The following is a 210,408-nucleotide window of genomic DNA, read 5'->3' as shown; positions in this document are numbered from 1 at the left end:
AACCAGCTATTGGAATAGTCCCTGGTCCATGGTATCTCCCAAACTGCACCTGTAAACCAGAAGTGCAGACAGCACAGGCAGAGTTTATCACTAATAAAATATCCCTGTCATATGTAAGAATTGTGTTCCAGTAGCCAGCAACATTCCCTGACATGTTTAATTTCCTAGCATAGAGGCAGTCAAACAGCAGCACTGACTCCTACATTAAACAGCACATAGTATGGATTTCTTCAGTCTCTCTACTTCATGGCTTGCTGAAACTCATGGTGTTAGCAGACCTTTTATATATTTACAGTTGGTCTGAAGAAGCTGACTAATCTTTATGAAAAATATGTAAATACATACATGGAGAAAGCCAGATTTATTTTCCTGGACATGGAGTTCCAGAGTCTTCACCATGTCTGAGACTCGTTGCCCAGATCTGGTGTCACAGGTGAGCTGGCTCTTAACAGTGATTTCTGAGCATGCCCCAATGAGAACCAAAGAAAGCCAAGGCAATGCAAAGCCTGCTGCTCTGGCTGTGATGCCAGTTCTCCCAATCACAGCGAGGTCACACTCTACTGAGTGGGATGGAACCATCCCACCCAGCTGTGCCAGTCTTGCACTGGCATCTGCACTCCTTGGTTTGTAGCACAGCACAGCAAAAGACTGAAGCAAGGTCTGCTGAATCATGCCATGTGTGTGAAAACCTTTTATTGTTAAGCCCTGGTGATTTTTGTTATCATCTGTCCTGATTTAAAGGTAACTATGTTACCACTGTTTGTCATGTTGCCCTTGATTTACAAGCTGCCAAGCAACAAAGCGATTCAGCTTTGTAAGATCAGACAAGACAGGATGTACACAATGCAATTCTGCTAAAGGGTATGGTAAGGGGACTTAAGCCGGTACGATCTTGAAAAGGAGTTGTCTGCCAATACAAGCCAGCGAGGTAAAACTGTATTATTCTCAGACAGGGGTTCCTTTCTACTGTAGAAAGAAGAGGGGTGGGAATCTACCTAAACTACCAAGGCAGTTACTAGCACTGCAGTTTCACTATGGCACACTAAGATGCCAATCAACTTTCCATTTACCAACCCCCTACCCCCCCCAAAAAAAAAAAAAAAATCATCCAGAATCTCTACCAAACTGCTTCGAAGTTTCAAGCAAGTGAAGGATTAAGTGAGCTCAGAACTTGGGGTGGATGTCAACAAAAGCTGTCATTTACAAAGATACCAACATGCATGGGTGATAAAGCCTATTAATTTATAGTAAAATGAATGTTCCATTTTGATTAGGACTTACCCAATTTACATGCAAAATTAAATAAAAACACTGCAAATTTTAAATCAAGCTAGCCTGACAATCCTTGCTGGCTGTCCATAGCAATGAAATGTCTTCTGTTTAGGATAAGCAATCAATTTAGGCAAGCTCTTGACAAACACTGAAATGGAAAATGCAGGTGACTTGTCATTGGAGTGTTTATGTAGGTGACACTGTAGATGAAATGAAGCATGAAGTAGGTAGTACGCTGCTGGGTTTCTCATACCATTATATATGCTGCTTTTGTTTATATTGTATTCTGCACGTTCTCCTCTTCTTTGCTGTTTATATAAAAAGACTGCAAGGAGTGAGATGAAGCTGATGCAGCTGTCAGCTGGCTCCGGTTCTCCTCTTCCATCGACGCAGCACTCCTGGCTCCTGGGGCATGCAGTCGGTGAGCGTCCAGCATCTCCAGCAAGAGATCATAGAGTGGAACTACATTTTTACACTTCATATTATACAGATGCTCCATTCCTTTGTTGCTGTGGGTTGTAAAGAAACAACAGTTACTTTCCAAATATGCTAAGGGAAATAAAAGCTGTCAGCTAATATAAATTAAACTTTGTACAGAACAACTAATTTGACAGCGTAATTGCTGTACGCTCCTGCTACAGTTAGCAGAAGAAAGCACCTTCAAAGACATTTCAGACTGCCCACGAACAAGCTGCCTTCTAAAGGTGGCTCTTTTGCTCTCCTCTGCCTAAAAGGTAGCTTAGAGCACATGGGTTCCTAATTTAGGCACTGTGACTAAGTGGATGATGGGATGAATCTTTGTTTTCCCATAATAAAACCTAAAATACCAGATTTTTTTCCCAGAAAATAGCCGAATTTCTAGCAAATGCTCACTTGCAATAGTATCCATTCACAAAGCTATGGAAACAATAATTAACTTCACTCTGCATCTGGAACTTCCTTAATTGTACAAATTCTTGAGAAAAACAGAAATTATGATTAACAGGAAGACAAAGCAACCCCATAAAAAGACACAAGTAAAAAACCCACATACACGCAGCCCCTGACTTTTTCCTGAAGACCTGTATATCAGCCCAGCAGGTAAAAACTGCATGTTTCAGCTTTAGTAGCTGTGAGATGGTGCTTCCTCTAGTTTTAGTTTTATTAACTGAAACAACAAAAATTAAAATCTGTGTAACATGTCTTGTCCCTTCATAAAGATAAAATTTGTGCTGTGTCTTTGTATAGACTTGTCATGTTATTGACACTCCAGCCGCTGAACAGCTACCTTGAGAGGTAACTGTGTCTGGGAGAGTCAGTGTGCAACTACTCCCAGAGTGCCTCAGGCACCTCACCTCGAACTAGCAAAGGGCACGGCCCTCTGCACTGGCGTTCAATAGATCTGCATTTATCCTCACCCATAAAATTCACACAATTATCCTAATCTCTTCTCTAAAATTATTTGCAATCAAGCCACTTGTGAAAAGTGGCTACATAAAAGTGGTAGTTTTATTAAATCTCATCTTATAGGAGACTAAAGTTTGCAGAACCAGGCAACTGCTACATTAGTATTCTACATGGTACTTTTCAAAAAGAATACAAGATGCACATCACATTAAAAGTAGATTCTGACTACAGCACTGTCAAAATAAGAAGCAAAGGAAAACTAGAAGAAACAAATACAGAAAATGTTTACTCTCCTTTTACACCATAATTCAATGTACTGTTTTGCACACATTCCATACATCTTTATGGAACGTAGACTTTCTTTTATTTTAACAGCTCTACGCACAGTTCGCACTCCCACCTGTGAAAGAAAAGCATGTGTGTGCATTTGTGAAACCCCTTGCACAGGACCAGTGCAGGAGGGCTGATTGCGCGCTTGCTCTTACCTCATGTGTCTGATGTGAGAGAGGATGAGGAGGAGCTGAGCCAGTCGTCTGTGTTGCTGCTGCAGAGAAAGACCTGACTTAGCCATTAAGTGTATCAGAGTGTCTGTGATTTTGTCTAGAACACGGTGAATATAGTCTCTCTCTTCCAGAGATTTCAAGGTGCTGGAAAGAAAAGTGTATACACCTGGAGTAAGAAGGAGAAAGAAAACAAACAACAGACAAAAATTATTTTGATGGAGTCAGACTTGCCCAAGGTACTCCTCGTGGCTGGCCTCTTTGGCTGTGTTAAACCATGGGAGCTGACTGTGTGTGAACCCGCCTGCTTGCCAGCCAGGTCACTGGTCTGAATGACCCTGGAGCTTGGATTTGGTCGCTGTGGGCAAAGCAGGAGGAGGAAGACGATGCCTCTTCCCTACCTGGGTCCATGCAAGGTCTGGGCCAGGTGGCAGGCAACAACTACAGCCTGCAGCTAGACCTACCTGTAGGCTGCACTCTTCTCTCAGTCACTCAGCTCCAAAATCTTCAGGAGATGCTGTTGCCCTTTGAAAGCTCTGCAATACTTACTGACCAGCCCAGGCTGTCAGCAGTTTTTACAATTTTCGTTGCTGTTTAATATTTGATCTGGGGGGATTTGCTAGTCAATCTAGAACTGAATAATACGTTACCATAAAACATGTAAATAAAATCAGGGTTGTTTACACACACTTGCCTCAAGAAAACCCTCCCAACCAAGCAAGAGCCTTGAAAGCTGTGCTCCTTCACCTGCAAACCTGACTCCTTTAAAAAAAAAAACATGTCCAAAGGAACCTGTATAAATTTAGTCATCTTACATTGCTACTTACTGCTGAAAGTGAGTAGCCTGAAGATTTGGACCAGAAGGAAATTTTGCCAGAAATCAAAACACCTTCAAACTCCCTCTCCAACAGCCCATCTACATCTCCTATAAAGCACTCTAACCTAGGCGTAAGACCTTCTACCAATAGTAATTCTTGAGTCCATGAAGTATATCAGCTTTTTAAATGGGAAATTCTAAACTATTTTGCCTGTTTTATCTTTAATTTGGTCTGGACAACACCACACAGCCAATGTGAATCAGGTCATGACAGCACTGTCAAAATGCATGCCAAAATGCAGCTGGTGCATTCAGCACCAATTTTTTACTCTTCTGGATTGAGCCAATAATTCTAAACAGGTCATGTTACTATCATCCAGTCCTGAGGCAGCAAAAATTTAAGATGTATGTACAGCAATACAGTCAAACTGGCTTCATCATGGTGTGTTCATTGCCCTGTGCCTATACTGTATTTGGCAAAACCCGTGCTTTAGCCCTTCTGTGTCAGCTCACACAGCCAAGAAGACATTTGCATTTGGGAAAAAACTGGTTTCTGGAATTACATGTATTTTTGCTTTTTTTTAAAACAGTCATATACAGCACAATATGCAATGTAGTTTGTGATAGAAACAAAAAAAGACACACAAACACTAACATGCACACATACACAGACATACGTACTCTAGCTTGTTTGTATTGGTTGTAACCTGGGGGTTATGCCATTGGACTTGAAGATAAGATTATTTTGCCATGCATCTGAGCAGTCAGGGAAATTGAGATTTTTTTACCATCTTCCTGGCATACCTCACTTCCTCACATCATCTTGGTAGTTATAGATGTCATGTCCCTGAAGTACCAAGATGATGTGAGGAGGTGAGATATGCAAGTGGGTTTTATGACTTTGGGTGTTATGTACTAAAAAGAAATATAAATTTGTATTTTTGAATGGCAGTGTGAGTGTCTCAGAGTGAGACTGCTTTAAAAAAGCAAAAGGATAACTGAAACACAGCACAGCTGCTGAAAACCATCTGTCAAGGCTCTTAATTTTGGTAGTTAATATTGCTTCAAATTTGATAAATATAGATAGTACAGTGGCCTCTTTTCTCACAAAGCTTTTTATGATTATTATTGGTTTTCCTGAAGTGAATTCACCAGAGAGAAACAGCTCTTGGGGTTTCTCTCAGCCAAATGACTCTTAACCACCCTCACATATGCCTACTAACAATACCAGGCTTTATAGCTTAGCAGGTACCTGTAGGGGCAAGATTCTTAAATATTATTGACAAAACACAGTCCATTAGAAGGAAACATTAGTTTCATAAACCCACAGCGCTTCCAGAGCAGCTTACTTCAGCCAGAGGATGCTATTGTGCCCTTGTGGCAATACCCCTTAGTTTCATAACTTCGAAACCAGCAAAAGAAAAATATCTGTTAGGAGGAATTGTTTCTCACCTAGATCTAGTCCAGAAGCTATTAAAAAGTATAAATCAAAAAAAGCACTCTCCCTCAGAATGTAGAGACTTCAGGCAATTGCCAGTCAATAATTGCCAAGAAAAAACATTATTTGATTTTCCTTTCTTCCCCCCGTACCCGGTGATTGCTCCTGCCCCAGGCCAATGACCACAAATTTCCCCAAAAGAAATGCCAGCTATCCATCTCTCACACACACACAAACATGCACAGGCAGAGTTTTGGAACAAGAGTGAAGAAAATTGCCTTAGCAAATTGAAATTTAACAGTCTCAAAGGTCTTTCCAGGCTCTGAATCTGAAAGCAAGCCTTAGTTGAATAGCTACCAGGTTGTTTTCCAGCTCTTTCTGTAGGTCAGTATTATAAAACAATAGGAGGGAGAACAGAGAAAACACCACCCTACATACAAATAAAGCCTGTTGGTCTGTGCCCATAACACAAAGCTGCAAGCAAAGCAGTGTCCCTTGGGGACTGCAGTGCTACTGTGCCAGCTGTTGGCATATAGTGATGTATTTTTATATCTGTCAATATATATAGTGATATATTTTTGCATATTACCGTGGAAGTGAACGACCTCTGCATATTTTCTGTCACAATAAGCTCCAGTTTGAAATATCTTTACATTTAGAGTTCAGGCTCACAAAACAATACCCAGGACTCTTCTTCTTCCACCGTGCTCCATTGCTCTGGATGTGTAGCAAGCTAGGACAAGCTATGAGCAAATTCAGCTCTGTACCATGCATTTGTGCAATCATCCAGCACCCAAAATAAAGAAATAAATAAAAAGCACAATTTAACAGGAGCTAGAGAAATCAGGAGAAAAGAATAACAAACAGTCACGTGGAGTGATGTATCAGGAGGTCTACAGGATGCATAAAATCATCTAAATCTTTCCATCTCTCGGGAGTAACCAGCTAACAAATTGGGTAAATCAGCCGCAAAGACAGACATGACCTACATCCTTGTCTCCAAAATGAACGCCTGTTGCTTTGCCACATAGCACCACTGCTCTTTTCAGACCCTCTCAAAAGTAAAACCTCTGGCATCATGTTGCCCTTTCATGTTTCTAGTACATATTTTCCAGTGTTAAAAAATATCCCTTTATTATTGAGCTGACTTTTTTCAAAAATATAATTTTGATTTTTAGTCAAAAGATTTATTACAGCAGATTTAGAGGAGCACCTTTTAGTTTGTTATTTAGCTAGAGACAATGCTGTCCTTGTTGTTACAGACATGCTGTCGCCTTGATATCTCAGGAAAAAGTTGGGAGTAAACGTATATTGTGCTTTATAAATAAAACCTTCCATCTATTCCACACACTGTGAGTGGAATGAAAAAAATTCACTTGCATTTTGTCCAAGACCACATTGAAAAGGAGTTAAAGATATTAACAGCCTTGAAGGATGTTGCAAACAAAAAAGGGAAAATAAATGTCCAACAGAAACAACAAGCAGCACTACCTCATGTGAAGAGACTAACAGATGTCCAAGGATTTAATAAAGAAATGTTTGTGTACACTCAGTACATTAAGTCCACACAAAGCTTTAGAATGCAAATGCAAGCTGCTTTTAAATATGAAATGTAGCATAATGAGTCCAAATTGTTTAATTAGTCCACTTGTTTAAATCATTTTGAGATCAGCTGGTTTCATTGTATGCATAAATAATACAGATAGCGTAAGGGCCAAAAATTAATTGTGTGTTTATCTGCCATTTCTTTAGTAGAGCATTTGTGCATATTTACAATTTACATGTGCAATCATATTAAAAAAATCGGGTTAAGGGAGGCTTGCAGGTCGTCGAGTTCAACCTCCTGCTCAAATAACAGTAACTTCAGGGTTAGGTCAAGCTGCCCAGAGCTTTGCCCTGCTGAGTTTCTCCAAGGATGGAGATCCTACTATCTTTCTGGCCAACCTGTTCCAGTGCTTAACCTCTCACTGGGAAGACTGTTCTGTTCATCTGGTCAGGGTCTCCCTTGCTGTGGTTTGCTTCCATTGCAGCTTATCCTTTCCTTTTGCACCTCTAAGAAGAGTCCGGCCCTGGCTTCTCCCATAACCTGTTCATCAGCTATCTGAGGATTGTAGTTAGACCCTTCCCTTGTGCAGGATGAACAAACCCAGCTCTCTCAGCCTCTCCTCAAACACCACATATATTATGTGCTTCAGAGCACATATTTCATGTGTATTCAACACTTTACCTAAGGAGGCTGGCTATATTCTGTGAAGAACTCATCTCCAGAATACATTCTCAAGTATCTGTGCCAAACAACACTTACGCTTAAACTATTACACATGCTCCAAACCAAGCCACTTATCTCTGTAACGCAGCCTAGCCTCCTAATTTGGCATCTAAACTTGCATCCATATTCCCACTACTTAGTAGTTAACTCCTCCGACAGTAATAAAATTATTTGGTTATAAGAATGCAAAAAGTGAAATGTAAAATTATGTTTATGCATAAAGGCAGTTACAGGCAATACAGACATGCATTCTATGGCCATATATACATACACATTCAGTTTACAGGGTACTCAGACATACTACAAGTGCAGCATGCAAGCCAGAGCAGTATACCATGATCTGCATAAAAATGATATAAATTACTTTTGTCATGAACCTGTAACAGCTCAACTCAAACCACGCCCTCTGATGTATCACTGTCAAAGACTTCTGAGCAGCTATAAATTTTCATTTAATGTAAAAAAACCCCTACAACCAGATCACACCCAAAATCAGTTCAACTCTGACCTTCCACCACACAGAGCACCTCTGATATGATCCTTGAAGGAATGAGGATCTAATATCTCCTAGCCTCACTCACTGGTCTCACCTCTCTTATGTGCAGAAGGAGATTTGCCTGTGATTATCACTGAATTCACTTGGTATATTTTTTTGGACAATTTTTCCTAAGGGATATCTTGAAACAAAAAAAATCCCATTAACAAAGCGAGATGTGCTTATAGGATAGCTGGTAATGTCTAGCAGAGCTTTGTCTAACTAAAAAATTTAGGTTTCTGGATCAATATTAAACACAACAGTGGCACAAAAACTCTCAACAGCATGGCTTGAAGTCTGCACGTTCAAGATATGAACATCTAATGTGTTTTATTCAAACTTCTGACTCTATTCTTTTTTCTAATTCAATATTTCTATAAATCAATTACATAACCTAGATTAATTTAAAAGGATAATAACATTGAATAAATAGCATATATTAGCTAAAAATCTGCAGGCACATCACTTTTCAGGAAGAAAATTTGACTCTAGGAAATATTATGTTATAATTATCAGGGCAATATAAGGAGATTAAAATGTCAAACAGTAATTACAATTGTCACACCCTTGCATCCAAGATAAAAACAATAGGCCTTAATTCCTAATATGCCAGGTGCTTGCCTCAGATGTCATTTTTTGGTCATTAGATGACAATCACAACAAAACCTGAACCACATTAATACCTCCTAGATCATAAATAAAATCTTTACATCTGATTGCATAAATAATTTTGCTTGAACACTTTTTTTTTTTTTTAATGAGCAGACCAAGTCCAAGTTCCCGTAAGTGAAAAAGCACCTGATCAGTAAAGCAGTCTTCTGTGTTTAGTCTTTAGTGGGAATTACCTGAATTGTATTGCATACAACTTGGGCAACTGACCTCTTAGACCACCAGACAAAAAGAACATGCAGCCTTCCACATATGTTTTGTCTACAGGCTGATACCATCTACAAGTTCAAACCCAAGAGGAAAAGGGGAGAACAAGTGAGTAAATCATCAGGTCTGGGAAACTCTGGCATCTTTGGCCAACAGGTAACAACTTAGCAGAGAACTGACTCGAATTCTGACTTTGGTGCCTGTGTTATTATTTCAGACCTCTATCATTTCCACTAGAACACAATGGGCCTCATTTCTGCATTTAAAGATAAATTGTGTGGAGGTTATTTTCCATTTAAAACTGAAAAGGAACCTCTAGTATGCAACAAATTTTCAGTCACAAGCCACAACTTGAGTCTGCTTATTTCAGTCATCTCATGCATAATTCAAGTCAGCTAACCTTACGTATTATTTATATCTATACATACACTTGTTATCTAGTCACCTATTTTTGAAGCGTACTTCAGAATGAGTTTTACAGCCCCAAAATACTTATCAACTATAAAGGAAGTAGAAAGTGATGACACCAGTTTTAGATGCCTGTATTTTAATATAAACCAAACCATGATAAACTCAGCCACATTTTTGTCATTATTTCCCTTTATTTTGCCATCATCGAAAAAGGAAGGTGTAGATTTACGAGTAACCATTGCCTTTGGATGACCTAAATGTGGCTCCAGCTACCCCAGCGTCTTGTAACCAGAGCTTTAAGACCTCCAGCACCTAGCTCAAAACACTGCTCTGATTGCCCTTCACATCAGCTGCATGCAGTGGGTCAGCTACGTACTGCATTAATTTGCTGGGTCCCATCTACACCACTGAACAGGCTTGCCCTCTTCCACCCCTGCCTCGTGGTTCTGCCTGCATCTATGGTGACAGCCCGCTTTTGATTGCTGCTGTCTCAAAGTGAAAATGTCATCAGTGACAGCAAGCAGCATTCAAGCACATGCAAGGAGCAACCGCAATTATCCAAGGGACAGAAAAGCACACCACTTACCAGAATTCAGCAGGATGATGGACTTAAGGCACACAAATTCCTCCCCTTGAAGGTTCATCATGCGAAACCGGGCAGCAGTAGCCAGCAGCATGTCAAAGATTTCCACCATGCCCTCTACGCATTTCCCTTGATTCCTGCATGAAGGGAAATCAAGGAGGAAATATTCACAGCTGTAACCTGGTGGCAGCATGAGGTTTCTATCACCCTGGATCATTCCTCTCCCATTTGATTTCATTAGTTCACTAGCTAGCATGTGACTTCCCACTCCATGCTCACTTGGTGATTCTGTTTATCTTTGTGATTATATATATATATATATAAAAATACTGTGTATATATTATATTATTATGTATATATGTAACTATGTTTATTTCTGATAATTACATGTGTGATTTCTAAAGTATAGTTCTCAATATCCCACATAAAATGAATAGATAATTAAATACTACAGTCCCCCCAAAAAAGTTGATTTCATAAGCTCATCACCAAGACATTACTGTGGTGGAACATAAGAGCTTGGCTTAACCAAACATTTACATTGAGAAAAGACTTCTTTAAAAAATACATTTTGGGGAGGGGGGGTGGGTGTTTTGTGTGTGTTACTTTGCTTCCTCTTTCCTTTTCCTTTAACTGAAATAGTCCAAATTCTTTGCATTTCTCCCTCCCTAAAGTTTTGTACTTGTTTCTACCTTGCCTTGTAATCTGCAATGTTCCAACATGCTTCTCCCATGTTTCTTATATCAGCATAATGCCTCCTGAAAGAATAAGCTTATTGATGAGCTCAAGAAGGATTTATGAGGCAAAATTCTTGCCTGTATGACTGATTTAAACTATCCCTTCACCTCACAAATCAGGTAACTTTTTACATTACAGCATCAATCACAGCTAAAGTTTGGGAAATCTTAAAGTTTTAATTAGTAATGGCAGTTAACCACTTCCCTCTGCTCACAATTCTAGGTATTCTCTCTCACTAATTTATATCTTGCATATTCAAGCTCCAGTTCAATAATTAATGCAGATTGCTGTTATTTTTAATGAAAATTTGGTCTGTAGATTTTCTGGTCATAGGATTTTACATAATTTATATTGCTACCTTTTACTAAAAAATACCTAATTTTACTTCTATTAGAACTCCTTGAGTGAAACTTCAACCTGTAAGAAAAGTGATCAGATCTGCTGATTAAGAATATACTGTTTTTTAGATATGGCTTTGAAGATCATTGCTATAGGAAAATACAAAAGAAATTTCAAATAATCAGATGGCTATTCCACCATAATGTGTAGCGTAAACATAGATTAAGCATCTTCCTAATCTCATTGTGACAAAACCAACACTACTAGTCATGACACACCTGACTCGGACCTGATACAGTCATGCTGTTGAGACCCTGTAGCTAATGTCTAAACCCACGCCAGACCCTCAGACAAAGCAGTCATCTTTCTTTTTGACTACATCTTGAGAAAATTCTTGCACTTCTCAGTCATGTCTAAACCTAAAATTGAGTCAAAGGAGAGATGGTATCTGTGAGCACTTGTATACCGATCTCCTTTGAAGTTCAAATCCCTATTCTGCTTAATGTGGTGATTGTACATAGATCTACACCTCCCTTCTCCCAGAGCAATGCCTATGAACCAGTGATTATAGCACATGACAGAAGCTAGTTTCATCTGCTTTCAGAGATATTTAAACAAAGCAGGACAATATCAAGAAAACCAAATTAAATACTCCCTTAAACAGCGAGTAAATTTTTGGTTAAAATACAGTAATATTTGGAAATGTGGGAGCCCAAGCAAGTTTCCCAATCACTGTTACAACAGCTCATGTCCTCTGACTTTTCTGTGAGAAAGAGGTGATCTCCAGCCTTGGCAACGGAGCTAGTAGAAAAGTATGTTTAGTAAGGAGGATGGGTTGCTCCTTGTCACCTCTGGTCCCTATAGGCTACCAGGCAGGTGCATGCTGAGCACTCCTGAGAGTGCCTAGTTCTCCCCATGCATTTCACTAGCACTTAGCTCAGAACTTGATTTGGGTTTGACAATGCAATTCTATGGCCTTTCGTGGCTCTTAAAAATTTCACTGAAGAAATGGTGATTCAAACTATAGCAGCTTCTTGGATATGACCAGCAACACTGATAATTTCAATATCAGGTTCCTACAGACGATGATAAGCAGTGCAGTGTAGAAGGTCATGGACGAAAATCTGTTTTAAGATTAGCAGGCAGGCAGACTCCATGCTATGTTCCATGTAAGGTATGTGATGCCTTTTGCACCCTCATTTACAGTGCCCTGACCAATGAGCTGAACTAAAGGAGGGATCTCAGCCTGGTCTACCTGAACCTGGCTTTACTGAAATTCACAGTTCTGCCTCTTTTTCCTGAAGGCTGGATCTGGACTCAGATGGGGAGTTTTCAATGCTTTGATGACCAGTCAGTTACACTGTTCAGTGCTGAGTGTGGAGACCTCTTCAGCAGTGACCATCTTGCTGCCCTGATGAATCCTGCTTAGGCAGAATAAAGCTGAAAAACTGAACTGGTTGGATTTAAGTATATTCCTCCTCTGTTTGGACATCAGTAAAATAAACAAAGACAGAATCATATTTAATAGCACTACTGTCGAATAAATAAATAATAATATTAGAAACATAATAAATCAGGCACTCAAAGTATAAGAAGACAACCAGTTTCTACTACCTCAAAATCTGTTCTGTCTGCTAAAATTTAAGTCCTATGGAAGTAAAACAAATGTGAATTTTTACAATGGGACAAGTTCCACTGCTTCTGAACCACTATTTTTGCCTGTAACAACAGAAAGATTAACTTTGCATATATAGAGTTAAGCACAGTTTTGGAGGACTAAAAGCCTTTAATAGTTTTGCATTAACATAAATAATTCCCCAATAAAGGTCAGTTTAAGAATTTAGAATTTTGGGATTACACAGAAATGAAAAGTTTCAGTGGATCATATGGCAAATGACTCATATTAAAGAAACTCCACATCTCCACGGCTGGTGAAGACATTTACTTGCTTCCTAAAAACCATCAATCTACTGCCAACCAGTATTCAAAACAGTTCAAAATATTACAGTCTGAACAAGTCACAAAATCTGCATAGGCAAGACCACAACTGAAAAAAACCCTCTAAGTTATTTGTAAAACGAGACCTTTCAAAATGCCTTATGGCAACTCAAAACATGGAAGAGACATTTTGATAGCAAGCAAGAATTATTCCTAGGTGCTTTTTTACAAAAATAGTTCAATAGACTGTGGTTTACAACATCAATATTCCAACCAAGACCCTCTTGCTGACAAGTACAACCTCTGAACAAAAATGTCTAGTCCTACAACATATAGTCCATGTGCCTAAATCTCCACGTGTGTCTGTTTCCCACCAACTGAACTCATATGGTAGTTGATAATTAAAAATTCTGTACTTTTAGGAGATTCTAAATACTTCCTAACCTCATTTACTCTGTTATCTGCTGAGTGTGAAATACCAGGCTACTCCACAAGAAAAAGAAGAGTAATTCTTCAGGTAAAGTACTTTAGGTGAGGTTAGATGCTTAGCTTTATGTATTTATGTGTGCAAGCAACAATCTAGAATTTTCTGCTTTATTTTCAGAGTTAGGCAGCAGATCCAGCTCCACTGAAATCAGTGGGAACTGCAGGAGCTTAGTATCTTTGAAACACAGGCTTCTAATCAAATGTTTTTATTATCTACTTGCAACACTGATTTTCTTTGTTAACCAACAAAAGCTGTCTGAAATAGGAATCTCCAGTTCTCCTCAATTGCCTTCTAACGCAAGCTGATAGTATAATCACATCTTCACATATGTCCAGTTGATAGGAAGGCCTATCTAGGAAGGCCTAGATAACTTTCCTGAAGGACAAATTAGCAACAGATTTGAAAATTATTCTTATCCCACCATCATGCTGTTGTTTTTGTGTACTCTCAGCTTACTGAAAACAAAACAATAAAAGATTGTTTACTGCAGAGTGTCAGACTGTATTCTCAGAAGAATCCTTAACTCTTGGCTATTGGGAAATGTTTAGGAAAGTTAAAGCATGTGAATTAAAGATCTTAAGTTACTGCATAAAAGTACTATGTGCATTAACGTTAGTAAGTCTACAGACTCACAGCATCATACAGGCTGGAAAGCAACTCAGGATTTCTTCAATCCAACTTCCCACTAAAAACAGGATCAGCTCACTCAAGGCTTTATGCAAGTCTGGTCTTGAAAACCTCCAAGGATGGACACTGCACAACCTCCCTCAGCTTAATTATATCCATCATCATGGTTTTTTCTCCCCTATATCCAGTCAGAACCTCCTCAGCTTCAATTTATGACTCCTGTTTCTCAGGCTTTCACTGGGCATCTTAGCAAAAAGCCTTGTAGATTTTAGGTTAGGCATGCTCAAACCGTATCTCTTCTCCAAGCTGAACAAATCCACTTCTTTCAGCCACAAGGCATGTGCTCCCACCTTGGTGGCTCTCCACTAGGTTTATTGAAATTTATTAACGTCTTTCCTCTAATGAGGGGCACAAAGCTGGATGTGATATTCCAGTGATAGTCTAATGAGTGCCAAATAAAAGTGGATAATCACTTCCCTTGCTCTATTGCCTGCGCTACCACTGATACAGTCCTAGATACTGTTGGCCTTCACTGCTGCCATGTTGCCATACTGGCATACGTACACATTGCTGTTCCCCAGGCAGTTAGGCCCCAGCTTGAACAGTGGCAGTGGATTAAGTCCATCACAGGTGCAGGACTTCGCACTTCTGGCTGAATTTCATAGGGTTCCTGTCAGCCCATTCCTCCAGCCTGTCTCGATATGGCAGCTCTGCCCTCAAGCCTACCAACTGCACCCCCTACTTTGGCGTCACCTGCCAGTTTAAAGACTGTGCACTCCATCTCCTCCTCCAGGTCACTGACAAAGACATTTAACAGGACAAATCCTAAGATAGACCCCTGAGTAACTCCAGCTGTAACTAGTATTGAGGTAGAGTGTGAACAATTTTATCACACAAGGCAATCAGGTTGGTTGGGCTCAATATGCCCTACATCTATGCTAATTCACACTCACTATCTTCTCCTTCCTATTCACATAAAAAACTTCCAAGAGAACGTGCTGTATGATTTTCCTCATGATAGAAGTGATTCTGACTGTAGTTCCCAGACTGTCTGTCTGTCTTCTTTTGGAGACGGGCACAACGTATGCCTTTCTCCAGTAATTGAGGACCTCTCCTGGTCTCCACAGCCTTTCAAAGATGGTAAACAGCCTCGCAATGACATCATCCCACAATCTTGGATGCAGCCCATCCCATGGATTTGTATGTGACAAGACTTCTTAAGAGATTCATGAGTCACTCCTCTTTTACTAACTCATTCCTCTCCTCCTTGAACCCTGTATGTAGGAATGAGAACTTTTATTTTAAAGTCTTGGGAAAACCCTAGGTATCAGGAATGGCTTTTACAGAAACACAGGACAGACAAGTAAACATTAAGAAGGAAGGATGTTTTGGTGAGGTGAACAGGGACTTAGGGACAAATTTTCCATTCAAAGGGAAAAACCCAAGTAAGCACAGATGCACACATCAAACCAAAGCCTGACTGTGTATTTGTTTACCGTCTGGCTTCTTTGCTCATGGTTCTTCATTTGATGACAAGGGATTGCCAAGAACAGATGGGATCCACCAGACTAAGAGAGGGAAGGTCACCTTCACAAATGGACTTAGTAACTTGGTGAGGAAGCTGCTAAACGAGGCTTGTCACAGGGTGTGCTCCTCAGCCTAAAGGTGGGTTAGGAAACAGTGGAGGTATGATTGAGAAAAAGCTGCAGGGACAACATCCACATCCCCAGTTACAAAGAAGGGTATTCACAGACTTAACTCAAATGCCGGTGCTCTAACACAGAAGGGGAGTTGGAAGTTCGTACAGAGTCAGACAGCTGTGATGAGACTAGAAACACAGAGGCTTGGTGGGATAGTGCACAAATCCGATCAGATAGCACACATGATTGGAGAATGGTCATGGATAGGTACAACTTGGTTAGGAAGGACAAATATGGGAGAGGAAAAACTTGAGCTCTACATAAAGGGAGACCCCTGGCTGCAACAGACCAGAACCAGATATCAGTAAGGAACCAGAACCACAGATATCAGGAGACTCTGTGTATCCATCAGAGGAGAAATTAACACTGATGACTGGAGGGGAGGGATTGCTACAAACTGTCTGACCAAGAGTATAAAGTGGATAAGTTTTCCTATAAATAAGTCATAGAAGTGTCCCAGTCACTGGTCTACAGTCTTGTGGAGGATTTCTGCATGGATAGATTGCAATCATTGGCTGGAAGGTCAACATAGCGTTGTGCAAGTAATCCAGAAAGTTTCTGGACTGTGTTGATGATCACTTCCCAAATCAAACAGCACAGCAGCCAACCAAGGCCGATGCTCTATTGATCCACTCATCACAAACTATGAGAAATTGCTGGAGAATATGGCCACAGGTAGGAAATCTGGCTGCAGCAGCCATGAGGTGTGAGCAAGCTCAGGATCCAGAGGTAGGCTGGGAATGCAAACAACAGAACTATGACTCTGGGTTTCAGAAAAACAGATTGCAGTTTATTTAGGGAATTACTCAGCAGAATATTCTTGGAGACATGACGGGGAAAAGTGTCAAGGGAATTAGAAAATATTTTAAGTAAAATTTATTGAGACCTCAGGAACGAGCCCATCCCAGTATAAAGGAAGACCAGGTATTTCAACAGAAGGTCTACTTGGTTAAGCAAGGAACCCTTTAGCGAATTAAAAGGCAAAAGAACATACAAGAAATAGAAATAAAAGCAGGCAGCATAGAATTACCAAAGCACTGTTTGAGCATTTATGTCTAAAACCAGTGAGGGTCACAGAGGGTAACAAGAAGGGATTTTACAAGTATGGCAGCAACAAATGGAATTTCAGTGAGAGTGAAGACTTGATGAATGGGGGAGAAAACGTGATGAGTGACTACATGGAATAGACTGAAACACTCCACAGCTTTTCTTTCTTTGTGTGTCAGATTTCACTGGCGAAGCCAAGAGAAGCACATTGACTTCTCTTCAAAGGTTAGGGAATTACTTAGAGAATCTTTGAAGCCAAACGGGGTTCATTTCAGGGTGCTGAAATAGTTGGTCAATGTATTCATTAGGCTACTACCTATCACTTTAAAAAAAACATGGGGGTTGAAAGAGGTGCCTAACAAATAGTAGAAGGCTAACTCAGCTTTGACGAAATCAAGAAGGATCCAGGAAACCAGATTGTGCTTGACCAACCTGATTGACTCTATGACGAAACAATTAGTTAAACGATCAAAGGGAAGGTGGTGGGTGCAATACCATTCCACTGTAGCGAGGCTTCTGTTTTACAGCATTCTTATCTGTAAGCCAGGGAAGTACAGGCTGAGCAGACAGACAGACACATAAGCTGGATCACTAGACTCGAAGTGTATCAGTAATGGCTCCACACTTAGTTTGTGGTAGGTAATAAGTACTCCAGAGGTTAACTCTGGAGCCAATGCTGTTTAATATATTTATCAATAATCTGGATGGTGATAAAAAGTTCATCTTAAAGTCTGTGGATGATACTAAATTGGGGCTGTAGGGAGGTTCTACACTGTGTAGCGCAACCTTGGTGCTAGAGGGACTCTGGAGGAGTGAACCAACAGAAACCCCACAAAGTTCAACAAGGAGAAGTACAAAATTCTGCACCCAGGGCCAAATAAACCTGTGCATCAGCACAGGTTGGAAAAACACTGGGCTGACCAGGATCCCTCCTGCTGGAAAATGAAAACCAAATCAAATATAAGCCAACAGCATTCTGTCTTTGTGGATAAGGCGAACTGCATGGAAATTATGTTAGGAAGAATGTGGCCAGAACAAGAGAAATTGTTTCTCCCCCACCTCTATTTGGTCCTCCTGAGGCTGTGCCTGTGTTCGGTTTCAGGTGCTTTAGTTCAAGAAGGATGCTGGATGTCTTCTGCTGTTGTGGAGCTGATCAGAGGCATGCAGTGCATGGCCTACAAGGAGGGGTTGAGCGACTGTATCTGTTCAGTCTGGTGAGAAGGAAGCAAAGTATGTAGAGGAGGGGACAGACAGAACTGCAGTCTACAAGGGGCATTACAAACAGGGTATAACCAAACTTTCCTCAGGAGCAGTGAACGCTAAATCAAAAGGCAACTAACTGCTGTAAGCTACAGTGTGGAAAGTTCAGGCTGGATTGTAGGAGGGTGGTGCAACCCTGAAATTGGTACCCAGAGAGGTTGTGTGTTCTCCATCCCTAGAGACTTTAAAGAAAGCTAGACAAAGTCACAGCTGACCTAAACTGGTGATGGCAATAATCTTGCTTCAAGAAGTAGGTTGGACAAAATGATCTGCAACCAAAAGTTTTGTTCCTAAAGTAAATTGTTGGGGAAGTTCCTGAAAGACTTCAGTTTCAGATGGTAGCATTAGAAGCAAGGATTTATTATTGGTGTGGAGCTTTCTAACCAAGAATCCAAACATGCAGTCAGCACCAGCGTAAAGAATAAAAGCAATCCTTAAATCATTCAAATAGGGTTTGAAGTACTAATGCAGCAGTAAAAAATACCCATCACCATATTACATCCCTTCATCTTCAGTTTATGCATAAAACTGGCACAGAATATAAAACAGAGAAGAAAAAATAAAATTTAAAAGTTAATCCAACTTTCCCGTACTTCAAAATCTCTTCATGAGTTTAGGCTTGGATTGTATTTTCAAGAAAGTTTTGGAAGGAGAACAGTCCTTTCTATTCATTATAGCCTATTCATTCTCAGTGCATATCTTGGCATTCTATCCTCCTTACATCTCATACTCAAACTTTTATTATATTTGGTTATAATTTATTTCTAATTCATTAACTTATTCAGTCATGGCATAGGCAAGGAAGAATGTCTATCTGGCCAGAAGTAAGGACAGAAATTCAGAGGAGAAAACCTAAAGTGACAGCATGTACATTTTTCAGAAAGTTACCTTCAAGTAATAATTTTGCTTTCTTTTTTTTTTTTTTTCTTTTTTGTTGGGGACAGTTTGCTAAAATATTTTTCAGTTGATTTACAACACTGTTACAGTAATTATTTCTTGTTCTTAAAACAAATCCAATATTTTTGGCTACTTACTCAAAAATATGTGCCATTAGTGTCAACGAATGTCTGAGACTCACAGCTGGGCGACTGAAGTAGTACTGGACTGGAATTAGCATAATTCAACATGGGATCAAGTTCTTTTTCCTTCAAGAGTTTTTTGAAATGGACGTTTGCCAAATAAGAAATAAAAATGAAATATCAGTTCCAAACATAATTTTGAGGGAGGAAAAGAGGCAGGCTCTCTTTGCCTTCACTGAGCTGGGCTGTTAGGTTTATACCTTTTCACATAACCTGCCTTTTGAGTTACTTCTGTTGGCACCGTCACTTCCCCAAAATACGCTGAACAAATGTGGTTGCCCTTGCACCAGCAGTTTTCACCCAGCACACCTCTCTCTTTTCTATAGCAACAAAGCAACAATTAGGATTGGGTCTGAGGTTCAAATAGGCAATTCCTACCTCCTCCAGTACTGACACAATTATGAGCCCACCATCCTGCAAGGTCTGCTGATCTTTTCTAATGTCTCTTTTGGTTGCTCCTTGACCTAGCTCTGAACCAAAAGCAGTAGCTAATTCACACATCAAATGAGAGATGTTAAAATAAAGACAAATAAAAGAGCAAATCCAGGAAGATATGGAATATATAAGACAGAGCAGAATCATTACATCCTGTGTTATTTCTGAAGCACTAAAGAATTGTCAAAGCATTTTAATGTTTTTTTATGTTCTTTCCATTAGAATTTTATTACAGGCTTTATACATAGCTGGTGCCTGTCTTCAAGACAAGAGATGATTATTATATACATTAATGTGTTCTGTATGCACTAGTTCTTAGTAGACATTGATAAACACTTTCTACTCCTGTGTAATGTGGTGCACTAAAACAACTTAAGGAAGCAGGGTCTCAGGAAAGCTCCATCTCCAAGGCCTTAACATCCATCAGGATGCCTTAAATACTGCCAGATAGGCACTGGAGGGCTACTCAACTAACCGGAGGATTCTTCCTTTTCTACACTATTTTATCAATAACTAAAAGATGAGGACATTGTTATCAATCAGCAGTGAGATGTTACTTCAGACCATCCCACATTTAACCAGTAGCTCTGGAGATTGTGGAAAAGGTTAGGGAGAAAGTAAGCAGAAAAAATAAAATTAAAAAAAAATAGCCCTCAAAGCTCTAGAACAAAACAGCAAACTCCAAACAGCTGGCAAAGAGGAAAGCAGAGACTACCATGAGTAAACTAAACCACAATATCGAATGCAAGGCCTGATGATGAAGAGAAATACCTAGCTTATTTATTGTTGTGTGTCAGTACCCATGGGGTTAAATAGCATTTTGCTATAAAAAATGGCCATTTTGATCACAGTTAGGCTCAAAACAATATCTTGTTGGGTTTTCAGTATCTCCAAGGACTAAGACTCTACAACCTCTTGTCCTGTTCTTGTTCTGTCTTCTTTACTCCCCTCCACACCCCACACCCCCCAATCAGATAATTATACGCATTGATCAGATCCAAGCCTCAGCTTCTGCTTGCATGAAGGATGCTCCAGCCCAGTAATCATCATTATGGACCTTCACTGGACTCCGGTATGCACATGTTTATCTTGTATTGGGGCTCTCAGAACTGAATACAGAACTCCAGATTTGCCTCAGCATGGCTGAGCAGTGAGGAAGGATCACCTACCTCTAGCTGCTGGTAATGCTTTTCCTAATGCAGCCCAGGAGGCCATGGGTCATCTTTGCCATGAGGGAGCATTGCTGGCTCAGAGAACATCTACTTGTGCTAATTTCCCAAAAAAATGTATGGAGCTTTCTCCATCAGGCTGTCCTGTAGGCACGTCCATATTTATGTGCATATACATACTTAGGGGGCTCTCCTACTACTATGATATGTTGATTACAACATCTCTCCTGTCCACATCACCCTGAACCCTTTTCTTGCCAGCCCAGTCTACCACTTTCCTCACTTGATTGTGGGTCATCATCTCTCTCCCCTGTTGTTCCTTGTTTAAAGCTCTCTCACCAGGTTGGCCAGCTGGTGGAAATTATGCTTTTTGCCCCATTTGATGAGGTTGATCCCATCTCTTCCTAGATATCCTTGATCCTGGGAGCAGGTTTCTTGATCATAAGTTGAATCCCTGTTGTTGACACCAGCTATGCAACCAGTTGTTGACCCGCAGGATCTGTGTACTCTTCCTCAAGTCCTTTCTCCTCAGCTGCCCCAGTGGATTGACCGCCTGGGCTCCTACACCCTTGACCCTCACCCTCAGAGCCATGTAGTCATGACTAAGTGTCTTTCCTGACTAGATCAAGAGGAATCATTTATCTAGGCAGATAAAGTAAGACCACACTACACATTTCAACTGTGGTGAATTGGGTCTGAGACTACTAAGTACCCTTTTAATTAATTTTTTCTTGGTAAAATATGATGTGAAATGGATCCACAAATATGTCAGATAGGAAATATCTCTAAAATGCTGCTATAATAATTCTAAGAAAACAGATTATTTTTTTGTCACATGTGACATTTAGATTAGAAAATTATTATGAAGGCTCTCCATTTGGGAATAATAAGGTTACAATAACTGGCTGAAAAAATGTTATTCTTGTTGACAGAAAAGCCTTTTTCAGTTTAATTTACATTCAGACTTAATCACCTTAAAGCCAAAAATATTTCAAAATTCACTTCATGTCAGAAATGGAAAGAAAGGTTAATTTTGGAAAGATCATCATCAGAATTCAACATGACCTAGAACTGGGGCCTGAGCTTCCAAGGTCAGAGTGACTAGATGAACAAGCAATCTTAGAATTTGTGTAGGGGCTATCCTGAATCCAGAAATGATTTCATTCTTTATGAAAACCTTTGTTCTGTGCCTACAAACCCACCCAGGGAACCTCTTTCTGCAGCAGCTGAAAATTAGGAAGATCATAATGAGAGGGAGTAATTTTCTTCCTTTTCCTGTGCTTTTCTGAATTCACCACTTTGAGCATTACCCAACACCTCCCCAAACTCTGAAGGGGTCCTATTGATTTATGTTTAGGTTGTTTGAATTACAACATTGCGTAGGTTTTGAATTTTGCTCCAAGGCACAGTAAAGACTGATTTACGTTAAATAGAAATTATTCCTTTTGCATTGTTTAAGGTGTAGAATTCTATTGCTTGCAATATTTTTTTCATTCTATGTGTTCAACAATACAATAATACATCCCAAAATCCAAGAATGAAGTGAGGGGTGAAAGAGAAATCGAATTCTTTCAGGAGATTCCTTAACATTCTACAAGTGGATCCATTCAGCTCTATTAAGTAAGTAGCCTGCTGACAGGATTACTGTTTGAGTTGGGTTTCCATCAGAAAATCTATTGCTATTAAAATGGGATGAAAATGAAATGCACAATTGTTTTCCAGATTTATTTTGAAATGCAAGTTTGGATATACTTGTTGCCTAGGGGCGTTTTCCCTTTGAAATAAACAAAACCAGCAGGTCACTAATGAAGCATTCTGAATCAAGCATCTGTGACCACTTTGCTTCCATTTTTCTAATAAGTCAATGTTAATTAATGCATCCACGATTACACAATGCCAAAAGGTCTTCTACATTTACTCAAGTGACAGACAAGTGTGATGTCCTCAGACATCTGAAACATTTCACAAGGTGAGAGACTAGCAAAGCATACTTGGATTTCATTCTGATGCTCTTCTATTGTGTCTAATCTTCTGTCTATCAAAACATTGGAAAAACCTATTTGCACAGAAAACTTAAAAGATTATTTTCAGATGTGGTGAGAATTTTTCAGACCAAAGCCATGCAAACAGTAAATTATTCAGTTGTCCAGTCATACAGTGAATGCTGCAAGTCTTTATACAATTGATCCTAGCTGCAGTTTAAAGAGATCCATGGCCTCCTACCATCACTGAATGTGAAAGTCAGTAAAGGGAAAATTCTTCAATTTCTTCCAAAAGAATGAAAGAGCTCCATCAAGCACTGGAAGAGGAAGTGAACAAGAGTCTCAAGAAAAAAACCTGAAGAGCAGGCTAGATTTCTCCATATAAAGAAAGAAAACCTGGTAGGATTATGGACATACTGACTACATTTAACTGAAATTTTGTAGGTCCCTAGACTGATATTTTGCTGCTAGACTTTTTTTTTTTTTTTCCCCCTAATCATGATAAGAAAATAACATTAGAACATAACATTAGAGCAGCCATACTGGCTCATATCAAAGTTAGATTTCACCTTGGGCTAGGAGTATAGGCATTTTGATCTGATTTCAAGTGGTTACCTCTAGTGCTAGATTGGAAGAGATAATAACCTGTGGATTAACATACATTTTCTCAATGTGCTCATGTCTTTATGCAATTCCTATCATCTCTGGTTTGTTTCCCTTCTTCTAGTGAGCATCACAGGCAGAGAAGTAATTATACTTAGTTACTTTATGTACAAAGGCTCATCTCTCTCTTTGATTGCTTATGCAAACCCTCTGGCTACCTTTCCTGTTTCTTCAATAGTCCTGTTAAGATAAGGAAAATCAAAAAAGCACAGTTTCCCAAGCACAGATGCAGCACGGATTTAAACAGTGGAATAGCAATGTCCTGTTCTGTTTCTTTTTCCAGTTGCAATGGTTATTGAGGGGAAAGCTGCAGTCTATTTACTTTTCAATGGCTAGAGAGCCAGAAATGCTGGATCCATAGAACCGAATACTGTTAACAGTGAGATGGAAAAATCAACTCAGAATGCAGTTTATGAAGACTAAGATTATTCTTCTCCTATATGCATCAGTTTACATTTGTCTAAATAAAATCTGGATCTTGTTAACACTTTTTGGAAATCCAACAAGATCTCCATCATCCACTTGCTTGTTAATTTCTTCAAAGAACTCCAACTTATTCATGACGTATGACTTCCTCTTACAAAATGTATGCTCTTTACTGCTATGCCATGTTTATTCTCACCTCAGCCAATTCTTTTCTTTAGGTGATGTCCCATCAGTTTCCTTACAATTGTGCCCAGGCTTACTGGGCAGAAGTTCCACCCACCTTCTTAAAATGCAGCACAGTGTTTCCCATTTTGCTGATGCTGAGAAGGTTTCGGGTGAAAAGTCACCCACCTCAGTCAGCAATTCAGCTATTTCTATCATGAGTTTCTTTACAATTATGTTTCAAACCTTTGAGTAACCTCTGATCAGCATGAAATTTGAATGCAACAAATCCTTTAAAAATACAATAAAATATTATTTTCTTATTCCCGAAGAAACAATACATTTTCTTCAAAATTATAAACAGCTTATTGTCAGGCAGGCCTGACAAATTTCAGACCTGGTTTAATGACATTTTTAATGTCTGGTTTCTTGGGAACACTCCAGACAGGAAACATCTGGTTTGTCCCATTAGAAACTTAAGCCTTTGCTTCTAGATTAGCCTTATACAAGATATAATTTTCAGAAACTGAATATAGAAGATTTGCATTTATTCTGGGCTTTCTTTAATTGTATCAGGTACTGTACATTAATTGCAAGCACTGTGAGTGTGCCATTGTATTTCCCAATTGGGCTTATTTTTCTAATCTATAATTATTGTCATTTGAGCTTTTTAAATAGCATCAGTTGTACCCTGCAAAAATGTACCAGTTATATGTAATTGGCAGACTGCTAAAAGTCCTGATTTTGAACCAAGACTCAAGTGTGTAGGTAGTTTGTTAATAGGATAAGCAAGGGTGCCTTACCCCAGATATACCCTATCTAATTACAAGGCAGAGTAGGAATAGGAAGGAATAATGTAATGATATTCTTCCATACAGAAGGCAGTAGTCTACACATACTGGCAGCTTAGTTGGTGTGTAATTTTTTTTTATGGGTAAAGCAAAATTTTAAGAATTAACTTAAAATTAATAATAAAAGGGCTGCTTTACAGATATTTTCAAGGAGTCTTCCAAGTGTGAATAGTTACATAGGAAAGTTATAGAAGTATTTATTTGAAAATATTACAAGTAGACTGTCATGGAATGAGAAAAGACAGTCTCTAAAAGATCTCCAGAGACAAGACAAACTCATGTTTAATTTAATATGGGCCAAGTAGAAGGAGTGAGCTGGGAGAAGAAAAATCTTATTTGTTCAAATCTTTTATTGCATTTCAGACAGATATGAACAAGACAAAGCTCTATTTATCTAGCCAAAAGGTAAAAAAGTTGCATAATAGAACTTGATGTTGCCTTTATGTACAGATGTATACAAACAACTATCTGTCTCCAAGATTCTAGACAGAAAGATTCTGTTAGAAACAGGGGAAGCCTGAATGTAAAAAATAAAAGTGATGTGCATATCAGAGAGGATGTCTGCCACAGAATGATCAGAGAGAGCTAGAGGCATATGCAAAATGTGGTAAAGCTCTATATTAAGAATACTAAATTTGCACTAAGTCCAGAAAAACTCAACTTAGGGGCAGGTCTAGATTTTACCTTCTGAAGCTGGTGACTCTGGGTTATAGACAGTAGCTAAATTAATGTTTGCAAATGCTGTTAAGCCCATAGATGAGGTAACAAGGAAAGCATGATGGGAATTCAGGACAGAATGCTGTGGATGAAAACATTGAAAAGGAGTATCCTGTAAAGAATATGCTGATGGGTAAGGAGAAAAGAACAGATGCAAGGAAACTGTACTAGACCATCCATCTTTTCCATTATTTTAGCCATTCAATTAGACAATTTCATCATTTAGATGAACAACAATAATACATTTAAAAAAAAAACAGAAACTTTTTTGCACTCTTGTGGTATTTGCCCAAATACTTTCTGCAGTGGAAGGACTCCACTGAGTTAAGCAGGCACTGTCCTGCCCTCTCAAATCTGACAAATATAGGGCAAATATACTTTTGCCCTATCATGCTCTCAAAAGGCAACTTACCTGAGTCTAATTAGCACATCAAACTACTGTTAGCACTAATTAACTAGTAAATCAGCAAATGGTTAACTAATTAACATATCGGTGCTTCCCAGAGTCAATTAATTGGTTATTTTAGTTTCAGTAAATATCCTTACCAAGTAGAGTGAGGCAAGTGTACAATGCTTTAGAAACACATTTCTTATTTGAAAATGAGATGTAATAGAGCTATACTTCCAGAAACAGCCTTGTTTGAAAATCAGAAAACAACGAAAAAAGCCTGTTTTTATCATGAAGTTAACTCTTTTTTGATGCCTAAAGTAATATGTGGTTCTAGTCATTAAATTGCTTTCTTTAATCCAGCAGACTTGGCTTAAACTGTGAATCAACTGCTCAGAGTCCATTTTATTCAGTGCATAGAGGTGTTTAGTTGAGGAAGACCAAAGTTTCAAATGTTTCCTTAGCTGTATTTCTTAGTTAAGAGGAGGAAAAATGGTACTCTGGCTCTGCTCTTCAGTTTTCATTTTTTTCTCACAACTTGTATTCTGGAATGTGTAAAGGAAGTTTGTCTTATGCTATAATTACTTTCCTAAAGTAGTAAATTTTACTTCTTAGGTGCGCTAAGAAATTATTTTTAAACTGTTCTGTTTTCTTGAGAAGACTATACTTATATTTAGGCAGCAGGTATTTTCTGTATATGAAATGAAAATGTGTTTTATACATATCTAGTTCCAAAGCTCACAGGTCATGTGCTTACACAAGTGGAATAGGGTTTTTTCCTAAGGCAATAAATGTTTCGCTATTCCTGTGAAATATGTTTTATTATTTTATACTGTTAGGCATTAGCATCTGTATTTTACTAAAATATAAAAATTAAATCTTGTTTCTTTTGCAAATAGAGGGCAGAGGAACCAAAGGATTAACGCTGCACAAATGCAATCATAACTCAGTACCCTACTGTTGACAGAGCAAGGTGCTCCAAAGATGTTTCTGATAAGGAGAGTTTTGATTCATTCACCTAGCTAATGGTTGCAGTAGCTGAAGGCACTGCCCTTGACTTTGTATCGCCATCCCTCTGCTGCAGCTCACTGCCTCGGCAGCTACATGATACCAGAACCTGGCAACTTTTAGCTGCCTCACCACATACTCAGCTCACATCTCCTTAGCTCACCCTTTCCTCCACCTTCAATTCAATACCAAGATTTCAAATTCTGCACTGAAGTGACCAGCGTGCACACATAAGCTCTCTCTCTTGTGCCAGCTCTGCTGTGTGGGTGGTAGTCTTCAACTAAAGATTACCAATACCTAGGATGACTCTACCTTAACTTTTCCTAGATTAGCCACAGTCATTTACCAACCCCCCTGCTTGCTGCTTATATTCTTTCAACATTCTTTCCTAAGGCTGAAATTTTTCATGACTGGAAAAAAAAAAAGAACTTGAGTTTGCATTAAGATAGTTAGAATATATGCTAAAAATCTGTCAGTCTTCCTGCTTTCATTAATGATGGCTATCAGCTAGAATCCAGGATATTGTTGTATAGCAGAGATGCATATTTTTTCTCTCTCACTTAGAAATACCTATGGCATATTGGCAAGACTGACTAAAAAAGGGTTAGGGCAGCAAACAGGTATGTGTTTTACATACATGACTCCAGTTTTCATTCTAACCAAGAATAACTTAGAAGATTTCTGGTAAACAAAAATAATTATCTGAATTAAAATGAATAGGGTTTAGTATTTAATCCTAAATATAATTTAGTTTTGCAACAAACAGTACAGATTATAAGAGAATTTTTCTGCTGCCTTTGAAAGTACTTCCAGCAGCAGGTGAATTTCAGATGTGTTACTTGTCTAACAAATGACTAACATCACATTCCAGAGCATTTCTATGTTTTTTAGAGTTCCTTTTCCACTCTCACCTATTATAACCTTGTTTAACATAGGAAGTACCGTCAAATTGTAGTATCAGTGAGATGACTATCAGCTAAAAATGAATCTGATTGCAATAGAAATAAACGAACTTCAATAAATCACAGTAATGTGCAGACTGACCTGTCCAGTAATAGGTTAGGTGCAAATAAAAGCTTTCCTGGGTGTTCCATGGAGCGCCAGACTAAGCCAATCATCAGTATCTCTAACCAGGCACATTCCAGTAGATGGACCTGATCATGGAGTGTTAAATCCACAAATCCTGAAAGAGTAAATAGGAGACAGTAAAAAAACCCTCTAGTTTTGTAAGTAGAACAGCATTATTCAAGAGAATCAGGTTAAAAAGTGCATTGGAGCTGTATAACCAAAAAGAAGAAGCGATAAAACAGGCATTTGTTCTCTTCACATTCGAGCTAGTTTTGTCTATCGTTAGGTCCACTTTGGTTCCATCCTACAGAACAGTCAGCACTTTCCAGCCCCCTGGTTGTGTCCTGGCTGTACCCTGCCCCAAAAGCAGGGCAAGAGCCAGGTGAGCATCTCCATCCCCATACCTGTTGCTACTAGCCTGGGAAGAAAGGGGCAACTGTTTGCTCCAGTGCCACGCTGCCTGGGGCATGATGGAGGGAAAATGGAAAACAGAAAAATCCTCATAAAATGAAATGATAGCTGTAATCACCTAATCCTAGACCACTTTTCCTGGTGGAATGCTGGTTTACAGATTTGTGAACAATTCACCATACTGCAGGAGCTGTATCTGTGTGGAAGAGGGCCCAATACAGCATTTCAAACTAAGTAGGGAGCAGATGCTGATCACTGCACAATCACAATTCACTGATGAACTACTTGTTTATATTTCTATTGGGCTATAGCACCTGGAGGAATGAGGTGAACCTGTATTACTCTGTATTTAAACAATGCTAGCAACAATGAATGCAAAATGAAGAGATTGCTTCTAACAATACTAAAATATGAATATGAAAGAATAATGATGAAGGTAGATATAAAAGCATAATGACAGTGGTCATTCTTGTGTTCATTCTCTATTTGAGATTCTCACTTTTCATAAATGTTAATTTCAATCCAAAGATACAAGTGAAGGAGAGATTGCATAATACGGTTTATTAGATCCTAGCAGAACGTATTCTTTCAAATTAACATGAACTTCCTAAAACAAAATATGTAGAAGTTCCCTTAAAATACACTTTATCTTTTTATTCAGTGTTTCTTTTACTCAGTGTTATGAATGAACCACTTCATTGAACTTTGCCTTTTTTCTTTTTTTTTTTTCACAAGTGTAATTGATTCATATTAGTCTTCAGAATACCAGTGATAGGGTAAACTACCTTACCAGCCCAGTAAAGGGCAGTGATTTTGCTTCTGTGTTGTGTCCTCACTACAGACATATACCAAGTCAGTACTTAGAAAATGTTGTTATGTTCTACAAAACATTTGTTAATACAATTATTTTTAATTGAAACATCTGAGAGAGCTAATCTGTCTGTTCATAGAGAATCATTCAAAAACAAGGAAACAGCTTTGGCATGTCTGAAATAAAACTCATCTACCAATCATTAGGAGTGAATTTAGACAGTTTCAGTACCTGCTATTTTTATGAAAGTGGTAACTATTAGGAAAAAAATTGTCTTTTTCTGTATTTTTCCATATTACCAAATGCAAAAATTACTTTCAGACTTCACAGACTGATGGAATGGCATTTGCATGAGCCACCAAACAGCCTGAAACAATAGAGCTGAAACTTAAAAGAGCAACATTCTTAACTACAGTGTTGATTGCGGCACTCAAGAATGAAACTGGCAGAAAGAAACTGCTGTCTCTATATGGAGAACAAACAATAAACATAATGTTTTCTGTTAAGTATTCCCTTGGTACGTATGATACATAATAATATAGTGGTTTTATATATGCTTGAAGAGTACCGCAGCAATGCAGGGACACAAGTCCCCATGTGCTGTTTGAAGTTTGCAATCAGTGCAATACAAGTCAGTTACATTGCCATCATTCCGTGTGGCTGCACACTATTCTGTAGCAGATTGCTTTGATTGTTGCAGGAAAAAATGAGCTTATTACAACTGTGGTGATTCACTTTCCTGTAAAACTCTGCTCATTCTACAATATTCTGGATGTCAAAATGCTTTGCTTTGTTCTCCACAGTCTCGATCTTTATTTTTACTACACCTATTCCTAAAGCCCTTTTCATTCCCACCTTTTTGTTAGCTCTATTTGTCCACATCCCTGCACATGAAATTTCAGATTGCACTGAGGCTAAGTAATCTTTACAAAAACTAAACAGAGAAATTAAAAAAGAAAGCTAATAAAGTACCTCAGTTGTATTGCAAAGGAGGGCTATTTTGTTAGCCTGCTCTGAGAATAGAAATACACTGCTCAACAATGTTAACATCCTTTAAGTACCTGAACTTGAACACTTTGAATTAAAAAGTCCTACAAGGATTGGCCAAGAAAATTATTGCTGTCTGGAATATTAACTCTGATTTCAATGAGGCTAAGGAAGTTCCAAAAAACTAGGATTAAAGAGAAAACTGATTGTGACTCCATGGTTTAAAACATTGAATTATCTGTTAGCCTGATATCTACAAAACAGCTAACACAAACCTTGATTAATGCAGGTTTAAAAGTCTGTAATATAATAATACACATAAACAGTAATTCATAAAATATGTATCAAATAACCTTGGTTATTTGGTGGCTTTTTAGGTGACGTTGTAAGTTTAGTTGATAAAAATAGTTTTGATGAACCAGACTTCCACAAGACATTTGGTTTTGTATAAACATGCAACAAATTAACTGAATTAAAATATTTTAAATGACACATCTCAGCATGTAATGCTGCTCTATTTCTAAAGGAATGGCATACCATTTACTTCTTTACTTTAGACCAGCTGTTAATAATGATATGGAAAAAAAAGAAATCATGATTCAGATGTCATGATGGCATGTGGGAAATAATGCAAAAAGCAGGTTGAATATGTGAGCAATCTAAATCACTCACTAGCTTAATCATAAAAATACAGACAAATGTTTGAAACCAAGAACATTAAGCATATATACAAGGTGGAAACTATAGCAGCTATGAAGACAAGTTGGAAACAATGAAGAAGAATGAGTCCAGTTTGAACTTGCAGTGGGAAGCTACCTCTAATAAGGCTGAGAGAGTAAGAAAGTTAAATTACCTCTGCGTTACCTGAATCTGGTAACCAATCTTCAAGCAGGATGAGAAGTTGGACAGAATGGTAAAGAAACATCAAAATTAATACAGCATGGAAAAACATGCCTTCTAAAGAGGAAGAAGAGGACTTTAGTTACTCTTTGTGAGGCTAAATAGGTTAAAGGACTGCAATGAGTAAATATCTAAAGAAAAAGAGAATGGCATTACAGAAGGTAATGGCATAACATAAAGAAGCTCATGGTAGAAGCTAAACACGCTCCAAGTCAGACTACAAATGAGGGGTCATTGTTAACAAAAAAAAGTAGTTACCTAAATGACATACTAAGTTTCCATGAATTTGCTATCACTAGAAACATTAATCAACAACTAATTATTATTTTTAAGACTTACTCTCGTTCAAGCAAGCTAATTCTGAATAATGTTACAGAAAGTTAAACTAGATTATGAATAAATCATTAGTCACTTCATCAGAGCAAGCTGCACTAATGTTGCTAAAATTATGTGTAGATGTGCACTGCATTCTCAAATATCAGTGTTCTTTTAATGCTGGTGAGTTTTGAAAGAAAAAGTATTTTTGAATTCTAAATGTTTGGTTATTGTACTTTAAGGAAAAAGGAAGACCTTCACTGTTGATAAATGAATTAATTGCAGTTTACTGATAAAACCTACATCTGATTCCCCACACCAGACTGACCAATTGCTTGACTTTATGAAACATATCAAAATCCTTGCGTGCCCAAAGTATACAGGATCTAGACTGCCATTAAGCCATTCATACATCATATGCTTTGCAGGAGAAAGAACTTTCAGAATGAGAGCCATGGCTGGATCATCCCTTTTTCATATACAGATAAATTAACTATATTTGAGTGATTGCAACACAGAAGACAATAACTGTTCCACAAACTCTTGTATATATATGGCAATCTCAACTTCTGAAAAGCCAGAAAGGTCTTCTGAGCACTCAGCTAAGAGTAGGTAGAAAATAAATTTGTTATGTGTAGAACACAAAACAGTAATGTTCAAACTAAACTGGTTATCCTTTCTGATAGAAAGCAGCAGTATGTACTGTATCAGTAACAATGCAATACAAATCTCTCTCCTCCAGACAATAAGACACCGTGAAGCAGCAGTGGGTCCATGGAGAAAAAGCTATAAAAAGCCCTATTTTGGCAAACATGACTCTCTAGAGGTGACATTAGACTTGGGAATCCAAAATTGTATGACCCTACTCTCCTAAAAAAGGAAGGCAGCAACCATCTACAACAGGTATAAGCAAGTTTCTTTGTAAACTGGGAATTTGGGCAGTTGCCTAAAGGGAATGGTTGTCGTGAAAGAACACAAGGACTGCTAGAAGTAGTATTAGATAAAACATAGACCCTGACAACAACAGAGAAGTGGTTTATGTGCAAGATGGTCTGCTTATAGTAAGGAACAAAATAAAGCTTAGATGGTTTTCATCTTATTGCTACTGTAACATAGGTTGTGAACCCTGCAGTCCTCTGAAATAACTAACAACAACATATATGTCAAATTTTACCAATCATATATTTTTAAAGTAATACATTCATCATTTATCTTAGTGACTTTTGACCTAATAAGTAGATTTCTATTTTATCAGAAATTATTTCTCTAGCAATTAACTTTCCCTGAGACCAAATATCCAGTGTCATTGCAGATGCAATCCTAAAACAGGAAATCCTCCAGTGGGTACTTAATGTTATTTAAGGATCATTTAATTATCATCATTTTACAGCTTCTACTAATATTCTTAAGACACAGCTACAAGGTGTCCAGACTATTCCTCTTCTCAATACAAATGATAAAGCAGTCTTCTTTTTCATCTGATCCATATGTTCATACCATACGTCTTAATTACCACAGTGGGTACCTGAAATATAAATTTCAGCCAATATTTGCATGACAATAAACAGCATTATGCTACAGAGAATGACTCTGTCTCCAGGTGCTTTGAAGGAAAGTAAAGAAAAAGCAGTAAAAAGTTTTAAAAGCAATAGCAAAACTCCATCTAGCAAAATATCCCATTTACAACAGCAATTGATACCAGATGGTTATGGGAAAACATACAGCAGGACAAACATATGCTTTTACAGAAAGCGTTCTCAGGCTCCAGTGGTATGTGGCTCAGGGACTTTTAGAGCCAAAGATGGTCTTTTTGTGCTTAATGTCCCTTAATGTTTTTTGTCCCAAGTTTGTCCATATGCTTTTTGGACCTACTTAGTCATTTAATCCACTTCAGGTTTTTTATATACTCTGGAAATAGTACTCTCCAGTAAGAAGTTTCACACTCTGAGTTAATTCTAGAAAAACTACAATCTCCTGTTGTTCTGGAAAAAAATCTCTTATTTCCATTTGATGCACCTAATTATTGTATTGGAAGACACCATCATTTCCTATGTCATCATCTCACTCCTAATCTTCTCTTTTTCCAAATATTTTTAGCATATTCAATCATTCCTCACCTAAAAGTCATCCTGTTCACCTTTGAACTCACTTTGTCCTTCTTGGAGCATTTTCCAGTTCAACTATATCCTTTCAGACAGTAAGCTAGGACTGCATAGTTTCTCAGTTTCCCTTGTCTTCATTACCTTAGTCAACAATGTAATCCATATTTTTAATGACAGTTAGTCATGCCTTTTTTTTCAGCTAACTTATGAGTATGCTGAACAACATAGGCCTAACTATTGAACTGCAGAGGTTATTTCTTTCCTAAACACACTGCCTGCTTGTCTGGAATGTCTTTAACTTGACAGCAACAGAATATTTTATAATATCCCCTGTAGCAAAAAAATATCAGATGTTATACTACACAAAAATATTCTGGGAAATCAGAACATTCCTACATCGTATGTCTCAAATTTGCACAGATGAACCACTATTTTTTTCTGTCTTAATGCACTGTTTTGAAAAGTGGCAACAACCACAGCAAAAGGCTGTTATTTACAACTCAATACAGTATGTCAGCTATGCAATGGTCATGTAGGCCACATGCAGAAAAAACCATTAATTAGGTTGGTAAAGACAGCAGGGAAGCAGTGGTGAGTGCTACAACCTAATAGCTAGCAACCATTCAACAAAGCAACCAAATTAAAAGAGGTTTATATAGACAAAAATATCTAAGTAGATTGAATGGACAAACAGAAAAATAATTCCTACAGCAAGCTCTGTTCTCAAGAAACAGCCAGAAAGAGGAAAACCAGCATCTGTTTCTCTTAACCTAAAGCAAGTTGGAGGGCCAATAGCTCAGTCACCACTGTTTGATCAATGCACAAGATATCTGCTTGCTGTAGTGCTACAAGCTCGGTTCCCAGCCTCTTCACTTCAAGCAGAGAAGTGAGACAGCATCTACGCATTTATCTAGCACGTAAGATGACATTTTGGTCTCAACTTAAATGGATCACTCAGCCTCCTCAACTCTTAAGGCTAAGCCCTGAAAACTCTTAGCTAAAAGGTAGATGAAAGCTAAGAAGTGGCTAAAACTCGCACCTTGACTATAGCCTTGTCTGTACACAGCAACAGCAGGGCAAAACAGAGGTCAAGGACAAGTGAATCAGAGAATCACAAGCACTGTTTTTTCCATTAGTCTCAGTATTCACACAGATATTTCTATAATGCTACTTATTCCTACTTCTTTCCACAGGTTTTCATAAAATAATATAAGAAACTTTTATTAAGTTTTCTTCTGAGGGCACTTAAATTATTGGCTTAGTTGTTTACACAACTCCAGTGTTTTAAATCAAGACCTATTTTGAAGATCTAATGTTTGAATGTATAAAATACATTTTCAATCCAAACATTTTGCTAAAAAAAGGAGTCTCATACTTTCATTTTTTTATAAAGGGACATTACTTTTGTTTCTGTAAGTGGGATCGGAAAAAAATTAGCTGCGAATTCCTGAGTTTTAGGGAGGAAAATCTGAAAGGTAAACAGCGCAAGTGGCACACTTGTAAGAGCCTCTAAATACTCTGTCTGCTTTTTCAGAATTCTCTCTTTTTGCTGCCTGTGTAACTATAATATAACAGAATATCAATCCAAACTTATACACTGTCTCCTCTAAGTCTAAACAGTCTGTCAGAAACAAAATGAGATGAGATCAGAGAGAACAGCATCTGCTCTTAATTACTGTTAATTCCTTTTTTACTTCATATTTGCCGTTTTCAGCTCTAATGGTTCTAAACTTCTTTCTGAAAAATAACAATTACAATTTACAGGCATAAACGTAATGTGAATTAGGGATGTTTGGGGTTTGGGGAAAAAAACCCAAAAACTCAGAAGGACCATGAGGCCCCACTTTCACAGCCTGTGTTCATACTGAAGGTCAAGATCAAGCCAGCTTTTGCCCTTCTCCGCAGGAGGTTTCTGTCCTCCCTGAGCTCACCTTAGGAGACCTGCCTCATGGTTCAATAGGTGTACCACCCCTGCCAGACTCCCCACCTGAAGCTGTCCCCTGGAGTGGGATGCCGCAGGGGTGTCACATTCTTCACTTTTATTTCAGGTCCCATGTCTAGGACCTGGTCTGTTCTGCTTCTCCCTAAAAGCTGCAGTGTGATGATTCCAAAATGTGTTTCTCAGGTAAATGAGAACAATTTTGACTGTCTTCCAGGAATATAGAAAGTTAGCATGACTTCACTCAATGCTTTCCACTTGCACAAAAAGTGCATACTTTTTCAGACCTGTTCATTCTATATCTTTTCAGGATGAGGAGACAAAAACGATCCTGAGGCTATTCCTGGTCCAAATAACCAATGCCTTGTTCAGGACAGGAATCTCTCCTTCCCTCTTCAGGTACACACCAGCCTAAGCTACCACTGAATGTCTCTTGCATACATCAGATCTAATAAACACTGTCCTATTTCAAATTTCCTATACCAAAGCAGCTTGTAAGGAAGTTAGCCACGTGGAAGCAGATCTACTCAAAGTCAATATCTCACACCAACACAATCTGGATTTAGGGCTGTGGGAACGCTTCAGGGGTAGTGACAGGTAAGCACCACTGGTCAGACATACATTGTCTCCTCCTGACAAACCCTGGCCACATTTTTATGAAATGAAATACTGCTGGCTTGCCCAGGAGCGACATCAGTAGGCCACAGCAGGGCAGCAGCTTGGCCGGCACTGCTCCGGGGAGGGGGGGCCCGCGGCGTGCCCCGGCAGGGCAGGGGGACACCCAGCCTGGGAGCTGACCCCTAGCTCGGAGCTCTTGTGAGCGCTGGGGACAGTTGGGTTTCTCACTGAGCAGCAGCTCGAGCAAATCATTCTGCAGGATTTGATTGCTTGGGAAAATCTGTCCTACGGTGGTGGGTGGCCAGGCCATGTGCCCAAAACCCAAAGGAGGTTCCTTCCTCACCCGGCGCTCCCTGGCGGGGCGCAGCTTGGCGGGGTGGCCAGCTGTGCTGCGCTGTAGCTCCGGCCGCGGCTGTCACACAGCACAGGCAGACCCACGCCGAGTACTTTTGTGCCCTGCCTTTCCTTGCATGTGTAACTGCGTCTGCCTTGACTAAACCACAGGTTTTTATTTTGCAACTGTTTCACTTAGTTAACCAAAGATTATTCCAGAAAGTGCATTAGCAGTACCAGTTAACACAAATACATTGAGGCCTTCCATCAGGGAACATAATAAAAGTAATCAGCACTCACATAGCACTTTACATTTTCAAAGGGCAATAAAGCTATTAAGTATTATTAAATGTATTTTATAGATAGAACACAGAGAGGTTAAGTGCCTCATCCAGGAGGAGGCAGGATTAGAACGGAGGTGTGGCAGCTCTCAGCGCACTCGCTAGTCCTTTCAGCCACAAAAAGTCCTTGGGGTGGAGAAGCCTCCTTGAACTCAAGTGCAAGTTGTGTCTCTTGCAAATCAGTAAAAGGCAAAAAAGACCCTGAAGCAACTGAACTTTCCTCAAAGAGAAAAAGGAAAGAAAGCCTTACCCAGTTAGAGTTGGGGGGGCGGATTGTTTAGCGTGTGAGCAGAAAACCTGGATGCAGGGAAGTAAACAAGAATTAATTCTTAATTGGTTTTAAAACAGTCACTACTCTAGGCAAGGTAAAAAAATCCTAGGCCTAAGCTTTCTTCCCCTCTAAACAAGCACTTTTGGAAGTTATTAAGATAACAACAAATCTTACTGCTAATAATAATTATAACGATAACAACAACAGCAACTACTGTATAAGATTATTGATAGGGAAGGCTGACTGCCAGTTTGCTAGCGAAAGTTTATCATACTGTTTTCATAAAGCAAGAAGGGAGACATATACATATTTTCTGTACAAAAACCCAAGCACTTCAAATAATTAAAAAAAAAAAAAAGTTCATTATTACAGAACAAAACCCTTTAGCAGTTGTTTAAAGCATGTTAATTATCATTCATCTCTGGGCTGTAACGCAGAGGTCTGAGACTCAGGCTACACTTTGATAACAGTAAGATGCTACTTTTTGGTTCTTTTACCACTGAGAGCTGTGCTACTTCTAAGGGAGTTCAGGCTTGCAAATAAAATACACAGGACATCGCATTCTGAGAATGGGACGACAGCAGCAGCCATTCCCAGTGATCTTAAGTGTAGGAATGGACTGTCAGCTGCATGTGAAAGCCTTTCTTTTGAAGGGCATGCCCTGAATCTTTCCCTGCACAGGTGAAGAAGGATACTATGCAAAATGCATTAGTTGCTAACCAAAATACTGTCTCTGCAACAGTTAATTACATTACGCCAAATTTATGCCAGTATGCAGGCTGTTTGCAAGTAGGTTTGAGGTTTGTTTTTTTTTTTAATTTGTCATTTTTGTAAGAGGTCACCACTATGCAAAATGTTTCCCATCAAAAGCAGATCCAGCTAAAATCATTCATGGGGCTGGTTATGCATTCTTGCCTGACTTTTACAAACTCAGAAGACACTCTCATAAATACAAGCTGTCCTCCCTACCTCATTCTTTCCCCTCCTTCCCCTCCCCACCCCACCAGGGCTGCTATTCTCTTGGTCTGTTCTGTTGGTTTAAGTGTTCAGCCAACTGATGAAATAACCCGGCAGAAGGAGGAGCGTGAAAGCTGAGCAATGGGCAGCTAGGGAGCACCAGCCACCTCAGATGGTTTATGCTTTGTGTAAACCTGCCCCGGGACTTGAGGTCATGTGCAGCAAGACTTGGATTTTTTTGTATGTTCAGCTGCACCCAAGAGACCATGAGGTTTTCAGCATTTACTTGACCTCCTTACTAAAGTACCAGGCTATGCTCCAATCACAACCTAAATCAACCGTAAGCAAGGGATAGTTATGTGGCTCTTGAGAAAAATTGTTTGAGGCAATAGGTCTCTTTAGGTAATCACTTTTTAAGCAATCATAGATTTTAAGCAAATGTATAGTCATTGGAAGGGGGAAAAGGAAGCAGACAGAAGTAGACTCTCACATCCTTTCAAATGCCCTCAACATGCCCCTGAGAGGTTCACTTCAATAAATAGTTATCAGGGGAGAGGTTTAAAACCAAAAATCAATGTGTGAGTCTTTCCATTTGTTTTTCTCATTTACAGATTGCACCTATGTGCTTTTGCTACATCCTTTTACTAATTTCATAAGCATTTGCATTGGCAAAGGCACACTGTCTTGGGCAGCATCGCCCACCTGGCATTTGCTGCAGCCCTGGAAGACAGACATTGCTAGAGGAAGAGGACTCTGAAAAAACTCAGAGTAGGCAAAGGCAATGCAGATTTGTCACACAGTCTAATGGCCATAGGGGTGACAGTATAGGGGTGGCAAGTGAACAAATCTCAGTTAATGTGATCCTGGACACCTACTCTGCCACAGCCAGCTCACTTCTCTGCACTTCATTTTTTCCACAAATGTTAGGGTATAGAAATATTTCCATAGTTCTATTTTTTATTCTTTTTATTACATTAGTTATAAGAATTATATGAAAGACCTGAAGGTCGTCATAACACAAAGAAGATGATATTGGAAAAGAGATAAAATCTCCTTTGCAAGGTAACACAAGCAATGATCAGCTTCAGCCACACTTCTCAACTAACATTATCTATTTAAGGAATTAGAAGCTAAAATTAATGATTATTAACCCTATTATTTCTGACTGCCCTAAATTTCTGGGTTTATGCTTTTGATTATTTCAAATAATTTTGTTTAATGCTTTAAGCATTAAAGTTTCACCGTTTCAATTTGTAGCTCCACCCATGTCTGGAAGCTTGAGAAATATCACTTTTGAGTTTAACATCTTTTTTAACTACAACAACTTTCATGTGATGAAACTGGGAGGGCTACCCTCTCCCCTTCTTCATTCATAAAATCCAGTCAACAAAGCAATAAGCTTTCTGCTCCACAGTCTATTCCATCCCAGGATCTACTGTACCCACCACTGAACCAATTAACATTCATTGCAGCAGCATCTGGAACTAGCAGAAGAGAGGATTATTTTGCAACCAAGGAAAAGAGGGAAAAATACTGTCAAGTCTGTAGTGAACTTGAAGATCAAAACTGCTTCAAGACTACAAATAGAAATTGCTCAGAACATAACGTGCTGTACCCAATAAATGAAGCATAACCTCAGAGTTCACGGTCTGGTCACTCTTTATAGCCATTAGGACATAAAACTAGCTTGACTAAGGCACCTGCATCCATTTTATTTCTTCAGATTATTCACTTTTGGAGAAGTCTTATTTTTGTCTATTGCACTTGTATGCAAGCAACAGAAACTATGCATGTACATGTACAGTTTCGTGTTCATTACACCGGCTGGTACCTACACCAAAACAGAACCACAAGCATATATAAATGAGGCTCAAATGTTTATTTCCCCTCCTATTCTTTTCACCCCTACATGACTGGTTTGGAACAGAACACAATCTCTGAAAAATTATCCAAGAAATTGTAATGACACATCAAAGAGAAGAAAGACAGCAAAATTAATTGCAGCAATTTCCTTTAACCACTACAACAACAAGAGCATTTTAGCAGCTGCGTGGGAGTGTCATCATATGACAGAGCAATTACAGGGAAAGAAAGACACTGGAATGCAGCTGGCCATTTGTATTAATTTTCTTGTCCAGGGAAACATTGTAAGTTGGCAAGCAGCATGTTTCAAAAAACCACATCATTCACTTAGGCCCCTTTTCTTCCACACTCTTCTTCAATGGATAGCAAACCTGAAGTACACTTCAGCATCTGCAAAGCCTCAGGCAACCTCAGGATGGACCAGGCTCAGGTGTGCATACACAACACAGGTGTTGGCCTTGGAGAACCACCACCTTATACTCAAGCTCCTATACTGCCTGCTGAGACACATGCTGAAGCTCTAGCTGGTTGGAAGCACTCTAACAGGGCATTTTACTTTCAAAAGTGGCAGTTTTATGATTTTAAAACACTCTGGAGAACATGTCACATTTCACAAAATTAAAATTAAAAAAATAAAACCAGGCTGGTTTCTATCAGGGAACATAGACCATCCCTCTCAGCTACCTCACCTTAGTTTTCAGCACTCCACCAGGCACCTATTTCTACTCAATATTGTGAAAGGTACCTAAACTTCTAGAATAACTAGGACACATTTTTCCAGAATTGTCTCCTTTTCATTTTAAACAGGTGACTAAAATATTCAAAATCTTAATTAAATTTATTTTGTCATATTGGATAAAATGTTTCATTTCACCTGAAAAAATTACTACCTAGCCAAAAGGTCAAAAAAAATGACATTTTGTATTAAGGGAAAATGATTTTTTTTACTGTTTGGATCTGCCACAAAACAAAGAAATTAATTATTCACACAACTCTGATGGAGACATCTGGAAAAGCTTTGGAACAGTGTACAAACTCATCCAAAGTAACCGGACCTATAAACCCTATTTGTCATCCTTTGTCAGGATGGAAAGTTGCATGGACTTTCATTACATTAAAAAAAAAATCACAGTAAAACTTTTTAATAAGTACCATAGCAGCAATTATAGATCAAAAGAAAAATGTGTAACTTAAAATTCAGCAAGTTTGCCCTGGAATTATCATTTGATATTTTTTTGAAAGTGGTTACAAAAGTGGTAGTTTTCATCTTTCCCATTTACAGATAAAATTTGATTTATTTTGTTTCTCTTTTTTCTTTCACTTGCATACGGAATGTGAGTTTGACGGATTCCTCATGGATGAGAATAAAACTTTTAGCTTGAATCAGGAAATAGATCCAATCCACTTCACACAGTTCAGACATAGGCTAGGAGACTGTTTTATGAATAGCGTCACCACACTGACCCTCAAGGTGCAATTTGGTTCATACATAGAGGACTTTTTTCAGGCTGAAAGCTCCTGTCCTCAGAGGCAGAACTGTTTGATGTAGGAGCTCTGAGGCAGCAAATATTATATGACTTCACCCAAATGATGTTGTCCACATTCGATGATATCCAGAAGGTCCTTGGGTTCTTATTAAATACTTCTACAGCTCATGTGTGATTATAAACATCTAGAAACACACTTAAATATAGTCCTACCCCTATTAACATCAGGCATTCTCAGCCTGCTCAGAGACTCGGAATCCAGGAGACATAACGTCAGGCTGGCAGCTTGTTAAGAAGGTGAACACAGCGCATCAGCATTACACCAAACTATTTCCAACATCCCATTACTGATTTATTTCAGAGCAGTTTCTGACAAGCTGATACTTCTGTCTCCCACCTACTTGAAACCAGCACTTAAAAGTTACTCTGCAACATTACATGTAAATAAAATATCTCCTAGAAAATCTGGTAACAATTATTCACTGTCAGCTGAAGAGGAGCAGATCTGAATTCATCAGACTGCAGTGATGGATTTTTATCAAAATCCCTCAGAAGCCCTACTGCTGATAAGGAAGGTACAAAAAGCCTCATCTGGGGTTTAAAGAAAAGAGCAGGCTGACTGACCTGTCTGCTGAAATAAGACAGTAAGGGAAACGTGTTGATGCTGCCTGGCGGTATCTCATTCAAATGCCAGGATCTTTCTTGAACACTTAATTAGAAATTGCCTCTTCAAAAAATAACCAAAACCAAATGCATAGAGTGGAACAAAGGCATAAAAATAGAGAAAAAAAGAAAGAGAGCTGAGAAACGTGATTTCAAATAAATTATGCATTTTAATATACTGCACTATTTCAGACTTAGTTATAATTAATTTTTCCTTAGACATGCTTAGCTGTATCAAAGCTTGCTTCTCAGAACAGCTTTGTAGAACACCTAGATAAAGTAGCATGTAAAACTTCTGCAAGATATAAACCACATTTGTGAGAAGAAAGGCATACTGGCAAGGCATAAAACAAGAGCATAATGAGCATTACTAAAAAAATAGCAGATTTAATTCGTATTTATACCTGTATGCTAAGAGTCCTAAATCAGGCTTTTTTTTTTGTTTCATAGCAGGGCTAATTACTGTGCTTCACAGCTTTCCCATGCAGCAGATAAAGTTCTGAGATGGATGGGTACACTGTGACACATTGTAATAGAGTTATACAATCTAACAGATCAAGGCATTGGCACAGCCAGGAGCAAAATTGGTGTTTTCCCGTAGTAAAGCAACATTCTTCCCAAAAGGCCTGGTGTAAAAGAACATAACCTTACATGTGTACCTGGGGGGGGGGGGGGGGGGAAGTGCATTTGGTATTCATATCAGAGTCAGTGATTCTCCATAGCTGGGTTTAGATGAATACCAAGCAGAAAGAAAGTCTGCCGTATGATGCTTCTGTTACTTCAGGTCGCTATTTACTACCTGTACAGTACAAAATTGGCCCAAAGAACTTCCAGAAGAATTTACTGCCTTCCTGGAAGACAAAGACAGAAGAACAACTTTTGAAAAATATGCACTAGAATAGGCAACCAGTCACAAAGTAACTCAGCAAAAAGAGAGCCCCAGGGTTCCTCTGCCTTCCAAATAGCACACTTAAATAACAGCCAGTCTTTGCCTCCTGGGAAGTAAAGTCTCTTGCACCCCAGAGAAGGAAGCAAACTAAAGAGACTCCATGAACTAGGATTCATCTTGAGTGAAGGGGAAATTACCATGTTTTCTCTTCCCTTTAACTCTCCAGCCCCTCACAGCTCTGGCATAGCATGACAGAACATATTATAGATAGAGCAGAAATAAGTGAAGTAGAAGCCATACAACATCTACTTCAGCAGACAGGATAAAGGCTGTAAATGGTGTCAGTAACTGGAAGATTCTTGCCTTTTGTACAGGAGAGACTGGGAAAGACCTCTTTGTTGAAGTAGAAATAAAGAGAAACTAAAGTAGAAAAAGGCTTTAGAGCTCTATGTTACTATTGACACTACAAATACATGTGTTTTTTTCTAGCACACTCATATTAATACTTGCCTCTCCGTTCCCAGTATACCATCACCCTCACATTTCAACTGGCTCAACTATTTTGTGCTGAACTGAACTGGGGAAGTCATGCAAGTTATAGGCACACAAACACACAAAAAATGGTTTTGTTTTAATCCAGATCAATTCCTCTGCTTGCACAACCACCCCAACCCAGGGGGAAGCGGGGAAGCAGAAAGATAGGCACCACTCTAGCTGGCATTGCAGCTGGAATAATTACTTGTGAAACTACAATCCCACAAAGTATGTCCTACAAATGTATGTGAAACTCATGAGAAATACTACCTTTGTAGCAGTCAAACGAGATTTCTGAAATAGGTCAGATGTACTATATTCATTTATAGTAGTTATGGCAACATTATGATTTTAGCTTTATGCTCGTCAGTTGTTTATAATACAATGAGCATACCCAGTCAGAGACTGTTCAGTGTTTTAGTGAACACTTGAATCACTTGCCAGCAGCCTGTGTAGCCACTTCTCTATTTGCAACCATGTTTTCTGAGGGACAGCAGCTGTTGCAGAAGATCCTTCATTATTAAGCTATTGATAAGATTTAATATTCTCTAGGAAATTTACAATTAACCTAGTATGTCACATTCCTTATCTTTGTGAATCAAGTAAAATAAGATTTCTTGAATTTAAATTTTCTAATCACCTCAAACACTCCAGAATGTAATTTAACAGGAACACAATGTATTTTGCCGAGAGTCTAAATAAGATTTTGAACGGTACTGTTCCCTTTGTCTATATATTAACTTTGATTATGAGTCTCATGACTTCCTACTAGACTAGCTGAAAAAACTCCCAACCAAAATTCTCAAGCTGCAGAAACAAAAATCACTGAAATTCCTGCCAACGAGCATTTTCTTTTCCTGAGGTCAGCCTGCTCGTAAGGAATACCAGATACGCGGGAGAATCCCTTGGTACCCCCCAACATCCTGAGCAGTGCCCCTTTTGGATCAGAAAAGGGAGCAGGACACTAAGCCAACCTCAAGATCTTGATTCCTCCCTCCTGTTTCCAAGACTCCTCTGTTTAAGAGACCTAAGAAGCTTTAGGTCTAGACCTGAAGTCTATCTGCAGTGATAAATAATTCATCTCCTTCTCCCTGCTGAGGACTGTGGTGGACAGCTACATTTCTTAGAAGGAACTGAACTTCCCATAAGGAAGAGAGAAGGCAATATTTTCTTATGGCCACTCTTAGCTGAGAACAAACTCCTGGAGGAACAAGGCAATCACAGATTTCTCATTCCCCATTCCAATGTGGGATGGGATGTGCTTTAACTTGCTTTCATTACTTAAATTCACAGCAGTCCTTAACTAACACGCAGACAAAACAACATACTCTTTACACACGTAGTTCATTTCCTGGAGAGATAATCAAAGAAAATAAATGAGCAGCATAACAGATGTGTCATATAATGCACCGCTGCAGTGATACAGACAGGGTAAGAGCCTATCTAGAAAATAAATCTTTCCTAATTATTTCTATGTATCTTAAAAAACGTCTATGTATCTAATATGAGATTTTAGTGAATGAGTCACTTGAACAGAAAATTAATACAGCTGATATTAAAATAACCTCTAAACTGGAATTACAGCTGATTGTGCTCAGAGATGTAGTACTGGAGAGAAACTAAAAGAAGTAGGCTGAAGTTATTAAACATCAAGTAAAAAGGGCCAATTTATGTGAGTTATGTGAACAGCGAACAATGGATATGTGCGCATGCACATACATATCGCATCAGTGCTTTCCAACAATCGCATATTCTTTTTGTAAATTATTTTAAGAAATAAATTAATCAGGAGGGATCATTACTTACTGTTTACTTAGAGCAGAAATTAACGAGCGTTTCTTGGAAAGCTCCAGGGTTCAGCATAGCTGAAGACTCTAAGACAGACATGTTCATCCAAGAGTGTAAATTACTTATCAGCTAAAGAAAAATAGCAGGAAATGTTTTTATAAAGGGATCATTTATTTTAGAAAGAGAATATTACAGTTTAAGTATTTTATTTCCTTACATTTTGGCTAAAACTATAAAAATTATTACTGTGGCTGCTCATTTTTGCCTCTTTGTTTCCAAAGACCAATACAATTTCATCTTCAAACATTTATTATCAAATAAACTTGGATGTTATTGAATGCCCAATAAGCTCAAATATGTAAGTAGTTCTTGTTGGGTGTTATTACTCATCTGCCACTATATTACAAATAGGTAAAAAATATTACTTACACTAAGTCAAATTTTGTTAGTGAAGATGTTTGTTCTTTGACATACATGGTTGGGAAGCCCCAAAATTCAAAGTTTTGGGATTAAAATATTTCTATCTCTGGAAAGTTCTGAACAGAATAGGCCTTGTAATAGCACTTTGGGTCTTGATTTTAAAACCATTGTGTACATAAGGAACTTTACATATGTGGAGTAGTTCCATAATCTTAATAAATGTATTTAGACATGTGCATACTTCTAAAAACAGATATTTACAGGGTAAATTTGTCTTAGATATAAAATTAAATTTCAGCACATACTCTGTTCAGGGATATTTAGATGGAGAGATGTATTTGAGGTTCATCATTCTGAAGAAGGCTGGTTTTTGAAAACATCATGTGGAGTAGATTACTGTAATTACTGTGCTGATCTAATAAATGGATGCCTATTTGAATCATTTTTCAAACTGTTCATTTCCACAAACAAAGGGAAGTAAGACATCTCTGGGAAAACAAATACTATAGCATTTAAAAAGAAATACGGGGGTTTTCCAACAATTACTGATTCACTAAACAAATGTTATGAAGGATGTTGTTAGCTACATTCCTTTTAACCAAACCAAAACAAAAAATTCCCAGTATCTTCTTCCTCTGGACCTCTTCAATGTGCTTCTCTACTTTTTGTCCCAGTTGGAGCCTCCTTGATGCTGGTCAACTTGCTAACCCTAGAGTTCTGATGCATTTATCTCCCCTTCCATATCCCCAATTCTAGGAACAACCTAGAGTATGGAAACCATTGCATTAGGATACCTCTTAAATTTGCACTATCACAGTTGTTATTCAGATGTTGATCCTTTTTTCTCCTGCTGTAATGTTTTCCCTATCTTCAGCTAGTGAAAGCACTCTCTCTATTTTTGTTCCTATAGATACCTGCAGCCAAAGTTTATGTTCCTTTCTGAACACTTCCACTTCACTGTTCCTTCTTGGCTCTGGCTTTTCCTCGTCTGACACAAGCTTCCAGTGTATATAACCCTGTCCTTTAGAATCAGTGTCTTCCCCTCAGTCTCTCACTTTCAGACCATTAAGTCACATGGTCTCATTCTTTTCTTTCATTTAAATTCCTCTACAGGAGAAAATATACCTCACTGTGTTTCAAAAGCACTAAAAGACAATTCTATAGATTATAAAAATAAAAGCTACTTGCAAGAGTGGGTCTGTCTCATACAGCACCCAGAAGCTTGGGGAGGAGGATGGAAAGAAGGGGTTTGTTTGGTTTTACACAATATAGAGATGAAAGTCTAAAGATGTTTCCCAGACTAAGAAACCACAGGGATGGAAAGCTTTTATTTCAAATCAAATATTTTTAGCTTTGCTGACCTGCATAATCATGCAACTGCACGATACTTCTCAGTCTGATGTTCAAATTCAAACGGTGATTACCTTATTCCACTATAAGGACTTATCTCTTACGTGGTAATAAATTCAAAATTCACAGAAATTAAATTAACAAAAAGCAGCCATAAATTAAGATCCAGATGCTTGTTATCATTTCTCATTTGGTTACAGATCTTTTTGCTTTCCCTGTTTTTCCCCTACTAAGTCAAGGGAGAAGTTAGAGTATCGCTTCAACAGATTAAACTGATAAGTGGAAGGGTGGGGTTTTTTATAACATTTTACAAAAATCCACAGCAATCCCATTGGTCAAAGGAGAAGAGACTATAAAGCAGATATTTTGAAAGGTTTATCAAAAATTATTACAGGAATTGCAAACCATTCCATTTTTTTTAAGCCAAGTGTAAATTATTGCCAAAGGGATCACTACACTCAGAATCTCAGAAGCTCTGTAAACTGTTTGGCACCTAAAGGGTTAGTAACATGCACCACTCTTGTATAAGACTTCTTTCCTTCTCCTGCAAGCTGACTTTTTTTTTTTTTCCAAGGTTTAGAGTCTCTGAAGTGCAGTGTAAAATTGTGGCTATTGTTGGCGTCTTTACACACTGTTCCTAATTTAACAAACAGAGCAGTTTAGAAGGTCAAATAGGAAAACAATATCTTAAGAAAATAGCAACTTCTGTGGCTTTGAAATAAAAAAAATAACTGTGCCAAAATGTTTATCTCCTCGGTTCATGAAGCCATAAAATAAGCACAGCACCGTGAATCATCTCAAAACTTCAAAGCTTGTATGCCCAACGTACCATTTTAGGGCTATTAAGTTGTACAGCTACTGTACTTGTAGTAAATAGTTATACAAGATTGTAGCAGCAGTGCCAAAGATTTCACCCTTGCAACAGAATTTCCTTAAAGCTACACCCTTTACCATGAGCCTACTGTATAAGCTTGTAATGATTCTTACCATTTCAAGAGCTTCTTCACAAAAAAAAATATTGATAATTACATTGAAAATACCGCCTTCCTTTAGAGAATACAGTGCTCCAAATATAGATATTAAATGATATACACAGTACACAGATGCTGAAATACAGTAAGTTAATTCCTCTGACATATCTGCATTTCTTAGAAAAGCTAAGTAATGGTTTTGCTTATTGCATCATGAAAACCCTCTAAACTATAAAACTTCATCCTACGAGACTGAAGGTGGTACTATATCTGCAAGATGTTATGTAAACCAAGAAGAAAATGGAAAACTATCTTTCAGAAATATGTGATTCAGAAATGAGCAGAACATTTATTAATCTATGCTGATACCTTGCTTACATGTGATTTTTTTGTGATTTATCCCAACTAAATGGTAAAAGGCTCAATTTACATGTCTAGCCCATCACAATCTGTTAGCGCGCACCTTGTGCATCTGCTTGCTATTCCAGCTGGCTGGGGTGATCAGAAGGCACCACTGGTATTTCACAGAGGCCATCTGGGAGGACTTAAGCCAAAATCCCCGTTAGGTCATGTAAAGAACAATCCCTGTGGGGCATCCTGAATTATTTGTATATGTCATAAGACACTGTGCGAGATTTTTGTTCATGTAATCTGGCAAACCCACTTATGTCTGTGGCCAAGGTTTAAAGGAAAATTAAAACAAGCTTTTAGGCCCTTGGCATATTATGAATTGCATTGTCATGGGAGAAGTTTGTTATGACCTCAGTTAACAATCATGTCATACTTAAATATTGAAGATCATTTTATGAGGCTATGCACAGGAAGCTGCCACAATTTCTCTTTTCCCCAGCAATTTGTTACACCACCAAGATTGCAGAGTCAATTTAAGCAAGCTTGAACTAATGCTGAAAAAATTGCCTTAAACATTTAGACCAGTTGCCACCTTCCCAATCAGGACATGTCTGCAAAGATGCCTCATTTTGGACGTTGTCTTCAGTGTGTCTTTATAACAGATCTCTGCCTACATTATACTACACAGTCCATCATAAATTGTTTTCATTACTCCTTTTTGTAGAATAGATTCGCTTCTATCTAGTACATCTTTAATTAGCTGTTTCTTCTTCCATGCCCACTTATTTACATCATCAGAAAGACTGGCTGACCAAAACAGTATCTTTACTAGTTACTTTGACACACTCCCCCTTCTTTAAAGCTTGCACAGCAAAATAAAATCCAAACATGTCTCTGAAAGTCCTTACACTTATCTGTAAATTATATCTTCATTGCATTTCTGCTCTGTTAATACCAGGTTTTTTCCTTCCCCAACAAATATGCTTTCAACCTAGTCATTTTTATTGACTTTGCTTCTTGCTTTCCATCAGCTAAGTGCCTGCATTTAGCTAAAAGAACTTGTGTGATGCTTCCAAGGCTTGAGAGGTGTGCATAGGAGAGGCTGTTTCCTGCAACTGTTTTTTTTTCTACTGGTAAAAAGCACATTAGTTTTTTAGAAAAAGATGTTTTTACCCTTAATTTTGAAACTTGAAACCTTAGTAGATTAGCTGAGAAAATAACTCAGTGAAATCCCACAATTTTATTGTATAGAATACTTTACCTGACAGAAAAAAGGTTATTCAGTTATTCTGTTTATGTATAAAGTATATGAAAATCCTCTCTAATTAAGCAGTATTGCATAATTCCTAGTAACAATGGAGTATTCAAAGGCAACATACTGTGGAGGTGAAAATACGACTTATATTGCCAGATATATTTCTCTTAATGTACATTTATTGCCAGTACATTCCAGCAGCAGGAAACAGAAAAACAGTCCAAGCAAAGGCCGTATCTTTGAAAGGTGATCAGTACTTCTAAGATTTAATATCAGCAACTAAGAACACTCCACCTTTTCTAAGGACCAAATGAGAGATAAAAAAACCCAAAACAAAACCCAAACCACATTTAAGCACCTAGCTCCAAAATTCCTACTCTCAGAAGACCCAATTTTAGAAGCAGGTAAACAGTTGAGCCTGAATTCTTTTAAACCAACTTTCTAAATTAATTTCTACTTTTGATCATGCATACCATCCTCCAACCCACAGCACCAAGAACCAGCTAAGTATCCAGCACTTTCAGAATCCCCAGACTATTCATATTCTGTCTCTCCTGCTTCAGGACCTTCCTTTGGTATGATTATTTGCACAGTGCCTAGTAGATGAACTATAATTGGGAAGGAAGTTTGGGGAGGTTTTTTAACCAAAGTTCGCCAGTTTTATATCAAACATCGCGTGTTAGAGTACTTACTAATGTACATACATAGAGTCATTTGGTTTAGTTTCTCCTTAGGAGCTATTTTGACAATTAACAGGCACATTTATTAAATGTAAAATACATTGGATATACATAAATAGTTGATAACCTTATAAATTTGATTCTCCAATTTCAGAACCTTGCTTAGGAAATAAAAGACATATTTGGTAAACCAGGCAGTTTTTTGATCATCAGACGTAATCATCTTGTGACAAGCTGTTTTAGATAGATTTCTGAATAAAAAACATATTCAAGTTTCCCTAACAGTATTGTTTTGTGTTTAATAACATTTTCGTTAATTATGTTAACTATCAAAATCTAATGTCACAGAAGAAAAATTTTTTCCAGTTGGACAACATAATGAATTCAAAATGTGGTATATCCATGTTGAATGTAGATCAATGGATTTTAACAGATTTAGACTAATTGTATTTCTGAAACCAATAGAAAAGTCATTTGAATTTAGCTGTTTTGATAGTGAATAGCTTTAACACTATAAATAAATGCTCATCTTTCAAAAGCATTTTGTAAAAGCATGATCCAAAGCATACCTAAATTAACAGGAGAACCTGCCCTTGACTTGAACAGACTGTGGATCAGGCCTTAACCACTGTGACTTTGTCAAGAATAAAATTCTCAGGTGATTTCTTAGAAGATACGATGAGAAATGAAACACACAGAGGTTGTCATTGATCATAGCTGGAGCCCACAAAGTGGCATGTGAAAAGTGGTAAAAAGGGAACCCATGAGGACTGGGAAAGAGTCAGATTTTATGGGTTATTGATTTACCAGGAAGAGTCTTTCCAAGTTTAAATGGAGGAAAACAGAAAAATGGTATAACCTGAGTGTAACGTTGAGGTAATGTACTATGTGAGAGTTGCGGTGCTGTTCTCTAACATCCCTTCATAAAGCAGCTACATAATTTTAATTAAACAAAAGGCTACAATAGGAACTTAGACCTCAGAATCCCAGTGAATTATAAAGTACAAATTACCATGTATGCTGGTATTTTTACAAAGCTAAAAGTACAGCACGTGCAATAAATTTCTAATAAACATTAAAATTTTAACTTATGAAAAGTAGTCTTGTAGACTGAAATTTAAAAGAAGATGGACTTTAATTACAAAGCTACTATCTCATTTCATTTACATAAATTAATTAAACCACATCAATGAATGTGTAACATACTTTCAACCAAAAATGTTACATACTTCCCACAATTCTGTAATTCCCTTCTAGGAAAGATGAGTCATAGCTCACCAACCATTATGCACCAAAATGATGAATATAGAAACATCTAATTCCAGCAGGACAAAATTTTCATACAAAAATTGCTATTCTCTCTCTTCTTCAGACCCAGAATTCATGGAATATCTGTAATTCATGCTCAAAAAGATAAACTGCCAATCAAATAAATAATACTAATACTTAGGGATTTAGTAGTGATTCTGAATTTATGGCTTACTTTACAGACATGAGAGTAAACTTTTCTTTCAAGAGAGATCTAAATAAGTAACATAAATTTATTAGAACCAATTGGTCAGATTTGGCTTTTAGTAATCTGTTTTTACCTTTAAATTTGCTGGGTTTTATCTGAAAAAAAGGATTTGCAATCAGAAAACTGCCTAACATTCTATACTGTGGGGAAATATCTTCTCTTAAATAAATCTTTCTTCAAAAGTCACTTACATTGCATTATAGGGTTTTTATCAACTAATTTAGCATAAAATTTGTGATATTTTATGTATTTATACTTGAATAATTTGCATGAATCAGAACATGTAGTGTGAAAACTAGTGTCTCTTTTTTTTATTGGTTTGCCACATAAAGGTTTCTATAGTCCATTGGGTTTGGGTTTTTTTCCTTACCTGGAACTCTCTTTGCCCAGTTGATCATGTGCACTAATTCTCTGTCTGCAAGGTTTGTCAACAGGGTCATCATAGAGGCTTCATTGAATGGTCTATTTGGGTCATATTCAGAATAAACTATGGGTGGCTCAGCTTCCAGCAAGGCACTGACCATCTGTTCTGCTGTCAGGGAGAGGGCTGGGCTGCTCTTCTTATGTTTAACCACCAGTGGACTTGTCCAAAGGGTGGGAGCTCTCAGCTCCGTAGAAGAAGCTTCCCCGTTCCTGGAATCCTGCTCCTCTCTTTGACGTTTTTGTTTCATCACTCGCCCACCTCTGCGGTCTTTCCGGATTCCTAGAGACACACAAGAACATAATGAACTCTTTTCCTTGAACATATGTATCACATACATGTGGCTTCAGCCAATCAGCAGCTGTTATCGGTAGGCCCAGGTAGCATTAACTCTTGATTTATTTTCTGAAGACTTCCTATATATGGAATCTTACATCAGTAGCTGGAGAGAAAAAGAATTTTTAAAAGTATACTATCAGGAATACTGCACTCTTCCCTAAAATTCAGATCAGTTGGGCTTATACAGGACTCTAGTGACACTGTATAACTGCCTTAGCCCCACAAAGGGAAGTCAGTAATTGGGAGTAAGTATTCATTACAGCACAAACTTCAATGTCCCAACCTCTAGCAGACAACTATTCTAAAAATGATCAATGATAACTTAATGATCTAGGTGGGCCAGATGGATCACAGAAGTAGCTCTCAAAAACTATCCAAGAAAGTTTTGCTCAAGTTCACTAATTATCTTAATTAAACATCATCCTATTATTGAGCCTGTGATCTTCATAATTACATAAACACTATTAAAAAAATCCTATTTTAAGATAAGCTTGTACAGCAATAAAGAATGTCATATAAGTCAATAAACAGAAGTGACAAAACGAAAGATAATTGCAACCTCAGAATCTAATGTGGGAGACCCACTGTCAAAAGGCTGTAATAATGACAACAGAAACTGTCTTTGTTATTACCGCACGTTTCTGCAATGTGCTTAGCACCACATGACCCTGAACCTTGGGATATTATCAAGTCAGCCACATCAATTAGAACAACATAAGACCTTACAGTGGTACAAAATCTCTCTTTGTGGAAAGGTTACAAGAAAAATACAATGATAAAACCCACGTGGACTCCAACCATAAAGGGAAGATTAAGTCTGTGAAAGTGGAGGAGGCACAGGCATTTTAAGGCTGAGTTAAAAACTTAAATCAACCATCAAATGGGGGCAAGGGGCAAAGAGATAATAAGAAAAGCACACAAGGAGTTGATCTATGAGGAGAAGGCAGCTTGTGATGGGGCTTATTCTGAAATTCTCATGCAATATGGAAAAACATCACTAGTCCCAGCTTGAAAATCAAAAGAAGAATCTACAGAGAAGGAGGAGGCAAACTATTCAAAAAATGGAGAAGAGAAAATGATTTTTAAAAAGCAAAAAAACCCCCCAAAACTTAGTTTTAAGACCTGCCAGCACTTCCAAGTGATCAATACAGGGCTTTTTCATAGGTAGAGGAGTGAGAAACACCATCTTTTCTTCGCGTTTTTCACACCACAAAAATTTAAACATTTAGATTCCCAGTCTGTTAGCAACATCTTCATCTCATATCCAATATTCCTTCATATAATGTTGAATCATATCAACAGGTGTTCTTTCTCAATCTCAAAAGAGCGGAGAGGATCTTTATATCTGTTTGCCTCTTTCTTTGAATATAGTGATATTTTCACCGAATTAGTATTTGAAGATCAATCACTTTTCATCTAATTAATTCAAAATGTAGGCCTCCTGATTCCATACTATTAATCTTTCCAGATAAAGTGAATTCAACAGATCTTTCATCACTCCTACTGCTTAACCTCTTTATATTTTCCCATTTGTTAAACTAGTTGCAAACCAAAAGTCTCAAGTGCATTCCTGCTGCCATTTTTCATTCAGCAATACCAGTTTTTCCTACCACTAAGCTGTTTCTGTTTGGGAGAGGAGGGGGAGATTCCTGCTATTAAGAAAAAATGCAAGACTTATTTTGGAAAAACATTCACTGTAGGTTATTCTCATCACTAGCTTACTTTGTTGCAGTACTGAATATCGTGCATGCTATATCTGTAACAGATATTTTTGTTGTATGCTTTATATCAACGTAAAGTTTTTTAATTAAAATTGCCCTGTGAAAAATGCAAACACAATCACGTGAACCAAGCCACACATACACACTAAAGCATTGGTTAACTTTCTCACATCCCAAATTCTACAGCTGCTCATCCAGCAATTTCCTTTTGAAGAGAAATTTCTTTGGGGAAATTTGAAGAGAATTTCCTTGGGGCCTGTGCTGTTCAACATACTCATAAATAGATGGACTCAAAATTGGCATAATTCAGAAACAAGATCTTGGGGTTAGAATAATACTATAAAACCATCAGATAAGTTAGTTTAGAAAGTAAATAGAAGTCTAGGAGTTACTAGGAGAGGAAGGGAGGACAGAGCATCTTCATAAATCACAGATTTTATTAACTCATGAGACACACTACAATTAACAGTGTGTACAGTTCTGTTCTTTCCATTTTCAAAAGAGATATAAAAGAAATGAAAAAAGGGTAAGAGAAAAACAAGTAAGATGACCCAAAGTGTAAAACAAGTTTGGTGCAAGAAACAGCTAAATTGACTAGGTCTCTCGGCCTGCCATCCAAATGCAAGACTACAAAATCAGGAGTAACAAGATGATGAATAACAAGATAATATGAACACTGATGCTTTTCTTCTAATACAAAATTGTATCAAAAGAAACTATCCCATACAAGGTTCAGGACAGACAAGAAGAGGTTCTCTTTCACACCATGCAGAACCAAAGCTGAAAATGTGAAACAATTAGAAATTGGTATATATTAGAAAGTTGTAGGCCAAATTTGATAGAGAAAATAATTCATTAAGAGGTAATAAACACAGATAGGGTACCTTTGGCTTAAATCTCCATGGCATAGATTACTGGAAGATCAGAAAGATTTATTTTGGTTTTGCTTATTACCTATGGCAGGCCTGCCTTATTAAGTAAAACACAGAGGTGATGAGAATTTGACATAACAGAGGGAAGGTGGCAATGTAAGCATATTTAGCTGCTTACAAATCAACTAGATTCTAACTATGTTTTATTTTTAATTCACCTGCAAGCTTCCCACTGGCTTTTCTTCATCTTGAAAAAAGTGGTGCATAGAGCAAAGTTGAACATAACCAGTTTGGAGAAGATGCCCCCACAAATTTATTTTTACTTTTTTATTTCAGGCTTTTTAAAAAACTGCCAATGAAACATAGTAAGCCTACACTGGGTTTTGTAGCAACCAGATCTGAAAAAAAAAGTCAATAAGAGTATGCATTCCTTCTGCATCACATCAGCAGCTTTTAGGATAACAGACAAAAAGGTCTTTCAATTTGTATAAGCATCATACTCATCAGAGATTTCTATAAATTGCTACTAAATCTTCACCTAACCCCTAGATGGACAAGCGACATAGTGATTTTATTATTCATTTTCTTGGACCAAATAGGAATGAGTACCTCTCTGAAAAATGCAAGTACCTCCAAATCTCCTTCAGCTTAATCAAATTTTATCTCTGTTAAAAAGAGATAATAGACATGCACAGTCACTAATTCCAAAACCAGCAACTCCATCAAGCTACAGTTTCATTGCCAAAAGTGCAACGATCCTGTAAAGTTCTTTTAAATATACGAATGCATTAATTTTGATTCCACAGTTCAGCCAATAAAGGAACCTGAATTGTAAAATGTTATGAAAAACAATATTCTACCAAAAATGGAAGTACTATGTATGTTGCAAAAGCACTAAAACAATTTCCACTTGAGTTTTAAAACTACAAGAGCCAAGATTTTTAAAGATAGTTTTATAAAGCTTCATATAGAAATTCAGTCAGTCTTTTAGATACAGAGGCAAGTTTCAAAACTGCTGAGCGATTATACACTTCAACCAGCAGAACCTGATCAGCAATACAATTTCCTATGGACCATGGAGGCAATGTTAACCAAATGAAACACTTCACTAGTGTTTCCCCATACGTGATTAACTCCCCCCCCCAAAGAAAAAACACCAAAAAAAAAACCCAACCAAAGACCCACAAAACAACCCAAATCCAGATTATTTTTTAAAAATCCTAAATTAAGAATGCATTGTATGAATATTGAATCTCAACCATCCAACAATCAGCTTCTTCCTACCTATGCTAAGAACAACACTCCACCTTTACATACTCAGTATTATCTAAAATATTCAAGAATATTTGGAGGAAGAAGAGAACAAATAGAATAAAATTTGCTTTGCTCTATATGAACGATAGAATTATGCATTTTAAATTTAGAGATGTATGTGTAATCTCAAATTTTGTTCTATTTAAATATATGTCCTATTAATTGTTTTATATAATATTCTTCGATTTCTTTATTATTAGAAATTTTGTAGGAATATTTGTCAAGTAAAGAATGTTCATTGGTTGCAATAAATGGGAACAGATTCGATAAAACCCAATAAACTTTTCTTGGCACTAGGACTGAAAAAAACCTGGTTATTTGGTAAAACTGAAAGAGTTGAGATACTTTTATGTCCTTCCTATTGTTTACTATTCTGGAAATCCTAAACACAGCAGCTATTGCTTTTTGTCTTGTTTGCAGTACCCACTTGCTATCTGGAATACTTATTGTGCTATTTTCATCAACAGGATACAAAAAATGCAATACCTTCATCTTCTCTTTCCCCCATACACACAACATCCACTCTGCTTGTTCATGTGAGGGGTGGGTATCAGCACAGAAAGTGCATCTGCCTGTCATTGTAAAGCCTGCTCCTTTGCAGCCTGTTTACTAGCCCATCTATTCATGCTCCATTTCAGTTTTACTGGAGTTCCAAGCAGCTTTCCAATAGCTGCAAGCAAAACCTGCAGTAACACTATTTTCTACAGATAGTACCTTTCTTTGAAGGTTAAAGCTCTCAGGTGAATTGTGTATTTAACCTTATCTTGGTTTACCTGCAAATGCAGAAAAAACCCAAACCAACCACATTCCCCAGTATTTTTGGAATGAAACCTATCTCAATAGTCTACAGAGGCCTTAGTCCTCTAACCATGTTTTCATATACAGATTTTCAGCACGTCATTTTTTTATTATCTGTATCAGTGGCCATCAATCATTGAGAAGGCTTCAGGCATTTTACATGTAGAGCCCAGACTCATGAAAACAAACTCTCCTGGATATGCAATCTCCTGGATCACCTCAGAAAAGGTGAGGTGTCAGCCCTGAGCAATGCCTACAACCTAAAAAACTTTGGACTTTAAGTTTCTGTTTCAAATACATCTCTGTGCTTCACCTTGTAAACAATCTGCAGAATCAATTAGTAGTCTCACAATACATTTTTAACAGTGGCAAGAGGAACAAATCTGCAGTTTTGTGTAGGACAAAGGATACTAGTAGTATCATACTATAAGGTGGTTCAATATAGGTCACACCAATAATTTCTGTATTTTCTAACATGAGAATTTCACTTTGCAACTTTAAACAACCATTAATATAAATCATGACTATAAATATCATACACAGAAAATTATTTTCCATCAATTTAATTGTAGCTGTCATTGTGTAACACACATTAGTCACCTGACAACACTGTTCTAGTTTGGGAGAGGACATAACTATTGTATTTTATTGAAAAATGTAAGTAGGCGGAATGCAATTATGCAAATTTTTAATTTAGGCAGGAACAGTATCTCTTGTCTTCTATTAACTGATAAGGATGTTGTAACTATGGTATTTTTCTCAGAATATCCCATTCAGTAAAACTGGCTCAGTCCAATACTGTTTACCTTAGAAGAACCTTACAGCAACATGAGACTAAGATTACGTAAAATAACCACCTTCTTTCAAGAAATCTAGAAGTTCATTAGTATTGTGTAGCTGGACCATCAAAATATATTAACTTTTGATGCAATTTTCTGGTTTTTAACTCTGCCAATAAATGTGCAAAAGCACAGCAGTCTCTCCAAGATAGGTGCAGGAAGCACATGCTGCACAAGCAGAAGTGGTGGCACATTTGGCTTCAGAATTCCAGGTCCATACAGTGAAATGAGACAGTATTTTATCTTAGAAACTGCTATATAAGTTCTTTTGGAAACAGGTCTTATTTCACATTTTATTACATATGTTTTCTATATGTATAATTAAGATTCTTTGCCTCCTGAGAGAATCTTTAGGGAAAGAAAGATAAGCAATGAGAGCCCTCACTCAACCTCAGGAGATGATATTTGCAGGAGAATCACAGGAAAAGCAGAATAGATAGAAAGCAAAATTGAAACAGCTAGAAAGAGAAATGATGGAGATCTGAAAAGGGGAAGACAACTGATGTGGGAAATTGGATTAATTAATGTTTCTAAGATTTATTTAATAATCAGAACATAATTACTGGATTGGGAAGTAATTCTAATTGCTGCCTGCATAATTTTTCATCACTTTATACATTTGCAGAGGTGATGTACTCCATTCAGGCTAATTACTATTTTTTTTTTCCTGGTGTATCTTTCTTCTTTCAGAATGAAGACATGGTATTATTTTTGCTTTTTATGCAATGACTGGGACAAATAAGACTGTCTTTACAAAACCTTTGCTTTAAGATATAGCCAGTGTATTCATGTGTTTTTTCCCTACACAAAATTTAACTGCATCTTTTCCGTGCACTTGCTGAGTTTATACTGCACTACAGTATTTTAAAATACTAAAAGAACCTTTAACTCTAATCCTTACTTCTTTTCATGGGCAATGCCTTAACAGAAAGAACTAGTTAGTCACTTATCGCTCTTTATAGAAACACAGATTAGGGGTGTATTTTTTATTTGGGACTCCCGCCCCCATATGATCTGCAGTAAAATTGGTAACATTTTTCATTTTTCTACAGTAAAATTCTGCTTTTAGCAGTTTTCATAGTTGTCATAACATATATCATCCTAAACATCATATGAGTAGAAAAAAAATGTGATTCGTCATAGGTTGTATCCATGATAAAGCTATGAGATGTCAGGTGCTCTCTTGCTGGAACACATTTTAATCTCTTCCACCTGAAGATCTCAGGGCTCTTCAATACATAATGGTTTTAACTTTCCAACAACCCAAAACATTAAAATCAATGTACAAAGACTTAAAATCACACAGTAAGCAAGCAAGAAAATTAAAAGCAACACCTTAATCACCACTGGTAAACCTTACCCATCTCATGTTAGTATGCATGTGTGTATGACTTAACAAACATTTCAATCTTAAAACTCCAAGCACACAAATAGTTTTCTTTTTCTAGCATGTGCTAGCTCTGATGCATGCAAACAATCAGGTTATTCATATATATAGTCTTGGCTTCACATTGTGATTCAGTGACAATAGAAAGGCTCTTTAACAAAATAACAGAAGATGGTTTTAGTATTAGTGTTTACATATAGTCACAATTTGAGTAATGGCACAGTAGGGTTTTTTTTAACCCAGGGAAGAAGCTCCTACTTAAAAAAAAAATTGCTCAGAAATGCATTTTTAGTTTTGAAGATTTTCTTCCCTATTTGTGGCTTCCTGATAATGCAGACTTTTTCCTTTTACTGCTTCCCTTTCCATTTCAGCAACACAGCTGCTGCAACTCCTAGGAAGAGCAAGTTCAGAACAGAGATGGTGGAAACATTATGGGAAAGGACAACCTTACACACAGGAAAAGGGTGCTACACCTAGGTTAAACAGGGTTACAAAATTAAGGCATTTGGCTCATAAATAAATTGGAGGAACAAAGTCAGAATGGCAATAATGACTGAGGGTGGTGTGGGAACCATGCTGAAACTCACGGTAGCAATCAACAGTTTGTGGCCATACTCGGGGGCGGGGGGGGGGGGGGGGCACGGAGGGGGGTGTGGAAATCATGACAGAACAGAAAAGGAATTAATTCTGTCTTTTTTCCTAAGAGGACAAAAAAAAAGACAGATCTATGATTGGTTTTGGTAACAGCGATTGGTCAATGCTTTACCAGCTAACCACCGAGGCTGGACCAACCTTTGAACCCAAGGGTCTTTGTCCACAGTTCTGCTCCTCATCAGCAGACCCCAGGTGATAAGTGACATCTGACACATCTATACACACGCACAGCCTTGCAGCATTAACAACCTGTAATTTTGTCAGTTTGTTAAAGGGGTATTTCAAACTTGCTTGGAAATACCTTCCTTTCTAAACAATTTTGTTACTCTTCGAGACAGATCTACCTCATCAGAATTATGTTGAAAATTGCCAGAGAGAAGGAATATCTGGTGTTTTGTAAAACAAACCCTGCCTGAGAATAAAAGACTAAATGCATGTGGTAAGTAAAAGATGTTATAAATAAGAAGGCACTCTTCAGAAAGCCAGAGACCTTAGAGCCCAGTTGATGATCAGAGTATTAAAGGAGCATGCAAAGAACAGGCCGTGGCAGAAAAGCCACATAAATCCTTTACACCAATGCTCACAAAAGAAGAAACCAGGTTTTTCTATGCCAGAAATTCTTTATTTGGGGAGTAGGGGAACCTTTCTGAAACTGAAGTGAGAGCTGAAGAGGCCAGAAATCCAAAAGCCTCTCTCAAATGTCCTAATGCAGAAGGCGTTTAGTAAACTGCTAGAGAAGAGCTCTGGGACTCACTTCAGACTCACTTTGGTGTCATTGCTGCCATTGGCAAAAGTAAGTGACTGCAAAAGGAAAACGATGTGAACAAGTCAACAGTTCTCTTACGGGCACAAACCTGAGCATCTAAGCCAACTGGCTTTCAAGTTTAAAAGGTGGATGCCAGCAAAGTAGCTGTCTCCTAATGACCTCTTACAGTGATTTTGCTTTGTGGATAGACCTCATTAGGCATACCTCTGCTGAATTCAATAGTTTTTTAATGCTTCACTGGAAATAAAATCAAATCCTACAGCTGCCTCTAAAATGTAAGGTCAATGTAGCTTCTGTACATACATATAGGTCAGGAATATAATTACATTCTTGATAGATTTATAACAATTAGAGATAGCTGAAGCTATGACTGCAAAGTAGGTCCTAATGTTGTAATGTATCTCAACATGATGGTCCTCCCAAGGTCATTTTGAGAGTTTTTCTGTTTGGTTTTCTTTACATAAATACATTATTTGGTCACAGGAAAGTAACACCACTTTCCAAATCCAAAATTTATTGGTTTAATAAATTACTTCTTTTGAATATGATTGAGACAATCAGCCCCTTTATTTCATATCTATTTCTCTTTCAGAAAATCAAACAGAAATGTAAATTTTGCTGAAAGCCCAGGTGGGTTGGCAATTTAATGAGAAACACTGTCTGAAATCTTCTAAACAAATTAGTTGGAAGTTAATGTTTAATGTTGAACAGGCCTGCCTCAAGTGACAGTGCTTAATAGCCTTGTTTCTGACAAGAATATCTAGACAGTCGTATAAATAAATAACGGATTTGAGTTTGCTCTGTGCACCTGGATGTTGGAATTTTCCCTATTCCTTTGTGGTTGATGAAAGATGTATATCTGTTTATGTGGGTGGCTTGTTTTTTTTCAAAACCACTCTCTCATCCTTTCCCAAACTGCGGCCTTTTTATTCCTCTAGGACTATTAAAAAAGAGGGAAAGAGAAGCCACAGCAGGGGGATTTAGGGCTAAGGGCTTGCATTCAAATATTTTGGTTCGACTCCTGGCTCTGCCACCAGTTTGCTCAGTGATCAAGTCACATTACATATCACAGTGCCCCAGTATTCCTATCAGCTACAATGCAAATCATAAAACTGGTCTTCCATGTAAACTTTTTAAAGACCTGGTGGCAAAAATATGCTGTTAACAAGCAGGCAAATGTAATTTGGGGTGTCTAATGACTATTCATAATGCACAGTGGGAGAATCAATGATCTATTAATTACAGATGAAGGTGCAAGACATGATTTATCCTAATCTATATTTTGGCATTCAGACTTTGGCATTCATAGCAGGTGTTTTAAAGAGCATCAGAGGACATGTAGAAGAGAAGCAAGAAAAGTCAATTAATCCATCATTCAACTGAATCCCTTTCAGTGCTGACAATCCTGCACAAATCATACTAGGTTTTAGCAACAGTAAGTATGGCAACAGCCATATTTCTAGGCAATATTTACAGTGAAGCCACAGACATTTTAGGGGTCATAGTAAAGCCTTTACAAGAAACATACATCAACTGCGATTTGGAAAAAAACAAGCAATTTTAGGACTATAAGTTCATTAGTGTAATTCTCAAAGACAGTGAGAAATTGTAACTGTTACATTTTAGAAATTAGATAAATTAATTAGGGTATTGAAGCTATTTGTCCTGATGTATCAGGACTGATAGTGCTAGAATTGAACTGTAAATACCTAACCAAGTGAAGAACCAGAAGCTCTAACATTCTAGGAATTTCTTAAGCTCTGCAAGAAGACACCAACTGCTCTGACATGGATAGGCTTTCTCAAAACCAGTGAACGTACAGTGACACCCTGAGGTACCTGTAGTATGAACAAGTAGCAGAGAGCAGTGGAGACACAGCAAGGATTTCATTTAAAATTAATGAGCAACTTAAATGGGGACTGCCTTATTGCTGTATCTATTCCTAAGTAATATCACAACTAAATTAATTCCTAGTTAGGAATCTTTAAGTATGTAAAGGCCAAAACCCAAATGTAAACAAATACACAGATATAATTAGCTTTACAGTCTTGTGTTCAAGACTAAACCATCAAAAATTCTTCAGGATTAAAATGTTTTTCCATAACCAGCTCTAGAATATAAATAAGCATAACACAGGTTGTCCCATTTACACCTGACTGCAAAAAGTCTTAACCTTGTCTAAATTCAGTATTGAACCTGCTTTGAGCAGGTAGCCCAACAAGAGACCTCCTGGGGATCCTTCTAGCCCAGATCGTTCTGTGAAGTGGAACAGGAAGATAAAATATTCTTAGCAAAATGGTCACAACAATGGTGTCTTTTTCTTATTTTGGGGGCAGAACAGTGGAACATTATATCTTGGGACAATTCAATGGCAACAATCCACTTTGCACGTGTGCAAAGGGAAAAAGAAACATTTCACTAAAAAGTCTGGTTTCAATTCCATCTTCTTTTCCAGGAGGATGTTCTAAACTCACAAAACTTTGCTTCAAGTGCTGTTTGAGTACATGCTTTCAGCCCATCAATTACATCTTAAAAATGTACATTTCCTCATACATTTATCAGGCTCCACCTACACAATTATTTGGCTGAGTACAGAACAGTATGTCTGATAAATGTCCTCAGACAAACCGAAATAGCTTCACATTGTTAATCCATTTCCTTTCATTCACTAATTTCTATTTTTATTATAATATTTCATTAAAAGATAATTACGTGGAAAACTAGAAAGTCTGGAGCCCTTCCAATGGTTGCATCAGACATCAATTTACCTCTGCTTTTGAGAACAATTTCAATAACTCTCTAGCCTTTCAGCAGGAACAAATATAGAGTTCAGCAAGGGAGCATAGCTCTCTCCATTTAAAGACAAAAATCAGCAAGGTTCTTCTCTGTGAGGATGCCAAATGTGTTTTTTTTAATTTTCCCTGTAAAAATTTGTCTTAAATTTCAGCAACGTTGTCCCACTGAATCAGAGGGAATTGCCATGTTGGTACATGGGTAACTGTTTCCAGAGAATGTAAAAGAAAAAAATGAAAGCCTCCAGTCTCTAGGCTCCAATCTTTAGGAGTTTCTACAGGCACCTGACATGTGATTATAGCACATGGTTATGGCAAACACAGGCTTTTATTCCCTGGGTGGTACTGCAGTAATCTCTGAAGGGTTCTCAGATGCTTTGTGAAGCTAACAGGGAAGGATGTAGGCTTCAAATGCACTGTAATGCTGAATTTCATTTTCACAGAAAACAACACTCAGAGTCTTCTGTCTACAACATGAAATTTCAGGCTCGTCAAAGACAGTAAATACCCCTGGTTGTATACAGGATCACCGTCTGGACCTAGCACATGAGCATTCTTGAATGTCACATTTGATAGGACTTGAGGTTGGGAAGCCATCAGCATTTAACAGCTGACAGAATTATGTAGGTCTCAGGGTGGCTAAACATGGACTACCAGGCAAATAACTGTTTTTTCCATTAGTGATCTAGCATTTAACTAGTCATGGCAAATTTTTGCCATAGCCACTAATTTCACTAGCACGCTCTTGCTCTGATTCCACAGAGCAGTTGATGTTAAATCTGCCCCGTCACACATGAAAGGAGGGGAAGAATGTAACATGCTAATAACTAGAAAACTCCCATTTATTTACTAAATTATAAAAATACTTAATTCATAAATAAAAATAAAAATAAAGTGCTTTTGATTTCAGAGAATGAGGTCCTTTGGAGCCAAGTCATCAGAAAGCCATTAAAACAATGAAGAAACTGAAAACCAGATCTGTGTTGGAGCAGACATCACCTGGACCACACATATGGTTGGAGCTTCAAGGTTGCAACTGCTGTAAAAACTCCATTTGGAAACTGGGATCCACTATTGTGTGAAATAGTAAGTTGGAATATGCTTCTCCAAACTAGGACAGAAACAGTCTTCAAGAAAGCATCAGTGGATGATAAATGAAAAGAAGGCGTCTGTTCCCCGCTACCCAACCAGAAGAAAGAGGGACATGACAAGGAACTTACTCCATGTGACCGCTTTATACTCACATACAAACAGGGGTGCACAGACTAAATAATAACACATAATTTTAAGTTTTTTTCAGCTTATCCAGAAAGAGAGTGAAGCATATGGACAAAATATAACTGCTATAAATTCTGCCTCAGATGCTGACTACATCAGATTCTAGCAGTCTATCTCGAAACAGCAAAGTAACAGATATAGAAGGAAACACAAACATAAGAGGAGAGAAAGAAAACAACTCTTCAGTACTGAAAGAAGTTTGTAAAAGGTGAAAGAACAGTGGGACCAAAAAAACCCCATAAAACTTACCCAGAAACTCATAAATAAATGTTCCTACAGCTTAGCTCAAGCCACTTGAAGGCTGCATTTTTTCTGAATGAAGCCCCAAAAACGTATTTCAGTTGTGTTCACTTTATTAAAGATAATATATGTGAACTTTTTTATGCTGCATCAAGTGACCTCCTATGAGAAAAACCTAGCAACCATAGCTTATAAACTATGTTTAAAACTAACCAGACTTTTAATGAAAATTTTATCTAGCTTCCCCCATGTTTGCTGAAACTCAATAATTAGTATCAACTATTGTTAAGAAGTTAATTGACAGACAAGTCACAAGTTAGTTGCTTTGACAATTAAGAAACCTCAGCTAATTCAGTGTAGAAGGAAAACAGATTATATTTAGAGAAAAGTTACATCTGCTTTACACTATGAATAAAAGGTATATAATCATAAACAAATTGTGGAAATAGATATAGAAGTGAGATATGACACAACTAAGTATTTCTCAAATATATTATAGAATTAATGACTTTAAACAAGGCAAATCCTTCAATATGGAAAAAAGGAGATAATTTAAATTAAAAGATTCAATCAAGAGAACAATGAATTATTAGAGAAAACTGAGGACCTTGCATTAACCACAGCACAAATGACTCAAATATGTTGAAGTGTTATAAGAGATCTATTAAAATAGAAAAGCTTAAGAGATCTCCCCAGAGAAAAGGAAAAAATAACCAACAATATTTTAAAACATTTTAAAGTTAACACTTTAAAAGTTAACCAAATGGCATACCTAGAATATTCACTTAACCTTTATCTTCATTGAGAGAAATGTAAAAATTATCGAGTATTACTAAAGATAAGGTTTCTTTCTCCCACAGTTATGTGGACAATATGGGATTGGTAATGACTCCTGCAGAACCTTGAATGCTATATTTATCCTACATTAACTTCACCTTTCTTGAACACTTCATCTGCAGGCATCCCATATTTATAACCTGCAACTGAGGGATCTTGAGAAATTTTCCCCAGACTTCATAAAATAAATATTCTCAAACCCTTGCCTGTGAACCAGTGATGGACTTCAGTGTATTATGAGTGGTCTTATAGCAGCAGGCAGAATTTATGCACCTGATCTCCTTGTTTGTAAATGGTAACCTGAGTTAAAATAAAACAAAAAAAAAAAAACACCCCACAACACTATTTTTGAACTGCTGATTGTTGTAGTGACCGTAGAAATCTAAACAACATTGCAAAAGGAAAGGATGAAATCCACAGAACTTTCCTGAAGTGAGAACCACCATATGAAATAAAAATTCTAGAACATCTAGAAAGAAAATTTTTATAAAATTGCAGTCTTTTTTTGGATTTTTTTAGTCTACAGAATGCTAATTGAGAATACTGTGCAATATTTATGTCATTGAAACAATTATGTATGGGGCACAGTGAAAAACATAATGCAACATGTATCTTAGAGAATAGAAGTGAAAAACATCAAACTGGTACAGGGGATCATTAACTAAATACATATGAGCATAAATAGGTGGAAATATACCTAATGAAAGATGTAGTATCATCAACATAAAACATAATGATGCACCTTAGCTATGATTTGCCATATGTACAACGGTCAAAGCTAAATGTCCATGGCAAATTTTTGTATGGGATTTCCTGATTTTAGTTTGCTTTATCTGAAACTTTAACTTCTTTGGACCATAACTGTGATACTAATTATGATCATTTTACTTCAAAAATTTCTAGCCATATGCACCATGATGTTAAGACAGAAATAAAATAAAAAAACCCTGCATCCATAAACTAAATCTTATAAAAAAAAAACCAACTACTGCCTTTAAGTACTAGAACTAAAAAGTTTTGACACCTTCCTCCTGCTTGCATCCCAAAGCTGAGATTAACATCATTCTCAGCTCTTGTTTAATCCTTGAGTTAAGGAAAATGCAGATTCAACCTCAAAGAGCAGCAACAAATGGCTAGATTTCATTTACCCTTTTCCCTTTACTCTTTCTCCCAAGATTCCCAGACATAGCCTGCCTTGACCTTGACTGGACTTACAAACAATCCTTTGTTGTGGGAAGGATAAACATGATGAGCTACTTTCTTTTGCCCCAGATTTTTTGTGGAATAAGTAAACATTAGGTGTGCCAGAGAAAGGGACAACCAATCTCTAATTCAACAATTAGCTCCTTTCACACATAAGGTATGGGCTCTAATCTTTTCTCTTGTGAGCACTTAACCAGTTTGCTGAACTTTCCTATAGAAATAAGTTTCAATAGAGCTAGTGTTTACCCTTCATTAATAAAAGCAATATGATAATTTCAATACGCTACAACAAGGTATTCTTCTGCTTTAAAGAGAATGTGAAACTTTACGGTCTCTTGTTCATAAACATTCTTAATTCTGAGCAGCTGGGCTTTTTCAAAAGTGTTAATAATAGCTAACTTCTATCTGCTTTTGACAAACATAATGTACTGTAACATAAAGGAGAAAGCCAGGTATCAGGATTTATCCAAAGTATGTTACAAAAGAACTCTTCACCTAAGAACACATCGTAGCAATTGTTCAATATTGTCACATATTTCTATTTTTTCCTTCAAAAGCGTATATAAATAAAGTAATTTTGTGGTATTCTACTTCATCCTAAATATTCAGTGTCTGATTCTTCTTCTTTGGCATCATTATTACACATGTATGTTTCAAGAAAATGACATTTAGCTCAGTTTTTATAAAATGAGTGATCCTTTAGTATTTTTGAGTGAAATTAATTGACATATAAAATATGTGTACAGTACTGGAATAGAGGAATTGACTTCCAGAATTCACAGAACAAGTATTACATATTCAGAAATTTATTTGAATTAATATGGACTAATCTGAGGCTAACAGTGCTTTCTACACTGAACTGCAAAGTGTTACAAAATCTTGAGTTAAGTTTCATTCATCATGATCTGGTATCTACCACAAGACGCCAAAAAAATATTACCAGAAGAATCCTAATTTCATTGAAGTCAATGCTGCTATTAATTTTCATGAAAATTTGGGCAAGATTGATAAAATGGTATTTGGGAGAGTTTGGGGGTTTAGTTAATTACTCTTTGATTTAATACAGGGGTCCTCAAACTTTTTAAACAGGGGGCCGGCGCATGGATGAAGTGGCAGGAGGTCATCTGCGGCTGCTTGGTTTCCCCCCTTCAACCCCTGGGGGGGGGGGGGGGGGGGGGGGGGGGGGGGGCAGGGGAGCGGGGGGGTGTCTGTAAATACCGGGGGCTGGATTGATGACCCTGGGGGGCCATAGTTTGAGGCCCCCTGATTTAATACAATTCAGCTTAATAAAATTAGTTCTTTCTTCCTTTAGGAACCATATCAGTTCTCCAATGAAGTTAAAAACCAGGAAGGCAGACACCAGTGCTGAGGATTTGTTGAGCGCTCTGTACGTACCGCCTTTCATCATTCCCACTTCATAGCATTTTCTTAGTCGGCAAGCCTGGCAACTCTTTCTTCTGTTCTTGTCAATGGTGCACTGGTTAGTAGCAGGACACATGTAGTCATTGTGCCCTGTAAAACCAGAAGGAAAGTAAGGACACAGTTACACACAGACATAACAAAAGTCCTTATAATACTCTTGGTTTTCATTGAGTATCTAGTACAGCATCTAACATCTCAGGCAGAAGATAGGGTTACCATCACAATGTATCACAAAAATATTGATACAGACAGTGAAACTAACATCTATTCACAATACATTTAATCACATCTAATCATAATATATATGTTCACAAGTTCTTTAAAAGTACTATTGAAAACACAAATTGTAACTTCTGTAGAATAATTAAAATAATGAACAATTAAAGCAGTCACAAAAGAGAATAGATTGATTTGAACAAGTCCCTTGACTTCATTGATCTTAGCCTGAGAAATACAATGCCATCTGGTCCATGTGCTTGTGTTGATGTTTAACCAATAAGACCGCTCAAAATGGCTAGAGGTTTATAAAATTAAAAAGGCCTATGCATAGAACATTTTTTTTTAATATCTACCACTATCTGGGGCAATTATGAAACAAACAAAACCTACATGAAATAAAAGTAACAACCAATAATTAATTATGCCTCAGGGATAAATCAGTCTCTAATTCCAATTGCATATCTAATGATATATGCAAAAACATTTTGTAATGACAAATTCTTAAATTACCATATGCTGCAACCAAGTTTGGTACTTGTACCTTTGCTTTCAGAGGTCTACTTCCTTATTTATTACCCTGTACATCTCAATTGTCATTACAAACATTTTCAGCATACAAACGTATTATTTCAGCAATAAATGTATTAAATTTATTACTGCCAACAAGCCTCTATTCCAAATTTCTTTTAAAACATGTGTGCTTAAACCTGCTACAAAATTATTTCCCAACCATAAATGATGTTTAGCTAGGAAAAAAAAAACTATCCAAAACGATGTTATTGGTGCTCTGTATTCATCTAAAACCAACTAAGTACAGCACACAATGAAACAATTTTACTGCAGAACTGTTTGTTCTTTCTTTCAGGTCAAGGGATCAGCTTGAGGTAGAGTAAGGTGGAGGTTTGACAGAGGCCTTGGTCTTATCAAATCATCTATCCTTGACTAGAAATCAGAAAATAGAGTAAAAATTACTATCATGTTACACCAGGAACATCTGGTCTCTAATGCTACATAACTGGAATCCAATCAAAATAAGCAGCCAAACTGTAAACTTTTTAATATGGTGGCAGCTGACTACACATTGTCTCAAATGAACAGAATTATTACTTTTTTAGCTCTACTTGACAGAACAATATAGTACTGGAAAAATCTGAATCCACAGTTTGTTTCAGGACCAAGGTGAAAAGGTAGAACAGAAATACTACCTCAACCACAGCAAGAAAGAGCATTTTAATTTTCAGTTCCTTTGTTTGGATACATACTGTTCTATACCTGATTCAAAAGATTTCACATATAAGGAAAAAAATATCGTGTCAGAAAGAAAACAGCCTCAATCTCACAAAAATGCAATATCTACAGGGAAAAGGAGCAAAAAGGGAAAGCCATGTTTTTAAGAAACTGCACTTCTATTAGGTCACACTAAGCAGCAAAAGATTGTAGCACCTGACCTCAATCACCAGCCTGGTTTTATATGCCTGGCTCTGAAATAGGGTGAAAGCCAGACACAAAACTTTAATTATTCTTTTTCAAAACAAAGACTTGGACAGAGTATCTGATCTTCTTCATAATGAAAACAAAAGGTAAATTCACAAAAGGAGTGAGCACAAGCTCTGAATTCAGCAAATGATTCAGAACATCATTTAGCTGTCTGTAAAATAAGCAGATAAATATTCCCACTCAGGTCAAAGCTGAACATATGCTTACCACACTGGCTGATGCTCATAAGGTTCAGCTCTCAAAAAAAAAAAAAAAAAAAAAAAAAGGGGTGACTATGCAAAAATAAAAAAATAAGTGAAATCAATATCAGCAGGGCAACCATCCGTTTTCACAGTGCTTATGTGGGAAATAACCTTTTGTTCTGCTCTCAGCCTAGATTTCCTTATTCAAACTACAAGCATTAGGGAACAGGCATTTGGTTTGTATAACAGTACAGAAAATAGTCATATATGTGACAGAGCTACAGTTCCTACTGAAACTAACATGATTCATATTATCATATTTTTACATTGAAAAGTTTTATCTTAAGTATACACTTTAAAGGTTAGCATAATTAGTGTGTTTTCATGTGTGTGACCAGCACCTTAGATGATCCATTTTTCTTTCAAAGTGTTTGACAGACTTCACAGAATAAAACCTGTAAAGTTTAGAGTGCACAAAACAGAAGATCTGAATGTGAGTGGTGTACTTTTTCAGGTTATGAATGCCATAGCAATGTCATTGTTTAGACTTCATATTCGCTGTAAATCTAGGAAGAAGACAATGCATTTAATATTTCTCATATTTTTTTGTTTATTTTAACCAGCATGCCTTCAGGGGACTGGAAAAGATGTAATCAATCAGAAGAAAATATTTTATAATTAGACTATACAATAGAAATAATTAACAAATTAATTAGAGAAGAAGAAAGAAACAAAGTGAAGAAGAGTGGCAGGAACCTTTCCAGCTTCTCCACAATACCCTCTGATTTCAAGTATTCAATCACATGAAGTGAGGAAGGAAATTTCCTTGGCAAGGCACAGACACAGGCAAGGGCAGTCTGGCTTTGGGTGGCATGGAAGGGAAAAGGAAGAAGACCAGAGCTAAGGAATAGGTAACACGCAAAGACAAGTTTTATTTTAAAGTGAAATAGTGTAACTCAATAATTCTGCTGTAAAGTGAATTGTCTTTTAATTATTCTACCTTTTATTTTATCCTTAAAGCTCACCTCTTTACAAAGCTGATTCTGGACAATCTGAGTTATTAGAAGGGATTTCTCACTGGTAGGAATCGTCGGCATGAAAGTGGACACATCAGCAGGTGCCCAGCTGCCCTGCACTTTATTTTCATGGTGTTCAAACAGCAATAGATGCTACAAGAGAGGCTAATTAATCCATTTGGGTAGTTGGTATTACAGGAGTACCAAGAGGAAGAAAGGTCTTCAGTGATCACTGATACTCATAAAAGGAAGCATGTGCCACTTGGACTCTGTGGTCGTTGGGTTTTTTTAAATAAATTCTCAGATGACCTGTGCAAAATTAAAGGCAGTGAGTTTAATAGGGCAGACCCCTCGTTTTAATCCCCCACTATGTATGACTTGTACTGCCATGGACTACAAAGGAAGAGTTTAAAGGAGCTATTGAGGAGCTTGAGGAGGAGTGGCGTGTTTTTCTTACGATATCTCACACGCTGTAGATTTTAAAACAGTAAAAACAATGTCAAATATTTTTATAGCACTTTGTTATATGCTAATATCTTTCCAGAAAAGGGTGCAAAGATCTGGATCTTTTCTCAAAGCACTAATTTTAGATGTGGCAATCTGTATGACAATGACCAATGGTAGAGGGGGAAAGGAGAAGGAAGCAAAGTGTCAACAAGATGACAATGGCTGAAATCAGGATGATTTTCAGTTTATTCTAACGCAGCCTGCCATAATCAAAGCTTTCTCTTAATGCACATACAGTCTGACTTTCTTTTGTCACCATGAGTCATGTTCAGAGACTTATTGCTATCAGTCCAAGGGTTCTGAAGATAGCTATGAAGTATGCACATGCCTGAATCAGAGTGCACAGATGACTTATCTGTGAGGGCTTCAGCCAGCAAAAAAATCCATATTTCTTTGAAGTTAAGTTTAAGCAGAATGTTTAAGCATCTCGGTACTTCTATCAAGTAGTCCCAGCATAGTACATATGGTTAAAATTAGATGCACGCTTGAGTATTTCATGGAATTGCAGCTTTGAAGAACTCAGTTCATTTTGTCCTTGAGCAGCAAGGGTGAAAACTGGGGTCATATTAATATATGAAGGGCAGTTAACATAACACAGCAATATTTTTTTCTTAAATCTGTAAATAGTTGTGATATTATATTCCAATAACTATCAAGATTATCTTGCAGGAATGATTAGTATAAGCATTATAGAATTTGTACAAAATTCTTTACCTATCTGCATAAGGCATCTGCCATGTTAGCCATTACCTGTGGAAGCACCAGGACCTTCTATGATCTTATTCTGACAGTTAAATTAGCAGAATTTTGTACATGTAGGTGAAGGGAAGGCTAGAGTGTAGACTTTATCTACACCTTAAGGAGCCAAGCAAGCGACAAGTGGGAAGCCTGCAGACAAAAACCAAAATCTTGGAAAGAACAGCCTCAACAGCAAGTGGAAAGTTTTCATAAACAACAAAAAGAAAAGAAATAGCACCTGGACATTGCATATGCTAACCCAGTATGAACAAATGTTGAAATTAAAATAAAAAGTTATACCAACTTAATTTTAAGTTAAAGCGCCCCAATGAAACCACACTGATTGATTTTAAAATCTCACTGTTTCCTAACAGGTTTTGCAAAAGAGCAGAAGGTTAAGTTTAATTTCATTAAAAGAACAGGCACTCAAATTCATAGCTTGAGTACTCTCAGACAAGGTCTTTGCATTTGGAACTTCAGTTCTTACAGCAACTACCCAGCACTGCTGAAATCAATCATTTTCTGTGTTTAAATTAACAAGACATTGCTACATGTGACAGTAAAGAGAAGGGCCTACAAGATTGTAAATATACTTCCTTTTGCATCCAGTGAGGAAGTCCACCTTCTGTGCATAACACAGAAAGAAAGATCACAGAACCACTGAATAGTAAGAAAGGAGGAAAAGCTAAAATCTATATACTCTGTATTATGTCCTTCAGCTGTGTCAGGTAGCTCCCACATTGAGCGTTCACCTTCTCATGGAATCTTGCCATCATGTATAGCACTGTTCACATGAGAAGTTAATTCAAGCTAAATTATTATGATACCGACTTTTCCTTTAACCTTTCCATACACTATTTCAGCTAGCAGGAAAAATGAAGAATGAGAATGGGCATTACATGAGGATACTAAACATGATGTCATCTCACCAGTTTAATAATGCATGAACATATATGCTGAAAAAGTGATTGTAAAAAAAAATATGATTGTAAAAAGTGAAATATTTAACTTTATAAATATATAAATATAAAAAAATATTTTCTACTCCAGCAGTTGATTTCAAAGTTTTTATTATTGGCCTTAGTCCTAAAATTTCAATTGGTGTTTCATCTGCTATTTCAAGATTATGATATCATGTACAAAGTCTACTTCTACCCCAATTCCATTCCTGTCTTTTTAGACAAGGTAACAAAATAGGAAGTATATTTTCTCCTTATGAAAAATAAAAAAAGACACCAATCCAGATCCCAGACTCTACAAAATCTGGCAAGGAACAAGACATCTAGTTTCTGTTTCCCTGTCTGATAAATCATAATTGTTTTAAATCCTTGGCACATGATTAAACCAACAGCTGTGTTAAAGGGAAAACTCCCACAATGTATTACTCACAACCATCTCAATATGATCCCTCCAGAGACAAAAAGCATTTTCAGAGAGAGTCATAGGCAAGCCATGGCTGTCTTATTCCCATAGACTTTCAATGAAATCTCATATTTTTAGTTTATTTGAGCTAAAATGGGAAGGGGTGGAATTCTACTACAGAAAATTCCCACATATAATATAAAGAAGCCAAAAAGTTAAAATATTGCAAATTACTCTCGTGCACTTAAAATCCAATCTATTGTTAGCAACAACAAAATTAATATAACTCTATTTTTATTCCAGGTATAACATCAGATTTTGGATTGTGATGGAACCTATTGAATAAGTTTAGCTTGCTTATTTTATATTTGGATCTTTGGTACCCTTTTTGGTATCTTGGTTTCTAGTATCATAAAGTTTGCGATGAGCTGTAACATATTTATCCTCACAGCACCCCTATAAAGAAAGTTCTGGTATTACTATTTTTGGGGGGGCAGGGAGGGGGTAGCCTGGAGGAACACAACGGAACACAGGATTCTCACTGCTCAGATCATGCAGTGGACGTGGACATTTCTAAGCACAATGAGTTTTCTTCATTGAAGTCTGTGAAACTGAAACTGCAGTACAGTCAATTCCTAGTTTGTTAAATTATTATACTAAACTTTAACATCAGTGTTTTGACAAAAAGCCACTTTTCTGCCTATATACTACTTTCTCATGCCAAGCAAAACCTAGTTATCCTCTTCTTTAATTTACCAATACATTTTTGTGCTCCTTGGTTTGCTTTTTTATACTCTTAACATCATGTATGCTCTGTAGAAGGTTCATCCATTTTATAACCAGAAGGGTCAACAAAGATAATTCAGTCTATTGTCCTGCATATCTCTAACCACAGAGAGGAGAATAACTGTGTTACCCATAACAAATGAACTCCAACTATTTAAAAAATTTGTGACTAAATTAAATTAAATATTTGAGAGAACTACATACCCTTATTCAAAGAATTCTGAAAATGAGATATTTACTACATCAGTTACTAAATAATACCAGCAGTTAATTGCTATGCTAGCTTTTTTATAGTAACTCTGAAATAACATACATACTTCAATAAAGTGTGTATTAGTCTCCTTTTGGAAATAAATGATGTCAAAGATTACTTCATGCACTTCCAATACATTTGTCATTTTAGTCATCCTACACAGTTCTCTCTAGTTTGATTTCCACTTTTCAGAACTGACTGCAAAGGACAACTTAACCTACAGAAGTCTGAAACTTTGTGGGAGTGAAACTTATGGAGCCAGTTTAAATGAATAAACCACCTGAATAAAAAGAGGTTACTAAAATATCTTTCCCTTCACACTCTGTAAAACCAAGTGGAACAGTTAAGCACTTTCCCGCTGGACAAACAATGTTCTCTTGTAATTTGTAAAGGTAAAGCTCTTTTTTTTTTTTTTTTCCCCATGTGAATATTTTGAATATCTGACAGACTTAGCCCTGAGTTAGGAATAATGTGAGTTTCCAAATGAAATATTCACTAAATACTTGCAAGACAAAATACTGTTTAAGTTTTTTTGTTGCTTGATATAGCACAACAATCATATTGCAGATGAAGTAAAACACTGTTAGAGCTAATAATACAGGATAAATTAAGTATGATTTCTAAGGGCTAGAGTTTTTTCTAGGAGACAGAAAAAGCTTTGGAGTTGGCAGGGGAAGAACCAGTGGCCATTTATGAAATCAGGTAACAATCAGTGAGTGTTGCCTGCTTTCTGAAGTGTGCTACCCAACTTCAGTAAGTTTTTCAGCATTGCCTGGGGTGACATTTCATATGTCAGCTAGGAAAATATAGTTTAGATGATTTCAGAAAACCAGTCTCAGGGAAGAACTATCAGAGTTCAGTGTTCCAATGGAAGCTGATATTGAATAAGGCTCTGTAGTGTTTGTCCTGGATCCAGTTCTATATAGCATTTTCCTCACTAACAGGTAATGGACTGAAGTATTTATTTTATTAAATGTTATTCATTTGTAGATGACATTTATATGTGTTAGAAGACCAGACTACTCTGATAGTCAGACAGAAATAGATCTGAAATAAATGGCAGGAGTCTACAGGATAAGAATTCTAAATTATCTTGGCAAACTGGAGATAGCACATGGGAAAAAACAGCACAAAAGTGAGGACCAGAACAAACCACTACATTAAAATAGGAATAATCAGATGCACAAACCTAGATGGGAAAGAAGTGGTTTCTTCTCTAGAAAAGAATTTTTGAGTTAATTCTGTGTTACACACTGATTATGAGTGAACAGTGTCATGTTTTTGTAAATAAGGCAAGCATTACAGTGTGATGAATGTAGACAAATACACCGGCTGGGCTTGTAAGATAATCCTATTGCTCTGTTCAGTAGCTGTAAAACATCACATAAAAGGAAAATGTGCTTCAAGACAAAAAGAAAAACAGAACAAAGTGGAGAATCTCCAACACAGATCAACTAGAAGATTAGAAGTCTAGAAAAAATATAAGAAAAGCCTGAATAAACTGTTTTTCTTCAGGGTAAATAAAGCAGCATAATTTAATACTATTTTTTTTAAAGTGTGATAGCAATCTTCCATGCTTTAAAGGCTGTTGCAAATGGAAAGAGAATGGCATGATAGACAGGAAAATAAGCAATGAGTTTAACCTGCAGGAAGGAAGATTCAAATTTCACCATGGCCTTCAGAGACAGGGAAAATAAAATATTGGATCATGCTACAGGTTTTTAAGAGGCAGTTCAAACAACATATGTAAGGAATTGGCAACAATTGATCCTATCACAGGACAGAAAGACGGACTAGGGCTCTGGGTCTGCTGCAGCCCTATGATTTTCCTAGATCATGAAAAACAAGGAAGTATCTTGGATGTGAACATCTCAAGTCACCGCCACATCCATGCCGAATGCAGCACTTAAAACTTGCTGGAAAAGTACCACATTCAAAATTGGCTTACTAGGAAAAGAGATATATTGACTCTTGCCTTTCAGTAACACACGTTTCTGAAACAGGATCACCACCTATCAGACTGCTGATATTAAAAATGCACATTTGGGGACAACAATAAGAGTTATGCGCTTAACTCAAGGGACTCTACAGAAAAACTACTAAAAACCACCAAAATAAATCAAAAGAAGTTTCAGAAGAACCTGGCTGACCATGGGCTCTTAGAGCAGTCCCAGTGATGGCTAAACTCTGGAGAACTTTCCAAACACACGTTTTCTAGCCTTTGAACTTCCAACAGCCACCTACCTCTCAAACTGGAATAGTGTGCTTTCCACCCTGAGACTAGATACTGGTCTGCAGCCCCCTGTTCATTGGCTGGGATTACCTCTGCTAGTTTTACTTAGGTTAACATTTTGTAGTTTTGCTCTTTCTGCTGACAACTCATACAATCCCTGTATGAGCAGTCTTATTATAGGGAGTTTCTGTCCTCTTGGCTGCCGGATTTGTGCAGCATTTGTAGCTGTTATCAAACAGATTACAAAAATACCATGAAAACAGAAGACAATAATGGAAAGTTGAAGGGAAGATCTCAGAAACCTCCCAAATTGACAATATTGAAATTACTGCACTGCAACATTACCTAAACACCCAATTATTAGACATGTTTTACCAGTGAAATTCTCTCCAACTCAGATGAAAATACGTATATATTAACAACCCCTCCTAGCATTGTTTGAATTACATACTTTCAACAAAGTACAGCTCTATCACTGTGAAGTTAAAACAATTGATAACACGTAGAGTTGACTGCCAAAACTCTCCTACTTGATGGTCAGAAGGTATAACTGATAAATAAAATCCATATTCAAGCCACACATATAAAATACTTCCCAGCTTCAATAATTCCTGCACTTTGGAGATCACTATATCTCTGTGATCAGGACATTAATGGCAGGCCTCTGGAATCCCTCAACACAGCTATTAATCCATTCTCAGATGCCAACCTGTTCTTGCTGGACTGGTTCTGTCTCCCATCATGCAGTAATTCTTAAGTGAATATTTGTGAAATATCCCAGATTTTTGTCTGAGTATACAGCTGTGAGAAAAGGCAGAGAAGGTGCACCTGTAAAACATCAGAAGGGCATATGAGGGAGGCAGGGAAATAAAACTGGGGATTTCTAAAGTACTTCAGCAATTCTGAGATCAGGATACCCTCCAATGTAAGGAGCTGCCCTTCATTTGTTTTGAATGCCTTGTGCTTTCACTGAGGATTCTCAGCCCCACACATGTAGGCATTTGTTGGATGTCTGTCAGAGGTGGTATGATGGTACAAGTAAATCCTTCCTGTCCTGTACCCTTTGGTGGCTAGCCAAAAGCCAAGAGAATTAGAAGGAGGGGGAAAGGATTTGTGAGTCATAAGGGCATTTTTAATTTGTAAATGGTATTTGTAAAGCTGATGTTGAAATACTTCATCCAATTCTGGCATCCAAACTTTACAGATACTATTATGGGTGTGGGGGGATCATGAAAGGTGCAAAAACAAAGGACTCAGAAGACAGAAATATATACCGCAGAGGACTGAAACATTTTAGTTCATCTAAGATATCAAGAACTTCCCACAGGACAGAGATACTATATACTAACTCTGGTTCATGGATGTGATGTAAAACCCAAAGTAATATAAATAAGAAAGGTAATTTTTTAGCAGATTGGAGAACAAATCATTAAAATAAGCAGTCATTGTAAGAAAACTCTTGAGCTCACAGATCAAGGCTGGGCATCTTCTAAAAGGCTGACCTCCATCGTTACCAGGATTTGTACACAGAGAGCATATAAAGTTTATATTGATAAAAGACCAGACTTAATGATCTAATGGCCCTCCTTGGTCTTAAAATCCATAAATATTTCAGTAGAGAAGTACAGTGTACCGTGATGTGACTGCTTGTTATGCTTCTGGATTCAAGTCAGTTGAGCAAGTACACTCCTGAAGGCTACATATGCTGGCCAAAGAGTAAAGTACTCTTCTATCACCAAGCAACACAGTGTTCTTGGTGTCATATGATTTTTCTCTCACATGAAACATTATACATTAATATCAGTCTGCACAAAGTTTTCTCAAAACAAGGTCCCAAATCACTTTTGGGACATACACTAACAAAACAGATTGACATGGGCAGTTTCAGGAGGCAGCTGAGATTTTACACCAACCATCTGTTATTTAAACAAAATTGAGCAGTTGCACATATTGAGAGACAGTTACTAACTCAGGTTGCCTTTTAAGCTTTAACTGTTTGACAGCAAAGAAAAACAACTTAGCATTCAAAATTCACAAAATATTTCCAGCTCCCCTGGATAAAAATGAAGCTACCCATCTCTGCCTCAGGTAAGGTCCAACGCAGATGTGAGTTTTCACAAAATTTAAGTAGATACTTAGGCAAGCAAGCATAGATACCTCAGATATCACTGAGAACAGATACACAGGGAGGAAACAGATCACCCCATACAGCTTGTTCACGTCTGTACTCACTTTTTCTGGTGGTTCTATTAAAAATCATATAGAATGTTTGACTACATTCTATCAAAACCATCAAACTTCCTTACAGCAATTCTCCTATCAAGTCTCTGATGAGAAGCATAAAAGTGGCCTATCATCTCTGCATCTATATAGTTATTGGGAAATACAGGATAGCAAAGCACAAAAGTAGCATGGTTCTCTTGCATTTAAAGAAAGACACACTATAAACAGCAAAAAAGAAGTTTGTGCTGAAAGCATTCTGTGTTACTTTTGTTTATACAAACCAGTCCTGTGTACCTCAATACAGCTTAATCATCTGATTCCCAGGAAACTTTTGTTCCTTTTTTTAGGAATGCATATAATATATACAATGCAGATATAATAATATGTAGTCCACATATTCTTCTACACATACACCTACACATTAGTAGTATTCATTCCTAGATATCTAATCACAAGCTATTTAACATTATTATTATCTGCAAGGTAAATAGCAGGTTTTCTTATGTATTCTCAATCTAAACATCACTGTCATTTTCATAAATTGAACACGTGTTCAATAAGAACATATGATTACTAAGGTAGACATCTCTTCCAGATCCAGTAGAAAATTCAAAAAAATCCCTTAGTTCATCAGGACTGGGCACTATGATCTTAAAAGTTCTTTAGAGGACTTTTGATACCATCTGTGATCAAGTGATCACAATTCTCTCATGAGTACTGATATTCTTGAATACTTTCTTGATATTAGTGGATGTCATTTTCTATGGCAGATGTTAACCACAGAAGAGGTGGATCAACTGGAGAAAGTACAGAGGAGTTTAACAAATGGGATGAGAGAGCTAGAAAGCATGTTCTACTAGAAAGAAGTGGGTTTGTTTAGTCTAAAAAAGAGAAGACTGAGGAAAGATATGATAACAGTCTTCAACTATGTAAAAGGTTGTTGTAATAAGCCTTCTTCATGCCCACAAGGAGTAGGGCAAGAAGCAATGGGCTTAAATTAAAGCAAATACAATTTAGAGATCAAGAAAGGCATTTTATGGAACACTGGAAACTTAAGATTTAAATTTTTAAATACTACCTACTTAAAAATTATGTTAAGTATACAAATGTAGCAAGAACTAAATTTACTAATTGGTATGTACTGTATTACAAATAGATAACGGATGCATTGTGGAGGACCATAACATTTGTCCACATGGAGACTAGGGCAAAACCACCCAAGTGCTGACTGCAGAACCATGGAAGTCATCAAGACAGTAAGATTCATTTTTTCTTCCATAGTGGCCAAAGGCTGAAGATCTGTGCTATGCAATTACTGGATAACTAACTCTTACTGTTGCTTAAGAATATTTAATTTTCCACTTTCTTGTTGACTTAGTTCAGTTCACATACAAGAAGAGTATATCAAAATTCTAATTTTGGTCAGAGGAACTCAAAATGAAAAATAATGAAAAGCACGCGGTAAGGGAGCTGTTCTCCCTACATCACAAGTTTAAGTAAATTATTCTGATGTTAAAAGCATTTCACCCTTTCTCCCTCCAGTGTTGCTTATTATCAACATCTGGCCTTAACCACTTTCTTTTCTAAAAATCATTTTGATGAGTCTGGAAAAGCAGAAATACAAGTAACTATTAACTAAACACCAACATTCAAATCATTTCATCAATGTCTACCACGCAGCCAATATTTCATTTTTTCCTTTAAGGTGGGGAAAATTCTGAACTGAATGCTGGAAGTCTTATTTAACTCACCTCAGTGTTAGTCATCCAACAAAACAGGCAATAATCACACCTTATGATGAGGTAAGAACTGTTCCTCATAATGTTTACTTCAAAAAAGGAGTGACAGGAAATTTTGTGCCTATATATCACCTGGTGATTTGAAAGGCTGTAGAAATCTAACTAAAGCATAGTGCTTTATTAGTTTTCTGCTTGGAAAGGAATAAAACTCATTTTATTTTCTTCTCAAAAATAAGGCTTAGACACTGAACAGTACCTGTGTTTTCAGTACAATCATACTCACTTCTTACTCACTTTAGGAGATGTTGAACAAAGCAAAAAAATATCCATTCCACAGAGTGATGGCCATTTAAAGCAAGAATTGTTTCAGTCACAGGAATTTACGCTGTTTCTGTTAGATGCCCTTTACTCCACTGGACACCTCGCACAGTACATTTTTAGCCATGACAAGACTGCAAACTGAACTATTCTGTGTATAATTAAAAGCCCTGTTTTGCTGACAGATACATCTGATACTTCATCAAAGAAACATTCCTTTTCAATATTGGTTCTCAAAAGACATCTCACATCTTCAAAGAATTGAGATTTGGATTGAACCATCTTGCTAATGAAGCACTAAATTTAGTAAATCAGTTGACATAAATTCATCGTCATCTGACAGGGAATTCTCAAAAAAAACCCCAACTGTTTTGTATAAAAACTTAATCACAGAAAAGAAAGATACATTGCCTGAAAGAGGGGTCATCTTGATGCAATAGAGATTTTTAAGTTACATTTCTCACTGCCTCTGTGGTCAGACATACCTAAACCTAGGACGACATAGAGAAACTTTTCTTTCCCTTATTAATCTTCGACAATAAATTACACTGTATTTCATACCTGTTGGAAGCATTCATCAAATAGAGCTAAAAAAATACATGGCAAAGCACAGCAGCTGTTAATGAAAACCCAATAAATGTCATTGTCCTGGGCTCAGGCTACAATCCCAAGCAGCTTCACAGTTTCCTTAAGACTAAAGAGTACAGGGGTTTCACTTGAACACTTTATTACCTTGAATACTCCTTTTGAAAAAAGCTTTGCAGCCCTCACAAGACCAGACCCCATAATGGTAGCCTGAAGCGTAGTCGTTACAGACAGCACAGTACCGGGTCTCCTTGGTGGACTCCATGGACAGGGTCCCTTTCTCGTTGGTGCTGGACATCCTTTCCCGGATGCTGTGGCGCCTGGTATCAGAGCTTGGCCTGTTAATAGCAAAACAACAATCATTCTTTCAGCAAGGTTAAGGCTCATCCACTCATACAGATTGTGAGAAAGAAAAGCAGATATAGTTCTGAAATGACAGATGGACAGAAAAATAATCTTTTATCACCCTCTGTCTTCTTCTAGTTGGAAAGGTGTAGAACCAGCAAGATACAGGGGAATTTCTCACAAATCAATCTGGTGTTATTAGGTGTTGTATCTTGAAAAATTAAGAAGTTATTTGATAGTCATAATTTTTCCTCAAGACATTACAAAGGAATACAAAAAAAATCAGCATGCTTTTGTGTATCTGCTCCTGTACAAAGGGTTCAGCCTGACTGCAGTATCAGTAGGCAGTTTGAGAATCTGCAGCAAAAATCACTCAATGTTTGCATCTGAATTTGCAAGTTACTTAAATTATTAACCAGGTTATTTTCAAGCATTATTGCCCAATTAGAGATGCAAACTTTCCTTACATTGTCAAAGACATAGTAGTGCATAAAACAGTCTCTATTCGCATTAGAATACCACTTTAATAAAAAATAAGAAGTGGTTTTAACACAAGAAAAGTCAGAAGGTATTAAAAATTGTTGCTGAAGAATTTTCGGTCCAGTGACATACATGTTACTAGACATGCATGACTCATATGTGCAGTATACTACTGAATGAAAACTGAATAAATCTATAATCTAAGTGGCAATGAATTAACATCTAGTCAATCTAGTGAGAGGTTATTATGGGTAGCTGCTGCAGGTGTGGTAAACAATATTCAAATAGATGAAAGCACATGGAACTACCAAGGGAACCAGAAATTAATTCTGGGATTGCTCCTGGAAAGCAAACAGCTCTTGCAAAACATGCTTTCCAGTAAGAAACTGCACTACAAATTGTCCAGGAGACAAATACAATTGGGTGTGACAGCATCAGACAACCTAAGGCATGAAGAATCCTGCTGTTTACAGTAATTATCTACTTACCATGCATGTTTTAATTGCTGGTTAGTATAACAGGTGGCTCTTATCTCTCCAGAGTCCCAACATTTTCTCAAAGAAACATATCCTGGTTTTGAGTCTAGGAGACCAGGGCGCTGTCTTTCAGATTTCTTCCTACATACCCAATTTTGCCATACTCCCTTCTTCAGCACAGCAAAACTTCCTTTGTTTTGATGAACTGAGGCATCTGGCACCAACAGCACCATCCTGTGCCAAACCAATACTCCCCAGCAGCTTTCTGATTACTCTACATGTGCTCAACCATCTGCTTTCATCTAGCCAAAGTTCTCGGACATCCCCTGCTGCAGTTCATCCCAATGCCCAAAACCTTTTTACCAGCCAAAGCCACCTGGACACTCTCAAACATGCTGCCAGTCACCCCCTCAATACTTTTTATATATAATTTCCATTCCCAAATATGATATGTCTTCATTGAATGGTTTTGAATGGCTATCAGTTATTAGAGAAACATGAGGCTGTACCATGTTATATAGCAGAAACTGCTGCTGGCATCATTCAGGGAAACTGCATTTTTTTAAAACCAAAGTTCTTTACCAAGCCTTATATACCAGCTAATTTTGAGCACTTATTTAAATAATTTTTGTTTCCTTGGGACCTGCACAAGACAGAAAAACTGCAAAAGGCAAAGCATCGGCATGGCACAACTCTGGCTTTTTAGTGAAACAGGAAAACTGGAGAATGTCACAATTCTGACAACATGAGTTTAACAAACTAGGCAGGAAAAAAAAATCCTTGTATATTTTAGATGCTGCCACGTGAAAAGGTGAAAACAATATCATTGATAAATCATTATGGGCATAACATATTCTTAGTGTAATTACCCTTTCCAGCTCACCAAACCCAGGTAGCTCTTTTATTCTTCTCCAAGTCCTGAATCTGCCTTTGAATTTGCTTTATCCGAGTGCCTCATTTAATTGACTTCTTTTTTTCTACTGAACACTGATCAAAGCTGTCATTTCTTATCTTCTCCACCCTATTCTCCCCTGCCTGCAACTATCACCTAATCCATCCTCCCAGTATAACTTTTAACAAACCATGATGTGGCTTTTAAATAAACATATATTTTTAGGGGTATAGAACTACAAGAATGTTTAAAATATTTGAGTAAAATAGCAAGCAAGCAAATAACTGTCAATGTAATTTTAACAGCATTAGACTAGTCTGTTAGGTACACATAACCATCTAATAGATATTTAGAATTTTGGGGTTGTTTTTTCAAAACTGTTACAAATATACCTGTTATTGAAGGTAAGGTTCCCAAAATTATTTTCAGATCAATAGAACTAAAAATAAATTACAATTTTATAAAGCCTAACTTTCAAGTTATTTTTTTAAAAAACAGTAAAAGGAAAAAAAATCAGGTTCCAAAATGATTGCATATTTTTGCATGCTTGTCATAATTTTCCAACACCACACACACACACACTTACTAAAGCAATCCTAGTTTCCTAGTTGGATACAAAAGAAAACACTTCAACTAATAAGTAAAACTCAAACAGAGTAAAGAAATACCAAAAAGGATCAGTCATCACCCAGCCCAGAAAAATTAAATTTTAATCTTTTCAGAATATTTATCTTCACTCAGATCAAGACTAGGTTCACAAATATTTTTTTATTAAAATTTTATTTAAGAATAAGAAAAAATATTGAAAAATAGCCTGGAGGAGGGGGAAAAAAAAAACTTTTTCTATCTAGAATAGACAAGAACTCTCATAAAAAATGTACTCTCCAAAGAAAATAAGATGCATAGATACTAACAAGGAAGATGCAGTAAAGAGGGACATCTTTTGCCATGCTGCTTGTGGGAAAACTGAGTCCATCCTCAGTCACACAAAGCCACTTTTTCAGGGGGAGGCTGCAGGCAGCAGCAGTGAGACAGCATGCTCCCTCTAAGCACACGCAGGATCCACGGTGCAAGGGATCACAGAGAGACAGGGCAGCAATGCCACTGCTCACTCCTGCCCTTAATGCCCATGCATTTCATATTTGACTTAGACCACCGTTCCTTTCCTGCACACAAACTTGTTACATCGAAAGAGCACTATAAATCTGTTACAGAGACCTTCACAAAGCAAAATGAATCTAAAGATGGTCTTTGCTGGCTTCCCACCCCCAAAATCAGTGCCACTTGAGCGCCACTTGAGCAAGGTTTTGTGAACTGGCCTTGCAGAGTCATCACATTCAGGCTCTTGTGAACCACAGTGGGAAGCACACTAGAATAACCCTAGCCCCATCCTTCTCTGAAATAATACCTTGCCACCCCTTTTCATTTATACAATGAAAATGAAAGCAGGTAGTAAATAAACTCTAGTATGTATTAGAGGAGGTGAGGAGTAAATCTTTTTGAGAAAAGAATATCCCAATAACACAGAGCTTGCAAATCAAAATAACATCTAAATCAAAATAATGGAAATCAGCTGCTAGTTAGTGCACATCACAGACCACTAATGCTGTGTCCTGACAAAAAATAACAGTCTGTTCTTCACCCAGCTTTCAGTTAGGTTTCAAGGGTTAGCCTTCTGGAGAACATAATGCAATAACCTAACCCAACTTTAATAACTGTGGCAAGATCATCATTCCTAAAATACAATAGCAGAACCCTTTCAACAACTTTCTTTGTAATCTATGCTAATTATAACAACAACACCAAAAAAAAAAAAAAAAAAAGACCAAAAGTTCTGTCAACTAAGTTTATGAAAGAGAAACACAAATCAAAAGGAAAGAAAACCCCAGATAAAGCCCTCCCTCCAAGACCCACACCAAAACAGAACAAATTAGAAAGCAAAAAACCCTTAGAATTTACTGCTCATTTCCAAATGTAATAACATAGCAGACATAAAATGGAAAGTGTTTTGAAACCTACAGAGCAGAAGAAACTTGTCTTCCACACTCACTTTCATGTTTTTCCACCTATGTCGCACTGAGACTGCTCTTCAATAGATCTGTTAGCAAACAAGACACCTCTGCTTTAAACATTCACTCATCACCTGCAACTCTGAATCAGCATAGAGATCATTAACCCCATGTTGACTGTAAGGTGAAAAGAATGCTTACAGGAAGGAACTGTGGTTTTATAATATAAACTCAGGGTTTTATATCACCGTAATCTGACTGTCAGGCAGCATGAATTTAGGAAACCCACATTACAAATCCACCCAACAGCAATATAAGGCCCACTTTACAACAACCCCAGCTTTATCTGAAATAAAGAGATTTCATAGATAGTTCTTAAGGGAAAAGTCATTTAAGCAGTTAAAGCAGACACCTTGAAAAATTCTAGTTTTCTGATTTTACTTTCATACAAGAAACTTTAATTTGCAGCTGTTAAATCTTTCTTACCAGAATGGATGGAAGTTCACAGTGTAAAAAGCCTCAAAACTGATGGCCATTTCAAAAGCAGTCAACATCTAGCACAAATGCTTTTCCACACATCGGACTTATAACACCATTCTACTGTTCAATATGAAATTATTTAACTTGCTGTTAGTATGTGATTTACTACATGGGGCAAAATATTTATGAAAGATTATTTGGACAGAATTAGGTCCTTGAAAATACTTAAAAGACATCTCAAGGAGAAGTACTGCAACAAGAATGACAAAGTATAAAAATAAACAGAAAATTGCCCAGTACATTAAGCACCTCAAAACTGTACTCTCAGAAAGCTCCAATGAATCTGAACAACAAAAAAAAACCCATAAGCCATCCAAATTAAAATGTTGGCTTAAAACAAATATCCCAAAATGCCTAGGGTTGTAATTAAGCTAAATACAACTTGACGATGAAGAGACACAGTCTTACACAGAGCTGTATATCAGACAGAATCACAAGATATTTTAGGATAGATGGGACCTTGGGAGGTGGCCCCATGCCGAGGCAGCATTGGCACAAGACAGGCTACAGCAATGAGGGTGCATTCCAACACCGGGACCAGAAGCCTTGGCTGATCCTCCGCTGGTGATGAAGATCAGCTGGGGCTCACCCTGGGCCTGATTGTGAGTGATTTCCGATCTATGGCTCTGAGCACATTTCTCTCACTCTCTTCCTCCCCAAAACAGAATGGTTTTGTCTATGCTACCAAGGGAGAGGGACCCTTGCAGAGCTTCTGCTGGAACCATGCCCCAGGAGAGGATTAGTCAGACAAACCAAACTGTGCCTGAGAGCGTGAAGCTATTAAGCAGTGAGAGCCATCCTGCTGGTGTTTGCACCCATGCCCTGGCCTTATTTAGGTAACTAAAAATACATGCAGGCCTTTCTTGCCCCGCTATCCTTAGTTTACTCCCTGATCATCAGCAAGTTAATGTCTGGCTGCAGCATTAAAAATGATAGTAATAAGCATTTCCCTTACACAGCAATAATGCCCCTTGCATCTTAGTGCCTACCTCACTAAATGTGATACTTAAGTTCATCTACAATTTCTATATGGGATAAATACAGATGTAAAAGTTTGATACTCCTGGGTGAAAATAATCTGTAGGCTGAGAAGGAGCTGCCTGTAATTCAGATCTCTAAATGGCTTTCCACCAGGGTAAATACAGAGTGCAACCAGAAAGGCCACCAGAGCAGAACTGTACAGCACCTTCCTTCCCACCTGTGACAGCAATGCCGGAGGAGACCTTCATGCTAGAGAAATCTCCCCTGGTCACTTCATATTCCTTTCATGGGTTTGGCTCATATCTCCCCTTCTCCTTCAGGATGAGTGCAGGGACACCTAAACATAATTACCTATGTAGAAGACCCTAAGCTAGTGCAGTGAATGGACGAGGTGAAGAAATAATTGACATAAAGGAATGAGGAGAAGCAATGTAAAGGACTACTTTAAAAATAACAGAAGATACATGTGAAGGCCAACTAAGAAAAAAAATTTGCAAGGAAACCAACTGAAAGCAGGACAGGTTTTAGTGCAGCAAAAAGGAAAAAAGGATAACTGACATGAGAGAAATTTAAGAAAAATATTAAAAGAAATGAAGTCATATGAAAGTTGAATAATAAAATAATCCTAAAATATTGACAGTATTTTACAATGTCTCAGAAAATGTATTTTATAGTCAGAAGACTCTGGGATGTTTTCTTTAGAACTAGAATAAAATACAATTTTATGTGGTAACTAAAGTAAAATAACTTGGGAAAAATAACCCAGTATTGACCAAGAAATGGTAGTGTTGAGGACAGGCTCTGTCAACGTAAGAACAAAAGTTTATCTCCTTAGGTCACCAAAAGTTCTTATCCAACATGAAATTAAACATTTCTTTTGGCACTAGTTCTATCATCTTCCTCCATCCTTAACTCTGGTTAATTTTAAAATGGGTGATTTAAATAATACATTTAGATATGTCAAAATTAAACCATGCCATGTGTGAAGAAAAATCTCGGAATCTCAGAATCATCTAGGTTGGAAGAGATCTCTTGAGATCATCTAGTCCAACCCGCTGCTCAAGCAGGGTATTCTAGAGCAGGTTGCCTGGGCCCACATCCAGTACAGTTTTGCATTTCTCCAAGAATAGTACCTGAAAAAACCTGTGTCAGTGCTTGGTGCCACAGTAAAAGAATGTTTTCTTATGTTCAGGTGGAAATAGTTATATTTTAATTTGTGCCTTTGATACTATTTTTTTTTTTTCTGCAAGGGTACCTTGCTGGCTCATGTTCAGCTTGCTGGTCACCAGGAACCCAAGGTCCCTTTCTGCAAAGTTACTTGCCAGCTAATTGGGCCCTAGCATGTACTGGTTGGTGCCTGGGTTTATTCCCCTGAAGGTGCAGGAATTTGCATTTCCCCTTGTTGAACTTCATGAGGTTCCTGTCAGCCCATTTTTCCAACCTGTAGTGGTCCCTCTGGATGGCAGCACGACACTCTGGTCTGTTAGCCACTCCTCCCAGTTCTGTCTCATCAGCAGACTTGCTAAGGATGCCCTCTGTCCCATTGTAAGTCAATAATGAATACGTTGAACAGTACTGGCTCCAGTACTGAGTCCTGGGATACACCACTAGTTTGTTGCCTGGTTTCAAACACTAGTTTCAACAGGAATTAGTGGCACTGATTGTGGCCCTCTGGGTCTGGTTGTTCAGCCAGTTTTTAATCCCTTTCAGTGTCCACTTACCTAACCCATACTTTGTCAACTTGTCATAGAATCGTAGAATCATTTAAGTTGGAAAAGGCCTTTGAGATCGAGTCCAACTGCAAACCTAACGCTGCCAAGTCCACCACCAAACCATGCCCCTAAGTGACACATCTGCAGGTCTTTTAAATGCCTCCAGGGATAGTGACTCAACCACTTCCCTGGGCAGCCTGTTCCAATGCTTGACAGCTCTTCCACTGAAGGCATTTTCCTAATATCCAATCTAAACCTCCCCTGGTGCAACTTGAGGCCATTTCCTCTTGTCCCATCACTTGTTACTCAGGAGAAGAGACCAACACCCACCTCACTACAAACTCCTTCCAGGTAGCTGTAGAGACCAATACAGTCCCCCATGAGCGTCCTTTTCTCCAGGCTAAACATCCCCAGTTCCCTCAGCCACTCCCCATCAGACTTGTGCCCCAGCTCCGTTGCCCGTCTCTGGACACGCTCCAGCACCTCAGTGTCTGCCTTGCAGTGAGGGGTCCCCACCTGAACACAGGGTTCCAGGTGCGGCCTCACCGGTGCCGGGTACAGGGGGGCGGTCACTGCCCTCGTCCTGCTGGCCACACTGCTTCTGACACCAGCCAGGACGCTGTTGGCCCCCTTGGCCACCTGGGCACACTGCTGGCTCATGCTCATGGCTGTCAGCCAGCACCCCCAGGCCCTTTCCCGCCAGGCCCTTTCCAGCCGCTCTGCCCCAGCCTGTAGCGCTGTGTGGGGCTGGTGTGACCCAGGTGCAGGACCCGGCACTGAGCCCTGTTGAACCTCATGCAGTTGGCTGGGCCCATCCAGCCTGTCCAGGTCCCTCTGCAGAGCCCTCCTGCCCTCAAGCAGATCAACACTCCCACCCAACTTGGTGTCATCTCCGAGCTTACTGAGGGTGTGCTTGATTCCCTCATGCAGATCATGGATAAAGATATTAAAGAGATAAAAATATTAATCTCTTCTAAATCCATTTGCTAAAGTCAGTATAAATTTGCACATCTTTCAGCCCCTTAAAACTTATTTTTTGACAAATTTAATTTTTTTCTCAGATCTGTCGCTAATATTTGCAGACTGGATTAAAGTTTAGAGAGATGTTCTATACACAGTCACTGCACAGTCCATGGCATTTCCAGCCACATTTTCTGGAGGTTCTATTTACGGAAGGCAAAGAGCACCCAGGTTCCTTGTTCACATGCTTGATACATGAATATGGATGTTTTCATTATTTCCCTTTCCCATACTTCCACTCTCGGGGTCAGTTTTCCATAGTTTATAAATGTGAGCAGCTGACCCCCTTCACAACATAGAAGTTTGCTCAACATTCTGAAAAACATGGAAGCTTTCCTTGGGGATGGCAAGGGAGTTGCGGGGTGTGTTTAAAAGAGGAAAGAGATCAATCTATTTGTCAGTTCAATGGGTCTGAAATTTGAATTTATACAAATAAGTCTTCAGAATAAATACTGAGAAATTAGTACTGTTTCATTCTATTTATCAGTGCGGTTGGAATTTAAACTACAACTCACAGGGTCATTTTCGTTAGTCTTAAGTGGTGGTATAGCTGTACCTCACTGAGTAGAATAGAACTCAAACAATTCTGAAGCAATGGAAATTTTCTGGCTTTTTTCTTATGCACAGAAGGTTAGTAATTTCTTTCTGTACGTAAGGTGAATGCAGAAACACCCACACATGCTTTATATGAATATACATGAAAAGAAGATTAACATTTTAAATATAGCACACGGCTGAACTGCACCTTGCAAATACAACTGAAACTTTCATTTATCCCTGCTGCGCATATATATATTATCTTCATTTATATGACCATACTTTTTACAAGGCAACAGCTCATCAGTGCACAAAATAAAAAGAATTCTTTAAATGAGCAGCTATTCTGTCTGGTGTTTTTTTCCTGACAGTTCAGTGTCCGGTGCCTTACTATCAGCACACTATCCAAATTCAGCTATAACATCAGAATTAATTTCCTTCCAAGATTTCCATGCCACTATAGCATTTTAGCAGTTGACAGGTGCTAATGAATGTATTTTTCCAATCCTCTTGTGAGTTGAAAGGATAAAAAATGAGGCTGAGAGAGATTAAGGTCAAAAGTATATAGTGAGTTATGTGCAACCTAAGTTTGTTAAGTACCCACCATTAAATAACATCTTGCACGTTCAGAGTGCTACTTCCCTTGTCTGCAATTGCAAGGTTAAATGTTCAACACTTACATGAATCAGACCGTAGGACTTCCATTCAGCACAAAGAAAATTCCAAAACAACATGAGAATACCTGGGAGGAGTTTGATTTAAATGGTTTCTGAACTTCACAGAAGCATTTGTGTCAGGGTTAAACAGAGAATTTAGTTCCCCAGGCCAGCAATCAGCTGCCTTCACATAACACTTCTTGAAATTTTTGCCTTATTCCTTTTTTTATTTACCAGTCTTTGCAAAAAGTGAGTAGAGAATTTACAAAGAGTGACATATTTCACTATATGGGCATGACACATTCCAGAGTTGATCCTTTTCATTTATTGAAACAGCAGCCCACTTATGATTACCTTATAATTATGAAAATAAGTATTATAATAATAATCACAAAGGCACAATAAGACCAAATAAGATTTGCACAGGTCGTCTTAATTTGAGCTTATTAAAAATAAAAGTTTGCAAATGTTTTTTCTGTGTAGCTTCTCACGCTGAAGAGGACATCTAGAAAACCAAAAATGTTATCCTTCTGCCTCATATTTATAGTCACAATCAGCAGGGCTGGGACATGTTGGTGCACCTCTCGCTTGCCTTAACGCAGCAGGTGATGGCAGGAGATCACTGCCATTCCTGAGCAGCAGAGGAAGGTTATGAGTGATACCTGCTAACAGCTGTACATTTTGACACTACAAGTCCTTTATTCTACTCTTGTTTGTGAGAAATGAAAGCTAGTAAATACACAAAGGCTGCTGCCACTGCTGTCAGTGGAAGTGTCTGCTCTGTCCTTCCACAGCTCTTCCTTTTCAAATGCTCTTGCTTGATCCACCCAGTTCCTTTTGTCCTATTCTTACACTTAACTGTACCTTTGGGCTTTTCCTTCCAGACACAGTCTCCCTGTCCAGAAAGGACAAACTCATCTTCTTCTCCAGTGTGTGGCCTGACTCTCTGGCTACTTCCATGCCCAGACTCCCTGCAGGCACCTCACACAAAACTCTCCTTCTCCTTCTATCATTGCTTACTTTCCTTGTGTCCTGAGCAGAAAGGTTCTGCTCTTCTGCCTCACTCTGTACCCTTTTAACCTGTCTGCCAAGATTACTTAGCTTCTGTTAATCTTGATATACAATCCTACTTTCCTTTGACCTGCCCCACCAGTTCCACAAACACATACTAAGATTTGTAACTGAGGAAGGACTGAGGGACCCGAGAATTGCCATTTGTTGACCATGTATAACTCATTGATCATAAAAGGACAAAATTATACTTTTTACCAAGGCTGAACTTAAAATCTCTGAAATAATGAGCTGTTCACCACAATAAGTGCTATGAACTATCGACAAAAAAACCTATTATGTTTCAAGTCAGTCAAAACAGAATTTAAAAATATAAAGTAAAAAAACCAAACAAACAAACAAAAAAAACCAAAACCAAACCATCAACACAATTATTATTTTTTTTATGATAGCTTTAAAGCTATGAAATGTCATTTATGTAAAGGGTCTTGCCTTCTATGGTTTGTACTTCTGTCGTTTCTCCTCTGGGCTGGGACTGCACTTCTTGTAAGGCAAGCCTTCGTCACAGTAACCACCCTCATTGGAGCTCTGAGGTTCTGTGTGCCAGGACACTTTGCCCATGGGATAAAACAGGGGCCAGAAACACATCTTTGAAGAACTAATTGAGAGATGTCATGCAAGCCATAATATGTGATAAATCCCATAATATTTCTTGCCAGAATTTCACTTCTGAATTAAGAAAAAATATTACCCTCATTAATATTTTGGAGACTATTGAAATCAACACCGAAATCGAATTTCTGCAAAAAAAGGTTCGGACAACAAAATTCCTCTTTTTTTTTTTAATTTTCAAGCAAAAAACATTTTCTGTGGGATTTTCATTTTGCAGAAATCCAGTTTTAAAAAGTTTTTACAGAAAGATATTCAAACATCAAAACATTTATTTTCATGTAATACACAAAGAAATACAAATGTACATAATAAGCAAGAAGAATCCCAAGACACATGCATAGGTACAGTTCTGCAGGGTTAAGCAGGAGCAGAACTCAATGCTAACTACCAGTAGTCAAACTGTCCTACAGTCTCAAAGTGAAAGTGACATGAACAGACCTACAAAAATTACATACTCTTCAATCACTATACACTAACATTCAGTAAAGCAGGGACAGAGTATCGCTGAAAAGATTATATATCTAGACCTGCCCCACTGGAACTTGTTTTGACTCATCCTTACGTTATTTCCAATAATTCAGCCTCTCTCCGTGGACTGTTTGCTGCTTCACTACCAATCGTTCAGCCTAAGTCCTCTCTGCTGGAATCTAAGTTCATTTGTCCTCAGCTCTTTTTAGTTAGCCCAGAGAACAATTCGGCTGCTGCCCTCTCAGTACATATTCTACCTTTGTAAGGCTCCTGCTACACCAGCTCTCAGCCTTCAGCCTTCCTTCCAGAGTCTCCTTCAATTCCCCCATCTTGCTGCTCTCATAAGGACTTTGATTGCCCCTCAGTGGGCATAATTCTGAATGAGGCCTTGCCAGTCTCTCCTGAAACAACATATTGACCTGTTCATCTGTTCTTCTGTTCACAGAATAAAATTTTACTTTTCTGCAAAAGATTACTGTTGTCTTGTATTTAGCTCATTATCTTCTCTACCCCTTAGGCTATTATGTATTCTACAGTCCTTTTGCCTACTTAGTAATTCCCCAGTTGTACTTGTGCATTAGATTTCTCCATCCCAAAGACTGGGCACCACACTGACCTTTAGTGAATTTGAGAAATATTTAATGTTTCAGATTCTGTTCTGGCAACCAGCGCTAGGAAAACGTTCTCTTACATACTTACCTTTCAGGTGGCCCATTTACAGTTCTCTACTACTTTTAACAATTGGCAGATAACATTTGCCTATTTAAAATTAATGGTACTATTTTATCTTTGGAGTAAAATATCTGCAAATTATTGTTTTTACGTATCTTTTGAATCCCTGATTACTGGATGATCCTCCTTCTCTTTAAGGAACACAAGTGAAATAAATATTTTGAGCCAGTTCCCCAGGATCCAAAATAATGACCAGCCAACTTGCTCAGGGTTTCTCTGCCCGTGTGTACCTCCTGCCAGGCAGAGTTTTGCCTGGGCACTATCTGTCTCTGTCACAATCTCTCAGATCAGTTAGGCAATCCCACAGACTAGTGCATGAAGAGTCATCTAAGGAAAAACATTAACCCACTGTCTAAAAGCATGCCAAATTTGATGAAAAAGCTGCTGAAACAAAGTGCCTCTGGGAAACGCACAGATATGATTTTCTGGCAGCAATACTGAATTGGTGTGTGGCTCTGGGGACAGAAGCAACAGGGACCTGAGTGTGACAATCAGCTGTGCCCACAAGTGTGTCAGAGTGGAGCCAGCCCCCACCCTCACCAACACTCTGGAAACATGGACACTGGACATCTCACTTTAGTGTAAACAGTCAGAAGAATAAAATACGTTTGAAAAGCTGGAAGCATGAACAACATCAAAAGGCAGCTTCAGCTGACAATCTCCAGAAATCTCTACAGCTTTCATGCTTAGAAACATCTAGTCACCCTTGTCTCTACTAAAGCTACGCTAAGCCTCAAAGACCAAGCTGAAAAGTTGTACCGCTGTATATCTCACGTGTCTTACAAATTTTGTGAAGAAGCTGAAGTTCAGCCTTCCATATAAGAATATAACACATCCAGAAGAGGTCTTTTCTCGGGATTTCACTTTTCTTAGCAAACTTCCTTCAGAATTACTCAGTTACTTGGCTATTTTAGTTTTTCTTTTCTAACATTCAGATAAACTAGCACAATCCTACCATCTGAAAGGAAAAGGTTAAATGCACTCAATAGATTGGAAAAGGGTGTTTCAGGAAATGCTGTCAGATTCTTACACTTACCTCCAGACAATTTCAAAGGTAAATGCCAGCAAAAACACAGGAATCAGTCATAAATCTTCCTTCACCATGCCTTTATAGGGCTTTTATGGGCTTGTATGTTCCTTTTATTCCTGGACAAGCCCTCTTTCCAAATACTTCAGATGCACACATTAAGACTGCAGTTTAACCAGTTGCCCAAAGCTTCATTAAATTCCTAGGAAAATCTTTCAATGACCAACCTTAAACAAGACATTTTTAAAGAAAAATGCTTAAAAGATATAAATGTTCTCCTTTACATCAACCTCAAAAAATATGTTAAATATGAATGCAGACTGTGTAACACAACATTACAATGTAGATAACATTGTTTCAATCTAAACCAATCTATGATTTAAAATGGCTGTTTTTCTTTTAAATAACATTTTAAACTGAAAATATAACTGAGTACACTGCAATTTGAAAAGAAACTTTTGAAACAAAACACCGGCACAGCCACATATGATCCTAACAAAGAAATCAGAGGGCTCTGGGCCACAAGGAAATAAAAGACTACTTAAAGTAGTGCTTTTAAGTTCATCAAAGTGCATGCAGACCTCTTGAACCAACTGATACAAAGCACAGGGAAGAGACAAAAATCTTTTCCCAAAGAGTTTACAGCCCAGGCCAACAAGCCACTCTGGCAGCTGCTAGCAAGAATACAAAAAGACTAGGCAGAGGTGCCAAGCCCAAAGACACTATGTGGGCAGCAGGGAAGGAACTAGGCACTTAGGAAAATCTGACACTTGCACGTAGAAATGCTTGTGTACTTGCCTCAGAAGATGTGGTTTATCAGCAGCTTCTTGTTTGTGCCCCAAAACAGTAAACCCTAGGAACAGAGCCTCTGCAGTCCTTGAACTAAAATTGCACAGTCTAGGGCCCAGCGAAAGAAAAAAAAAAAGAGTTCCTAAACATACAGACCTGTTTGTGCTTAAGCCAGTTTCATCAAATCAAACTACTAATACATGGGACCTACACAATCCCCATAACACAAGCAGATTAATTTCCTTGCAATCCACGGCTAGCCTGCAGTATCAGCAGGAGATGAAATCCCATCCACAACTGGTACACTGTGTGTTGTGGTGCCACACTTGCTTGACAGTTGAAAAGACAGAGGCACCAGCCCTAGCTGATGCCCATGTACAAGGAATGTGCATCCTAGAAATTAAACTATGGCTTGGAAGTCACACGCTTGAAAGTATAACAAGTTTAACAGATGGGACAAAAGCACGTGGCTGAGTGTTAACAATCAAAGGACGGGTGACATAAGCATGACAGAAGGCAAACAAATAGCCCATCTGAAAACACATCATACTGACCAGTCATTGCATACAAGGGCTGCATTTCACCTGCAGCATTGGGCTACTAAACGCGTTCACAGCACTCTAGTACTGTCCGGCCAAAAGAATACCTGTGCTTTGTAGCTTGTTATATACTCTTCTTCTTCTTCTGTTAAGAAAAATTAATAACAAATCATGTCACGTTTCAGCCTTGAGAAGTCTGGACCCGAGTAGGGAAGATGCAAACCTCAAAGTAGCATGCTTTAGTTTGTCCTTTCAGTCAAAATGGAGGCAAGACGGATGCACACAGAAATATGATATCTCACAAAATCCGAGTAGTTTGTGGGGAAACATTGCTCCAGCTGAGGTACTTGATTCATACTTGTTCTCTGGAAAGTGATGAATTCCACTTTGCGTGCCAATTAATTCTTTGAATATTAATGAAGAGTAAACCACGTGATAGACATGTTGAAGTTTGAAACAGAGCAGTGAAGTCTAGCAATGCAAGGTAGCCTAGTCATTAGGTGTGTGCTATCTTTATAAGGCCAGGCCTCATTGACACAGTGAAATAAAATGTAACTTATCTATAATGTTTGTCATAGATGATCTCCAGAAACAGAAAATTACATATGCTAAAAATATAGTTGAAAGTGTAAGAAATAGAAAATAAAATTAATAAGAAAGAAAAGCTGAAGTGATTGTTATATAAAGCATACAATTTGAGACACCTCTGCCAAACTGATTTTCAAAATGATTTTAAAGTTTTTAGATCCTACAGTTCTCCTTCCCTTCAAGTAACCCCTAGACATCACTTCTGAAAATTTAGTGTTAAAGGTTACAACGGCTGTCATTTTTCCTTATGTCTAAGAAGTTAGAGCTGCAAACTGTTGCCACACTGGGCAGTCTTGCTCGCCCTTCATTTCTGGCCATAGACACTTAGGCCCAGAGTAGCAAATTAATGCTGTTCAACACACAGCCACAAAACCTGAGAAAAAGGAGACCAGAGAACACAGGGTGAAGAAAGAAGGATCCCAACTGTGTGGTCACATTGGTTTACTAATGCAGCCACAAGAATCATGACCAGAAATGTGACGGGAAAAACTTTCAGTGGGAACTTTCAGCTGATCAGACTAATGGTTACATTACAGCTGTATAACATATTAATATAGCGGATTGAAAAACTGGACTGTGTTCTTTTCCTTACTCCTCTGTATCTTCTATTTCCTGCTTGTAGACTGAAGATCTTTCTGTTGTTCTTCATGTGCGTCTCAATCATCAGTACTAACCAAATAGTAAACAATAAGTTTTACGTATCTACATTATCTAAATTATCCCAAAGTAGTTAAAATATTCATTCAGATAATGTCCACAGATAAATTTGCATATGCTGAACTATGCAATCAATAGTAAATAAAGAAAACCTGGTAGGAAATACATTCATATAGCTAACTGCACATAATATATGTTTGCAAAACTGCTTGTTGATGTATTTTGGAAGTAACACGCAGCAATGTGTGAGAAATCAGGTCTGTGAGAAATCGGTGCACTTGCCTTTTGTGTTGGTGATATTTTTGTTTCAAGACATTAAGAGGTTACATTTTGTTTTGGCAAATCCTTGTCATCTAATTGTGTTATTTCTTATTCCTCACTGCAACAGAGAATACGCTGAAGTGCTTCAGAGGTGCCACAATATAGCACCTCATTAATCTCACTTTTTATTGTTGGTAGGCAGTAATTGCTCCCTGCCCTAAAAATTACAAAGGAAGGAAAAAGTCTGTTAGATAGAGGTTTTTTTTCCATGCAGCATTAAATGTACAGTATTATGGACACAGTAGCCACACTTCTGTCATGACATTTATAAACATATTATTAACTATTCACATGTGACACACATAATACCAGTGTACTAGATGCAAGGAACCCCTGCTGAATCTTTTTTCTTTCTTTTCCAGATATGCACGCTTCTTGTAAATGCAAGAAAAAAGTGGAACCTGGGTGGGTGGTTTTTTTTTCTTGCATAATATTCTTTAATGGTTACCTATGGCAAAAAAATTATCTATTTACTCATTTCTAGCCAAAATATTCCCTGTTGCATACAGCTGAATGTTGGAAGTGGATGCTGTACTAAGCTTGGCATGGCAAATCTATCAACCCACCCTGGTCCAACCCAAGCCTCAGCAGGAAAGCAGCAGGTCAGTGGAGCTGAGGCTGGTGGCTGACTACAGCACATCCCTGCGCACCTCTGCTGGCAGCATCTGATCACAGCCACTCTGCCCCTCACAGCATTAGGACTGAGCAGGAGCCAGCAGCTATGACTCACCTTTCTTCAAAACAACCTAACAGATTTTGCATTTCCTCAGACCAAAATGGACCCAAAAGTTTCCAACACTCTATTTCAGATATTACTCTTCCAGAAAATTATTGGAATGAGCAGCAGCTTCAGACATAACACCAGGCTCTCATCTAGGCTTACTGTGGTATAAATATGAGCAAAAATAATGCTTGATTTTCAAACAGTCCATGTATTAAAAATATATATCAGAAGTATTCCATAAGACAAACAGGTTGATATTTGAATTATTGTCCAAAGGCCTCTGTTACTTGATTTACTTCTTTTTTTGGTTTTAATTTTGTTCCAACCTTAATAAAAATACTTAGAAGCATCAATAACAGTTCTAAAGTTCTACTGTCTTTCTTCATATGGCTCCACCTAACATCTCAGGTACTTGTTTTTAAATTGAAGCACATAGCATTAGATAGCCAAGCTTGAAACCATAGTCGCTTGATTTCACATACATATTTACATAGATTTAGAGATGATGAAACTAAATAATTCTAACCAATATCAGTCTGTTTCCAAATCCAGAATCCACAACCAGTTTCAATCAGGTTATCTTGGAAAGTATAATATGAAAAATGGAAAGATAAGCCAACAGCGCAGAGATTCTGACTGAAGATGTCTTAGTTGTGTCTTCATTCTCCAGCCTCAACACTGCTCCACAAATCCCTGTGGGAACTGCCACACCAGACATATTCCTGATTCCTCTTTTCACTTGCTGATAAAATGTGAACACTTCGCATTCATACCCAAGAGCTCAGCTCCTCGCTAGTTCTACACTCTGAAGTACACATCCCACAGGAATTGAACAATGGTACAAGTACACGCACAGCAGCAGGCTCTGAAAAGGTAACTACACGTAACTCTGCATCATGGTGCTTAAGAGAAGGGTTGCTGTTGCAGATGCTAGTGAGTCAGGAGATGAGAAAAAGACATAGGAAAGGAGACATAAAGAGCATCCCACCCCTGTTATGATGCAGCTCTGCAGACCCAGAAAAATCCACCGAACACAACAGACAACAACTCTTAGTTGACTTATAATGTATGTATATAGGTACCCGCAAGTAGGTTTTGGGTTAGATTTGATTCATATCCAAAGCACCTCCTGACAAAAGGTTTGGGTTCTTTTTTGTTTAAGGAGACAGGAGATATTTTTCAGACAGAATTCAGCTAAACCCCTTGGTATATATGTGCAGATGCAAAAAGCAATAGGCCATATTCTCAGACAAGAAATTGAACTGACTTGAGTTTCATCCTAAGATTTTAAGCAATTATTATTATTATTCTGGGAAAAAAAAAAAAAAAACCAACCACCAAAAAAAACCCAAACAAACTACTTCAAGTTTAGCAGCAATATTCCTCATGCAGTATTTTATTTCTCCTTTAAAATCCATCAGTTCTTCTCAAAAATACTCTGTGGTAACTACAAGGACGTAATAAGGTAGCCTTGCTGAATTAATGAATCACAATAGTTTAAATCTTTTGTCGTGGATGCAGTATGCTTGCATCATTACAAATTCATTAGCTCAGAAAATGCAGTTGAAATGGGCTCATAGATTGGATCTATGCAAAATCATATTTGATAGGAAATACTCTAGTGGGGTGTTAATTCAGTTCAGTATTAGAATTCAGTTAATATGCAGATTAATATTTGATCTGTGTATCTGAATCTGTACTGAACTTCAAACTTAACTCAGAACCTCTGATTGCAAGTATAAATTGTTTTTCTTACTGCATCATCTTGTACAAGACTTGTTTCTTCTACACAGCAGCTGTGCACATGTCTAATGGTAGAAACACAGCACCTCCTGTCCTCAGAACATCCAAGGATTAAACAGGCAAAGAAGATAGCTTGAGAGTGCTGATAGTATCAAAATGGAAATCTAAGGAATAAAAGTAGCTCTTGAAATAATTTTTCCCTGTAACAATTTTAGTCAATTTTTGTAGAGCTTAGCACAGACCAAAAAAAAATGGACAGCTACTGCATTCATTTCCCAGTTGCAGAAAGAGCTGTTCTAAACATTTCTGTAATGATTCATGCATGTAGTAAACAAAACCTCCATTCCTTGACTATGCTGACATGACTGAGGTGTACAGTAAAGCTAGTGAGCTCAAATTTATTAAGCACTGAACTATTTTACTTCTTTTCCATTAGATCTACATTTCTTTTTTCTATTTCTACTTGGCATATTTTAGTTGGGCTAACTTATGTCTAGCATTACACTTTTTAAGGAGTCTCAGTTCTCACAAAAACAGCCTTGAATATCTCCCACACCCAGAGAGATAAATTTGCGGTGAAAACTCTGATTTTTTTATCTGAGATTCAGAATTGGCCATAGGACACAGACCTTGTCCTTGTTTTTTAAAATTTGTTCCTTGATGTCATCAGAAAAGGACCAAGTAGTCAGCAGACAAACCTGAGGAATTTCTCTGGGACAAGGAGACTTTCCCCAAGTAATCTGGTATCAAGCCTACCCTACAAAGACCACCTCCAGACTCCGTTCATTTTAGGCTGCTATGTGACTCAAACATGGTGCTTGTCAGAAGCCATAAAGTGGAGATGTTGGAGACCTGTTATCATTTATTTCTTACCACATCTCCCTCATAATAAACAAGAAAACTCATTTTTCTCTGCTCTCTGGGTTTTAATTCTGGAAAAACCTGGAGGGACAATGCAGAAGTGGGGCCAGTCTCTTAGGCAATGCACCTTTCAGGTTGCTTGCCATTTCCAGATAGGTCCACATTTGTCAACAATAAAATGAAGTAGAGGGGAAACAAGGTATATATGAGTCAGAAAATGGGTCATACATGAAAACAACTTGAAGATATTAATACCTAAAGCTGATATTTAATAAATAATAAAGATGGTGCTAGCCATACAGTGATGTTTTTGATTTTCCTGAAAAGACAATCTTGCTCTTGCTAATTTTATTATATTGTTGGGGGGGGGGGGGGGGGGGGTAATAAAAAAAAGCACACACAGCGTTAATATTTGCTCATGTATTGATTTTTGTACTGAAATGCGTGTCTGAAATGAAATCAGCAAAATCCTTCATCCTAAGTAAGAAGGGTCATATCTCAGAGTTCATGTCAGAAGCAAATTAGAGAACATGAAAAACTAGTGCATTAACTGCTTGCTTCTATGCATTCATCCCTTATCTACCTATGAAATAAACAAATGCAAGGTAGCTGAACATGCAATTCCATATAAGGACTGAAGTGGAAATATGTTCATTTTTTCCGAGAAAAATGCTGGGTATGTGTGCTTAACAAGCCTGTAAACCATTTTTGTTCCATTTCAGATACTGTGTTTAGTTATACCATTGCTAGTTTCCAAAACCATTTCCACTGACTGAGCACAATATTTTGGGTTTTCACCCTGGTTCATATCTAGCATCATGTCTTCTTTCTTAATGAAGCCTGCTCTGAAAACAGTCTTGTCAATTTTCCACATGATTTTCAATAGCACTCTTAATTATAACAGTTGGGCACTTCACAGACACCAATTAATGTTTATCTGTATGGGTCCTGTGTGGTAAAGCAGTAGTATCTGCATTTCACATGTTAGAATATTAGGCAGAGAAGGAGAGATACATGCACACAAAATTAGTTCTAGCATGTTTCAGCTTTGAGAAAGCTGATGTTATGAACTTACTGGTGTAATGCCAATATATTTTCTCTATGCACATAAGAAATACAAAGGCTTTAAAGAAATTAAACAATCAGCACCCAAAACAGGATCTCACTGAGTCCTTCTGATGGCAGTTGGTGTTTCAGGAGTGATGGAAGCTCATACCTACAGCACTGACCTCTGCCACTTGGGCTATTGAACATACCAACAGCCAGGCTAATCCATTACCTTCTGGCTAAATCTGTAGTAGATGGAAATCAAACGCAACAGTTGCACATATCTGCTGGGAGAAAGATTGTTCTGCATGGGTCCAGCTCTGTCCTTGTTTCTCCCTCTCAGCCTTTTTATTTCCCCGTGCTCTGCAACATGCACTTGCTCTGTTTCAGTCCTCTTTACAGCCCCTGTCCCCAGTCTAAGTCTCAGTCACCAAGTACCTTTAAATTCCACTCTTTATTCTCCAACTCTGTCTTCTTCCGGAGTTTCTACTTCAGCTTTACTTTTCTGGTCCACCCCAAACTCTTCCAGGTCCTTATATCTACTTTCTCCTGCTGGACCACTCCCTCTTCATCCATGTTCTGCCAGCTCACAACAACATGCTACAGCACTTCACCAGAGAGTCAAGGTTACTACCTTTACCAGACCCACCGGATTTCTTCGCATGTCCCATTCTGTTCTTTAATGAGACCACCTTTATTTACTCCTCATCCCATCTTCCTATCCTGAAAACTTAAGTTTTTATTACATTTTTCTGGTGTGACTTCTGCCAAACTCTTTAGAACTATTACAGATGAAGCAAAAGGACGCTAAAAGCAGAAGAGAGACCATTTTTCTCACTCTCACTGTAGTGAGTAATGGCTGCAAAGACAAACTATAAGATGGGTGGAAAATGACTGGAATATTAGTCTCAACAGATTTTAATCAGCAGTTCAAATTTGGCCAGGTACTAGTAGCATTTCTGTGCAATCAATACTGAGGTGAATATTTCATTAACAGCAATGAAGGGAGAAATGTCACACCTCAAAAGTTAATGACTGAAATGAAACTGGAAGGAAGGGGCATGCAGACTGGTGGATATGCTGCAAAGCAAAGATGCCCATCAGGGGGACCTCAACAAACTGGAGAAATGGTCCCACTGGAATCTCACAAAGTTAACACCAGAAAATGCAAAGCCATGCACCTGGGATGGAATAACACCCTGCAGAAATACAGAAGGGGCTGGAAAGCAGCTCTGCAGAGAATGACCTGGAGGTGCTGGTGGACAAGTTGAACATGAGTCAGCAGCATGCCCTGGCAGCAAGGAAAGACAAGCACATCCTGGATTGTACTTGTATAAACACAGACAGGAGGCTGAGAGAAGAGTTCCCCTCTCCTTGGCACTTGCAAGACTGCTTCCAGTTTGGGGCTTCCAAGCTGAAAACAGTCTTTGAAAAACTGGAACAAGTCCAGTGGACAGCCACCAAGATGAGGAGGGGGCTGGAAAGAATTACGTATGAGGAGGTGCTGAGAGAGCTGAATTTAGTCTTCTGAGAAGAAGGCTAAGGCAGGATTTTATTGCTGTCTTCAACTATATGATGGGAGACTTTAAAGAAGACAGATCCAGACTCTTCTTGGAGGCACACAGTGAAAGGATGAGAGACATCTGACACAACTTTGAGCAAAGAATATTGTGACTATTCATTAGGAAAAAGTTTTTCACAGTTAGAGTGGTTCAGCACTGTAACAGATTGTCCTGTGAGGATGTGAGGTCTCCATTCCTGGCTATCTACAAAACTCAGCTGGATAAGGACCTGAGCAACCTGATACAACTTTGGAGTTAGCCCTGCTTTGAGCAGGATGTTGACCAGATAACCATCAGAGGCCCCTCCAGACTTACTTTGTGATTCTCATCTCTCAGTAACTTGCCTCAGCCCACAGTAATAATTGCAGAGAAACTCCTGTCCAAAATCCATGCAACTGTACAATAAAGCGACCTTACGCTTTGTCAGAGAGGGATACTTTTATAATCCAGTCAATATATAATCATTGAGAGAGGATGGAGCACGCATGACATGAAATTTCATATAATTTAGTTATCAAATGAAAAAAAAAAAATTCCCCACTGTAAACAGTGAGATGTTTCAAGTGTTTGTAGCTTTAAATTGAGTAAGCTTTCTGGGGAAAAATGAAAAAAAATAACCTTGATTTGACAGTATCCCCACATTACCAAATATCAAAGCTGTATCTGTAATACGAAGTGTCTAGGCTGTCCAATGAAAAAGTTGGGGGCTTTTTGCATGAGTATTGCAAAATTTTCTTTTCCCTTCATGATTATTAGAAAATCAAGCCCTTTTTTGTCAAAATGTTAAAAAAAAAAATTACCTGAGACAATCATCTAATACTGAAGATATGCGCCAAAGCTGGACAACGTAACCAAAAAAGAGAAGTACCTAGGCAGACTTAATAATAAGCAGTGTTACTAGAACCATCTGTAAAAGAAAGGTGAGTTTTGCTCCAGGGTGTTTAAGAATTTCTCTGCAGAATCAGATTTCCACTTTGTTTTGTTTTTTTATTACTTGGATCAAGAAGTAGTGGTAATAGTAACTTAACTCATTTGCGTGCAATCAGTTTTAGCAATGTTTGACTCCTTAAACTGGAATATGCCTGGCAGATATTCTTAATGCATGCCTCTTACAATTGTAATAATTTCAATATTGTTGCCACATAAAACTTCCACATATTTTATTTTATAGGGGTTTCTACCTCACCACCTTTTGCCATAAACCTAGTTAGAATGCTCTTAGATATTTAATATTTTGCTGATTCACCATTTCCAGGATTTGCATGGTTTACCTCTTATTGATACCCTTGTAGGTGAAAATTAGGATTATATTTCTCATAGCTGGCAAGACAAAACTATAAATACTTTTCAACCCACAAGTTCTAAATAATCCAAATAGGCAAAACTATTGCAGGGTAATACATGACCTACAGTGGCTCATGCGTTGGTAACATACACTTTATCCTTGCTTGTGTTTAACAATGTGGCCAAAAAGAGAGTATCATTTTAATGCAGAATGGAAGCAAACAGACAAAGCTGTTCTTTGACGTATTAGCTCCCCAAAGTTATCTAGATTTGGCACACACTCTCAGCCATAGTATTCTTTGCCACTGCTACAGTTTCCTGGATACAAGGATTCTGTGATAGGTAATTTGAAACAGGGATCTTACTGTCAAGTTCAAGTTGTAACTAATTGCCAAAGCAGGGAACACTTATTTGAATTAATTTTCTTTAGACACCAGCTGTCACAAGTTACTGAATAATAACTAGATATTGCTTGATCAAGATAGCTCAGCAAAAAAAAAAATAATATTTTAAGAATGTTTACTAGCTTTATAAACTAAAAACACAGATGACAAGGTATTATGTGACTTATTTTTGCCAAGTATCAGATTTTATAGTACTTGTCTTCAACATTAAAATTAAATGTCGATTTTTAGATTTAGCACCTTCCAAGTTTCCATCTGCTTACAGATAAATTTGAAGAAAAAAGTTTAAAAAAATGGAATATTTTTCATAGATTTATGAATTAATAGATTTTGTCTCACAAACCTGAACTACACTTAAAGTGAAAAAAAAATAAAAAGGTAAATAGAAAGAAAAAAGTAGGTATTATAGATTCCAATTTTAACAGGGCTATATGTAAAAACTGCAGTAGAGGTTATCTGGAAAGCATATTATGAGTTTCCCAGTCTTGGATTTAAGACTTGGGCCTAAATTTGATGCTACATCTTATTCTGCAGCTGCTGTTTTCTGCACAGCATTTTCCTAATTATTTTTATTTAACACGAGCTGAGATTTCTTCCGTGCTGCAGCAAATTTTCCTTCCCCTTTCTAGCTAGCTTTGACAGCCCCTTTGTGGCATCCTACAAAGTCTTCCATAGTCATACCTTAGCAACACAAATCAGTACTGAAGTAGCCTGCAGTGATCAAAGCAGTGTTTCAGCATGACAGTGAGTAATAAGAGGGAGGAAAGACTGGAAGTAGCAATCTGTACATTTGCACAACAGATTGATGAGACACTGAAAAAATCTTAAAAGGAAAAATACAGGTTTTCCCTGGAAAATCAGTTAAAAGCAGTTTCCTTATTTAGATATGATGATCAAGATGGAGAAATACACCACTTACATAGCTTATGAATGGGAAGTGAAATGCATGGGCATTAAATGCAGTCCAGTGCTGCCTAGATGCTCACTGCTGTATCACCCTCAAAGGGAGAGAAGGCTCTCTCCCGTAGCTTTCAACAGTTACTCTACAAAGATGATGATGCCTGGGTCCTGGGGAGGTAGGTTTTGACATTTGGCAGCATTGTGAGATAGCAGCACATGGAAACAGAGAAAAACATATTCCACCCATGTTGTCTGATTCTAAATGGGCTGCACTCTTGAACAGTCATTGTAGACTGAAATTCCACCCACGGGATGTGAAGTGGCTACATGCATGTTGACATGGTTAGTCACCAACTGCTTGTTTAAGAAGTCCTTTTAGTTACTTCTGACTTTCAACTTTTAGCGTTATTTTTTACTTTTACTAATAGTTCCCAGAGAGGAAAATGGAGGCATCTTTTCTTATTTATATAGATGCTGGCTGTTGTGTTACTAGTTAAGACTGTCACTGCGATGGCTGGAAGACCACTGCAATTGTTATGTACACCTATTAAATAGGGCTTAAGTTTAGAACAGTTATATATAAGCTCTGGGTTTTCCAAGGACCATATTTCCTTCTTCTAGTAAAAGGTTAAAATAAAATGCCCAGATCATTCCTGAACCCAATAGTGTTACCAATATATTGTCAGGGAAGATTATCCTGCAGATTTATGATCTTCTTGTTTCTAACAGGTATCACCTAAGTATGTGGTAGGTTAAATCTGGCAAGCAATATCTCACATGTTCATAGTCTTGCACCAGAAGAAGAAATAACTTGAGTCAGATGATGTAAGAACCCTCCCAGCAACTGGAATCTGAGCTTGGCAGAAAAGCAGAAATACCGTGCCTTGCCCAGCATCCCATTGATCAGGGTTCCTAGTAAGCTGTGGTAAATGACCTTTGCAGTTCACTGGAAAGGCCATCCAAATGCATAGGGCTAGTGTACAACCTCGAATGTGACTTCCCTCTGCACGGCAAATTTTACAAACAGCCCCTACAATTAATGCAATAAAAGCAGCACTTTAAATGAGAATGTTGAAGGACAGCATCTCTGCTCTATTCTCAGTTCTGATGCTTGAATAGATAACAGAAAACTCCCTGCAGACAGACCAGGGAGCTCATGATTAGTTTCAGCGTGTCGTTGATTTATTATATCAAATAAACAAAATAACCAAAATCTTTATTTGTTAGAAGAGGTGGATGCAGTTCAGTTGCAGGACTGTTCTCCTCTGTGTTTGTTTGGAGCTATGCCTTAGATCTGGTCAGCCTTTCTTGTTGGTTTAATAAAAAATGCTGGCATTCGATGTTCACTTTGCAATTGCTGGAGGAACTGGTGCCAGCAACTAATGCTTTCCCTATCAGAGTAGATATGGCCAGCAGTGTTTGTTGTTTCACTAGCCTCAGAGTAAGAATGATCAAGGCCAATGACACAGAGTCAATTCCCTGTCTTCCTCTCAAGGGACATACTGCAGTGTCTGTCTGAAGGGAGATTACAGATGTTGACCGTTTTGACTCTTTAGAAACAGGAGTTGTATGGGTGGGATTAATTTCATGTACTTTGGTCATCACTGGGCATCCATATTCACCCAGTAGATATCTGTACCAGAATCAGCCACCTTAGCCATATTTTACAGCACAGAAAGAGAACCTTGCTCCTTTAGAGCCTAATGCACCTGGTCTGTTTTAATCAGGTACCTTAGAAAGAGCCAACGTGTGTGTTCACAGTGCCTCTTTCTCTCTGTGTCTCCACAGACTAAGAGGTAGTCTGTGTGAAGGTCTGATGCTGTTGTCTATGCCACATGCCATTTGAGGTGTTCCAGGTGATGACCCTCACTGACACCCACCTCCTACTCCGAAAAGAATATATCTACACAATAAGTCCTGTGTCATATTTGCTAGCTAGACCCCTCTGACCTTATGGCCTCTCAAATGGCACCAGATGCCTAAGGAGTGGAAAACTGCATAAAGACCTAGGTGTCTACCTTTAAAACAGATGAACCCCATCCACATGGGCTTCCTGAACAACCTTATTTTTTAGCCACAAGTTTTAAATCCACATGGAAAGGACTAGGCATATGGAGCACTTCCTGGGTCTCTGGTTTATGCAAAAAATACATCTGCTAGAGAAGTTAAGACAGTTTTCTTCAATAAGAAGGAAACTTTGAAAAGGAAGCTCAGAGGGAGCAGGTGAGATCCATCTTTGTATTGGTAAAAGGAGGGTGATGAGGAAGCATAACAGCTCCTTTACGACTCTTCACCACTGCCCAGTCTTATTCAGGGACACAAGGAGGCAGACAACAAGTGTTTCTCTTCAACAATATGGGCTGGTGACTTTATGGTGCAAGCAAACTTGCAGCAGGATCCGCACCAGCACAGTGTCTAAGAGCTGCAGACACAGCAACACTGGTTTATACAAGTCCCTCATAATAGTAATGTATATCTCAGAACATTTAACGGGTTTATCTTTACAACATTTCCATGAGATAGGATAACTCCATGTTTTCCTGCCTTTCTAATTGTAGTCTTCTATTGCTGTAAAATTGTCAGAGATATCAGTACAAGCTTTGAAAACAGGAACACTCTAAGTGTTCAAGAAACTGCCTGAACACTCAAACTGTTCAAGAGGGGACTCAGAACAGATTGATGCTTTAGAGAAAAATATTTTTTTAAAAACAAAAAAAGCCAAAAAACCCAACCAAAACTCATAAGCAGGCAAAATACTACTTTACATAGTACTCCATGTTATGGAATACCTCACACTACAGAAGGAAAAAAAATTATCTTTGAATTTTGCATTCATTGTAACATTCTTTTAATCTGAAAACCTGGAAAAATCCTCCTTGTTTAGGAACAACTAGAAAGATTCATAATGAATCAGGCAATGTAAAAATATGTGTTAGTTTAAGTAACTTTTTTGGACTGATGGATTTATGAAACACAGCAGAAGAGGGATCAGTCTACACTGGTAATCTTTCTCAATTTTAGCAATCATTAAAAATTAAAGCTGTGACTATATTGATTGGAACAACAGGTTTAAATCACTCAGATTTAATTTCAGTATGATAATTGGGACTATAACTAAACAAATACTTTATTAATCTAAACCTAGATCTTAAGGTACTAGAAGATACTCACAAACTAACTACTAAAAGTGAGGGAGCAGTGAATAAGTTTTTCACCTGGTATTTCTGTTTGTACACTGATTTACCCTGCCTGTCACTCACTACAGACTGACAGCCAACCCTCATCAGGTAGCTGGTAGGTGCAGTCCATTTTTATGGGTTTTTTGGCCAGATTTGGAAGCAGCACTAAACACAATCTACAGAGAGCTGGAAGTACAGGCAGGATTTTACTTCAGATGTGAGGAAATGTAGACTCAGTGGGATGGCACAGGAACATCACACACTGGCAGAACAAAAAGGATTCATCTTTGCTATTGCTTGTAAGAATTTACCAAGGTAAATTAGCTACTGAAAGGCATCTTGGTTTTTCCCTGAATGAAAAAACATCTGCCGAAAAGGACAAGGAAATAACCAGAAATTACTAGAACTTGAATTTAATAGTTAAGGGCAAAGGCAATCTTTCAATTAATTTACTGTAATACCCATGAGCACAAGATTTCCTGTAACAATAATCAACAACTAGTCAGCATTTAATAAAAAAAATCCTATTATAAAAAATGATTGAGAAAATAAAATGTGAGATTTGAAGAGGCTTAAAAACATAACTAACACTATGTCTTCTCCCTTTTACTGGAAGATACAGGCATTTTAAGATAAGGGAAAGGCATTTTAGCTTGGCTCCCTATAAAAACAGCCACAAGGTCAGACATAAAAGGAGTCATGTTAAAGACAGCAGAATTTGAATTAATTAAGCCCCTTCTTTTTTTCTCAAATTCTGATGTCCGTGATTTAGAGACTCCAAGAAGGAAGAGATTGGTATATTTTTTGTGGTTTTTACAAAATCTTTTTTTTTCCCTTTATATATCATTATGTTCTTCAGCTAGATATAGAAACCTGTCATTATCTTGCAATAAGAGACAAAGCCTTTTGGAAAAGGAAACACTATTTGAAAGAAATAAAATCTAACTTCAGAGTTAATACACATGTAACTACACTTGTCGATAGTCAGAGTGATTTTGAATAATTATTAATAAAATCAAGTGACATTAAAAGTTTTCCTTATCACATACATTATGTTTTGAGTTTTGTGACTGAAGATTTTTAACATTTTATCCAAGTATTAACAGAATATAACTTCAGCTCCAGCCTGCAATGATAATTTATTGTCCTAGCCACTTTAATCACTGAATGCAGCATCTGCATCTCAAATCCAGAGTATAACAGGATGATGCAATGCAATTGTTTCTGTCCTACAAGCCAAAATCACAATTCTGTTACACAGAAAGGTAAATGAGAATTACAGAGGAGTCCTTCTGGGTCTGAGGTTACATTACTTATTACAGAAATAGGCAGCCATATCACAAACTGATCATGATCCATTTTAAATTTTGTTAGGGCTTTTGGTTTGAGAATTTTTGCCTTTACCACTCCTACTGGTAGGTCGTTCCAGAAACTCACCATTTTGGCAGTTAAACATCTTCCAATCTACAGCATCAATTTATTCATTGCCAGATTTCACTGCCCCATGCTGTCTTTTCTCCCCAAACCCAACTGAACCCAATGAGATTAGCCTAATGAGTAAAGCAAATTGGAAATTCATGCATTACTATATCTTAAAGAACTTGTTCTTAAGCCCCATGATTAGGTATTTAAATATTTCCCAGACACTGAACACATATACAAATTATTTTTAACAGACTATTGGTGATTGGACTTTTGCCAAAACACAAGAACAAAGACCTAATATTTAATGTTGTGAGGGTGATAAATTTGTAAATAAAATCTTGCAAAAATGAAAAGAAAAAAAAGCAAAGCTTTTATCAATTTAATTCCAACAGTACCATGCCTGTTAACAAAAGATAATCATAGCAAGCACTTTGATACACATTACTCATTACCACATAAGATAAGCTTTACAGAATTATTGTTGGAAGGGATCATTAAATCATTTGTATAACACTGTATGCAGATAAACCACCTGCATATCCAAGACCATAAATTCACCTAATTACTGCTGCATAAAGCCTCATGAATAGCATAAGGCTAAAATACATCTGCAAGGGAAACACCTTCATCAGATTTCTTCATTAAAAATGTCAGGAAATGGGGAATCCAGCACTGGCTTTACATGTTTGCTGCAGCATTTAAACTAAAAAAAGTATGTTAATTTCATTTAGAAGTGCCTCACCTCCATTCACAGTTTAAACATAAAAGGACATTATTTCCACAGTCCAACTTCTATTTCCAGGGGATTCTTGGTTCTGATTCCTTCAAGTAAAAGTACCCCAACAACAGTACATTTTCTGCCTCTGTATTTTAACTTCACAAACTCACTACTCCAATGTTTACATAGCTAAGGTCAGTTGCACACTTTTCACCATAGGTTTGCACTGGACAGTCACATAGAAAAGACCCTTTAATCTAGCATAAAATGCAGTTTTGCCGTCAAGTACTGGTAATCATTCAAGAGCTTTATGCTCTGACATGTACTCACTCTTCCTACAGGTATTGTATTTGGTTGCACTAAAATGCATTTTGTTTGAACCGACTCAGTTAACAGATCACCGTATTGAACAGCCTGACATAACCGTTATCTATCATTTCACCAGCCTTTACTCCACTTGCTCCCTAAAACTGATTAATCATTTACAAAAACTCCAATCAGCATCTGTTTTTTTGGGCCAGATTCTGCTACCAAATTCTTAGTCAAGGTGAGTTACACTGCTATTCACAGTAACTTATTATATTGTGCAAATAAAATTGGCAGAGTCCGGCCCTCAACGGGTAAAAAATAACTTGCTTTTATTTTTTCAGAGTTGTTCCATTTCTAGCAAACTCACTTGTATCTCTCAAATTAACAGATACAAACAGACTTTAGGAAAACAAAAAATGCATTTAATTGTTCACTTCGATTCATTGAAGCCCAGTATAATAAGCTGACGCAAAACTATGCTATTAACACTGTACAAGCATTAACAGTGCGGTTGTTGGTGTGTTTAGAAGCTGCAGTTCTATCAATTTCTACAACTTCAAAAATTAAGTAAATGTTTTCACAACTGACAATACACATTTAAACCAAGGAAAATCATTCCCCTCCCCCTTTAAAGATACTTTTATCTTTCTATTCCAGAAAAAAAAACCACCACCACCCTTCTATTGAGGGACAAACACATTAAAAAAATCAATAAATCTTATCTTTTGAAATGCAGCATGCCAGATTTATGCCTAATACATATGACTTTCCAACGAAGAATGCAGGTGAATATGTACACAGCTCTTAGGATAGCGCATGAAGGTGGTTACCGGCTGATATACTGTCACTGAGTGAACTCTAACAGTTTGATTAGGAAGGATATTGTGCTTCTGAACTACTTCTTACATAAGCCACTTCTCACACTGTAAAGGAAGGCAGAGGGAAAAAAATACCAGCTAAAAGCTGAACAACCAGCCACTTACACTCAGAAATGTGTGATGGTGGAAGTCTGTTTAGTGTACTTCAGACAGTAATTCTAATATATTGCAACAGGGAGGTTGTTTGCCATTCTTTAATCAATTATGATCTTATGCTTTCCCAAGAAATATTTATACTCATCCAATTTGTTTCTCATTTATGTAGTTTTCAAAATGTACCATTTACAGTCACAGTGAGCTGTGAATTAGTTTTGCTTTCTTCTACAGTATTTTTTATAGTCTAGGTATCATGGATAATTCAAGTTAATCACATGGTCCTTTAAGCAAAAAGAAAATATTAAGGCATAAAAATTCCCACATTCTAATTTTCTCGGTATATCTGCTTAAAGAAAGAAGAAAAATTATCTGTAGCATTTACCTGTAGAAGGCTGGAGGAGCAGTTTCCCTCATCCCAAAGCTCCCCTGTTCGTTTTCAAGGTAATAGGGTACCTGTTGGCTGTGATGATGGATGAAGGGTGAGAGCTGGGGCGCCGTTTGCAAGAACACCACTGGGTTTGGTGGGACATTGTTCAGCGAGTGAAATCCTGCCAGACTGCTGGACCCAAAAGATTCAGAAGTAGGGGCATAACTGAGAGTAGTAGAGCTGTACACGGGAGCCGTAGTACCAAAATCGTAAGTGGCTCCTTCTGGGTAGTTGAAAACTCCTGCCTTGCTGCTCTCCACAAACATGTCGCTGAGCGATCTTTCCAAGGGAATCTTCAGCTGAGGTCTGCTCAGTGTCTCCAGTTCAGTGCCTTGAATCTGGTGCAGCAGGGTAACTCCAGAGGTTTTGGTGTGAAGGGTCATGGTCAGTGCTAATGGCAGTGAGCAAGGAACATACCTGCTTTTACTGTCAACAGCGAGATCGGCAGCTGGCAGTCCACCTGAAAAAAAATATCAGAACCTATTCTGAGGCTCAGTAGAAATCATAATAAAGCAGCACTACACAGGTATTCCTCTAATCTCTGGGAGGAGGAGGATACAAACAAATGCAGAGTGAGCACTGAAAACGCATATTCTCTCCCTCCCCCTCCCTCCCTCTCTTTAACTTTTAGGAACTCCTCATCCGCACTAATATCCATTACAAGGTGCTGGCCATGAGCCAGGAGCTCTTGCCTTGTGCCGATGTTCGTTTAAACATCACTTCAGGAACAATTCGTTTTGGAGTTATACCAAATAATTGTCCCTCTAAACGTTGCTTCATTCTTACTAGTCATTTAATTTTTCACTTCAGAGTAGCCAGCACTCCGCAGCAACTAACGGGAAAGGACACTTAAATACAACCAGGAAGAGCAGTCCAGTGGTCAGGCAGATTACTGCCTTTTATTTCCTCGGCAGGCTCCCATCTATCAGAGCTTATCTCTCCTCCTGTTTGATTCATTTTCATGTTTGCTAGAAATATGTAACATGTACATCGTAATGACCCTGGGTAGGACTATGCTGTAACGGAGATAGGGCAAAGCAGAATGTGTGTGTGCAAGCACATGTGTCTGCTTGCGTGTGTGTATATAACAAGACTCAGTCAATAAAACTAATAAAATTAAAGTATATATTGTATCTATGTGGAAGAAAAGGTTTATAATACGCTTTCATCAGTAATAGCAACTTGAAGTTACTGGAGTGTAATAGTAACATTAAAAAGTGAGAAAAATCTTTAGATTAGCCTAGAAATGTGTCTGCTTCTTTTTAGACTGTAAAATGATTACACAAAGCATCAGTCAGTCTTTGCCACAGAAAGATCCTAAAAGTTAGGAAAAAATTATTTGATTGCATGACACATTAGTTGAATACAGGAAATTATTTTTCCTAGTCCTCTAAACAAAAGCTCAAACTTGAATTTTGAAATCAGAGTAGAAAATCAAACAACCTAAAATAATCAAATGGGATTGACTTAAAAAAACCCTGAAATACGTCTCAGAGTTATATTGGGGGGGGGGGGGGAGGAAGGAAGAGAGAGAACATAATGAAAAGGTGTGGCATGCATGCTTCATCTTGCAATCTCATTCCATATAATTTTAACTTTGCACAAACCAGTTCTCCTGAACCAGCTAAATGAAAACCTCCAGAAACTGTTTCAAGCTCTCCAGCTTTACTGCTGTGGTCTGTGGTTCAGTCATTAAAATAGGTTAAACCCAACTCTAAATGCACTAATATATGGGCTCCAGTTAGTGCTTTGAATACTAGCAATGTCTACGCTATACTTAAACAACACAGTTATTCAGCTCAACCTTCAAAAAAACCAAGAAACCAAAAAACTGATTATGCAGGTCACTGATAGGTGCAAGAAAAGTTTATTAAAAATTGTCTTCTTTCAGTAATAAGACCATGTTTTCAGAACTTCTACTAAAACAGCCAAAGTTATTTACATTTGCAAGATTATTCTGAACCAATATACATTTGTACCTCTCCACAGGCACACAGCTAAGACAGCAGCACACACATAAACATGTACTTGATAGATTTCCTCACCGACCCAGCCACCCTCCCTACCCTGTTCAAATTTCAGATTGTAGACTTTGATCAGAGATAAGCTCACTTAAATAACGCTGGACTAAACATGTTCCCAGTTAAAAAAATAATAATGAGACAATCATACCCAGTGGTTCAGAAAGTCTTCGAAGAGCTATTCTGAAAATATGCCAGACAGTATGAGAGAAAAAAAGAGTGTGTGCATGTTTGCATAGAGTGGGCGAATCTGCAGATGCAGAGACTCACAAAACAGCAAGCAAGCATAGCTCTCAGCAGCCAGTCTGCTGGGCTACACAGACTGAAGTGAGTGGCAGTTATGAGTTTAAGTCACTGTTCCCGAATTCATTTAGTGCTTTGGTAATACATAGGGAAAGGATTAATTTCTATTAAGATGCATAATCTAAGAATTAATGTAAATAATGTGAAGTGAGTAAAGAAGTACCCACTTCTATAAAGTGCTACAAAATGGACTTTACATTTTTATTTAAAGCACTATCCAACATGTATGCCATGTCAGAACTGTTATATTGACATGCAATAAAATGCTCCAGCATAATAGCTATGCAGAAGACTGAAGAGATAAGTGCGCACACAGAGAGTTGACTTTTGAGTACATCCTGTGCAACCTTTTTGGGGAGAGTTGTGTGTTTTCAGGGAGGCAAATATTTAGTTTCCACTATACGCAAACAGCATTAAAACACACTGTAGGGTTAAATAAAAGCACCATCACTTTGCTCTGTACCACTTAAACTAGGGATCCTGTGAGCAGCTTTCCACAGGCCAGTGTGGAAAGTTAGAGTCCTGCCCCCTGAAAGAGCTCAGCAATAGCTAGCTGCAGTGTCCCTGCAGCACACAGCCTGGTACACATCTCAGAAGAAAAAATCGGAATGCCACCAACAAGATCTTGGGGGCTGGCTGGGAATCCCTGTGATATAGCATCCTGTAATGTTTGGCTGGCTTCTTCTGTGGAAGAAGAGCAAGAAAGCAAGAAAGGGCAAGGGCGAGGTGGGGGAGTCAGTCAAGCCAAATCCCATGAAGAAGTTGAATTTTTTCATTTGTGTATACTGCAAAAAATCAATTTTTGATTCTGCATACTATATGTGGGAATTTTAGGTATAAAAAAAAGCTATGAAATGCAACAAATTATCAGGAGGTTTATTTTTCTTTCCTGCATGGTGATGACTATCCTGCTTGCTCCAAATTAATGCATGCTGTTAATTCATCCTGCTTTAGAGATGGCATTAGATGTGTCTGTGTGTGGGCTCACCCCCCAGAGAAATGAGACCTAAGTTTCTAAAACCTTATATTTGTGCTTAAAGGCCAGGAATTACTCCACCACCCAGTTTAATCACTCTAATCTATTAGATGCCAAGTTTTACATGTTATGAGCATAGTATGGAAGTGTGAATAGGATGTAGCAATAGTATTTGGTACTTTTTACCAATGGACACAAAGTCTATGCAAAAATTTGACTTTCCTAAACCCCATTTCATGTATGCCTTCAAAAATATGTAGATCTCATACAGAACTGCTTGCCTCATTCACTGTTCATTTTAAAAAACACACACAAAAAACACACATAGTAATGACAGAGTAAATAAAAACATGAATTGGCTGCAGAATCTTCATTTCCAGTGTTAAACAAAAAGTGTTCAAAAAATACTTAGTCAATGGGAAATTTACCTTTTCAGATTTGGTAATTTCTCCACTAATGTGTATTCAAGTGCAACCAAGCTGCCCTATGTATTTATCTCACCTTAATGAAGGCTTAATATTATTTTGGAATTACTGAGCACATACTACAGGAGAAAGTCATCTATCCTGATCTTCCTCAGACACCCGTAAAAAGTAGAGGGAAACAGGTTCTACAAAATCTGAAGATTAGCTAAATTTATATCAGGTATATATTGCTTTTTTGCTATATTTCTGAAGTTTGGGAATATACAAATAAAATTAATGCTAACTTTGATCCATCCAGATTTATGCATACATGGTTATGTATGCATATGTTAAAAAAGGGAAGAAACAGGAAGGAAAGAGAGAATAAAAATTAATGAATACTGAGGTAACAGGAGGAGACAGACCACCGAGACTGGGGAGCACTACAGACATTGGCAAGCAAGGTCAAAGCAGAAATTGCTTCTTCATGCACAATGATTTTTAGTGAGACTGAGATGAGAGAGGAGTTCCTGAAACAGCAAGGATTCAGACATTATATTACTCATGCAAATAAGAAATTAATGAATTAAATGAATGGAAGTGGCTGATTAAATCCTGTGGTCCCCTTTTTAAAATGGCAATCTTTCTATTTTCCTTTCCAAGATATGCCAGAGGTTCCAGTGCCTGACTCAGATTTTCCAGAGTGAGGAATTTACTCTAAATTACACTAATAAAATACCAAATGCAGTAACATTAAAACTAAATCATAGTTCTAGTTCTGTGGCTCTGTGGTTAAATTAGCCTCATCTACAGCAGAAGAATATTTAGATATGTTTCTAAATGCAAATTTTGCTCATTTCGTGTTGAACAGTTTGCTTCTACTTTTTATATTTCTGATTTGGTTATTTGTTTGGGTTTGTTTGTTTGTTGTTGGGTGTTTGGGGTTTTTTTTACAAACTAGAGTGATCAGATTAAGCTAGCAGAGTCATACATTGTGCAGTTTGGCTCAAGTAGACCATCAGTCCAACACCCTTACCAGCTACAAACAGGAGGGTACTGAAACAAGTTTAGGATTCTTATCATAGTGAAAATATGTTCATATTTTCTGCTTCAAAACTAGAAGATAGCTTAAGAAAAAAAAGAGAGAGAGAGAGAAGTAGCATCCTTCCACTGACTGCAGATAATGTGGCAGCAGCAAAACGGACTCAGAAACAGAAAAAGGAAAAGGATAGATAATGAAATTCAAAATAAAAAATACTCTAACTTAATGCAATAACCAAAAGAAGGTTTGAGGATTTCCAGTGCCATGAGCAACTTTCTGTTAACTAGAAGTTCTGAAAGCCAGTCAGGGAATGGTAATAAAATAAGTGCAGTTTATAGGGACTGGAGAAAGAAAAGAAAAAAAAAAAGAAAAAAAGGAGGAAGAAACAGTCTGAACAGATTCTTGATTCTGGACAAGATAAAATAGCAGTTCGAGGGAAAAGGAGATGAAAGTAAAATCACTGCACAAAGGCTATTCATATTATAGGAATCTTTAAAGACAGAAAAATTCCTAATCCTGTAATGGGCTTTTCTCAGCACTAGTTTTAGTAAGTATTCCAACACAAAATGGTAAACTCAGAACTTAGAACACATACTATAAATTTTCTATAAACCTGCTGACAGTGAGAGACCATAAACTTCATCGCTTTGGTTCCACAGCTATAAAGATAGAAGCTTTTTTTAGCTGCTGCAATTAAAGAAGAATCTATTGCACATAACAGGAGGAACATTATGTTTTTCCAAGATTCCACTGTAACATTACAGAGAAATTATGTTGTGTTTAGTCCAGTAAGGAAACTCCTCAAGATAGACAGCTGGAGAACAGCACCATCTACCCCACTACTTTATAAATCTTCTCTGAAAAAAATAAAAATAAAAATGAAAGCCCTTGATACCACTAGGCAAAGCAAGAGGTATGTCCAAAAATTCCTTAGGCTTTTAGTACAGATAAGTGCTCCACCCTGTTAGCAGAAGTTTTTAACATTTAATGTTTATAATTTGATGCAAAGATGCATACCTTTCCCCCCACCCCCAAATAACTTACCGAAATGAACCATGACACCAAAAGCCTGGACTCAAGATTTTTAATTTAAAATTTGTGGTTTAAGTTGGTTTTACTGGTAAAAGGGGAGTTTCTGTTTTCTCATGTCAAATGTAAGTAGAGAACTTGAGAACATTTGCTCAAAATAGATCTTATTCCAAACAGGGAACTGTGGAATACTATTATTCTGTACATATGTTTATTAATTTACAACATTTAAATATATATTAAGTTTTATCCATACTTTGTATGAAAAGATCTATTGCATATTTTTAAACTAACTGTGTAACCAAGAGAAAAATTAGGTTGGGATGCCAGCATAGCTTTTTGGTAAAGTATTCTGATGCTTTAAATTTTAAGACTCTTTACAGCCATTTATGATACTAGAAGATTTTAGCCATTCAGATGGAAAATTCTCTTGTCAGTGATGAGCTCAAAGAGGATAATTTGGAAGTATCTGAGATAATTGGAAAGAAAATTTTTGCTTTTCCCTCCTTAAAGATTTCTAGAAACCATTTTTTGAAATGAGAAACCCTTTTTGCTGTAGCAAATGAGAGTATTGGAGCAGGAACTTTGAATCTGGCAGAGAGCTGAAATTGTGTGTCACAAAATTGCCTTTTGCTATATCTCTGAAACCCCATCCACATTTGGCCAACTTTTCAGCCCTTGAAAAATTGAAAGATTTTAAGAATAAATATTTCTAAAAGCTGTCTCCTGACTGAGGCTACTCTTTCCCTTCTCAGATCCTAGTCCTGATTAGACTGGGCACAAAACTTCCCAAAAGTGAAAGACATGCTGACATCCAGATGAGTACAGATACATAAAGTTTTCCCCTTTCATAACTCTTCTGGGAAGAATAAGGGTCTGGGCTTAAATGCAGATTATTGTGTCAGTTATAGTACTAAATTTCAATCCCCAGATGTACAGGCTGAATTTCCTGACACCAAAATGGGGCACCATCTGCCTTTTCAATACGGCATTAGACAACAACATATAGAAACACACCCTTTCCTAACAGAGTAAAAGACATGCTGTAATATAACTAGCTTATGCATTTCTCAGCTTTTGGTACCTAAGAAAGATGGGAAAGGATAAGACTAAATAATTGTGCTCAACTCACACAGAATAAATTACATACATAAATTGGCCAAAATACCTGAGTACTCTGGACAAACTCAAAAGATATTAGCAAATACTAATGTTTCAAAGAGAGTTAGCAGATGTTTTCACAGAGGCAGAAAAACAGAAGGAAAAAAAGACTTTTCTCTGCTTTCCTACACAAAACGTTAACCACTTGTGAACAAAGATGTTTACTGGAAGAAAAGCAACAGTAGCATGATTTAACATTAAGTAACGTTCCCTGCTTAATCACAAACACAAATCTTAACAGATAATTTCTCATGGATCTAGCTTCATCTATAAACAGAAAAGAGCTCTGAAATGGAAAGCTGGAGCTTAGTATTCCACGTTCACTTTCATTTGTTGTGTTTATATCAAAGACAAACAGAATGGAGTGACCAATCACCAGACTTAGCATTCTGGAAGCAGCTGAGCAAGAAAACTTCTGAAGTCTTTAGAAGACAGCTTTGAATCTATTGAGATTGACTTAAGGGTGAGGCATCTTCAAAACGATCAAATATTACCGTGTCTGGGCTCCCAAAGAGAGTCAGAAATGAGCCACATGCTTAATCCTATTTATGCAATGATATTAACAAAACTGGCATATTTTTTTTATGAGATATGAAAGCTACGCATAAAATTTCAGCATTGCCCAGCCTGGTAAGACAAATGAAATACAACTTATTTCTAGTTCTCAGAGGACAGTGTGAGAAAACAAGGACTGAAACAAGGTCCTTAAGTCTAGGAGTCTGATGTCTTGGGGCAGAGATGTGGGAAAGGCATGGGTAGCAGGAGAGATCTGAATCTGAAAGAACTCTTAGGAAACCCCTAAAAAAGAATGTTCATAAAAGCAAACCTGCTTCCCCAACCTGACAGGTTAAGCTTTGCATAAGAACTGACACTTTAGGCATGAGTTAAGTGTGTCTCTTAACTAGAAGACAACATGAAGAAGCCTCTCAGATACCATTATAAATTTTTAACCATGATACTTGTATTCCACATTTGTAAATTCTTTATTTAGTTTAACCTTGAAGTACCCTGGGGTCATTTCAGGCTAACTGGCACACACCCCAGTATGCCATCCCTATAGAAGAATAAATCTTTAAATTTACGAAGTACCTTTAGTATAAGGCATAGTGTAACACCGTTCCTCAGATCACTTGAAAGATCGGTCTGTGTTGTTCGACAGAGGTACAACCTATTTGAATGTTATTAATACAGGAATCTATGTGGGAAAAACATCTTCCAGATATCAGGATTAATAAAAAAAAAAAAAAAAAAAATCTTTTTTTGACATGGAGGCATGACAGACCATATGAAACACAAACGTTTTTCTTCCCCTTGCCTTTGCCCTCACCTCTTCCCCCAGGGTCTTCCATTGTTTCAGCAGCTAGCAGATGTCAGCCCCACTTACTAATCATTCATATTTCATAATTAATTTGCCTTGCTCACAGTATTTTTTCTCAAGACTTATTTATTGCCAAATGCTTGACTGTGTACTGGAACCACGCACGAGAGCCTCTCAGACTTTTTACATGTTTAGCGAGAGGTTTAAACATGTGCACGCAAGTGGCCTTGTGCAAGCACATCCAGGGGTATGCAAAACATGCACAATGACATTCTCCTCAAGTAAAGTCTCTCAGGTCTCTCCTCTCAAACACTGCATTTTAAGACTACTGTTTCCATATCTCTTGCTCTAGTTTCAAGTTACATTGCAACACATACCTAGGGTCCAGCTCTAGTTTTCTAAAAGACACATTTGCTAACAGATGAAGAACTAAAGAGAAACACAAGGGCTTGGCCTTTTTATAATCTATGTAATTAAAGAGGCCTCAGTTAGGCCTGTCACTGTGAGACTTCCTGTTACCCTTACTCCTTTCTGGGTCTCCCATTGCAAGGAGCAAGCCCAGAGGCATCCTTTGAGGATGATGCTCAGCTTTTCAGTTCAAGACACAATTGGACAAGCCCCTGGGCAGCCTGATCTAAAAATACCTTCTCTGAGCAGAGGTTTGGACTAGACGACATCTTGACATCCCTTCCAATTTATGCTATGATTCTGTGCATTAATACACAGACCTGCAACAAAATACTTAGAAGATATCAGTTACTTTGATGATGGGCTATTTCCCCATTCCCCGCAGATGCCTGATTTCAAGAGCCCATTTCACAGTTTTGACCCTTCTGCTGCTTTTTAATCAAGACATCTGCCTTTTTTAATTGGCCTGCTACTTTCCCTATATTACATAGGAATTAAGGAAGCTCCGTGGGCAAATTCAGTCTCCCCCTCAATTCATCTTCTCATTGGCCTGATCAGCATATTAGTGTCTTAGTTCCTTGTCATTATCTGAGTTTGAAGGGGGAGGGGGGGAATTACTGGCATCACTGTACCTTCTCAGCATTTCCATAAACTGCTCCAGTCCTTCTCCAAAATAACTTTGCTGTCCATTGCCTCAGTAATGGACCTATCTGTTTTCAGTAGTAAATGGCACACACATGTTTAAACACCCACCAAGACTGAGGTGGTAAGTAGTTAGCCATCTTCAGCCATTTTTTGTGGGTTCTACAAAGCAAAAACAGCTGCATCTTTTGATGGAGATTACTGTCTTCATCAAAAGACTCATTCTGAAGTGTCATTCCATGGATCTAGTTTCATACATACATACGATGCGTGGACATGTACAGTAAAGTGACCACAGTGTCAAAGTGTTTAGCAGGTAAAACCCATCCCCAAACCAGACAACACCGTGTAATCAATCTTACAGCATGACCTAGTTTCTTCATTCTATTTCTCTCCAGTAATAGTATTCAAATATGCTATGTTGGTTTTAACACTTCACATTTCCTTCTTCGAAGCTGATCCTCCAGTTGCAGGGTCCTTGTCATGAGGCTAGCCCTGTCATCTCAAGAAGTTACACTTATCGTGATCATAAGGCCAAGATAAGCCTTCACCCAAACGGTTTGGAAAAGTCTTGGTGCTTCAGCATCCCATTCTTGTCCACCAGACTCATTTTCTGACATCTTCAGAGAACTGGATTTGCTTTAATTATTCCACCAATCACGGTCAATCAATCTTCTCTGCTATTGCAAGTATGGCTACATGTACCTGTGAACGATTTGCAGTGAGCACATCAAGTCCTCTGATGTACCTCAGCTTCTCTCTATCCAATTACAGATTGTTACAGAGCCATTGGACTGTTGCCAGTGTCACACAAGGAAGGTATGTTGATTTACCTCAGAGCCTGTTCTCGCAAACCTCCAGTCCAAAAGGAAAAGTCCATAAGGCATTCATCAGTTGTTGAACTAATCAGCATTGCTATACATTTTTCTGTATTCTCCCCCTGATGTCAAGAGCTGGCTTGTTGTTGCCACCACTGGTCCAGCAACAACTACAGCCACATCCAAGTGGCTCATTGCTGCCATTGGTCATCCATCTGGCACATAGTCTGGAAAAGCATAGTCAGACAGCAAATGTTCATTTAAAATTATCATGTCCAGCAAGGCTGCAGTTATCCTGTGCATACCCCAAGTGAAACAGAAAATTCAATATTCCAGACATAAAAAGTACAGTAGGCGTAGAGAAAGATGTTGCGAGTCAATAATTCATCAGGCCTTTGTAACTGGGATCTGTGCTTTCTGTTCTGGTGTACTTTTTTAAATTCTCAATCAGAAATTAACAAAATATTTCTCAATTTAACAAAAATTCAGCCCTTCTAGAAGATAAGTCTCGGTAAGATATTCCCTCAGAAGATACGATTCCATTTAAGTAGCAGAAATGTATCTATATTAGAAGATGCATTTTTGAACTAATTAGCAGCTTCTTCCATAATCATTATAGTAAAGACATACAAAACCAGGAAGATATTGAAATGAATACTTATAATACATTTTCTGATACATTTACACTATTTATTTAAAAAAGTAAGAGACTGTATTAAATATATAGTCCTAAATAAGACTGTGCTATATCTTCTATGGTAATATGAATCAGTCACTGTCTTCAGTGGAACTGATCATGACGAGCTCAGTTAAAAATGAGTTTAAGTGCTTTGCTGGATCAGGGCCCAAGTCTCTGATCTTCACACACATCATCATCTCCAGCCATCAAAGAATTCCAAAAATCAAGAGCCACAGATTTTATATCTCATTCTTTGGGAATAACTTGCCAGCTTCCAAAATGCTGTTTCTGTGATACAACATATATTCCTTACTCCAGAGAAGAAGTCCAGTTTTAGAACTGACTTAACAAGCCTACAAGCATGGCCAATGGAATCTGAACCAAAAAGCAATGTGAAACACTTAGTTCTGTAATAGTTGTTATTTATGCTCAGGGGTACCCAAGATCACCATCAGAAATTAGGTTCTTGTTGTGCTAATTACAATGTATACTTAGAACAAAGAATGTTTATTTAACAGCCCAGATTCAAATATCTAAGCTTATACTAGTGACTGAAAATAGCACCCTTCAGGAGTTTCTCAATTTCTTCACAAAATTCAAATAGAGCTGATAATGTATCTCCTGCTTCCATTATGAGGTTGCATTGTTTAAATAAAACTGAAGTCTGTTTTCTAATCCCTAAATATGAAATCTTTTGATCAAGCTATCAAACAATTCAACAACTGCAAATACAAGAAACTTATACAGAACTATAGAATTAACCCTAACAGCAATTGTTTAAAAAAAAAAAGTTTCAAAGGCGGCAATTGCAAAGGACACTCACAAACTAGCCATAACGTAATCAAAGCATCAATATACGTTACAGCTGCTGAAGACTTCAGTTATTACCAGAACAATCACGAGCAACAACAGAATCATACAACTTCAATGCGGTCTAACCAGTGTCAAACAGAAAATGATGTCATATCATCTGCAGTACACAGTCTCAAGGAGATGAGCAACAAAACCCACGCAAAAAAAAAAAAAAAGCAAGGTAGGAAAAAAGTAAGTTTCTGGTTGGTGAAGGCTTTCAAAGTCACTTCTATGCTAGCGTAGAAAGACAAAAACGCATTGTCATCTGTCAAGCGGAACAAATAGGACCTTAGTGATTCAGTAACAGTTGTGCTTTCTTGGCAGATATTAGCTTGTTTAAGGCCGGGAAGATCAAAGGAAGTAACTGAATGCCAACAGAAAAAAAAAAAAAAAAAAAAAAAAAAAAGGTCAAAGTTATTTTTTATTTCAGCATTCCCCTATCTTTATTTGTTCTTCCACCATTTTCATTGTTTTGTGCAACAAGATGGAGGTCTTCCTGAAACAGAGCAGTCAATAATGTAATGCAATGGTTCTTTTGCAATACAAGATCTCCTGTAAGTTCAGAAACCCACCAGAGCAGTAGGTTTCCTTTTCCTAAGGGTGTGTGAAATACATAGTTCCCCATACTCATTTAGCACAATGGTGTACAAGCCACAGAAGTTATTAGCTATTAGTAATGAATTAGAAAAGTTGAAAGAAAGAACAGCAACCACTGGCATTAGAAACACCTAATATAAGAATATTGATATTTGATTTGATACTACAGGAAAACCAGATTCAAAATAACTAGTTGTCATTTTTCCAAGGAAGTGAGGTTACAGCTGAAAAACCTTTAAAAGCTGCAATCACAGGTTTCTTACACCTGTGGTAAATTAATTCAATTTTTTTAAGTTGTTTTTTTGGGGGGTGGGTTGGTTTTTTTATGTTTTGGTGTGGGTTTGGGGTTTTTTTTCTGCATGATAGTGGTGGGTTTTTGCCTGGAGAAATATCAAGAAATTCAACTTTTTACTGTGTAACTAAGGATTAGGGTTATTCCTAACAATCCCCAATTGAGATCTTGCCATAATCAAAACCTCAGCAATGCATCACTTGCGCAACATAACAGAGAAAAGGGGCAGATCTGTACTATGCAAAGACAATTGATACATATAACTCCCAAGCCATCTTTACATGTCTCAGCTCTGGAATGTGAAGAAAGACTGCTGCTAGCGTGGTGTCATGCTCTGAGTGATTAACCCCAGTCTCACGGGCAGTGTAACACTAATATGGTTATATTGCTTTGTATACCAAGTTACTATCTCTGGACTGTGTAACACATTAATTCAGGTAGTAATATTGCATGATTCTACCACATTTCTTCAGATAGGATAGATATGCTTAGAAAGGCCTTTTCAAAGGAAATAAAAAAGATCAGCAGTGTAGACCCTCTACTGATTCTCCTCCCCCGAGTACCAATAGTCCTGGCATCATTAGGCTGGTAACACATTACAGCCCAGAACCAAAGTGGCGACCTTGCAAATGGCACGAGGAAGCCTGAAGCCCCTACAAAGTGGTCAGCATACAGAGATTAGTGTCAGCCCCCCTCATCAGAGGTGGCGAGCCATGAAGAGGTGACAATGAAGATGCTGAAAACATCTTCTCAGGGAAGTACTGCCTTTAGTAAACTACAGGTAGATGAAACTCCAGGCTGCTTCTGCTCTAGTGAAAATATGACATACCTGCAGACTCTCTGCAATTGTACTATTAACTGTTGCCATATCACCTGGAATAAATTTGGCATGTGCCAAACAGCACTACGCCAAACTGAGCTTCTTTGAGACACTAAAAAATTACAGGACCATTCCTATTATTTAGTTTATATCCGTCCACTGCTTCATGGAAACTACTGGCACAGATGCAAGCTATTCCAGGGCCATTGGTCCAGCTGCCTGGGAATAATCTTGGGTATATTTGATTTATGTTTATAACTACAGCCCCTGACTTTTAAGTTCAGTCCAAAAGATTGGTTTGCAACCTGCTTGTTAGGTGCCAAAGTTCAAGAGCAATGCAGACTGTTAAAGCCTGGGCATGCCTCACTCCCAGCAGCTTCAGCATTATTTCAGCATGCACAGTGAGTTGCTGGGCACTTCTGACCTGAAATGGTCAAGGGAGAATACTCCCTTGAAACAAGGCACAGAGGAAGAACATCCCTGTCTCAGTATTCAGGGAATTCAACTTCCCGAAAGACAGTCTGGAAAGTCAATCTTACATACTTGTCAGGATATACTTTTATAAAGGATAGTTTTGCAATACAGCTCAAGTGATTTAGCAGTGAACTGTTGACAAAAGTGGTGGTATCCCTCCTCCTGTCCTTCCATGCTTCCAGTCCGGAGACTAACATTAGCAAAAAGCCTTAGTTGTTTTCTGAAAGGTAAATATTGTGCTGATGCAGCTCTTGAGCCAGCTCAGAAGCTGCAGGAGTACGTGGCCAGAGTGAAGAGAGAGACTACCTTGTTCAGCAGCAGCTAGCCCTCAGATTCATTTAAAAGTGCACTCCAAGAGAACAAATCAAAGCATTAAGTATGCAAATTGCTAAAGGTATATTAATCCACCACACATTCATATTGGTCATGATGAATCAAACAAATACACCATGGATTACTTATACCCATTATATGACTTATTTATTTTCTATTATCTGTCTTGTACTATGTTGTCCTTAAATAATTTTGTTTTATCTAAAGATTCAATGTTTGCAAAAGAAGAATTAGACCCTTCTTAAGATCATGAAGTATTTTGCTTTTCACAGCTTTTATGAGGATGCCCACTTCATTTTTTTTCCCCCCCACATTTCTATGCCAAAAAACAAGCAGGAATATAAACCATTTTTGAGAGGAACTTCTAAATATTTATAATTAGCCAATATTAACAAAGAATAACATACATAATTACTACTAAAATTATCTGACTCAACTCCACAGTGACACCGAGTCCTGATTTTTTTTCCACTGAAAGAGAAATATTTGTCTAGAATATACACTAACAAATTTTTAAAAGTGAAATAAAACATACTGTTCATTTCAATAACTAAAAATTACAGGTTGAGTGACAGAAAGATGAAAAACTGTTCAACCATAATATTAAGAATATTAAGACTTTTCTTCAGAGTTAGAGGTAGTTTCACATAGGATTTAAAAGGTTGTTGGAGGCAAAATACTATAGCCGACATATCAACACTTTGGTCTAATAGAGCAGCAACTCCTGTGTATGCCTATGTTTCTGCTTTTCAGAGAAAGATTGAATATGAGTAGATCAAATCACAAGAACATTCATTAACACAACATTGAAAGCCTGCATATGCTACTGAAGGAGAAAAATACTTGTCCTTGCCTTCCACCATCATAGGGTCACGACTCATTAACCAGTAGAGCTCCAATGCTGCAGTATGAACTTCAGTCTGCAAAATCTGCACCACCCAGAAAGCACACGCCTGACACGACTACACACCGAGGACCACATCTATACTTTTACCAGCAATCCCTACAGTATATTTCAGTATTCCAAATAACAGAATGAGTATTATTTAGAATCCTACCTAAATAACAGCTTGTGCTCCAAAATGCAGCCCATCAAAAATCCTCACATTTCAGTCTTCAGATATTAAAAACTGCTAGAATGTCTTTTCTAATCTAGTCTGCATCCTGACACATAGTATCCATCAATAAATCATTTGGAAACAGATGTAAAAGTTACCCTTTCCATTCAAAATTTTATCCTCCAGTATTCACTGTTCTAGTTTGGATGAAAATTAGTTTGTATTCTTTTAAAAATATTTCGGTGAACTATTTTTGAGAGACTGATCCACTGAATGCCTGTGTTCTGAAATATATTTACCACGGTAAGGATTTTAGGGCAAGTACCTTGAACAGACATTTTTCTTCCACTCATACTATATATCAGTTTTATCAGTTTTAGAAATAAGACATGAGTTAAATTCATTCATATTATGTAATTTGACTATGCTTAACAACATTACAGCAGCTTCAAGTCAAGTGTAGATGCTATGTGTGCTCAGAGACTACATGGTTAGCAGGTTGTATTTTGGGTGATATACAAAAATGGTTTCTCAGTCCACAATAGATGTTGAACATTGATGAATTATAAAGATATCTCCAACTTCACTGTGTGGGACCCACACTCCAAAAATTTCCAGCATGTTATTTTAGCAGTGGAAATTCTTTTTTCATGCAGACACAACTTATTTTCTCAAGCAGTTCAACGCACTACTCCCCATCTAGTATTCTTAACTTGCTGTTCATTGTTCATGATAAAATAACACAAAATATACTTTTATATAAAAAATAAAAGCACAAACCAGAATTGTATGCTGAATGCAGATGGGTACTTATTTTATCTGTGGTATCCAAACCACATAAAAACACCCTTGATAAAGCTGAAAGGACTTCATCTAAACTTAAGAAGTAACTGACAAATTTTCATGATGAGCATGACTGGGTCCTTACTTTAATCAATGAATAACTAATCCCTGTAAAATTAATAGGATTATCTATTAATAATTTTTCCACAATGTAATGTTAAAATAATACAGCCCTTCTTTTTAAAAGAAAAAAAACCATACTGCTAGGTAATATTACTTTACCCTATTTCTGCTTTGAAATGTTGATTCTGAGGAAATACAGAGCAAATGCTGTTACAGAGCTTTGCTGACAGAATTAGCAGGTGATTTGGTGACATGAACCTCTCACTGATAGCTTACATTCTACATATCTCAGCAAAAAAACCCGCCGTAAAACATACCGTAGCAGTGATGTTTGAACTCCAGAGAAGTTGAATGGGTTTTATTTTTTCAAGTGCTCAGTTTTTCTCTTTGAAGCAATAAACTGTCCTTTATTTTTATGTCCCATACATTGTTAGCAACGGCTAGGGATGTGCTATAACACCTCTATCCAAGAGTATTTGGCTTCTTTTGCTCTCAGGAGTGGAAGCCCATGGCTGAAAACAGAATAACCTTACCATTTTAAACATGTTCTAGATGAACTTGTTAATTTTACAGAGCAGTGATAAAATGTTTCCATTTACACTTCATGCTTTCTTCCTTTAATAGATACAGCAACTTTAAAATCATATTTGGCAAAAAATAAAACAGGCTTTCTATCAAAAGCCATCATATTTCAAGAAAAGATATAGAGGCAAGAACTACCCGATCCTATAGTATTTTATGTTTAAAAAATCAACATGGAGTTGAGTGATTAAAAAAATTTATACCTACGAATACTGTAATAAAGAAAAGAGGGCCTGAAGCTTTGTTTGCACTCTACAAAAAACCTGAAAACAACCAAAGCCTTCTAACATACTGTTTTTTTCAACCTTTCTAAAAAACCCCAAACATGCTGATCTTGCAACAGCATTTACAAGTCAACACATCTGACCTACACAGGACAGACATGAGGACATCATATCCAAGCAGTTGAGCCATTTATTTCATATTTTAGAGAAGTTACTAAATAGCATCATGTCACCAGCTTCCTTTCTCCTAGGCCAAAGCAGCTCCATTAACACATCCCTCCTGACTGAAACTACAGCACAACCGACTTGAAGTTTGAAGTATTTTCTGAAGTAGTTTCATAGGCTCTGTTCCTTAAAAACATAACTTGGAAAGAAGCAATCAGAAGAGAACAGTGCAAACCCCAGTGTGAAATTTTAGATACTGTAATCTGATTTCAAAGAGATAGAAGCACATGCAGCATTACAGAAACCAGGCTCCAGAAGAAGTGGTTACTGCCATCAAGACAGAAATGGAAAAATGTTAATTCTGATCAAAACTGAGGCCTAATCATCTCCCAGAAGCTGAAGGCTTGAAAAACACTACTGAAACTATCACGTTCGAATTAACAGAAAGACACATATCTGCAGCTAAGTAGCTAGTAATGCTTGTTTCATATCACCTTGTTTGCTTTCCAGAATCTTTAAAGACCACATGAATTCCTATTTTAACTCCAGCTACATGCTCAGATCTTGCTCCATTTTTATGTCAATTGAATCAATTGAATAATCCACATTTTAAGGAAACCAGTTGTCAGAATTTTATGTATGAACACAGAGTCACAAAACATCACTAAACTTTTCTGTGTGTAACACATGTAGAGCACTTTGAACACATTAAAATGTTCAGTAGTCTTAAATTTCCATATCTAAATGTTTACAAATAATTTTTTTATTTTCTTTGAAATTCTGGATCAGCTTATAACAACAAATATAGACTTCTGAATCTACAAATCTTTTCTTGCTTACATCAATATCGTGTACTGACAAGTCTGAAGAAATGAGGAGAGCCAACCTGCACGGATGTCTTCATCAGCATTGGTTAAAGCAATAGTTAAGTCAATCTGCAATACCTTTGTTCTACTGTCTTCCAAGTAGTCTTGCAAAAACTTCAAAATTGTGTCCTTCCCTGTGTATAATCCCAGGTCAAGTTAGCAGCCCTTGCTTTTGGGACTTTAGACCCATAAAACAATACTATACAATCCGTATAGTTAACAATCAGTTATACATAACACTTAACAACAGTTCTTTTGAGTGCAATTCAGTAGCCTAAATACAGACATTTCACACCATTTGGGTCACTCGAGGATACCCAGGAGACTACATGAGGCTGGCTTGTATAACCAAGTACCTGAAGGAGACCTACGAACTCTGGAGCAGCTATGCGTGTGCAATTGGCTGTTACATCTCATGGACCATTGTGCTTATATTTATATACATAAATACATGCATAGTATGTGTGTGTGAATATGTGCATATCAGTAGTAACACAATGGCCCATATATGTGTATATCTCTGAGAGGTCTGCTCTGGGGGACAAAAGCTATAAACTTTCTATTTGTGCCCTTTTTATACTTAAAAAACAAACAGCAAAAGATGAGTCAGAATAATTTGCCAGTATAGCTTACCCATAAACAGAGGCATGTGTTATTTATTATAGAGGTTCACTCACCTTAATCTCCTCCCTACCAGCATGATAAAAGGCTGTCCTTTATCTTTTAGGACGTATATGTGTCAAGTTTGTACTTCCAGATGAAATGTGACCTACTGTGTTCAGAAACAGGCACCATAGATTGTGTTTTCATTTGGCATTACAGTCTTTCCTCTGGCATGCTTTATTACCACTTCCTATATGGAACTCTAAATAAATTTCAAATACATTATTTGTATTTAACTTCTACCCCATATACATTAAAGACAGCTTTTATAAACTTGAATTTATGTTTATAGATTGATCACATATCTATATAGAATTATGTATTGATAATAGACCTATCCAACTTAAAGAAGATAGTAAGACTTCAGGATTTTCAGAAATGCTTTGGTTTCTGGAATAGATATATTCAATATTAGCTTTCCTAACAGAAATTGTTTTCCTCTTGGATTATCAACACATTTTAATTTAAAATGTAGCAAATTTTGTTAATGTTCAAACTGAAATGCAGCATAAAGTTCTCTTCTGTGGTCTTTTCATTTCATGAATCAAAGGCAGAATAAAAGCATCAACTTTACTTTTCCAGGCTACTGTCAGTGCTTTGCATTGAATTATTCACATCAATTCTTATTTTCTTTGGAGACTTGCTGATCATCTACAACTGACTTGAAGATATGATATTCAAACCAAATGACAAGAAAACTTAATCACTCTACCAGTTCTCCAAAACTAACACAAGCATAGCATTGGAGACACCAAGGAGACTCAGACCTACTAACCTTACACAATTCAAATTCGGTATATGTAGGTGTACAAAGGTAACGCTTCGTGGAAAACCACACACTGACCAGTTGAAAATTGATACCTAAATTTGAAACTTTGACTCAATAATGTTGTCAAAATAGATTTGCAGATCTAATTACAAGAGCACAGCTAGCTAGAAACAGAGAAGATTGAGGTGACTGGAAGTGGACTGGAGGAGATGTGAAAAATCTGATAGTCACATTGGTTCAGACCCAGGATCCTTATAGCCCTGTCTTCAGCAACCATGGCTACAAATGGATGCTCAGTGAAGAGAAAGAACAGGACAAGTATATGTGCTATTTCTCCTATATACAGGATTTGCTGAGCCAAATCCAGGTCTCCATTCAACAATCCTCAATGGAACTATCTTCCAAGTTGTTTTCATTCTCCCTTCAACCTGTACAAACTGTTTGCATCCATAACAATCTTTGTCAGGGAATCTCACAAATCCCTACTGTATGGGGAATCACTTCCCTTTGCTTGTTCTGAACCTGGTTTATTTAAGTTTCACTGCATGGTCTAGGGGTCATTCTGTTTTTGGAAGAACTACTTAACACTCAGTCCTTATTGTCTCTCTTCATTAAACCTAAAACTGGGATCCAAACGATCCATCAAACCAACTCTGAAGAACCCTGGAGGAACCTAAAGTCATTAAACATCTCCCTGCTTTATCTGAAAGTCCTGGATATGATCAGCTGTTGTTCTTCGGCACAGCACTGAAGCTGTCCTCCCCTAGCAGCTGGGTGCCCAGTTTCATGACTAAGGCAGGCTGGGATATGAAAAAGAGGCAGAACAGCCTTAAAATTCTCTGTGGACAATTTGGAAGGAGAGCTCTAAACACGTCTAACACTTACAGACATACACTAAAAGAAAGCTTAACAAGTGTGAGTTGCTTCTTTGATTTTATTTTTAAATGGTGAAAGTATGAGTAGAAGCAAGAGTCTATGTAGCCTGCTGGTGAGAAATTTCACTGGGGAGAATGAAAACTTGCATTTTGATCCTGCTCCCAAAACTATTCGTGCTTTATTCAAAGTCTGCTTTCATGCAAAACTCACAAAATAAGTTTTAGATTAACACTGTAACGTGTAGCCTCAAAAATACAGGAAGACTAATAATTTCTCTTGAGGTCTATTTGAGTGCAAACAGTTTCATGCAAAGTATATGTGCCATGGAGAGTCTGTAGCACCAAGAGAGAAAAGCAGACTCAGCAACTTACTGGGGATAGGGTATATAGCAATCCCTTCCCAGTATTAAGAGACAGGATCTGGAAAAATATTCTTTAGATCACTAGTTCAAAATTATTAGATACAAAACAAGATTTATACTTCTGATAAGCCTCTTTGAACCCATCCCTCCTTGAACACATATCTAAGCATGAGGTCAAAGAAACAGTTTCCACAGTCTCATTGTGGTCCTAGATGACAATGATACTAACACATGCAATTCTTCCATTCAGAAGATAGGAAGACAATTACAGAGTGTTCCAATATTTTCTGGGCAGAGGGATTAAAGTCGTACTTTTATACAAATTACAATTTTCCAACTGAAAAAAAAAATAATTTTCACCAGAATATTTATCCTCACTAATGACTAGCTTCCTGCCAAATTTTCAACTAACGGTCATTTTTATTCCTAAATTGCCAGTATAACTTTAATGTTTTGGTGATAAAAACAAAGGAATTCTCAAGTGTATCTGCCTCATCACACAGAGCTTAGCTTTGTTTTAGAGTTGTACATGTAATCGCACACCTTGGTTGATATATGATAACAGCAGTACTCCAGTGCTGTAGTACCATGAAAAGCAATGGCTAGATTGCTGCTAGCTTGATTACTTATCCTCACTAATGCAAGCTGCAGTAATTCATAAAAAACATTTATCCATGACCCTTTTGTGCCTGACACATCCAAAACTTTTTAATTCCTTATGTCACAATCTCATATACATCCTGAATGTGTGTAATATCCCACCCAATCTCATGGTGTGATTTATATGCTAGCACTAAACAGTGTTCTCAGAACTGTTTATAAACATTAAATGTCAGGAATATTTTTTCTTATACAACATAAGGAAGTTGCATGGCTTGTCCAACACATACCAATTTAATAAGGGAGCAGAATGAAACCTAAAAAAGAGATAATGGCTTCCAGTTTCTTGATCTATGTGCAATTCCTCATTGAATATCATCCACCAATAAAGTGTATGACTCAAAGGCCACTAGTATATACAATGTAATACTGCAGGATCTGAAATTCTAACAAAACTGAGAAATCAGGAGCTAAAATAAGGCAAAGTTTGAAAGCCAAAACCTATTAAACTGATATTCCTGCCAGCCAACTGTGCAAGCTTATTTTTGCTGCTCAACGTTGTTAAATATCAATGGAAATGCTTCCTGTTAAACAGAGATGAAAGTATAGGAGAAGATACTACCATACTATAATCCAGTCAACTGTCTCAGCATTTCACTGATCTATAGCTAAAACATATGAAACTGCGTAAAGAAGTGGTAAGATTAGTCAAAACAGTCTGAGAGCCATTCTAAGTTGTTTAATAAATAAATAAAAAATATTTTCCCTTAAGAAATATTTTCCAGTTGTGCAATTTTTTTTGCGGCTACTTAGCAACAGCAGTCATTTTCCATACAGGAATCCTCCTGGTACAGTGAAAGAGCCCCAGGCAAACTATCATATACAATATTCATTATTCTGAATACACAAGTGGAACAAAGAAAACAGAACAAAAAAAGTACTGAGTTCAAAATAAGACTTTAGGTTTTGACATTTCCAGACACAATTTTAAATCATTAATCATAATTGGTTTTTCTGAATATAAAAGAAAATCTAAAAGTCTGCAAATCACTGACATCAGTCTATTGCCACAGCACTCGGCCACATTAGGAACCACCATGCAGTTCAATAGCTCTGCAACCATTTCAGATAACAGTTTCTACAATCCTAGCTGGAATAAGTGATTCAACATCAAAACTACTGGACACTTGCCTTCCCTAGTGTGTCTAAGGATACCAGCAGCAATAGCACTTTGGGGAAAAAACTGAATGTTTAGAAAACTTAATGCAAACAGAACCATACCACTTCACGATCAAGATATCCGATTGCAAGAACAAATCCATTTGTAGTTCATTATAATTTAGTAGCATTATGGTTACTCAAAGGTGCCAATTAAAATCTGGCTGTACTGTTTAAGGTCCATCTGTTCTCTCTTCCTCTCTTACCCTTTTGGGAGATTGGTTGGAATATTCATAACCACAAGAGTAAATCATGTCCTGTAAGGATGGGTATCTGATTAATACAAGAAGGGGTGCAGAAAAAAGGAAAATGCATTGCTACTATGTAATGACTATGAACATAGTTCAGCAAAATCTTTAAGCATGTACATAAGCTTCTGTGAAAAGTGTTATCAGGGTTTGAAACTTCGATAAAATAAAGATCCTGCACTCTTGGACTTCCCAGATTTCAAGTAATTTTGTATCTGTTTTTCAACCTTTCAGCATTCCTCTAAAATCATAGACAAATGAAACAGTATTTTGTATGCTGCTGTATTTCAAACACTCTTCTGAACCTTCCGCGTTGTTTCTCTGTTTCAGTATCTGAGGATTACATTAGCTCTTTTTGTCACAGTATTGCACAGGAAGATCATGGTTGCTTGGTTCCTTCGATACTCTTTCCAAAAGCCTTGTTTCTTGAGGCACAGGAAAAGATTATAATAAATGTGCAAATACAACCTTTGCTTGGGTCATTCTATGATTCATGCTCAAGGTTCCGCTTCCCTGACTGGCCACAGTGCCGTACTTCTAATCTCATTCCTGGGATCACTGCTAGAGTGATCCAGCCAGCTCAGAGCAAGGACTGCAATTTCTGCCGAGTATCCCAGGAAACACAGGCACAGCTGACAGCCCCATTTGTTGAAGGGATCCTTTTAGATAGAGTAAGTGTGCTTACTCAGTTCAGTTTTCCCCTTCCAGAGTGGCTTTATTCCCCTGAACCCAGGACCTACATTTTCTTCACCTGTAACCAGGCACAACAATGCACGTCTTATCACCCAGGTACACTGATACAACCCTCTCATTAGCCAGGACATGAAATATTTTAAGAATTGTGCCTCAGTGCTGCATGGGTGATATGGGTCCCAGCACTACGTGGCATGGATGCAATCAGCCACCCTAAAGAAGGCTGAGTCAGTTCATTGGTATAGTCCACAAAGACAGTGTGAGAACAACCTAAGAGCTTATTTACATTGGAGCAGGTGAATAATTGCACAGTCCGGTACTAATAAACAAATTTACATGGAGGAACACTGCTGCTACACCAAAACATCTAGATGAATGAAAATTTTCTTATGTACTAATTAAAGCCTACTGAAAAATGGATTAAAACAGCATTTGCAACCAGGTTGAATGAACTTTTCTTACAAATATGTTTGCCTCTACTTGATTATAAGTCACTGTAGATAGGCAAATTTATTATCATAGTCCTTTCCTGGCTTAACTCACTAAATCTAAGTCTCCGAAGGGTTTACTTTGAAGACAATACTAAAGTATTTATTGTCGGAATGGTACCTCAATGACTGGCAGAGAATTAACTGAAACATGTAAAAACATGCCTAGAATTAATGCTTCCAGCAGACAAAGTAGTGTATCACTGCTACAACGCCTCTGCAATCAGCATTTATGATAGAGCATTAGGACTAGAGGTAAAAGTCAATATTGACAATAGAAAGCATGTGTGAAACAGCACATCACTTTAAACTGATTTATTGTGATCTGCCTGAAGACAGTAGTAGTTTATCTTCAAAATTAAATGCGAGCTTTTTAAGACCTTAAAAATGAAAACTAGGAGATAACTCTGGAGATAGCAATCTTGGTTATAAAAGTAGTCCATTTGAATTAGAAAAAAAAACACTCTAGAAAAACTGCAAAAGGGAAGAATTTGAAGAACCACAGATAAAAGCTGTCACTCGCTGACAATACATCATAATCACTACTACCATTTGAAACAAAAAATCTAGGGAAAACAAAACAAAAAACAAAAGAACCCCACAGACACGTTTTATTATATAGTCAGAATAACTGTTGTTCTAGGATATAATCCCATGCTATTTAAGACAAATTAGAATAAGGTAATTTTACTAGGGCAGGGAGGAATTGGGTAGGGAAGATCACCCATTAAAAAGCTTTGGGGAAATGACCAAAGGTGACAACAACTCTTTGAGTCAGATTTCCTGTTGTAGACAAATTTGCAGAAAATACAACATAATAGAATGTTCTCCAGGTGATCCACTGCAGGAAAGCAATGAAGCAGAAAGTGGTGGGCCCTGGAGCAGCAGGGTTACAGGTTTTTTTTATTTTTTTTAACAAAAGCAATAAGCTGAGCTATTTTATATAGGAAAATGGGCAACTGTCCAAATTAGGAATAAGTAGATGCAAATTACCTAAGCTTACCTTTGTTTTCACCAGTAGAAAAGCCATGTTTGAGTATGTAGTATTAGGATATTGTTATCACAGTGTATTGCAGGAAATCTGAATGTCATAAAGATGTATTTTAAAACCTACATAAGGACAGAAAATGTTATAAAATTTGAGAAATTATTTCAGGACTTAGCTATCAAACTAATCGCTATGGCTCTGTCCATTTATATCCTAATGACAACAGATGTTAACTTGGGCAGGGTGGGGCTAAGTGATAGCTAACCACTTCTTAACCACAGGTTTGGTTTGTGAAATGAACAGCCTACATACAGGATAAATAAATTCCTAACCTCCAAGGATATTGGTCTGAAACAACAGCAAATTTTAAGTAAAAAATCCTCAGTGAATACATTGTACAACGTACCCTTTTCCAGTGCTTCCATAAGAGGAAGTATAAAACAAGCATAAAATGACAGACTTCATAGAGAAGGGTAGTCAGCCCTTATCAGTATATGGATATGGGCCAAAAGTCTGAGATGAAAAAAAAAGCATGAAGAGTAAGAATTTGTATAGATTTGGAGCTGTTGAGTGAGCAATGAAATTAAAAAGCTTTATGTTTTCTGCATTAGAGGACTGTTGGCCCAAAAATGACTAAAGCCTTTTTTCTCACTCAGCACTCAATGGATTTTGGCAGATACTTCTGCCGAATAACAATGTTGAGTTAACATCATGTATAATGCCACTTGGAAGAGTGTTTATTACCAGTGAACACCATTTTGAAACTGCCTTTTTAATGGAAATAAATGACTTCCGGAGCGCAATAATAACAACATTTGTTAGTAGAAATGCCAGCCTTATGGGTAGAGGGAAATAAAGTAGCCATTCATGGCTCTTGAGAGAAAGGTAATTGACACAATTGCACTAGCCTAACTGGCTTCTGACAAATAAAGTCTCTCCGGTAGAAATTGCCATGGGAATCCTCTGAAATGAGATTCTACCTTCATTCTCACAGTGCACAAGTATGGATCATTAAGGTAGGGGGAAAAAAACAACAACCCGTAAATATAAAACATTTACTGTACTCACAGATGTCTGTATATAGCACCTTTTCCACAACAATACCCTTATTCTTATTCACAAAGCTCTAGCATTTCAGATGGTTTTAAGAATAGTGTTATTAAGTTGACACAAAGAGAGGTCTAGACTGGCAGTACAATTTGTTTCTCTTGCAAGCATGTTTTGGGCAGCAGAGTGTACTGATGTTATTTTCCTTAATTTCAAAATTAGGCAGTTCTGCCATCTTCTACCTTACTTGACTACCAGTCACTAAAACTTGGCATCTAGCTTTTCATTACCCTATTTTTCTTCCAGGCCATCCCTTATTCACACTGCTAGTAATAGATTAGAAAAAACAGATACTGCCACTAACTCAGGAAACCTCTGAGCTGCAAACTGACGAATACTAGAGGAGCGTTTGGGGGAAAATATTGTCGTAAATTGATTTTGTTCTTATGTCCTTAAATATGCACCCACTTTTACCACTGCTGGAGACAGGACATCATGCTACAGAAACATTTGATCTGACCCAGTGTAGCCATTCTTTCGTTCTTTGAGTCCATTTGAATCTGTTTGCTTAGCCTAATATCCTACTACTCTGTTTCAGAGAGAAATCTTTGATCTCATGAATAACAGGACAGCAAGGTATGATCAGATTGCATCTTACGCATGTAAGAGAAGCGGTTCAGAAGTGTTCTACATCCATTGATGAAAACACACAGAGAAGAGCGCTTTTAAGAAGCCAGTTATATGGGCAAGACCTATCAGCTTGCAAATGCTCTGAATCCTTTGATGAAAACACAAAGCAGAATAGCATGTCTAAAAAGGCAAGTATATGGGCAAGAACTAGCAAGTTTAAGATGTATTTTTTACTAGTTTATCAAAACCAGAGAAATCTCAAACCAGGGGGAAACATGTCATAAAATCTCCATATCATCCACAGAATTCAGTCTTGCAGATAGACCTTTGTAACTACTGTTCTCGGAGAACAGGAAGAGTCATCTTTCTAGGTTCTGATTTTGTAGCAACCAGACATGTTCGCACGAGGTCCCAAGCCATTCCCTAGAGAGAATATTCTTATAAGCAAGTGTAAAGAAACTCTTTTGTTAACCTTTAAAAGCTATAAACTACTTCCAAATTATTATTACCGTGAGCTAAAAAGTTTTGCAAAGCACGCAATCATAAAGGGCAGAAACAATGCCACAAAAGCAAGAGTATCGCTCAATACAGACTCGATTTCTGAGGCCCCAGCTAAAGCCAGCCATAATTACAGTAACTCATTTCCACAGCTATAGGTGACAGGCAGCCCAAAGTGACCCACGGTCATAATGACATTCGCACATTCAAGAGGACAGAAGACATAACTGCTTCATGTTTGCAAACAGTGCTGAACACTATGATTAAAATTAAACAAGGGCAAATGCTAAGTTAAAAGAAGTGAAATCAAGGGCATAACAATACACAGTTATACGAGCCCTTGAGCACAGAAAAGCGAAATGGCAACCCATCATAAGCGTTCCCTTTATACAGCTAACAGGACAGCTACAGATCTGAACTGGGGTCAGCTCAGCCGCGAGCGTACCATGGGACAGGAACTTGTCCTTGTGAACCTCACAACTAAAAGGGCTGATCTAGCCCACATAGCTCCTGCAAAATCCCTACCTACTTGTTCTTTTGGACTTGCCTAAATAAGCTTTTATGTTATATTTATTACCATGATGTCTGGACACCTTTTAAAATGTCCCTGCTGACCCAAGCTGTATTTTACTTATCTCTCACCTAGTCTCTATCCTAAATTTCTCTTCCTGTGTCTGATAACCGTCTTCCACGTTACTTTTCCCCACCCCCAAGAATTCAGCAGTATGTTCCTCACCCACAATAAAAATAAGGGGGAAGTGAACAAAAGATAAGAGTTAGTAGAAGAGTTACATATTCTCTCTGAAAAATAAGTAGTAACTGCATCACTTAAATAAAACCAAAGAGTGATTGGATTGAGAAAAATGACAGACTACAGATACCCTGAGGAGTTATCCCCCAGGATGGGTATCCAGCAGCACACAGCAAACTTTCCATTATCTCGCAGGTTCTTATGAGATGAACCCACATAGATTCCTCCCCATTACTCAGGGAGTCCTACAGATTCCTCTAAAACTAGGAATGCACGTGTTATTTGCTTTAGACACAGTGGTGGAAAGGAAGCTAAAAATACATCCATGTTTCCATCTATCAGTGCAGAATATCTAGTTGATTAACTGGGTGCAATTCAGAAAGAAGCTTGGGCAAATCATTTTCACATGTGACATCTAAGACTCAGGAAAAAGAAAACAGTCATTGTGCATCAGCAGGTATTGAAGCATTAAGTTGAATAGACTGTACTGGTAATACTTTGGCAGAAACTTGATAGTATTACAGTCCCTGGTTACTAAAGCTTATCAAAGGAAAGAGGCAGTATTATTTTCATTTCTATATTTTAAATGGATCGAGATTAAAGAAGTTAAATAGAAATAAAGTTAGCTTTTGGTGATGTAATTCCATTTTCTCTCTGTAGGTGTTCTTCTGACCTTGTTTGCCTAAGTAGCGAGCTTTCCATTTATCCTTCAGGCCTTTTTCCAGCTTCTTCTCTTTCCTAAATTGGAGTCCTTTGAGAACCGTAGTAAAATCTCAGACATTCATGCAGCAATAGGATTATGTCACTATGTTTCTAAGAGTATACATGTAGGAAAAGATCATTTCAGAATTAGAAGATCCACACTGAATAGCGTGTTATCATTTCCCTGCAAGATACAAAAAGGTGACTGGAGATTTGCTGTCCCTGTATGTTAGAAAAGCATAGGAAAAAAAATAAAGGGCAGGGGGAAGTTGGTGGTGGTGGTAAAAACATCCCTCCTAAGCCAGGGATCTATGGAAAATCAGAGCAGGGTGTCTGAGACATAAAGCAGTTAGGAAACACTCATGTATTTTTTTTCATCCCTTAAATATCCTTCTCCTTAAACATGTTGCAGCACTAGCAAAACTACCAAGCTGCAAGAAGGCTTTTACTATCACATACCAGCCCACTCACTCCTCAGCACCACCATCAGTCTCACACAAGGTTTCAAAAGTTTGTCTACTGTCTATGCTGTTTCTTCATCCTCTTCAGGCCAGTCCACCCTGCTTCTTTTCTCTGCTGCATCCAGATTCTTCCTTCTCCAGGCTCCTCTTCCAGGCCTCCTTCCTCTCTCTGCTTCTCCCAGGGCCTGTGCCTCATCTCTCCTACATCCAGGGTGCTCACTCTCCTCCCTCTGCTTCTTCCAAGTCTCCCTTCATCCAGTACTCCTCTTCCATGCCCCTTAGAGCTATTTAACTACTTAGCAAGAACCAGCCACAGCTGCACATTATCCACATCAGCCACCCCACCGCCCCCAAGCCAGCCCACAGCTGTGTATTATCAATGTTAATTAACCTGCCTTCATTCCTCTATAATTCCTCTACATAAATGTCTGAAAGTTTTCCTAGAAATTAATTGGATTTGATCCTTTGTTTTTCCCTTTAACAATTTCTACATGCAAGATGATGACACGCCATTTCACCAGATCACAAAGCCCAAGATAACACCAGCTTTAAGAATAGATTAACTTTCCCTCACATTTTGATCCACTTTTAATCTCTGATCTGATTAAATCCATTGGATGTCATATACATATACTTTGTCATACTGTCTGAACAATGCAGATAATGCATGATGCTAAGAGGAATAGCTGAACTGAGACAGAGGAAAAATGTCAGTTCCTATAAACAAGTTGAGGACCAGGATTTCAATGATGGCATTCCCTGAATGCTTGCAGTATTCTGCTCAGAATCAGAAATAGAGGTGGAGTACCAATACTTATACCTACTTCAGAATATGGCAGAAAGAACAGAGGTTCCGATTCATTAGGAATTAGGGTTGCTTCCTACAAAAAAGAGCTTACAGCTGAAGAAAAGAGGAACCAATCTGCTGGTGTTTAAAACTAAGAAAGATTGAGTAAACCTTAAAAAATAAAATAAAATAAAAGGTAAGACAAGACCAGTGCAGCAAAAGAGATCGTGCCATACAAGGTAACACCTCTGTTACAGATGAAAATAAGAAAATTCAGCACAATCAGTATCAGAGGATGGAAGCAGTCAACAGCAAGCAAGCTGTGAATTTAAATAGAGTGCCAAGAGAACAACAAAGTTGGTACATGTGCTTCCACATGAATGCTGGAAGGCATAAAAAATATGATGACAGAACTGTAATGTCTAGTCCTAAATGAAGGCATGGACATCCTGGGCATAATGGTAACTTAGTGAATCACCTGTGGTGCTAGCATACAAAATACACAGGAAAAGGTAGAGCAACCAACTCTATCAGAAGCAAATAAAGTACCTCTGTATGTTAAAGAGAGCCTAATCAAAAATAATAGATGAGCGCAGTACCTCAAAAAGTGGCATAGACTCTGTAGGGATTGAAATACGTGGCCTAAGCAGGAAGGAAGGAGTGTGAGTCTACCAACTGAAATGATGACATACTTTCTGATATGCTTAAGGACATGAGGCAACATGCAGTAAACGTGATAATAATGTCAGATTTTAGCTATCTTTATGTAGATAAATAAAATGTATCAGGATATAATACAATGACCAAATAAAAGACACCATTAATTATTTTTTCATGGATCAGATAGTTAGAAAGTCCACAATAAAAGATGTAGTGCATGGCCTGGTTCAAAAATCCTGAATACTGGAAGAGCCCTTCTGTAACAGCCACAATTATATGCCTAGATTCAACATCTCTGCAGAGGTAAGAAACTAAATACACCACAAAATTGTCCTCAGCCTCAAAAGGACATAAAAATAAAGAGCCATATTAAAAAAAAAACACAGGAGGACCTGAGAGAAATAAATTCTTAGAAGTGTCTACTACCATCACAGGAACACAGAGCCACTTAGGAGAGCCTTGAGAAAAGGCAATGGGAATTCAGCAGGGAAGGGGATGTAGATTAGAGGCAAGGCAGCAAACTTCCAAAAGCTGAAGCTGTGTCTAAAGGAAGAACACAGAAAGGCTGATGAGCTCTGTGAGATTAAGTGTAAGCACATAATAAGGCAGGCCAAATAAGTGTTTGGAGAACAGCTAACGCTACCTTTTTCTCAAAACACATCAGGAGCAGAAGCTTGCCAAGGTGTCTGTAGGGCTAGCTGAAGATCAGGGCACAAAACCAGCAAGTAGAGCAAAAAGAGCAATCCATTGCAGAAGTATGTAGAAGTAACTGGAGAGTTTTTAAAGGAAACCTGAACTTGCTTTGTGGGGGACTCAGGAAAAGATCTGTCTGAAATTCAGGTGACTGTAGAGTAGGCTACAGAAAGATTTGGCAAAGTGAATATAAACAAATTGCCAGAACCAGGTGGTATTCACCCAGGACTTCTAAAGGAACTCAAGAATGAAATAACTAAGTTGTAATAATGAGTGGTACACTCTCAAATCTGCCTTTGTACATTATGACTGGTGAATTTCAAATATGGGAAGTTTAAAAAAAAAATATTGCAGGGTAGGTCTGTGAACCTGCAGGCTGTGCTGGTATTTCAATAGAACATATGAGAATAAAATTAGAAGAGATACCTGCATAAACATGATTGAGTCAGGAAAAGTCAACACAGCTTTTACTAAAGATGACCTGCCTTATTACCTTCCTGGTAGTCCTTGAGACAGCTGTCACAATCTATTTCAGTTTTCAAAACCCTTTACCTGAGGTCTTTTGCCAAAACTATGAGCAACTGCTGAAGCCCTTTACAAAACTGTATGACTGGCCACAAATTAAAAAATTAAGTTCAGAGTAAGTAAAGGTGAAGGCACGTGAGGAAAAATGACCCTATGTATGATGCTGCAATGCTACACACTGAGCTGACCATTACCATGAGTCATGATGCATTTTCCATGAAAATACTAAGCCAGTGCTCAGTTTAGGTCAAAAAAGGCAAATCAAATGTTGGGAATTCTTGGGGAAGGGATAAAGAACAGAACAGAGAACGCTGCCATAAAATTTATGCATAAATCTATAGTTTGTCTATAGCTGGAATACCAGTCACAGTTTTGGTCCCTTCCTCCTAAGCAGGATAGCGAAGGACACAAAAAGTTTAAGATAACCCAGGTTGACCAAAGGTCTGGAATATATGCAGAATGTTTCCTTTGTATCAAGGATGAGGGATAAAGTAAACTGGTATTGCACTCTGAAAAAGAGGTAATTTGGAGGGGTTATAGTAGAGACCAATCGCATCATAAACAACATGGAGAAAATGGGTGTCCTTTGACTGTTTACTCTCTACCAGTACAAGAGCCACAGGGCATCAAATGAAGCCACTAGGAGCCACGTTAAAAACAAGCAGAGATAATTTTTGGTATGACAGAGAGCTCATTGCTAAAGAATTTTCCAGATGCTGTAAACTCACTTGAATTCAAAGGGACACATAGCAAATTTACAAGATCAATCCACTGAAGTTCACTAAATAATCACAAGCTCCATCTGGCTCAGGAAATCCCTAAACTAACTGAAGGCAGGGGGAGTGTTAGAGGGAGAATATGTGTTTACTTTTCTGTCTTGCATCATTCTTACCTTTCTCCCTGCTAGCAACGGAGTTGGGCTAAAGGAAAGAGGAATTGCCTTCTCATCATCAGTCTTTGAGCTTTTTCAGAATTATAACCCCCCCACAGTGACTGAAACCGGGCTTCCAGCACATGTGTAGAAAGAAGGTGCTGCAACACATCTTTCACGTCAATAGCTCTTATCCCATAGGCCTCCAATTACTGCTGTGTGCCCTAACTAGGCTGTGCTGTTAATTTGCAAATAGCCAAGGTCTGTCCAGATGTTGCACAGTCTCAGTACAAAATGAGAAAGAAGAAGGAGGGTATAAGTGACTTTTTCTTTTCGGCAGCACTTGATTGGAGTGCCCCAGAATGGACCCTAGATTCAACACATTGTCTTGGAACATTAACATGCAAATATTATCACATACAGAGAACCATTCTAAATCTATATCTGTTTATGCAAATCCTGTCAAGCACAAGTACCTCTAATAACTCTGATTATTTTCCTTAAGTACTCTGAACAGCAGTGATACACATGAAATAGTTCTAGCTTGCTGCATATGTAATTCTTACCCCTTTGTGCATTTATGCATCTGGCTCTAACAAAACATTATTATTTGATTTAAGAAACATTCTAGTACTGCACTATAGGAAGTCTAGTTACATTGCTGGTAATTAAGGTTGTGCAACAGTTCTTTTCATATTTTCAGCTTCTTATAACAGTTTGGGCTGAAATTTATTGCAGTGATTTGCCATGCCGTACACAGGTTAATTTTTTCCATAGGTAATCTGCAATGTTCCCAAGGACAACACTAAGGAAAGTGAACCATTTTGCCTGCATTAAAAAAATCATTGTCCTTTTATTGACCATCTTGCAAACTTCTATACTTTGAAGCAGAGATGAAAAATATGGAGGAATCTGACCTGCATGTCAGGAGGGTCTTCAGCTTCTCTTTGAAATTCTATTTCAGTTTAGCTGAATTAGATATTTCGTATCAGCTAAAATCTGTCAGTCTAAGAGGAAAATTATTCTCAAATCTCATGTTTTAAGAACATCATTTATTTTCATATCAACTTTCAGCTCAGTTATTCTAGCACTGCCTTTTAGCTTAAATAGCACTACCCATTACGTGAAGATTGCTGCCTTGACTCACAGTGTTCTGTCATATGCTTCATGCCTCTTCCAGACCTCTTCATTTCAAATTACAGTTTATACATTTTCGGCACATCTTGCAGTTCAAACCAATTTTTTAGCACACATGTGACCTGAACAAGGCTAAATAGTATTATATAAAATATAATACAAACCTCGTAGGGAAATACCTGTGCAATTGTATATTACAGGATATAAGAATCACTGAGGTGGGAAGGGATGTCTAGACATTGCTTAGCCCAGCCTCGCTGCTCAAACAGGGTCAGCCAGAGCGTGTTGCTTAGGACTGTACCCAGCCAGATTTTTAATATCTCCACAGGCAGAGACTCCACAACCTCTCTGGGCAGCATGTTCCCATGTTTGACCACACTTACACTAAAAAAAAAAAAAAAAAAAAAAAAAAATCTCCTATGTTTATGTAGAATTTCCTGTGGTTTATTTTGTGCCCATTGCTTCTTGTCCTGTCACTGGGCATATTGATGTGTGCATGTATACATACCTAAGTATACCTAAGTTGAAGTATGATTTAGTTGCTTTCAGGCAGGGAGACCTCAGTTTACAGGGATAATTGACAATATTTCTTGCTAAGTCCGCTATCTTTCAGTTTATACCATTACAATTCAGTTTTACTGTTAGTAAACTCTACAGTTCAATTACTATAGACCTTATGATTTGGAGAGTTTAATCTTCTCCAATCTAGTTAATACTTCTTTTGTGATTTCCCTCCAGATGCTTCATTTAATGGCAATCAAACTAATGGGGTTTTCTTTGTCTGGCAAATCCGTTGTCAAAGAAATAATCAGATTACTGTGGTACAATCAACTTCTGGTAGATCAGTGTTTCATTATAGTTAATTTTCTTCTTACTAGCTAGTTTTTAATCCTTCTTTCCTTCATAATGTAGTCGAAAGCTCAGCATATAACTGAAGTCAGACTGTAGTTAATCGCCCACCACTTTCCTTTTCAAATAACAAATACTGTCTTTGCCAGTATATAATCAAAATATTTACAAGTTGACAGATGATAAAAATATTAGGTTTGGAATCTCAAGAATTTCATCATCCTAATTTAAGTACACTCAAGTGTAAATTTTCATTTCATCTTTGTTGGGTCATTTCCGTGTCCATATACATATTCAGCTATTCTGCCAGTCTCATAAATAGGTATTGAAAACACAGGCAAAGAAGATTTTTTTAATCGTATCTAAACTATTTCCAGCAACATCTTCACCTTCAGAATCTTGAACTAAGAAACCATGTCAGATTTATAGAGGAAGTGAGAACTTAAAACTGCCACTTATGACTCAGGTTTAGATTTGAATATTTACAATGCTTTATAATGTTGAGTGCTGAGAAAAATAAGATCTCAAAAGTCTCTAAATTCTATTAATTAATTTTTATGTGACCCATGAGCTCCAAAATAGAAATAATACTGCCCTCTTGGCCTTGGTGATTTTGAAATGTGTCTTATATTAAACCACCAAAAGTCTTACAAGAAAATTAATAAACTTAATATAAGACACTGTAATATTTTCATGGCAACGTTTAAAATAGGGACTTTGTCATGCATTACATAAAAATGACAAAACATGGAATAGCTGTTTATCAGTTACACATCTTGTATTTTGTACCTGAAGAAAAGATTTTATAAGAAATATCAGGCAATCATGTAATTACAATTCTGTCATATACCATGCACACACAATAAAGCTGAACTAAGAATGAAATAGAATTTCTCAGATTTTGCAATCCTCACATTTTTCCTTTGATGTTCAGTATTTATCTGGTGAACACAACACTAAAAAAATAATTAAAAGTATCTTTCTCACTAACAGTAAGGCATCAAGTATAAGCATCCATGCATACTTTGTTTTTTATTTCCTACAATACAGTTTCGCAGCTGAAAGAATACTTCAGTGTCAATGGAGAAAACACATTGTTTCCCAGGCAACATGATGGAACATGTGCCAACAGACATTGTCTGACACACTAAGGAATGTTGTGATATCTGCCATTAAATATAAAATTGGATGACAAAAAAAAACCAACTTTCCTTATTCTCATACAAAACAGCATTCCAAAAATAAATGGAAAGAGGAAAACGGAAGGCAAGCGGTGTTTATAGAATAACCCCAACAAACACATTCTTCTTTTAAAAATGTCTTCAAAACTTCCTTTTGACTTCTAGTTAAAAAAAAAAAATAGAGTTACAAAGACTTTTTTTCAAACTGCTTTGTCTAGTTTCCTTCTTCTCTTCCTGGGTCCAACCAGGAGGAAAAAAAAAAATACCTCCAAAATGCTAGGATACCCAGAGGATGTGGTTCAATTCTCCTCTCCAGGAAAGCATTGCATTTATGCTGTGTTCAGGTGCATAAAATAACCGACAACAGAAGACAGCTTTTAGATAATCTGGTGGTGATTTAAAGTTGACCCTTCAAAGAAGAATAATTTTGGATATAATAACAATAATATATTATGTCTAACAAAGGATCTAGAAGAAGCAACTTGCATTCAGACTAAAGACAGTTCAATTGTGGCACTGAATGTAGCTAATCCTGATTGCCTTCAGGGGAAAAGGATCAGCGTAATCATCCCACATCAGAGTTTGCACACTAGAAACACCTTTTACGCCAATATAACCAGAAAAATCAGACACGGATCATTTCTGTACAGATCAACAAAGAAAATCGTCCCAATCTTAGATAACGGCTTCATGCCAAAACCCTTCCATAACCATTTCTCCAGTCATTGCTGCAGTCATCAGCCTAGGATGCTACTCATAGAAGTATTACAGCTTTGTTTTGGCCTTGAAAAAGAAAAAAAGGAGACTAAAGGCAAACCTTTACTTGAAGAAAATATGTGTTAGACTTATAAATTCAGCATGCAACACTGACCATATCCCTCTTCCTGCCTAATTTAAACCTGCAATGCCATAGTCAGCACTTTCCAACGCACTTGAGAGCCCCACTGTCTTCAACAGGACTTCAGGTTGCCTATCTGACCCAGAGCACAAGGTGGGATTTTGACAATGCGGTTCCTTTTCAAAATGCTTATTTTCTGACTTACAAGGTTCTTGGCCTCCCATTTTCTGGTAGCTCCTTCCTAAACCTATGCCACTACTTCAGTGGCACCACAAGAACTGTTGGCAGGTTGCGTGGTTTTCTGATCCGAGGTTAAAATGAACACATACACACACTTCACATACCTTAATTCAGGTTTTTTAAGATCTGTTCCCTGATCTGGATTGCAGTACAGTTCAGTAGACAGTGGAGTCTGCTCTACTGAAGGGGTGACAGTGTAACTCTAAAAATCACCAGCAGGAGGGCAGGAATATGTCAAGTCACCATTGCTGACACACTCTTTGTAGTGTGAAATCACTGTCTTACTTATATTTGTGCAATATCAACATTCATGTAATGTGTCCGTAACCTTTTTGGTTGTAGTCTATTTGTTTTTAAACAGGTAAGTAAATTTTAGTATGTGAAAGGATATTCTTAACAACTAATTTTCTGTTTTATCATTTTTCAAATGTGAAGTAACTCTGAACCCCTTCACACCTGGAATGATTTTCAAATGCATGTGAAAGACATACAAGTCTGTCAAGATCTCTTGGAAAAAAAAAACCCAGAACATTGCAAAACCTCTTGTAAATACATACATACACACACAGCTGTATATGCACAAAGCTAGCAGGCATTATACATGTCTGCAGAACATGCTTATGTGCTACCTTGAAGACAGCAATGATATATGCATTTAACCCTGCACTGTTGACAGTGAGAAATATTATTTTAATGGCCTCCTTTTCCAATAAGATATATTGCTTTCCAACAGTCAGTAAGACGATGTGGCATATTAGAACAGAAAATTGGAAATTATGATAAAAAGGTAATTAAAACCTGGAGGTTCCAGGATTTAATTTGTGCAGTCTCAAATAACCACTTCTCAGAAAACATGGTGTTGGAAAAAAAAATTGGCCCAGGTCTTACTACCTACAAACCATCTGTCTAATCAATTATTAGTTCATTAGAGACTCTAACACACAAAAACAGATATGATATGCTCTGTGTGTATTTTCTGATGTCTCCTTTGCACTCAGGGTATATGAACGTTCATGTACACTATATTATCACTTTGTGAAAAACTGATCAGGCTTATACATTTCCCTGCTGCTTACACGTGTCTGAATGGTTAGAGCAGGAGAAAAGGAATAACAGGTGTCTGATTCACTAAACTGCTTTTGAGAACAAGCAATTCAAATAATTTAGTCTTGCTAAATATTTATATTTATTTTCAAATAGTAAATATTTTTTTAAAGAAATTATTTTTTCAAAATCTCTACACACACACACAACTATTTTTTATATATTTACACATATTTATATATGTGGAGTTTATCTGGGAAATAAAATATTTCTCTCCTGTTTCACTCCATGCTGCAAGTTCTCTTCTTTTAACAAAATAAATCTTATTATCAGTGTAAGGTTCATCGTTTCCCAGGGTAAACTCCCAGGCCTGAGCCTCATTTATCCATTCCCTCACTCAGATAATATGCACATACATACAAATTATACTGGAAATTCAAGGACCTGCCTAAAGCCACATCAGGATTGTATGCACAGGGCATGCACACATACCTACCTCTTCTGCCACTGAAATAATTTATTTAAGAAATGAAACACTCAGAACAGCAAGAAAATAAAAAATACAACAGGTTTTGTGAGCCCTCTATATTGTCTACTAAACCTACATAAGTTATAATGCATATACCTATAGCACCCCCTGGCCTCCAGAATTAAGGGAGTTGATGCAAAACTTGCGACTGCAATTCTTACAGATAATTCCTCAGGAACAAAATGAGACAACAGTGAATTTTCATTGTGTGACCCTTTTGCCTCTATAGGGGAACTCTGAAAAGTGGTTTCTCTGGAGACTGCAATCCATAACATGCAATTATACAAAATATAGGACTGAAGACTTTCTTCATCCAATCCAGAGACAGAGATCCTACCATGAACAGCTATTTTTCCACTTCTTAATTCCAGGCAAGGTTGCAATAACAACTATGAAAAAAAGCAAATGAAGAATCTGTAGGTCTTCCTGATACACAATATTAAATGTTCAGGATAATAGAAGGAATAGTGGGACTGAAAATCTAAATGCTTTGTCAAATAAATTCTGTTTCTGATTCAATCACAGTGAGACTACAGAAGCATTGCTATTTTTCCATTAGTAAAAGATGTTGCTAAGGGTAGCCAGACAAAAGAATAGGCAAGAGAAGGGGGTGGGGGAAAAAAACAAGCAAACCAAAAGAAACCAAGTAAGGATGGCTGCTGGAAATAAAAGAATTCACAAGGTGTATAAAGGGTGCTTTCATCTAAGGAAGAGTTCGATACAGATGCTGTTTTCCAAACAATTAGAAATCTTTTAAAAAGTAGACAGCCTTTTAAATATAAAAATTAATTGAAGACATAATGTTAAAACATTCAAGGACATGTCTGTGAATAGAACAGCTGTGCCCAGTAATACTCAAACAGCAAGTCTTCACATTACTATAGCACTACCAGCATGAAGACTTCAAGACAGCTGGCAATATTCATTAATTAAAGGCATATCACAGCCATCTAGCACTACCCTTGCCTAAGTAAGAAATGGCAACGTGGAAGGCTCCCAGGAATCACACAAGAGATTACCAGCAGAGCCAGTATTAGAGTGAGGGGACAAGGGTCAGGAGTAGTAAAGAACAAGACCTCGGCACAACCTGTGCATGTGAAACAAACCCAGAAAAATTCACTTCCAAGCTCTGTACTGCAGTCAGACAATTCATCTTCTTCCCATGCGCTGCTCACTTTCTTAAATTATAATCTAGTACAATAACTTGTGTATCTAAATGAATTTTCTGGAAAATAATCTCTGCCTTGAAAATTACTCAAAGGATTGTATCATTTCCAATGGTTAATTATCCCCTTTTTAAATATTTGCACCTTTTTTCCAAGCTTTTGACCTTAATAACCTGCAATATCAAGACAACTTCTATTATGAAACCATTATTCATATATAGAAATTAATAAACCACCACCATTTATAAGGCTGATTGCTTTTCATTGAAACTAAACCAGATGTTCTGGAGCTCTCCTACAGCTTTAGGGATGATTTAGTCCACAGCTTTTCCAAAGCAAAATCCCTTGGAGCACACACAGTGTGGAGGTGAGGTCTCTCAGCACCAGCTGCCTTGCTTTCTAGGCCTGTTGCTATCCTGCTACAGTACTTGTGAATGTGGGCACATCCACAATACATCAGGTGCAGTCTTTATTTCCAGACCAATCACCCTATATGTGACCAAAATAAAACATGAATTATTTGTTTGAACTAAATTAACCAAACTGTCCAGATCACCCTAGACCAAGGTCTTTTTCTATCAGTATTTTGTCCTCTATAAACTTTGAGTAATGCTTGGGTAGTTCTTCCCAAATACAGCTTTTTTCTTATTCTCTTGTTGAAATACTTCCTCTACTTTCCATGGTAAAGAGGTGTTTTCTCCATTTTCTCACTTTTGTATTCCCATTATTTCCAGTTTTCCATCTGTGGCAGGCTCACTTAGAAGTAAGAAATATATAGAGAACATATGTGTCTTCTGCTGAATTTTACAAATACTGCAGTTCTTATATCCAACAACATTCAGCTTCCCATTACCTTTACAAGAAACAAGTTATTATGGAACTTTAAAAAGTAATTCAGGCAATATATGAAACTCTCTTCTCTGCCCATACAAAAGAATAATCTGAAAATCTCACATGCATGAATCCAACCATCTTGACTGTTTGCCTAACTCATGTGGCTGTGTAGGACAAGCTATATAGAAAGGTACCAGGGCAACCCTTTAATTACTTAAGTAAAACACACGGAAATCTACACTGAATGTACCCTTGAGAAACATGATGATCTGAGTATGGCAATACTTTTAAGAGCAAAAGAAAAATAAACTTTCAGGTCTGAAAGGAAATATGTTGGGGGGACAGCAGGGGAGGGAAAGCCAGGCGGCATCTCTCCAAAATTAACTTCTTGATATAAGACATTAACTCTGTGCTAATGGCATCATCATTAGAGAGAGGAATATTTAAAGATACACGCCTGTGTATGTGTGTATATATATATATATACACACAATTATATATACATGTTTGTATATATATATAGGAATATATTCATTATAGAACACAGCCTGTCTTTGACAATATTTGTTCAGACTCAGAAAAGGAAGCAGCTGTTCCCCAAAGAAAAAAATAAGCTGCTTCCAAGGCAATTACAAAAATTGCAGCTTAGTGATTCACTTCTTTCATACAGACTGTGAGGCAGTTTGACTTACTTTGAAGTGAGAATAAGCTGCAGAAATTGAAGGCTGTTAAATTTAGCTAAATTTTCCTTTTGACTTCTTTGTACTATGTGAAAACACTTTTGCAACCAAAACCATCTTTGAACCATGAAATTAATCAAAGTTTCCCAATCCATTCAAGACTGAGAAAAAAGTCAAAAACTTCTTCAGCATCTGGGCCGTTTAGGCATTTCACTGTTCTGGTTGTGCTTCTCCTCCCTGCTAAAGACAACATGTGCAAACCTTCCTGCCACTCACATCAGCTGCAGAGGCAATAGAGTTGGTAGCTGCTGGCTCTAGGGAAACATCCAAACAACCTCCACCTTCAGCAGATCCTGTTGTTGGGAGGAGCAAGGGCCATCCATGAAGGAATCAGGGAGTAGCATGCATGCAGGGAGCTACCGTACAAGGCAGACAGTAAAGTCTCAGTCAGTAGTGTCATCAGTTGAGAAGGTGTAGAGAGAATGGAGGGACAGTGCAGAGGCTAAAGCCTGGAGGAAAGAAAAAAAGAGAGCAAAAAACAAAACAGATAGTGACAATGAGAATGAAACAAGCAAGAGGAAAAAAGTGGTGACTGTCAGTCAGTAGAAAGTTCATCAGCAAAGGGACTGGAGTTTCCTCCTGAACCAGGCATCAAGTGGTAAATGCAACCTAATGCTGAGGAGAAACAGTACAGAAACACATGGCTAACAGTGCTGCAGCCTGTGCATTACAACTTGCAATGGCAAAGCTAACATGCTTTCCAGCCCAAGGCAAGCCAGAGCGTGGACCACCAGGGGGTCTTTATAGCAGCACAGGGAGCGGTTCAGCTGAGCCAGCAGTGAATTCTTCCTTCACTTTCCCCTGCTTCCAGGACAAAGAAGGCTACAAAGACAGGCAACATTACCTCAAGTTTTCTTTACAGACATTTGCTATATTACATTCTGCAGAAAGGATGGGCTTGCCAGCAGACTGCAAGAAATCCTTCATCAGGATGGAGGAGACGTGTATCTTGTTTGGGCTGTGCATCACACTGCCTTATAAACTGACCCACAAGTCAAAAACAAAACAAAACAAAACATAACACAGACAGGGAGTTTTCTTTACCTCACAGGCTGAAACATCTGGATCAACTAAGACAATGAAGTTGTTGGTTCAAATACGTACCGTCAACAGAATGGAAAATCAACTTTTCTATTCTGGTTGCCAAGCAAAATGAAGGAAATTGCTGAAACCAAACCACCATGTTGTTTTATTACTTTTATTTTAATTAAGGACATGCAGAGCAGGCTAACATCCTCCAAAATTAGCAGGCAACTTAAAGAAGTGACTTATTTTGCTATTTCAATTTAACAGATGTTCTAGTATGAACAGAACAGCTCTGTTACGAGGAATGAAGGGAGAATGAAGGGAAGAAGAAGGGATAGGGGAGTAAGAGGGAAGGGAGGAAGAAGAAAATGAGAAATGAAAGGAAAAGAAGCTATCATCAAGTAGGAAATAACGTCAGTGTTCTCATTTACCAAATGTGGGTAAGGTTCATGGCTTAAAGTTCATGAGCCTCAAAGATTTTGCAAGAATCTATGAACCCTGACAATGCAGAACAGTGAATGCTTTTTGTATTAGCTCTTCATTTCACTCGTATTTCTTCATGTCCCCACTGAGTGCTTTTTTAGGATAGCAGTATCAACAGTTCCATGAAGGGAAAGGGAACAGGTCATGAAAACATTACCGATCACTCTATCCACAGAGTTTTCTTAATTCCAATATTAAAACCCAGAAATTATACTAGAAATAAGAACAAGAAAGAAAAAAAAAATGGTGTTAATGATTACATACCGAATGTTTCTAGATGTACATAACACTTCAAAAGTACAAATATTTTCTCAGGGTAGGCTGTTTTAATACTAATAGGACACTGTAAATTAGTACAGTGCCAAGAATAGTAACTTTGATAATGTAAATCATTCTTCAGAGCCATAAACTGTGGGGAGAGATGGAAAAGACTGAAAAAGGAGGGCTGGGGAGAAAAAAAGCCAAGAAAGGAAACTGCGTGAGAGATGTGGGATGTGTAGACAAGGTAAGGAAATAATATAGAAAGAGGAATGAGTGATAAGAAAGGGAAAAGCAAGATAAAAACGGTCATAAAAAAAGAAAGCGAGACTAGGGCCTAGATCCAGAAAAGCTTTTCTGTTCTTAACTTCAACTATGTTATTAAATATACAAAGCACACTACAAATAAAGTTAATGATATATTTTGCAAGGCAGAGGAATTAACAATCGAGGAAAGAAAAGTAACAAATCAAAGAGCAATACTATCTAAAGAAAGAAGAAAAAAGATCAGCAGAAGACTAGAGTGAAACTAAATACAGAACGTGAGCCATCCTTGTCATAGGGGGCTTTCTGATGCATTTTCAATGTTAAAGAATCTTTGGATAGCCTAAAAATCATACACAGTAATTTCTCAAATCAAAAATTGCTGGATCCAGTATGGAGAAATTACAAATCATTTGACAAAAGAAAGAGGAGAGAATCATTTAACAAAAAAGTTTGCAATCACATAGATGCAACTGATAACAATTTGACTTCAACAAGGAGTAAATAGCATCAAGTCCAAATCAGATTTATAAATATATATATATATATATATAAAAATATATATATATACACAACCCCTTTCTAATTTTAAAGGGACAGTTTCACACACATGAAAACAACAAAAATTAAAATCAGTTAAGAGCAAACATTTGCCTAGAAAATTAATGGCATTTTTTTTAAAAAATAGCGTACTTCAATGGCTGTTGGGAAAAATTATAATTCATCAAAATACCATGGTTTTAAAAATTAAAAGGAATATACAATTTGGTTCACCTGTGGTTTAGGAGATGAACAAAAAGTGAAAAACTATAAATTTAAAAGTAGTCTGAGATAATAAAACTTCAGGTTCTCAAACCAGGGAGGCACACTTAAATATGTGCAGAGAATATACTCATAAAGTGAACAGATATAAGACAGCATTTCAGGAATTCCAGAAATTTGATAACTGAAAAAAAGGGGCTAAAAAATAATACAGCAGTTCAGGCAAGGAGTGCAGTTTTCTAAAATATTTAGGGGGAAAAAAAAGGAATTCTAATATTGGCATCAGATACTTTTTGAAATGAAACATTAGTATTCTCAATAACAGTAATGCAGAAAAAACACAGAAACATTTGGTAAGTCTGTTCTGGTTTGGGAAATCAAGGTATTATTTAAGAACTAGAGACAAATACAATAATTTCAACCAACAAGGTTATATAAGTATATAAGCATATTATCTGTGTGTACAGTGATTCCTCTCAAACTAATGGAATAACTATTAACTCAAGATATTTGGCCAATGAGAGCAATAACATTGTGTATTATATTTTGCCTGCTGTAGGGGATTTGATACAATGGTCTGACAATTTGAAGGTAAAAGCATGAAACAAAACTAAACAAATAGTCATATATTAAAATGAAAGAAAACTGTTTATTAGACTTTAAAAAAATACAATGGTGAAAGAGAAACATCAACAACCAAGCATGTACTATTGCAATGCTCAGGCTGTGATTGGAAGCTGTATTATTTTGTATTTTCCTGGGTCATGAATGCAAAAATAACAGCAGTACTAACAAAATGTGCAGAAAACTACGATATTTTTAAGAATAATAAATAAAAAAATACTACTTCTAATGAAGGGAAACAACATGGAATGGTTTATAGCCTTCCTTCAGGGAAACAATATAATTTCCACTGTAGCTAAACATAAAAGCGTTTATGGGGCAGGAGGAGAGGGGCGGAAAGCAAGCCATTTGCTAGACATAGTACTCTGTCATGAGGAGAACCAATGAAAATTTGGAGCGCTAGCAGACAGCTGAACAGAGGCTACCAATGTTACCCCGTGCCCACAGGGCTAGAATAATCCTTGTGCAACATAGCTCAGCAAGGAAAACTGGAACAGCCAGAAGAGTCACATTTGCCTCTATTAGTCACTGACACACCATCTACTTGGGATAACATATATAAAGGCCAGAAATAAAGAGTGCTTTTTAACAGTACAGATTACCCATTGGAAAACTGCTGTGCATTTGTCCAGATGGATTTAAAGCAATCTTACAATGAAGCAAATAGTGGCTTTCCTAAGCTACCTATAATTTCAAAAAGAAAATTATTTGGAGAGATCCTGTAGGTTGTCCTACACAGCAAGTCAGCCAGGATGGTCACAGAAGATCTTTCCAGCCACATAAGCTCCGAAAACAGGACTGTAAAAGCACCATGTTCATAGTGTGGGAATTATCCATCAGGCAGATGCTACAGCAGAGGTGTTTTCCCCAAGGTTCCCCTCACAAATCCTCACAGCATCCAGATGCCAAGACCAATCAGAGCCAAGAGAAGAACAACATGATGGACTGCAAGATAGTGATGTGAAAAAACTGAGCAGCGCTGCCACCCAAAGCTGCCTACCTCTGCTGAGGCTTTTCCAGCTCATTCAGATGGCTGCAGGTGCAAGAAGAAGGTGACTTTATTTTTACTACACTTTATTGAAATATGCAGAATCCCCACCACATCATATCAGATTCAGTATCTTGGTCACCACATCAATCGGAAAGATATTGTCAGACTGGAGGGTTTTCAGAAAAAAACAACTGAGCTCATAACTTAGCAGCAATTAATAACGTCACTAGGGAACATTTAGCTGGTGTGTTTTAGAGCATTATTGAAAATAAGATAGCACAGGAGATGCATGATACAGCACAACTTATGAAGACACATTTAGAATAAATAACAAGAAACAAAATGTAGCTGTCAAAAAACATCCCTAGTAGCAGGAGATACTCAGCTGTATGGCGGTGCATGATATTCAGCTGCATGACACAGGGCAGGGAGTGGGAGAAGAGGGAAAACTCACTGATAGTGCTTTAAAAAAGCTAGAAAATACAAACAATAATGCACTGAGAGCAGTATGAAAGGGAATACCCAGTGTGCTTTTACTAGTCCTGATTTCTTCAACTACAGTGAGGCTGGTGACTGTATATTCTAAAAACCTCAGAGATGAGACAGACTATGTTGGTAGACACAAAATGGTTCCGTACAATCAAGTATATATCAAGGTTGTGCATGACTGCAAAACAAAACCATTAGACACTATTAATAAATGCTTCAGGGAGCAGCCAAACACATAACCCACAGATAAGCAAATATTAATGACAGGGTCTCGTAGCAGTCATAAAGCCCTTAAATTAGACATCTATGTAGGAGCAAGCAAAGCCAAAAAATCCCCTAAAATACTGCTTGACTGGAAAAATAGGAATTGCATAGAAATAAAGATGTTGCTATAAAGGGACTAAGTGGACAAACAGAAGAGCAAAATGTTTGTAGGCAGTACATGGAATATATTGAGTGACCCAGAACAAACATATGGAAAACCAGCACAGTTAAAACACCAATGTAAGAGGTTATTTGAAGCAACTCTTCAAAAAACTGGTTAGCTTCTTAATGAGGACAATAAAAAAGAAAATAAAACTCTGGCAGACTAAATGCAAAAATGCAATAAGACAAGCCAAAAGAAGTTTGAGAAATAACTTTCAAAGGGGGGGGTTGTGGGGTTTTTGTGTGTTTGGGGTTTTTTCGGGTTTTGGTGTGTTTTTTTTTTAAACTACATCAAGATCAGGAAGCTTGCCAGAATGTCCAGAGGTCTGAAGCATAAAGATGTACAGGAGCACTGAGAGAACATAAGACTACAACAGAAAAACTAAATTAAGTTTTTGTATCTATGCTCATAGAAAGGGCCTTAAGAGAAAATCAAATAACAGAACCTTTCTTAAGGGTGGTCGTTGAAGGATCTGACTGAATGTTAAAGTGTCAGTAAAGGCACTATAGAAAAATTCATAGAGAACAATTAGAAGTCACCAGGACTAACTAGTGAGTTTTAAAGGAATTCAGGGATGAAGTCCTCAATATCAAAAGACAGAAAAAAGGCAAAATCAGATGTCAAATCTTTAAAAAGATTGGGAAATGAGGAAAAGAGAGGTAAACCTAAGTTAGTTGAGAATAAGTGGCCAGACAATTCTACCAGATAATTTAACAGAAACTGCTACAAGGAACACAATCAGAGCATCCATAAATACAATATTTGGAGAAGTTTCATCATGGGAGCTTCCCTAAAAAGATTCTTATTCTGGAATCAGTACAAATGTGAAAAAAAATTAAACTAAGTAATTCAATATATTCTGTCGCCAAGAGATCTCAGAGAAACTGAAATGCCACAGACAGGTCCCATGGGGCTAAATAATTGGCTGAAACGTAAGACACAAACAAATACTAGTGCTTAGGATTTTTTTTGATGGTACTAATGCTTAGGATTTTTTTTGATGGAGGAAGGTCACAAGAGAAGTCTTTCTATTAGTTGCTCTGTTATTTAATATTTTCACAGGAGACCTGGAAAAGAGGGTGCATAGCAATATAACTAAGTTTGCTGATGATACTGTGTTAGGGTAGTAATGGTGAGAGCCAACTGCGAAGATCTGGAAAACGTTTTCACAACATAAAGTAAATGATGAAATGGAAACTGGAATTCAATAAAGATCTGAAGGTTGAAGAGTATACTAAAAAATGATGGCTAAAAATTTGGCTCATTTAGTCAAAAAAAAAAAAAAAGAGGGAAAATCTGACTACTCTCTATAAATACATTAGGCATAAACATCAATACCAAAAAGGTGTTTCAGCCAAAGAAAGAAAGCTTGCACTGTAAACAATTTAAGTATGGAAATTGCAGCAAAAATCTGCCAGAGGGGTGAAGCTCCAGATCAGCCTGTCCACAAGAGGAAAAACAGCCTAACTGGGCTTTAAGACAAATGTGGATAAGCACTGTGAACAAATTACAGAATCTGGTTGCTATGACAGTTCAGTATTGGGTTAGCCATCCAACTTTAGGCTATATTCAATAAATTAAACTAGAGCAAAAACAGCAGGACGTAGAAGATGCGCTACGACTTGTGTCTATGCAGAAGCAAGTCCTTGTGCATCACCTATGCAGAAATAAGTTTCTGCTTCATGCCATTGTATGTTTCGGCTTCTCTTTGGACCAAGAAAGGTGACTTGCTTTGCATGCAGGAAGCCTTGGAGGTAATTAATAGTAATTCAGTCACAAGACTTCTGTCACTAGAGACATAATTAGATTTAAAGTATTTTTGAGAGAGAAAGAATGTTCCACTTCTATCCAAAAGGTCTTCTTTTCCCTTTGATCATGTTTCTGTTACAGCAGAGGTAGCTGTAAATGTGGCAGTCCAGTCTTCTGCAAGCAGTTATTTGACTTGCCAGACCAGATCCAGTGCTGAGATGAATTAGTGATAGGTTAGTTAGCTAGCACAGAGAAGGCAATTAGTTAATAAAAACTAGCTGTGTCTATGTTACTGGTTTTGTTCACAGTAGTAGTGAGGTTTTGAAGTGATTTCCCCAAACCTTGCATTGGATTAGCTTGCAGAGCAGCTGGGGTGTACAAAAATATGGTTTCTTTGGGGGAAAATTAAACCAAAATCTCTGCTCCAGAAGCATACCAAAGACACCCCGGCTCCTCACAGGGACATTAAGGTCTGAACACAAGACTGGTTCTTTGGGAAATCTCAAGCCGTGCATCTGGCCTTGTATGCCACCCAGAACAGCAGGCCCTCGCTGTCCCACCCCAGCACTGCCAGGCTTTCACAGGGGTGGACACTAATGGCTAGAAACCCACCAGGAAGGCCATGCCAGGAGGGCAGGGCACAGCAGGCATTGTCCCGACGCCCATGTGGGAGGACCTAAACCAGCTCAACGTTTACTAGAAGACCCTGGCTGTTTTACAGTGGCAACAGGTTGGGTCAAAGGGTTGTGTAACACCAGGCAGCTGATATGGGCTCACTTCATAATGTATTACCCAAGCACAAAACTTTTACCTTGAAAATAATGAGTTATCCAATGTTTTGTCTAGTTTTCAATCCTTTAGGTTACCAAAGATCAAATTTGCTGAATGGTTTCTTTTACTCGCCTCAGTTTAATCCCTGAGGGAAGAAAGATTATTTGCTTGTGCCTATTCCTTCTTTAAAATAAAAATAAAATATCATAACTGACTCACCACCTAATTCATAGCTTCTTGAGTCTCTTGACTCAGCTTTCTCTAGGTTTTTCTGTTTTATTTTAGAAGACATTTCCACAAGTACATTCTTCATGTTGCTAGGTTTCAAGAGAAAAAAAAAAAATAAAGGAAGAAAACAAATCGATTTTTTTTAAAAGACAGCTCTTTGTCAAAAGTCCAAAAGGAAGTATGAAAGTAATCTTCTGTTACATGTGTGCCAACCTTCCTTTTTCCCTAAATTTACTTTTACATTGTTTGTGATGGACACTGCATACAAAACTATGCTAATGAGCAACAGCAATGCTTTGTTAAGAGGAGGACTACCCAAGAAAACAAGGTGCTAAGGAAATAATTATGACCTCACATGGCCCATGTCATAAAATTACAAAATTTCATTTAAGCGGTGCTTTTGATGTCCTCCTACTTTAAAGTGTGCGCACATGTATGCATGTGCAAGCTCTTGTGTGTCTAGTACAGCAAAATGTACAGAACCATCACTGAAACGCAGTCATGTTTGGTGCAAAGCAGCTGCTCAACAGGACATAGTGACATATATGGCGGACTGGGACAAGAAGTAAACCCACGAGAAATGTGCCCAGTTTAAATTACAGGAAGACTTCAGGCTGACAAAACAGAACAAACAGATCGGCTGGAACAGGTATTACCACTCCTCACTCTTCTGAAATGTGCCGTCAGCTCTCTAACGACCACATGAAACCAAGGGTTCAGGGTGGCTTTCATATCCCAAATTGTCCAGGCAAGGTGTATACAGAAAGACATATGTACATACAAGACAAGCCTGTACAGAAAATGCCCTTCAGACAAAGCCAGAGGAAGTCAACCCAAGCAGAAACTGAGTGATTTCTTGGGATAGAGGGGACACAGCTTGGCATCAGTTGCAGATATATTTGCACTCTGGGCAGCAACACAGTCTGAGATTAATGGTATTTTGGAATGAATAAGCAGGTGGTTGATTTATAACAATATAGCGAGATGAGCCCACAAATCTCATTCAACTCCATTACTTCAAAACTGGTGATGCCAGTAAAATGAGACCTGGCTATGAAACACTCTCTACTGTATCACTACAAAACAAAATCTCAGTGACCTTATTTGTAAAAATGCAACCAGTTTATCCACTTAAAGAACATACAAGGAAAAACTATAAGCAGCAAAACTAAAGTTACCCACAAACTTTCAGAGAACAAACAAATCTAAAGACTTTAGTTCTCTGCTGGTTTGGATTTCAAACCAAGTGCTCTGAAAAAAATTGCCAAAATTCAAATCTGACCAGTTTTGGCTTCACATGTATGTTTAGCTGCCATAGATGATATAAAGACTGAATAGATGGTTACAATACTGCACAAACTACCTTGGCAGGTGTAACCTGTAACTGCTCTGCTATTGAAAGCCACAAAAATTGTGAATGAAAGATATTTTTGAACTGAAGGGACACAAAACTAGTAGCTCTATATAGAAACATAATTGGACTCTTGAACAAAATATTTGAAATACATCTGCATAATTCCATACTTAATTCTTTGTAGATAATTCTCCTTTAAATAGTCCATTTTTAAGATAATCAAACATAAGATAAATGGTATGTTTTATTGCCTCTAGGACTGTACTAAAAGTTATATTTGCACATTAATAAAAATATAGAAAAATCCCACAAAAATATATTTTAAAAAACAAAGATTATTTTCACTTTTAAAACATAACCAAGTATCATCATTTAGACTCTAGAACATAAATGATGAACTGAAAAAATTCTTTCCTTTTCTCCGTTAATCTACCTTCTGCAGTAAGTAATGGTAACAACAGAAACAATCAAAAAAGAAAAAACAAATAGTGAAAACCACCCAAATTATAGGTCTGGGAAATCATAAATAAAATTACTTTTACCGTCTGATAAAAGGGCTTTTTTCAGATCAAAGACATCTTCAAATTCCAAAAGTTATAACACACAAATGCTAGACACGAACAAAACCAAAAGAAATGAATGTATCTTGTAGAGCTATCAAATTGTTTAATAACAGATAATTATTTAAAAATCTTTTCCTCTAGTTTTATCTTCTTTCTTAGCCTAGTTACCAGGCATCAGCTGAATGCTACCAGACTGAGCTGCTAAATCTACTGGCTCCTTGGAATGTGGGTTTTTTTGACTAAAATTAATCAAAAGGATTATTTTACTCTTGCAAAGCCAAATGCTCATATTCATCAACAAGAAAGAATTGTACAAATTTCTTCCACATTCATCTACAATATTGCCCTCCAAAGGAAAAAAAAAAAAAAAAAAAAAAACAAACCACCCAAAAAACTAATTTGGTGGGAAAATATACAGTCATATTTTTAAATTGTGTCTTCTTCAGGAAAAGATACTGTGTTTAAATTCTAATTATCCTATTTAGCCAGAAATGGAAATGATGTTGTGAGTCAGTTGAGTGCAATCCTTCCTACCAAGCCTTCACCTCCTGCAGCCAGCTCACTGCTTTACACAAACAGGGACATGTCCTAGCCTGCACTTCCCCTGGAAGTCTGGACCCATCTACCCAGCACCAGTCTGAATTTATTCACAGCCATATTTTTTTGGTTTTGTGTCAGTAATAGCTTTCAGGACAATTATTCATGATTCATCAAGATAAACAATATTTAAGCAAAAACGTCATCTGTAGCATTATGGTAGAAAGATTTAAAATCTTTCCTAAACACAGGTAAAGTTATTACCTTTTGCCATTTTTATTTTGAATTTATATTCATATGTTAGCGTGAAAGGTATTAAATGAACTCTATACATTTTAATGTTTGGCAAGTGCATTTTATGTTTATTTATATATATATATATAAAATTAAAATTTTGCTTTCACTTGTCACTATTTTTTTACTTTGATTTACTACCAAATGATCTCACATTTCTCTGCACCACTCACCAAGCCTCTAGAGTACAACTCCACGTATAGTGTATGGGGCTGGGGCTTAATGTTTTCTGTAATCCCCAAGGGCTCTCATGATACTTGCTCCTTCCTCCCTTCCTTCCACACACCCTGGCATGGCCTTTGCAAGCTCCTGCACCCTTTCCTCAGCTTCTGGGGATTCCAGTGAGATTCAAGTAGAGTACAGAGACACATGTAGGAATCCAGTCCACGTTGGCTCTGTCCCTTCACTTTCTACTTACGCTTTTCCCACAGTACTGTCATTAATTTTACTTTTAATTTTCTCATTCACTTTCCATCAGCGTCTCCCTCATTCACTGTGCTACACTGTGGTCCCTAAGGAGGCACTGCAAAAAAGACACGGGATTAGAAACTGCTGCCAGAAGTAGCTTTGAATGGCTGTGAGGAAGAAGTGAAAGAGAAACTCTGATCGCTGCCTGCAGCCGCCTGCTCGTCAGTGACATTTCAGGTGGCATGCATTAGGCAGCACCAGCAAGAGTCGTCACTCCAAATGAATTATTAATGACTGAACTGTGGCAGCAAAATAACAAGATCTACAACATGACAGTGACAGTCTAAAATTAAAATGCACACATGACCTCTGATCTCCCCGCAAAGTAACAGTCTGTCTACCTCTCCAAATTGGGGCCGAGGACTGGGGGAAATCTCAGAGACTCACAGGGTTGCTGTGGCTAGGAAGGACCTCAGGGTTCCCTGTCATCTAGTGCAACCCCCCTGCTCAAGCAAGGACACCCACAGCAGGTTGCTCAGGCTGTGGCTCAGGGCTGAGACTCCGCAACCTCTCTGGGCAACCTGCACCAGTGTTTGACTGCCCTCACAATAACAAAAGCTTTTTTTTTTTCTTTTTTCCCCTCTTTTTTTTTGTTTTGTTTTCTCATGTTCCTTTTCAGAAGCAAAGACAACAGATGAGCACAAATGAAGTAAATAATTCAGTAGGAAAAAAACCCAACTCACCAAAAAAACAGAAAGGAAGGGATAACAAGGATCCTCTAATTTAACTTGTTGTATTTTACCAATTGCAATTTCTCTGGTTACCACAGAGATCAGCACATGACTTAAGCTGGGACTCACGTTCATAAGCCTTAGCTTTCAGCTGTGGGAAACAACAGTGAATCCAACTCTGAGGTGAGGTCTCAAAATTCCTGTAATGTGCATGTCGGTATTGTGCAAACTCATGAAGTGAAGGCAAATAGACAACCCTGGGTTAGTACTTACTTTATCACCTAATGAACAAACATATTATTTTTTTAAAAGCAGAATAAACAATCTTCTTTCTTGCACATGCTTCACTTTATCAACAAACCCAACAATGCCAACTTTCAAACAAAATAAAGTCTGTAAGAGTGGCTCCTAAATTTAATCCAGTCTGCATAATAAGGATGACTTTTTCTTATCGTTTTCAGTTCTGAGTCAGGTATTTATATATAGATGCTGTTGCACCTCTGACACTGCAGCAATTCAACCAACACAGAATTTGAGACATCCTTTTTTTTCAGTGCCTATGACAAACATACCTCACCACTGCTCTTTGTATGTTAGTGTAATCATTAAACAACATTTCTCTATTGAAAATTGATTGGGAGTTTGCGGTGGGGGGGAAGTTCTCAAAGAATCTTTCACTGATGTCTGGTCATTAGGTTCTAGATCAGCAACACAGAGAAAATAAAGACACATGCGGTAATGGTCTCTGCACCTCCAAGTGATGCAGTAAAGAATCCAGGCTACAATCCATGAAAGCAAATCAGGAGATCACAGCTTATTTCATTGCATCTTTTTCACAAACACTTGTTCTCAAACTTTTATATGATATCAAGGCATATCACTTAGGGATCCAAATTCAAAATAATCCTTTGAAACTTAAAAGTAAACTCCAAAGAAAACACATGTAATTTGGAAGAAAGAAAAATAAAAGAAAACCAAACCAAAGGGGAAAAAGGATTTTTGAAAAACCATATCTATCCAAGAAAAAAAAAAAATAGTTAAATTAGACAAAACCACTACTCAGTAGTAATTACCAGGTAAATTTTACCTACTAAGTTTAAAGCCTGTCTTAAGAAAGAGAAATACAAGACTCTCCCTTTGTACCAGGAAGAGCCTCTACAATAAAATACCAAACCTACTAAAAGCACGATTTCAATATCATATAGTGTAAGTATTATTCAGCATCAGCTGAGGTCAAAATACAGTATTTCATTCGTACCAAAAAAATTATACACTGCCTCATGTACATGGCTGCCCTTTAATTGTATTAAGTCCTTTCACCATTACATCTCAGCCAGTTGACCAAGGCACCAGCATGTGATTTCAGATCATTTTGTTTACTATTGTCCTTCTACCTAAATGATTGATTTTGGTTAAGGAGCAGGGGTGGTCACATCATTCTTTCTTAACTGCAGCATAGGATTTTTGACACTGTCTATAGCACATGTTAAACAAAGTACTATTACACCTGAAACATTCCTTTAAACTTAAAACATACTTTAGGCAACACTTGGGATGCATTTGGTTTGTTTTCTGTTGCTCTTTTAGGTTTCTCAACTAACTGCAGGACACAGGAAAAAAGGAACATAGTGAGAAAAGTAACGTTAGAAAGAGTAAAAAATAAATCAGATTTTAAAAAAACTAACTTCTAAGCATTTCCATAGGTATTACTAGGTGTGCCCAGCAAAGTTTTGGGGTAAAAGCAGGATTTAAAATTGACTGTGAGGGACAGAAACTGCAAAAAACCAAGAGTTTTTTCTGACTTACATTGATCCCAGCAGGCTGTTGCCATTCCCTCTGCGGGGCTCTCACTGGCCAGGGGGATCACATGACACAGGGAACCAAAATAGAAAAGTCTCGGGAGCAAGGAAGCTGAACCAGAAGCATATTTGCAAGAAAAGACATATCGTGGGCACAAGAACACACCCTTAGTGGCAAAAGGTGATAAATTTAGACAGGAACCTAGACTGTCCTGAAAAACAGGCAATGCCTTGAAACTTACAGCCCGGCATCGGCCACCTTTTCGGCACACGGGAAATGTTCTTTGCTATAAATCTCAGTCCTTGTCTGTACGTAACTAAACCTGGTAACTGCTCTAATAAATCTCAACAAATTACCAGACCTTAAAAGAAAATAGGATCTATTAAAGTTAAAAATAAATCTATTGGAGTTTAAAAATAAACTCCCACTGCTGGAACTATTTTCAAATTCAGGCTAAGGTTTTTAGTAGTTTATTTCCAGAGAGGAAGCAATTTTTTTAAAAGCATACGCTCTTAAGGTAATTGGGAGAGCTGTAAACACATTTTGAAGATGGCTTTCAATTCTTTCACAAGTAAAAAAATATAGTTGCAGGCCTATATGCTAGTAAAACATCCACCATAAATCTGCAGTTATAAATAAAGAGAAGGTTCAAAGAATCCGAAGCAAAAGCTGAACTTATGAATTAGTGACCAAATGCAAGTTCTATACAACAATAAAATATAGTCTGATTTTGAGGTTGCTGTTTAATTATCCCTGTTAGAAGAACAGCTTCTCCAGTGTTGTAAAGCTTGTAGAAACCAGGTTCTAGCAAAATACTGATGTTAGGATAACAGGAAATACATGTTTCCTTTTGCAACAGTTAACTTTTTCACCATTTATGAGTTTATTTGAAAATAGATTATTACAGTTTTATGTTCTATAAAATGTCAAGCATCTCCTTGTTCGTGGTGATGGCAGGACAGTTATTGTAGAAGAAGGCTTTACCGAAAGATGCAAACAATAGTACAAATGAGACCATGATCAACGAAAAGAGAAATACGCTGCATACATTAACAGGAGAAGGGCAGGAAATAATTTCTTGTTCAAATCCTTAAATGCAACCACCCTCACCTTGCAGTTATAAGGCAAAATATTGAAATGCCTGCCCTTCCAATGCAAATGGCTCACAAAGACTTTTGGATAAACAAGAACAGAGAATGCAATGCAAAATCCTTCATAGCAGACTCTCACTGCGCAAGAAAAAATAGAATAATATACAAAGGAATCAAGAAAGCAAATTATTCTCCTTTCATTAAAAAAACACAAAGATAATTTTTCTTTGTAGTGAAATATCTGATTAAATTTCCCAAAAAAAACTTACATATGTATCATAATATATACATAATTAGAGAATATCTTCAATCAAAACAGATGCTGTGATATTACAAAACCAAGATCTATTTTATTCTACAGGATATCCCAATACTTACACTGAATTTTTCACAAATTTGTGTAAACATGGTAGCATAAAAAGGCTCTTTGTACCTTCCCTGTTCCTATTAACAGTTGTGAAAGGAAACATGAACATTGACTCAAAGTAACAGAATAGAAGGATAAACCAGAGCTGTTACCATTGATTATTTTAATATAAAGGAAATCTTTCAAAAAATACTAAATCTGAGATATTTGGATCTTTTTTTTTTCCCCAAAAAAAATACATTTTGAGATCTGTAGTGCATATTACTGTGTACATACTTCCAAGTATTTACCAGGTACAAAACTTTTATAACTGTGCTCTTAGAAAAAGCTTTGCATCACTTAAATTGTTCTATTTTGCAGAAAATGTGGCAGACCTGAAGCCAATGGAAGCTTTCCATTGATCAAGATAAGAGATGTACTCTCACTCTGAAATAAGTACAAAAACCAGTGGATTCTGTCACAGCTCTTAAAAAAAAAATTACTAAAGCTTCAGCTACCTCCTGTTCATTGATTTAAGAAGCCTAAAAACTATCTCTTGGATAATTTTTAAATGTAGCTATGACATGCTTTACCATTTTTCAGAGAAAAGAAGGCCTGCATAAGTGCTAATACCTTTCTCAGAGTATTACTGTACATTCCAGACATACTACAACTCATCTTGGCAACCAAGATTGCTCTGTGGCTGAAAACCTAGCTTATTTTACGTTTTTTGACATATTTTCCCATGTTTTGTTTTTCAGATTGAAATTATGAAAGCTGCAAAACACACAGGGTAGGGACTATACTACAATATTGCACTGTGATAACTCAGTGGGATGGAAATGTAATAATATGGAAAATAAACATACAGGCAAAGGCAGTGAATTGAATGGCTAGAGGAACGTCAAAGTAGGGTAGAAATGCACCCTTCTGGGGGAAGGGCATAGCAAGTAGGAAGTACACCATCCACCAGACAAAGAGCCTTAGGTAAAACAGAAAGAGTATCAATAAATCCCTGGAGCTTAATACAGAGTAGGAAACAATTGGAACAGAGTAGAACATCCGTTTACACAGCTGGAACCAGGGCATCACATCTGTGTTATTCTGCATGCATGCTTCCCCCATTGTTCTTAACACTGATGTATATAGAATCATAGAATCCTTTAGGTTAGACAAGACCTTTGAGATCAGAGTCCAACTGCAAACCTAACACTGCCAAGTCCACCACCAAACCATGCCCCTAAGTGACACATCTGCAGGTCTTTTAAATGCCTCCAGGGATGGTGACTCAACCACTTCCCTGGGCAGCCTGTTCCAATGCTTGACAGCTCTTCCACTGAAGACATTTTCCTAATATCCAATCTAAACCTCCCCTGGTGCAACTTGAGGCCATTTCCTCTTGTCCCATCACTTGTTACGCAGGAGAAGAGACCAACACCCACCTCACTACAACCTCCTTCCAGGTAGCTGTAGAGACCAATACAGTCCCCCATGAGCATCCTTTTCTCCAGGCTAAACACCCCCAGTTCCCTCAGCCGCTCCCCATCAGACTTGTGCTCCAGACCCTTCCCCAGCTCCGTTGCCCGTCTCTGGACACGCTCCAGCACCTCAGTGTCTGCCTTGCAGTGAGGGGCCCCAACCTGAACACAGGGTTCCAGGTGCGGCCTCACCGGTGCCGGGTACAGGGGGGCGATCACTGCCCTCGTCCTGCTGGCCACACTGCTTCTGACACCAGCCAGGACACCGTTGGCCACCTTGGCACACAACTAGCTCATGCTCAGCCAGCTCTTAACCAGCACCCCCAGGCCCTTTCCCACCAGGCCCTTTCCAGCCACTCTGCCCCAGCCTGTAGTCCTGTGTGGGGCTGGTGTGACCCAGGTGCAGGACCTGGCACTTAGTCATGCATTGCTTACATAGGCATTCATCAAATAAGCAATTTGACAAATACTGCATTTGAATGCTCAATTTCTTTAGTCAAATACTGACCAACATATATTTATTATTTTATAAAATTTCTACTGAAAGTATATTAGGGACAAGAGTTAATATGTTCACTTGCCATGATAGTACATTACAATTTTCAAAAAAGAATAAATTTATAGATAGTTAAAGAGCACCATTAAAATTAGCATGCAGAAGAATTTTACCAATTTAAATTGCTAGAAACATCTATCCCTATTTTACCTTCTTGGTAGGTAGCTAAATTCTTGAGTCAGAAGAAACAAAGTCTTTTTAAAAAAAAAAAACAAACAAACAACTGGACTTATTTATGTCCCAGAAGTATGACTAGATTGAATAAATTTTCTGAATTTCTTCAAAAATTAATAGAATACTTAAGAAGCAAAATAGCAGGACCGGTAGTTTATTCCACGTCCATTTTCAAACACAGTATTTGGACCCCTTTCTATTCACAATACTAATACATCATCAAACACACCCAAAAATTTTAAATCTTACCACTATCCCCAAGTTCCCATATGTCTTAAAGGAAAAACTTTCTGTAGTTAGTGGGAATTTTCAGTACAAATATACAGAAATAGATTAATAACATGTTCATCCTTTCTCATGCACTTAGTTTAGAATTGTTTATTTAAAAAAAACCCTACAATATATTTTAGTCTTAACTAACACATGAACAGGAGTACATCGTATCACTCTTTTTAATCTCTCCTGTGTATAATTGTAATCCACATCCATTTGAACAAAAAGTAGTAATCTTGATGTTAAAATTGGCCTTTAAAAGCTTAAAGATAATCTTCAGTAACAGATGCCCCCCCCCCCCCCCTAATTTATTGAAATTCATTACATCTCTGCAAATTTACTAGTATGTGGTGATATATCTGATCTAAACACTAGCATACATATTTTACTCACAAACTGTTCTGGAAAACACCATTCTCATGTAAGATATTTAAACCCATTTAGTGATTGTCTATGATTAAACATACCAAGTAGTAATATAAAACTAAATGAGCATATCCCCTCCCTTCTGGAAAAATTTATCCAATTTGCTCTAATGGAATAATGAAACCTAACGCTCCTACTCCAGGGATGACTGCTTCTACCAAAGAGGTTTTTCTCCTTTAAAGTTCATTCTAAATTTCATCCCAACCAGATAAAACAACCCCTAACAGAAACACAAACACTGAGTAATTTTGTGCTGAAAGTAAGAAGAGAATGGAAACAAGAGATATTTCTTAATCTGTTAATATACATAATAATACTTCACACACTGATGACAATAGCTTTGCCACCACCTTTCAGTTAGTATTCTTAATAGGCAAGCCAGTTTTATGCAGTCCTTATTTCTGCTAAGAGAAATAGCAAAAAGCTGGAAAATGTCAGGCTATGCAGTATTATCCACTGCCTGCTGTGCCAGCCTCCAGCATGTCACAGCTACAATCTTTTCCACAAAATTGCTGCAGACTAGAGACCTACAATTCATATTATTTTTGAAGATTGCTACCAGGTTATTTTTCAATTTAAAAAAATTAAACAAAGTTAAAAGATACATATGCCTTAAGTATTTTAAATGTAACTGAGACTTTAACTTTGGGTTATTTTGATACAACACAATTCCGTGAGATATTTTGCTGTAGTAACTTAAGCAAATTCAGTCTCTGATAAGGAAGGTCCTTACCCACTTCTTTTCTGTCACGCAATATTACTAATCAGTTTAGACTCTGTACAACTGGAATTTAGCCCTTAATACAGCACTAAAAATGCTTTTTCAGAAAAATATTACAGAAAAAAAACACGCACCAAGCAACTACGTACCTAAGAGCCTAGTTGGGGTCAAAAGCATTGAAGCTTTTCCAGAAGACTTGAGGCTGCAACATATTTATTCACATAAAACATACTTGTGATCAAATTAGGTTCTTGCTTGTTCCCCAGCAATCAAATATATTATTCGGGCCTCACATTCCCCATATGCCATTCAATAACAATCTCATTGTCATCACTACCACCATCTGTTCAAGAAAGGTCAGGATTTATACGAACAAATTAGTTCCTAGAAACACAATATTAGAAATGGTTTAAATCAAAAGGTTAAACAAATTCATTTCCTTGTTACAGCTGTTGAGCATTAAGAGACAGTCCATTCAAGTTGGTGGGCAGACTCCCTTCTCCTTCAATGGGCTTTATGATGGCCTGAAGAGTACCCAGAAGCTCTTTACACACATTTTTCTGTGTCTTGACACTAAGATTGTGGGTGCCTAATAGCAAATCAGAAATATGTATTGGTTTTAGCAGAGGTATCTGAATTAGGTGAATCATCATGATTCACATTGTATGGGTTTCACTTCTGAAGTGACCAGCAACACAGTATTATTTTTATTTTTCCTCAGTGCCAAGACTTTAATTCAAACCGAAATCAGCTTCATTGTCTTCCATAAAAACTTGATTAGGCATAAACTGTGGAAACTTTTCCTAGTGTTAAACTGATTTTCCAGGAAATACAGTCCTATTTGATTTAGCTAATCTAGAGATCACTTTACCACTAATGGAAACATCCTGGAGGCCTACCCAGTTAGACACTAGACACTTGTGATTTTTAAGTACTTCAAAATCTGAGTACACAATCGGGCACAGATCTTGTTTTCAAACAGTTACAAACATTCAATCTTTGGAAGTGATACAGGAGGGAAAGTCTATAAAGCTGAGACAGAAAAATGTTACACCAGAAATATACATTACAGAATAGAGTCAGAGATTCATTAACATTCACAAAATACGTGTCTTACACAGGGAATTCCTTCATTTCTAAAAGATATTTAAAGAAATATTAGACAATGTGTTAATATAAAACTTTATACCATTGCAGGAAAAGAGACCAGTTTAAATTTTTAGACAAAGATGATCCACCTTCATTAAATTCTCTACCAAATCTGTGTACATTTATCTTTCCAATATTAGGAACTGTCTGAAGTCATGAAGCTCAAACCTGCACTGTTGACCTCCTGCCAAACCCAGGTGTTGTTATGAGTGACAGACTAGTGATAAGTTGAGGTCTTTTCAGCTGTTTCAACACCTGCATGTTAATAATAGGCTATCTCTAATCAAAAGAACATTTTTCAGATATTCAGTTGTAGATACAATAAAGGAATTGACAGACATTAAAGAACACAGATGTTACAGGTGTAAGAATGGAGAACATGTATAAGCAAAAAAGATTTGAAGAAGATAAAATATAAGGAGAGAAACAAAGGACTAGATGGAAGTTCACAGGAATGTATTAAAAAGCTACTGTATTCTGGTAGTCTTTATGTTCCTACATTATTACCTATGCAAGGCTGTTTTCTTGACAGTCACTACAGCTGTGTAGACATGCTCAAAATAGTACTATTCAGGTCCCGTGTTGACAGAAGTGCAGACACAGTAACAGAAGACTTTTGGCGCAAAATCTGCTTTGAGGTCTGGATATACACTACATCTGTAACTCCAAGTAGGCTACGTGCTACTGCAGGTGCATGTGGTCCAGCAGTCTAAAGTTAGTTCACATATAACAACACAGTCTGCAAACCCAGCTTCCCATACAGTGCAGAAGAATCCTAAGCAAGATACTCACACAGATTATTCATCTTTAGTGAAGAATTTAAATAGCTTTACAGGAAGACCCTATGGGAAATTCGAAGTATGTGACTGCAATTTTCTAAGATCTATCATAGTCTAAGCAAAGTCAATTTGCAAGAAATTTGCAAAGAATATTACTGGTGCAGATTAGATCTTAATATTTTACCTTAAAACATTTCTTCTCAGACACAGCAGGCAAAACTTGAAGGCCTATTTACTATGATTAAAGTATATATTTTTTGGCTACCATAACAAAATAAAATTAACAAATATATTTTTTCCTCTAATTTTCTAACAAGAAAGGAAGAAAGATAATGGAAAAGTCAGAAAAGTCATCTGTTCATAGGAGTCAAATAGAAGAAATTGGAGCCTAAAAGATGAAAGGTTTGTTAAGTGGCAAGAAAATAATAAAATATAAGAGATATAATAATAAACCTTAATTAGAGTAGGCATCAGAATTCCCAGTTCAGCAATAGGGATACTAACCCACAAAACCCACTGAATTAGTAAGGGAAAGCTAAGGTTTGTCATTAACACAAGTATTTTTCAGTTGAAACTCAAATAACTCTAACATTTGATCACCTGCCCCTTTATATTAGTAGCACAATTTAATAATAGAGTTAGTTTCAATTTTCTAGTCACTTCTTTAAAAAGGCTTAGTGACATCAAGGGAAAATAGACCTCTCAAGTAATAGTTTCTTTTTATGATTTGGTGTGGGATGGAGCTGAGCAAAAAAGAAAGACAAAAGGGAAGATCAAGAGAGTTAGAAAGGTATGGACTACATGTTTGGTACAAGAAATTTAGAGAAAAACAAATGTAATGTCCCTTCTGTCTTCTGCCTTCATTCTTCCAACTTATCACTTAAGTATGTCCACCACATGGAAATGCTGAAAATACTAGGGTGCAAGAAGAAACCATCAACAGATTATCAAAAAACATTTTGTTTAACAGAAAGGAAGTGGCTACCATCAGATATTTGAAAAAGGAAAACATTTACTGTTAATGTCATTAAAGAAGTTTCAAAATTAAAGCTGATTTTCTATCAAAACATCAAACTTTTTTACCATTAATATAACAAAACAGGAAGTTAATGATATTTCATGCTGCTTTTTTCATATTTTAACTGGGGAAAAATTGGTGGAACTGGAATGAATTTTATAAACATTTTTTGAGAAGCAAAATGAGCTTTTTTGCCATGAACTTCATCCTTCTCTAAATGTACTAGCTAGCTAATTCTAGGTTTAAAGTACTTCATACTACACACACTGTTTCAGTACTCATGCAGTTAACCCAGAACAATGTACAGCAAGAAGACAATCCTTGCAGAAGTTGCCTATCTTGCAGTTAGAAAATAAACACAAATTACTCCAGCAATACAGCAGCACATTAGTAGTAAAGCGCATTCAACTCAGGTTGCATATTTAGGAAATTGTCACTAGTCATTAATGTCAGTTAGGTCAAAAGGAATTTCTATTATTTCTCTCATTATTTAACTTAGCCTCTACAAGATTAATATTTAGAGAACAGGATCTGTTTAAAATGAACAATCATCTGAGGTTCCAAAATAATTTGGCCAATAGAAATACACCAACACACAGTACAACCTCCAACACATGGCATAGTCTGCAACACTTAGCAGAAAAAAACTTTTGATTTAATGATTTTGATTGTCACAGAATAATAGGAATTTATAAAACATTTATTTACCTGCTTATGGGGAGTCTCCAAAACTCTTTTCTTTCTTTCCCAGCATTGCTGGTACTGCTACCAGCTCTTCTGCCCTTACAGTCAGGGCAGGATGAGTGCAGCAGCCAGGACACCCAGCAGGGGGGACACCTCTCCCACCCAGACCCTTCCTCTATTCCTGAGAGGCTGAATTTTCAACAGCAACCCATGTCTCCTTCCATTGGCATGGGGCATATACTTCCACTTCAGATCCACACCCTTTTCAGCCCTATTATTTTTATATTATAGAAGTGGAGTGTTAAAGGATAAGAGAGGGTCTGCAGGCAAAGAACGGTTAGAGGATTCATGGAAAAAAATGTGGTATCTGAGTTTTCAATGGAGGAACTGAGAAAACAGTGAAAAGGAATATCTCTCTCTTCTCCTTCCAAGACTTCGTTCATATTCCCTGAATTTAAATTTGACTTCGTTGCCTCTCACTAGTTGCTTATGTCCTCTTCAAAAGGAGGGGGTGAACTGTGATGCACACTCATGCACAGTACACAGGTTAACCTGTAACTTGCCAAGTCAAACAACCAAACCCCACCCTGTCCATGAATACAAAGATATCTGTGAGCAAAAAGAGGAAATACAATACTATCACCCAGAAACAGAGCTGAAGCAACAGCCTTTCTCCTAAGTGGGATGAGGAGCCAAATGCATGTAGGTAGCCAGAAACCAGCAAACATCCACATTTGTGAATTTTCATACAGGACAGAATCACCAGCTTCAGCTGCACCACATCCGTTTGCTAGCACAGGAAACCATGAACATCAGCAAAGCTCTGAGTCTCCACCTGTAGCTTCCACAGGCCCAGCTCTCTGTGCCCTGGATATCAAACAATATCTAAACCTTTGGGACACAGATGAGCAAAACTGAAAGCATAAGACATCAAGTTTCCCTGTAGCCAGTTGAAGACTGTGGCATAAAATCCTAAGAGTAAGCTCTCATTGCTTGAACCAAACCCTATTTGTAATGATTAGATTTGACCAGTATACTAGCAGTCAGGTGATGCCATGAAATGCTTCTCTCACACTCTTCCTTTTGATAGACTGAAGGTATTAAATTCATTTTCCCTTTGAAGATCAGACAAAATTAATTGGCAACAGCTGAGCCTCACATGCACACACACCTTAGTGCCTGGTTCCCAAGAAAGTGAGTTTCCAATTGGACGCCAGGGATGTCTCCTCCTCACAAGGCAGGGCTCCTGAGAAGCCCTCACGTGTGAGTCACCTCTAGAAGGAGTGATGGAGAGCAAACCTTGTCCTCCATATTCAGAGAAATAAAGGCTGTCAGACAGTAGCCAGGGCAGGCTGTACTGGATCAGACAACTACCCAGCAGCAAGTCTCCGACGCCACCCGTAAGCAAACATCTAGGAAAGAGCAGGAACAGGTAAGCACCCGTGACATCCCCCCATACTTGGCCAACCTCCAGCTATTTTCATCTGTGGAGGCTTCCTGAGCCAGATGCAGCTTCTGTAAACCATAAGCAACAATACATGTATGTCTTTGGGAAAGGTTATTTGAGGAAAAAGAACAGCAACCCAAGGACTTTCCTCTTAGCTCTAGCTTAACATGCTGTATTTTCACAAAGCACACTCTTGAGAAAATCTACAAAAAAAGCCCAAACCTAACAGAGAAACAAGAAAGATAAATGAAAGGAGGTTCTCCTGTCCTGGTCTCAGTCCTGCTTTGCAGAACCATTTGGCAGAAACCACCAGCAAATTTATCCTTAAAAACACTCTATACTTTAATACATCTTAAAACCATTTTTTCCTATTAAAAATAGGGGAGAAAATCTGACACCTCTTTATATATAAAAAAGGATAGAAGAAAAGGAACTGCCTTTATGTTTACTATTGCTCTTTTTTTGAAAAAAAAATTACAATCTTTTCATTTTCAGATTCCATGAAAATATTAACCAAAAAAACAAAAAATAAAAAGGAACATAACAAATTTACAAGGACATGCAAACTGACTTCTAAATTTCTGGGATTGCACTCTTTAAGTGGTAGGAAGCAGTCTCTGCAACAAAGCAATGCATGCTTCTTTAATATGCAAGCCAAGAATATTCCTTGAATCTTGTACTCTAAGTAGTCACTGCTGACAGAAAAGAAAAAATCCTTTTTCTTCATTTCTATCTTTGTGTATGAAATGAAAGTGAATTGAAGGGGGGAGGGGGGAAGTGTATTAACCTTATTAAATACTGATAGGTTAATTCACACTACATGAACATAACAGCCACCTTGCTCTGAGTTTGTTACACATCTCTGTCCTTGCAGCAATCCCACCAGGCTGCTGAGTGATAAATGGATCCAATGAAGCACAGTTCAGGCAAATTTACTCAATCAAGAGCAACCCTGACACACTTATCTTTACGTAGGACTCTATCAGAGGTAGCAAATCTTTTGATGGTGTGCCATTTGAACCATAACATTACCCTTTCATTTCAATCTTTTTTTTCTCAAATTCAGTTATCTGTTTTTCACCCCAACCCTGTAACAAAATTGTCTGAAGCCTTCTCAGAAACAGATGAGTGCTCTGCAAGAGGGAGGATAACTGTGCGGGCAGAACGCAGGAAGATGGAGGGTTAAGGAAAGGATAAGGCAAAAAGAGAGGCTGATGTAGAGCCCTAAATAACCAGCCTTGCTGCTCCTCAGCTGCCCAAAATAACCAGGTGAGCTTGGTCAGCACTAACTGCAAGACCTTCCTCCAGCAGTAGCCTCTGCTCACTCAGGTATTCCTTCCCTCGTGGGTTGGTGGGTGGCGTTGGCAGCTGCCTTGCTCTTGCAGGGCTCTGGCACAGGCAAACCAAGCAGTGTGATTCACTTTTGCCCTTGCAAGTCTGCACTGAAATCTATGGCTAAATTCTACCTAAAAGATAGTAAAGGCCTAAAAATTAAACTCACAGGAAAACTGAGAAAAAAGGGAACTGCTAAGTAAGCCCTAATGTTTTTTGTTTTGGGTTTTTTTTGGTTTTGGTTTGTTGTTTTTTTTAAGTGTGACCTTACAGGTAAAAGTGAGGTATAGAGTTCAGGCAGGCTACAGTTACTGGGACATAAACTCAGAGCTCACGACTGACTTATTTAGACAAACTGTTACTCTACAGATCAACAAGCTGCCCAGCCTTATGTTCTAACTCATACAGAATTCAGAAATACCGCTTTTGAAATCTTAATTAGCGTAGTAGTAACAGGCTCGTTCTCCAATACTACCATAGCTTATGTCAGACAGGCCAAAAAGCTAAACCAAGAGCAAGGTGCGTGCAACTCGGCAGGCACAGTTAGATGACGTAATTCTGCCCCTATGCCCTGTTTCCTTCCCTTCAAGCATATTTCTTATCTGAAAACAAATTCCTCATTCTTCCATGTTCCCAATCTTTGGGTGTTTTTTCCCCCAGAATTGTCATTCCACATGGCTACAAATCCTAAATAGCCAAAAGTCATATCTTATTTCAAAAAAAGTATGTCCCAGGTTTGAGGTTTTTTGGGGGGTTTTAACTTATTTTCACTTTTTTTTACTTTTTCGGCAAAATTTTCTAACTAATCTCTGCATTTGTGAAGAACAGAAGCTCATGTTAAACAAAAGAGGAACATAATTAATCAGATGACTCTGCCCATTTTTTAATTAACAGAGTTCCCATATTGTGTAACCCACAACAGAAGTCTGAGGTAGCTCACCACAGAGCAGTCTCCACATCTGCCACTTGTCACAAGTCCTACCCTCCTTCAAGTCCCTCCATATCCCATCGCAAGCTCATTCCCAAATCACACTCCTTAAGCCCCTCAGCCACTTGCTTTCCTCTTCCTAACCTTTCCCACACTTTTTGTTTCCTTCCAGCCCATACCCTGGCTCAATTTTTCTCCAGAATCAGCAGTCTGAAGAACTGGTCAGTCTTCGCTCATGGCACGGCTCTCCTGTCCTGAGCTGCCTCCCTCCCCACCCAAGAGAGGGCAAAGCACACCCAGTAACCCCTTGTCCTCTGCCTCCAGCTGCCCGCTCCCCCCTGACCAGCATTCCTAAATACTCCCAGCTCCCTGCCTCCCCTTACCCCCAGCATTACTGAAGGCAAAGGCCATTCCTGGCTTATCTGGGATCATTATGGAGCAGATCATCTTGAGTGCCATCACAGGGCACATACAGAACAACCAGCTGATCAGGACCAGTCAGCACAGGCTTGTGAAAGGCAGGTCCTCCCGACTAACCTGATCTCCTTCTGTGACAAGGTGACCCACTTAGCCGATGAGGGAAAGGCTGTGATTTCTCTACATACACTTTAGTAAAGCCTCTGACACCATTGACCACAGCATTCTCCTGGAGAAACTGGCTGCTCATGGCTTGGATGGGTGCGCTCTGTGCTGGGTTAAAAGCTGGCTGGGTGGTTGAGCCCAAAGAGTGGTGGTGATCGGAGTTAAATCATGTTGGCAGCTGGTCACAAGTGGTGTTCCCCAGGGCTCAGTATTGGGGTCAGTTCTATTTAATATCTTTATCCATGATCTGCATGAGGGAATTGAGCACACCCTCACTAAGTTTGCAGATGACATCAAGTTGGGCAGGAATGTTGATCTGCTTGAGGGCAGGAGGGCTCTGCAGAGGGACCTGGACAGGCTGGATGGGCCCAGCCAACTGCATGAGGTTCAACAGGGCTCAGTGCCGGGTCCTGCACCTGGGTCACACCAGCCCCACACAGCGCTACAGGCTGGGGCAGAGCGGCTGGAAAGGGCCTGGCGGGAAAGGGCCTGGGGGTGCTGGGTGACAGCCATGAGCATGAGCCAGCAGTGTGCCCAGGTGGCCAAGGCGGCCAACAGCGTCCTGGCTGGTGTCAGAAGCAGTGTGGCCAGCAGGACGAGGGCAGTGATCGCCGCCCTGTACCCGGCACCGGTGAGGGAACCTGTGTTCAGGTTGGGGCCCCTCACTGCAAGGCAGACACTGAGGTGCTGGAGCGTGTCCAGAGACGGGCAACGGAGCTGGGGAAGGGTCTGGAGCACAAGTCTGATGGGGAGCGGCTGAGGGAACTGGGGGTGTTTAGCCTGGAGAAAAGGACGCTCAGGGGGGACTGTATTGGTCTCTACAGCTACCTGGAAGGAGGTTGTAGTGAGGTGGGTGTTGGTCTCTTCTCCTGCGTAACAAGTGATGGGACAAGAGGAAATGGCCTCAAGTTGCACCAGGGGAGGTTTAGATTGGATATTAGGAAAAATGCCTTCAGTGGAAGAGCTGTCAAGCATTGGAACAGGCTGCCCAGGGAAGTGGCTGAGTCACCATCCCTGGAGGCATTTAAAAGACCTGCAGATGTGTCACTTAGGGGCATGGTTTAGTGGTGGACTTGGTAGTGTTAGGTTAATGGCTGGACTTTTTTCCAGTCTAAGTGATGCTACGATCCTGCCCCCTTATCAAGGCAGACAGTCCAGCTCCTTTGCACCAATGATGCCCACGAGAAGCTTTATCTTCTTATGCCTGGACCACATAGACAGTGAGTCAGTGTTTGCTGTGCTTGTGCATTTGAGTTAAGTCCCAGAGGAGAGAGCATTTCAAGGCAGATCCCAAAGCTCTGTAGCAGAGTGTTCTGGATTTCACTGGGAACAAGGAACTCCTCCTGCATGGGAGAGATGCCTTCAGTGGAGAGAAAACACAAATCATCTGCTTGAAAATCTAATAAGTATGCACTACTGTCTAGTATAAGAGCCTGGATAAGATTAGATATTAATTTAAATTTACTTAATTACTTTTTATTAATTTTAATTTAATTTTAGTTAAAGTATGTAATATTGAGTAGTGGTTCAGACTTAGACTGAACATCAGCAGGGATGTCCAAACCAAAGCTGATACTCAGGCTTAGGCAACATGAAGGATGAGAGTTTTCTGCACTGTGGTCAAAAGACCAAAAAAGTATGGATGGTGCAGGGAACAGGAAGAGGAAAAAGAAGAAGAATGAAAAGGCTGACAAGAATTCTGTTTACTTTAAGCTAATGGTCGAACATCTGTGAGAAGTGTGCCAGGATTTTAGATTAAGCTGAAAGGAGAAAGAGCTGAAATAGGGGGGAAAATAAAATAAATATATCAGTGCTTGTTCTTTGCTCCTCCCCTTCCTTCCACTCCTCCCAGGAGCACTAGAAAATAGTGACAGTGAGGAAAGAACTAATTGCGTGGAGGGTAAAGTGCAGAGAAATGCTAAAATGTTGAAGAATTCAGGGGTAAATCTGTGGATTTTTGCCAGATTTAAGGACATTTTTTGGTTTGCTTTCCAAATGTAGTTGGAGATGATAAAATTGATAATTAGGAAGAAAAGAACAGCTTAGGAGAAAAAGCAGAATGATGTGCTTGCGTAACTGGTAACAACAAAGAATTTTCGAATCCATTAGTCATTGAGGATAATGTTAAACACCAACTATTAGAGATAAACACTTGATAGATTGTACCCTAGGGCACTGTTTGAGCCAGCCAAAGCAATCTTTGGCTTGCTAATGTAGCAGCAGAACCGTTCCAAAAGACACTTGGCACTTCTTGGCATTTCTCGGAAAATTTCCAGAGTGATCTGTGCACACAGAAGTAACCTGATCATACCTATTCATCAGGGATGGGGAAGTAAAATCTCAGAGGACAATATTTGCAGAGAATTTAAAGACTGGTCATTGTACACAGATGTTAATACTTCTCACTTGTTGAAAACCGCGGCAAAGTATCTAGCAATGTAGGTCAACTGCAGTTGATGAGAGTGCTTTAACCCATAAAATAACAACTGTGAAAAGGTTCAAGTCACTCTGCATAATTTGTGTCACCTGCCATACCTAAGCACCTGGTAATAAAGAGTGCACTACTGTGGCCAAGCTTGCTCTCCAACTCACCATGTCTGAACAGCATGAACGCACACCATAGGCTTCTGTACTTTTAGCTACAAGCTCAGTGATGATGACCCTCTACCCAGCACCCAGCAAAGCAGCTGATACTGCAGTAATTGATTCTAAAACACACTGGATCTCAGCTTCCCCAAGGGCACAGGATCACTTTTTTCCAAGATTACAGACTCTTCAGTTCTCTGGTTGTATAATTAGAAAGAAAGATCTGCTGGAAAGTAGGAGGTAAGTGGAAATTTTATAACATCTGTACATGAGTCCAGGCAATGAACCCCACAGCAAATTCTGAGAATTATCCTGTAGAGAAAAGCTTCCAATCTTCTCAAAAAGTTATTAATATCTAGGGAGATACTGAAAGGAAGGATAAAAAGAAGCAAAGTACTCCTTCCAAAGAAAGGAGAAAAGCAAGGAGTATTTCTGGTAAACTTCTTGTAAATTTATCTTTATCATTAAACAACAAATGGAACAAACACTAAAAAAATATTTACTGGCTAGCAATAGCTTTATGTGAATCAAACAGTATTAAAATTATAAGAGAAAAAGCTTGCCAGAAATCCCTGACTCTTTCCAAAAAAACAATTATAAAATTAGTGAAAGGAGTGACAGTAAGAAAGGCATTTGATATATTATAAAAATCATAACTTAAAAATTAATTGCAGCTGACCTGGATAGCAACATTGCCAAATTCAGTGAAATAAGTTATCTACAGTTACACTGCTATGACTAGTTAACATTTGGAAAGAACAGAGAATGCAATCTATAATAGGGTCAGTTTTAAGACATTTTACTTAACATCCACAAGACTGAGAAGACAGCATACTTGTTTAATTATTGCATTAATGCCCTTGCAAGCTTATAAAAGAAATATTTTTCTTTAAACCCTGTGTGAATGGACATAGCTCAATTGCACAGTGCAGTTTTCCTGCTGCATAGTGGTGCTCCTCTTTGGATCTGTGAGCCATGCACTAACCTCTTGATGGCAAAAACATCTTGAATTCTCCAGTCACCTTCCATTTGCTTTTGGTTTAAAGATGATTCAGCCCAGCTTGTCCATGGTTACCACCTGCTCACCACAAACTCTGTCAATGTTCCCAGTAAAAAAAAAAAAAAAAAAAAAAAAAAAAGAGAGAGAAAAAGAAAACCAGGAGAGCATCCTATGCTACCTCTAGAGGGGTCAGTATGTACCTGACAGCATTGGCTGCACCCTGCACAGGGTGCCCTGGCACATGGAGGGATGGGAGGAGGGAGGAACTGGCCACTGAGGCATAATGGGAATACCTTGTTGAGAGTACGTCTTTTGGACCAGCTGAATAATGTTCACTGAAAGTCCATGCTACTCCGAAGCCTATAAGATTTTAGCTAACCCAAGACTGCTAAATCAAGAAGCAGATAGCAAAGAGATGCTTTCACTGCGTGGTCTGAGATGCCTTCTGTTCAGGTCAAGCATTGTTCCTCTGATGAACTGTGAGCTTGTAGGGGGAAGGGTTCAATCTTTTGTAGGATGTAGCAACAAACCAAAGAAATACCACATTATATTGCAGACATCTGCAATGGGACAGTATTCTCTTAAGGGCTTTGGGACATTATATGAATTTGGGGGAACTTTTTGCCATAAAGATGTTGACAAGGAAAAGTCCCCACTGGAAGAAAAAAAAAAAGAGAGAAAAAAATAGAAAAAAAAATGATGAAATAAAAAAGAAAAATAAAAAAAGAAAGAAAGAAGAAAAAAGGAAAAAGAAAAGAAAAAAAAAAAAGGTGCTAGCATGGGTGACCTACAAGGAAAGATATAAACAGTCACATAATCTATATTGACTAAGTGATGTTTAAGAGCACTTCAGTGGTGTTCAGAAGTTTAAAAGGTACCAAGGAAGAAGAAAATATATTTAACATAATGAAAAGAAGCATAATGTAGTAATAATCCTTATCAATTAATGAAATATTCCTGACTCTGAAGAAGTCTTCCAAAGCAGTCATCAGCCAATATCCTGGGATTTCCAACTCTTGAGCAAGTCAGACACTTAAAAATAATCAAAACTATGGAAAATATGCCTGAAGATACTTAAAACCTTCTGAAATAGCTTTTCATCTCTTAACCTTTTGTTTTGTTCAAAAGAGGACTACATTAATCCTCAATCAAACAGTGGCCTAGGAACAACTTTTTATTATGATATTAAATACTTTGAATTCAGTTATAGGCAGGATTAAAATGTAAATTGCACTGATGCGAGCAGCTTTGCTATTTCTAGGACCTCAAGTTCCAGATTTGAAATCTCCCACAACCTCCATATAGCCACCAACAATCTTTCTCTTATCTTACTGCCGAGGAATAGCCATCCAGAGCTCTGTCTTCTGTCCTGAATTTAAAAATATACTTTTTTCCATGAATTCTGTCTGAATATTCTACCTTGTGCTGTACAGCAGGCCCAATCTGTCAGTCCTTTATGCCAGATAGAAAAAAACCAGGCTGCTCCTTTGAACGATTTACTGCCCTCTCTGAGTTTTCACTGACAAAAAAATTACTTTCTCTGGATTTTTTTAAAGAATCTTTGTATGCAACTCCTCCATACCCATGAACAAGCTTAACGAGCACAGACAAATGCTTTAAAGTGCTATCTCCTTTCCAAGGTCTGAAACACAGATGTCTCTTTTTGGTAATGCTGCATGCCATTGACCTCACGGCAAATTTGATGTCTTCCACTGGTACACCATCCAGACATGAGTTGCTAGGTAAAGGGAGGGTTGTGAGTTTATTTTAGAAGCTAGTTTCAATTCCAGCCTTCATTTAGAGAGTTTATCTTAATATTTTTTCACTTATCAACAAGTGATTTATACACGAAGACACAGCCACTTGTCAGATTATAAAGGATCTACTAGTGAATAAGGAAACATTTTTCTTTTCATTTTTGAAACTCTCTGCGTTTTCCAGTTCAAACAGAATCTTCTTTCCCTTGCCTTCCCTTCTTTCCCGTCCTTTCCTCTGTCATTCTATCTGCATTTTGCAGAGAAAATTTGGGAGAACAGATTAGGACCTACACATATGATATCTATATCACAGTTACACCTAACTGAAATGCTGTCCTTTGTTTGAATGAAGCTTGCACAGAATAAACTGATATGTTTGGGGGTTTATTCTCTTCGGCTTCTTTTAATTTTTAGTGTATGCTTCTTGTTACCTCTTAAACTGCAATACTAACACTTACTGAAGGAGGGACCGTTTTCTTTCCTGATCCACTAAATCATAATGGTATTTAATACATTTCATTTCATTCTGGGCCACCCAGTTTGCCTAAACACTTTCACACTGGAATAGTTCCTGAAAGGTTAAAAGTCAGCCTGGTGAAATAATGTACAGAGGTGCCACTGGAAGGGAGATAGTATTTCTCCCCTTGAGTGGGGGTGGGGGAAAAAGAAAATTTTCTTTCAAACTTCTGGTGAAAAGGCAATGCTGTTAGGAAACTGCCTTGGTTTCTGGTAGCATGACAGCATTGAAATTGGTTCATTGGTTCAGACAGAGGGTCCATTTCTTCTAGTGTCTCATCTCCAGCACTGATGAGAAGCAGATGCTCAGTGAGCAATTACATATGACACTTCTGAGTACATTACTACCCTCTAGCCATTCCCATCTCACGGTATTTCCTGAAATGGATCTGGTTTATCCATTTACTGACCTTGGTTTACCCACTTACTAACCATGTATATAATCTTTTCCACATACTTATCAATTTGCCCTTGAATATATGTGAACTATCACATGTGTGAATTATCCAGAACATACTTGGACAGGAACTTCCAAAGTCTATCACCTGCTACATTAAAAAAGAATAAAAAATAATTTAAAAAAAAATAAATCCTCTGTTTTGAACCTCGTTTCTGTTAGATTTCGTGCACTGAAAGAAATGATAGTCAATGCCACTCACAACTTTGCAGATTTCTAGCCAATACCCCACAATTAATCTATTTTCAGGCTGATGAGTCTTATCCTAGTTCACTGTTCCTCATTTTATCTCCAAGCATGAAGAAAACTGAGAAACTTTCGACTCTTAAGAGACACTGCTAACAAAGTTCCTTCCCGCAGGTGTATAATTCAGGTTTTTAACCAAAATACTGTTAAGAAAAGATAACTCTTTTAAGTCAGACCTGTATCCGTGTTCTACAGTTCCTTTTACTTTGACCATAGCCAAGGGGCAGATATTCATGTCTATGTTCTATATTATTTTTACATTATGGAAAACTTAACTATGAAGTACTAAGTTATAGAATATAATCAGATCAAACGCACAAACACAAGACAGAATATTTGGCTAGGCAGTCAAAGCATCCCATATATGCATAGAAGCCATTAATTTGCTGTATTTGTCACTGATGGATCCTCAGATGAAGAATTAATGTCATCCAATTTCAAGAAAAGCGTTAAAAGATCAGAATCCGGGGGACTGTAACAGTATTAGAGAACTTGAACAGAAAAGGTGATGAAAAGATAAAAAAGGCTACTAATTGGGTTTCTTTTCTCTGAAGAAGTGGAGGCTGGGAACAGATATGACAAAAATCTTGCAATAAGTAATAGAGCACTATTAAAGGACAGTAATCAATAGTTTACCATGTCCACCATGAGAAAGAAAATTTGCAAAATAACTTGGACTGGATATTACAAAGAGCTGTCTAATAGTCAGAGAAGGGAAGTGCCAAAATAGTCTGTCTAAAGAGATGTGGAATCTCCTTCCCTGAGGGCTCATAATATCTTCCAGGATGGTATGCTTGATCCTTTCCCAGTCTATGGAGATAAGTAAGTAAAATCCCTGTCAACTCTGCACTTCTATGGTTTCCTATTGATGTAACATGTGGCTTTAATGGGACACAGCTGCCTAAAAGCATTTTATGAGTTTTGTTAGCTAGCCAAAGGACCATTATATGGACCTGCAAATAGCAGGAATAGGACACAAGAGCTATTGTTTGTCATCATATGGTTTTATTTGTATGTTACTTGGTTTGAAAAAAATTAAATCTTGCCTATTCATTTTTTGCTGATTCTATTTAAGGCACACAAAGTGCAAAAATAACATAATTGAAGCTTTTATTCTGAATTCAAAATTTCCAAATTGCTAAGTGCATCAAGGGGTTCTCAGCACAGTGCAAACAGAATTTGCTCTTAGGAATAGGCATAGTCACAACTTTGTTCTAATTAAAACATATCTGGGAGTTGTTGTTTCTCTCTGCTTACCATTACAATTACTGTGACCGAATGGGAACTCAAGCTTCAGCATTTTCTCCAAAATTATAACCGTTTCACCTCATAAATTATTAAATCACACACCCTCGATTTGCTTGTGGCAGAATTTGATTTCACAAGCAGAAATATATGAACACTGGCTGCTGCATCTAATGAAAACAAGGCTCATCATTAAAGGCCTTCTCATGACAGCTCTGCAGTGGTAAGTGTGAACGAGACTGTCTCACTAGACAGTAACAGATGACTACCAAAAGATAACATGCTGCTGAACTTTTTTTTGACAATGTAACTTTATTATTGATATGTATGTCTCATTTTAGCTTCCTATATAATTAGTGAAAGAGGTGGGTCCTAAACTACAAACTAAACCCTTTCCATTGAGCGGACAACCAGAGACCATTCCTAATAGGCACCTAAGCTGGGTGTTTTAACTTAAAAGCATAAACCTTCCCCTTCGAGTGCAAGCTGCCAGTGTCAGGTAAAGAATATTATAATACATGAGGGTTTTGTTCTACCAGTGAGCTCGTCTTCTGCTCATTAAGCAGGCAAAATCTTCTAAGAGAAACAGATGCAAACCACCTAGTAAGAAATAATACGAATAGAGGTAAACATTTGTGAAAAATTAGATAACAGAAAACGTTTCATTCTTCACAACAGATTCAAGAAGTAAAATAAAACTATATGCACACCTGTCAGTACTGGGGGAAGGTAGAGGGGCGGGGGCTGAGGAAAGCACCATATTTTAGTGGGTTGTAATTAAATACCAGTCTCGTGGTTAAAAAAGTATTCAGCAGACATCATGGTAGTAATTCAAATTGACATGGTAGCTATACAGAGCTTTTACACACCTTTAGGCAGTATCCTACAGGAAAAGCTGAGTGACTGCCAGTTTCACTCTTGAGTGCTGATCCACTGTCATCCACTCCACATGTATACTATAACATTAATGGACTGTCTTGAGGAGAAAACCAACTAATTTCCTCCAACACAAGAATTAAAAGAACATTATCGGAGTTGCAAAATCAGGCATTTGAAGTAAAGAAACATAAAAGCTGAAACCAGTTGCCTTCATTGTTTCCATTTGTACATTTTCATTGCTACTTTGCTGGATACATCTTAACATCAATTTCATTTTCCTCTTAATTCCAACTGAACTGTTCAGTTTTTAAAATTATTTCTTTCATAATTTGTTCTAAAATCTGGCATACTATTTAGGTTAGAACAAGCAGCTTTTTGTCACCTTCTCCCCTCCACTTGTTTTAAATAAGTGCCCTCTTTGATAATTCTCTAGTGAAAGTACCAGCCAGTGCGATGTATTTATTAAAATCCTTTGCTGTTGGCCTTACAATAACATTAAAAGGACTGTGACATGACCTCCCACAGAGTATTCAATCTCCTATTTTGTGCATGTGTTAGGCAAAGAGGTTTTTTTTTATTTTCAGGGTGCAAACAAACAAGACCAAAATCAAGGCTGCATGGGATATTTTATCTCTGCAATCTACTCATTCTGAGTCTCTGATGCTGCAGAATTGCTAATGCATTTAAAATAGATGTTGTGTATAGGTTTTTTGGTTTGAAAAACTATTACGCTTCCTTGTGCAAAATTTCAATTATGTGCTGCATTCTGACACCCTCAATTCATGTGAAGAACTAAAAACTACGGATCCACCACAAAGCCATCTGCTGTCCCTTCTCTTACAGACTTTCCTAGACTGGTCCATCCTCAACATAACTCTTCCCATTTTGCCTTTCTTAGACAGTTTTGGACTTTACTGCTTCGCCTTCTAATCAGAATTCATCTTCTCATAGACACTCGAGTGGAAAAAAATTTTTACCTTCCCAGTCTCTCCTGCAAGAAATACCTGCTTAGGCTATATGGCTCACTGGCCCCATTTCTTCTGTTCATACTTCGTAAAATAGCCTCTGTCTATCTACGCCTTCACGCCCTTCCTCATTCCTTACCCTAATCTCTATCCAGCTGATTCCAGCTCCTAAATCCTGGGGCATTTTACCCAGCAGAGTAACCCCTATACCCAGTTTCCACTGCCCCATAAGCCTCCAGTCCCTGTATTTCATGGTCTTCTACAACTAAATCCCTCCTTGCAGTCTCTCGCCTTGGTCCCTTGGCCAAGGTCAGGCTCTCCTCTGTTATTATTTTCAATTTCATAATTTTATATTATAACTTTATTAAACACAGCCAATGAAGGAAAAGTGCCCCTGGTCATAGTGATGTCCAGAGCCAGCACAGCCAGCAGCACCCCAGGAATTCAGTGACAGGAGATGTCTTCTCAGCCCTGCACCGTCCCAGCCTAGGCATGCAGAGATAAACTTTAGGGAATAAGGCTGAAAACATCTAGCAAGCATGAGCGTTTTTGAATTATGTGTTCTTTAAGCAGCTTACAGCTTTGCCAGATTTAGGCTGATTTCACAGAGATAAAAGCTGTACTTTAGCCAATGGCCACTTCTCTTCCAAGTCAAGTCTCCACTCAGAAAGCGCAGATGCACTCAGGCAAGAAAGTTTCCTTTAATGAGGGCCAAGCAGGACTTGAAAATACCTTTGGCAGCCCACAGCATACGTGAAAAATCCATTAGGGTCCACATTTTCTACATTAATACAAAGCCTACGCTGACTCTCCTCTCACTAATGAGATCATGAAATGATGACCTGCAGATCAAAGATCCCACAGCTACATTTAGAGTTCCACAAAGAAGAGATTATCTTCACTGTGCAAAACAACTTCTCTATTCTTATTTAAAAAAAAAAATCAAGGGAATAATTTTGATTTAGTTCTACACGAAGCATTTAAGCTAGAATTTTCCCCAAAGACCTGCATCAGTCATGCAGCCCAGCATAAGGAGAAGTCAGATTTCAACTCAGACAGTTATAGTTTGACTACATTATAAGCATCTGAAAACAAAGTCTGTAATGGGAAGTGTCAGACAACTTTAATAATAGGTGGGGCTGATATAACCACTTTATCACAGGGAAACACACTACATATGCAGGGAGATCAGCCATAAAATAACCTCCTTCCCGTTATTGCCCTGCAGATCCAGTAGCTCCCACACTTCAAGCCACTTGAATTTTGGCAGCCCAGTGACTAACAGCCAGAAACACAATTTCAAGCTGGTGATAAAACACAAACCTCTCAAAACAACTCATAACGGCTTTTCCAGCTTGTAATTTTTAATGGTGAAATTAACAGTAGTTGCACACTTGCTGCTACATTAAATGTTCTAAGCCATCAGTAATTTCTGGAAAATTCTCCAAACCATTTTCTGATGTACTCAATAAACACACTTTGAATGTAGACAATAGTTATTATGTATTACTAAGGGTAAAGTTATCTCATCGGTACTTCCCCAACCCAGTGCACAATGTAAAAGACTATTTTGATGCCAATGGGTATTTCTGCATTTCTGCAACATGGAACTTCACAAGGAGCTGTACACAATGTATTTTGCTTGAAGTACAGTAAATAAACTGTCATTGCTGCTTTGGGAAAAGGGAACCCTACATCTTCCTGATTATTGCTCCAGAAGCCAATTCTCCCAAAAGCAGACTGAGAGAGTCCTGCTCTCATAGTCTAGAACACAAATGCACAATTGGTGCAGCACAGAAAAAACGTACATTTACTTTCTGTACATATAAATATAGACATGCAATTAAGTCACAGCAGATGTGAATCAAAACAGAAACAAAAAAATTAATTACCTACTTTGACAGATTCATACCTGCAGTCTTCTCATTTTAAAGCAAAAAGCCAGGAGAGAGAATATTCAAATTTCTTGCCCATTTGGGTGGCTTCTTTGCACATGTTCCTGAATTTTCAGCTATGATGGGATCTGCTCATTGGCAGTCACCAAGAGGCTGATATGACCATGAAATGAGGAAACACAGTGAATGAAAAATAAGGTACTAGCACCACCATTTGCTGAGGGCTGGAAAAAACAGTGGAAATTTTAAGAGACCGTGTAGACCTATTTCTATAATGCTAGCTGCTTTTAACTCACTTACCTTTGCAGCTATTGAAGATACTTAATCAAAACATGTTTCAGCATTTATTACTTGCCAGGAAAATCTTAATGAAGTCCAGATGATGATTTTTATTCCCAGCACTACAAATCTTCATGTGTAGAAACAGTTTCACACAAGGGTTTTTTTCATTATTTGAGTTAAACAAAAATATTACTGAGACCTAACCATATACTGGAAGCAAACATACAGCAGCTGGCAGAGATGGCCTGAAACCGTTTAAGGCAACTACTATGTCCCTGGAAAACACATGTTTTATTGTCATCCCTTGCCATCCCAACACTAAGAAATACGGGGTTTCTGTGACATGACTCTGGAAGGGATGAGCTCTCCTCTGCCAGCAGGGCCCTTCCCCACCGTCATGGTGCTTCCATTTCTGCCCCCTGTTTTCTGAAAAAGTTTGCTTCTAAGAAAGAGGAAGTCTGTGAAGCAGAAAAGCAGAACAAATCTTGTTTAAGCAATGCATATTCTAAAGTCAGGCTGTGCTCCTTTACTTATTAAGAAACAGATTTTGACAACTGTATTGCAAAGTGCAAATGAGATCAGAACTGACGTAGATTTTTAAAATCTAATTTGCTTCTGCCTTCCCTGCTGTCTGCTAGTTTCATTTTGCTCCTCTTGAGCAACAAATGTAGCTGTTACAGATGACAACCACTCAATCAATTCATAAAAACGGATGCATTAAGCCTTTCACTATTTCAGGGGAAAACTACTGTGAAGGGGAAATGTTTTCATGTGAGACAAAACCAGCTCTACAATTACTACTTTTTTTTTTACAGAATTAATAGAAACATGTCTATTTCACTAATATTTTGATAAGCTTTGCTGTTAACAAGACATTACTGTTGACACAAATGACCTAGTAAATATCTCTTTCAGAAAGTTTTTTAAATCATATTTTTAATACCTTACTCTGGTTCCTCCTTTCTTTATTAAGAAGTAAATATAAAAAATTTTCATTGGATTTAGATCTGTGAAAAAGATGAAGAGCAAGAAATACCTATTCCATCTCATAATAATATTATCTGGTATCTGCTCAATGCAAGGTAAGTCCAGAAGAGGATGAAGAAGAAAAACTAAAGTTTATCTTCCTTCACTTCTGAACTCTTTCCTGAAAACTATTCAGACTAGGCTCACCACCCCAAGATTATTGTTGCAAATCTGTAGTTTAACTTCTTCCTCTGCCAAGCCTTCCCACAAAGAACACACTTTTATCATCCAAAAACTTCAAAAAACAGATACCTGAAGCTACCAGGTGGGCTAAGGCCCATGTATCAGCTTGGATTCTGGTGCCCCAGCATCTGAAGATTCCTAAACAATTTCTTACTGTCACAGCCTCAACTTAATCGGGTAAAGAAAGTATCACCTACATTTATTTTTGTAATAGGCAGAACTGAGACATAAAATAAGTGCACGTTAGGCATGCAGAAGAAAGATGAGAAAAAGAGTCCTTAAAAGAGAAATATTACTTATGGCCTCCTGTTTATCAGACATCACCCAGCACAACCTTATGGAAGTTAGCAGACATCACTTTGATGTGCACAAGTTAAGGCCTTTGTATTAGATACACAAAAGCAGTCAGAAAAATACTGATATTGTTTTTATACAGACAATGGAAAAAAAAAAGGCAAGAAAGCACAAGCCAATTTTTTTAAATGAATCTTTTGGATCAGGTAGTTTCAAGTATTTTATTTTTTATCCAACTTGAGCAGTTTCATCGCATCAAAATGGATGTAAAACTATGCTTCCTTTTCCTCAGAAATTTTCTGCACCTCAAATTTCCCTCTACTGTGTAATCACTTCTAAAGCCACCTTAAAAACCATCCATTTCTTGGAGAAGTATTGTCAGGCTCTCTATTGTCATTAATGGCTTCAATACACAAAACACTTTTCCGACTTTAGTTTCATCCCATTTCTTCTGGTTCTGTTGTCTGAGCAGTTACTCTTCTTTTAGATATTTCTGGCTCAGAAATTGTGTTTGCACAATTCAAACCAACTCAAATCATAAAGAATTGTGGCATGCTTTCAATTATGTGTTGATTGAACATCCTCACTGTGAGTGACCTTCATTTTCGTCACTGTAGGAAAGTCCGCAGAACAGATTTCTCAAATATTTTCAAAAAATGTCAGTCCCTGCCCCAAGACACAGCTGCCAGCCACTTTGATGTTTCCCAAATGGCTTGAGTTTTGGCATCACTGGTAGGTGTATTCAGACTCGACTCATTTCAAATGTGACTATGCCATGCAGGCAGTTAATAATCAGTCTCCCCGCTATACAGTTTCACATTTTATATATATATATATACACACACACACACACCAAGTAGGCAGAACACAGCCACATGGCAGTGTATTTTTTGTTTCTTTTTTTCTAATGCTTTTTAGATCATTTCTGTAGCTCTTTCTGCTCTTCAGCAGCTGCACTCTGAAGACTGACATGTCTAACTGTATTGAAGTATAGGTCAGCTATGAAAAACACATTTTAAAACTGCTCAGAGTATATGCACAAAAGATATGGAGGCCATGACACAGAAAAGGAGAGAAGTCCAGGGTTTTTAAATGATCATACTCCATACGACATGCAGCAGTAATATTTTCTGACACCAGTCCAAAACTGCTTTTTTCTTTTCCCTTTTTAGGTTCAGAAAAGTGTGCAACAGCCATCATCACTCTTACACACACACACTTAGAAGGAAATCAGAAACCAGGCTAAAAAAAAAAAAAAAACACTTTAGGAGCTTCTGCACTGCTGCCGTTTTATCTTACTCACTTCAGGATTTTTTGGAGAGGCCACATGCTCTGGGATTGGTGAGGGTGATACAATTGCAATCGGGAAGGTGTGTTAGTCTGAGGAACAAAGTTCTTCTAGATGGATCAGGGTAACCAAACGCTTCCATCACAGCGTGTGGGGAAAGTCCTCATGGGACAGGAATCACGGTGCCAACATCCAGCTTCTCTCCCCACATCCCTTTGGTGACGCTAAGGACAAAGATGGGAAAGAAAGGAAGAAAGATGGCACAAAACCCCAAAGGTCTATCAGACAGGGGAAAACTGGGGGTTTCCAGCTGCCAGACAAACATCCTCTGTGTCCTCCAAGAACACTGAAGGAAAGAGATTGATATGATGGCTAAAACTGTAGGCTTTAGGCTCCAAAATACAGCCAGCTTGACTCCTGCCAAGCCACTATAGAGAGGCTGACATCTCCTTAGATAAAACTATAGCTTCACACACACTGTTCTCTCAGTGCCATGTATACATACATGTACAAGTACTGCTGATACATGCATATATACTCATGTATGCATTCATAGCACAGTGTCACTGTATAAACTGGGGGAAAATACCATCTTGCTTGTTTGGCAGCCTATCGGTATCAACATCTTCTCTACAGTAATGCTGGCATTAGCGAAGATTCTGCTCACAAACAAGCACATAAACCAGAAATACTTCTGTTGATCTCCAGCTTAATAAGGGAACAGAAGTAGAAAATAAAACAAGCATAAAAATCAGGATTTAACAAGTGACAATGAACTTGTATTTTCAAGCTACTGAAACTGGCATCATTTGAGCAATGAAAGAATTAGCAGGCATTTTCAGTAACCGTATTTGTTTACAGGAATTGTATAAGCAGATATATTCAGCATCATTAGTGAGAATTTTTGTGCAGTGCTTTCACACTGCGTTTATGTAATTTATTCTGTGAAACCACACATGAAATTCTCATCTCTATTAAAAGATGATTATATCTGATCTTGAAAAGAGTAAATCTTCAGTCCTTTAAGATCTTTGTAAAATCATGAGAGTGGTTTTCACTTTTGTTTGAAAGGGAGAGGCTGGATGTAAAAACCATTGTCCATATAACAGAAGTGACTGCAGATAACAGATGCCAGAACTGGAAAGCGAGAGGACAAAAGACATGGCTAAAGGCACCCACAGCATAGCAGGGGGGATCAGCTTCACTCTTTCAAATAATTCTGGTACTTTAAAAAAGAAAAATGGATGCTAAAAGAATAAATACATAATTTACCTGTTAAGACAGAACATCTGGTTTGCATGATAGTTTTTCTGGGGGCTGTGGGTTTCTGAAACTTCTACAAAAACAAGAGCTACATACATCTTGAAATACTGTTTGTTCCCTGGTATGAGGGATGCTACAAGAGACACAAAGTACTCCCTCCGGACAGACATGGCATGGACAGATAGAGATCAGCATGGTGATGCAACTATTCAAGCTGACTCCGGAGTTAAACCTTTGTCCAGCTGATGGTATCACAGGCAATCACATTTAGAGGATGACATTTTTTTAATTCTTCTCTTAAAAGGGATATAAGGAAGACCATGACAAATAAATCAGCTCCCTCACCAAGAACACAAGGGGATTTCTTTGTACGGATAAGTTATTCCTGCACAAAATTCCTTGCATAGGAAAGCTGCTCCAGAACTGCGCCCTGCCTGTGGCACCCAGCACTGACCCTGCCCTTTGGTGAGCACCAGCCACGAGAGCACTGACCGGCTCTGCTGCAGCACATCCCACGGTTAGGTTTTCCAGGCCAGATCCCTATGGAAAGTTAAACCAGTTTAAAATCTGTTCAAATTTAGGTAAACATAAAGCGGTTAATGTTTTATTCAACAACCTGAAATTTAGATCTCTACATAAAATAATTGCCTATCTTAGGAATAGTCTCCATATCCCTCTTTCCCATCCCTGTCATTTTTATTCAGCCAGGTGAATGGTTGGAAAGAGTTGTTTGATTAAACTAAAAGTAAACAACATTTTAAAGGGGTTAAAAGACACCATTTTATTTAGACCAAGTTTGTGCTGTCAAGATACCTGAAGACCCCTGATGAACAAGAAGTATCACTAGGAAAGTTGATATTAATATTTCCACCATAAAATTTTACGAAAAGGTTTGTAATTGATGCACTACAGGTACATCGTTGAAAATGGTGTATTTTCCTTTCAAAACAACAAATACACTTATGACTACCCAGATCATTTAGTTTGTGTGCTGACAGACTGGGTTTTCAGTAGCTGACCTTTATCAGATTGGCTGATCGACAGCAATTTGGTCGGTCATTCTGTTAAAGGCAAATGTGTATTTCTTGGCCCTAGAATAAAAATGTTAATTGGTTAACGGTATATCAGGCCCTATTCCAGTTCAATACCCTTTTGTTGTTGTTGCTAGAATCAAGTTTCTTTATCTTGGTATTTAGCTAAATTACTAGCAATAAAATTAAAGTAAATTTAAATCAGTAGTTGCATTCAGAAAATTTATACCAAAGCTATTAAGTAGAACCCAGTCCTATATGCTATTTCCAACAGGGACTAAGAAATGCATGCTACTCAAAGCAAATGTCTATCCCACTAATAACTGGGCTACTCTTATTAATTCCCACATTTTCTTAGCACAAGGAACGAGACTCTACAACTGAACTCTTTTTGATGCCTTCATGGATACATATCATAGTTTAATGTTTTCTCCAGGTTAAATTCACCTGGCCTTAACAGGGCAAATGTGGATACCCTTGGGATTGAATGCCTTGAGCTTTTCAGGATGTTGCTCTTTCCAGAGGTACGTGCACTAAGCAGCTGGACACACTTCTTTGCATCTGATACATGATCTAAACCATATGGCAGTGAAAAAAGCAGCTAGTTGATATATCATGCAAAATATGTTGAATCTGTATTTCTGTGATAGTGACCAACAATTTAAACAGTTTTTCAACCTTTTGAAGCACCAGCTAAGCACCCTTGGAAGGACCAACATGAGACTGTTAGGCAACAGCCTCCAGATCTCACTTTGTGATAGCCACAGCACTGGTAGCATTTTGTCTCATTATTTTTTTGACTGTTTACAGTCAATATTTTCCCATCAGTTGTTCTGAATTTGAAATGTGTAACTGACAGCTGCTGCCTGCTGCCTGAACAGCAGCATCGTGCTGACTTTGTACCTGTTAGCCAGTCTATTTGAGCTGAAAATCCCCACAAATGTGTGTGTCATCTCTGAAAACATATCAGGTAAAAGCTCTCGGTTTTTTTCCCCACACAGAGAACTCCTAAATTGTATTATGCACTGGCATTCATCTTCCTATGTTATTTATTACATTAGTAGCACACTTCCCTCTTTCACAATAGCTCTTCGTGCTAGCCTAGCCAATAAAATATGGCATCTGCAGTAAGCACTCATTTTTGTTTCCTGCTAATATTTACTAACAGTCTAAAACATACAAGTACACATGTAATATAATCTGTTAAAGAAACTGCACTTGAAAATGTAAAGGATTTTACATTTCACTTATTTTGGACTACCTAGCCTTCTGAGCAGAAGAAAGAACACTTAGAAGCAGTTAAATCAGAAATTCCACAATAGCCAAAGTATTTAAGTTAGTGCTAGAATATAATTCCCTTCATTTTTAATTTTTCAGCTGGTCTTGTGGCTCTTTAAAGAGACAAACTCTTTAAAGAGTTACTCTGTTATGTGTAAGACTTTAAAAGTAACTACAAATAAAATACTGAACTACAGCTTCTAACTGCAAGGCTGAGGATAGAAACAATATGGAAAAATACCATTATAGCTATTTATATTGTTGAAAATGTTACCAGCCTTAGACAGATCTCTAACACATTATTACATACTTCCAGGTGGGAAAAAAAAACTGAAATCCATCCGCTTCAGTTCTGTCCTTGTGGTGGGAATGATCAGATTCTCTCCAGGCACGGACACATCTGTCCCACCAATTGTCCTGTCACATCTTGATCACAGCCACTACCACGAGTTCATGTGACAGACTTTTCCAGCCTAATGATGGTTTTGGTAAATAAGCCCCTCCTTTTCTGCCTGTTTGTTACAGCCCACCAGTATGCTCTTTACCAATCTTTTAGCAAGTTGTTACCATTCCTTTACTAGTAGTCTTTAAAGAGAAAGAAGATTTGACCATTACTAAATGAAATGCCTTCAGTGGGAGGATGAAAGCATTTTAAGGCACCACAAACGACTGGAAGATGTCCTTTGTTTCAAGCAGGCATTTTTAGCCAGATTTCAACAATAATAAAGCACCATATGATTTATTTTACATGTGAATTGACTGTGAGTTCAATGTGGCAAACATCACCTTATCCTATTTGATGAGCACACACCACAGTCTTGTGACTGGGAATCGTTATATATTAGAAAACAATTACCACCACGTGACTGGCTGTATATAAGGAATATACATTATATCCATGTGGAGACTTCAGTAATTTGGGTGGGTATTCTGCACCAGCATCACTTTATCACTTTGCAATCTGGTCCTATTCCATCATTGCACACCTCTGTGCCAGCGCCCTGACCCCTCAGGCCAGCCATTCTCACCCATCCTACAGCATTTATTAAGGGACCAAGCCAGCATTCACTTACCTCCTCCTTGCTGATACTTAGGGGGTTTTACAACTCTTCTTTTTTTTTTTTAAGGCATATTTTGGGGTGAAAGATGCAACCCCTCTTTAAATTGAAGATATTGGGCCTTCTGCATTTTTCCTCAGAGCTCACATTAAAATTATGTTGGTTTTCATGTGGAACTGTCAAAACTGACATCCCAGCTGGAAAATTATGTCAGCTTCCAGGAGAAACAAACACAAGTATATTCTGAGGTAATCAGAATATCTGAAATTTAATATTTGGACTACTCTTACTTATAAATTCAAAGTCCCTTAATGTAGGTAATAAGCAGGTTGCTCCAGCTGAGATGATCCCACACAGGAGAGTTTCCTCTCTAGTGCCAGCACGTCTTGAAGCAAGGCAGGACAACCTGTGCTGCCCAACCCGCTGCTGCCCTCCTCACATCCCAGAGCATCCCTCCCTTCTCTCCAAAGATCAGGCCCCCTTGCCTTCCATCTCTCCTAATGCATTTGGCTTTTATTCCCCCACTCTCCTCATCTGGTTCTTTCACACACAGCTGCTTGGTCCATTATCACCTGGCCATTAATTGCTTCCTGAATTAACCCCCTCTTTGCTGGACATGGCTTGTAAACTCCACTATGAAATATAAACCAACTTCTGCTTCCTTCAATGACACTTCTGCATATAAATACGAAGCTTTCCAGAATTTTCTGAAAATGATTTTCTGATTTAAGAATGCCTGTATTTTTTTTCCTCATATTTATCAGAGCACTCCTTATATAAGCTTGTAGTCATTTCAGATGTATTGAAGACTCTTTACACTTACAAATGCTTACTGAGTCACTTTTTTACATGGTATGGAACTCACCAATACATATTTGCTTTTTTAGAAGATAGATTTCTCTATCATTTGGTCTCCATTTTCTTGTCTGTGACAAAAAAAAACAACCAACCAAACAGAAAAACCTCTTTTCACTAAACTGTGAATCCTGTTTCAGATTTCTTCTCTTAGAAGTATAAAAAGCATAAATACCAATTTTTTTATAAACTGGATTTTATCACATCCTGTTTATATTTCTGATTCTTCTGGCCCCACTGATGTTGATAAACACCCTCTATTTAGGATTATTTACAAATATTTGTGATAATGATATCCAGACATTTTACAAGGGATGGTGAAAGCAATATTAAAATTCCTAAATACAACCCCTGCCTAATTCCAGTCTCCTTTCTACATGATCTAACAAACAGACTGGAGTTTGAGCGATGGCATTCAGACTGCACCTGAGCTGAACTGCTTTTCATATCTTTCATCAAGAAATGCATCTTGTTTCAGTGAAGCAAACAGGTAGTTCCTTTAGCTAAATTGGAGGTTTTACTGTACTGCGGGAAGATCCATGCTCTGTAATAATTTCATGTCAGGAAATGCAGCTGAAAAAGGAGCCCAGGAAAAGCAGTGAAGTGTCAGGTCCAGATGCAACACAGATGTGTGGCCTGGCACCAGGAAAGAATCAGAGGACACAGAGATCCACCCACCTCGCACTTTGCTGCATTTTTCAGCAAGTTAGTTCTCTTTGTTGTAGTTTCTCTGTCTGTAAAGGCAGAAACAATGGGCCAGCAGTCCTTTGTCACGCAATCTGAGATCCTGCCACAGAAAGTACTATGATGGAGCGTAGTCTTATTATTAGAAATTAATAAATCAGAAGTAATTATTAATGCTTCCTTTTACTGCATTTTAATATAGTCTAATTATCTTTGTAGCTATTAGTAAGTTATTCTTAAAACATTTGCCAAAAAAATGTGTTTATTAGAAATAAGTCAGCATTATCATTTTGTTATCATCATCAATATGACTATTATTTGTTGGACAACACTGTGCATTTTCTGTTCATCATATCATAGTATTTTTGTATTCTGACACTTTTCTTTGCAATGTTAATTTAATTTACATATGGGCAATGATGATAAACCTGCACAGGTCTACAGGATAGGCACTGATTAAAGGAGTGCGTTACTATGGTATTCATTAGTTAGAGACTTGCTCTCACAGTAGGTTCTCAAAAAGTAACCAAGGTGGTTAAAAGGGAAATATTGGTTAGTATCACATTCAAGTACCTTGTAAACCTATATCATTCTCCAGGAACGTAATTCCAGCTTCCCAAAGCACAAGAAGGAATGGCAGGTGTTTGGGTGGTTGCACTGCTGCTGTGATTTTTCACTCATATAATATCATATGAACACATATTGTCATGTATCTCGCTCACATGATAACATATGACTGTTATCATGAGAAAGATTTTCTTGTTTACCATTGAAGAAAAAGGTCACTAACCTGTGCCTAGCTAAGAAACAGCAGCATGGTAAAACTTCTGTTAACTTCTGACTACAACTGTAAGACAAGCATAGTCTCATTTGTGAAATACTTATTTAAAGTGTACCGTGGTGAGAAATTTATTCTCCGAGGTAGCTCAATTTGCCACTGAAAGTATGTGGTCACCTAGAAGAGACTTTTCAGAACAGCTTAAGCAAGGATTCTTTTAACATTAAAAGATTGCAATTTTGGGGATGTGAAAATTACAACCCATCTTAGAAAAAAAATTCATTACAGTGTTCTTTAAGCCAAAAGAAAAACTAGAAGCGAATAACATAGAGTGATATTTCCAAGTTTTTCTAAAGAAAAAGTTCAATAAATTATAGGGAGTCTTTTATGTAACTGAATATAAAATTGTAATACTCTAGTGCTTCATCTACGAAAATTTTAAAGAACTTTCTAAATGTTGGTGGGCAACTGTAATTACCTTCTTTTTAGACAGAGAATAAAAACTTCAATGCTTAACTTTTCCAGAACTGGAGCCTTGGACCATAGAGCAGAAAGGAACATTTTCCTATTACTAAAAAAAAAATACATTTTTCTCTGGCAAAAAAATAGCTTGTACATGTACTTTGGGGGGCTAAGTATGACAGAGATAAAGGCCAAAGTACTAAAAATCCCCATATTCTTACATATTCTAAAATTTGGAATAATTCTGATAATCACAGTCTGATTTATACAAAGGCTAAGCCATTAAACATGTTTGTAACTAAGCAGCTGGCAAACTTGCAGGATTGGGGATGGCAAAGGGGACATTAGTTACTGGAGCACTGGGATTTGTAAAATGGAACAATAAAATACTTGGCATTCATGAAATTTTCTTTTTTGAAACAGTAGTACAAACAGTAATTGTATACTGTGTGAACTACGCTGTTGATGCTGTTAAGGATGTGTGGTAGTCACCAGCAATTTTTTCTTCTTGTAAGAAGCATTAATTTATTAAATTTACTGGTTTGTTTTGCTAAGTGGAGTCTTTGTGATGGTACAACTATAATTATCTTTCATTGAATACACATAGAAAAGACGTTTCAAATCCTGTTTCATATAGAAACTGTAAAACAAATTAATCTATTGTACAGAGGAGTCACAGGATTCTCAGCTGCTATCCAAAGCTGCAGTTCCTCTGACCTTCTGGGATCAATAATGTCCTTCGGTGGAGTGTTTCACCCAGCCAGAGCTAGGCAAACTCACCAAGACACTGGCCGCAAGTCAAAGGCGACATCTTTCTACTCTTGCTTCTCCCACCACCTGAAAGGGAAGGGTTGGGAACTCTACCAGCCAGAAAAGTGACTTTTCTTCACTATAAATCTTATTAATCTAAAAGACCACCTTCTGAACATTGTGCAGTTTTCCAGACAGATTCCTCAGTATTTTAGCTGTATCCTCAGGAACTCGGCTCCTGCAAAGGCCAGGCGGTGGAGGGCAGGCAGGGACCAGAAGCCTTGATGGGGAGAGTCAAACCGCAGCACCCTGCTACCACGAGGTGAAACTGTAGCCTAGTCGTCTGCTGAGTAGTAATGGATGAAAGGCTTCTGGTGGTGACAGTGCAAAGTGGGAGGGATTTCCCATTGATTTCTCACATTCTCAAAATGAAACAGCTGTTGCCATTACAGTAACCAAGAAGCTGAGAAGTGCTAGGTGACAGAAATCCCACCCACCCACCCCCCTCATTTTGACAGTATTGCTGAAGTCTGCTGGAGGGCAGAAGCCGATTGTTTTAGTTTTGGTTGTATCTGTTTTTCAAACTCATGTTCCTGCATTTCAGAGGATACTCACCCTCATAATTCCAACTGATCTTCAACAGCCATTTTGAATTCTCTGCACCTCCCAAACCCAGATATTAAAGTCCTTCCCATATGCAGAATGCGTGTACATAAACACAGTGGAAGAACTTCACAAAGGCTGCACATCCAGTCTCCTGCGAAATGCAGTGAAATGCTGGGAGTAGTGCTGTCTGTGCAAAGAGATTTGACTCAAGGCAGTACCTGTGAGAGGTGGACAAGGAAGCAAAAGGCACTCGCCAAGCAGTAGTCTGGTGACATGCATCCCTGCTAGAAGGCACTTGTAGTGACCGCAGGGATGCACACAAAGCAAGGGAGTCCCTGCAAAACAAAACACTGTTTTGTATAATCTTCCTGTCACTCTTCCTCCCTCATTTGGATGTGTGAGTGCTGATTTTCCTACACTGTTCCTGGGTTTTCCCCTTACTGCACCCAACAGTCTCAGCTTCAGTCTCCCTTCCTTGGCTTCCCCCCGGTCCTTCATCCTGGTCTATGAATAGGAAGTTTCAAACTGCTCCCATCCTCACCGCTACCCACTGCTCGCTTCCCAGGCTTCACCTCTCCCAGACACTCATTCCCACATCCCTACCCAGCTATTCACACCTCTGCTTTTTTGCTTTTTTCCTTGCAGCCCACCTTTCCTGTATATCTCCCATGAAACTTCCCTTCCCTGTGAAACCTGCCATAACTAGCTCCTTCCCAAGTCTGTCTTTTTTCCCTTGTGGCTTTGAGCTGGACGACTCCTTCCACTCCCACTTGTTTCTAATGAAAAGAGCACTGGGAGCAGAGAGATGTGTCAGCCTTTGCTCCAGCCCGGAGCAGTCAGGAACACTCATTATAAGAAAAGTAATTTTACACTCTGGCCTGAATTGCTAGGAATTGCCAGATTTTTATTTATGGATATAGGCAAATTATGGGGTTTCCATTAGTCTTGTTCTTAGGAAGGACTGAACTGTTTTGGCTTGAGTTTTCAAATGAATAAATTCTGTCAGCTGGCATGGAAGACTTCACTCCTGTAAATAAGAGCAAAGCATCACATTGCATCACAGGCAATGATACTAGTGCTACAGACACATATATTAACTGAAGTCCCAAACCAGTCAAGAATTTCTTAGGAAAACCACAAAGGGAACATTTCTGGAGAAATACAACCTCTTCTTTGACTTTCAAGCCAGGAAGCCACTATAGCTATATTAGAAGTATTTGAAAACACACTGCTTAAGAATAAAAAAGCTGTTGTAAAAAATTGTTACCCTAACTGGGGGTATTTGGAATCTCTGTCACTTGCTGGTGCAGGCGTTGCCATTTGTAGACCTTCATGAGGCTGAAAGGAAGCTTATCTACCTTGATTCAAAAACCAGCTAGGCAGCAGTCCTCAGGCACTTCACCAGCTCTCCCTCCTGCTCCAGCCTCTTTTTTTCCCTCTACATCACAAGCAGATTGCCAAGGGCCACTAGCTCCTCTTGTTTCTATCCTGAACCTCATCCACAAGTCCGGAGAAGTTTATAAAGTCTTGCAGTTAAGATTTACCACCAGAGAATTAGTCTGCGCAGTCCTGAACCCATGACATTATTTTCTGTTTAGGTCATTAGTCTAAATTAATCTCTGTGTACTGGTTGCTTTTTCAAATATTTATTCTTTTTCTTATTCCTATGCTCTCCACGGCCTGCTGTCTTGAGCTGTTGAGACGAATAGTTGCTAACAGTAAAAAAGGGGAGTAATCTTCCAGCATATTTTTAGCCACTTGAATCAATCAGTTGTAGGTACACGGCTTTGTGAGATGCATCTCAAATACTCTCTTGTCCCTACCTCGTTCCACAAACCCTCAGGCAGCTAAATGTCATCAATGTGTCATCAGATTTGGGTCCCTATATGAGCCCCACTACTTCTGCATCCCTGCTGTACACTCTCCAACACCGTTGTGTATCCTCTGTTCAACTGTTCTCAAACCATATTCTCAAAGGCAGCCAGACCTAGCTAGAGGTGTCACATGCTGATGTGAGACCGTAAAAGTATTATTCTAAATGTCTGTAATACAAGCAATATCAAAATTATTAGACATTGGTAGTAGTATGATAATCTCAGCACTAGTCTAGCACCTTTCTGCACAGCCTGGCTTGGCCTGATCTCCAAGGAAAGCTCTAAGGGACTTCTATGCCATGACCTGCAAGGTTTTGACTTCTACACTGATGGCCATAGTACTTCTGCTATAAAAACAATTGCAGTCTGTTTCACAAGCATCTGCACCTACACCTGGTTTGCCTGCTGCCATCATTTTACCCTCATATTATTCCTTCTTGCAGCTCCACCTCCCCAGCCACGAGCCAGCAGCTCATATCTGTCCTCTTGCGGTCACGTGCCTGACACAGGCTCGCTGTTTCGTAGACCAAAGCCTTTCTGCTCTTTCTCCCCACACAAGAGCATGCTTACTGCCCCCACCCCAGCAGCCCCAGAAAACCACCCAAAAGGGGTATGAAGCATCTGCAGGTGTCTGCAGCAGTCTCAAAGACTCTTACACGAGACAGTGAACTGTATCTTGGTGTCTGCTGAACTCCACACAATGGTGCAGAGGTCCGAGCACCCTGGCTGTAGAGGAGGTGCACGGCGCAGGGGGAGGCTGCCGGAGCTGAAGGAAAGAAAGCGGCAGCAGAGCAAGAGCATGGGCAGATTTCTCCAGCAGCCCTACACAACCTGGCCGACACTGGGGCTGCCTGCAGGGGATGGACCTGAAACCTCACTGGTGAAGAACAAGGTAGGCCACAGAGATTTCGCTGCAGAGGAGCAGTCTGTGAGAGATCAAGGTGAGAAATACATTGTTGATGACAGCAAATTTTACAGTGGAGGCTAAGAAAAAACAACAGACGACTTCAAAGGTCTGAGAGCTGTCTGCCAGTACTGTACTTCTGCTTGCCCCTTGGGATGCCTGTTGGGTTTATCGTGAGTTTCTGACCACCCCTAAGGGCAAGAAGCCAGACAAAGTGGTTGCCCATATCAATTTATATTGCCACTTTACAATTTATACTGCATATTTTACACTGTTACTGCAGTATGAAGGATTCACAGAAGAAACATTTTAAAATACTTTTCTTAGTGCTTCTTACTTGTTCACTCTTCCAGCTTGAGCCCATGAGGAGCCTGGCCATCAATCAAAGCACAGGTTACAGGCTGTAGATGCTCCCTGTTGGGACCAGAGGTGGGCTTCTTGATCTGCCCAGATTTACCACCGATGTGCAAGGCTCTCCCTAATGCCCTGCCACAGCCTGCCCTTCCTCACAGTAGGAAAACACGACCAGAAGGGGAAAGGTCTGAGGAAGCTCTGCTGGCTCATCACTGCCTTCTATAGCAGCACTGGGGAAGGGCTTCCAGCACCCCGCAGCCACCACCACGTATTTGTTTCATACCCAGAGCCCCCAGCGCGTGGCTTGAGCAGCAGCGCAGTGTCCCAGCTGGGCAGGGCCGTGGCTGAGGGGAGCACTTGGTGACCGATGGGGAGCCAGGCGGTGGGCACCAGCCACAGCCCCGGCAGCGGGGTGCTCTGCTTGGCTGCGCTGCCTTGTGGGAAGGATTACCCAAGCAGGCAACATCCTGATTTTGGAAGGGGAAACTAAGCTTGTTCTTTTGGAATGAATTCAGGTTTCTTAATCAATGCGCGGAAGAGCGTTTGTCACGACTAAGGTGCGGTAGTGGGAATATTTTGTAGATCGAGGTTCTTTACTCAGATTAAATTGCATTCAATGGCCTATTTAAAAATAGCATTGAATATTTGGTTTATAACCAAGCACACATCTTCCCCACCCAACATACTAACATTCCATTTCCAAATGAAAAAAGCGCAAATCATCATTTCATAAAAACACCTGCGTACATACACATATCCAGGGACCTAATCCTATTCAGCTCCCAGCTTGGTTAGACCTCCCGCTCTCCAGTCCCACCCCTGGCATTACCAAAAGCCATCTGGCAGTTGATTTCTCTACTCAAGACCTCTTGGAAGTTAATAGTTTGGACCCCCTTTGCTCACACTGTAATCTTCTTTTCCTTGTTTCTCCTATTTATTAAAAATGTAAGTAATCACGGGGGGGGGGGGGGGGGCAGAAATAAGGAAACATCTCAACCTTCTTATTTAATCCCTTCTGAAAATAAGTGGTTTTCTTTGTCTCAGCGCTCATTAGTTGACTTTAAAACTGTCAGAAAAGTCATCTATTTTGTTCAAGCAAATTGTCTTGTTTTGTAGAGCTTTCATTTCTGACTCAGTTATTCCTGACTAATTATGAGTAAAGTCTAATAAATTTATCCTTTTTTTCCCAGAAAAAACACCCATTGCTGTAGAAGATTCTTACTTGTTTTGACAGAAAACCAAAGCCATCTGAAATCTTCCATTTGAAAAGGATTATGTTTGAACATTCTTGCCAACTTCTATTCTGGCAAACTGTATTATTTTTATTATTTTCCACATAGTTAACTAATTTTGTTTTCTGTGCTTCAGTAATATCAGAGATGCCTTTTCTCTAACTTCATAGATAATTTCACTTCATTTTGTTCCATTCCTCCCCCTTTTTCTTTTTGATGGTAAACAGAAACAGTCAGCATCCGTGTTCTTAAAAAATACTTATACTTCATATAAAAATGTTTGGAAGAATATGTAATCCAGTAGTCCTTTTCTCTAGAAATGTGCCTCATTCCCCATCTACTTTTTTTTATTTAAAAACTGTTATGACTTGGGTCATCTGTATTTCC

At 38.0% G+C, this 210,408-nt stretch overlaps 1 protein-coding gene across 2 annotated transcripts; it reads right to left on the bottom strand.

Annotated features, from left to right (window-relative positions):
- Positions 1 to 346: 346 nt before the first annotated feature.
- ESR1 (estrogen receptor 1) lies at positions 347 to 193,920 on the bottom strand. Of its 2 annotated transcripts, XM_056344214.1 has the most exons (9): positions 193,837 to 193,920; positions 114,429 to 114,933; positions 82,612 to 82,802; positions 68,780 to 68,896; positions 52,294 to 52,626; positions 28,148 to 28,286; positions 10,091 to 10,224; positions 3,144 to 3,327; positions 347 to 1,781 (listed from the first exon to the last, which is right to left on the bottom strand). In XM_056344214.1, exons 2-9 carry the CDS (start codon positions 114,854 to 114,856, stop codon positions 1,547 to 1,549), a joined length of 1,761 nt encoding a protein of 586 aa, XP_056200189.1. In that variant the 5' UTR covers positions 114,857 to 114,933; positions 193,837 to 193,920; the 3' UTR covers positions 347 to 1,546. The 2 variants fall into 2 exon arrangements, with proteins under 2 accessions (XP_056200189.1, XP_056200190.1); XM_056344215.1 differs by lacking the exons at positions 347 to 1,781; positions 193,837 to 193,920 and adding an exon at positions 2,329 to 3,058 and having other exon boundaries at positions 114,429 to 115,047.
- Positions 193,921 to 210,408: the final 16,488 nt, after the last annotated feature.

The sequence above is a fragment of the Falco biarmicus genome, chromosome 6 (genome assembly GCF_023638135.1).
Source record: "Falco biarmicus isolate bFalBia1 chromosome 6, bFalBia1.pri, whole genome shotgun sequence".
Taxonomy (NCBI): Eukaryota; Metazoa; Chordata; class Aves; order Falconiformes; family Falconidae; genus Falco; species Falco biarmicus.
This window is presented reverse-complemented; position numbering and strand designations above follow the sequence as displayed.

Bases quoted from the DNA above. Each gene is read 5' to 3' on its own strand.
- ESR1 (XM_056344214.1), bottom strand. From the start codon at position 114,856: ATGACCCTTCACACCAAAACCTCTGGAGTTACCCTGCTGCACCAGATT. The intron at 10,225-28,147 runs GTCAGTCTGCAC...CCCTTCATGCAG, and splicing joins CCTAACCTATTACTGGACAG to GAATCAAGGGAAATGCGTAG. The intron at 1,782-3,143 runs GTAAGAGCAAGC...TACAACCCACAG, and splicing joins TCTCACATCAGACACATGAG to CAACAAAGGAATGGAGCATC.